General features: G+C 38.2%; 3 protein-coding genes and 1 pseudogene across 7 annotated transcripts; 1 reads left to right on the top strand and 3 right to left on the bottom strand.

The window, feature by feature from the left end:
* Positions 1-19,371: 19,371 nt before the first annotated feature.
* On the bottom strand, positions 19,372-134,685 carry Myrfl (myelin regulatory factor like). The gene is made up of 25 exons (XM_026386648.2): positions 134,640-134,685; positions 100,318-100,408; positions 88,600-88,667; positions 88,240-88,504; positions 87,452-87,543; positions 81,869-82,019; positions 77,940-78,135; positions 74,979-75,055; positions 73,719-73,829; positions 72,071-72,161; positions 65,454-65,654; positions 57,952-58,060; positions 57,073-57,182; positions 41,481-41,644; positions 40,757-40,820; positions 36,224-36,309; positions 33,927-34,001; positions 33,795-33,847; positions 33,495-33,665; positions 26,476-26,538; positions 25,759-25,846; positions 23,007-23,081; positions 19,961-20,081; positions 19,582-19,656; positions 19,372-19,458 (listed from the first exon to the last, which is right to left on the bottom strand). The coding sequence occupies exons 1-25, from the start codon at positions 134,683-134,685 to the stop codon at positions 19,372-19,374; spliced, it is 2,730 nt and encodes a 909-aa protein (XP_026242433.2).
* An 11,644-nt stretch (positions 134,686-146,329) lies between these two features.
* On the bottom strand, positions 146,330-201,346 carry Rab3ip (RAB3A interacting protein). 2 transcript variants are annotated; one of them, XM_026386683.2, is made up of 11 exons: positions 201,151-201,346; positions 186,318-186,590; positions 185,355-185,613; positions 172,070-172,165; positions 159,135-159,212; positions 158,303-158,506; positions 155,156-155,284; positions 153,717-153,829; positions 150,006-150,105; positions 149,851-149,920; positions 146,332-146,770 (listed from the first exon to the last, which is right to left on the bottom strand). In XM_026386683.2, the coding sequence occupies exons 2-11, from the start codon at positions 186,563-186,565 to the stop codon at positions 146,688-146,690; spliced, it is 1,380 nt and encodes a 459-aa protein (XP_026242468.1). In that variant the 5' UTR covers positions 186,566-186,590; positions 201,151-201,346; the 3' UTR covers positions 146,332-146,687. The 2 variants fall into 2 exon arrangements, with proteins under 2 accessions (XP_026242469.1, XP_026242468.1); XM_026386684.2 differs by lacking the exons at positions 185,355-185,613; positions 186,318-186,590; positions 201,151-201,346 and adding an exon at positions 174,736-174,818 and having other exon boundaries at positions 146,330-146,770.
* Positions 201,347-203,490: 2,144 nt separating this feature from the next.
* Positions 203,491-203,682, bottom strand: LOC113181187 (NADH dehydrogenase [ubiquinone] 1 alpha subcomplex subunit 12 pseudogene; annotated as a pseudogene).
* Positions 203,683-236,771: 33,089 nt separating this feature from the next.
* Best3 (bestrophin 3) lies at positions 236,772-276,563 on the top strand. Of its 4 annotated transcripts, XM_026386653.2 has the most exons (11): positions 236,772-237,012; positions 238,701-238,869; positions 242,203-242,297; positions 242,754-242,987; positions 254,293-254,447; positions 255,740-255,817; positions 255,924-256,076; positions 259,565-259,645; positions 260,894-261,045; positions 271,606-272,395; positions 275,246-276,563. In XM_026386653.2, the coding sequence occupies exons 2-11, from the start codon at positions 238,718-238,720 to the stop codon at positions 275,258-275,260; spliced, it is 1,905 nt and encodes a 634-aa protein (XP_026242438.1). In that variant the 5' UTR covers positions 236,772-237,012; positions 238,701-238,717; the 3' UTR covers positions 275,261-276,563. The 4 variants fall into 4 exon arrangements, with proteins under 4 accessions (XP_026242438.1, XP_026242437.1, XP_026242439.1 ...); XM_026386652.2 differs by having other exon boundaries at positions 271,606-276,563; XM_026386654.2 differs by lacking the exon at positions 255,924-256,076 and having other exon boundaries at positions 271,606-276,563.
* Positions 276,564-288,358: the final 11,795 nt, after the last annotated feature.

Below are 288,358 nucleotides of genomic sequence, written 5' to 3' on the forward strand. Positions count from 1 at the left end.
CTATTAGACCAAGGACAGTCTTCTATCCTGAGGTCAGCCTCTCTCACCCCAGGCCATCATCAAATGGCCTATAGCAAGTGCTTTGAGAAACGTGTTCACCTGTCCAAATCCAAAGAAGGGTCCGGGAGACGCAAGGTACAGCTAAAGTGAGGCTTTGATGGCTATCTTGTAAGATTGAGTGTCTGGATGATCAGGCATACCTCAGAGCAGTCACAATCAGTATTTTATCCCCTGGTGCGCAAGATCCCTTTCCCAGTTCCTCATTGACTGAGTACTATGGGGTGCACAATCTTCCTGGATATTGCCAAGGTTTTACTGTGTCCTGTTGAGTTATTTCAAGAAATATTCCTTTTGTTGCCTCTACCTCCTTTTGTTCTCTTGTGGCCTTCTTGGAGAGAATACATTTTAGCATATACACAGTTCTGACTTCTTTACCTAAGTTTCAGGCTGAGCTCTTCCCCCACCTCCTGTTGGTAAAGGGGCTGTTCAGGGGTATGGACTTTGAATCTGCCACATTGACAGGCAATTATGTTATAGTGTGAGTTAACTGATGGTAACCACTCTGTTCTATTACCTCTCTAGCTGTTTTTCTCACATCCCCCGTAATTTCACGTTCAAAGCTAAATACTGTATTCTGAAAATGGACCACAGACTTTCTATCTCTCACAGTACCGAGTTCTGCTTGATGCTCCTTGGCTCTGTCCTTCCAAGGGCAGCTATTGCCTTATGGATACCCCTAGACCTCAGAGAGAGTCAAGGGTGACTGTTGGCAGGCAGGGACTGGGACAAACCTTGGTGGCTGGGAGTCCTAAGGCACACTTACACAGCCACTGCTGTGAGGGTAAGAGACATTGGTGGGAAGAGAAGTGGGTAAGACACAGGCCTAGTCTTTTATTTGTACTTTTGCTCTGGACTTTACAGATGACAGGACCAGAACCATCTCATTATGTACCCTGATTAATTATTGCACCATAACACACTAGCTCTCTGGTGGTTCTGGTATCAGTCTCATGCAAACCCACTTTTCAAATAAGGGATGCAGGGGCTGGGGTGTAGCACAATTGTAGAGTTTCTTGCCTGGCATGCAGAGGCTCTGGGTTTGGTCCCCAGCCCCCCTCACCCCCAACATATAAACTCAAATAAGTGATGCACAACTGAAAGCCAATTAATTTGCAATGAGAACCAAAACTTCCAGGCCAATCAGGAGGCTAATGTCAGTGTTCAACTGTGAATAATTGCTCCAGTAAGAAATTCTATATGGAAAGATTCTAATCAGTTTTCTTGGAAAATCACAGCCAGGGCAAGGTTCATATGACAGGTTGATATACTGAAATATCCATCTCCCACCAAATAGACCCAATATATACAATGTCAGCCTAATGGCACCTTTTCCTAGGAACAATGCTAAACACTCAAAAACAATTTTTTGATCTTTATATCCTCTGTAGATCATTCCCATTTGGCTTATGAATCATAAATTCTATCTTCAAATAAATTCTAATGATTAGTCAAACTTTCTCTTTCCTTTTAGATTTGAATGCCTTTCTAGGTTATTTTTCCTGCTTAGAATTTATGCCTTTTAAGATGAAGCTTTTGAAAAGAAAATCCCAGTTCAAGTTTTATTAGACTAAACACCAGAAACAAGATTGGAAGAAAGTGTAGAAGTCTCTATTTGCCATGAGAAGCCTCACAACTTTGTAGTCTCTGTCCCTAGCAGGCGCATGGAACAAGAAAACTGAAATGGAACTTTTCAATTTCTATCATAATCACTTCCCAGTATTTTCTTATTCATGTCTTTGGCTTAAGATCTAAAGTAAATATTATAAATGATATTTTTTTCTACATCCAGGTTTGAAACCAGAAATGCCAACAGGATTAGGCTTCCCACCATCCCTACCCTGCCAATGCTTCCCTCTTTGATTCCCTTTTCTGTTTCTCTAGCCACAATGAAACAGATAAAGCAGCAGCAGTCGCAGCAATCAGAGTGGTTCTCATGCTCATGGACAGGACTTAAAAACAGAGTCTGGCAAATACCATTTATCATATATCTCCATCTCAAAGTTTCAAATGTATTCTGATGTGTGTACTCAAGGTCTTTAAAAACCGGAAAGAAGTAAATAAAAACCCAGAGAAGACCAGCATTTAGTGTGGACTTGCACATGCTCTGATTCTCTTTGTGCTTAGTTCTTGTGAGTGTGTGTGTATATGTGTGTTTCCATTTGTATTCAGTTCTTCAGAGTGTGTGTGTGAGTGTGTGTGTGAGTGTGTGTGAGTGTGTGTCTCTGCCAATGCTGATTCCCTTTGTGCTCAGTTCTTCTCGGATCTGTGGTGGGGGCTTGCTGAGAGCCATTGCCAAGTAGGAATGACGCATTGTAATCCTTGCCAGCGTACCCCATGTTAAATGGACTTGCCTTGGAAATTTGCTGCAACCTTGCTTGTGTGTTTAAGAAAGGTGACCCTGCTCAATGACCAGGGTGGATCCAGGATTAGGGTGTATCCTGCAGGAAGTATCCCCGTCCTTGGGTTTAGGGCGTGACAATAGGAGTTTTAGGGAAGATTATTCCTGCTGGGAGTAGGGCGTGCCTGCTGCCTGAGTTCCCGCTGAGTCCTCGTGGAGAAAAAGTATTTAGGACATGTATTGTGGGGGAGATATGAGAATTTCCCCTGAGCGTGTGTGGAGGCTGGTGTGAGATCGGGAATAAAGAATTGCTGTTTGAACCTACAAAGCTGTGTGGTGGCTCGTGATTCTGTGCCAAGCCGAGACATTGGCATTTGGCAGGGGCTGGAGTGCAATTCCACACAGGTGCTTGACTTTTTTCAACCAGTGGCAAGACAGGGAGACCAAAGGGGCCTGATGACTAAATGTGGGGTAGGAGATTGCAAATTTTGCATGTTTCTGAATGAAATCAAGTTTTAGGTTGTACAAATGGACATCACTTATTGTGAAAAGAATGGAAGATCCCACTGTGATTCTAGAGCTACTCCCTGACTTGGTGTCCACATCTACCCTGCTACGCATGCAGCATCCAAAGATCTCAGAAGGCTCTTTCTAGAAAACCCCATGCTCGAGCTTTCCCCTTGCCTTTATTTATGTTGCTCTCTGTTCTTGCCATCTATAAATCCTACGTATGATTCTTGGACTGTGGTGGGGTCTCACGTTTTGCAGCTCAATGAGGTTGGGCAGAAGCCAGAAGGAATCAATCTAGATGAATGTGCTGCCAGAAAAGGTGCAGAGGGTGGGGATGCCCGTTGACCACAGTGCCTGTCAAATTCCAGTCACTGACTTAACAAAGTAAGTAAGTGTGCCTGGTGAAAAATGTCCCCACAGCTGCAGGAAACCGAGTCCAGAAAGCAATAGCAACAAACATTTACAGAAATTATAATCATACTCATGCTCCACTGTGAGTGATATTTGTATCACCAGAACAATGAATTGTTACAGTATTTTGATGTAAATATATTAAAAGATGGGGTGGGAGGTAGGAGCTAAAGTCCTCCTCTAATGTCTAAAATTGATGAACAAAGACAGCAAACGCATATTATTTAGAAATATGGACCCCGTACAAGAACAATGAGTTAAAACAGTAGAAAATAGTTGCCTCTGAAGAGTGAAAAAGTTTGTACAAGAGAACTATAGTTTCAGCAATAAGCTTACTAGTTGTGTTCAACATCTAAAGCCTCGTATATGTATCACTCTGATAGGACAACATTCTTCTAACATGAACTTTGTCCAACTCCAAAGGCATTCAAGTCTGTGCATGGGGAAGCCAGTAACACTAACTTTCTTTCCTTGCCTCAAGACAAAGATTCACAGCATTATCCATCCTACACACTGTGATTTGAAGTCTTTTATCCTCCGTAACCCAAAAAACAGTATTGAGGTCAATGAACTCCCTTGATCTGAACAACCATGAAGGTCCATTTTCAACATTTCTGGGTTTTTTGTGCACACAGGCTTTACCCATAGGAGGCCTCATTGATAATATTGTCGAAGGAAGGATTTATGTAATAACAGAAATAATTTGCTGTAAGAGATAATTTATAATAAGAGGCTTAGTTGTTTTGTTGTTGTTGTTGTTGTTGTTGTTGTTGCTACCAATGACCATAAATTTTTGTTCTAAATGGAGAAGAAAATACAAAGCTGTGAAATGTTCAGTAACTCTTGCCTTTTAAATATGGGTTATGGTCCCTTTGGAGTTTTACAATTCCTCTCTCAAATCCATTTGCACTTCTTTGCTGTTTATTTGCACATACCTGGCTTCACACAAGTAATAAAAGATCTCTTTACTCTCTGTGTTTATCCCTTAGTTACATATCAGATAACTTACCTGAAATTTGAAGACCAGGGAGAGTCTGCTCCAAACAAAAGTACCAAAGCTCAGAGCCAGAGAATTCTCTGAAGACAAAGGATTTTAGATGCAGTTGAAACACAGAACTCCTAATACAGTCAGAGGGTCAGCTGCTAACCAGTGCCCCCCAACCCCCTGCCCAGGACAACCAAATTCCTTATGGTTCTCAGGCACAGAGATGCCAATAGCATATCAGCCAGGTGAACTATGCTGGTTCTAAAACCAACAATCTCTGGATAGGGTTGGACACTTGTACCTGGGGAGAGCAGCCCAAGCACTGGGACTTTAAGAGCCCTCCTGACCTATTTAGCCAGGCACCCCTTTAACCAGTTCTTCAGCACCTATGGCTCAGCTTAAGGTTCCTTGTCTTTCATTCCACACTCCAAGACTCCTCCTGGGACAAATTAGGAAAGAAGATAAAGTGTGGTGGCTACTTAAGTCACTGGAGTCAAGTGCAATGTTTCCTGTTATCAGAGAACCATTCATTGCACACCAAGGGTAGTAGTAAGTGTGGCGACATGTCCTCTGTTGTGTTTTGGATCTGGAATATCCAAAAAAATCTTGTGCTGAAAATACAGTCCCCAGAGCAGCAGGTTTTAGAGGTGGGGCTTCAGGCAATGATTAGGGCTTTGATATCATCTGTGGATTAATCCATTTGCTAGATTAATCCACTGATAGCTAAATGGACTAAGTGGGTAGAAACTGTAAGGCAGGTGAGGCATGGCTGGAGGAAACAGGTCACTAGAAGCATGACCTTGAACTATATCGGTTTCTACATCTGTCCCTTCCTCTGTTTCTGGGCTGCCACAGAGGAGCAGCTTTCCTCACCCTGCCCTTCTGCCATGATGTCCGGCCTCACCTTGGGCCTGCAAAGAATGTTGCAGCTTTTTGATCTTAAAAATAAGGAGACTGGACTATGATGGGTAATGATGATTGCTAATATTTATTGAGCACTTAATAGGTGCTGGTCCTTTTGTTGTCAAATCTTTCAGTTGTCACAAAAATCATATCATCTCCTCTTAACATCAAAGCACGAGAAGTTAAGTGACTGGCCCAAAGTAACACATTTGGTAAGAGATAGAACCAGGATTAAAAGTTCCTAAGTCCATGTGTTTATCCACTATATTTTTGTAAACTTTAGCTTATGCTGTTTTTATTCCTATCATTTTGTTGCTGTTATTATCAGTGAGAAGATATTTAATTTCTTATTCCAATTCCATAGATACTGCTTATATTACTTGCCGTAATCCTTTGGTCCTCTATATATTCATCAATGCTGGTGAATAAGCTCTCTGAAAATAAAAGCTCTGCTAGGTAGCATTTCCCTGCAATGTCACAGACAATGCTGAGAAGGCTGCTGAACTGTGGGAGGGAAAGCACGGGACTCTCGGATGGCTGAGCGTCAGTCTTACCAGCTGTGCAGCTCTAAGGAAGTGGTCTCACTAAACCTGCCTCCACTTCTGGAAATGGGGAGGAGCCAAGCACCTCACTGCCATGTGATAATGATTGAACAGGGGACAGAGGGAAATGCTTAGTAAACTCTAACTCTTGATCCTTGAGTGGGTCTGCAGGCCAGCAGCATCAACACCACCCAGGAGTTTGTTAGAAAGACCAGTCCTTGGGCCTCACTCCAGACACGCTGAAATAGAACCTGCATTCCACCGTGATCCCTGGGTGAGTTGTATGCACGTTCAAGTTTGAGGAGCCCAGCTCTAAAACACTAAACAAATACAGCCTGTTGTGATTTGGAGCTCTTTTTCCTTTTCATAGACTACCAAGGAAATAAAAGATGGCCAAATTTAAAGGACAGGGCCTTCTCGGAGGTTTCCATAGACCTCCTTCCTTGGGTCCTGTGTGGGCTCACAGGTGTGGAGGACGACTCCAACCACATGCATAGGTCATTTCTAGGGAGTCATTCCCTTTGCTCAAGGAAGAACCACTTGAGAAAGTTATCACCTTATAAAGTCCTTCACCATTTTTGAGGTGGGCGAAACAATAAAATGTAAACCCATATATACGAAACCATCTCAGCCCTTTGGAAAGAATGTTAAATTTGCAACTGTTATAAGTAGCAGCTCAAGTGGAGTTGAAGTGGACTTCAATCTTTCCTGCTCAATGTGCCTGAGAGCAACAACCAAAGGAAGCAACTCAGAATGAGAGGGCTTCTTATCATAAATTTGTCTTTGATTAAAACCCTATTTATGTACAAGAGACACATATGGTGTTTCAAGAATACCTGTTTAACTAAGTTGAGCACAGTATCAACTTCCTAACTATCAGGTCTTTAATATAATTTTGAACCTGTTAGCCTACCAGGGGTTGGATAGAGAGAATGTAAGAACTCCTTGACTTTGGGCTAGCTTGACTCTATTTTATGAGCATACGAGTGTGCACACACTCCCACACACGCATCGTTGTTACCATTGTTCCTTCTTTTCAGAATAGTTATCATTATATGAAATTTCCATTCTCCTGATCAAAAATTAACCATGGGAACACATATACTTCAATAACTCATCAAAGTGTCATAACAGAAAAGGGATGATTCTATTTGCAAATCACCATCTACAAAAACCTCTTTGCATTGCACAAGTATTTTAAATAGATGCCCTAAATTTGGTTTAAGAAACAGTCTGTTCCAGAATGTTCATGACTAAGACATGAATAAAATAAAATTAAAACCCATCAATGGAGTATTAGTGCACAGACTTCAATAATTGTGCATTGTTCTAAAACTTTAAAGGTCAGGGATCTGTGTGTGCTGAAGTGGGTCAAAGAAGAGAAAAATCTTCCACTTGAAGGATGTCTCGACTGGAGAATATTCCAGTTGGGTTAGCGTGTCCCTCAGAAATAGTGCTATTTTCGGTTTTATAATTATTTGAACACAAAAGAAAAAAATGAGTGTATCCAAGGGACAGTGGCACCCCTTCCTTGAGAATTTAGCTGCTGAGCACCAACCATTTGGGTGTCAGATGTAGAGTTTCCCAGGAGGAACTTGGTCCTTGGTCCTCACCAAGTCCTCCCAAGCCCAGAAACATGAGGGCTGAGGAAAAACTGTGTGTCCTAAGATACATTTGCATTTCCCAGAAGTTCCATAGGAGTTGGTTTTATTCTACCTCAGAGAAAGGATTATGTAAAACACTGTTTGATACCAGTGGACAATCTGGCAGTAAGTGCCCATGTGTTTACACGTATTTATTTATATTTTGCTCTGAAATCTATATTCACTCAGAATTCAAGCCTGGCTGGCCAGAGGGTGAATCCCTATATTCTTTTACATGAAAAACCCATGGACTCAACCTAGAGGAAGCAAGGAGAAGCCCAGAAGCTTGGCTCTAGGTTAAGACGAAAATTCTGGACGGGAGACATTTCTAATACCAGGGTCCAACTTTCAGATCATGCCCCGATTCAAGTGACTCGCATTTAATGGGGCTGAATCCCAGGAAAATGATGTTCCCAAGAAAGATCTGTCTCAGCACTGACACCATCAGATCCAGCCCTGATTTGGTGATGGGGACAGAGTCCTCCACATGGGCTTGACAGAGGCAACCAAGCTGCAGCCACTGAGGGTCAGTAACAGCAGCACCCTGAGCAGCTATGTGTGGCATCTTTGGTAGGTGTCAGTGGGTGGGCCACTAAATTTGGCTTCCAGAACACCCAGGCAGGACCATTCATACCAAGAACCACTCTTCTGCTGGCAATCTTTACTGCTCAAACCTATCAATTGGAAAGCAAATTGCCAGCCATCTTAGCCAAACCTCTGCAGCTGCCCATGAGCCACACACAGGTCCCAAGCACAGGTCCCCCATTCTCCCGCTATGCTTTCCTTTGAACTTTTCCTGAAAAAATTTTTGCTCTCACTTCTTTATTACTAGATAGCAGAGCAGTGTTCAAGATCCATAGTTCAGAGTTTCTTTCTTGATCCCCACACTGTTTTCTTTAAAACAACATGTTAGTGCTGTTAAAACAAACCTTGGAAATCAAGACTATATATCATGGTGATACTCCAGAAAGTGAGGCCATACAATTCCACAGTAGAAAGAACCGTGCTGAGGAAACTATTTTGAGATCTGCTGTGAAAAGTGGTGGGTTTAAGATCCTACATGTGTTACCTCCTGGTTTGCACAGCCTCAGACAAGCAAGCCACTTACCCTAAATCTTACACGAAATGGAAATAGTAATAATTTCTGCTTCACATAAATAAGGGGATCAAATGAGATAAAAAGGTTGTACTGAAGATGCTTTTAATTTTCTTTCCTCCTTAGAGAATCTATCTACCGCCACCCCCATCTTGTAAGGGGCAACAATACAGACCATATGACCCTTTTACCTGGCCATAGCTGATTAAACCTCAGGTAGACAGTAGAGCCATGCTTGACCCTCAGATTCTTTTTCATGGCTTTTGAAATTTGAGAGACTGAGTCTTTTAGATTTGGAGAACCAAGTAAAAAGTTAATAGAAACTTGGGGTCTGTGTTAGCTTTTGGTTGCTGTGACCAAAATGCCTGACATAAACAACTTAAAGGATGAAAGGTTTATCTGGACTCGTGGTTTCAGAAATTTTAGTCCATGGTCATCTGGCTGCATTGCCTTGGTCCTAATGTAAGGTAGAAAATCATGGCAAAAGAGCACAGCAATGCAGAGTTGCTCAATTCATAACAGTCAGAAAGGGCATGGGAACAGCATAGTCCCCAAGGGCATTCTCCAGTGACCTACTTTCTTCAATCAAGCCCCACCTGCCTACAGTTTCCACCACCTCCTAATAGTCCATGCAATTATCAATAGATTAATCACTGGTGAGGTCAGAGACCTCACTATTCAATCACTTCCCAAAAACTCCACCTTTAAACACTGCTCCATTAGGGAACAAGCCTTCAATGCATGAACGTTTGGGGGACACTTTATATACCAACCATAACAGAGTACAAGAGAACATTTGGGAGTAGCCATGATGGGTTCAAGCAAATGAGTGAGCAGATCTGAGTGAGCTAGTCTGAAGAAGGAAGAATGAAGCAGCTTTGCAGAGAGAATTAGGCAAGATGCCATGTGGTCCCCAGATGAGAAAAAGATGGTGGGATTAGCCTGGGGTGATTGACTAGTTCCCATGAAGCTTGGCTATACTTCTGCTTTGGGTGCAGAATTCTTCTGCATCATTATACAATAATTATGATGTCCTTTACTTATTTTATGTAACTTTTTATTTCTTGAAAAAAGAGAATGGAAGACAGAAATAATTGTAAAACTGTAAAATGGAAAGTACCATACAAATACAAGATTAGTTTTGTCTTTGTTTTTTTTCACTTTGAATTTAGCCACCCATTAGGAAAAAGGAGAAATGGATAAACAGCATGGCCTTCCAGGCAAGAGCAGTTCCATGAGATTCCTTCCAAACCCTGCAGAGTGACAACAAAAACTCTCACAAATAAGGTATCAGGAATCCGTCAGTTGGGCATTCTGCGTAGAAAATGTTCAGACTTTAAAAGGGCTGGTATTTATCAGAATCATTTTGGCGACGTGGAGAATCCAAATTCAATCTAGCTAAAAAGCAAAATGAAGATGCATGCATCCACCTAAGTCCATGGGGGCATATCTGACTTAGAAATCTTTCTTATATCTTAGCTCTTTCCTTTATGTTGGCTTCATTCTCTGGCAGGCGGTCCACCATGATGGCAAGATTGCCTCCTGCAGCTCCAGGCTTACTCTTACCGGCTTAATCATTCCCACATAGAGGATCTCTTTGCTTAGTCTCGGGGAGGGGGGGAGTGGGGGGAGTTCTGATGGGCCTAACTGGCGTCATGTGTTTACCTTAAACCAGTCATTGTTGCCAAGGGAATGCAATCTTTTCTTTGCCAAGACCTGGGTGTTGGGTGGAGTATGGGGATGGCATCAGCCTCACCTGATTCATAGAAGTGAAGAGCCCAAGCATGGCAGTTCACTAGAAGAAAAATCGGGGTGCTGCTACCACAGAGGGGGGAAGGCATGCCAGGAGGGCTTTTAAGAGGTTCTCCAACCCTTCCCATCATGATCACTTGAGACTTACAAATGAGAAGTGACCTTTCTTTGGAAATTAAACCTTTTTTAAAAAAGTCCCTACCATAGAGGGAGAGGGTACTACCTGCTGATGAGTCAGTCACTGTCCTGAGGCCCAGCTTCCCCACCCACAGCCTCATTGCCAGCTCACTGAGTCACCCAAGGCCCCACCCAGCATGTTTTGTTTTTCCCACAGTTTCCTTGACTCTCCTGGGACAGATGGATGGCTCTGGGAGCTGAGAAAAAGAAGTGGTGTCTTTCAGAAACAAGAGCGCCTCTCCCATAAGCAAAGCCAGCAGAGGCCCTGGATAAGGTGGGCAGGGTGGGAATTACTCATTTGGCAGTTTCTGGAGCACTTAAAATCAGATTTTTTTTTTTTTTAAATTATAAAAAGTGGCTTCATATGTAACTTCTACCTTTTGGACCCAGATAGCTCAGGTGTCTCTTTGGGCTTGCAGCCTTCTCTTTCCTCCCTTCCATCCTCTTACCAGGCTTACTCTTACCTTCCTCTTCCCCTTCACCTTCCTCTTTCTCCTTCACATTCTGCTCCTTCACAGCACAATGTCAATGTCATGGTTACCTGGCAATATCAGGTGATGGCTCACTGTGTGGCTGTCTGGCTAGTCCACAATGGTGCAAAAAGGTCAGGGCCGACCCCATGCTTCTCTTGTTCCCTAGCACCTCACACAAAGTCTGGCACATAGAAAGCCCCCAGGGATATGCATGAATGAGTGAGTGAAAATGAGCCAAGTGCTGCAGAGCTCAGTACATTGAAGGGTCCTCTGCACTGGGGTGTTCTGGTGTGTGTTTGTGGTTGTTTTGCTCTGTTTTGTGTCTTACCTCTAGGAGGTGTGACTAACAGCCTTTTCTTTTTCACATAGTCTTGAGTAGCTTCTCTACTGTAAATAATTCCAGATACTGCTCCTGACAGCCTAGAGTGTCCACACTTAACAGGAAGTGTTTCTCAGCAACTGCATAGGATGAAGGGCCTGGGATCTTAAAATTCACATCAGTGGAAAGACTACAGCAGCCTAATTACTGACATAATGCACTCAATGTTTGGATACAAAAGGAAACATCCACTAAATGCTTTCTGATTAATCTGCAATTAATTTAGATGCTTATGCAGTTGTGTTGTACAGAATTAAGTGCAGGAGTATAAATATAAATGATGAATAATAAGCTATCGCTGACTATCAGGGTTCTGGAATCCTCTAACCGGCAATAAGCCATTTGATTTTCTGTAGTTTCTATTGGAAGTCGCTCAGAGGTTTTTGAAGTGTGCTTGAAGAAAAGAATAATAACCTCTTATTCCAAATAATAATAACATAATCATAATCCTATTAGCCCAAGTAGTAACAATAAAAAATAATCACAGTGAAAGAGTAAGAGGAACTCAAATTTGTTTTACTGTATCTTCTTGCCTTCCTCCCTGGTAAGAGGATAATGGTTCTCTTTTTATGTACTTCTCACTTACTGCATGTTAACTGATCATCTACTATGTGCTAGGCAACATGTTTTCTAGGTGGAGAAGATGGTAATTAGACATACAGGAAACTTACCCTAAGCATAATGGACTGAAACTCAAAAGGAGAGAATTGTCAATGTCTTATTTATTCATTCAAAATAATATCTCCCAGGGGCTGGAGATGTAGCTGTTAATAGAGTGCTTGCCTCACAAGCACAAGGCCCTGGGTTCAATCCTCAGCAACACACGCACACACACAAATAATAATAATAATAACAACAACAACAACATCCCAGAGACCAAATTTAGTGATTCCTATTCACAGTATCTTCCTGTATTCTTACAGTATCAAACCACTTTACAAAGAGTCTTCACGGGCTGGGGATGTGGCTCAAGTGGTAGCACGCTCGCCTGGCATGCGTGCAGCCCGGGTTCAATCCTCAGCACCACATACAAAGATGCTGTGTCCGCCAAATACTGAAAAATAAATATTAAATTTCTCTCTCTCTCTCTCTCTCTCCCTCTCTCTCCCTCTCTCTCACTCTTTAAAAAAAAAAAAAAAAAAAAAAAACAAAGAGTCTTCACATAATCATCTCATTTAATGTTCACAAAAATCCTTGGTGGTAGGTAAGACTATCATGAATCCAATTTTGCAATTGGGAAAGTGAAATCTAGAGAAATTAAGAGAATTATCCAGGGTGACACCAATGACAAGTAATTGCACCAGGACTAGCACCAAGTCTCCTGACCCTGTGTTTAGTTCTCTTCCCAGTTAATTTTCATTGTAAACTGTAGGTCAGACTGGTGTAACTTACAAATGGCTCGAGAAATTGACTCTGGTGAAGACAAGTCATCGAGAGTCTTTCTATATATAAGGAGAGTAACTAAGAACAGAGTAGGGATGAAGAGCATGAGAAGAAGATTAACATTAAACAGGGATGAGAGGTGGGAGGGAAAGGGAGAGAGAAGGGAAATTGCATGGAAATGGAAGGAGACCCTCAGAGTTATACAAAATTACATACAAGAGGAAGTGAGGGGAACGCGAAAAATAATACAAGGGGGAGGAATGAATTACAGTAGTGGGGGTAGAGAGAGAAGAGGGGAGGGGAGGGGAGGGGAGGGGGATAGTAGAGGATAGGAAAGGCTGCAGAATACAACAGACATGAGTATGTCAATATGTAAATCAATGGAAGTGTAACTGATGTGATTCTGCAATCTGTATACGGGGTAAAAATGGGAGTTCATAACCCACTTGAACCAAAGTGTGAAATATGATATATCAAGAACTATGTAATGTTTTGAACAACCAACAATAAAAAAATAAATAAATAAATAAATAAAATTTAAAAAAAAAAAGAGAGAGTCTTTCTAAAATAGGATCTAACTTCATATTTGTGGGGGACCATAAAGAAATTGAAGAATTGAGACTGTGATCTTTGGCACCCATCCCTTCATCGGGCTGCATGTCATAAAAACTGACAAAGACTGTCTCCTTCGTAGAATCCAGCCAAGTAAAGATGGACTTGTGTACTCAACACTGCTGGTAAATTGAAAGTCTCCAAAGCTGTGTTTCCTCTAGCTTTAAACAACCACTCATCAAAAATGCACTAGGTTCTAAATCCTCAGATGCTTCTTAAGAGCTCAATTGGCTCTTTAGAATCAGATACAAAAATCAATGCTACATGCCCTTGAAGAAATGAAAGCCAAAACACTTTTAGCTTTGCCAAGGGAAGAATTCACTGCCGTGCTCCTCAGAGTGAGGCTGATATGCAGCACTTTAAAGTGAGCTGTTAAGCTCTGGCACAAATACATGTAACTTCGTGGCTGGTGGCAGGAGATTCCACCATGACTGTCCTTCTGCCCTCCCCTTATTCTATATTATGATTAAATGGCCTCTAATCAGCTTACTCCTAAAGAGTTACCAGGGTCATTGATATGTTAGTGCCTTTTGGTAGGGGAGGGAAGGGGATGTCCATATCTCAGTCGGTGGTCTCCAACTCCAAAGAGTCACAAGAAAGGAAAAAATTCTCAAGGAGGAGTGAAGTAGTGTAGTGGAAAGGGACCTCTTGTTCCTGCTGGACCTATTGGTGCCTTTGCTTTCTAATCTGTAAAATGGGGAAATAGGAATAATTGCCTTCACTTTTAACATCACAGGGTTGTCAGTATCCAATGAGAGAAAAGGTCTTTGAAAGTGCTTTGATAAACTGTCAACAGAATTGGGAGTTTTGTTGCTTTTCTTTTGAAGATTTGTAATTCTATGACTCAAACAATGTGTTATTGGAAATTTATCACTAAAGATGAAATTCAAAAAGAGAATGGGGAAAAAAAGAGCATGGAAGAAATAAATTAGAATGAAAAATTTTAAAAAGGTATGTTACGAATATTATGAAATTTTTGTTTAAAAATACTGGTGGGATGTAATCCTAGTGACTCAGGAGGCTGAGGCAGGAAGATCCTGAGTTCAAAGCTCTTGTTATGGTTTGGATGTGAGATGTCTCCCAAAAGCTCATGTGAGACAATGCAAGAAGTTTCAGAGGAGAAATAATTGGATTGTGAAAGTCTTAACCTAATCAGTGAATTAATGAGGCTTGGTGTTCAGCCTCACCTCGAGCCCCAATGAATGGCAATTTCTGTTTTAGTCAGCTTTTTTGCTGCTGTGACTAAAGGATCTAACTAGCATAACCTTATTTGAGGGCTCACAGTTTCAGAGATCTTAGTCCAAAAAGCTAGCTCCTTTCCTCAGGGCTCCAGGTGAGACTGATCATGGCGGGAGAGGGTGGTGGAGGAAAGCAGCTCACATGGTGATCAAGAAGCAGAGAAAGAGACTCCACTCTCCAGATACAAATATATATACCAAAGCCATGCCCCCAATTAACCACTTCCTCCAGCCACACCCCACCTGCCTCTAGTTACCACTTAATCCCATCAGGAATTAATTCACCCATTAGGGCTCACAATCCAATCATTTCTCCTCTGAAACTTCTTGCATTGTTTCACAGGTGAGTTTTTGGCGACACCTCACATTCAAACCATAACAGCCAACCTCAGCAACTTTGCAAGGCACTTACCAACTCAGCAAGGCCCCGTCTCTAAATAAAATACTTTTAAAAATGGCCAATCCCTGGTACAAAACAAAAAACAAAAAATCACTGGTGGGTTGAACACCTGCACGCAAGTTTTTGTAAGTGAAGTTTTATGTTTCGGTTGTTTAAAAAAACCCCGCCAGAGATTTCAAAGTCGTATTTGAGTATCTTATTAGAACTCATAGAAATTATTAGAATTCTATTTGTTTATGATATGTGATTATTTTACAATATTCTATATTATGGGGCTATTAAGTGTTATATAGAATATGATCTTAAATAATTGGCAAAGCAGGGAATTAAGGTACTTTGAATGACCTGAAGTTAAAAAACAGTGTCTATTTTTCATGGCCGAACTTACCCTATGTTATCACAAATGGCACCTGGTGGCATGTGATATTTCAGCTCAGCTCTTCCTTAAGATGTTTTAAAACATTCTCTGAATGTTTTAAAAATAAACTTTTTATTTCAGAACAGTTTTAGATTTACGGAAAATTGCAAAGAGTACACAGAGTTCCCATAAACTCCATGCCTCTTCCCCTATTATAAACACCTTACCTTAATTAGTATGGTAACTGTTCACAATTAATAAGTTAATGTTGACACGATAACTGAAGCCTATCCTTCAGTTTATTCTCTGTTCAGATTCCCTTAGTTTTCACCACCTATTCTTTTCCATTCTAGGGTCCTACGCAGGATGCCACATTATAGTTAGTCTGTATCTCTTGACATTCTTCTCGGCTGTGTCAGTTTCTGAGCACTGCCTTGTTTTTGAAGACCTTGACAATTTAGAGAAGTGCTGATCAGATATTTTGTAGAATTTCTCTCAGTTAAAATTTGACTAATATTTTTCTCGTGATTACACTGGGGTTATGAGTTTTAGAGGGAAGACAGGCATTTAAATTACTTCAGTCTGAGGTCATGCCACTGAAATCATAATTCTCTGGTATAAAAATAAAAAAAGCCTTTGGGCTTGAAGCAGCTTTGTCCACAGTGGACATCTCACAGCTGGGAAAGTGGGTTTTTTTAATCAATTTTTTAATTTATATGTGTCAGCAGAATGCATGACAATTCATATTACACATATAGAGCACAAATTTTTCATATCTCTGGTTGTACACAAAGCATATTCACACCAATTCGTGTCTTCATACATGTACTTTGGATAATGATGTCCATCACATTCCACCAGGCTTTCTAACCCCCTGCTCCCTTCCTTTCCCTCCCACCCTTCTGCCCTATCTAGAGTTTGTCTATTCCTCCCATGCTCCCTCTCCCTATACCACTATGAATCAGCCTCCTTATATCAAAGAAAACATTCGGCTTTTGGTTTTTTGGAGATTGGCTAATTTCACTTAGCATTATCTTCTCTTACTCCATATATTTACCTGCAAATGCCATGATTTTATTCACTTTTACTGCTGAGTAATATTCCATTGTGTATATATGCCACATTTTTTTATCCATTCATCTGATGGGCATCTAGGTTGGTTCCACAGTTTAGCTATTGTGAACTGAGTTGCTATAAACATTGTTGTGACTGTATCATGGTAGTATGCTATTTTTAAGTCTTTGGGTATAGACCGAGGAGTGGGATAGCTGGGTCAAATGGTGGCTCCATTCCCAATTTTCCAAGGAATCTCCACACTGCTTTCCATATTGGCTGCACCAATTCTCAGTCCCACCAGCAGTGTATGAGTTTGTTGTTTGTATTATAATAATTGCCATTCGACTGGAATAAGATGAAATCTTAGAGTAGTTTTCTTAATACAAAGAGAATCTTCTAGCAAGGTCTCTTCTCCCAGCAAGCTTAACTAATCCTAGCATGCCACAGGGTGCCACAGGTGGCTCACTATCTTCTGGAAGACTTTCAACATCTAGTCTTCTAATGGAATTTATTGGGAATACTGTATGGAAACCCCCTTAGGGCAATATGACTGAACTACAGTAGATATCTGAAACCCCCATATTGTCCTGAGCATAAGCATATGAATAAGAACTGGGAGAAAAGGAGTCAGATTAATGGACTCTCTCTCTCACACACACACACTAATCACCTGCTCTTTTATGTGCATACTCTCAGGGACTTGGGAAGCTGAGGCCAGAGGTAAACAAGTTCAAGGCCAGTCTGGGCAACTTAGTGAGATCCTATGCCAAAATAAAAAAATAAAAAGTAGTGGGGATGTAACTGAGTGGTAAAGCATACCTAGGTTCAATCCCCAGCACCAGGGGAAAAAAAAGACATGAAATGACAACTCCAGAACTAACCCCAAGTCATGCTGGGCCAGGCCAATATTAGAGCTCAGGAGAAGCAAATGTGAATTTGAGTCTAAGAAACTGGAGGAATCTGACGTACTCCTCCCAAGAATTAACTATCCTATTCCATTTTCTACAAAGGCTATGCTGTTAAATGTGAAAGGAGAAATGATTTTCAATATATAATAAAATTATAAATGTTATGTAATACAAAGGCATATGTTCTATGTGCTATTTGGTTTTTATTTTTTTACAAAAATAACTTGATTTATGTGTATTTAGTTACTCAATCCCTTTATAATCCCATTGTAATCTTCCTGATTCTGTTCTATGTGGATATAATAATTGCTCATATTTAGTAAGAAGCTTTCTATGTTTTACACACTTTATCTCAGTTAATCCTGTCTGTTATAAATACTCACTGTCCTCGTCTATAAATGAGGAAATGGAAGTTTAAGGAATTCAAATAACTTGCCAGAGGAGACACAGATAAAGTCAGGATTTGAACTCAAAGATGGGACCACCTGGCTCCAGAGGTTAAACTCTTTGTGTTAAGAAATTTATTTCAAAATATCTTCTGTGATGGGGCTGGAGTTGTAGCTCAGTGAGTGATAAAAGTCTTGCCTAGCACGTGTGAGACACTGGGTTCGATCCTTAGTACCACATAAAAATAAATAAATAAATAAATAAATAAATAAAGGCATTGTTCCATCTACAACTAAAAATATTTTTAAAAATTTCTTGTAGTTGTAGGTAGATAGCATGCCTTTATTTTATTTGTTTATTTCTATATGGTGCTGAGGATCAAACCCAGTGTCTCACATGTGCAAGGCAGGTGCTCTGCCACTGAGCTACAGCCCCAGCCCTATAAATAATTAAAAAAAAAAAAATCTTCTGTGAAAGCAAGAACCATGTCTTTTTTTTTTTTTTTTTTTTTTTTTTTTTTGGTACCAGGGATTAAACCCAGTAGTACTTAACCGCTAAGCCACACCTCCATCCTTTTTTTTATTTTTTAATTTAAAGACAGAATCTCGCTAAGTTGCTTAGGGCCTTGCTAAGTTGCTGAGGCTGGCTTTGAATTTGTGATCCTCCTGCCTCAGCCTCTGGAACCCTGAGGATTATAGGCATGCATCACCAAACCTGGCAAGAACCATGTCTTTTCTTAATGTTGAGGTCTCACAATTAATTTCTACCCACATGGTACTTACCTAGTAATATCTAAAAATAAGAAAGAGGAAGGTGTATTATTACAGCTGATTACCATTGTGAAGGTAAAAAATAAAATAGCCTCATTCAAATTGACCAACAGTAAGATAAGGGAAGAACAGCCATTCAACTGCCCTATTCCCTGAAGTACAGGGAGAGGAGCTTGATTTTCCAAGTTCTAAACCAGAGCACAGGAACAGGAGGCAAAGGGAGGGGGGGGGTACTGCAGGTTTGAACCTTTATTGTGATGTCCAAGGAATGCAGGAGCAAGGCAGTGTATGCTCGATTAGCTAGTTTGAACAGTTTCAGCAGGACCTGTGGTATTTGGGCTTCCATCTTCATAAGAGGACATATCCCACCCACACAGCAAGTTTAGGTCCATGGAGCATGGTGAAGAAGAGTTGCAACTCTTTCCCTTAAATCCATTTCATTGGCAAGCTACATTTGTACTCTAGTATTGCATGCACACACACACACACACATACACACACACACATACACACATTTGCCTCAATGTGAGTTTAACATCAGACGCCACTCACTCCCTCCCTTACCACATCACATATTCTCCAGAATCTCTGTTTAGCAGGTCCAAGTTGAAATGGTTTTTTATTTTTTTCCATAAGCCTCGAAACACAATAAGACAAAAGTAGTACTAGACCTGCTTATTTTGACTTTACAGCATCCTTAATACCAGAAGCAGTATTTTCAAATACAACAGTACGGTTTTCTCGGGGATACGTTTTCTTCAGCGTCATGGCACAATCAAACACCACATTCTCTCAGGTTCCAGAAAACACTTTATTCTCCTCATTAATGTCTCCAAACTTTTGGAAGCCAAAGCCTAAAAGAGTCCTTCAGCAATAAATGTGAAACGTTTCACAGAAAAAGATGAAAAAAAAAGTTGCAAGGGGATTTCTGTGTCTGTTGACTGAATTTCTGAGCATTTTTCTTTGGTGAAATCCCCAAACTTGAATAAATTAGGCGCAGAGTCGATAGAAATAAAAGAAGTAGTCTGTGAAGAATATCCCAGCAAAAAAAGGATCTGTTGAACAGTCAGCCAGATCCTATCAGAAAAGGAGAAAAGAAAGATGAATGTAAAAATTAACTGTGAAGTATTGTACTTATTTATTTAGGGATCAATTTCTTATTAAAAAGAGAAGAAGAAGAAGAAGAAAAAGCAAGCTTACTGGTGCAGCCACACGGAAATGGTATGCGCTGTCGGAGAATGGGGCGACAGGGAGGCTCCAAATGTGCTGGTATCCCTAAATAATGAATGAGAGAGATCCATTTCAGAACCACACTCCACACTGCACTAGAAGGAGCACAGCCCAAGGAGGCATTTCCTTAGGACTGCAGGAGAGGTGTCTGCAATAACAGCTTTAGATAGGTGTCACTAAAACAGTCTGTAGCTTCTAAAGGACACAAAAAGGCTGAGCCAAGCCCTGTGACCAGGTTTAGCCAGCTGAGGGAGGTCCAGTGTGTCCCTCCCTCAGCAGGAAACAGAGGCCACAGTTCTAACTATCCTTCACTGGAACAAACTAATGTCAAGGAGTCAGAAAACATTACCTGTGTCATCTCCTGGAAGACTTCTCCTTGGTTTTGGAATCCTTTGGTTTCCCTTTTACTATTGAAGCATATATTTCCAAGGGTGAATTTGCACTGGAAGACTATCAATGGCTCTGTTGTGCTTCAAGACACAAAGAAAAGAGAGGACAATTGAAGAAGCAGTTTCCAGCTCCTATTAGATACAAAGAGGGCCCATTGACTATGTAACTCAGAAATCCCTCTGAAGTTCACGATAACCATTTTATTATACAAGGCTCAGGGATACTGATAGACTAGCTTACATCTCATTATTACAGAAAGCAAGCCACCTTCAGATAACTACTGAAACACCACATGATGGTTTGTAAAATCTAATGTCATGACTTAGATCACCTCACTTCAGAACTTAATATTTCCAGAGATTTTTAAATAATCTTTGGACATATCCCCTCTCTTCACACTTGCAGCTAAATTTGCTCTTACCCGAAGTGTCTAAGATTTTAGATTCTGCCAACTCCTGCTCTAGGTAGATATTATTTGAAATAACAAGGTAACAAACATAAGTAAGGATTTGGGGGTGAATTCCATGAGAAATTACCAGGATTTAAAGTTATCAGAGTAGAAGCCCTGCAAGAAAGGATGGTTCCTCTCTAGAGACTGACTCATGAATCATCACTAAAAGGATGAGATCCATCCTTCTTTGGAAACAATACTTTTGCTCAAATGGGAACAATTTATAATCTCAGTTGAGTTTACAGTAATCCCCTCCCTTGTTCATGGGAGGACAAGTTCTAAGACCCTCAGTAGATGCCTGAAATTACAGACAGTAGTACCAAACCCTATGTATGACTGTTTTTTTCTTACACATACAAAACATATGATCAAACTTAATTTATAAATCAGGCATAGTAAGAGATTAACAACAGTAAGCATCAATAAAATAGAACAATCATAATAATATATTGCTTAAAATTTATGAATTATTTATTTATAGAATTTTCCATTGAATAGTTTTTCACTGTGGTTGTTATGGTTTGGATGTGAGTTATCCCCCAAAAGCTCATGTGTGGGACAATGCAAGAAGGCTTAGAGGTAAAATGATATGACAGACTTAACCCAATCGGTAAATTAATCCCCTAACAGGGATTAACTGAGTGGTAATTGAAAGCAGGTGGGGTGTGGCTAGAGGAGGTGAATCTCTGGGGGCGTGCCTTTAAGGTAAATATTTTGTATCTGGCCAGTGAACTCTCTCTCTCTGCTTCATGGTGGCCATGTCTGAATCCTCTTTCCTCTTCCACACTCTTCCACAATGATGTTCTGCCTCTGAATGGACTATGGACTGAGACCTCTGAAACCATGAGCCTCAAATAAACTTTTCCTCCTAAAATTGTTCTTGTCAGGTCTTTTAGTCACAGCAGTGAAAAGCTGACTAAAACAGTGGTGGACCAAGGGTAACTGAAATTGTAGAATGAGAAACGGTGGATAAGGCAGGACTGTTATATGTGTTATTTTAAAAATCAACCAGATTTTTTAAATGGTTCATAAGCCAAAAGGCCTGATTTAATGGCTCAAGGTGATCTTTTTGCCATTTCAGAAGTTATAACATATAATCTTATTTCCTTCCTTGAAAGCTAGAAATGAGTAAGGAAATGCTATTCCAAGTTATTCAAGGAATGCTAGAGAATAGTACATTTAGCTCTCTCTCTCTCTCTCTCTCTCTCTCTCTCTCTCTCTCTCTCTCTCTCTCTCTCGCTCTCTCTCTCTCTCTCTGTGCCTTGAAAGATGGTGGATTCTGTCATGAAACATTGGCTGCTTGAAACAAATCTTTCCAAGGTAAGCAGCTGAACTGAGCCTCTTCACGTGGGCAAAGCAGATGAAAGATGGTGTTCAGTGAGACACACAGTGGGGCCCAAGTGAGACAGCGGGGCCGTGGAGGATGATGGAGGGGGAAATAACTGAGGTAGGAGCAGGGGCAGAGTAGGGAGGACAGAGGGACGATAAAGAGCGGGGCTGTGGGGACATGGAGGAGGAAAAAAGGAGAGACTAAAATCAAGAGACCTGATTTCTTCATGGCACAATTTTTGAGTGAAGTGAGCTGAAAATCAAAGTACCATAATTACTTAAAATATTAGATAAGAATAGGTTACATTAGAGTTCTGTGATTTTGAAGGGAAGGTAGATAATTAAAAGTTACCATTAATTGAGTGCTATGAGTGGTACTATGAGTCAGGAAAGGGCAATGCCCTTCCACATCTCCTCTCCCAGGGGAGGCAAGAGAGGGAGGGCTGTGTTGGAAGCCCAGGCCAGCCACGTACTTAGCTGTGTTTTAGAGCACTTTTTTTTTTTTTAATCTCCGTACATCAAGAGTTCCCATCTATAAAACATAAACTGAAAAAATGCCATCCTGGGAGAACTGTTGTGAGGATTCTACGACCCAGGATTAATGCGTACAGTACCTGGCACACAGCCTGTGCTCCGCAAATGGCAGCTGCTCACTACACCAGCATTAACCCTAATTCCCCCAGCAGCTCTATGTGCCATGGTATAATGCAGGACTCGTTTTATGGAGGAAGAAATGGTAGCTTAGAGAAAATAAGTGACTTTTCTAAGATCATAGGATTAGTGACAGCGACATAATCTGAACCCTGGTCTGCCCAATTCCAAACTCTGGCTCCTCTTTTATTCTCTCCTGTCCTGGAGCAAAGGGGTGGCACCTGCATTAATTAGCACTGCTACCAGGATCTCATCAAAATATGCAGCCCCCCATTCAGGGGTCAAGTTATTACCATTGTTCCCACCCCAATCTGAAGAGAAATCAGAAGTTTGCAGCTCATGAACTTGGAACTAAAGCTACTCCCGCCGCACAGGGATGAGTATAGCCCTTACATTCCTGGAGGGACGTGGATGTTCCCAGTTCTCATTCTGAAAACCCTCCCTCCACTTGCCACCTCTCCACCCATCATTAGTAAATGCTGACTGATGGCTTTCTATCTCCAAACTTATTGATTAAATTGTGAACTAAATTCAGACTTACTGTTCAAATTTGTATTTTATGCCATGTACTTACTTGATTTCCAGAGAGAATTTAACATTGGTAGGTGTGTACTTATTAACAGGAATATTGTAATTATAATTTCCAGGTCTAAATATGAAAAAATTAAAACCACAAATCAAAATATGCAAGAAAGATGTCAAAAGGCTTTCTGCCACTCAATATTTATATGTAAACTGTGAAATACTATATAATAAATAATAAATATAGGCAATCGAGTTTAACCTGGTATAAATGTTTTGATTTTCAGAGACTTGCTTGTCAAATTTCAGAATGATCTCGTTCATATCTTGATATTAAACATACTACAAAGATTATACTTTTTTAGAACATACAAGAAAAAAAATCAAATCCCAGACCAAATATTCAAAATTAAACACAGAAGAAATAAATTCAGTTCCCATTACAGAGACACAGATTTCAGAAGACAAATGAGGCAAAGGCTTCAGACTCAGGGAAGGAGGAATGGGAATAATAAATACCAATTTTTAACCTTAAATCGTTTCCTTTAAAACAATGAATATGTTTTTCAGGCTTATTTCTTTTTTTAACCTGATAGAACTTAGAGTTTAAGTCAATGGTCCTGAGTTATAAAAACGACCTATATGGAAATGTAGGAAAAGAAAATACATACTTTTAGAACCTGAGTCTATTATAATTATCATAGCCCTGATTACAATAATGCCGCAGTCTGGCTGGGCACAAATCACGAGCCACTCAAGCAGGAACAAACTTTATTTCTGAACTCCACCAGCACACTCCACACACGCTCCCCAGGAACTCTCCTCTAGGAACACACCACAAATCAACCAGAACTCCCTCCCTAGGGCTGTGCGCGCACTCACCCTCAGAACCCCGCGAGAACTCAACGGGAACTCCAAAGTAGCGGGCGCCCGTCGCAAGCAAGAGCCATCCTATTACTGGACAGTAAAGGTCTAATATACAATTGAATCAATCCAGCATCATCTTAATGGCTTGCCTCTCAACCATTACTTCTGGCAAAATGCCAGGGGCCATTCCAACCGGCTATGGCTCTCAACACAATTTAGTAACGAGAAAATTTTAAGATAGAATTATTTATCCATAAATTTCTTCTCACTTCCCAAATTTAAGAGATAATTGGGGGAGTGGAGAGTTCCACTAATTCACATTATAATGAAAAATCCCAGGAAAAAAAAATGGCATATTTGTATCTAAAACAAAGTGTTCCTTATGACTTGTCATCCTGTGAATTATATGGAGAAATAACTTAAGATGAATTATAACCAACTTAATTATATGAATTATATGAAGAAACAACTTAAAATCAGGTAAGTGGGAAAAAAAGTCAGTCAGTCATTTTAGATTAAACTAAGTTGTTAAAAATGTGAAAGCAAAAATATACGGAATTGAAAGAACTGGTATTTCAAAATTATATCCATTTCAATGAATATAAATATCAAATTAAAACAACACATTGTGCACTTTGAATACAGACAATTTTTACTTTACCTCAAAAAAAAAAAAAGAAAGATAAGAGTGCTACTTTTATACCAAGTTAAGAACAGTGTTCTTTCAGTGAATGAGTGTATTAAAAATAGAGAGAGGAAGAAGTGTCTTGGGATGAAGAGTGTTTTGTTCCACTGTGGAGCTTAGATGAATGGAATTCATTTCCTATTATGTGCCTCCCAATATCTGCATGCTTCACAGCAACCAGCTCAGTTGATAATAGACTCATCTTATAGATGAGAAATGAATATGCAAAGAGAATAGACATTTTACCCAAGTCCTAGGATTTGAGACTGTATCGTCTAATTCTTCTTCAATATGTCCTGCTACATTAATTAAGATCTCTGATACTTATTACATGAGTGATCTTAGACAAACTTTTTCAAGTTCTCTGAAAACTACATAATAGGTATAAATAAGACCAAACTCTTAGGGCTTTTGTGAGAATTCAATGTGATACAAATAGATGCATCATAAACAAATCAGAAAGCAACAAACAGGTTATTCGTATAACTCAGGACCATCAACTTAGAGCCAAATTCTATCAGGTTGAAAAATAAATAAGGCTGAAAATCCACAGGATTTGTGATACCAGTTCAAAATATAGGCCTTGCCTTTAAACCCAATAGATGACCAGTAAAACATTTACCACATTAAGAAAACCTCACCTCACTCCCCATTCTTAATGCTTGCTGGAGGGGCTTGCATTCTATCCTAGATGTATCATCACCCCATACAGGTGATATGGCATATGGCACTGCAGATGGATGTTGCTGATAATTTTTGCAAAATCTAGATTTTTTTCCTCCTTACTGAAAAGCTAAGTCGTATGTTTTTCAGCAATTAAAATAATGAGAGCCCTAGTTACTAAAATATAAAAATGTCAGCTCACTTATAATCTGGAGCCATGAGTAGCCATGTCTATCTTTGTGGTTTATAATGAGCATCTCTGTCCCTGTGGCATGTGCCCTTGCTGGCAGCCAAAGGGGCCCCAACATGCCCTCAGAGAGTCAGCCACAGAGATGCTTCCTAGACATGTTGCTTTGGACTTGTCCATTAAAGCAGGATGAATCATTGGGGCTGTGATTTATTGACATTTGCTAATACCAACCATTTTATGATTCCCTTCTCCACCATGTAACCAATGTGTTTTCACTTAAGGAGTAATGTAACCACACATTGGTTTCAACATGTAGCTTTAGATTTCATTCCAGTCTCAAAACTGAAGCCCTGAATAAATTCTGGAAACAACGAGAGCATCATGGGGAGGCTCACCTACCCGCACAGAAGGCTTCTACTGCAATACCGATGATCTATTATTTGCTGGATTTCCATAATCTGAATAGAAGTAATGGTCGTATCAATCCCTGAATTGAGAAGAAAAAGAAAACAAAGTAAACTCTTATACAGGGAAAGAGGACTGTGTTCCAGCATAGTCCCCAAATTGCAGAATATAAAATAAGAGTTTCCCAGATAAATGGATTCTATTTACATTCAAATGGAAAAAGGAGGAGGAGAAGGGTCCAAGATTTGTTTGTTTGTTTTTTGGGATAGTAAATTTTAAGAAAGCCTATAACAATACAGGCTCTAGTAAACAGCCTCCATAAGATCCAGAAGAATTTCTGGACCTTGGAAATCCTACTAAGTCCAAATTTTGAAAATGAAGATGAAACATGAAACACAATTCGATTCTGAAAACAGAAAAAAAAATATAGTCCGAATAAAAGAGGAAAACGAGAACTTCAAATAAATTATTTAAACCCACAAAGATCAACCACAATTTGTCTGCTGGTGGGTGATCATTTTTAATGCCTCATTATTGGTCAAGCTAGCATCGATTACAGAAACCTAGCTCCATGGGTATGTGCAGCGGATGGGTGTGTGGCAGGTGGGCTACAGCCTTTGTTCCTGTTTCCCATTCCAGTAATGCTTTTACAGCTCATGATTCTACCTGGCTCCACAAACCAAAAAGAGTGTCATTTAAATGTCAACTTACAGTCACTCTGCCAGTCAGAGCGGATGAGCTCATCTCTTACCGGGAACAAATTGCTTTTTTCTTCTAAAGAGGAAAAACATCTGTCAGTCTAGAGGGTTTGTTCAGGATGAGAATAAACCCTGTAAGCCTTAGTTTGTCTTTATACGTTGAATGTTTTCCCACCCTCTCTCTGTTTTTGAGTTGAAATGCCCATTCCTCCAACCATATGTTGAAGTTCTAACCCCATTTCCCAAAATGTGACATTATTTGAAGATGGTGATTAAGTTTAAATGAGGCTGTTAGGGTGGCCTAATCCAATCTGACTAGTGTCCTTAAGAGCAGATTAGGACAAACAGGGAGACACCAGGGCACTCATGCCCAGAGGACATAATAAGAAGGCAACCATTTGCAGGCCAGGAGCAACGTCTCAGAAGAAACCAGACCTTCAGACAAGATCTTGGACTTCAAGCCTCTAAAACTATGAGAAAATAAATCAAGGGTAATTTATGCGACAATAGCAAACTAAGACACCATCCCAAGTTGACCCTGTAGCTCACAGCTCCCTCCTTTTTAATGCCATACCACATTTTACTGCATAATTGTCTCAGATTTTATACCAAACATTTTGGCAAAAAAAGGTACAACTACTATGTGAAGCTTTTTTAAAAAAATGTGCCAGTATTACTTAAAAATCATTTATTACTAAACTGGCTTTGGTGCAAGATTAGGATGCACAGAATACTCATGAATATATGTTAAAACTGAATAGTCCAAATCAACGCACATCATTTCTTTATAATTTTCTGGTCTGAAAAAAGGAAAAAAAAAAGTTAACACATTAGTTGTTATTGATGTGCTGTATTGTTGTCGAAATATTACATTTGAGAAAATTTACAACAGTGCTGTGAAGTGTGGACTTAACAAAACTTAATCTTCCGTGTCAGAAGATTCTGCACCATTATCTTTGGTTTGGTTTTCTGACATCATCACTTGAGTAAATTGGGTCTACCATTGGTACCAGCGCACAAGTCAGCTTCCGGAAATACACTGACAATTTTTAGACTGAAAAAGTAGGTGCAACATTTATGCAGTGGAGACAATTATGGGGTGAAATATGGTAGCATTTATTACTGAACCACCCATGTGGCCATCAATCAGTGATGTATCGGTCACTATACTCAAGTGCATTAGACTTAAGAGTATCTCTGTATTTTCACTTAACTTTTTCTTTTCTTTTTCTTTCTTTTTTTTTTTTTTTTGTCCTTTTTTGACCACTTCAGAATGGGGAAACTCTATTAATACTCTGATCCTCTGAAGCTCCTGGTACAAGGTCTTGCTCATATTGTGTATATTATGTAAACCAATTTTCTCTGATTAATAATAAGCTAATGTTAGTTTTATTTCTTATTTAGTTTCTGGATCAGTAGTGTTGATAATCAAAATCATTAAATACAGATTATCTGGGGGGGGGGGTTATGTACCTTAGTGTTACCATCTCAGGATTCTACTTTCCTGCTCAATTTTCAGGGAAAGGGCTCATTATAAACTCTGGCAATAGAACTACAGATCCACCTTGCTTCCACTGAGCTGTGTTTTCAGGTTCTTGGAGATAGAGACCCCCTATAAATAAAATTTAGAGGCGCTGGGGTTGTGGCTCAGCAGAAGAGTACTCGCCTAGCACATGCGAGGCCCTGGGTTTGATCCTCAGCACCACGTAAAAATAAATTAAAAAAAATAAAGGCATTGTGTATAACTGAAAAATATATATATTTTTTAAAAATTTAGAATCTGATACGATAAAGTATTTTTTTAAACAGGAATAAAACAGTGGGGCTCAGAAGAAATAATATTACAGATTACAATTATGAAAATTGTTTTTCAAAAGTAGAAAATAAATTTTAAATCCTCTAAAAACACCTCCAAATTGTTACTTCTCTGGAGCAAGACTCTTCAACTCTGAAAGGCTGGTTATTGGAAAGCTATACATCTTCCTGGAGTCATAGGAATAGCTCTCAATTTACAAATGTCTTCCAGCAATATTCACTTTGAGCTTACCATACATTCCCAGTGATTTTCATTATAAAATTGGAGATATAATTCACAATTGGCAGCTGAGACCTCCCCATAAACTAAATTAGAAACTTATGCAGAAGAGAGATTTAAGATGGTGTTCAACCAAAGTATATTCTGCCATGGTAGAAGGTAGATATTGTACTCCTTATAAAACTCTGTTGATGGCTGAGTTCCAATATAGCATCTTGGATATCCTTCTTTGGTCCTGATAAGCCAGATTCATATTAAGAAGAAGTCAGGGGCTGGAGAGTTAGCTCAGTGGGTACTGTGTTTGCCTCACATGCAACAGGACCACGGGTTTGATTCCCAGCACCACACACACACAAAAAAAAAAAAAAGTCCATGAACCCACCAATCAGTAGCTGAGTCCTTTAACACAGAAGGCCATTTTCTTTTGGTCATTTGCTCTTCTCAGAGTTCTGGTCTCAAAAATAAAATGTGCATGAATTCCAGATGTCTTTTGCTTTGTGATTTTTTTTTTAAATCTCATCAACTCTTGCAATCTAGAGAATCCCATAGACTTTTTTCCCCCCACAGGATCTTTGCTTTTTAATATCCAACTCTTCTGTCTATGTAAGTCTTTATTGATTCCATGGATTAAAATAAAATCCATTGCATTCAGTTGGTTCCTCAGAGTAGAAGCTCAATATTATAAAATACTTTCCAAATCCTGACTAGTCTTACCCAAACCTTTAACCAAGTGTGTGTGGTAGAGGTAAGGCCAGGGCAAGAGGGTAAAGATAAAGTTTTCTGAAAGACTTCACACAGACTTCCACAATCAACTTAGAACCAAAAGAAAAATAATGCCTTAAGCTCATCATGTCATAAAAATGCTGATTTCTTCTCACTTATTTTATTTGTAATCTTGCTCCTCAGGGAGAAGTTTGATAAACGTGCTTTGGGGCTCAGTAAACTGTTAGATATTACTCTGCATCCCACTGAGAGCTTTTCTAAAGTTCTTTTTTATTCCTTGAATTTCTTTTTTATTTTTGTTTCTTAATTTTTAATTGGTCTTTAATGTCTCAGAAACATCTGGTTTGGAAATAAGAGTTGCCAGACTTTCTCTTCTTTTGTGTTGAGGAGCCCCACAGTTATACAGCCCCACAGTTATACAGTTATACAGTGCCATACAGAGGGGAAGTAAGTACCAGCAGCAGAGCAAATATCCTTTGCTCAGACCCTCAAAATACCCTGCTTCTGGGACATTTCAATGGGCCTGGGCAAACTTGGAGGGGAAGAGAACACAGCAGGAGCTTTCTAGAACCATAGAGTAGGTACTTTCTGCATCTTCTAGAGTTAATCTCAGTTATGTGTACAACTTGTATCCAAATAAATGGAGGTAGGTTGGTGAATGGGAAGCAAACCAAGACATGGAGATAAGGGAACCAGATTCCAGTTCTGACCTTGCTCGTTACTGGGGAATCTTTTGTCTGTTTGTTTATTTCTGGTTGGATTTCAAACATTTTTTAATTGACACATAATAATTGTCCATATTTATGGAGTACAGTGTGATGTCTCGATACATGTATACCATTTGTCATGATCTGATCAAGGTATGATATATCCACCACCTCAAACATGTTTCATTTCTTTGTATCGGGAACAATCAAAATCTTTCTACTCTCTTTGAAATATACAACTAAACATGGTCAACTGGGGAATCTGAAGCCAGATCCTTTGTCTCCATTTTATCAGCTGTAAAATGGGTAAGTTAACATAAATCAAAAGTTCTTCTGATCTGAGGCCTTTGAAATCCTAAGGGATTCTATAAAAGGTCTATGATATTGTCTGTGGACATCTCTCCCATAAATTTGTCAAGTAGTTGGATTAATAAACATAATTCAATTCAATACTTAACTGGATATATAGTTACATGTCAGGAGCAGTGAATGAATTATGGGTCTTTGAACTGTCCAAAGACCAAGGTGGACACCTCCCTTAGGGAATTGTTTGGTGCAAAAGCACTCATCCAAAACCACCCAGTTGGGTGGTGATGCCCTATTCAAAGAGAAATTCCTTGCTAGCCAAGGAATTTTATTAGTTCCTAACCTTGGGCTAAAACATCTGTGGCCTGGAGGTAGAGAATTATGGGCACAAGCTGATAAGTTCTAATTGGGTTGCTTTTACCCTCAGCTTCGATTCTGTTTATCTTGAAGAAGCTTTCTCATAATAAATCTTTCTGATGTTTAAACCTATATAATAAAGGTTCCAAGCTTGCTCATGGTCAGTCTCTCTCCACCAAGCCCTGGCCTTTTCTCTACTTGTGTCTGTTGGTCTTTTTCCTAATCCCCTCATCAACTGGTTCATGTAGTCCTGAATAAACTGTTGTGCCGGATGTGACAGTTGAATTTTTCCTATATGTTTTTCTCAATCAAATCATTGTAAAAGCATGTTAATAATGGATCCACAAGGTCATAAAGATAGAATATCACTGGTCTATCTGCTCTCTGACATCTGTGACTCTAAGTCCTTAAAAGTTTCCAGGTTCCCTGAAGATGAAAGTGAATCAAACATTTCAATTCTCTTTTTCTCCAGTTGAACAAAGGAAGAGAGAACAATTTTCCCAGTGTGTCAGGGAGCCTGGTAAGTTGGACTTAAATTTCATTTTTACCTAGAGAAGCTGCTGGCTCTGTCTAGATGAATATAGCCAGGCACCTTGGAGCAGATCTTCTTTCTTTAGGAATTTCTTTTTTTTTTTAATAATATATTTTATTTTATTATGTTTTTAATATTTATTTTTTAGGTATAGATGGACACAACACAATGCCTTTACTTTTATGTGGTGCTGAGGATCAAACCCAGGTCCTGCCTGTGCTGGCAAGTGCTCTACCGCTGAGCCACAATCCCAGCCCTTTTTAGGAATTTCAGTAGATATGGAAACAAGTTCAGCAGGCACTCATTGTCCCAGGAAGGAAAGCAGCAAATCTTTATCTGGTCAATAAACTCAGTTCTCAATATTCTCTTCATGCCATTGCTACTTGGAGTGAACTTACTCAGGGTCAAAAACCCCTTGAAAATGAAGACTGAATCAGTTCACATCCTCTCCTTGTTCAGAATCCACTGCTATCCATACATCTTTCATAGGACTGCTCTCAAAAAGAGGATATCAAGTGTCCCTGGTAAGGACACCCAGGGTGAGAAAAAGGCTTGCCAGCCACAAGTTTCCACATACTTTCACAAGGGATGGAGGCTTTAGGAATGTTTGTGATAGTACTAGTTTTTTTTTTTTTAATATATAAAAATATAGAGATGATGACGACTAAAACTAATTTCTTTCTTCAAAATGAAGCCTTATCTTCATTCTGTAATGATGTATCTTTTCAAATCAGTGTTTTCATGAGAAAAGCAGCAATAGCATTGTAGGTGGTTAGGGTGATGGGGAGGGCTCTCTGCCTCGGCTTCCTCACTAGGAAAAAAAAATGGGAACAATTACAGGGCCTATCTTGCAGGCTTGAGGGGATTGATTGATTTTTCTGATGCAAGTTGTCATGACAGTAGAGTAAAACCTTTTTTTTTTTTTTAAGAGAGAGTGAGAGGGGGAGAGAGAGAGAGAGAGAATTTTTAATATTTATTTTTTAGTTCTCGGCGGACACAACATCTTTGTTGGTATGTGGTGCTGAGGATCGAACCCGGGCTGCACGCATGCCAGGCGAGCGCGCTACCGCTTGAGCCACATCCCCAGCCCGAGTAAAACCTTCTTATGCCACAGTCATAGTGATTTGTAAGAGTTATTTATTGTAAGAGTTATATGAAATAATATCAAAAAGAAAGGAAATTACATTAGCACCTCAAAACTTTACCCACTGACCATATTCAGTGTGTCAGGTATTAGAACTGCCTAAAAATATTTTTGGTTCATCTTCTCAGGCATGAGTTAGATTTTCATTTCCCCATCCATTTTAAAATTAGATATGACTAATATGACTTGCTTTGGCCAATAAAGTGTGAGTAGAAGTGATGTGTGTTGTGACTGGATGGAAGCTATGAATGCCGGTGTACAACATGACCTGTTTTCTTACTACTACAGAGACTGTGGGAATGTGTACTGAGATGGAATCTCCATCAGTTAGATCCTGAATGAATGATGACCCAGAGCCCTCTTCTGATCCACATTTGAAATACAGAGTGAGTCAGAAAGAAATTCTTTCCACATGGAGACACTACTATTTGAGTGTTGTTGTTTTGACAGCATCCTAATAAGTAAGCCATATTCATATGTACTGTTAGAAGCATTATTATTGATATTATTTTAGATATTTATTAATATGCATATGGGAGACTTCAAAAATAATAATTTAGTATAAATTTAGAAAAATTGCATTTGATCTTACAGAGATAATAACACAGATAATCCTTGATCAAGTTTCTATAATTTTTTTTAACTTGAAATACAACTGTTTGTGTGTAAAAGGAAAAGGAAGAAGGTTCTCTGAATGTAGAATGCCAACCTTGTTTTTCACTATCTTAGAGCCTGCCCTAAAAACTCTAGAGTGACCAAAGTCTCTCAATATTTTGCCATAGTCTGCTTGGACAGAGAGCCCAAATACCACACCAATTTTTAAGTCTTAAATGAACCAAAATTTCAACCCATGTGCATATAATTATTTCACTCGGAGTGAACTTACAGGGTCAAAAACCCCTTGAAAATGAAGACTGAACCAGTCCATGGCTACTATACCATCTAAGATGGCTACTATATCATCTTAGCCAGCAACAGGCAAATGAGACCCTTTTCACTTGGTGAAAATGATAAGGACTTGAATCTACCAAAATGTCATCCCTGAACAAGGAACTCAATATTATTGATGATTGCCAGTTTGGGTACTTGCATTTTTAAAGATTTTTGTCACTCCAAACAGGAGAGTGAAACTATATCCGGAACCATTAACAGACATCTAAGTAGATATTGACCAGGGAAGAAACCTGGAGTTCAAAGCCCTCGTTGTTTCTCTTTTAACATCATTTACCTGCCCCTCGCCTCTGATGAATTTTCTTCTCCTCCTGGGATTGTCTCAGCACAGGACTCTTCATTCCCCAGATGGGGCAGCAGTAAGTTTCCTGGCATGGCAGGATCTCACAGAAAGTAATTTCAGGTACTTGTAAGGAGGTCTGTGTGGTTGCCAGTGATGTAGGAAGCACTGCTGGGCATGTAGCAGAGGGGAGGGAAGCATCCACGTTAACCGTTAACCAGAAAGGCGGGTTTCATGTATTGACATTGCACATGCAAGACAGGCTGGGTTTGACAGTGAGGAATGCAAAGACCTTACCTGAGGGGGAGACTGTGGGTGGCAGAATTGCCTCCTGAGAGTTTGTGATATTGCTGGAGGAGAATGCAAGGATTAATGAGACAGACCTTCAAGAATCCTTCTCCCAAAGGAATATAAGATCTGAACTCTCACCTTGGAGGGAGATCTGGGACACGCTGGTCTTGATCTTTCAAGCTAAGTATGTAAAGGGAGACGATCATCAAAGCACTGTTAAGAGAGGGGGAAAAAAAAAAGCATTATCTGAAAGATTTGTTTCCATATATATCTCACAATTCCAGCTGGCCAAAGATGTACTCTCACAGGCCACACAGATGGGCACGAGGGGGAGGGGCAGCCATAGCTGACAAAAACACCATGGAAACCAGCACAGTTAGGCTTTTCTGCCCTGGTGAGAAAAAGCCCCGGGCTTCCTGCAGCTCAGAGGCTCCTGGGGTATCCACACTGATGGATTTTTCCATAGAGCAGCTCTGACAAGCTGTCTCAGATGCGGCTGTCACTAGTGGAAGATTACAAGAGGAAGCATGTGAAGAGCAGGAGGCAGCCCTTGGCTCCTTGCAGGGTATAGCCGAGGCAAAGTTCACTTCCTGCTGGTGAAGGCCATCTACTGAGCAGTACAGGGAGATGGAAGGAGGCACAGGTGTAACCAGCTGTGGAGGCCAAACCCTTTGACCACCTTTGACTTCTTCCTGCTGCCTGTCTTTTCACATCCAAATTGGGCAGAGAAAGGAAAAGAAATGTCTTAGAGCACCCATTTCCACACTGACTTCGAAATAACAAAGGTGCTTTCCCCTCCCACTAGTAGAACTTGCATATCCAAATGGAAGGTTTCCCTGAAGGGTCTATCTAGGCTCTGGGATACTATACCAACAATGCTCACGCATCCAAAGACTTTGGGTTCTCTTTGAGGGCTATTTCCAGCATTCTCAAGAGCCACACAAGAAAGTCTACTGATGTCTTTTCAGTCTCATTGTGTACTTTTCTTGAAGCAGGGTCTACTGAATTGACTTCGTGCCAAGTTGACTTCACACCTGGTTCTCCAAACTTGGCCAGCAGTTTTCCCGGGTCATAGAATGAAATTGACACCTGCTCCTTTCTTTGGGGTAAATCCTGGTTCAGACTCTTCTCAGGTACACCACAGGCCAGAAACAAGAAGCCAAATACCTCCCACTCATGGTCTTAGTGGTCAACAATATTGGAATTCATAAGATCCAATAAATATATTTTAAAAGCAGTCTCTTAACCTCTAATGAGGTTTCCTATCACCTTTCCACTGGGCTGACCATGGTAAGTGTGTCTGTTCCTGAGTTGGAAATCCCAAGAGAAGACAAGCACTTGGGAGAGTGAGAAACCTGTAAAGGCACTTAATGGGGATTCTGTATCAAATTCTTGGGCATCTTTCGTAGTGGGCAGTACCAAGTCATGCTAAGCTGGGGGTGAAGCTAATGCTTAGCAAGCTTGAGGCTCAGGGTTCAATCCCCAGTACCCCTGCGCCCCCCCACCCCCCCCCAAAAAAAAAGAGAGAGAAAGAGAGAGAGAAAGTGAGTGAAATGCTGTGGGGAGCAAAGGGCACAAAGAGATCTGCTGGGAAGCTTCTTTAGATCAAGAAACCGGAAAAACTTTGGGGCCTTTGCTTGCTTTCTCTCTGAATGGTTATCTTCCCTAAGACAAGGCCCAGAAGCCAGTCCTTTCCCACACTCACAAAGCATTTTTTTTTTCTTTCACCATGTGAATAGTCAGACTAAAAACAAAAAAAAGGAGTATTCAAAGACCCAGAGAACACAGGCAAGATGACCAGTCATCAAAGGCCAGGGGGCCACTGGAGACAGGCTTGAGCAAGCACCCTGCATCCCAACAAGGGATCCCTCCCACCTCCCAGCAGAGGGACAGTGGTCAAAAGCCATCCAGCTTGCTTAGCAAACACTGTCATCCCTACTGCTTTCACTTGATTCAACTGCTCAGGAGATTTGGCCATACTTTCATCACACTGGTTGCCTTTTTATACATCTTGGTAACCCTTTGGTATAAAGTGTTCACTGAAAAATCCAGAAGAATCTTAATGAACATGGGTGACCAGAGAGAGCAGATTACAGCTGATTTCCTACACTCTTCTTCCCCATATGAGAAAGTTATTTGCAAAGCTAAGAAAAACACAAGAGAACGTGCAGATAAAACACAAAACAGTTGATAGAAAAAAAATACCTGTCAACCTTCAGCTCATATTTAATTGCAGAAAGCCAGTGCCTTCTTTTTCAAAATATGAATTTAAAAGGGGCTCCCTCACTCTAAGCTATTGAAGGTCAGTGCCTAGTTTTAAGCCCTCTTTCCTTGTCTTCCAAGTAAATTAGGTCAGTACCCAGCTCACAGGTGAGAAAAGAAAGATGAGAAGGAAGAGAAGACTTGACATAACATAACATTGAAGTTTTTCTTACCAAAATGCCATCACAGCAATGAGAATTATAACCAAGGTCTGGAAAACCCAGCTGGGGCAAAACTGTTTTTTTCCTGAAATATAAACCTACAAAAAAGTTCATTAATGAACAGTGATACACCAGCACAAGAACTGTAAGGAGGAAGCTGGAAGAGCTGCTCCCAGCAGGGGTCTTTGACACCACCCCAACCCCACCCCCACTCGCCTCTCCGAAAACAACATTCCTTCAAAGCCCAGCCCCAGGCCCTCCCTTCCCTTCCAAGCGGCAGAACTCTCCCTTCCCCAAACCCTGCAGACAATAGTCTATGCCATTCATTAGGCACTTATTCTTGCAGTGTTTCCAGAGAAGACCATCTATATGACAAGAACCCAAATGTCCATCTTTTACTAGAATACTTTTAAAAATCAAAAGTGTCTTCAGGATGTAAAGAAATAAATCCCCACCAAAGAATTTCAGGCACCATGACAGAACATGAAAAAGATTCTATGGCATAAAACCCAACTAAGCTCTCCAATGAACTCTCTCATTGGTATCTAATTCTTCTGCCTATTTATAAGGGGACAACTCTGGACCCGTGTCTTATTTATTCTTACATCTACCTATTCAACACGTGTTTTTTGAGCTCTGCTATGTACAACACTATAGGAGATATTAAAATCAGTAAATTACAGGGCTGGGATGGTGGCTCAGCGGTACAGCGCTCACCTAGCACATGTGAGGCCCTGGGTTCGATCCTCAGCACCACATAAAAATAAATAAATAAAATAAAGATATTGTGTCCAACTACAACTAAAAAATAAATATTAATAAAATAAAATAAAATCAGTAAATTACAGAATGAGACAAACCTTAAAGACTGATACATGTTGGCATAAAAACTTGTGTACAAGGAATGGGTCGAGAATTACAGGATTGACAGCTGAGGAACTGGTAGGAAATCTGGCTGAGAAGTTCTCTGCCCATTTAATAAGGTGCTCATTAAATATGAGTTTCCTACCCTGTATCCCCAGAAGAAAGCTAATGTAATACTCGCTTTGCACTGGGGATTATGAATAGGAAGCTCACATTTCAGTTGCAAGCATATTGGAGAGTGGAGACATTTAAGAAATAGCTTCGATTTGGTCTAAGGTTAAATTTCTTGAGCTTGTTATCTGATTAAAGAAAATATTCTTCAATGTAAAAAAGCGGAGGTTAACTATACACTTTTCAACAAGTACACAAACCCTTTGGGTTATTATAACTGAGTCATCCATATGGCCACTGGAAGTTAGTCTGAATATCAAAAAGTCAATGGTATATACCATTCCTGTGTCTTAGTGGAACTGTTCTGGGTATGTCCTAACAGTATGCTGTATTATTGTTAAATTAAGTAGTATTATCCTACTCTTCACGGGGGCTTGGTTATTTTAAATCTCCATGATTTTCTCAAAATTCTTTAGCATAGGGAAAGCATAGGGAAATAACCCAAGACCTGAAGTCCAACTTGGAGTCAATCCTGAACAAATCATCTAAATGTCATTGATCCTCATCTTCCTTATCAATAATAAGACAGGAATAATAAAATAATATATGCCGATATTTTGGAGTCATTGGGTGGGTCCAATTAACAATGTAATGTTCTCTAATTCAGATGTGTGTAAGAATTACTATTGAAAACCTAAAGGCCCTGGAAAATTCTGTTTAAACAGGCCTCATCCAAAAGGGGGAGGGGCTGGGATTCTATGAGAAGTAAGATAATTGAAATATTTGTCTGTGGCTATTTCTTCCCTCTTCCCTTCTCCTCCACATACTTTGAATTCTAACTTGAATTCTTAAGTCCTTCCTACCTCACCCCACCCTAGCTCTTGGAGGTGCACCTGCCTAGCTCTTGGAGGTGCAGAAAAGAGGAACAGAAGAGCAACTAGATGGGTTCTAGATCAGGTGACCTCAAGCTTTCTCCAGAATGGGTCTTGGCCAGCACGGGGAGCAATGTGGAAGTCGAGGCCCCTCCCAGCTAAGCTTCTTACCCTCTGGTAAGGCCCATCAACTGCTCACAGAAAGTACTTGCTTATTAATGTCCCCAGCAACCCAAGAGTACCGCTCCCCACCACACATGTATTTCAGTGACCCAATAACTCAAGGAGGCCCCAAGGAAAAAAAGTCACCTAGTGAGTTGGTGATGGCTTAGAAGGGAGAGTCAACTTCACAGACACAGCTGAGATGTCCTATCAAGACATCCCAGGAGGAGCAAAACATTCCCCATTATTTGTACTGTATTAAATTCCCTGGATGAGTCTGCTACACACCAACATAAGAGAATCTAGAGCGGCAGGTCTGAACACATCAACTGCAGTGAGCACGTGTCCAGCACTTTCTACGATCCACGCGCTCTTCTGAGTGCTTTGCAGACACCAATGCCCATATCCTCACAAGCACCCTTGATAACGCTGTGAGGCAGCTATTTTTATCATCCTAATTTTAGAGACAGGGAAAAGGAGGCACAGGAAGGCTAAATGCCTCACCCCAAGACCACACACTAATAAGTCATAGAGCCAGGATTTGAATTTTTAAAATCCAGCTTTATAATCTGTGCTCTTAAACACAATGCTATGCTGTCTCCATTGTTCTGTCCCTAAAAACAAAAGGAAACATTTTGCCACTGTTGTTATTATTCAAAAAGTCTTCGTGGCTTATTGAATGAACTAACCCTTCCAGTGATCCAGGAATTCTGAGCCTAAGATATATTTTTCAGACTTATCTTCACAATCCTCCTTAACTAACTCCCACCTAGTCCTTCAGTGAACCCAGTTCCAGCTCCCAGGGGTTTGCTTCTGCCATTCCATCTGAAACCTCTCCCACAGATCCATTGCTGTTGCCCAGCATACTGTCTATGAAGCCAGGCTCTCATAATACACTCAGGGCAGTGTCCTGAGCCTCTGCAACCTTTATCACATCCAGCTAAAACCGTTCTTTTTATTTTCTCCCCATCTCCCTGAGTGCCTTGTAGTTCCTTAGAAGAAGAGATCACATCTGACTTATCTACTGCCAACAGGCCTCTTAGAAAAACTGCAAGAGTCAAAGAGTTTGTCCACACCCCAACTCCCACCCCATCCACACATTCAAAACACTCAATCATTTTATGCTTTTAATTTAAATTGTGAACCTTCAGGGGATATCCTCAGACTGAACTTTCCATTCATGTATTCATCTGGCAAGTATTTCTTGAGCACCTAATATGTACTTGTCCCTAAGGACACAGGGTGAGGAAGGTGAACCCAGGACCTACTCTCATGGACATATATAACATTCTGAGATAACTACAAAATAAAGAGAATCTTTGGGTATAAGACAGGAGCTATAGAGATTGCAAGTGACCAAACTGCACATATCAGGACTGTCCTGGACGTAGATATTATTTCCTTCATTCTTTTTGCAAATAAGTTAGTATAAAGGGGCACTTTTCCCACATGTTTTTAGTGCTTTGTGTTTGTAGAGCAATATGTACCTAGCACATATTTAGCACATTTAATCCTATCAATGATCTTTGTAAGGTGGAGGCTAGAATTATGTTTCTCAATTTGATTAAGTAACTTGCTCAGAACGTGTGTATGTGTGTATAAATGTGTATATAAATACATTTACCCATGTATTTATACTTATTGGTATACCAAGAAGCTTGTCAGCAGTATAGTAATTTAATAGTTTTTAGAAGAATTGTAAAATACTTCTGAGTCCTTTTATAATACTTCAACACAGTATAGCAAGGGGAGTAGAGAGTGAGCTGAAGCAGTGGCCTGAACATGGGGTCAGCCTTTAACAGGGCACCGTTACAGTCATGCATATCTTGCTGGCAAGCACTACCTTTGGACCAGTGGTGGATAAGGGAGGAAGCTGAATTTCACAGCTTTCTGTGAATTGCACGGAGTAGAGGAGTAATTTAGGAGGGGACTAAGCTACTGGCTCACAGGTCTTTGAGGGAGAGGGCATCCTTCAAGTCAATACACAATTAACCTTCACTTTTTATTGGAAATATTATCTTACTTGCTGTGAGTTGTCTTAATTAATGAAACCACATTTTAACCTTTGCAAGCAAGTGAATGCTATTCCCTCATTAACATATTTAGTACTAAATTTAGAAGGGAAAAGAGGGATTTGAGGATTAACTGAAGTCCCTTTGAGATCTTCATAAAGAACTAGGTGAGGTCAAGGCAACCACATAGATTTTATAGCCTATGGCCATTTTCAAGTAGGGGCTACTGAGTTTTACCTGACCAGGACAGTATAAACAAAACTAGCCAAATAATATTTCTGAAATAGACATGTTCTACATTCTTTTTTCTCAACTTCTACTCTTTTAAAAAACAGTTAATATCCATTAAAACATTAGTATGAATGACCATTAGTACAAAGACCTAAAGTATATGAGATACAAATTAGAGAATTCCACCAGCAAATAAATAAATGGGAGAAAAAAATTCTTGATCAATTTCTCTAAAGACTTTTATTTCATATAGAAAATATCACCTCTGTTATTATAAATTTAAGAGTATTTACCTTGTTGGATTTTTTGGGAATGGCCCTTCTTGGAGAAGATGTACTAACAGCTCTACTAAATTTGCTTTGAAAAGAGAAAGAAAGAATTGATTACTATTCAAATGCCTCTCCAGGAATTATATGACAAAGGCCCAGGCTGTCACTAACACATCAGCAGGTCTTTCTTTTGTAATGCAGTGATAACTTGAAAAGAGAAAAGTCAAAGCAGTTGGGCTGGTGGGAGTGGGGGGTTGCACTTGTAAAAAAAAAAAAAAAAAAGCAACCTTTGTGAGCATAAATGAATGCATTAAGAAATACATTTCTCTTTTCCTCAGAAATAGATCTCAGAAAATGTGCATTTACTTCCTTAAGTAATGAAAACAAAGAATAAGAAGTTTTTCCCCTGTGGATGAACCTTGGTGTTCTAAATTTGGAAATAACCACCTCTCTTCATAAAGGAGAAGCCATTTTTTAGCCTCTGCTAAAATTGAGCACTTCCTATAACGAGCGCTACTAAACAGATGGCTCATGTTTTGTTTGATTTTTAAAGCAGCAACAGAAAAAAATAAGAAAAGTATCACATAAGGCCATTGTGTTTGAAAACACTCTAAGGGAAGAATAGGGACTTCGTGATCGGAAAGCAATGATTGCTGCTTGATTGAAAGACCGATCTTTATATTGATGTAGTGATTTAAAGAGCCCACTCTCTCCTTCCCCCAAATTTTAGTGGACACACTGGACACACCTGATGGAACTCGCTTCACTGGCTGATGTCTTCAAACTACTGAGTCGCTTTAACCTGGCCAACTTCCTGTTCCATATTTCTAATTCTTCTATTCTTTCTTCAAGGTTGTTGGTTAGCTTGCAGAGCTGCTTCACAGCTCCTACATTTTCCATGAAGATCTGGTCCTAAAAAAGGGAAATGATACAAAGTACATAAAGGTACAGTTTCAGGCCACCAGGTCACTGTCCATACCCATCCTAAGACAGTCAGAACACCCTGTTGGAAATGGTTATTTACCCACAACTTCAAGTTCATTCTAGATAAATCTGGAGAGGTTTGAAACTGAAAGCAGTCTGCTGAACTGCTGGCTGTGTAGTAAAATTGCTTCTGTTCAATTTGCAATAAAATGGAAATATGTCCTTGTAACCTAAGAGAGAATGGAGCTGAAGGACGTTGTCAAGTTCAAGATCCGAAGATTTATTTTCAATAGCTATTATGCTATATTTAAAAGTCATAAAAAGAGTCAGAACAGCCTTCCGAATGTTGATTTGTGTGTTCGCCACTAAATCCCCATAAGAAGTGACTCCAACTCTCTCCCTAGTAAAATGTTTATCCAATTGCTGGGGCAAAGCAGGGAGGAAGGAAGACCTGTGCTTTTCTCCAAGTCCTGTCTGAAGGGAAAGCTAGAAAGGAGAGCCTGTGGTAAGGAGAAATGAAAGACAGAGACCAGGCAGAGATACATAGCAGAGTTTATTTGTCAGAGCTGACAAATATAGGCCATCTCTCTATAGTGGAGAGAGGGGCAAACAGGCCTGGGTTCCAGGACTTATGGGGTAGGCTCAGGAATCAGAGCCAGGCGGGTCCTAACACAGGCCTTGAAGGGTTGGGTTGGTATGAGGAAGTAGGGAGCCTTTCTCAGAAATGCTCCTGGGTGGGAAAGTGAAACTTTTTCCTTAAAATGGCAATTGTCACTTAAGATGGGCATCCAGATGCTAAGCAAGGAACTTATACCAACTTTTGTAGAGGTGAGGCCCCAGGTAAAATGTAATAAGCTCTTTGGACTTCAGCTTCTTTCTCTGCAAGTGAGAGGCTAAGTCTTGAGTTAAATGTCTACTTTAACCTCTCAATCACTATCATGAACAATTTACATTTTAACCGAACTCTCAAACAAGATTAAACACACACACACACACACACACACACACACACACACAATTATTCTAGTTCCAAGAAATACACTCACTCATCAGAAAGAGAAAGGAGAGACTGCCAAACCAGAGAACCCAGGCCATCCTCCCCAGCACCCAGATATTTCAGTTGTCATAAGTATCTGTCTCTCAGCCACACACACAAAAAAACTGGGACATTCTTGTCAGCTGGCATCCTGACCCCCAGGTCTCTCCTCTCCTAAAGCACTCTTTGCATCTCTAAGAGGCTAGTCCACTGCCTAAAGAAATGAGCCCCAGGCCAATGGCTCTAGAGTGGTTGCGGTTGGGAGGTCAAACTCAGGGCTGCATGTTTTTGAGATTCTCATTGCGCAAAATCAAGCTTAAGGGGAAACACTCTGGGAAGCTATCATTCAGAGTAGAATCAAAAGCTCAATCTTACAGATCTAAGGCTTAGTTCATGTGGCTTGAAGACAGGTAGGTCTTGTGAAAGCGTTGGAAACTCTTAAAGTCCCAGAGTCACAGAGCTCTAATAAAGCCCCATGTCTCCATGCCTGAGGGTCTGAAACCTTCCCTAATTCTAGTAGTTACCTTTGCTAGAGATGTCTTTCTCAAGGCCAGTCTACATCCCACTGTTCCCAGAACTTTCCCAGAGGCCACTGGCCAGAATACACCATTCTCTTCTACAGTGTCCTCAGAACATGTTAGATTTTGTCACTTGGCCATTTGTGGTGTCCAGGTGTTATGCGCCAGTCTCCCCAGTCAGTAGGAGTCTGTGGAGGGCAGCCACTGTGTTGATTATGCGCATGTCTCACCAGTACTTAGCACATGCCTGTGCCCTTGGAACACAGGAAAGTAAATTGAAGGGTACTGAGAGCTTGGAAAAAAAAAAAAAAATAGAAAGTTTTCCTGTTTGGGAAACAAAATGGCTGAAAGCTTGATCTCTGAGGACTATGTTTAGTTTAAGAAAACTCAAAATGAATAAATAAATAAAGACACCCCTCTGTTAAATTTTCAAAAGTTATCCAAAAACCTGAAGTTTTATCAGATACCCTTTAACTATCCCCTCAAGTCTTGCAAATTAATAAGATCATTATGGAGTGGAATTCAACAGTATCTAACAAAATTACACGTTTTTATTTTTAAGCCAGTAATCCCACTCCTAGAAATCTACTCTAGACCTCATCCCCTGGTGAAAAGTAAGAAGAAGGAGGAGGAGGAGGAAGAGGACAGACTAAAATCAACCCCATGTACACCAATAAGGGGTTTTTATAATAAACTGTGGTACATTTACATAATAGCATATAATGGAACTGTTTGAAAAATAAATGAAGAATATTTCTATATACTGTTATGGGGCAAAGTCTAGGATATACTATGGGTAGAAAACAACAGGTATAGAAGAGTGTGTATAGTATGCTACCTTTTGTTTAAAACAAGGGGAGCATACAAAAATATGCACAAATTTTCTTGCGTTGGAAAAAATGAAGGGTAAACCAAAAACTAATTTAAAATTCTTACACATAATGGGAAGGAAAAAATGAGGTGGGTAAAATGAATAGAATCCAGGCTCTCTGAATATACCTTGTTCTATAAATTTGCCTTTAGAATAATGTGAGTTTTGAAATAATTATGAAACATAATTAAACTACAAAACATCCTCTAAAAATAAAAAGCAAAAGCAAACAAAGGAAGCAATTTTGTATTGAGTTTCTGGATGAACCTCACAGAGAGGACTTATTTTAAGTGTCTTGAAAGCACAGTAATTTGTCCATTCTTCGTGCGATATATCCCAAAAGAGGGGGGAAAAAAAGGAAGAAAGAAAAAAACCAGAGATCTTAAACTTTTCAATAATCATAGAGCCAGAAAAAATAGCAATGGATAATACACAAGCATACACCATACCATTTATAACTGGATGAAACAAATACATAGCTAAGTTAATCATGTTAGAAACTGCGAGTTTTAACATTTTAAGAGAGAGATATAAATATAAAGCCAAACATTCAAGTAAAATTCTTTGCTATATTAAATTTAAGTTAGAAATATTACTATGAATTCCTGACACAGTCTATTTTTAAAAAGAAAACAAAATTCCCTAGCTATGTTCACACACACACACACAAAAAGAATAGAAAAAAAAAATTTCCAACTACTAACAATGAGCACTCTCATGTGGTCTGTAAATATCATTCTTGCTGAAAGGAACCAGGACTCTGGAAAGCTGGTGACTCCAGATTTGGGGTAGGAGCCGTGTGCAGTTAACCTGGAATGACTTACAACTGAGAAGGTCAGGGAACTATGAGAATCGTGAGGTTGTGTCAAAATGACTCCAGAGGCAACCGGAGAAAGTCCCCTGGGCTAAAGATGGGACATCAAAGGACCAATCACTGCAATAGATCAAAGAACCAAATGTGTTTTAAAAAGCACCCAAAATCCTACTCAATTTTTTGAAACGTGTTATTTCTACCCTTTGGAGGATAGTAGAGGTCCAGCTCATTTTTATGAAAGCTTATGAATAAAAGAAAGAGTGAAGCTTATCTTTCCTTTCCTGCATATCAGCTACCTATTTAATAAGGGAAAGTTCTTCACCTTAGAATTCCAGAGAATGAATGAAAAATGATTGTTATGGTTTAGATATGAGAAGTCCTCCAAAAGCTCATGTGTGAGAGGATAAAAAAAAAAAAAAAAAAAAGTTTAGAGGTGAAATGATTGGGTTATGAGAGCCTTAACTCAATCAGTGAATTAATCCCCTGATGGGGATAGGTCACTGGGGGTATGTTATTTGTATCTGGCAAGTGCGGAGTCTCTCTCTGCTTTCTGATCATCATGTGAGCTGCTTCCCTCTGCCACACTCTTCTGCCATGATTCTGCCTGACCTGGAGTCCTGAGTAATGGAGTTGCTATCTATGGACTGAGACCGTGAGCCCCAAATAAACTTTTCTTCCTCTAAAATTGCTCTTGTTAGGTCTTTTAGTCACAGCAGCAAAAAAAAATTTGACTAAAACAATGATAGAGTATCAATATTTTCTGACTCTTTTAATAAGACAATGGATCTAGATAATGATTCTCAATGGATGAAAACCGTAAGTATATGCTTGTTTCTTTGTTTCATACATACATATATAAAAACAATTGGGGAAATTTCAACACTGACTGGATTTGATATTAAAGAATTCCTATAAATTTTTAAGTATGATAAGTGATTCTGTTTTTAAGAGGTAGTTCTTCCCTTTTAGAAAAAAATACTAAGGCATCTATAAGAATATGATATGATATTTGTGTTAGTCAGCTTTTCATTGCTGTAACAAATATACCTGAGAAAAATAAACTAATAAGGAAGAAAGGTTTATTTTGGTTCACAGTTTCAGAGGTTTCAAATCATGGTCACTTGGCCCCATTGTTTTTGGACCTGTAGCAAAGCAGAACAGTACTATGGTGGGAAAGTACCTGGTAGAGCAAAGCAGTTCAACTCACAGTAGTTGGGAAGGAAAAAAAAAGAGAGACAGGAAAGTGTTGGAGTCCCAATATCCCCTTCAAGGTCACACCCTCCAAGACCTAATGTCCTTCTGCTAGACCCTGCTCTCTAAAGTTTCTCTAATTTTATATGTATATTTAAAATTTTTCACGAAAAAGATTATTAACAGAAATAAATGCCAAAACAAACAAACAAAAATCTCCTGACAAAAGTTCTTCTAACTGTTTGAATCCTGGTGCAGATTTTCCTTGACTTCTAAATTTGTTTTAATAAAAATAAGGCATAAATCACGAAGATAAGAACAACAGTCTGTGATTCTAAATCATAACGGACATTAAACGATTATTTACTGTGTTTATACTGTAGACAGACTCATTCTATAATTATAACTGTATTATTTACAGTGGATCACATGGTCAGTTGATGTCAACCCAGCAGTCCCAAACAGAAGCCCAGTCATCCTCTCTGAACCCTTCCTGTGACCTGCTCCTTGACAGGCAATCTATCAGCGCTCTCCGCTCCATGTCCTAACGCTCCCACATCTGCCTGCTCCTTCCCATCCTTTCTGGAACTAATTCTACTTTTTTCTATTTCTTAGCAACTGGCTTCTTCCTTTTTTCAAGTTTAATATTTGCTTGAGACGTTAATTTGTGATTTAGCCCCAACCAAAGTGGAACATAAAGAAGGATGATAAAGTCCCCACCAAACCACAGTGAGTTATTCCTGCAGTGTCTTCTTCAATGGGATTTTTAATACTGCCTCGTGAGATAGGAGCAGTGGCTGCAACTGTCCAGTTACTTGTCAATAATGATAAAAAGCCAGCTCTAATTTCTTCAGCTCAAATCTGCCAGCATCATATGTCTTCCAGGTAGGTCCGAGAGACAAGGAGATAATTCATGTGTTTTCCTATTCAAGGGGAAATAAAGGTGGAGAGGGAATTTACTACTTTTCTGATTATAATTATGACCTGTCCTGACTTTATGGATCCAACGGAATATTACCAAAAAATAAATTCCAAGAACACGTTATAGGGATTGACTCTTGCTAGATTACTTAAATGTTCTTATTTCCGATCTCTGTCACTACAGTGAGGCCAGCATATTAAAAAAATATATAATCTATATTTTTCTGAAAATGTCCTTTTCTACATAGGTGATACATTCTCTGTGAGAAGATTTTGATCAGGAATGTGTATCACAAAGGCCTGAGAAATTAATTTTTTTTAATACAGTAGGGTTGTGGTGGGTGTACGCTGAGGCATTTTGAAAAGTTTCCCCACTTGATGAGTATCTTTGGTTATAAACATTCTTTATAATTGAACCTAATTTAATTATTCAGCTCTGTCCAGATAGTAACAATTTTAAATGGGGCCCACTGCCTCTGCTGAAACACAGCTTTACAGTTAGGATGGAAAAAAATGATCAAACCAGTTTTCGCCACCAAAAATTACTAATGAGACCGTGGAGGAAAAAGTGGCAAATGTTCCGGATCACACAAGAATCTTTTACTCCCTGTTTGAAATACTTGCTTTTTGGTCAGCATACATATGGACAGCATGAGCACGTTTTTCTAAATGAACACTTGGGGCAGTTTGGCAAGTCTATGTGCACAGGAAAACAACACAGGCTTTTGTAACATCAGAGCTATTATTTAGAGTAGGATCTTTTTATTATTATTATTATGATAGCATTGTAGTTACGCATAATAGTTGGGTTCCTTTTTGACAAAATCACAGATGCATGAAATTTGATTTCAGACCCCCTTCCCTCTTCTCCCTGCCCCGTATTCTCCTTCCTCTATAGAGCAGGATCTTAACTGAAACTTGTCTTTCCCCACAGTCTGCTTCAGACCTATGCTCTAGCCACATTGAACCATCTCCAATCGCTGAGCATAGTATGCTTCCTCGAATGTCTGGAAGTAGCACTGGCTGCTCCCTCAACATGAAGCCCTTCCCCTTCCTCCCTTCCTTACACTAGCGTCATAATTGCCTAATAGTAAACACCTGTCCTGACCAAGGACCGGGCCCATATCTCACCTGTGGGTGATTCTCTAGCAGACCAATAACTCAGTACATATTTGATGATCACATGAATGAATATTGTCACAGCTGTGGTTCATGCCATGAGGCTTCGAGAGGTCATGATAATGCTCTCTAGTAAAATGAAGAGAGTAACTAACTTCTCCTTCATCCTTTTATATAAGGTTTCCTCTCAGGAAATTTCCATGTCAGGAAATGTCCATGGAAATGTGGGCGAATTAACAAACACTAGCACTAGTACCAGAGACTGAACTCAGGGACACTCAACCCTGAGCCACATCCTCAGCCCTATTTTGTATTTTATTTAGAGACAGGGTCTCACTGAGTTGCTTAGCTCCTCACGTCTTGCTGAGGCTGGCTTTGAACTCGTGATCCTCCTGTCTCAGCCTGCCAAGCTGTTGGGATTACAGTCGTGTGCTACTGAGCCCAGCTAACACAGGTCTTTATGTCTTCCCCCAAAAGGAGCCACAGACTTGAAAAATCTCTCCTTCTGGTAAATGATGCACCTGATGTTGCATGGACTGATGTTTTATAAAAATCATGAGAATAACCCAGCCTTAATTGAGCATGACAAAAATGCTTGCTGAAGGGAGAGAAACTGTCATTAGCCAAGGGGTGTGTCTGGTCATTGTTTGAGCTTTGAATAAACTCAGCTTTGGATCCCTGTCTAAGAGTTTATTCTGTGGAGATCTTACCAGGCCCAAACATGGCTTTAAAATAATAAAATCCCCAAACCAGAAAAGCAGAACTTTGAGATGGTATGAAGCTCTGGCTTCCAGGTGAATTTTTAACAGGTCCCTGAAGGAGAGGCTTCCTTCCCAAACATATTTCTCTTGCAAAGAGAATGACTCTTGGGCTCATTTCCTGGGAGGTCATATATCGACCTCTGCCTCACATGGGATGAGCATGAGCTTCACAAAATTATTCCAAATTATATGTACTGTTGCTGCCCTTCTTTTAGTTTAGAATTCTTGTTTAATATTTGTTACTTCTGTTTAAATGCAATTGAATCCTTCGACTGAAACAAATTTCCAGCTGAACAAGCACACATTCAGTTGATTGTGAATCTCTGATTTCTTGGCTTCCCAACTGAGTTCCTTTGGAGGGCAGTGGTGGTGTCTTGTGATTCCCCAGGGCCAGCTTTGTAACCTGACACATGTAGTTCAATATTCAACTAAGGAATAGAATTAATATTTCTTTATGATGCACCTCTCAAATACCTAAGGATTCTCCTAAACAATAATAGTAGGCAAAACAGATAAAGTAGATGCAGTCTCTGCATTCATAGAGCATATTTTCTAATGGGGAAGACTGGCTAATAATAATCATAAACAACAAGTGAATAATAGAGCTTGAAGTTGTAATTAACACTAGGAAGTAAGCCAAGGCCTTGAAATAGAAAATAATTATTATTCTCTCAAGCTCTTGCTATAGGTTTAGTGTATTTGTTTTATTTTCGAGAGTGCTGGGAAAGAATAAAATAACAGAGCCAAGTGAAAAGTTTTATTCTCATCCCCTCTCCCCCCCAAAAAATAAAACACAAACCCATGGAACACTAGGCCAAACAATTCACAGAAGAAGGAACCTAAGTAACTAACACAAGAAAGAGATACACAACTGTATTAGTCATCAGAAAGAGACAGATGGAAAACAATATGATGTTACTTTAAGTGGATCAGAATTGCACAACGGAATGTCCGATAATGCCAGGTATTGTTGAGGATCTGGAAAATGGCTTTCCATGATGAAGTAAGACTGACAATCCCAGTATTTCATTAAGTTAAGGCTGTGTGTATCCTATACCCACTCCTGGTGTAGGTCCCAGAGAGAGGCAGGATGAGACAGGATCTCATCTACCTCTTCCCCATTTCCTGTTGATCCTCAGCTCACGTGGCTTTCAATACTGTGCTTGTCCCAGGTCTTCCTCCTCTTTTGCCTGATCCTTTCAGCCTTCACAGGTTTCCTCTTCCTCCTCTGTTAGCTCTAACTGAATGTGTCCTCAGAATGTGTCCTCAGGATTTTTGCTTTGGTTCCTTTGCCTCTCATTCTACATGAGCCTGAAAGGCCATAGGGCCTGTTACTCAGGTAACAGGGACCAGCAACAGGAAGGTGCCGGAAGCCCCTACTGGTAGAGACTAACCCAGAATCATGTCCCCAGAATTTCTGACATTTCAAGGAAGCCAAAAATCTGAAATGTATGAAGATCTCCTCATTTTTTAATGTAGGCAACAAATTTGAAAGTTTTTAAATAGCATGAGGGAAAACACTATCTGCAAGCCAGACTTGGCCACAGGTTTTCCATCTGTAACCTCCATCTCTGATCTTCCCCTTCCTAATATTTTCATCCATGGCTGCAGCCTCCTTTCAATCCCCAACTGCTCCCTCAAGTTCCACACTCCAGGTCACTTCCTGGACACTTTCATCTGAGTGTTCAGTTGACATTTCAAAGTCAAAATTGAACTCATCTTTCCCCCACTGAAAATCACTTTTCCTTCAGACCTCCTTATGTAATCGAATTACTTCTCTCCCTTTCATTGAGATTCAAAACTTTAGGCATTAACATGAACAAATTCTTGTCAATCAGATCTTCATTTCTGTGATGAAATATCTTAGACCATTTATCCAGGCATGGTGGCGCCGTGCCTTTTAATCCCAGCAGTTTGGGGGGCTGAGGCAGGAGGGTCACAAGTTCCAAGCCAGCCTCAGCAACTTAGTGAGGCCTTAAGCAACTCAGTGAGACCCTGTCTCTAAATCAAATATTTAAAAAGGCTGAGGATGTGGTTCAGTAGTTAAGTGCCCCTGGGTTCAATCCCTACTACCCTCTCCCCCAAAGAAAGAATGAATGAAAAAAGAAAAGTAAGAGGGGAAATATCTGTTTGGGTTCATGGTTTCAAAGGTCTCAGTCCATGGTCAACTGTCTCCATCCCTTTGGGTCTGAGGCAAGGCAAAACATCATGGCAGAAGTGCATGGTGAAGGAAAGATGCTCACTTCATGGCAGTCAGGAAAGAGAGAGAGAGAGAGAGAGAGAGAGAGAGAGAGAGAGAGAGAGAGAATAAGGAGCCAAGGACAAGGTTTACCCTTCCAGGGAAGGCCCTCAGTGACCTCCTTCCTCTAGATAGGCCCCACCTCCTACAGCTGATGGCAGCTCCCAGTAGTCCATTCAATTTTGAACCCATCAGTGACTTAATCCACTGATGGGGTCGGCATCCTCATGATCCAATCACTTTCCAAGGCCCCCACCTCAGAATATTGCTGTCTTGGGGATTAAGCCTTCAACATATGAGGCTTTGGAGGGATTTGTTATTCCCAACTATAACAAAGGGCATCTACAACAAATCAGATCCTGTCCTAATCAGCACTGGGTTGAGGAGGCCTAGTCTCTAACCATAGAATCCCACAATCTAGTGCAAGAGAATGACAACACAATGAGATAAACCCTCTAGAAGATGTGTCCTCAGAGGCCTAAGGCAGCGTAGAGACAGGATCAACCAAGACATTACAGAACTCATTAGTTCATTCTACCGATATTTGTTGAATTCCCACAGTTCTGGAAACGCTGGGATAAAAAACACAATAAAGTACTGAAGAAACAATTTTGAAAAATAGACGAAATTTCTTTTCTCACACAGCTATTTGGGGAGATTAGCAAAGAACAAGTAGGTGAATAAGCAGATCATTTCAGTATGGAACAAATACTCTCCAAGCTTCTATGAACAAGTTTGCAGCTTGCTCACAGCACCAAGGCCCAGCAGAGAGGACGGATGTGGTCTGTAGCCAGAGGGGCACCGTTTTCTAATTTAGGGTACCCTGTACCTTATAGAAAAAAATTAAACGGAGAGATGCAGAGATGATTTCAGATGGGTGGTCAGAGAAGGCCTGTGCATGGAGATCCTAATGATGAGCTTGTCCAAAGGAAGAGTTATTAGGACAGAAAACACTCAATAGCAGATCTGAGACACAGAGAAAAAGGCTGGTGCGGTCACCAACAACATACCCTGTGGGTGCAGGTAAGGGAAGCAACGGAAGCTTCTGGAAGGGAGAGAAGCCCTACAGGGGGATGGAAACACTAGACTTTGGAAAGGATTGGAGGAATGTTTGGTGAGAGGTGGCAAAGGCTTCCGAGTTAGGGACCCAACATGTGCACACACACACCTTGTTCTGAAAGTGCCCTTCCAACTTGACAAAAGGTGAGAAGCCTGTTGCTCAATGTAGCTTCGCATGAAGGTATGCAGGGTGAAGAGTTTGGTGTTAGTGTTAGAAACTGAGTCAGAAATAAAAGGCTCAAATCAGATTGTAGAGGGTTCTCATGGTCTCTGGCAAATAAAGAGCCAAAACTGGTAAAGGAAGATTACATGATCAGACATTTGTTTTGTATTGGTTGGTTTGATGTTTTGTTTTGTTTGTCCTGTTTTGTTTTTGCGGTACTGGGGATTGATCCAGGGTCTTATGCATGCTAGGCAAGTGCTGTACCACTGAGCCACATCCGCAACCTGATTGGTTTGGTTTTTAAGGAAGATAAGTCTATTGGCAACTGCCAGGGTCAGTTAGGAAGTCATTATGATAGTTTGGGAGAAAAATGGATAGAATAAAGATGGGAGCTGAGATACAAGAGATATTACCAAAGAAAGACAATATGACTTGGTGTCTATTTGGATGTGGTGGATGAGAAAACAGGAAGCTCAAGAGGTCACCTGTTCTCCCTTGGTCACACATTCAGTCCCCAGTGTCTTCCTGCTTGTCTAAGCTCTTTCCATTCCTTTCCCTCCATGAATCCCTATGTCCAGATGTTCTCTTCCTTTCTCTGAATTGAAAGAATGCTTCATGCATCTCACAGTATTCACATTGTCACTTAGAGTTTTTTTAATATGTGTACCTATCTCATCACCCCCTGTTTAACTAGAAGCTACATGAAGACAGGAACCAATTATTACTTAATCATCACATGATCCAAATAGACAATTTCCTGGTAGGTTGTGATTGAAGGAAAAAACAGAATAAATAAGTAAAAAGTAGCCACACACTAAGTCATAATAGGATGGCTTATAACATGCAATCTTATATGAAAAAGAAACATAAATCATTTGAGGACTAATTGTTCAAGCTACACCTCATCTTTATATAAGCTTAGTTGTAAATTATTTTAAGGCAGTTCTTACCTGTATGGAGTACATTGCTCTTATACTGATCACACTTAACAATAAAGCTTAGGAAATATAACCACTTGCTCCCAAAGAATCACAGAAAAGTTTTCTAGTAAAATGATAAATGAACAAGCAAACAGGAAAATTCCCCATTGCTAATCTCCTGGGTCTCCTTGCTCTCAGGATCAATCCCTGAACTCTCTTACTCCATCTCCTATCACTGAGCCGTCACTGGGGCACATAGCAGCCAACTGAAATGTATGATAAGCAGCAAAGTACCCCAGTAAGAAAAGTTTATCTTACAAGGTCATGTCTCCTATGAAGGGGAAGAAGTAAGCTAGCTGCTCATACCAACTATGACAAACATCACTAATTTTCAACTTTGGTTAGTTATATGGCTAGTCTATAAAGAGCCTGAAGTAGCAAAGTACTCATGAAACTGATATAGCAATCATGAAGAACAACATTTCAACATTTTCATAAGCATTTCTAGTTTTCTCTTTAGCTTCAATGAAAATTTCTTTATAAAAAAGAATCAGGTGGTGAAAAAGAAATGGAGAGAAGGATGGAGAGACTATCTGAATCTGAACTGTGCCAGTTAACTTCATCATAATGAAGCCCAAAAGTCCTTAAAACAAGCAGCCGTGGAGGTGTCAATCAAAGTCACCACATGGCCCACATGAATGGGTAGGAGGCCAGGAAATCAAGAGGGTCTCCATGCATCTTGCTTATTTTACAATTAACAAAGATCATGGTAGAAGAGGAGCCAAATTCCCTGTATTCCTAATGAGAAAGAATAAAGGAGATGCTCTAGAAGCACTTACAATGTTGTAGAGGATTCCAGGGTTGAGGACTAACTAGCAAATGAAGTCTATCCTCAGAAGAGAGTCCTAGAGCAATCCTGGGCTTCTCCTATCTCATCAAGGTGGGAAAATGTGCACCTGCTTTTGGTATTGCAGGTTCTGTCAATGAAGATGGCCTTAGTGACAACCCCACAGATAATATCACTACAAAATTCTTCTATGGAAAGAATTGCAAATTTTCCATTTTTGTAAAATTCTATTTATATACTGAATCCTGGCTTGGCATGGTTTTCTCCTCAGATGACCTATGAACCTGGTTGCCTGGAACAGGAATGCTGTCCTTTACTTTCCCAGAGCTCTGGGTTTCCCTTCCTAGGAACGAACTTGGGTTGTAACCTCTCCTGGGAGAAGCAGGGTGGCCCAGAGAACTTCTGTTGCTAATAGTTTCCAAATGTTCCCATTCAACTCTACTGGAGAATGGGAAGATTATGGAGGACAGAGAGGAGAACTAATTATTTTGCTGAATAATGACAGTCGTAAGGCCCTGGGAAGATGATATTACCTATACTTTCCTGCTCAGGAACACTTCTTTCCTGAGCATTCTAGAGAAGGATCACATTCAGAAGAAACATAGCTGCTATAAGATAGGTAACCCCACAAGACTCCACCTTGGCAGGCTGATGATAAACTGCACCTGTGACTGACACCTGTGCACTCACCCCAGAGGATGTATAAAAATGCAAGTATACAAATACTTCTAAGTATTTTCTATGTTTTTTTTTAAAGTAAATTATTGGAAAACTTTAGTATTATATTGTTTAAAAACAAGTTTCTCAGCCACACTGCAATAAACAAAGTCAACCAATAAAAATTAGTTTCTTTTCTACAATTAACGTTATGAAAAGGAAATTATAAAAAACAATTCCATTTATAATAGCATAAAAAATATCAATTAACTTAACCAAGTGGTGGAAGATTTATACTGAAAACAGCCAAATATTGCTGAAAGAAATTAGGGAAGATATAAATAAATGGAAGTATATACCATGTTTATGGATTGAAAGACTTAACATTGTTACAATGTCAATAATACCCAAAGTGATCTGCAGGTTAAGGCAATCCCTATGAGAATCCCAATGATGCTCTTTGCAGAAAGAGAAAAAACCCAATCTAAAATTCAAAAGGAATCTCAAGACATCCTGAAGAGAAACCTTGAAAAGAAGAACCAAGCTGGAGGATTGCCACTTCTCAATTTCAAAACTTATTAACAAAGGAGCAGTAATCAAAATAGTGTGAAACCAGCAGAGAGACAGACATGGTGAACCAATGGAATAGAATAGACAAGCTGGAAATAAACATACATATGGTTGAATAATTTTGACAAGGGTGCCAACATCATTTACTGAGGGAAAGGTGACTTTATCAAACAAATACTTCTAAGTATTTTTTCAACAAAAAGTACCAGAAAAACTGAATGCCTGTATGTATTAGGATAAAGGTGAACTCTCGTCTAATGCCGTGTACAAAAATTAACTTCAAAAGGATCAAAGACCCAAATGTAAAACCTAAAATTCTTAGAAGAAAATATAGGGCAAAACTTTCCTGGCATTAGATATGGCAATTATTATTATTAAGGTATGTGGCAACTATGAGTTGAGCACCCACAACATGAAAAGACACAGTGTGCCTTTTAACCAGCAAGGCTTGCAGGACAGGCCTCATCTGGAGGCTGGTGAGATGGGCAGGATCTCCCTGAATAAAAAATCTGCATTTTAGTAAAATCCTATTAATGCTTATGCACTTTGAAGTTTGGGAAGTAATGTCCCCATGAAATAACCAATTATAAATTCATCTCCACTCAAACATCTCTCCTCTACTACAAAATCCCTATGACAATCAGTCTTTCCTCTGGGCATCAAGTATAATAAGGCAGTGTAAAGCAAACCGGCAGCAGAATGAATTTGCCAACCTTGCAAAAAAATGCAGATTTCACAGGATCAACAGCATAGTATCAGGGAACCTCACAAATCACACACACTGTGGCCACAAGCAAGGGACTGGCAGACTGAGACCTGTCACCCAGTGAAGGGGAGCTAAGCCAGAGGCATGAAGACATTCCTTCAAAAGAGAATGATTTGAAGGAATTAAGACAGGCCCTTGTTGGGGGAGGAGGGAATAAGTCCCATGAATATCTTTGTAAAAATGACCTACTTTATGACTGTACTCTGAAAGTCCAGCCTAATTTCATCAAAAAACTACTTAAAAATAATTCAACACTCTATTCAATCTTTCGTCATTCTGAGAAGGAGCATATTGTGTGCTTATGGTTTAAGTTGTATTCCATTAAGAGAGATTTTCATAAGTCTTAGTTCTGCTTTGTTTCTTTGAGACAGGGTCTTGCTATGTTGCCCAGGCACACCTTGAACTCCTGGGCTTCTGAGTACTTGGAACTACAGGTGTGAGCCACCGTGACTGGCTAGTCCTGTTTTCAAAATGAAGTCTAATCAAAAACTTTATGTTGGTGTTTATCTTGATGTCTGGCCCTTGTTTTAAGAGGATTCGTGCTGAGTGGACTTGGCAGTGCTGGTTTCCCCTCGACAACACTTGCTCAAGAGGAATCCTTACTATGGCGTATTCATTTTTCTTTTCCTTTACGGGACTTCTACTTTTTATTATTACATGTTAATAAAGTATAGCTATCCATATGTATTACCTCCAAAACGAGGTTATGATTTTTTTTAAGATAAGATGGAAAGACCAGTTCAAGCTGACCCACCAGGCCACCCCTCGCCTCCGACATTTGACATCTCCTGCGGCAGAAACCTCCTTATGTCCCTTCTTGTTGGTGCCTATGGCCATTGTGGGATAACTGATACCAACTCACTCCACAGCTCAGTGGACTCTTTTCGATGTCCTATTTCCTGGTTAAAAGGGGTTTTTATCTGCGGGGTGAGAGAGAGTCAATGTAGACTGAGTGGCTGATTACCTTATCCACCATGAGGAAATTCTCCAGTTTCTCTCCATTTTCACAGGTGACATCACCAACCTCTCTTACGGCTCTGGGCAGGATCTCTTGCACCTCCTGGGCAATCATTCCTGTGTACAAAACACTCCAAAAGTTTTAATCCACAGCAGACCTTCCAGGAGAAAAAGCTCCAGGTCTGTATCAGAATAGAATACTGACGGCCATGGGGCATCTTTGGAAATAGATTCTTATCCCTTCTCAGTTTTCACTTTGATCTACAATACATTTGAGGCAAAGAAAGTCTGAGCCAAGAACCACCATAGGATTTAAAGTAGGAATGTCATTTTCTCTACTTTTTTTTTTTAAACTCTGCCAAATATAGGACTAAATATTGACTAAACACCTTAAAATCTCTGTACATACAAGGCAGTGTGGGGCATCGGCTTGATTTCCTTTTTCTTATAGGTCTTTGCTCCTAAATGTTCCTTTCCTCTTTAAGATTCCTGGGTGGAGAACACACATCACTTCTCACTCTTTCTCTTACCTAGACCCACTCCACCTCCTCTATCCATCCCAAGACTGCCCCATGCTATGCCTCCCACAGGGTGAGCTGCTATCTGCCCCTAAACCCTCATCTCATGAGCAAGAGGACTCCAGGGAAAAGAAACAACATATTCAAAATACTCCACCAGAACCTTGGGTTGCAAAAGTGAGGGTGTTTTGTAAAGATGACACAGAAATCCTTTAACCTTTCCTGTGCTAGTGACTATGGGTTTCACAGAAGGTGAGTTACATCATCAGGGTGTTGTCAAATGCAATAGCACACAACCTCAAATAAAGAGAGAATTAAAAATTTAATAGCTGACAATCCACAATTAAAATGGGAATTTGTGTGTGTACCTGTTTGATGGGCGGTGTTTATTCCCATCGCAGATGCAAATTCAGGTTTGTAATCGTATTCAACAATCCTCATTTGTGCTATTCTTCTCAGCTGTTCATTTGTGTCAACCTAATTTAATTAAAGAAGAGCAGATTTCACCCGTTTAGATATTTGCTATTCAAATCAATGCCCAGAGTGACCCAGAGAAATTATGGAATATTGACAATGGCACTGTTCTTCTCTTCCAAATGAGTTTAAGCGGAATTTCTGGATTTCTCAGAGAATCCAAATTTTTACAGTTTTTATCAGTGACTTCCATCTAACGACTAATAAATGAATCCAGAGTTTTTGAGCCTAAATTACAGGGCAAATGCTCCATCATTACTGCTCTTGCCTTACTTCTCTCCTCTGAGTAGGGAATCCTCTCTGAGAAGAGCTTCCTTACTTAGAGAAAAACAAATGGTTATTCACAATCACAAGGAATCATTTTCAAATGAGTGCACAGGTTCATAGCAAAACTTGTATTTACAAATTGAAAATGCAGTTCTTAGTTCCAGTACTAACCTTTAGGTATAGACAGCATTCTCATCTCAGGTTCATTCCTTCCACCCCACCCCCTCTATATCTTTTCTTAACTCTTAAAATTTTTAAGGTATGTGGCAACTATGAGTTGAGCACCCACAACATGCAAGGAGTTGTGCCAGAAATTGGTCACACAGTGATGCACAGAAAACCATGGTCTCAAGTGTGTCTTCATTCATTAGAAGTGTGTCTCCGACAGGGAAACAAAGGACAGAGTGGACGTAACTAGTTGTCTGGTGACAACTGTGACTGGTGCCATGAAAACCAGCAGGACAATGAACACATCAGAGCGTAAGACCCTTCCTAGTCCTGAAGGCCAAGAAATATTCTGAGGAAGGGGTATGGGGGGAGATACTGGGGGAGTAAGATGTTGGGCTTTTAAGGCAGGGACAATGGCACAAACGAAGGTCCTCAAGGGAAATCAGAACATATTTGAGAAACCATAATAAGTCAAGGTCTTGTTTGGACTTCACCATCTCTAGGAAGCCTCCCCTCCTATATCATTGAATTGCTTTTGAACATTTTGCTGGAGAAAAATTCTCCAAGTGGTTTGAAAACCTGGTTTAACCAACCAGTAGTCCTTGTGGACCCAGAGCTCCCCATCCCTCTGAGATCTGGGGAATGATGGCATCATTCTCTGAGACACGAGTTCTTATGTCTAAAGGTATTCTCAACTGTCACTGTGAAGTACTCAAAAAAATATCACTTGACCTCAGAAAAAATGATAACAAATCAATAAAATAGAATAAACTTTCCCCAAAGTTAAATGTGTTTGAATAAAAGGATTCTCCTTTGAGGTTTTTTTTAAATTATTTTTTAATGAATTGATGAAAATAGCAGGAACATTATCTGCCCTTATCTGGCAAATAAAAAATTGGCAGCCCTTTGTCCCCCAAATTTCCTTTTGAAACCAGAGTTGTTCTGGCAATTAAAATATACTGCCTGGGGCATCCATCCATGTGATAGAAGAATCAAAAATGCTTTTTGTAGTTGCTGGGTTTTTTATAATTTTTTTTTTAGTTGTAGTTGGACACAATACTTTTATTTTATTATTTATTTTTATGTGGTGCTGAGGATCAAACCCCGCACCTTGCACATGCTAGATGAGTGCTCTACCACTGAGCCACAACCTCAACTCCCCTATAGTTGCTGTTTTAAGAACCCTGCCATGACTGTCAACTTCTCCCTTGACCACTCCATGAGGTGGCAGGACAGCTCCTCTTACCATCACTTAAGACTCCTAGACCTTCACAAGTTTAGCTGGTTGTGAAGACAGTGGCTAGAGACTACTTGGCTAAATGGACTAGTTTTACCTCAGATACTTATCCAGGAGTATAATTTTGAGCAAACCACTGTTTTCATAATGACTGTTATCAAGAGGTAAATTCAATTCATCTATTATTTGTTTGATTCAACCAACATTAACCAGTCACCTTGGACATATTAGGACTTATTAAGTGTTGGGACTTTAAAAAAAAATGATTGTCTTTTAAAAGTCTGTGGCTTCGACAGGAAGATAAGCATATCACAGGATGATATTACAATAGGAGAAATGCAGGCAATGATGGAATTATGTTCCGTAAATCAGAGATGCTCCAAGGTTCCCAGAATATTTTTAGGAAATCAGAACGAGAGGCTTCCTAGAGATGGTCAAGTCCAAACAAGACCTTGACTTAATATGGCTCCTCAAATATGTTCTGATTTCCCTTGAGGACCTTCGTTTGTGCCATTGTCCCTGCCTTAAAAGCCCAACATCTTACACCCCCAGTATCTCCCCCCATACCCCTTCCTCAGAAGATTTCTTGGCCTTCAAGACTAGGAAGGGTCCCTATGCTCTGATGTGTTCATTGTCCTGCTGGTTTTCATGGCACCAGTCACAGTTGTCACCAGACAACTAGTTACGTCCACTCTGTCCTCTGTTTCCCTGTCGGAGACACACTTCTAATGAATGAAGACACACTTGAGACCATGGTTTTCTGTGCATCACTGTGTGACCAATTTCTGGCACAATTCCTTGCATGTTGTGGGTGCTCAACTCATAGTTGCCAGATACCTTAATGATTTTAAGAGTTGGGAAAAGATGTAGAGGGGGGTGGGGTGGAAGGAATGAACCCGAGATGGGAATGCTAGGCAGAGAGAACACCAGGAACCAAGGCCCAAGGTAGCAAATCCCCTGAAAGATGTCTGCACAAGGCCGAGTGTGTCATTCAGAATGTGATCATAAAGGTGGAGGCCAGAGCAGGGAGGGCCTTCCAGGTCAGGTAAAATAGGGTAATCACAATTTTACATGATGGTCTGCACATGTGTCCCTGTGAGCTCCTTTACTCATTGAACAAATATTTATTAAGTAGCTACTATGTGCTGATACTATCCTCAGTACTGGAGAGTCAATGAGTACTTCTTATTTGGAGCTTAGATTTTAATAAATGTTCTCTTCCTTGGGGTTAGGGCTGTGTCTTACTCATTTCAGGGCCTGTACAGTACCTAACGAAGAGTCTGAAAAAAATCTTCAATGGAGGAAAAGAAAAAAAAAAAAAAAAAAAGAAGAAGAGAGGTAGTGACATGGGAGACCAATTACTGACAGAATTGAAGAAAGGAGCCAGGTGCGGTGGCACAGGCCTGTAATCCCAGCGGCTTGGGAGGCTGAGACAGGAAGATGGAGAATTCAAGGCCAGCCTCAGCAAAAGCAAGGTGCTAAGCAACTCAGAGAGACCCTCTCTCTAAATCAAATACAAAATAGGGCTGGGGATGTGGCTCAGGGGTTAACTGACCCTGAATTCAATCCCTGGTATCAAAAAAAAAAAAGAGAGAGAGAGAGAGAGAGAGAGAGAGAGAGAGAGGGAGAATTTAAGAAAGGGGGTCAATCAGGAGCCATCTAGGACTGGCCTGGCACTACCTACCCAAGAGCCCCTGGCAGTCCTGTGCTCTCTTCTCATTATCTCCTGGATCCTGCACAGCCTGCATGAACCCCCACAGAGAATAACATGCAGGCAGGGTGGGCTCCTTTCTTGCAGATGGAAAGCCAAAGAGGCTGTGCCCTTGCTCAGCCTGTCCACACCACAGAGAAGGAAAATGGCTCTTGATTTTTAACATGGGTCCTTGACCATATTTCCCCCAAAGACATTGCTAAGAATCATAGTCATGGCAATTGGGTTCTCTAGTACTTTACCATGCTGTCTTAAATGAATTTTTAGCCAAAGAAAATGTTGAGGGTTAACTCGGAGAACTGAACACCTTATAACATTGTTCTTCAAAGAATATCTCTTCGGATTGCTAATGCTGGTTTATGAACTTCCCAAAGCCAAATATTGACAGCTCGGATTGCCTGTTCCCCTTGTGTCCAGTTGACCTAGGAAAAACCCTTGGGGCAAGAACTGTACCTTCTCGGCACAGGAGCCCTACACAGGTGAGCATGTAATGCACCAGTGTGTGTTGAGCAAGGAGCTTGGAATTGGGTATTTGATGTGATCTTGCCCACAGCAGCTTTGGAAAGTTCTGACCACAAAAGAATTGGCTGCCATCATCGGGCTGTGTCATATCCAAAGTCTCTTTGTCATAAACTCAAGGACTGCACTACAGAGACCTTTCAGGCCACAGGACTCCCATGTGTTCAGGGAAGGTGGTCTCGGGCTCCATGAGCTGGCCAGGGTCTCAGCCTGGCCCAGCCTGGAGCAGGAGCAGTGTGGGGACACCAGCTCACCAAGGTGAGGAGCTTCTGCACTTGGCTTGTGGCCCAGGGGGAGATTTTGCATGCTTGACTCTCTTAAGCTTTTCACATGTCCAATTTTGTCCTCAACTAGTACACTGGCTGGTATGCACGGGAGAAAAACAAAACAACCTCTGAGCCTTTCGTCTTAACGGATTTCTTTTTTTAGATTTTATTTTTAAATATCATGCCACAATTTCTTCCACCACAGAATTTGACTGATGCAATTCAGCTCTCAACTTCCTCATGGTTTTTTGTTTTGTTTTGCATTGACATGAATATTCTTCACATCCCTTTGATTTCTGGCTTGAGTTTTCAACCTGATTCCACTCCGTTTCCGCTGTCAGAGGTTCATTTCCTTCTCCAATCTGCAGTCACGTCAGGAGACACAAGGGCACTGAGCAAGTTAAGCTGCTGAACACTCAGGCCACCCTCATCTTCCCAGAGCTTCAGCCATCAGAGTCTCAGTCACATCTGTGTCGTCTTCCCCATGTCTTGGATGTGTGCCTGAGTGAACACCAGAGATCTTCCCTTCTGCATCCCACACGCATGTCTGCTCATTCTCCACAAAGCAACTTTTGTTGCCCTGAGTGAGCACATAGTCAGGGCAAGGTAGCAACCTAGACTCTGTTCCCAATTACAGTATTGATCTACATGCTTGGCCACCATGTTGTACAGCAGCTCATCCACAAGCCAGCTCTAGTGGGCCGGCACCCTTAGAGGAGGAGAAAATGCCTTCAGTCCTCTGCACATAATCACATCAACCAAGGTCAATACTCTGGTTTGAATTCATGTTGAAAGCGAATCGCCATTGTGGTGGAATTAAGAAGCAAGGCACTCTGGGGATGTAATTAGGTCATGAGGTCCTGGCCTTGTGAATGGATTAGTAGCTTTAAACAGAGCTGATGGGAAGTAGCTCAGGCCCATTTTGCTCTTCCATCCATTCTACCACATGAGGACACAGCATTGAAGGCACCTCCCTGGCAGCAGAATCAGACTATCACCAGACACCCATACTGCCAGTAGCTGGATCCTAGTCCCTAGAGTTGTGACAAATTTCTATTCTACTAACCCATGGTATTTTGCTATAGCACAAATGGTCTAAGACAATCCTTCTCTCAGAGAATTTAGAAGAATCCACCTCTTATTAAAAGTTGGAAAAACATAGAACAAATTAAAAATTTTAAAAATATAACTAATTAGAACAAATTAATTTTTTTAATTGGGAAAAACTAAGGGAGAGGTGAAGATGAGGCTCACATCACCATGAGCACCATCGTCAACATTACCATCATCTCTCTCATCTCTGTAAAACATGGCAAGTGGGACAGATGAGATTTCTGGGAATATATATTTCATAAATGTACATAGAATTCATTTATTAAAATGAAATAATTTAATAAATGAATTACATAGCATGGAGCATTTTGCACAAGTAAAATTAATAATATTGTTTGCTTAGCATTATATGGCTAAAAAAATGCTGCACATATATGATCTTAGAAAATTCCCTTAACATGGGTAAAATGAATATGAACATTCTCTCTCTCTTCACAGATAACAGAGACATAGAATATCTCTGGGCTAAAGCCCTGGACTGGTGGGGTCAGGATAAGTCTCCAATCGTCCAACCATGGACTAGAAATCTCTTTGTTCTATCAGAGTACTGTGAGCAGGAAGGGGATGGAGGAAATTCACATTTAGAATCTGGACTGGGGTGACATTTCATTTTTTTAATGAAGGCTTCTTTGAAGAGATTTAAGAAGTTCCACGGAAGCTTGTTTTGTTGTTGTTTGTTTTTTCTCCTTCAAACCAAGAAGCAAAACTTGAGGACTTTGGTAAAGGATTCTGTAAGCCTAGAGGACAGTCCCTGCTTATTATATTCCACTTAAATTTCAATGAGACTTCGTAGGGAGTTGTACAGTCAGATGCAAGGGTATATTTGACTTGCTGTTATCTGAAATGCAGTTCATGTCTCTCTAAAATTCAAAGGCTCAATCTCTAGAACTGATATCTGGAAACATGTGAGAACTTTCTAGTCCTGAGTTCCCAACCGGCCAGCAGGTCACAGCTCTTTTCACATGAACTACAGCTTCGCAAGCAGTGTGAAAGTCTACAATTACCACCATTCTTTGGAATCCTCTCAGCAAAGAAGGACATTCCTTGGCTGGTTTAGAAAAACCAGTGCAGATTTGCACTGGGAAAGGAATGCAGTCTGGAACAAGGGCCAACGATTTACAGATTAGTTCTCCTATTAGCTAAAAAAAGAATGAGGAAAGGAGGTTTAAAAACACAGTTCTACCACAGCCTCAGAAATACCTCTGATATTGGGATAGAAGCAGTGAGTGGAAACTGGTGGAAGGACTGGAATCAAGAGAGGCCTGGCCAAGGGATTGGAATCCTCATCCTAATCCATTTGGTTCACACAGTACTTGTAAATTTCCAAGATAGTTAAGTACTTATTATCTTAACTGGTTAAAAATTTCAAAAAAGACTCAGGAGGGTCAGGTAGGAAGGCACATTTTCATCTGACAGAAGACCCTGAGTTCAGTGAGGTTAAGTGTTTCATGCAGGATCACACAGCTGGGGAGACCCCCCAAGTGGAGCTGTGGCTTCCTGAGATATAGGTCTGATTCTGATTTCTACTGGGCTTACTGCCTCTCCACAGAGGGGAAAGGTACCAGATCAATCTGATGGCCCAGGGGATCTCACCTGGATCCCCTGGGTCATGGGATTCACCCAATAGCTTCTCAACTGCTCCTCAAAGATGATGCAGGGATGGGGGTCGGGGGCACGGAGAATGGCCAGCAAGGCCAGCACCCTGGGAGGAGCAGGCTAGAGAGGTCCAGGAGAAACATGATCCGGAACTGGACTGAGGCCATGCTCAGGCAGGGAGGTAGGAAGGAGAAAGCAAGTTTAAGCAGTTGACAAGCATAGAAGGAAGGGCAATGGCCCGTGGAAAACGTCTCTGAACCTTGCCATGTGTGAAGCCAATGACATGTTGTTACTGCCCACTGCTCCTGTCAGGTAACTCCAGTCTCTTGGGTAGGAACTGCTTCACAGTTTCAGCAGAGATACCCAACAGCACCAACAGTCATCAATTTTAAGCAGCATGCTAGTCTCACAGGCAACATGTAAAGATGCCCCAAGCACGCAGGTCAGAGGCCAGGAGAGCATGGAGCACACCTGACTAAGGTGTCAGAGGAGGAGCCCTCGGCCTGCCCTGGAGCTCACCTCCTGGATATTCTGCTTCACCCGGCTGTCAGAGGGATGCATGATTGTCCCCATCACTTTCATGTTGCCACAGACAACCAGGGCTTCATCTGGTGCATCTGTGTTTATCCCTACTCGACCATGACAGACAACCGATTCTGGAACTTGTCCTCGCTGCCATAATGCATCACTGTCATTTTCAAACTGCCCAGGGTTAGAGGCCTGGAAAAATATATAAACATAGTACAACCACAGTTATGGTATCAAGAATACACGATGGTTAGTCTTCGGAGCAAAGGAAAACAGAATGTTATAGGCTTTCACATAAGATTCCTATGTTGGGTAGAACATTCTGACATAACTGAATAACTTTGGGGCCCCAGGAGAGCCAGGGAGGCATCTCTAGTCATTTTGACCCCCAATAGCCGAGGCTGTATGTGCTATGGCTTGGAATATCCCGTCTCTATTGTATTTCTCTGGAATTTAGATTATACCAGGTGGATGGTGAAGAAGTAGAAGAAAACTGAAAATGACTCCTTTTCCACAAATAATAATAACAAATAATAATGCAAAAATCAGAACATTAAATCAGGATGCTTTACAAGTTTATGAAAGTTCAGATAAATAAAAGTAACTTTCATTTAGCCAGCCCTTTATAGTTTCACCAAAGCACTGATTTCATATGTAAGCAACAAGCAAATGATGATACAAATATATTTAATACACCTCAACTATTCCCTAAACATCAATAGTAATGAAGAATAATAATAGCTACACTTTTGTGTGCTGATCTGCACTGCAATTCCGTGATATAGGAACTATTATCCTCATTTTATTGATGCTGACATTCTGAAAGGGTAAAAAAAATTGCCCCAAAACACACAGCTAACAAATCCTGGAGCTATACTCCTCTGATGAATACATAACGGCGCTAACTTGTCTATTTCATGGTGTGGCCTCGAAGTAGCCCGAGAAATCTTCTAAACAACCAAGTGAAATGATTATGGTAGCCAAAGTTCTGGAGACTTTATCCTTAAAATTCTTTGCCAAAGAATTCTCCATCACACTGTTTTCCTTCCTCCCTGTTTCCCTGCAGCTACTGAGTTTATTTTCAAATAGTTTTATGTAAGGGTCTCTAAATCCCTCAAACTTCTTAAAATTAAAAGATCAATTTGCTTTTAAAATAATGACATATTCTGTGATTTTTGAGCGTTTGCGGCAGGTTATCACACATCCAAACAAACATTTGGGATCCTGATGATTTAAAAAGTCGGTACAAGTAGAGTGACTTCATTCTTTGCCTTTCTGGTGGTCATGAGACCCTGCAAGCTGGGCATCTGAGTACGCATGGGTGGTCTCTGAAGTTAATAATGATGGAGACCTAGAAATCAGGGTGGGAAGGAGATTAACTGTTCACTACATACTCTCTTGGTACTTACTGCTTTACCATAGCCATGTGTTACTCATTAAAATAACTGGAAGAAGTTGCAAAGTTTAGTTCTTAATTTGGTTTCAGTGGAAGAACTTTTCAGGTGTCTTCAACTTCTTATTTCATTCACACCTCTCTGAGCCCTGAGCTGCTTAGAAGACTCATCTACTGACACTTGATAGACAAGAACAGTGAAAGAATATAAAGTAACAACTATGAACATTATTTCTCTGTAAATTCACTTGAACAAAGGGCTTTTCTGCAAGGTCCCTGGAGCCCCCTTGGATGTGAATGGCAAATTGGCTTTGACTCAAATCCTTTTAGAGTGGGCAGCCAACTAAATCCAAAGGTATGCCACATAAAGTGCTGATGTATTTTGCTCTGTGCTGAAATATAATGAGCCAATTCAAGGAAACAAAATAGGACAGTGATGGATCTTTTTGTTGATGTTAATGAGCTTTGGAATAATTATTATCATGTTGGTAACTTGATACTGGAACAGCAGATATAAGTAGATTTAATTTTTTGAAACAATTGCAACATTCTCTCTCCTTTGACTTTCATCACATGAAAACTCAAATCCCTAAAATATGTTAAAATCATTTTTAAAAACAGGACCAGATTTACAATGTTCTAAATGTATAGACCTAGGGAAGGGTCCTCATCAGGAGAGGAAAACTTCTCTGGAATCCACAATCTTCAAGTGTCAATGCCAACTGTAATGTAGCTTCTCTTTCCAGAATTACACTTGTATTCACATGTGTATTCACATGTGCCCTAATAGTAAATAATGAATATCAAACACCAAAATGAATTCACAAATGTTTCTAAAATATTTTTTTTATTTGTCTCACAGCCTCATTTATTTTGGGAAGACTGGAACATTCTTGTCCATGTTGTGACATCAACTGTTTATGTGACCTTGGGGCAGTCATTAATCTTTCTGTACCAGTGTACAGGAAAATAAAGATAATCATATACCCATCTCGAGGGTTGTTGTGGAATTGATTGAAATCATGCGTGCATGAATAGTTGGCAAAAAAATGAGGACAAAGAGTCACAAATGCATCCTCGTCACGCTCCACTAGACAAAGCAATCTCTGTTTAACCTGCAATCACATAATCTGCCCTTGTCAGCAGCAAACCTACAGAGCTGCCCCATTCCCTGGGCAATGTAAAGAAGGCAATGTAAAGAGTGCCCCCTGCAGGTGCTTGGAATAGGAGCCAGCAGCATAGTAACTGAAGTCCTAAAGGATTGGAAATCCTGGAAAGGATTGGAACTTCTTTGCTTGACCATTGGGTGGGATTCTAAAGCAGCAGCCTAGAAGTTAATAGGAAGGCTTGACCTAAGGAAGGCAGCTCTTAGGAAATTGGTTTTGGCACTTTTTAAAGGGGTTCCAAAAATGGGTCTAGAAATGTTCTCCACCAGTGCCATTCAAAGTGTGGTGCACAGGTCAGCAAATCAGCATTTCCCAGGAGTTTGTGGGAAATGGGCACTCTCAGGCATCCTTGACCTGTTAAAACAAAAACACTGGGAGTGGACCCAGGAGATGGTGTTTGTAGGGGATGCTTACTCCTGATGTGGTTTGAGGACTACTACTCTGTATTTCTGGTTATCCCTTCCATGGCTGACATCTGTGCATGTCCAACCACAGGGCAAAACACACATTACTCCACAAACTGATGCCTATGGTTAAATAAAAATTCATCTGATCTCTAAAAGAGGGATGGGAAGGTAGATGTGTGTGTGCGTGCGTGCTAGGAGAGGGAAGGTAGGTCTGTGGTCAGAAATAGTTAAGAGCCAGTGAAAATGAACTGGGAGACCCAGATGGCTCTGCTTTATCCCCATCCTTGCAACCACACCATGCCTCTCATCTTCCCTACCCCTGGGTCTTTTTTGTTTGCCCCTTCAGTTTGGTTTGCAGAGAAGTAAAGGAGGAGTGCTTTGGGGTTGTGGCCATTACTATTATTCTGGGACAGGAACTGGAATAATCTGTTAGTTATCAAAATGAGGAAATCTTAGCATGTCTTTGAAAAGCAGACAAACATAATCTGCCCTCCTGCTGCAACACAGCACTCCAAACCAGGTGTAATTAAGTGTTTCAGAAGGAAAGTGGAGCTGAAGTAAAACCTAGTCATTAACAAAGGAAACTGAAGGAACTCCATTGGAGAAAGGTCCCAAAAACAAAGACCTGGGAAATAAATCTGTTCTCTGGAATAAACCTTAATTTCCACTAAATTGGTCAATTTACACCACAGGAACATAATGTATTTCTAAAGCTGTTTTGATTGACAATGCAGATGAACAATTACTGGGTACTGCCTGCCATTCTCTCTCCAAGGAGAATTCTGACAAACATGGTGTGTCCTTCCTGGACACCTCCTGGAGCCTAAATCTCATCAAGGTGTAGCCCTCATACGGTCACCCTCTACCAAAGAGTAAAACGTTTATCTCTACCATTTGGAGAAGTGGTCCTTAGTCCACAAAATGAATTTCAATTTGCTAAATGCAGTTTGAGGTTCATTTAATGTAGCCAGGTCCTGTAATTTTTTTTAATTATTGAATTTGTCTTTATTCTGAAGGTCAAACTAACAGAACAGAGCCATGGCTCTTAGGACCACATTTGACTCTTGTATGGAATATAGACTGATCTTCCCTCTGCCCAAATCATATGCATAGGGAAATGTTTGCTGTGGACACCTCTAAAAATCACTGAATCAAACAGTAATGTCATTCCTTCAATTCAACTTTTCTCTTGGTTGGTTGGTTTAAATATTAATTAAATACACTGAAATTTCTACATTCATTTTCACTTGTGTGTTTTGGAGTTAGAATGAAATAATATCCATGAGATATTTTCAGTTGACTGTATGAGGGTTTCTGTGAATATCAATATTAGGGTAACCTTGTGTTGCCCAACACAACTACAGAATATTCTCTTTAACCAAAAATCATAGCTAGGGAAACACCTTACACTCATCTGTTGTTTTGTTTTGTTTTGTTGTTGTTGTTTGGTTGTTTTTTTTTTTTTTGGTTTTTGGGTGTTTTTTTTTTTAGAGATACACACGAGAGTTTATTTGTCAGAGCTGACAAATAAAGGCCATTTCTCTATAGGAGAGAGTGGCCCAATTATCTTTTTTAAAATAAAACTTTAGTAAATAACAATATACCCAATCTATGCTGAGTGCAATTGAATGATTTTCATTTTCATACTGAAGGTGACTTACAGAAACTTTCACTCAAAGTCATCACATATGCTAGTTGTCACTGTGCTTTGGTATGAGGAGGTGCCAGTTAGCCAAGAGGTTCTGGTTAACAGAAAGCCAGGAAGCAGAAAACCTCCTCCCTCTCCCTCTCCTTGCTCCTGTGCAATGAGGACTTGTGCAGCTGCAGTTCAGCTTTGCAGGAGCTGCCAGCAGCAAATGGAGAGACCTTGTTGCCAGGTAAATTATTCAAAATACGAAGGTAACTAGTGGCCTGTCTGACTCAAGCACAAGTCACACCGCTCAGAACAGCACCATCACAATACCTGGTCTAAGCCAACTTGGAAAATAGTGACACATCCTAGGGCATGTTGGTACACGCCTGTGATCCAGTGACTTGGGAGGTAGAAACAGGAAAATTTTAAGTTCAGACCAGCCTCAGCAACTTAGCAAGATCATAAAACTGTGTCACAAAATAAATGATGATGATGATGATGATGGTAATAATAATAATAATAATAATAGGCTGAGGATGTAGCTCAGGGTAAAGTACCCCTAGATTCTATCCCCAGTACCAAAAAAAAAAAAAAAAAGGAGGGGGGGAGTAAGAAAGAAAACAATGACAGTCTTTATTTTTTCCAAAGCAACATCAGAAACAAGAAGCAATCTCAATTTCCAGACTTTAAATCAGATTTGCTGCAACAGCCAGGGAATCCCAGATTACATCAGATGCCTAAGACACCCTGACCTCTGTGAGGGATGGACAGGCACCTCTATACTGGGCTTGAGGCAGGAGAGGTCCCTGTCTGCCTTTGCTCAGAGGCACCTCACTTGCCTCAGATGATGTCAAGTCCCCCCAAAAAAACAGCCTGGGGCACGTACGGTGGCCTTCACAGGGCCATCCGAACCCATGAGGTGTTGACTCCATATCATTACTTCACCTCCACTAAAACTCTGAGAGGTCATTGAAGGATTTCCACTAATAGGTGGCTTATTATTTTTAATTGACTGAAAGAATTACAGAGGGCCCTTTGTTTCAGAACAGCAGGCAAGGAGAGACGCCACTCCCAAGTGGGCAGATCTGTCCCCCAGGGCCTTAGATGAACAGCGTCCCTGAGCATGCCAGCAGCAAATGACTTTCCCTGCTGGAGTTGCACGTCCTCCTTGTATCACTTCAAAAGAGTGATGACAACAGGGCCCCTCCCAGGGCTGCCGGGCCTGTGGTTACCTGTTACCTCATGCCCTGGCATTCTCGGCAGTGGCCAGCCTTACCTCACTGCTGCCAGCAGCTTGATGTTTTGGTTTGGCTGCCAAGACTCTTGTCCACAGCTGTGATCCTTCTGCAAAATGCATTGAGCCATTCCTATGAGCTAGACAGTGGCCCAGATTCCCTGGGGTCACCAGTTATTTTGGGGCAACTGACAACCCCCCCTGGCACTTTGCTCACCCTCTGGGCTTTGAAGTCAGAGAAAGCTGGGTTATAATCCAGGCTCCATCATTACAGGCTGTGGGATCACGGGCAAGTTATTTACCCTCTTGAGCCTCGATTCCACTGGGCTTCAAGAATATAATATGCAGATTGTCTAACAATGTCTAATGATGTCATGTATAGATTGTTTAGCTCAGTGCCTAAAACACAGAGCAAAAATCAGTATTTTTCAATCTCAGGATCATATGCATTTGGGGAAGAATGATTCTTTGCCTAGGGGTTGTCCTGTACATTGTAAGGTGTTGAGCAGCATCTTTAGTCTTTACTCACTAGATGCCAGTTGTGACAACTAAAAATGTTTCCAAACATTGCCAAATGATCCTTAAGGGTCAAAATTGGCCTTGGTTAAGAGCCACTGTGTAAAAACAAAAGTAGTAGTTTCTAATGTTACCATTATCATCATCATTATCATCAATTAAGACATAGAGTACTTCAAGCATGTCATTGGAAATTCAAATCCTTTCTACAAAGGAGAAAAGAAGCCAGGATGCAGAATAATTAGAGAATTAAGCTTACCCTTACAATGATCCTTTCAGAGATGTGGGCAGACAACAGATAGAACTGATCTTGGTTAGCAGCATACAGTCCAACCACCAACATGAAGTATCTAGTTTAGAAACAACAGACCAACATCAACACATCAGGAACAGAGACACAATTCATGCAACAGTTAAGGAGTAGTGAACTTACCTAGCTGAGTTTACTGATTTAGAGACTGTCTTTTCCCTTCTGCTTTAACCTTCGTCCCCAGGTGAAATGAGAGAGCAATTATTTGATTTACATGCTATTGTCCCCCACTTGCCCCATGTCCAGTTGGAGGTGGTTGTGAGCTGTTTTGCAGGCCCTCTGTGGGAAGAGATACTGGCGGGAACATGGGCTCAGCCGGCCTGTGCTGATTTGGCCTCCCTCACCATTCCTGGTCCCTCAGCACAGGATCCCTCACAGACACAACAGGAAGCCACCAGAGGTCCCTGTGTCCAGAGACACACAAGTCACCTGTCCTGGGCTTGGTCTCAGCAGGACTAGCCCACCATACCCACCCTGACCTCTGGGCTGTGCCTCCGGCACCTTCTCAGGTTTTAACTTTAATCAAAGACCTGAACCTTCCTTCTATTTGCTCTCAAGGCAGTTTTCATCTTCTGTACTCCAACTGCTTCTTCAAAACTGATGAGATGATTTTAAGATTAAACTGTTGCTTGACCATCAAAACAAAAACTATCCCTACTAGAAAAGCTTTGGCTTTAAAAACTGCATGAAAAAAAAAAGCTAACAAATTCTTTCATAACACTACATAGGTTCTTTGATTCATCTAGAACAAGAGTCTGCTCATGTATCTAAAATAAATCAGTAAGAATAATAAATATCACAAGAATTGTTATTAACTGCCATTGGGAACTCAAAACGTTTCATGCTGGGCTACGCAGTTTACCTGTTATTTCACTTGGGTCCCTAAAACAACCTTATTCAAGTAGGAATTGTTAGTGTCACCATTCATAAGACAGGAAAATGTGTTTCTGAGAGTCTAAGTTACATGCCCAAGGTAAATGGCAGCATCAAATGTTTAAACTCAATTCTGCCCAATACCAAAACCTTGGTTCTAAAACCAGTGGCTCTCAAAACTTATGCATTGTATCAGAGTCACCTGGAGTGTTTGTCAAAAAAACAATTTGCTAAGCCCACTTCCTGAGTTTTTGATTTAGCAGGTTTTTGGTGAGATCTGAGAACTTGAATTTCTAACATCCAGGTATTACTCTCTCTGCTACTCTTGGGACCACACTTTGAGAACCCCAAGTCTAAATCATGCAGGCAATTTTAATCAAAAAAGTTACAGCCGTGCTTCATGACCAGTGCACACGTTTGAGAAATGCTATCAGTCTTCCATTCAAGATGGCAATGAGACATGAACAGATGGTTACTCTAGAAACTCATGGTGGGATCAAGGCTGGTCAGGAGGGTGGGCATGATGAGGAGTGAGGATGGGAGGAGAAAGACACCGATGGTAAATGGGATATACTATTAAACTGAAAGAGTCAGAGAAAGGAGGAAAGCAGTTTAAGGAGACCCAGCTTGCCAGCTGGCAGAGCCAGGAGAATCAGAGAGCCTTTAGGCTATTTCCTGGTCAAACAGTGTGACTGGCCACTGGTATGTGCAGGGGCACCAATACCTCTGGTCAGGATTTGGCTTCCCCTTCTTTCTCATGTTGTTTGCCGTGGTTTCACTGAAGTGTAAACGTCCCAGCGTTACTTTAGTGACCTGGTCAGCAGGTAGGTCAATTCTAAAATGAACAGCAGAAACACCAAGAGATCATGCGAGAACACAGAGTCCTTGATCATATCCAATCCACTCCTTAAACTCTCAAGTGGGTCCAGTGTGCTTAGAGCCCAGTGCTCATCACATCGTGAAGGACAGTTTATCCCAACCACCAATTACTAGTCAACACTCCACAGCAAGGTCAGGAGTGGCTGCCAGGGAAGGCCAGGGAATGACTCAGGCCACCAAGAAATGCTCACTCAGCACAAGCTCCGCCCAGAGTTTGTGACGCATGAGGGCTGTGCTCTCCATACACTGCACTTGGGTTCTGTCATTTTCACAGCGGGGAGGAAATGCCTTTCATCTGTGCTGTTGCTATAGCACTCACCTCCTGGCAAGCAACTTCTTTAGGCTCTTCCTGAAGGCCTCGGTCTCCCGTTAAGTACTTGTCCTTCCCTAGTCTAGTGACAGGAGGCAGCCTCCTCCATAGGAAGGCTATGCCCAGCCTGCTCAGGCAACGGAGAACCAGATGTACCAGCCATCTGAGTCTGTTTGTCCAAGTGCCTGATTTGTTGGCTGTAGGACCATCTTCTTCCTAGCCCAAAGGGGTTGACTGAGGGTTGAAATCCTGAGCTATCTTGACTGCATTCCCAGCCAAATGAACCAAAGAGCAAATCCCACTCCAATTCATTCTAGAGACAGAACTCTAACTTTGGACTGCCATGTTGCTATGCATTCTACCAGTGGTGCATGCTTTCTATCTTGGAATCCATTCAGCCATCTATCAATGTAGTCTTAAAAAAATAAGAAAAATGAATTGTATACACAGCTTGGATCTGGAACCTTGAAATTAATCCCATCAGCACCATGCTAATTTAAATAAAAAATTGAAAGGAAGATATAGCTATAATCTACTTTATGGAACCAAATTTATTAGTAAGGTTTTTAGTAATAAAGAATTATTTTTTAAATGGATCTTTCAATAAAGAATTTCTGCTACTATTTCGATGTATTTTATCAATCTTATTTTTGTTGGTAAATATGCACTTACAATATTGACATACTATTACTAATTTAGATTCTAATGGTGAATTTCATCTTAAATAAGCAAAACAAATTAGATGATAGATCTTCCCAAAACATTCACCTAGGAATTCAGAAAAGAAATTCTTACTTAACAGGATTGAAAACTTTTTTGCTCCTATCTGCTTGGGACTGTTCAATAGCAATTATTTGATTGGTGGCTTCAACCTATATGGAACAACAAAAAGTAAATTACTTAAAGAGTTAACAAATTAATTTATTTACTAATAAAAATGTTCATTAATAGATAATATTTCAGTACTTAAAAAGGTCTTCAAGGCACCATGCTAGACTTTGGGCAGGAATTGTAAATCACTGGAAAAACATATAAAATCGTGGTTCCTGCCTAAAAGCAGTGCACCACTGATGACACAACAAGCAAAGACCTACAAGGTTAAACAACGACAACACAAGACAACAGAGTATTTCAGGTAAGCAGTGAACACAGAGTGGCCTATAGATGGTTGAAACATGGGGAGGCAAATACAGGAGCTAGGCAGCACAAAGGCATGCATTCCTTCATTTTTTCATCCATTCTATAAACTCTTATTGAGCATCTACTATGTTCCAGGGACTGCTCTAAACATTAGAAATAAGAAGTGAACAAAATTAACAAAAATAACTGCTCTTGGGGAAGCTTATATTCTAATATGAAGAAACAATATAAAATATAAATAAGTAGAATATAGAAAGTGACACTTGTTCACCACCTACTACATACTTTTTTTCCTACTGCTTACTTATTTCCATGAATAGTGGCAAGAACCTAATGAAACCAGGCATGTAATATGTAGCTTGTGGGTATTTGCATTTTAACAATCTTTCTGGAAAGCAATTGAGCAGCCTACATCAAGAGTTTTCATAAGGTTCACATCTTTGATGTGTAAATTCCCTCTTAGGAATCTGGCCTCATGCAAAGCTGGGTGCATATAGATGTTCAGTGCAGTTTTATTAATAACACTAAAAATATTGGGAGTGAAACTTCCAATAGTACAGGAATTTACATTATGCATCTCTATGATATAAAACTGAATCATCTTTGTAAACAATATTTTATGGGGTTCTTAATAATATCATGTATTTCAAAACATAATATTAGCAATATGAGATTCATTTAATTTTTTAAAGTTATGTGCTACTTTTAGTTGTCAATGAGCCTTTATTATTTATTCATTTATTTATATGTGTGGTGCTAAGGATTGAACCCAGTGCGTCACATATGCCAGGCAACACTCTACCATGAGCCACAACCCCAGCCAAGATTAATTTTAATAACAAGAAAAATTAAGCTACCAAATGATGCATCCTGAATATGAGTGAGTTTTATTTCTTCTTCTTACATTTCTATTATGTTTCAATTTTTTAATATGAAGAAATAATATAAAATATTAATTTATTAATATCTTACTCCACAGTAAGAAAAGTATATTTTATTATTTATTTCCTTGTTGTTTGTATTTATTTATTTTGTTGTTGTTTGTTTTAAGAGCTGTGTTGGGAGCACAAGAGTTGATGTGTGTGTTAATCATTTTTTTTATCACTGTGACAAATACCCGAGGAAAACAACTTAGAGGAAGAAAGATTTATTTTGGCTCACCGTTTCAGAGGTTTCAGTCCATGTTCAGCTGCTGTCAAAGCAGAAACCTCATGGTAGCCAGGAAGCAGAGAAAGAGGAAGGGGAGGCAGGGTGGGAGAAGGGACCAGGGACAAGGAGATGTCCCTAATGGCCCCAGTGACCTACTTCCTCCCACCATGCCCCACCTGCCTACAGTTTCCACCACCTCCTAGTAGTCCATTTAATTACTAATCCATGCAATGGAGTATCTCATTGGGGACGTTAGAATTTTTGCAGGTCACACTCCATTCATGGACACTGTTGCACTGAGGACCAAGCCTTCAACACATGAGCTTTTGGGAGACATTCCAGATCCCAACCATACCACTGTATTCAGTAACCAAGCCTCATTTTAGGATATCCCATACCCAAGCCCAAGCTGACCATCAGAATAAAATATGTAGATAATGAATACTCGTGCCTGCTAAGGAGCTGGCTAAGAAGTGATAATTTAATAAATACCTTTTGACTGCTCAGAAGTCATACTACCTGAATTCTAAACTCAGCTCTGTCACTTACTAACTTGGATGGATTATATAACATCACCAGGCCTCAGTTTCCCCTCTATTAAACCATGGAAAAGGGACACTGTCTAAATTAGTGGTTGTTTGGTTTTTTGCAGGGATTGGGGATACTAGGGATTGAATTCAGGGGCACTCAACCACTGATCCACATCCCCAGCCCTTTTTCATATTTTATTTAGAGACAGTGTCTCACTGAGTTGCTTAGTACATCACCGAGGCTGAGGCTGGCTTTGAACTTGTGATCCTCCCGTCTTATTCTCCTGTGCCACTAGGATTATAGGCATGTACCACCGTGCCTGGCTGGTTCTTTGTCTTTTTTAAAGTCAAACTTCTCTTAGAGAATCTGGTAAAAACTACGAGTCTACTCCATATGAAAAATGCACCAGCATCAATAAGAATAAAATAATGAAGAATAAATTAAATAAAAATAAAAGTAAAAGCAGGACAAGATTTATACACTGAAAACTACAAAAACTATAGTCTGAAGTGGTGCTGTGCCAGTTTCTGAGCTCAGTCTTCAGAAATTGTCAGCGTCCACTTCCTGTGTCTGGGAACACTCATTCTTTAAACCCATTCACCATGCAATGAGGGAGTGCAAACTATCTCTTAGAGAGATGGAGAAAAGCTAAGACCCCACAGCTACGGTCCTATTTGAGCTCCAGACTGTGGCCAGCCCAAATGTGACAGGCATGTGAGTGAGCCATCTTGGAAATGGCCCAGCTGAGCTGCCCAGCAGACAACTCCTGAACAGGGTTGTCTTAAAGCCAACCCTGGACCAAGTTGCCCATTTGTAGCCCAAATAAATAATTATTATTTTAAGTCAGTTTTCAGATGGTAAATTACACAACCATAGATAAATGGAACACTTAATAAATGTTGACTGAATTATATTAAGCTAAATTTAAAAATTTACCTTAATTCCAAAAGCTTTCAAGTAAAACATTTCTATTGGCTTTAGGCCCATTTGGGTTTTAACAAATTTTGGACTTCCCCAAACTTGGATGTGAATGGTTATCTGAAAATGGTTCTTCTTTTGGCAAACAAAAGCTTCATCTGCTGGCGAGAAATTAAATCCTTTGTCTGTGACAACTTGATAGCCCACATCAGGTCTATGAAAAGAGGAATCAAAAAAACCAATTTTATAAATATTTTCTATACATTTTCTTTCACTGATGATATCAATTGTAAAAACATTTCAAGAAAATATAGTGTTGGAGGCGCCTTTTGCTATATTTAATCAATAGATGTCTTGAATTTTTACTGAGGAAATGAAAATAATCTTTCAAAACACAGTGGGCTCTCTCCCAGCTTTTTATCTTCTTCTCACAAGGAAGCAGTTCAATTATTGCCAAATAGAAGCACTGTTTCCTTAGACTCCCTATCTCTTTTGTGCTTTCTAAACCCTTAATTTGACTCCACAACACAATGCAAAGATGTAAGCGAAAAGTCACCGTGTTACTAGGAATATCTGGCAGAGAATTAATTTCTTTCCTCCTTAAAAAAAAAAAAAAACGGTCTCTTCAGCTCTGCCATCGTTATTCAAATGAGTGAATATTAAGTCCATTGGTACAGGTATGAAAAAGCAAACTGGTCAGAATTGCCAGGAATAGTTTTAAATCAAAGTCATCAGATCCGGTTACTTTGCTAACTGGAAACCTGTTTTTTAATAGAGTATGGTCATTTCCTTGTTATTCTCCAATCTGGTAATAGTGCTAGAAACCTACCATAGTGACTTTCCTTGTTGAAGAAGGAATGGGATGATGGCCGGATAGCTAATCAGACTTTTGCTTTGTTTGTTTTATCATTGCTACTTTTTAATTTTTTTTTCAATTTTTAGTTGTAGATGGACACAAATACATTTATTCATTTATTTTTATGTGGGACTAAGGATCGAACCCAGTGCCTCATACATGCTAAGCAAGTGCTCTACCACCAAGCCACAACCCCAGCTCCTCATGCTCTTTTTTTAATAGCAATCCTTTGAGTGTAAGATGTTTCATGAAATATTCTAAAAATGTTAATTCAAAGGAAACAAATTAAGTGCGTTCGTGATAAAGTAGAGAGGAGAATATAAAAGTTGGTGAGTTTTTCCCATACAGGTTGTAGATATGGAATGATTTTTAATTCAGGGTTCCTAAATATGGATTTCTTTTCTCAGGAAAGAAACTTGAGTACTACGGAACCATGAGTACTACACTACTTTGTGGATCTTTGCCTCCTGGGATCTCAATTTGGATGGCTGCCATTATAATAACAACATAGAGTTTCTAAATTTTGCTCTACTTCCAGAAACAGAAACCATTATTGGGTTTTGCAGGAAAAGAATGTTCATGTTCTTTGTAAGTTAAGCACCTCCTCAATGGATCAAGTCACTGAGTCATTGACTACCTTCAGTAGCTAATAAGTTAAAGGCTTCACAATCATGGTGCCCACCAATAACAGAAGGTAAATTCATTGAATGAAGAATTTGATAAACCTGTATGTGTTAGGCCATCTGCGAAATTTATATTGAGCCAATTTCTAGAACTAATCTGCTAATTTACACTCTAAGGCCTTGATGGATGGAATTGTATAAACTCACTATTAAGGGTAATAAAAAACTGTCTTTGTCTGAAGAAAAAAGGAATTTTTGTGTGTGTGTGTGATGTTCCATGCTTAACTGTCAAAAATTCCGAAAGAAGAAGGTAAGGTTTATACCCCAGACATGATCATTAGTCTGTAATTTAAGAAAACCTGAATCAACCAACCAGAATTATACTGAAGATGATTTTGGGCCTTAAAGGCCAATCTCTGATTATAAAAATCTACCTGAGAATGCAATTATTATTATTTGAGGAGGGGGAATATACCAGAGATTGAATCAGGGGCACTCACCATTGAGCCACATCCCCAGCCCTATTTGCATTTTATTTAAAGACAGGGTCTCACTGAGTTGCTTAGCACCTCACTGTTGCTGAGGCTAGCTTTGAACTTGTGATCCTCCTGTCTCACCCTCCCAAGCCACTGGAATTATGAGGCAATTATGTTTTTGACATCAAAAGTTAAACATCAAGTCAATTAAACTGACTTTAAAAAAACTGTTTTATAGCACAACTTTGAAACATCATTCAGAATAAAAGTTAAATAAATTTTAAACCCTAACTCCATTGCTTTTACATAATTTAGGGAGATATTTTGTAATATAGTCTGCATAATTATCAAAGAAAAAGTAAGTGATTTTTCTCTCTCAATGGCATGACTAGTAAAATCAAGAGAGCCTGAATTATAAACTGGATGAATTTATTTACCTTCCTTTTTGCTTAGGAAAAGTGAATTATGGCAAAGTATTCAAAATAAATTTGCCTCTCTACCTTTGAATTGATATCATCCTGTTTTCCCTTTTTTCCAGTTTGTTGGAGCAGAGATAAGCTGTTCAAACAAATTTTTAAATGAATCTCTTCAAGTAAAAAGAGAGAGATAATACCTCAAAGATTGATCAACTCAGATGCATGCAGATGGAAAAGTATTAAGGGTTTTAAAAATCATGTGCCTGTGTAGGACACTGTCATACATTGGTACTAATGCTTCAGAGAGAATGTGGATTGTGCCCCAAGAAAATCAAATAAAGATTGAGACTCAAAACCAAAACCCACAGATTCTTACTTTCATTTTCTGATCTCACACAATAGCAAAGATATGAAGTCATGACATTTCAATTATACAACAACTGGTGTCCTTTGCCTCCTATTAAACACACCAACTCCCAGGGCACCTAGCCACTGAACTGCATCCCTAACCCTTTTTATTGTTTTATTTTGAGACAGGGTCTCACTAAGTTGCTTAGGGCCTTGCTAAGTTGCTGAGGCTGGCCTCAAATGCACAGTCCTCTTGCCTTGGCCTCCCTAGTTGTTGGGATAATAGGGGTATTTAATCAACAGATGTCTTGGGATTACAGGGGTGTGCCTGTAATCACACCCTGGCTTAGGCTTAGTTTTAAGATAAATATTTCTTCCTTCTAGTCCAACATAAACATCCTAATGATAAACTTTGCTATATTTGAATTTGGAAAATACCAAGGAGGTCTTCAAGTTTACCACTCAATGTATCTCATTTCATATTATATTTATTACTTCAAAATCCTATTTCTTTAACCATTGACTTTTTTTTTAGTGTTTCAAAAAGGTATTTATAACAAAGGAAAATAACAGCAGCCTTGGGTTGATAAATTATACCCTAAGGAATAAAGAGAAGCACATTAAAGAGCAATAATGCATGAGTGCACATTTATTTTTTTAACTGTAATGTTATAAAATAAGGTGAAACTTTTCTAATTTTAGGATAATTTGTATGATTTGATTTCAGTCTCTTAATATAAAGAAACCACCAACTATGGTTGCAGGCTAAACATTCAAAATATGCAATGTGTTGACAATACTGATTTTAGAGTTGGTCACTGGATAACAACTTAATGTGACCCCCAAAATGTCTTTTGTGGTATTATAAATTAACTGCCGGACTAAATGTTAGTGTATTGGGAAAACTCAATCTTCCAGCTTTTAGTTTAAACTGGGCATGAGATCCCAGAAAGATTCCCTCTCCCCCCAGCATTTAGTAGGTAAATTATAATGAGTTAGAGTTACAAGTCTGGGTCCTCAAGGCCAGAAGCCCATGTTCCAACTATCCTTCAGCCAGGATGCAAAACAGGTGTATGACAGACACTTTCTCATTGACCCATCCCATTTGATGGGGTGACACCCAAGCCCAAATACTTGGGTTCAGTACTGAGATCCAGCACTGCCCTTCCCCCTCAGCCTCTAGCCCTCCACTACCACCCCCCTCCCAGGCATTGGGGAGGCCACTTACAGTTTTTCATAATGACTGTTTAATAAACTATGCCAAGGAACACTTTGGTATGGTTGCCACTTCAGGGAAGGAGAGCACTGGTCTACAGGCATCCCATTCTGTCCCTCGCTGTCAAGGTCCTGTACTTCATTGTTGTGATTCCTACCTGTCACTGCAAAGAAACAGGTGAGTTAGATTCTTCCTACTAGATTCTTCTTCCTAGATTCACAGACAGCTGCATGGCCATGTGTGAGGCAGAGTGACCTCGGGACAGGTGTCAAATGCTGGGAGGCAGGAGGCATGTTGCTGCCTGTGTCTTCATCAGTAAGACAAGCAACTTGAGATCAGTGACCGCTATGGGGAGGTGGTGGACACTTATAGGAAACTTCATCCTTAATATCAATCTACTACTTCTACCATGTGATTCAGAGAAGTCGACGCTCAGCCCTAGGAGGGTCTGAATGGATCAAAGTACAGTATTTGGTACTTGCATCAGAGGTGGCCACGTGGGCTAATCCAACCCAAGCAGAGTGGATCTCAGCACTTTGGGAAATGTGGGTTCAAAGTGTGAACCCATGAGATAACATGTCCAGGAGCTGCTGAGACCATTTTGGAACATGAGGGAAAAGTCCATCTGGGAATGAAGTTATGCCAGCAGAAGCAGTTAACAAAGAGGGGCACCAGATCAGATGATTTGATTTGAGTTCTGTGATCCAATTGTACCCTCCTAAGTTACAGGAGCCAATAGAGCCACTGGTTTTAAAGGGTTTGTTTTGTTTTGTTGCTCTTTCTTTCTTTTGCTTTGTTGCGTATAAGGCAATTTGATGTTTTTGTTTTTGTTAATTGCAACCAATATACCCTAATTTGTTGCAGGTCTTGATGGCGCCAAGATTCTGTGGCTTTAATTACCCTTTTGAATTTAGATGAGTTATTTATTCACTTACTATCTTACTTCTCTCCGTGGTAGAATATAAATTAAAAATGTGTGCTGCCCATCTTCCAAGATAGAGAATCAAATGATAAAGTGAAAACACCTTGAGAAGTTCAAACCAAGATAAAGTAACAGAATTCTTGTTAGCATGTAATATCAACTCTATGAAATTGCCACTTTTGTTCATCAAAAATGGTCGAATAACAGCCTTTTCACATGATGACCACTATTTTTGAATAATCCCTGCAAGCTCTCTGTCTTAATTTGAATATGCCTCCCAAACTGTGCAATTCAACCTCAGATTGTGTTTATGTAAAATGCTATTGGTACATTTGCTGCTTCCCTTTTCTTCTAACACCCCTACCATCATTCATGCCTGACGTCAGGAGTGAAAGGGAAACAGTGGGCGTTGGTAAGACCAGGTGCAGGCTGGCAGCAATAACCCAGAAATAGGACATTAACTTCTATTGAATGTGCCACTTAGCCCAGAGCTTGGGAAATGCAGTAGCAAAGGGATGGGTTTTCTTTTGCTCATCTAACTTTTCCTTTCTTTAGGCTTCTATTGAGGTCTTCTTGAAATAAGTAAATCAATAGACCTGCTTCCAGTTGCTTTTGATCTCAAATGTCACAGAAAATGAGATTTTCTTGGAGTATCGTCATCAAATGTCACCTAAGCGAAACATGTATTTTTTTGGTTTTTATAAGGCCAAATCTCCCATGTTAGAGAGATTTTGGAAAATCCTGAAAAATTTCTTCCCATCTAAGGATATGGGAGGTGGGCAAAGCTGGGACCTTCTCCTTCCCTCACTCCTCCAAAAGCTACCTGGCCTAAAATCTTTTTGAAAAAGTAAATAAATAAATAAAGCCCTTCCACATTTCTGCTTCCATCAAATTCAGAGAAAGGGGGAAACCAGTGCTTCCTTCCTTCTTCATTTCTCCTACAATGGAGAGAAGGTCAAGGAAGAGTCAAAGGGTTTGAATCACAACTACCTAATGGCTGAACATTCCTAAGAAAATGATTTAAGCTGAGTTTCCATGTCCTCATGTGAAAAGTGGGAATAGCCATATATACCTCCCAGGGGTGGTGTAAGGATCCCATGAAGGAATAATGTCTGTGAAGTGCTGAGTCCAGCAACTGCCACCGCAGCATTTAAACAACACTGCCTTTGGATATTAGTGACCCTGTCATTATCACAGTGAGGGGACTCAGATATGCTTGGGAAATGCTGCTTGGCCTCCACATAACTCTAGGTAACTATTGGCGGTACTTGGCCACAAACCAGCTAACACAGCCAGCTTCCTACTCAAGCCTGGCAGCAAGGTCAATGTGCCCAGGTACATGGTCAAAGGCCAGCTCCACTCCTCCAGACACTGATAGGGAGGGTGGTCAGGGGACTGGGACTATTGGCATCATCCTCAGAAATCATAGCATTTCCTGCCCTGCCTAACACAACAGCAAAGGTTTCAAAACAGTAAAAGTGACACAGTCATAGCTTTCCTGTGAGCTGTTTATCAACTGATAAGGCCCCAGGGACCACAGACCCACGCTGAAATTCCAGACAGAAGCTGAGCCTGGGACTTATTATTACTACTAACAATAATAGCTGCTGCTCTGGGTGATTTCTGTATACATGCACAGACACTTCACCTAGTATTTCACCAGCTCCTAAAGTCATCTCCAAGGTGAGGATCCTTTTCTTTTTCAATAAACTTTTTTATCTGAGTATTTTATATATAAAGAAAAGTACACAGATCATGAGTACACAATTTTATTTTCTTATGAAATGAATTCTGTGTAATGACCATTAAATCAAGCAACAGGTTGCTTCCAGCCCTCTAGGAGACCCCCCCACACACAAAGGCCTTCTTCCAGTAAATAATTTCTCCTGTCAAAAACTGTCCTTAAATCTAACCAAACAGAGGAGTTTATAGAAATGGAATAATATGATATGATATGTTCTATTCCTGGTCTACTCTCAGGTCAGTAGATATGCTTGAAGAGAGGCCACCAAACATTTCTAGAGTGGTTGTGAAGCAAGGTTTCTTAACCTCATTAACTAGCATAGAAACTGAGATTCTAAGTCCTGACAGCATTTGCCCGGTGTCATAGCTGCTGAGTGGAAGAGCTAGGGTTCGAACACTCCTCTTCCCTTCATGCAAATCTGCGGATCTCTTGAGAAAATCTAACACAGAGAGAAACAGAAGTGTGAAGGCAGCAAATGCCTGAGTCCCACCCCGTGGGGGAAATGGAAAGCTTGCCTCTGACGCCTTTCAAAATATTGTGTGTACTTTGCTCTAAACAAATCTCAGAGATAAGTGGAAATTATTATCATTTGATAATCAAGAAACATTATCTGAGAGTTCCCAGATGCCAGACAGATGAGACTGGCACTTTCCTGATTCTAGAGGGTGAACACAGCCAATGTACCTCTCATCATGGGCCAACAGCTCTGGCTCTGGAGCTGGAAACCCCTTTCACATATGAGGCTCAAAATATATGAAGGCTGAAGCCTCTCAGAGAGACCTTGAACCTCTTTTATTTGGTTGAGTGAGGCCACGCACCAGCTAACAGGAGCCTGCCTACCAGTGGTTTTCTCTCTAAGTAAGATTTTACATCTGTTCCTACCAACCCAGGAATTCTACATTCAGACCTCAATAAATGGGACCTTGGAACCCTTGGCCAACATGTACCTCTTAGGAAAAGATCCAGAAGAGCCTAAATGATTGATTTAGAAATCTCCCATTAAAAATTGGCAAACCTACTGCTGCCTATAAGACTGGCAGAAGTTCCCCCTTCCTCTCTTACTGTGTTCTTTCCCCAGGACCTTGTAAAAACCCCTCTCCTCTGCAACATCAGTGGGAGCTCTCCACTAAAACTTGTGCTAAAAATATAAACTGTAATGAAAACATGGCATTTGGATTAACTAAGTCTTTGCCTTTGTCTCCCTGCCTCCCTCTGGCCCTGGGGACCTGCTCATTTTCATTCTTGAACAGTTGTCTGGAACCAATTATCTTTAGTCAGCTTTTTTACTGACCTTTAAATGGGACTTCAGGGTTTCCTATGTGTTGAGACATTTCAGTTACTCTCCCAGGACTTGAAGATGGTAAAAAAAAATCAATGCCCTGTCTGGGACAGGCAGCAGAAAAACCACCACAGGATGGAGCTTAACTCTGGGAGTGGCCAGAGCAACAATCCAGTCTGTTGAGGAAACTCTTGGAAGGTTTGAGTGACTTTGAGCTGGTGCATCTGGAGGAAAGTGAACAGATGGTTCCCCTGTCTGGCTAGGAATTTGTTTAGGCTTTATGTTTGAGAATCATAAAGAAGCTGCAGGCTAGATGTAGGGATCCCTGAAGAAACTAAGGTATCTTTGCTTAGGAAGGTGGACAAAGAGCTCTAGGTCATCAAAAGGTGGGGCTTTACTTAGCATTTTGTGTTTCTAGAATGGAAGGGTTAGATGTCAGTTATGGTGGATCCATGTAAAAGGTGGATCCATGTAAGAGGTTCCCCTTTTACAAGGCTGGGTACCCAGCGCAGTCATGACATAGCACTCCCAGGGAATGGTGATATGTGGGAATTGGCTGAGGGGATGACATCATTGTCCACTGAAGGACCCCCACAGCCCACACTGAAGCTGAAGCCAGACATCCCTGAAAGGACCAGCTCCAACCAGGGGTGGCTAAAGACAAAGGAAGCAACTTCAGGTGGTGAGAAAGCCACCTTTCAGAGTGGTGTAATCCTCTAGAGCTCAGGGACAGGAGTAGGAGTAGGAGCCCCAAGAGGAAAACTTGTTGTCCTGGCCAAGATGACTCATGGGGAGAGAAGAGATTCCCAACCCCTGAATTTGGGGCACCGTTCACACTGCCTGCATATGAGCATTTACAGTAGCTAATAAATTTGGCCTGGAGTATTATCCTTTTCCCTAGCAAATGCTATGGCAAATGCTAAAGAAAATTCTGAAAATTCAAATCCTTAGACTCCCAAAGACCAAATTGTTCCCAACTTGATCAGGTCTCTAAGCTCAAAGCACAATGCATCACATTTTAGATAAAATAAAATTAAAAAAAAAAAAAAACAGGCTGACCACTTGGGCATCAGATGGAAGATTTCTAATATGATTTTACATAACTTCAAAGATCAATCAGAAACCTGCCAGTGTGATTTGAGTGTAAAGAAAGTTCAACGCTCTACTTTCCTTCCATTGGAGAAATACTCTAAAGTCTTGCTTTTTGGAAGGTCTTCTGTGAACCCAGAGTATTGGCCTCATCTGGGTAGTCAGGTCTCAGACTCCAGCTCAGATTGATTGAGTCCGAATCTTCATTTTACCAAGACCCCTGAGTTAATCTATGCACATTAAATTTGAGGAGAACTGCACTCAAGAAAGCAGTGGGCACACCAGCAGGCCTGCAGCCTGTCTTCTTAGACACAGTGCTCCTGAAATTGAAAGACTGGCATTTCACTTGCACCAGAAGGACAGAAAGTCAACCTTTCCTGGGAGCACCTATGTGACCCCACCTGCATGAAGAACATCAAGAAGGAAGAAATTAACTCCCAGAGCCTATCATCGCCCTCCATGAGAGAGAACATAATTTTGTAGGATTGCTTTTGTAAAAAGCTTTGATCCAATGGCCAAGACACTGAGGGCTTTGACTTTGTCACAGCCAGATTTGCTCACATGGTCTGGAATGGTGGGCCCACACTCTGCAGTCCTCTGAGTCATCCAATATCTGTGTGTACTTTCTTTTCTTGGCTGGAGGCAACGAGGCTCTAAAATCAAGGAACCAAAAGGGAGGTTAGGCTTCTTTGCTCAACATGTGACATTAAATCCAATTTAATTTCCCAGGTCTCTACTCTGGACTTTCCTAAATCTAATGCCTGTTAAGATTACTTGAACCCTACTAGTCTGAAACTTAGTTTTGTTTTATCCAATGAACCTGATATTCACCTCCCTGAAAAAATAACCTTACAACTTTCAAAAGGCAGAGGACTCAGAGACTTCAACTACAGGTGCAGGTTTTACACCTGAGCATGTTTTCAGTGTAGAGTTTTACCACCATTTTTGATAACTCTTCCTCTCTTTGCCACCTTCTAGACCCAGAAGACGGAATAAAAAGGAGAAAAGCAAAAGAAAAGAATATTCCTTAATTGTTTGATTGACAGTTTTCTGAGAGCTCATTTACAAATCCCCTTGAGTCGTCTGGCTGAGCCTGCGTAAGCACACGGCTCCCTCCGTTACCTGGAATCTCCCTACAGATTTCTGACATTTCAGCTTTTGGTTGAATGAGGACCTTGGGTTTAGTGGGTTTTTAATTAAAAGATGGTCTAAGCCAGGAACCCGGGCCCCGCCGTGGCCTATCTGCGTCTCAACACTGCCATCTGCTGGAAAGGCTCGGGCTGCCCGTTCTCTAGGTCACAGGGCAGCGGGCTGCGAGGTCTCTTGTAACTAAATATCTTGAGCTTTACCCGGAGACGTGGCACAACAGCTGCTGATGGTAAGAACAACTTGTCCCCAGATGGGAAGACCCGGATTGGTCCTGAGCAGTGGCAGGATGACCCGTGTTTGGGTAGCAGTTGTGAAAGCTGCCCGGGGTTCGGCCGGAGTCGCTCCTTGCAGACGTGCCCTGAGCCGGGTGCGCAGGCAGCATCCCAGGGGCAGCTGCAGCTGCTGAGTGGAGGAAGGTAGCCCGATTCTGCACAACTGCAGGCCGCAGGGTCCAGGAGCACGCGCCTGGGGGAAGACACAATCAAGGGCCTAGTTTTCTTGCTACTCTGAGTCCGAGAATAGGGACAGCACAAGATGTGCGGCAGGTGGGTCGCACTCACCTTTGACCTGCGGAGGAGAGCAGGGGTCTGATGCAGAATAGGGTGGGGTATCTGGGAGCTGGCGTTGCCTGAGGATTAGAGACATGGGTTGCTTTTGTTTTGTTTTGCTTTACACTATTCAAGAACAGAGGCAGCCCTCAGTGAACAGAATCCACGTGATGGTTCCAGGTGAATCCGGGGGTTGAGGAGCAAAGCCCATCAGAACATGCCCAGTGTCCTGTGTCGTGGCTAGGTGACCCGGGCTTTGAGTTCCAGTTTTTGTACTCCCTAACTGTGTATCCATGAACAAGTCCTTAAGTTCTCCAAAACTCCATTTCCCCACCTACAAGACGGCACCAATTATTACACCTGCTTCACAGTGTGGCTGTGAGAATTGAGATGATGTCCCTAAAGCCCACGACATAATACCGGGAACAGAACCGGTGTTCAAGAAAATTTAATGAGTGTCATTTTGTTCTGGACATGCTTACACCATAAAGAGGGCTGCTCACACTGTTTGGGCTAATGCCATTTTTTTTTTTTTTTTTTTTTGCAGTGGCTTTCCATCTATATCTGAGGAATCCCAAAGTTTTTGGAAGGAGCTCATAGGTTTTACAAAAGAACATTTTGTAAATATTTCTGGTGGGAAAATAATTACTGTTTTATATATCAAGGTGAAGTACAATTTCATTTTTCACCACTAAAACCATGAAAACCTCTGTTATGAAAGACCTACAAGTTCCTTACAGTCAAAACCTCTTATTCTACCTCTCACACAAGCATCACCACCTCTGCTAGATTCTCTCGCTTGAAGAGTAAGCTATATTGTTTCTCCCAGTTGATTAAGATTCCAGTAAAATACAAAGAGAAAAGTTTGTTTTTACCATTTACTAAAAAAGTTGATTCCTCCAACTGATTCCTTATTATTTATTTACTCCCCACTAATAAGGGATGAAAAAATATACATTTACTTTCAGAGCTCTAAAACACCATCCAAATAAATGCAAATACAGAAGCATAAACACAAAAGGATATAGAGAACTTGAATAGAGACCACAGCAGACCATATTTCAAAAATAGGGTAGTGGACAAATAGGATGGGTAGGGAATGAATTAGCAGAATGGAAAAAAAGCAAACAATGCCTGGAGATGGGAAATGACATGGGAGTCCACGATAAGTAACCCAATCAAACAGGACTCCAAAAAGCCCAGGACACTGGAGGTACCTGGAGCCTCTTAAGTAAGGGATAAGAGTGAGGCTGAAAACATAAAACTTAGTTGAAGTTTTGATTAAGAAACAATTGGGCCTTTGGATCAGCTTCCCCACCCATCACCCCAACATAAGTTGGAAAGGTTTATTCTTTGGAGAAATGGAACCAGGGACACAGTAGTACAAGGTGACCAGGCACAGTTAAGACCAGCTGCTGGCTGAATATGAAGGGATGCATTAAAAATCTAAATGTAGTCAAGCACAGTGGTACAGGCCTATAATCCCAGTGGGTTGGGAGGCTGAGGAAGGAGGATCACAAGTTCAAAGCCAGTCTCAGCAACTTAGTGAGGCCCTAAGCAACTTAGCAAAACTCTTTCTCAAAAGATAAAAAGGGCTGGGGGTGTTGCTCAGTGGTTAAGTGCCCCTGGGTTCACTCTCTGATACCACCACCAAAAAAAAAAATCTAAATGTAGAACTGTGAGACCCTTCCTCAATTCTGCTTTGCATACATCCAAGCAGATTTCCCAAAAAAGAAATTGGAATACTATTCTCAAGAAAAATTATTCAGGGAGGGAAGAAAATATTTTGAAGTTACCAAGGAATTTGCTAGCCCTTATCTGATCACTCTACATTGAAATCCATCCTTTCATAATAATGGCGAGCACACAGAACTTCTTAAACAAGAACAAACATATAAAACCAGATATTTTCAGAAAGCCTTTAACCCTAAAGACAGAGAACCAACAACTAGATAAATACAAATGCAAAAAGAATCAGCAGGGATTGTGGCTCAGCAGTAGAGCACCCTGGGTTCCATTCTCAGCACCACATAAAAAATAAATAAATAAAAAGGTATTGTGTCCAACTACAACTGAAAAATAAATTAAAAAAAAAAAAAAAAGAGGGCTGGGGATGTGGCTCAAGCGGTAGCGCGCTCGCCTGGCATGCGTGCGGCCCGGGTTCGATCCTCAGCACCACATACCAACAAAGATGTTGTGTCCGCCAAGAACTAAAAAATAAATATTAAAAAAAAAAAAAAAAAATTAAAAAAAAAAAAAAAAAAAAAGAATCAGCAACTGCTCTGATATGGCTCCTACCAGACCTGATTTTCCCGGGGGGGGGGGGACTATTAAAAAAAATACTGCTGGTTGTGGTGGTACACGCCCATAATTCCACCAGCTTGAGAGGCTGAGGCAGGAGGATGGAGAGTTTAAAGCCAGCCTCAGAACCCAGTGACACCCTGTCTCTAAACAAAATACAAAAAAGGGCTGGGGCTGGGGCTCAGTGATTGAGCACCCTGGATTCACTCCCCAGTACCAAATATATATATATATATATATATCCAAAGACAATGGAAAGTGGAAAAAAAGAGCAACAAGACTCTGGAGGAGCATTGAAATTTTGAAGAAGGCAATGGCAGAGAGTGAGTTACCTGGTTACAGCTTTTTGCCTGAAGGCTGATCAATGTTAGAACATAGAATAGATAAAACATCAATAAAACCCCACAATTATTCTGGCCTGAAGAACAAGAAGACAGAGTTTGGGATAGACAAGGCTGGTGAAAAAAAAAAATTGCAAGGGAAATATTGGAAAACAGAGGTTCAGAGAGAGGGAACCCTGATTCTGTGCATAACCGCCCAAGTCTCTTGCTGAGCCGAACCATGGATATGTGTGTGGGGCAGGAACAGAAATGTAGGCTCCTTCCCAAGAGACAGTTTATGGTTTGAGTCTAAGCAAAGCAGTTGCCTACTAAAACAAGAAATTCACTCTTCAGAGAAATATGAAAGAATTCCTATGTTGTGAACAACCAATTAAAAAAAAAAGAAAAAAAATAAAATTTTAAAAAAAATGAAAGAATCCCTGTGTTCCAGGACAGCAATGTATACTGATGGTGTTAAAATCGAGATTTAAAAATTTTATCTTTTCCTTATAATTTACTCTCCAAACTTAACCACAGCTTCTTTTTTATTTCATGGTAATTCAATCGTTTCCATACTCAATGCAATTTAATATATTTAAAGAAATTTTGCAGTTCTTTTCAGAGAATTTGAAGGAAGGATTAATGATAGTTTCCTTCAAAACTAAGCAAACCGTTAAAATCAAGGGTGTTGATGAACCTCAAGAAAAACACTGTTATTTGAGATTGTTCTGCCCTGCTGAGTCCTCTGGACTTGGATTCACAACTATTGTGATGAGTCTTGCACATGTAATCTCGCCTCCTCTTTACAACCCCCATGTAAAAGGGTACTGTTATTATTCCTAATCCACAGGTGATGAAACCCAGGTTAAGATTATTCATCCTGCACTACTCTCCACACTGGAGATGGAGGTTCACCACCAGAGTTTACCCCTAAATATCAGGATGTAAATGCAGACCATCCTAATCCAATTAATTATTACAGGTTATTTTGTTTTGCACAAATATATCCTTAGAGTGGAGGAGTACAGGTAATGCATTGGCCCAATCTTCCTCTTTCTGCATTAGTTTGAACCCAGGAGTCAAGTCAGCCAATGACCTCAGCTATTAATAAGTTCTTCTCAAGAACAACTTGTACCTCACGCCCTCTTGCGACATCACACTAAAGAGTTTATGGGCCCTCTCCGCAGGTGGCAGAATTGAGACATGCAGCTGGCAATCAGCTCCTAATTCTTTATGCCATTCAACCCCAATAAGCCAGGTCCTAAGTAAAATCCTAATATCAGATGCTGAAGCTCATCCATTAGAATGAAATAAAATGAAACCTAGAGCAGATTCCTTCATGACTTCCTGTGTCTCTACATAACCCCTTCTTAGGAAGTCACCTATTCAAACACCCTCCCCCCAGGTAACTGAGTGCACTCATTTGGTTCCCTCTTACCCTGTAGGTAGGGCCTCAAGGCCAACCTAAAGCTCATGAGGATATCGACCCCCATCCAGCATACTTAAGCAAACTAAACTACTAATTGTACATGTGCTATATATGCTTTCTACCTGTCATTGACAGTGATCCTGTAAGATTATACCCGCTAAAGACATCGTAGCAACCTATGATACTCAAATTTTCCTGTGCGTGATTGATGTGAGTATACCCCACGTTGTTACATGTTCTTGGAATGTATCCTCAACGTTAAGTGATATGTGACTGTATCGGCTTGGAACTTGAGAGGTGGGCGGAGGAGGCGTGTTCATGTGACCTAATGCAGAGCTTCTCAGACCATAATATGGATATGAAACCCACAGGAATCCTGTCAAAATGTTGATTCTGATCCAGCGTTTCTGTGTGAGGCCTGAAATGCCACACTTTTAGCACCCAGGAGATACCAATGCCACGGCTCTCTGGCTCCTACTTTGAGTACAGGAAAGCAGCAGGTGAACTCTGGGCAATTTTTTTTCCCCCAAGGAAATGAAGCCTGTCTTGCATAGCTGCTAGCCTTTTTTTTCCAGAACTTTCCTTTCTCTACACACTCTCTCACACACAATCTTGTGTATTTTCCACTGCACCCTCTGGAGTTTCATGCTGCCCCTTACATGTCTTGCTCCCTCTTTCCAAACAGCATTCCACATCTGGACACTTCCCAGGATATCCCATCACTCCAGCTCAGCTATGAAGAGTTATGGAAAATAATAATCCTACAAAACAACCCCCAAAGAGAAGCTGAGAGATAATGCAGCTCAGGAGGAGGGAGTGGAAACTAGCTAAGCATTGACCTTCCAGTAAATCCTTTCCTGATAACAACGGGTGAATACTGAATATTAGGCTCTGCATTTTGACCTTCCCCCATTGCAAATTAGTCCTATTTACACACAATAAATACTGAACAATGGGCCCTGAAGGATGGAGGCAAATACTGAAACTCTGGAACCAGACAATAAATTCCAGAAGAAGAAATACCCACCCTCACCATCTGGACTTCTATCTCTCCAGGTAACAATGAATTTCAACCTTTTACAGCTGCCCTCCTGAGTTAAAAGTTTTAACCTTCATAACTAGCCCCTGACTGTCCAAAGGGCACACCCACAAGTTCCAATGATGAAACTCCCTAATTGTTCCCTATAAAACCAAAATCCCCTCTGTAATCCATGGCCATTTTCGCATCCAGAAAATGAGTCCCCACGCCGCCCAAGTCCGTGAAGAACAATAAATGGCTTCCCTGAATCTGTAGAGGTCTGCACCCCTCATTTTGCGCTTACAACCGGTGTACCTAGTAGAATAACCTAGAAAATCCGAGAGGGCCTCAGCCTGCTCCTCTAGACAATTAGGTACCTGGACTCTATCACATGTGGAGATAAAGCATTAAGGGCAATTTGCAGGAACCTGCACATGCTGATAGGACTGGTCCCAACTCTCCCTGACAATTTGATTTTCACAGAAGGACGAGAAAGTCCTAAGTAGCAAATCCCAACCTCATATGTGAATACTTGCCTACTAAAAGGGGTCTGTAGCTAAATAAATTTGAGGAATGTGGAATATCATTTCCCTTCTCCAGTTTCTCATTAGCGCATCAAAAGCTCTGAGAAGTGCTTCTGAAAAAACAAAAAGAGGCTCATTTAATTTGGTTTAAGCCAGTGAGTCACAAGTTTATTTACTGATTATGGAATTTTCTTTCTTTCCCCACAGCAGCTCCTGGAACAAATTTCCTATAGAGCATTTAGGGGGAAATTTGCTTTACAGAACCAATACTTCTAGTTTTTAATACATTTATATAGATCTGAAAAAATCTGTCTACGACATTCAAACCAGCTCTTGGTAATTTTGTAGCCTAGTAGTATCTTAGATCATTTACATAAGGAGTTGTCACTGACATTGTTTAAAGGCACAATACAGGGCAATTTAGAACAAAGTAAGTAATTAAGGATTTGTAGTAAACCCAGGTTGGAATTGCAGCTGGGCCCCCTCAGGCAGAAACCAAGAAAACCCTGGCCATGGGGGCAACTGGGAGAAATCCTGCCAAACTGCCTAAAGAGCCTGGTGTGAGAAATACTCAGAACACAGAGTGTTTGTGCAGGTTGTGATGATCACTCAACCAGCCAGCATCCCTGAGGCCAGGGACTAGACCTGTTTCTGCTTGTTCCCACAGAGACCTACTGCAGCCCCACCTCCCTGCCTGCACCTGAGCACTTACCAAGTAGTGACCGGTTATCTGATCTGAGGACTTTAATGACCATGAACTCCAACAATCTGAGGCTCAGATCCATTCTGAATCACACCCTTTTTGGGGGGTGGGGATCGGTTCCAGAGATTGAACTCAGGGGCAATAGACCACAGAGCCACATCTCCAGCCCTATTTTGTATTTTATTTAGAGACAGGGTCTCTTTGAGTTGCTTAGCACCTCGCTTTTGCTGAGGCTGCCTTTGAACTCTTGATCCTCCTGGCTCAGCCTCCCAAGCCCAATCAAACCCTTTGATAGATAATTTTAGACACTTTAAAAATATTTCCCCAAGAATGACATTGACCAAATTATATTGTTATACCATGTACATGAATGAATATGTAACAATGAATCCTGTTATGTATCATTTAAATGCACTAATAAAAATGTGGAAAAAAATAAAATAAAATATATTTCCCTGAGGTTCAGATTTCTTCAAAACATTCCCTAAAATATTTATTAATCTACAAGCTATATGTAGGAGAAAGGGTATGTTTTCTGGAGCCAGGCAGATTTTTATCCCAGTTTTGCTACTTATTGATCTAGGGAGTCTCACTTAACCTCTCAGACTCCTCCTCTGTAAAATATACACAATAAATTTAATATTATAAACATACTATCTATTTGACTGCTTTGTTAAGAGAAGGAAATATGTAACATCAAATATGGGTTAAATAAATAACTGTATAAAGTGCAAAGAACAAGGCCCAACACTTAGTAAATGCCCAACAATATTAACTTCCTTCTCTACATCATCTACAACCTGCCCCCTCAAACCACTCCCAAAGATAAGGAGGAAATATTTTGGGGCAAACTAAGTGTGGAACTCAGTTGCAACTGGGAAGCCTGTAAGTGGATATCTGCAGTCCTGCAGGAAGGACTGTTATCACTATGGACACTAAGAATACAACACTGATCACCTGAATTCACACCAGCTGCTTGGACAGAGTGAGCCATGTGAGGGTAAGTGCAGGGGCAATTGGTGTTCCTGGAGCCAAAGAGCTGGCTCAGAGTATATGGGCTCAGATGCTTGGCAACACACTAGCTCTGTAGGGATGTGTGTATGTTTAACTCACCTGCTTACAAAATGTTGAGGCTCTCTTCTTCCCAGAGTCTGTTGGCAAGGATGTTTCCATTGGCAAAGAGTAGTAAGAGCCAGGTACTAGAAATATCCACAAATAGGTTTCCCCTTGACTATTGAGATTCTGGCCTGATTTTGCTCTCTGTCTTGGCAGGGACATTTATAGTCATGTCAAAGTGGGCTCAGTGACAGAACAGAGATGACAATGTCAGAGGAGGGCCAGTGAACTTTTAAAGACAGATCAGTTGAAATTATCCAATATGAACAAAAGAGAGGAGAAAATTGAAAATATGAAGTGAACCTCAGAAAACTGTGTACAATATCAAAAGGTCTAACATTTGGATTGTTGGAATCCTAGAAGGAGAAAAGAAAGACATTGGTACAGAAAAACAAATATGAGGAAATAACAGCTGAAAACTTTCCAGATGTAATGAAAAGTACAAGTTTATAGTTTCAAAAGTTGAGCAAGTCTCAAACAGTACACTTTCAAAGAAAACCATGCTTGTACTCAGACACATTACAATCCAAGCAAAGAAAATTCTACCAGCAGAGGGCGGGGGGACATTATGTACAGGGAACAATAATTCAAATAATTGTCTGTTTCTCATCAGAAATCATGGAGACCTGAAGATAGTGGGTCAACCTTTTAGGAGTGCTGAAAAGAAAAAAAAACTCCTCTTGATCAAGATTTCTACATCTGGAAAAAAAAATACTTTAAGGGACTGGGGTTGTGGCTCAGTGGTAGAGTGCTTGCCTAGCACATGTGAGGCACTGGGTTCAATCCTCAGCACCACATAAAACTAAATAAATAAAATAAAGGTATTGTGCCCACATACAACTAAAAGTTTTTTTTTTTTTAATCTACTTTAAGAATGACAGTAAAATAAATACATTTTCAGTGGAGGAAGACTAAAAGGACCCATTGCCAACAGATCTGCTATAAATAAAAGAAAGGCTAAGGGGCTCTTACAGTGAAAGACAACACCAGAAACAATAATAGAGCTTCCCAAATGAAGAGGACCAACAAAAATGATAAATGCTTAGGTCACTATAATGAACAATTTTTCTTCTTCTTAAATTCTTCAACATGTATGAAAGTAAAAGCAAAAATTATAACATTGTCTAAAACTTTTAAATGTATGTAGCTACAGTTCACTCATATCAAAACACAGATATGCAGCTAAACCAAACAGAAAGAAAAATGTATAGTGTCAACGGCTTAAATTAGCAAACAAAGAATGGTCTCCTATTAAGAACTAAGTTTCCACCTCAAGAAACTAAAAAAAAAAAAAAAAAAAAAAAAGCAAACTAAACTCGAAGCAAACAGAAGAATGAGAATAAGAATGGAAGTTAGTGAAACTGAAAACAAGCCCAACAGACCAAAATCAATGAAACCAAAAGCTGGTTATTTGAAAAGAGCAATAAAATTGATCTATGAATAGCCAAATAGATGAAAAAAATCTCAACACTGCTAATCATCAAGGAAATGCAGATGAAATCACAATGATATACCATCCCACCCTAGTTAAAATAACTATTATAAAACAAACAAACAAACAACAACAACAAAAATGGTAGCAAATAGGTAGAGAAAGGAGAATTCAAACACTATGGTTCCAAAGTAACTACAGCCATTATGGAAAACAGTATGGAAATTCCTCAAAAACTAGAAATAGGACTATCATATGATCCAGCAGTCCCACCACTGAGTACATAACCAAAGGAGATGAAATCAGTAGTTTGAAAAGATCTGTACTCTTATATTTATGGCAGCACTCTCCACAATAGCCAAGATGATGGAACCAAATAGTCAACCTCAGTGTCCAGTGGATGAATGGACAAGGAAAATGTAGTGAGATACATATAACATCCTGTGTATATATAAAATACATTACATATACATAAAACATTGCATGTATACACATTATATGTGTGTATTTATTTATTTAAACAAAAACTAATTCAAAATGAATCACAGACAAAAACGTAAAATGTAAACCTCTAAAACTCATAGAAAAAGAAATTGGGGGACTTGGATCAGGCAAACTCTATATTTCTTAGATATAAAGCACAAATCATATAAGAAAAATTCTATAAACTGGACATTAAAATTAAAATTAAATTAACTTTTGCTCTGAAAAAAGGTTACTGTTAAGAGAATGAGAACATAAGCTACAGACCAGCAAAAAGTACTCACTATTAAAATATCTAATAAAATTCTTATATACAGAATAAACTTTAAATTTTCTCAACAATAAGATAAGAAAGTAACCTCACTTTTTTTTTTTTAATGGGCAAGAGATTCGAACAGAAACTTAACCAAAGAAAATGTTTGAATGGCAAATAAGCACATGAAATGAAATTAAAACACAACGAGATGCCACTACAAACCTGTGTGGATGGCTATGTTAAAATTTTTTCAATTGACAATATGAAGAACGAATAATGGAAAGAAGCAGCTAGATACCTCAACATGACTAATGGTAATAAAGCAGTATGGTCACTCTGAAAAAGGTGGCAAGTTTTACAGTTTAACATATGAATGATCATATACTGGATCATCCATTATGACTTAGCAGTCCTTATTCTAAGTACTTACTCTAGAGAAATTTAAACTTTTGTTTGTTTGTTTTGGGGATCAAACCCAGGGCCTTCTGCATGTGAGGCAAGCACTCAACCAACTGAGCTATATCCCAGCCCTGAGAAATTTCAACTTTTGATGACACAAAAATCTGTACATGAATGTTTATAGAAACATTATTCATCATTGCCATAAAGTGGAAATAATCAAAATGTCCTTCAGTGGGTAAATGGATAAGCAAATTCTCTCCCAGCAATAAACAGGAATGAACTGTTGATAAAAAGACAATCTGTTCGATGAGAAACAGAAGATCCAAAAGGTTATATACTATGTGTTTCATTTATGTGACATCCTGGAGAAAAGCAGAACTATAGGGACAGAGAACAATTCAGAGGTTACCAGGGGTTAGGGTAGGAGGTTTGACAACAAAGGGGAAAAGGAAAAGACATTTTGCAGGTGAAGGGACTGTTCTGTGTCCTGATTGGGAGAGTAGTGACATGACTTTATGAATTTGTGAAAACTTACAGAATTATATACAAAAAAATTGAGTTTAACTGTGTCTAAATTAAGAATAAAAAAGAAAGATGTATGGGCTGAGGCTGTAGCTCAGTGGCAGAGCACTTGCCTACCATGCGTGAGGCACTGGGTTCAATCCTTAGCACCACATAAAAATGAAACAAATAAAATAAAAGCAAGCTGTCCATCTACAACTATAAAAAAGAAAAGAAAAGAAAGATGGACTATCCATATTTACATCAGAAAATAAGGGCAGTAGCCAGGTGCAGTGACAATCCAGGTAACTTGGAAGGTTGAGGCAGGAGGATTGCAAGTTTGAGGCCAGCCTGGGCAACTTAGCAAGACCCTGTGAAAAAATTTAAAAAGGAAGGAAAAAAAAAAAAAAAGAAGGGAAGGGAATGAAAGCAGAAACCAGTGAAACAGAAAACAGAAAAACAATCAAGAATATAAATTTAATCTGGTTCTGTGAAAAAGCTAGGAAAATTGATAAACCACCTGTTAGATTGATAGAGAAAAACAAAGATACAAACTACTGATATTAAGAACAAGAGAATCATCACCACATTAAAATATAATAAGGGCTGGGCACTATGGTGCATGCCTATAATCCTGCAACTTGGGAGGCTGAGACAGGAGGATCGTGAGTTCAAAGCCAGCCTTAGCAACAGTGAGGCACTAAGCAACTCAGTGAGACTCTGTCTCTGAATAAAATACAAAATAGGGCTGGGGATGTGACTCAGTGGTTGAGTGCCCCTAAGTTCAATCCCGGTACTAATAGATAGATAGATAGATAGATAGATAGATAGATAGATAAATAGATAGATAAAATACAATAAGGAAATATGAAGAACTTTGTACCAATGGACATATGCACCAGACAAATTCATTGACAGACACAAACTGCCTAAGCTGACAACTACCAATTAATAACCTGAAGAGTTCCATATCCCAAAAATATCAAATCAGTTGCAAGGGCAGGGGTTGAAGGGAACAGGGGGAACTTCCCACAAAGAAAACTCTAGGCCTCGCTGGTGAAATCTGCCAAAGAAGATTGACATTATAATAGAAAGTTGGTATTGTATAATAATTAGAAGAAGTAATACCGATCCTACCAAGCTCTTTTGGGAAAAAAAAATGGAAAAGGAGGATCATTCCCAGTTTATTTAATTATTTCATAAATTCTTAAACATTACAGGGAGAGCAGTTTTCTCATTACTTACAAGACCCCCAAATCAAAGTCATTGCCCAAGAACTCTTCCAGGAGACTTGTGTCCAGGGCTGGGTTCTCCAGAGTGCCATTGGGCCCTTGAGCTGCAAAGGCAAATTGAAAATCTTAAGAGCCATGAAGATTTCAGAATGACTGCTAAACACTTAGACAAGCTCATACCCCATGGTTTCAAAGCAACAACATAGCACAATGCATTTATTGAGAGTGTGGTTTGTCTTTCTTCCATTTAAGTATTTCCTTCAGAAATCTCTTTAGATGCCACCCTCCTTCAGCAAGTCTTCAGGCTGGGTAGGTGCCCCTTTTATGTGTTTCCAAAACACTGAATGCTTTCTTTACCTTAAATGCTATTAAAATCGCATGCTTGCTATAGTGATAAAACCACTTCGGTGTTCATATTAGCACAATTTACAACAGCCAAATTATGGACTCAGCCCAGATACCCATCAATAGATGAATGGACTAAGAAATTGTGTTAGCCAGGCATAGTGATGGATGCCTGTAATCCCAGTGACTCAGGAGGATCATGAGATCAAAACCAGCCTTAGCAATGGTGAGGCAATAAGTAAACTCAGCAAGACCCTGTCTCTAAAAAAATTCCGAAACAGGGCTGGGGATGCGGCTCTGTGGTCCAGTGCCCCTGAGTTCAATCCTCAAAAAAAAAAAAAAAGAGAAAGAAGAAAGAAATTGTGGTTTATATACATAATGGGGTTTTACTCTGCCATAAAGAAGAATGAAATTAAGGCACTTGTGGGTAAATGGATGGAAACACAGAATATCGTTGCTAAGTGAAATAAGTCAGACTCAGAAAGTCAAGGGTCAAATGTTTCCTCAGATTTGGAAGTTAACAAAATAAGGGGAAGAAGGTGGTGATGGAGGAAGGGATCAGAAATCATAAAGATATAGGGAAGATCAGTGGGGTAGAAGAAGGCAATAGAGAGGGAGGAGGGACGGGAAAGGGAAGGAAATCCAGAATTCAACAAAATCACAATATGTGCATATGTAAATACACCACAGGGGATTTCACCTTTATGTATATGTAGAACGCACCAATCAAAAATAAATAAATAAATGGGCGAGAGGAAGATTAGTAGAGTCTAGAAAGGAGAAGAGGAGGGAAAGAGGAATATGGGGACTGAAATAGAGTTAATAAAATCCCACGCATGGAGATTTTGTCCAAATGAACCCAACTACTATGTATAAATATAATACTCTAATAAAAAAAAATTGTGCACTTGTGATTTTCTCTCTTACTCTCCCTGTCCCCCAATTCTATAAAAGCAAGGATTATGTTTTCCTTATTGTATCCACAAGGATCCATGGCATAGAAGAGACAAGCAGTAATCATTTATTGAATAGGTTTGGTGGATGGATGGATGGATGAATGGACAGACGAACAGTTATATGGCTGGTTTGTTGGTTGATGAATAATTTTGTCATGCTCAACAAAAAGTTCAACATCTCACTTTATTTCTGTAGACCTCTTAAAATATAATACAACTGTTCTCTCCTTTTTCTTAATTTGGAAAATGAAAATAAATTTGTTGGTTTCTGCCTGATTATAATATATATTGTTAGAATTTTCAAAGAATCTAAAATGTAATGTGGCAATATATATTATAAAGAAGACAAAACCATCTTTATATGCTGATACCATAACTTTATACCTAGCAAACTAGATAAATAACTGATAATTAGAAATGATCAAAAAATTAAATAGATTGGTTGGTCAAAATTGAATGTTTAAACTGATGCTATTAAAAAATAATAACCAGCCAACTATTTATATGGACATCATGGGTGGGGGTAGGGGTTCCATTCAAAATTACAAAAGTATGAAAAATTTAAACGTATACTTAGGGACAATTTTTTTTAACTAAAAAATTTTTTTTAAAAAACCTCCATGAAGGGATTTAAGAAGAGATTTTTAAAAATGGAAAGATCTACATTGCTGATTGAAAAGTTCAATATTGCAAAGCCTTTCTAATTGATTTGTGTGCTGCTCAAATCAAATCATCCCCACATTTAAACGTTTTGAAACAATTCTCTGAAATATTTAACATTTGGAAGAATACATATGCAAGAATGACCAGGAGGAGTAATGAGTACTGAGATACACAAATGAATGCATCAAAGGAATGCAAATCCAAGGCAGAGAAATATTACATATATGTACGACATATGGAATTTGCGTACGTATTATATATATACTTTGACCACCAGCAAGAAAAGGGTGATTATTTGGTAGACATTGTGGGGAAAATTGGCTAGACATTTAGGTAAGAAAACCTGGCTCATTTTCTTGCTTCAACATCAAATTTCAGATAGATCAAAGATCAATGTGAAAATGAAATCATAGAAAAAAATTCTTATGATCTTGAGATAAAGGTTTTTTCAATCATGGCATGAAAACCAGAAATGATAAAGAAGATTGAGAAATTTCACTTTACACTTTTTTTTTTAAGGAAAAAGGAACATTTAACATTCTATTTTGAATTAATTTTAAACCTATGGAGAAACTATAAGAAAACAAAGGAATTCATATATGCCTTTCACCAAGATTCACCACTTGCACTATATTACACTTGCACTATTCTCCCTTCTCGCCTCATACACATGCACATATATAAACACATACCACACACTCTCCTATCGTACTTCTCTGAATCATTGAAAATATGTTGCCTTTATCCCTGATGTTTCAAGTGTGTTTTCAAGTACAAAAACATTACTTTCACAATCATAATTCAATTATAAAAATCAGTACAGTCAACGTTATACAATTTTTTTAATTTGTTCTTTTCAGTTATACATGACAGTAGAATGTATTTTGACATATCATACATACATAGAGTATAACTTTCCATTTTTATGGCTGAACATCATGTGGAGTTTCACTGGTCTGATTCATTTTACTGTCTTTCCCATTTCCATCCTCCCTCCCTTCCCCCCATTTCACCCCATGGATGAACCTCCCCTCCTTCTCCCCACCACCTATTGTGAGTCAGCATCCACATATCAGAGAGAACATTTGACCTTTGGGTTTTGGGGACTGATTTATTTCACTTAACATGATATTCTCGAGTTCCATATATTTGCCAGCAAATGCCATAATTTCATTCTTCTTTATGGCTGAGTAAAATTCCATTGTGTGATACAGTTTTATTTTATAACTTACATTCCATATTCAAATTTTGCCTATTGTCTCAATAATGCTGCCTATAGTGTTAATAATGTTAAGAAAGAATCTAATCCAGAATAACACAATTCATTCAGTTGCCATGAGTTTTTAGATTTTTTTTAAAAAAAGATGTTTTATAAAATTCTATTCAACTTTAATTTGCCTCATATTTTCTCATGGTTACATTCAAATTACATGTGTTTGGCAAGACTATTACATAAGTGATATTATGTCCTTTTTAGTGACTTACACCAGGAAGATAATAATGCCTCATTATTTATGTTAATATTCATCCCTTGTTTATAGTACGTCTGCCAGCTTTCACTACTATACTACTTTTCCTTTTGTAATGTATGGAAAATTGAAAGTGGGAAAATATTTTGTTTCTTATAAAAATTATTACTCAAAAGATTTAGCACTCGTTGATTATCATAAGTATAATAGAAGAAAAAAATGAAAGACAAACTGTAAAATATTTTCAATACATACCAAAAATTTGAGAAATTTCACTTTATACTTTTTTGAGGAAAAAGGAAACATTTAACATTTTATTTTGAATTAATTTTAAACCTATGGAGAAGCTATAAGAAAACAAAGGAATTCATATATACCTTTCACCAAGATTCACCACTTGCACTATATTACACTTGCACTATTCTCCCTCCTCGACTCATACACATGCACATATATATTCTTCATATATAAAATGTTCTTTCAACAATACCATCAACACCTCTCCTAGGAAAATAGTAGAGAATGATAAAGGGCAGTTTACAAAGTACGAAATCTTAAATCTTACTAAGGAACAGAATTTAAAAGATCAGAAAAATATTTTTTGCCTACCAAATTCACATATATTCAGAGAACTACTAAAACCCACTGGTAATAACAATGGAAATAATAAGTCCCTCTGTGCACTGCTGGCTGAAAGGAGCATAAATTAAATAATCTCTGAGAGTAGTTTAGTACGTTTCTAAATATCTTAATGTGCATATTTACATTGACCTACAGTTCTACTTTAAATTTACTCTAATGGAAAAGTCACATAAATGTTTTTTAAAAATGTGCAGAAGAATATCATGGTATGCTTTTTTATAATAACAGAAGATTGGGAATAATTGACTGTGAATACAGAATTGACATTCTTTCCATGAAATGCTATGCAGACATTTAATAAATTCTGCAATGGTTCAAGAGAAAGAAATCAGGTACCCAGGATTTTTTTTTTCCAAAGATAAAGGCAAAAGAGAGACAATTTCAAAACAAAAAAGTTCAGGGGATAAAATTTTCATGAGACTTTCTTGAAAATCATTCCTTGACAATGAAATTCCACCAATCAAGAATAATTCAAAATAAAGAACTTGGGAAAACAGAACCTGAAGAGGAAATAAATTCATGAACCATGAATTCATATAAATTGGGATTTTGACTGAACATCTAGGAAAGAGTAGCTACAGATGGAAAGTTAAAAGTAAGAAACTCTTAGGAAGAATAATATAAGCAATAAAAATTAGGAGTTAGAAAGTAGAATATGTAATACTAATCATCTCCTCACTCACATCTCAAGAGTGCATCTTCACCACCTTTTTTAGTCACTTTTTTTTTTAACTATAATGAACTACATGAAGCAAGCTAAGTTATAAAGAACAGAGGCTTATTTAATTTGCAGTTGGGGAGGTTCAAGAGTATGGTGCTGACATTGGCTAAGTTCCACTAATGACCTTCTGGCCGACAGAGTTCCAAGGTAGTATACGGCAAGAGACAGGGAATATACATGTCTAGATATGTCCGGACTCTGTCCCTCTTCTTATAAAGCCACACAGATTTAATAACGGGGGCTCCAACCTAATGACCTTATCTAAACCATCACTTTTCAAAGGTCTCACCTCAATACCACAGTTGGATTAAGTTTCCAACTTCTTAATCCCATTAACACATGGATTTGGAGATTGAACTGCATGAGCTCAGGGGAATAAATCACATTCAAACATGGTATTACCTACATGTTCAAATGTAGGCAGTACATTCAGATTTTAAAAAACTACTCCAAATTTTTAATAACTTTCTCAGTTCTTAACCTTGGAAGAATCCTTTGGAACTGATATCTCTAAGGGTAAATAAGCAACTATATTAAATTCTGTAATCCCTAGAGTTTCTTTTGATTCTGTTAAATTCAAGTAAAATTAATATGATGAATTACTATAGTACACTAATGTACTATAAGGTTTTTATTGATTTTTAAAAAAAATAAATTACAGTGGAATGCATTACAATTCTTATTACACATACACAGCACTATTTTTCATAACTCTGTATATAAAGTATGTTCACACCAATTTGTGTCTTCATACATGTACTCTGGATAATGATGTCCATCACATTCCACCATTCTTGCTAACCCACTGCTCCCTCCTTTCCCTTCCAACCCTCTGCCCTATCTAGAGTTTGCCTATCCATCCACCTATTTATTCTTCTATCTGTAAATATTCATAGGTGATAAATAATATTCCACCACTACCAACACTGGTTAGGTTATAGAATTCAAAGTAATTTCACATTTTTCAAAAATAATCATTTTACATGTTGGAAAAATATTTTGTACACCTTTGTACAAAATGATATTCTAAGATAATTTAAAAATAAAATTGCCAAAATAAATTCAAAGATTAAAAAAAAAAAGTCTAAAGTGACTAGTATCCTTGAAATAAACGTAGAAAATGTTCCCCCACGGCCCTCACCCTACACTTGCATAAAAGAGCAAGGTCCAATGGCATATGTCATCTTTTAGAACTTCAGCAATGTTATAATTCCTCCCCTAATTTCCCAATTCAGAACACAGAGAAAGAAGAAAAGTCTCCAGATACCTTTAATGAAGTCAGCAGAAAACCAATGCCCAAATCTGACATAGATGAAATATATAAAGGATACTACAGACTAATATTATCTGTGAATATTACACTCAAGTCCTAAATGGAAAGTTGCCAAGTGGAATTTGAGATTAAGAGAATTTATCATCAAGGAACACAAGGATGATTCAATACTCCCATTCACATTCTAAAAGTAAAAAGTATTTGACCTTCTTGATCAATGCCAATAGGCACGGAATATTCCACATGGATTCCAATGACTAGATCCTTAAGATTATATACATCCATATACACATAATATTTGTCATATATATGTGTGTGTGCTAGAAAACTCACATCAAATAACAACCAAAGTCATGTTTAATAATTTAAAAGCTAGAATTGTTTCCTGTAGTATTGAGGAAAAAAAAGCCTTTTTGTTACCATGTTATTATTTAATACATTAGCTTCCCATGTAATCAGGAAATCAAAATGAGAGGGATAAATGTCAGAAAGGTGAAAGCAATTTGCAGAGGACAATAACTTTAAATTTATAAAGCCAAAGACTACCAACCAAAATGTATTACACATAATGGACTTCAATAAGGAGGCCAAGACAAATGTACCACTTAAAAGAATCAATAGATTTCTATGATCAAACAACGGCTACCAGGGAAAGTTAATGCAGAAAAATCCCGTTTAGAATAGGAATACAATTCCTAGAAATAAGCTTGATAAAATCAAAAGAAAGCTCTAAAATTCTCATATAATTAAAGGAAGTCTTGAGTAAATAAAAATCATATTTTGGTAGAACAAAAAGAGGTAATAGTATAAATATGCAAACGTTCCTAAATTAATTTATAAATTTAATACAACCACAATTTAAAATTTCTTAAAATAACAAAATGAATCTACAGTTTATATAAAAATTCCTAGGGAAAAAAATTAGATGAGTAAATAAGCAGCATTTATTTATTTGTTGGTACTAGGAATTGAACCCAGGGGAGTTTCATCACTGAGCTACATCCCCGTCCTTTTTTTTTTTTTTTTTTTTTTAATTTTGATAGAGGAGTCTCCTTAGCCCACCTTGGCCTTGATCCTCCTGCTTCGGCCTCCAGAGTTGCTGTGATTACAGGGGTGTGCCACCACTACTGGCATAAGGGATTTTGGGAGGGGAGGTGGGTACCAGGGATTGAACTCAGGGGCACTCGAACACTGAGCCACATCCCCAGCCCTATTTTGCATTTTTATTTAGAAAAAGGGTCTCACTGAGCTGCCTAACACCTCGCTTTTGCTGAGGCTGACTTTGAACCCACAATCCTCCAGTCTGAGACTCCTGAGTCGTTGGGATTACAGGCGTGCACCACCACACCCAGCAGGATAATTAATAAGAAAGATATTCAAAAGTAATATAAATTTCTTATTGTAGCAATAAACAGACCAGTCTTTTGAACAAAATAAAGTCCATAAATAAAGTCAAATAGATTTATAGGTAGTTAGGTTATGATAAATGCATCCATTTCGTGTTCATGAAATATGAATAGGTTACATACTATAATCTCACCCTGAATCAAAATAAATTCCTACATATATGGAAGATTTAGATAAAACATAATATTATTCGAAGAAAAAAGGGACATATGTTTGTACATTTTGGAAGGACAGTTGTTAAACCATGATGAGGACAATGAAAAACACCCACACAAAATTACTACATAGTTAGCCACATAAAAACCGAGTTTTTCAGATCACATAAAAATCAAGGTTGAAAGCAAATGTTATCTCTAAAGTTTTCAATTAAATAATTCCCAAATCAAAACCTCTTAATGATTGCCAGTATCTTGCTCAACAGAGACAGTTCAGAGGGCAAAAACCATAGCTGTCTCATTCATCACTATAACTCATCACCTGGCCCTGTTCCCTGGCTCACAGTGGACTGTCAAAGTGTATTGGCTGAATGAGTGAATGAATTACTTGAAAGGACTGGACCAATGGTCCTTGACTTACAAGGTTACAGCCGGGCACAGGGGCACACACCCTCAATCCCAGGGACTCTGGGGGCCAAGGCAGTAAAATGGCAAGGTAGATACCAGCCTCAGCCACTTGGTGAGACTCTTTCTCAAAAATTAAAAATAAAAAGGATTGTGGATGTGGCTCAGTGGTAGAGCACCCCTGGGTTCAATCCCCAGTATATATATATATAAAAAAAAAAAAACAGCAGTGATCTAAATGGGGCATATGCTCCCTGTTCTGTGTGTCCTTCTTTACCCCATCTTTTCTGCCATTTCTAGTGGGTGGGCAAATACATTTGCACCCTAACAACAAAGGATTTTGAAATCTGAGTCTCCTTCAGAGTCCTCTGACTAAGCTTTGTCTTATCACTGCCATTTGAGTGGCATGAGAACCTCCCCTGCAGCCATACAATTCCCAAATAATTGTATCAGAGCACCTCATGCCACTGTAGAAAGAGAAAAACTGAGACTGTTTATTTGTGCAAAATGCAGACAGGAGCCAGTTCCACTGAAGTCAACTGCTCTCTAAGATGCCATGATACACAAATGCACTCAAACCCATTATTTAGAAGGATGTCAAGGACACTGTGTGGTGGGCATGTTGTCTTTGACAACTCCCAATCTCTGTTCTGTGTAGCATGCTTGCATAAAATGCTTTGCTTTTCTCTTGGATTGTAATATTTCTACAGGATATGAAATCACTAGGGTTTTTTGTTTTTGTTTTTGCTAACAAAGGGAAGCTCAAAGACTCTTCTTTCTTTTATTAAAATCTGAAATAAATGATAGATAATTTAATAAGTTCTTCATGAACTTATGAAGTGTTTTCCAGGTACCTTGATATTCAATACATCACTTACTTTCACGCCAATATCTCTCATGCTTTATTCTGGCCACAATAAAAAGAATTTGGAGGATTTTCTTCTTTATATATGTTCTAGAATTGTGGGAAAGTGGAGAAAAGACACCACCAACTGTATTTAGGGACATGTGCTAAGAAGGAAATGGATGGAACATATCCCAAGTGCCTCTCAAATCTGCAAGAGAAAGAGATTCCTAAAAACTGTGATGGTTGGAAATGACCTTGCCCTGGAGTTTAGTCTTGGAGTTATATTTTGAAGAAAGGATCAGGTGGAGATGGCAGGACAAGATGTATTATCCTTTCCTTGACTCAGCCAATACTTACTAAGCACTTGCCAGCACTGTGCCAAGTTCCAGGGACACAGCAGTGAAAAAAATAAAAGAACCTTATAAGGGACTTGCATTCTGGGGAGGGAAAAGAAGCAACAGTGGGGGTAAGGTAGGATATACATGACATGAAAAATTAAATAAGTAAACTGATATATCCAGATACTGATGAAAATAAAGCAGGTGGTATGTATGATAGACTCTTTTTGATTTGGTGGCCTTTGTCAGGCAGGAGGTGCCCTCTGTCGAAGGCAGAGGATGCCAGGCAGAGGGAATGAGAAGGGCATCAGCTGGGTCTGGACTGTGCTCAGTATACTGAGAAAGAAATCATTCCAGTGTCTAGATCACAAAAGCAAGGGAGTAGGAGAGGAAGTGAGAGCAAAGAAAAACCTTTGCGAAGGAACAAGGTAGGCTTTACATGTTTTTAAAGGTTATTGTGGTTACTACGTGAGAAAGGGTTATAGGGAGACGAGAACAGAAGGGAGATAAATTTGAACATTACTGCAGTTGTCCAGGGACACTTAGAGTTTGGTTTTCTTATTCTGGGCTAAGCAAAAGGATAAGCACTTTCCCTATTTAATCTTCATAATAGTCTCAGGATGTGGATGTTAGTATTAATCCCAATTTAGGGATAAAGCCAAGTGATTAACAGACTAACTAGCTTGCCCAGAATTGCATAGTTTATAAGTGACACACAGGAAAGCCAACCCAGTTCTGCCTTGAATCCTGAGCATGTTCTCACCACCACCCCTAATTCCTCCCTGCTTCTACACTGTACCCCTCCACCTCTGCCAGCAATGCAAGCAACCAAAGAGGACTGGCTTGCTCCCACTGCTTCTCTGGGCTTTGGGCAAGCCAATCACTAAGAAAAACAGATGGAGGGAGGAATCTGGTTAGTTTCCCACTGAAGCCCCTGCTGGTGTCCCATCTGCTTTATATAGCACCCCCACCCCAATACACATATACATGCATGTGCGTGCGCACTCGCGCATGCACACACACATACACACACACACACACACACACACACACACACACTCCCTACATAGAAATAGGTGGCTCATAGATTCTAAGACCTGACCAATGGGTCACTTGCACATACTCCCCAGGTGGAAATAGATGGGCCCCAGATCCCAAGGCCTTCCTGGCATGAGCTGACCAAGCACCTTCATGAGCAAGTAGGATGATCCCTGCAGTAACTGGCTTTGTCTAGGACTCCAAAATCATATCTGCACTTTCCAAACCCAGAGGAAATTACTCAACAAAATAAATCTACAGTGTCAGATAAAATTATTTTTTCAGGAGGTTTTACACACAGAGAGCAACTCTCAACTGGCTCTTAAAATAAATCCTGTTCTTTTAAAAATAATCACTTTTGCTCTAAATATCTGAAACACTTGTTTATAACACCCAAGCCTGTGATGAGTGCATCCCTGGACATCCTGTTTCCTGTCAGGGAGGTTCAGCTGCATACCTTGATTCCACCTTTTTCTACATATGCCTTTGAGGCTGGGAAGGGCTGCCACAGTCCTGCTCACAAGAGAAGCTTCCCAGGGCCCCTGGGAGTGTGGAGCAGCTGAATTTGGTTGCTTTTGAAAAGTAAGGCCTTTCTTCACTCTAGTTCTATGCCTCCTCTTCCAGGCACAGAAACAGTTGCAGGATGCTGACCTGTCCTGCCACCTTGTAAAGTACTGGGTTGTGAGGTTATGAGGGAGTACACAGGCAAAGCCAAGTTGCACCCACAGGACCTACTAATAATCATATATATGCCTCTGGGGCCTCTCCAAGGTGTGAGCAGGGGAGGCACTGCAAAGACCTTTCCTTCTCCCTGCCGCCTCCACCCACCTGCCCATCCACCACCCACCAGACCTGTGTAAAGACCTTTCTGGTTTCCTTTGGATAGGTCCCCTTCCCAAATCACTTTCCACAAGCCTAAAACAAATCCCTATTCCTTTCTTCATTATTTATTTCACCCTCTGTGCCACACAACAATGCCAGAATATTCAGATAACAGGCAAGATGACAACGTGTGTTTGTTACAACTATAGTTGCTGAAGAATTCTCAAAAGCAATCAGGAGGATCTCCCAAATAATTACTCTTCAGACTTAAACATAGTTGTCCTCTGACGTGCCGTGTTCACGAGACACTAGAGCAGAAATGGTAATCGACGAGAAGGAAGAAGAATAGGGAGAAGAGGAAAGAAAATACTTCCCTTCTCACATTTGCCAAGGAGAATTTTGCCTTGAAAATCCATTGGAAGTTGAACTGGATCTAAAACCTAACATTTTCAGAAGCACAACCAGCTTAGAGTTAGATGAGTAAGGATAATATTTCCCAGGAACATTTCCAATCATTAACTGACTAAATGTTTCATTCACTTATTTGCAAGTCTACTTAGTGTCGTCTCTGTGTCCAGGAATAAAATCAGAAACAGTGAAAGGCTGAGAAAATGAGCTAGAGTCATGCAAGATGTTAAGTGTCCCAATGAACATATGCTTGAATACTACAGAGGCCTTTCAACCAGGCTGGCCGGGTCGGAGCCAAGGACTTTCTGCAGGTGACACTTGAGAGGACTTTCAAGCAAGGTGAAAGGGAATGATTAACATTCTAGGAACAGAAAAGAAAGGGTGCAAATAAATTCAAATAATTGACATAGTACTCCTGTGAAAGTGTGCCAATAGTCTGGCCAAATCCAGCAGGCGGGTGAAGAACACAGCAGAGACAGCGATGCCCTTCCTGGACCTGCTACCAGCTGTACGACTTTCATTTTAACCATGTAGCAATTGTGTGTTGTGTGTCTGCCTCTCTCACTCAACAATAAGCCCCTCTAGGGTTGAAATTCTCTTTGAGTATACAGATTTTAAGCATCTAGAATATGGTAGTTATTTCATTTACTGCATGAGTATGTAGAACTTTGAATGAATGAATGTGGTTATGAATGGTGAACAGTTTATCTAGAGACTGGAAGACACCAGATTTTAAGCAGAAGAGTGATATGATCAGGTTTAAAATTCTGAAAGGTCATTCAGCCAACAGTTGGGCCACTGGACTGCAGCCATGCAAGGCTAGGGCAGAGATAGGTGAGAACACTGTCAGTGTTAGCCTTCCCTGATGATATCACTCTCCACACAGTGGACACCTGTTATGGGCCCACACAGTGCCAGGAACTAGAGATACAAAGACAAAGGAGCATCAGTATTTAAGGGTCCTGGCTCTACAGGCAGGCCTGGACTCAAATCCTAGCTGAAACACTTCTCAGCTGAGCAACCGTGGGCAAGTTATCTAACCTCTCAGTGCCTCTGTTTCTTTATCTGTAAAATAAGGCTAGTAAGAGCATCTACTCAGAGTTTTTTTCTGAGAACCAAATGAGATAATGCACACAAAGGGCTTAGCAAAGATAACAACATAATAAATTGTACTCTGTCACTATCGTTGGTTTCTGATTTGAGACATTCACAGGCCAATAAGCAAAATAACATAAAAATCTTCCAAAGCAACTTGATGTGACTGTGGAAATGTACACAAGGCAGTACAGGACACCTAAATGACTCAACAGGAGCCAGCTTGCACCTGTGAGCATCACATTCCCAGCTTCCTATTTTGTGACATCATGTTAGTAGCTGGAAACTAGCCACAGAGAGAGTATTTACACCTTGTAAATTGGCCATCGATAAATAAGCCTTCAGGTTTTTCCCCCCCAACAGATATTTGGCTATTAAACAATGACCAGCACCACATCATACGTGAGTAGTACCTGGGAGGATAAAACACTGGATTTTGTGACTGGTTAGAAGGAGTCTAGGCAATTTCACAGGACTTATCTTGATAGTTATGCTGGTTCCTTGAGATGAGAAATGAGATTTGGGTGAGGACTCTGGGGAAGGAGGTGAGGAGTTCATCTGCTCAAGGCCATGTCATGTCAATCCTGCTTTTTGCACTCCTGGAGACAGAAGTAAACAGCAGGGCAGTGCCCCCAAGAAAACTCCACCTAGTGTCCTGGAATCCTGGGAATTTCCTGCTCTCCTAATAGGGAGTCTTACATTGATCTAGGAAGAATCTAATCAGTTCATGCAGCAGAGGTAACATGACCCACTGTTGCAAAGAGTGACCGAATTCAAAAGTTCTTTCTGGACTTTAACATGATATGAATCACCTGGAACTTATTGGCTGATAATTGAGAGATAAAATGAAAATTAACCTTTAATCCAACTTGAGTAAAAAAAAAAAAAAATAGTTCAAGCACATTGTGAAACAGGATCTGCCCTCACGTGGATTTTCTATGACCGTCGAAGATGCAGAATTCTAAAAAAGACTATTATAAACTTGGCTGCTGGACTCTGAGAAAAGTAGAAGACATCAGGGAGACTGTGCTGTATCAAGAACTAGTCTGGCAGATGGACTTCCTTCCCCTTCCTGTTCAGCTGCCTGACTAGCTGATAGGAGACTCTCAATGGAAACGTGTGCCTTGATTTCAACTAGACACCTAACAAAATCTGTCACTCATTCATTCAACCTTCAATAAATATTTAATGGTGTGCTGTGCACCAGGCACTGGAAATATAATAGTGAGCAACACTCAGCCTCACCTTCAAGGTAGGGGAGGGGAGCACAGACAAACAGACAGTGACAGCAGAGTGTGAAAGTCAGACCTTAGGAGATGTTTAGGAAGAGCAGCAGGTTAGGGTAGGTCGAAGATGGATGGCCATGGTTGTCTAGTAATGGTAACTCAGACCAAAAAAGGGAGAGGGAATTACATTAGTATTTCACAGAATTAAGTGAATTTGTATTTGGGAGAACAACTGTTCCCCAGAATGCTAACCTGGTGAAAAATCTTAATATTTAGTGTAAAAACACTGTTTTCATCCGTCAGAATAATGCTATTTGTAATTTGGATAAATACAAAGAATGAAAACTGTCCAGGTATGCAGCCAGCCAGAAGGAGGCAGGCAAGGCACAGTATATGTTGCATCTAATCTTGAATGACTGGATTGTGACAAGATGAAATTCAGTAGGTTGATCATGCAGCTTTACATTGTTGTTGTTGTTTTTTGCTAATTATGTAAATATAATAAAGAGAAACCTGGTCTATGGATGAATAGATAATAAAGATATAAGTCTTTAAGTTGTGTTGTGATGAGGAAGTGTTGGAAAGACAAAGAAATTGATATAAGGTTATAATACTAAAATCAGAGAGTACAGAAATCAGAAGGTAAGCTCCCTGTTCCTCTGTGTGCAGATCAAGACATGAGACTTAAGAGGAATGCTGATGAGACTGGAGTGCCCAGAGGAAGGCCAGCAGGGTGCAAAAGAATCATAAAGCAACTCATTGAGAGCTGCCAATGGAGAGGAAGAAGAATACTTGGTAAGTTTAGGGAACACATTATGTACCAATACTGTGCTAAGAATTTTACATTCATCTTCTCAATCCTCATACCAAGCTTGTTCTATCAGATAGGCACTATGATTATTATCTCCACTTTTCAGAGAAGCAAAAAGTCTTATTGAGTTTAAGTATTACCCAGATTGCAATAACCCAGCTGTCATTGCAGGGGCTCGGGTGTTTCTACTATAAAATAACATATGTGTTCCTTACTTTCTGCAGAATCATAAAAAGTAATAGAAGAAGGCAGGGTTGGAGAAATCCACAAAAAGTTAATAAAAACTATTTTATTATTATTCCTAATAAAAAAGTAAACAAATGTTAAATCATTATTAATGTTAAACTTCAGCAAACGTAGGCATTTTCCCTTTATAAAATAGATGATGGTTGCAAAAAAAAAAAGTTGCAATCCCTGAATCAGAAATCAAAAAGAGGAGAAAATGGAGGTTATAAAAACAGGTTTAAACCAATTACAGTTCATCTGATAGAGCTGGATGAGAGCTGTCCTTCCTGGATTCAAGGACTCTCCTCTAACTGAACAGATCAGGCTTCTGTTGGCAGGAGAGAAGGTAGGTGTGTCAGCTGATGGTGTCTGCCATATTTATAACTTTAAAATGCTGAGTCTAAGTTCTCTTGGCATTAATGTTATTAAAATTCCACAGGAATGTGTTCCTTATTGCTTTTTCACAAACTCAAGAGTCACTCAGAGTAAATAATAAAAGAATGCTGATTGGCTGAATATCTTTGGAGAGCTGCCCCTGTGGTATTTGCACAGCTTCTTAGTGAACAATCTAAAAATTTATGTGGGATTCAAAGAAGAGAGGATGGCCTCTCGGGGGGCTGGGATTATGGCTCAGTGGTAGAGCGCTTGCCTAGCATGCATGAGGCACTGGGTTCCATCCCTGGCACTGCATACAAAAATAAATAAATAAAATAAAGGTATGGTGTCCGTCCATAATTAAAAATAAATAAATCAATAAAAGAAGATGGCCTCTTGGCTGTATCATGTAACCTCTATTTTGATGGAAATGCTTTCATTGTCTTCACTAATAGATTATCAAGCTCATTTTTCTTTCCCCTTTACATTAGTGTTTGAAATATAAATTAAGCAAGATTCCCCTGGCCTTTCTGGGAGTCTGGGAATCCATTTTTGTTAGTTTTGAATACTTAAAACTATTCTTCCTCCCAGCCCGACAACATGAGGATTGGACTCTCATGCCTCATTCATTTTTCTCTTCAGTAGCACACATTACTGTTAATGGATACAGGAGTAAATAAAATACTAGAAGAAAAATCAAACACAACTGACTGCCTATTAACCAGTGTCAATCAACCATAGAAGATAATTTGGGAAACAGAAACTGACAAAAAAAAAAAAAACATTTAAGTAACAGGGGAACACATCAAGTAATCTCACTGATTTTATATCTAAGGTTTTTAAGAATTTTTATTCTGGTTTGTTTTGTTAGAAAGTCTAATTTTGCCAAAAGCCAAAATGGAGGGAGAATAGGAAGACAAAAGAAAGGAGTAGAAAGTAGAGGAGGAGGAGGAAGAAGAGAAGGAGGAGGAGGAGGAGGAGGAGGAAGAGGAGGAAGAGATGGAGGAGGAGGAGGAAGAGAATTTTACTGTTTATTTTCTCAATCCTCACTCCAAGCTTATTCGAGGAGGAGGAGGAGGAGGAGGAGGAGGAGGAGGAGGAGGAGGAAACCTTCCTGAAGGAAGGACAGGTAAAAAGGCCACAAGCTTTTCACAAGTTTGACTCACTTGGAATACAATATTGAAAATTCAATCTTGCCCCTTGTGTGGTGCAAGTTCAGGAAAATGGAACAAGAAATCTGCCTACCTGTGGCTTTCAGGAGTGCCTCAGCACTGCCTTCCGGTCCTACCAAGCCAAGCAGAGAGGGAGGGAACAGCCCAACAGAACACTGGCTGAGGGGTGAGTCTTCAGCCAGGGTCAGGACTCTGGTTCTCTTAGATACAAGAGATAAGGGAAGAAAATCCAGGTGATCTGGAATCCTGGGAAGGACCTAGGCTTGGGGTTTCACCTGTTGTTTCAACAAATATGTTGGAGCAGCTGCTGTGTGCCAGTCTCCAGGTACTAAAGCTACAAAGTGAATGAGACCCAGTTCTTTCCTTCTGTCCATATCAGACAGACACAGAAAAAGACTCGAGGGGTGACATCAAAGCCAGGACCTGGAGAGAACAGCTGTGAACAAGAGAGGGAAGAGGGCCTCAGAAGGAGGGACCCTGGTTGACCTAGAGGTCAGAAGAACATGAGATGTGGGAAACCGCAAGTCAGGCAGACCTGGGTTAAATTCCAGCCTTACTTAACTTCACGGGGCCTGTTTCCCCATCAGGAGGAACGAGGTGGGTTTCACACCTTAGAGGGCTACTTGCAGATTCAACAAAATAACACATATAATCCCACTAAGGTGCTTGCATATGGTAAGTGTGCTCCTCTTGTTCCTTCTCTTCCCCCTACCTGCCTTCCCCATAAGACAAGACTCCACAGTGAACCAGTTGCTGAACTCCAGGCAGATCAGTTTCATCAAAGCAGGGAGGGGGTTCAGTGAGGCCTAAAAGATAGAAACTGCTGCCTCTGTTGGGAGGGGGGTGAATTGGGGCATCCCATGACCAGTCTGTGAGAGATTATGAGGTGCCTAGGGGTAAAGTGTGGAGGGGATAGAAAGCCGGAGGGTTTTCCAGAGACTGGACATCTTTACTTAATGTTCTTCTGACATCTAGCCCCAGAATATGGAAGCTCGTAAGCCAGTATGTATCTATCTTCTTTTTTCTTTGAGGAAGGCAGGGTGAGGGGCAGATAGGGTTGGATTTGGAGCAAGAGAACCAGGATTTCAACTCAACCCTGGTATTTATCAAGGTGATTTTAGACAGCGTGGAGAAGGCAGTGTCTAAAGTCAAAGTGATTTTAGACACATCTGCCAATTTTTTAGGGCAATGAGTTGATAGAAATAAAAGTATATGAAATATGAAGCTCTGTAAACAACATAACACAAACAAAAGTGGGAAGGAAATTGAAGATGGGTTAGGAATGAAACAGAGGATAAGTAATGTAAAATTTTTGATTTTTTTTGGTTTTTCCATATTTCCATAAAAAGCATCCAACAGAGAACAAATTTGGAGCATTGTTTCACATAACTGCCCTCTTCAACCTCATTTCAGGCTATTTAAGATTCTCACACAGAAACCTGCTTCTCCCAGGGAAGGGAAGAAATTTTTTTTCCCTTTGGTCTTTGTTTTATCCTCATGGAGATAATAAGAGGAGGTGGTAGCTCAAATGCTTCTTGGTACTCAAAGGTTGAGACACATGGATAATCGATTTCAAAATCTCCCACTTCTCATCAATTGGAATCAGACTGCTCATGCTAACAAGTTAAATCTTACTCTTAGGTTCATGCATGAAAATCATTCCAAAGGACATTTACTCTCAGCAGAAGAGGCTTGACTGTTACCTCCTGGAATTATAATAGCTTATAAGTCTCCTCTCTGCCTCTTCCTATAGGTAGAACATTAAGTATGACTTATATCCATAGATTTGTTTCAATGCAACAAGTGTCCCTAACTCAACAAGGGAAGAAAGAAGAAGACCATTGTTTCTACTCTTTGCATCCTTAGAAGCCCACTACATATATAGGAGACATAAGGGGACAAGGGCAGTAAAACACCCAATAAAACATTTGAATCTGCTTTTGCACTGTTTTAATTCAGATGAATAGAGAAATGGCTATGCAAATTTAAAAACTATTTTGCATACATGCTTTTATGAACTTTTAAAAATATAAGTTATACTAGAGTTCTTTATAGGATATCCAGTAAAAAAGATTCTTTTGATTATTTTGGACTCCCAAACCTTTACCTGCTGATTATCTGTGGACAAAAACAACAGAAGTGATTGCAAGGTTTGATCCCTTTTAAGGAAGTAGATAATTTAGTTCAGTTATGAGCCTTAAAAGCCCGCTTCCCAGACCTTGCCAAAGCACTGGTGAATGACCTATTTGAAGTTGGTGATTACCAAGGTAAGCAGATAACATTCTTTCATTTGAATTTAACTCCACCTCAGCCTTTCCTGCAAGATCATTAACAACAGACAAAAAAGAACCAATGCTTTGGAAGCCAGAGCATCATAGAGCATAAGTAAAAGGAAAAGAGTTCTCTCCTCAAATGAATTTGCAGTCTGACTTCAGAACTTCTTGTAGATTTGCTGCATAATTAGCACAAAATGCTTTAGGCTATGCCAAACAGAACAATAATAACAATCTATTCCTTTCAGCTCTGATTTTTATCCCCATACAAGGAATGCCAACTAAGCCTTAGAAATATGCTATTAAGTTTCACTGTTCTGTCTTTTCTGAAAAATGTTGATTTTGAGAACAACATGGAAAAGCTGAACCTTTTGCACTAAAAGGAAATACTCAGTACTTTGTCCTTTGTTGCTTGGCAACTAAGGGCTATAAATGGATTTTATGATTATAAGGGCTCTGGAATTAATGTGAACATGTAAAAGTTGTAATAACTCCCCGGTGACAGGAGTATTTCTTTAAGAAAGAAATGTATGGACAGCTTGTACACATTCATGTTTTAAAATAAATAAGGGAAGCAATTTAGTTCTTCACACTTGGAAGTGTTACAATAAAAATCAGTAACTCTCATTTATTTCATCATTTCAACATTTTGTCATCAATCCTCTTAACCCTAAGAGATAGATGTTATTATCCCCGTTTTACAAATGGGGAAAAAAATGGGAAACTTTAAACAGTTAAGTAATAGCCCAAGGGTCATACTTATGAGAAGCAAAAGAACCAAGATTCAGCCAAGTCAGTGTGAATGAAGGTTTATTCGATTAACCAGCACACCATAGGGATTCTTAGGAAGTACATCTCCCAGCTCTCAACATTTAAAGCTATTGATAGCTTTAACTCTATGAGAGTGACATCAATTCCAAATACCAGGTCAGATGATATTCTCCTTAGATCATATTTCTTCTATTGCTATATGCAACATTTGTTTCTTATTTTGCTAACACCAGGGCATCAAATATATCAGAGTGTCTTCTTGCTGGGCTTTTTGTCCCGAGTCTGGTTACTCAAAATTACAAGATTAAGAGAAAATATTTCCACTACACTTCTGAGCAAACCTGCTGCCTAAATTCCCTTGTTATACACCAAGCAGTACTACAGATCAGGGTTGGTGTTCTTTTATCTCTGTGTTCTTATTAGTGGCCTTATCATTTGAGTTTCTATCCATCTTCTCTGTAAACATAAACCATTGCCTTTTTACCACTAACACCTGATCTTTGGGTGCTAGAGCTGGGATTTGCAAAAAAATGCCAGATGGCAGCAATGTACCAACTGTTCACAGTCCAGAATGCATGCAAATTGTCAGAGAGAGAGAGAGACAGAGAGAAAGATACAACTGGTTATTTTAATAGAAACTGTTAAGTTCTGCAGTTACCCCTATAGATATTCCATTGCAACCTGTTTAGAAAACAGCATGTGAAACAGCCAGAAACACAGGCCTTCAAAGTCAGACAGATTTCTGTGAAAATCCAAGCTCAGATATATAATAAGTGTTACTTTGGACAAGGTGGGAAATTCCTCTGAACCTGTTTCCTCATCTGTAAGATAGTGACCATATCATATATCTGTTGATTGTGTTGTGCAATTTAGGAATTAATACAGCCAAGGTCTTAGCATAATGTCTAACATAAAGTCAAGCATCTGTTATGTGGTAGTGGTTTTCTTACTTATCACAGGCTGCTTAGTGGAGCTCCTTCATAAGAAGAAATATTTTTTCCGAATTATAGAATAGTACTACTACTACTTCATTCACTAGTCAATAACTATATGTCAGGTACCATGCAAAAGACTTTATATATTTCATCTCACTTATTTCTCACGTCTCTCTTATGATGTAATTATTACTCCCATTTGATAGATGAAGGAATAGACAGGCTCAGTCATTTGCCAAGACATCATCTTTCTTTCCTTTATTTTTTTGGTACTGAGTATTAAACCCAGGGCCTTGCCCATGCTAAGCAAGCACTCTACCACTGAGCTACACTCCAGACCCAAGGAAGTGTCTTACTATGCAATAGAATCAGGATTTGAACCCAGGGCAATCTAGGTCTGAGCCTAAGCTCTAACTGCTCTTTCATTCATCACCACATATGCAAGGGAAATCAGGAGCTCAAGTTTAATGTGTGTGATTTATAGTATTCAGTTTGCAGAGCTGAGGTGGGTGGCCTATTAAATGCAGCTTCAGATGGGAAAGATGCTATAATCAGACATTCCCAATATCATTCCTACAACCCAGGTTTATTACCATAACAACGTTTCCTAGCACTAGAACCTCTACTTTTACTCAGGAATGCAGCTTCTTCTCCACTATTTGATTATTACTATTATCCTGTGACTTCCAAGTATTGATACTGATTCTCAGCTCAGCTCATGACCTAATTGAGTTCCAACCTGAACTTTTCCCTGTGGACTCTGGTTTCCATCCTTCTCCATCCCCAATTTGCATATCTACCATGTTTTCTGTTGGGTACCACACTACCTCCATTACTACTTGCCAATAAAGAATTCCTTTTAAAGAGTAATAGTGTTACCTAGCAGAGGAAAATCACCACGATGGCTAACAGAACCAGGAGGAACCTAAACAATGTGAATTGATGAGGAGCTGCAACTTCCTCCTCAGATTGGTTGATTCTAATATTAAAATATTTATGAAGAAAAGAAGCACAAATCAAGATACTATATATATTATGATCAAGGTTCCTGCTTTTCCATAAGAAACAGTGGTCAAGATTTTAACAAAGATCTTCTGAGTAACTCATTAACCTTACTACCTGTAAGACACCATCCCTGCAAAGACAAGTGAGAGAAAACCAAGTCTTAACCTTCAAGTACTCACTGTCTTTAGAGAGAGAGACATGAAACACATGAATTAACATCTCACAGGTATCAATGTGAAGGGTGCTAATCCAAAACTACAGATGAGGCACTGAATAAGCACGTGAATTTTTGCTTCTAACTTTGCCAGGGAAGCTTGCTAGATGAAGAAGAAGGAAAGTGCATTGAGTGGGTGGAGTTAAAGCCTCATGTTATGAGAAAGCAAAGTGTATTCAAGATTCTATGAAAAGCTCAATGTAGCTAGTACATAGATGACAATAATGACTATATTGCTACTGATGATGATGACAACAAACATGGCACTAATCCAGGTATTAGTTTGAGCCTTATCATTTAACCTTCACATTAACACTGTAAATGCTAGTATTGTCTCAATTTTATAGATACAGATCTATAGGCCCAAGAGAATAAAGAACTCTTTCAAAATCACACAGCTAGAAAGAGGTGGTACCAAGATTATAACTTGGCGGGCCTGGGGATGTGCTCAGTGGCAGAATATTTTCATGCAAAAGACCCTAGGCTCATTCCTTAGCCCTGAAGGAAAAAAGAAAAAGGTTAGAACTCTGGCCCTAGGCATGCTCTTACCACTACATCAAATTGCCTCTCACAGATGTGAATATGGAGGCGTCCCCAGAGAAAGGACTACTTGGAATGCTACATTAGGACCATTATTCCAAGCTCAAGCAATGAGATTAAGGACCTTACAAAAGAGGCTTCATGCAGCATTTGGCCAGCTTGCTCTTTTACCCTTCTGTTCTGTCATGTGAGAATGCAGCAAGAAGGCCCTCACTAGGTGCAGGAAACTTATCTTGGACTGCCCAGTCTCCAGAACCATCAGAAATAAAATTCTGATCTTTATAAATTATCTATTGATAATAGCATTTTTTTTTATAACAGTACCAAATAGACTAACAAGACAGGAGATTTGTTGGGAAGTGGCAACATGTAGTAGACAGTGAAGATGGGAATAGGGAAGGGGAAGGTTAATGAGTTCCAGTTTGACTATACTAATTTGGGGAAGCTGAGGACATGTGTGTACATTAGGCAACTGTGAACATAGGTCTAGAACTTGGTGACGGGGTTTGGACTATAGATCTATGGGAACCCCTGGGTAAGCTTGTGGTGCTCTATCAAAGCATTTCAGAAACAGGATTATGGGGCAGACACAGAGGAGGAGGACTAAAAGATAGTGAGGGGAAATAGAGAGGCTGGATGAGAACCAGGATCAAAGATATAATGGAAGGAAATAGGAGAGAATTTCCATAAGTAAACAGTAGGTGAAAGTGGCAAAACCCAGAGAGAACTCCAGGAAGATGAGGGAGGAAGTTTTTTTTTTTTTTTAATGTGATGTGGCAATTTAAAAAAATTCAAAAGAATATATGGACTGATACCAAAACCAGATAAGGACACACCAAGAAAAAAAATACTATAGACCAATATCACTGATGAACTTAAATGTAAAAATTCTTTATAAAATATTAGCAAGTCCTATTCAACAACATATTAAGAAGACTGTACATCATTACCAGGTTGGTTTGATTCCAGGGATGCAAGGATGGTTTGACATACACAAATCAACAAAAGTAATTCACCACATAAATATAATCAAGGACAAAAATCATATAATCGTCTCAATAGATACAGAGAAGACCTTCAACAAAATTAAGCACTCATTCATGATAAAAAAAAAAAACTGAAGAAACTATGGATAGAAGGTACCTACCTCAACATCATAAAGGCTATACATGCAAACCCAAAGTCAACATCATAGTGAATAGAGAAAAACTGAAAGCATTTCTTTTAAAATTTGGAACAAGATAAGGATCTCATCATTCCTATTCAATATAGTACTAGAAATTGTAGCCAAAGCAATTAGGCAAGAGAAGGAAATAAAAGGGATGAAAATAGAAAAGGAAGGAGTCAAATTATTACTGTTTGCAGATGATATAATCCTATATTTGGAAGATCCAAAAAGCTCCACTGGATAACTGCTAGAGCTAATAAACAAATTCAGCAAAGTAGCTGATTACAAAATCAACATACAGAAATCAAGTTTTCCTATACACCAATAATGAATACGTTGAGAAAGAAATCAGGAAAACAATATCATTCACAATAGCCTCAAAAGAAAAAAAACCTAGGAAATAGAAATAATATCTATGGAAAAAATCTAACCAAGGAAGTAAAAGACCTCTATAATGAAAACTATAGAACACACAAAAAGATGGAAAGATCTTTTATGTTTATGAATAGGCAGAATTAATATTGATTACATGGTCATACTACCCAAAGCAGCATATAGCTTCAACATAATCCCCATCAAAATACCAATGACATTCTTTCCAGAACTAAAAAAAAAAAAAAGTCAGAATAACCAAAGCAATTCTAAGCCAAAAAAAGCAATGTTGGAGGCATTTCAATACCTGACTTCAAATTATACTACAGAGCTAGAATAACAAAAAGTGCTTGGTGTAAAAACAGACACATAGAACAATGGTACAGAATAGAATACACAAAGACAAATGCACATCTACAGTCATCTTATCCTTGACAAAGATGCCAAAAACATACATTTGAGAAAAGACATGATTCTGGGAAAACTGGTTATCCTTGTATAGAAGAATGAGACCAGATCCCTCTCTCTCACCCTGAACAACAGTCAACTCAAAATGGATCAAAGGCTTAAGAATTAGGAAATTTGCAGAGGGTTAATATACAGAATGTCAAAAGAACTTAAAAACTTAACAACAAACAACCCAATTAATAAATGTGCAAATGAACTAAGGAGACACTTTTCTAAAGAAGAACTACAAATGGCCAAAAACTAAATGAAAAAGATGTCCAATGACTTTAGCAATTAGGGAAATGCAAGTCAAAGCCCCATTGAGATTCTTTGACAGTCATCAAAAATACAAACAATAATGAACACTGGAGAGGATGTGAGAGAAAAGTAACACTTTTACACTGTTGGTGGAATGTACAACCACTATGGAAATCAGTATTGAGGTTCCTCAAAAGACTAGGCATGGAACCACCATGCTATACCACTCCTTGGTATTTCCTCCTAAAAATTAAAGTCAACATCCTATAATGATAAATGCATACCCATGTTTATAGCAGCACAATTCACAATAGTTAAACTACGGAACCAGCCTAGGTGTCCATCAACGTATGAATGAATTTAAAAACGTGATATGTATACATTGTAGTATATATACATATGGAGTTTTATTTAGTCATAAGAAGGGCAAAATTGTTGTTTGCAGGAAAATGGGTGGAACATAAGAGTATCATGTTAAGCAAAATAAGCCAAACTCAGAAAGTCAAGGGTCATACATGAAAGCTAGAGAGGATAAAGAAAAAAGAAGGTGGGTTGGAGGGTATCTCATGTAAATCAATGGAAGGTCAAGAGAGTAGAAATAAAGGACTAGGGAGAGGGAGGGACAGAAAAGAGAAAAATACTGGGGAATGCTATTGGCCAAATTATATTATTATGTCATGTGCATATACGAATATGTACCAACAAATCCCATTGTTATATATAATTATAAGGCCACCAATTAAAAATAGAGGAAAAAATGAACATATGGGGACAGAAGCCAGATTAAAGTGGGTTGAAAAGTGAACGTGTGTGAAGAATGAAGAGAATATTTATGAGAGTTTGGTGATGACTGCAAGAGACAGAAGAATGTCTGGAGGAGAGTGGAGGAAGAAATATGGAGTCTCCATGCTGACCCATCGATACCTTGATTTCACTATTATCCCTCAAGGATTCTATTACCCTCTCCTTTCCCTTCTATTGACTTTTACATCAATTTTGAGAGTCTCCTTTAATGTTAACGATCCCCTGGAAGCATCTCCTCAAGTGCCTCTGGCCTTGGATTTTCAGCAATAATCTTTGAAAATAGAAAAAAAAAAAAAAAAACCCAGGTCAAAGAAACCAGTCATCTTTTCCTGGTCAGGTCCATCTCTCAGGGATAGGTCACTTCGTTTTCTTTTTCAACCAGTAAAACTGGGAGCAGACTGCAGAGAATTCATTCCTTCTCTTCCCCCACCCCCCGTTTCTGGTTATGATATGGTTTGGGTATAAGTGTTTACTCATATGGTAACAACTCAGAATATAAAGAGGAAACAGTAATTTTTTTTTCATACTAGGGAATAAACCCAGGATGCTTTACCACTGAGCTATCTCTCCAGCCCTTTTAATTTTCATTTTTTATTTTGAGACAGGGTCTTATTAAATTGCCCAGGCTGGCCTCAAGTTTGTGATTCTCCTGTATCAGCCTCTCAAGTCACTGGGATTACAGGCATAGGTCTCTGCGACCAGCTAGCAATTTCTTTATCACTGCCTTTAATCATGCTGTTACATCACCCTTTCCCATCCCTCAACAACACTTTGACTATTGTCTCTAGTTTCTAGACTCTGATTGTTGAAACGTGCCCCAGCCCAGAATCTTCCACCTGATTCTGAGAACACCCTCCCGCTCAAGGGCTTCAGGCTTTGACTCCTCCTCCTTCGACACAGGTGAGAGCAGCAGCCATAGCTGGGACAACTGCCATGATTCCTAACCTCTTCTGGGTCATGGATCTTACTGAGCATCTGATGGAGACTATGGAGCCTTCCTTATAGGTATGACTGATTATTCATAAATCCATATTTCCACTCTATTTCACAGGGTTCTGTCCTCTTTCCCCTGAGAATCTTATTATCTTAGGTTAAGGACTCTAAGCATAGAGTAATTTTTTTCTAAGTAAAAAACTGCAAATTAATACCAGGTAGTAGCAAAAAGTACAGTCTGCAGGTTGATATATATATATATATATATATATATATATATTTTTTTTTTTTTTTAGAAATTTCCAGCAAGTAATTTGGCAATAATTAACCAATCAAAGACCTAATTGCTTTTAATATCCTGTGTGTCATCAATTTTATTTTAGGGAGGTTCATACAAGGTAATTAAAGATTTGGGGGGAAATTCCATTACAAGGAACGAGTGAAAAGTTTAGTTCTGGCCTCAGTGTGTGACAATGAGAAATGGATAAATTATGGAGCACCTCCCTTAGAGGTTTCTTTTCTCTCACATGTTCCTGGATCCTGAAAAAGGGTGATGTGTTCTATTGAGTCTCTTTCCAGACTAATTTTCCTACTCTCTTCTTCATAAGCTTTAGTTCATTTGAACCATATGCCAAACAGCAAGGTCACCTCCTACTAATGGGGAGTATCAGTGTTTTGGTCATTCTCCCTTTTCCACTGGATAGATACTTAAGCACCTTCCTCCCTTCCCCTTTCCAACACTACTCTTGCCATCACTGCTGGTTGCTTCAGCATCAAATTCTTCACCTCTATCTTTTCTCCACCTCACCTGAGACACCGCCTCGCATGACCCCTTTCCAAGTCCTTCACATCACCAATAACCCTCTGACATCAGTATTGTATCCTCTGCCCAGCTCACCCCTCTGTTCCTGACACTTATGCCCATGCTCTAACAGGTCTTCACACACACAGATCCCCTTCCGTTGACCTTATTCCCACATTTTTGCATCTCACCCCACTTCTCACTATTTCTTCCCTTCTTGCCCAACTCAGATACCAATGTCCATCCTTCCAATCCCTCCCATGCAAATTCTTGTCATTCCTCCTGTCTCTCCTTCTGTGGCATCACCTGGGAAAAGCCCAACTTTGGTTAAGCACAGCCCTTCACCTACACTCAACCTGCACCTAGGTAGCTGAACGTGGCTGGGAAAATCAAACAAATGTTATGACTGATCTCCATTGAAGTCATTGACTTTGAATCTGGACTTTGCACTGACTAGCAGCCCTACTATTGCCCTGGCAAACTGGCTTTTCTACTGTGTTTAGTGAGCTGAAAGAGTGCTACCCCTCCAAAAGTTATGTCCTCTCAGAACCAGTAAATGTGACCTCATTGGAAAAGGATTTTTGGCAGATGTAATTAAGAATCTTGAGATCATCCTGGACTAGGATGTGCCCTAACTCCAATGACAAGTGTCCCTTAAAGAAAAGAGAAGGGAAAGAGATTCACAGAGAAAGTGAGGTGAAGGTGGAGGCAGAGATCAGTGAAGGAACACAAAGGATTGCCAGCCAGCACCAGAAGCCAGGAGACGGGCATGGAACAGATTCCCCCCAGAGCCTTCCAAGTTAACACTGCCCTGCCAACATCTCTAGTTCAGACTTCTGGCCTCCAGAATGTGACAAAATAAAGTTCTGTTGTGCTAAGACACCAAGTTTATGGTAATCTGTTATGGCAGCCCTAGGAAGTTAGTATGCTCTCTAAGACGATAATTTTGTAACTTATTCTCCTTCTTCTTCAAGTTCTCAGCTAGTCCTTCTTTAAGTCTTCAAATAGTCGCCTGCCACCCTCCCACCACCAGTTCCCTCATAGGACATCTCCACTTCATAGGTAAAGCAGAATTAATCAATCTCAGGTTCTTACCTTGACATTTACCAAACTAACTTCTCTCCCAGCTATTGCTATTCTCCTCTTCCTACTAGAGTAGGTGTTCCTGCTTCTCAAGGGCACACTCTCCCCAGGCATTCTGGGTGCGGTCCTTGCCTACTGTTATGGTTTTGGATGTGAAGTGTCCCCCAAAAGTTCACATGTGTGACAATGCAAGAGGGTTCAGAGAGGAAATGATTGGGTGGTGAGTCTTAACCTAATCAGTGAATTGATCCCTGATGGGATTAACTGGGTGGTGACTGGAAGCAGGTCATGTATGGCTGGAGGAGATGGATCATTGGGGACATGGCTTTGAGGTATATATTTTGTGTCTGGTGAGTGGAGTTTTTCTCTACTTTCTGATCATCATGTGAACCACTTCCCTCTGCCACAGTCTTCCACCATGATGTTCTGCCTCACTTCAAGCCCTGAGGAATTGAGCCTGCTGTCAGCGGACTGAGACCTCTGAAACTGTGAGCCCTCAAATAAACTTTCCCCCTCTACTATATTGCTGGTTGTGCTGGTTTTAGTCACAATAGCAAAGAAGCTAATTAAAACACCTACCTTCCCAGGGTTTCCCTCCCACCATTACCCACTTCCCTCTCGGTCTCATGTATTTATCCTCTATACGGAATCATTTCCACCAGCAAAGCATGCTTCATGTCTCCTGTCTTAAAATCCAAACCAGACCAATGATCAGACAAAACCCCTCTGACCTCTGCACCTTCCAGCTCCTGCCCCATTTTTTCTGTTAATACTAGAGCAGAGTTTCTCCAAAGTATTATTAATTCTAGCCCCTCGCCTTCCAGACTCTCTTCAAACCCAGTGACTGGGCTTTCTTCCCACCTAGGAAGGTCACCCACAAACTTATTTTTCCCCAGTTCTTGGGTCAGTTACATAGTACTGCAGACACATTTCCACCATTGGTGCCTATACTTTCTGAAACACTATCCTAGCTAACACTGCACTCTCCTGCATTTCCTGTTACCTTACTTAACATGCCTTTGCTAGTTGCTCTCACTGGATCCTCAACATCATTGTAGCATCCCTCTCCCTGCCTGTACTAACTGCTCAGTGATCACGTCCAATCTCAGAGGCTTTAAGCACCCCTTGCATGCTGAGGACTCCCAGACTGACACAAGGGGCACCACCCCTTCCTTGGGTTTCAGATTCAATGATCAAACTACCTCCTCCCTATTTCTACTTCACTATCTAAAAGGGTATCAGGTAAAATGTTCCAAATGATTACACACACACACACACACACACCCCTACTTGTGCTTCCTTTCATCTTCCACACCTGAATCTTCCTATCATTATGAACCATCCAACATGGAGGCGTCGTCCTTAACAGTTTCCTCTGTCTTCCTCACTCTCGCGTCCCATTCATCTGCCAGTCCTGCCCATTCTACTGCTTAAAAGTCTCAGCTAGTTTTCCATGACACTGACAATAAAAGCCCAAACTAATGTCAAACTCTAATGCTGTCGCCCTCCCCACTGTCACTTGCTACACTCCAACCACCTGCGCCTCACTGTTCCTTCCGTACTCCACTCCAAACCATTCCACACTCAGTGACTCTGCGTGAGTGTTCTCCCAAACTTTTGCCTGACGTGCTCCTGATCATTGTTCAGTTCCCAGCTCTTCAACTGTCACCTCCTCAGAAGTCTTTCCTGATCACTAGAGCTCTAGGAACCCACACTTTCCATGCATCAGTCTCCCTCCCCTAAGTTGCTGAGACTGGTCTTGAACTTGCGATCCTCCTGCCTCAGTTTCTCATCATCTATTTTTATTATAATTAAGGAATTTTTGAAATCATCTTTATTATGTGTCTCCCTAGGTTATCTTATCTCCTTCTTATTCTTTCAGCTAGAAAAGGTGCCCCTTTAGGGCCAGGGGTCTGTTTGTGGCCACTGATACTCTGTACATTAGGACAGCATCCGGCTCATGAGAGACACTCCAGTATTTTTTGACTGGCTGAGTGAATAAACAAAGGAAGGAATCAGTGATGATCCTGCAGCCACTTACTATCTGGATGACCCTTCAGCAAGCTGCTTAACCTCCATCAGCCTCGTGTTTCTCATGGGAGGATAAAAACCGCACAGAGCTGCTTTGATGGTAAGTGGAGAAAAGTGATAATTAACAATGAGAATAATAATAGCTAACAGTTACTGACCTCTCTGTGCCATGCATAAGGCCCCTCAACCACATTTTGAGATAATACAATTATCTCCATTTTATAAATAAAGGGGCTAAGTCCTGCAGAGGTTTACTGGTCTCTAATCCAGAGGTAGTAAATAAATGGCAGAGCCAGGATTCCCACCCAGAATGGCTCATTTAGAATCCATGTTCCTAACTATGATTCTATACCCAGTATATACTAAGTATTCAATAAATAAATACAACATATCTTGTAAAGAGCCAGATGGTAAATGTTTTAGGTTTTTCAGGCCATATGGCCTCTGTTGCAACCACTCAACTCTTGACACTGCACTATCAAAGTAGCCATAGACAATATGTGAATGATTAGATGTGTCCTGATAAACTTTATTTGTAAAAACAGACCGCAGGCCAAATTTGGGCTATGGATCATAGCTTGTGGATCTCTGTTGTAGATCAGCAAGAATAACTAATGATAAGAGACATTCACTCTATGTTCCATGAAAAAGACCATTGCTAAAGAGTACAAATAATATAATCCCCATTTTTGTTTTAAAAAACACATAAGGTCAACACCAAATCAAACAGAGATTAATAGTAATGACTATCATTTTCTTTTATATGTTTTCCAAAATTGCCATTATGTTGAATGTTTAGCTTCCAAGACACTGTTGAGTTGGCCAGAAGTTCCATCCTAACTCCAAAGTTGAAAATGATGACCACATTAATAACATCAAAGAAGGTGGGGGGAACCTGCTCTCAGAAGGGTTTGCCACGTGACTTTGTCTCAGGGTTCCCTAAAGATGGCAATAAGGCTGGCAGATTTCTAGTGCAGCAGCATGTGTGAAGGTGACCAGGGTCAGCTCTGATCTCATCATGGCACATATTAAATTGTCATTAAACCACCTTCATTTTGGGGATAACAGCATGCAAGAATAAAAGGGGTTTCTTCTTTGTGGCACCAAGCCAGTAGCCTCTTTATTCTGGATGCTCTGTTCCAAGGCAACACAGTTTCTAACCAACTACCAACATCAGGTAGAAATGTTGAAATAACCCTAAGTCTCTTGCAAGATCTGTCTGGTTCTTCTTGATGTTGGTACATTCTTATTCCCAGTCTCCTTCTGAAAGTCCATGCTGTCTCCACACAGGAGAAGCTGCCTCACAGACGAACAAACTCCCACTCCTGTGGGGGAAGTTTAGATGTGCTACATGCAACAAGATGTCTAACTCCATCTTTAGAGATGAACCAAACCTACTCTTGGAGAAAATAACCTTTCTCACTCATCAGAACCGCTAACATTTTCTGTGAAAGCATTCTGAACCCAAGACTCTATGAAAATAGAAGGTGGCATTAGATCATTTATCAATCACTTTTTTTTTCTTTTTTCCTACATTAGAATTTGTTGAGTGACCCAAACCTAGTTAGAATTCAACACCTCTTGAAAGGTGTAGTTCTTTGCACTGCTTTTTTTCTTTCATTGATCCTACATGTACTACTGAATGCCTGCTATCTACTCGTGCCATGCAGACATTTTTCCCAAGCTACATCTCTCTTCTACAACAGTTCCGCCTCGCCTCCCTTGAAGTTTTTCTCGATTCGTCCCATGTTGACAGGGCACTTCATCACTGCTTTTCTGCTCCAGGGTCTTCAGCATTTCCCTGAACACTGGACTCTGCCGTGGTGTTCCTGACAGCTCGTGGGTAGCAGATGTTTCCACCTTCCCTGCATCCCCACCACCTTCTTTTGATAACAGCTACCTGGAGAATGTAAATCTTAGCAGACAGACAGGGAAAGAAAGTGTTCAAAGCTTGTTTGATAGCAGCTTCCTGGTTAGGTCTTCTTTGTTGCTCTGAGGACCTGGGTGCAGGTTCCTGCCCTTCCTCAGCCTCTGGTCCTAAGAACTACCCAGACAGACTCCAGCAGGGAGCTGGAGTTTCAGTCGGCCATTGTATAACAAAAAACTAAAGTCAGCATGAGCTAATTCAAGATGAGATTTTCAATCCAGATGTTCTTGAATACAAGAATGTTCTTAAGGAAAAATGCATTATTTAGAGCTTAGTTTCTTAGAACAAAGAGTCCAAGGAAATGGAGAAAAATGCTTTCAGGTGTATAACAATTTGCCAAAAGTTTTCTTGGCTTTCAGACCTTGTTTTATAAAAAATTTTCATGATATTGTATTTGATTAGAAACAGCAGCATATCAACGGGAGCGTGACAGGCACCAACTGTCCCTTCTCGTCGCAACACCATATCTAATTTTGCTGCCCTCCTTCTAAGGAAGATTTGAAAATGGTCCAGGGAAAGGAAATCATTAAAATCCAAGGGAGAGGTTTCAAAGCACTACGGGCTACCACTTAAAGGAGGTGATCGTCAGACTTGGCATAGAGTAGGTGCTTAATGCTTGCTGAATAGTGGAGAAATTTTTTTAAGATGACAATTAGCTCTGTGATTTTCAGGGGAAGGGAGTCACTTAAGCTAATGCCTGTATTTTTTATTCATAAAGTCAGCCACCTATCCCAGCTATACACTCAAAGAAAAACGCTGAGCATTTTCTTTTCTTTTGTAGATAATGGACTCCTCCCCCATCAAAAAGACTTAAAAAAAAAAAAAAGCCATAATTTGATTTGGAGCTAAAAGAGAAACTGTAATAAAAAAATAAAAATAAAAAACAATATACTTTGTAATAATCAGGTATTGCCACAAGCTGCAGAGGAAATTCATAGAAACTATAGCGATCTCTGAAAATATTACAAACAAGGACAGCATAGGAATCCTGTAGGATCTAGTAACTCTTCCAGAAAAAAATAAACAGAAGATAGATTAAATTGTCCTTGTTCTGGAAGGAAGTGAAGTAGACTTTTTGCATTTATAAACTACATTAATAATTTCTCTTTTTTTTAAAGAAAAAAAAGTGCAGATGCAACTGTAGCTTGGAGCTTATAACCTGCTGCTCAAATGATAGTTAAATCTGATGTAAAATCAGGCAATAACAACGGAGCAACAACTCAAACGTGACCCAGTGGGCCATGCTAACTTGGCCACTGTCGAGCAGAACTGTGGGATGCAGGGAATATGATAATTCTCTTATTCTTATGTTCCTTTTTGCCACTTCTGGCAAAATCCAAACCATGAAAACTATCACATTATGTTGATTCCTTCTAATGATGACTAGAATGACTATTTTTTTATATGACCTGTCACTCCTTATTGTTCTGTATTGTTTAGTATTTGATCAATTCCATTCAACCTCTGAACATCTGTTATTTGCCAGGCACTTTACTAAGCACAAGAATTGCCAGGTGCACGTCCCCGGTGTACTGCTGACTGTCCTCTAGCACGTCTGCCGTGGAGTGCCCTCAGTTCTCCTCCTTCTCGCTCCTGGGAAATACCTACAGCCACATGTCCTTTCATGGGGAGTCTGAGCACGGCTAACCTGTATCACACCGAAGCCACCAGATGTGGAGTCTCCCTCTGGCACATAGAAGAACAGCACGGAGGACGAGGATTCACAGACATTGCCAGCATACCCAGCAAAATATCAACCCAGCAAATATCGATATCAACCCAGCAAAAGAGGAGCAGGTGTCCTGCCATTTAGGATCTCACTAGGAAGAAAACCTGTGTAATAGTCCACAACATGTCTTTCCCCTGTGAAAAAAAATGATATTCGATTGAAAAAACAAATCCTATCCAGTTACCTACTTTTAAAGTGTTGTGAGAAAAACAGAAAGATGGGAATGAGGAAGGAGGTGTTTCTTTGCTGTTTTAGTCTATTTTGTATTTTATACTAACTAAAAATATTTTAAGTTAAATCTTACATTTTTCTTGGGCTCTATTCTGTCACGTTAGAGATAAGACAAATCTGACGTTTTTTAAAACACAGAGGACACAAGTAATGAATAATAAATACGCTGACTCTTTGATTCTTAACAACCAAACTGTAAGATGGAAATTCTCTGTTTTTTAAAATCACCATCCAGTCTACCGACTTTTCCCATAAGGAAGCAAACAAGCTCCATTTCCAACTCCAGGAGAGTTATCTAAATATGATAGGATTTCTTTCAAGACAAATTTTAAGTAAATGAGGGAAAGGTGCCATTGCAATTGCGAAAGTGACATTTCTCAGAAATGGTAACTTCCCGTTGGAAACCAGGCTCTTCTTACCTTCAAGAAACTGCTGCAGGGCCTCATTTTCACCTACTACATCCATGGCGCTGTGGTCCTAGTCAATATTTCCTCTTAAAGCAAGGGTTGTCAGAGCTCAGGAAGAAAGGGCTGTCCTCTGGACCCAGTCTATGAATGCTCTCGAAAAATCCTTGTTTTCTTTTTTATTGGAGCAAAGCATCTCTTCCGCCATCAACTCGTGCTCAGAAAAATGGCTATGTTCTCAAACATGATTATAAAACTAGAAGAATATACAACCATGTAGAAAAAAAAATCCCAAAGAGGGAAGTGGCAGCAAGCCCATCTATCTTCATACAGAAAGCAGTTTCTACTTTGCCTTTTGTCTTGCTTTAAGGACCTTTGTCCTCAGTGACACATACAATTACATAAGTGGGCAATAAATGCATGATCTTATCTCTTATTTGTCCTTTTACACTGATATATTTATATCTCCACCTTTATTGACCGGATCCATTTAGCGAGCACCAAGAAAAGACAGTAATTTCAAGGGGGCAAATCAATGATATGTAGGTATCTACTTTTAGATACCTAAAATAGTAGATGGCTTAGAAAGGCTTGGGATAATGAAAAGTTAGGATTTGTCCAATATTTCCAAACCTACAGTGAAAACTTATATTCCTCAATACACACTTTAATCTACTTCTTCCAGTTGATTTTCTTAAAAAAAAGCATAAAGCAAATATGAAAAGTCTATTCTAAAAGTAACAAAATCTGCATTATCAATTTAATAATTCTTACAACTGAATATATGGTTTGCTAAGTTGATTCCACTACAAAATATAAAACTAGACCAAAATAAATGTTTTCTTCACTGCTTAGCTATTATTTATTTAGTAACAGCTTAAGAATAATACAATTAGGAAATTAAACTTCCTTCTACCCTCTTACTTGCCATTTTGTTTGGTTTGATTTGGTTTGGTACTGGAGATTAAACTCAGGGGCATTCAACCACTGAGCCACACCCCCAGCCCTGTTTTATATTTTATTTAAAGACAGGGTCTCACTGAGTTACTTGGCACCTTACTTTTGATGAGGCTGGCTTTGAACTTGTGATCCTCCTGTCTCAGTCTCCTGAGCCTCTGGGATTACAGGTGTGTGCCAACATACCTGGCATCCATGCACCCCCCCCCCAAGCTTTTTATTTTGAAAAAAAAATTGTGAATCTAGAGAAAATTCAAAAATAGTACCACAAAATATCCATATACTCTTTATCTATATTTACTAATTATTATTATCTTGACACTTTTGATTTTTTCCTCTTAATATATAAACTTCTGGGGGGTGGAAGAGACTGGGTCATTTGAAAATTAGTTGCCAATGTCTTGACATGACATCCTAAATAACACGGTGTACAATTCTTAACAATTAAGGTCATTCTCCCACATAACAAAATCATTACTATACCAAAGAAATTTAATATTAATTTATGGTGCGGCCAATTTGGAAAGCAGTATGGAAATTCCTGGGAAAGCTGGGAATGAAACCACCATTTGACCCAGATTCCTCTTCTCGGACTATTCCCTGAAGACTTTATAGGGATACTGCTACATCGATGTTCATAGCAGCACAATTCACAATAGCTAGACTGTGGAACCATCCTAGATGCCCTTCAATAGATGAATGGATAAAAAAAAATGTGGTATTTATACACAATAGAGTATTACTCGGCACTAAAAAATGACAAAATCATGGCATTTGCAGGGAAATGAATGGTATTAGAGTAGATTATGCTAAGTGAAGCTAGCCAATCCCTAAAAACAAATGCCAAATATCTTCTTTGATATAAGGAGAGCAACTAAGAACAGAGCAGGGAGGAAGAGCATGAGGAAAAGATTAACATTAAACAGGGAAGAGAGGTGGGAGGGAAAGGGAGAGAGAAGGGAAATTGCATGGAAATGGAAAGAGACCCTCATTATTATACAAAATTACATATAAGAGGAAGTGAGGGGAAAGGGAAAAAACAAGGGAGAGAAATGAATTACAGTAGATGGGATAGAGAGAGGGGAGCGGAGGGGGGATAGTAGAGGATAGGAAAGGCAGCAGAATACAACAGTCACTAGTATGGCACTATGTAAAAACATGGATGTGTAACCGATGTGATTCTGCAATCTGTATACGGGGTAAAAATGGGAGTTCATAACCCACTTGAATCAAATGTATGAAATATGATATGTCAAGAGCTTTGTAATGTTTTGAACAACCAATAATAAAAAAGAAATTTAATATTAATTTAATACCATCACCTCATCTATAATTGCCACCATTCCCAAAAATATCTTTTATGGCTTTTTGTTTTCTGATCAAGGATTCAATAAATGTTCATGGACTGCCTTTTTCATTTGCTTGGTTGGTTAGTTTTTCATGGTTCTATAGTCTAGACCCCTTGTCCTGGAGAACGTCCCTCTTTCTGAATTTGTCTATTGTTTCATTATTAGAATTAGTTTAGGTGATGTAGTATATACTTCCAAACATGTACTTTAAAATTTCACACTTATATGTTGTTTCTTGAAGGTGAACAAACATTTTATTTGGGGGTATAAAAGAGGTTTAGAAGCCTCTTTTTAAGGTCACATTGGTTCCCAGGTTTATAAGGGTTTAAAATCAAGTTGTTTAAAGGAATGAATTTTCAATTTGTTTTGGTTCAACTTGCAGGGAACTATCCACTGGTTACAGAAAATAAAGGATCCTTGTAAATAATGGTCCTTACCCTCCACAAGCTCAGATCTAAGGCATGAGAAAATCACATGGAACTAAAGCTCAAGGCAGACTGATAGGATCTTGGGAAAATATCCCAAGAGAACACAGGAAGGAAAGAACACTTTAATCTGGGAGGATCTGGCAAGGTGCCACACAGAACTGGGATCTGAAGAGACTTCATGAATATGCTTTTAAAAACATGAGCAATGGCCTGGAGGGGAGAGAGCACAAGTGCAGGAGCTGTGTGCCCAGATAGTGAAAGAGAAGAATGGAAACGGCTGGAGAAAAAGAGTGGTAGATTTTTAAAGTAATATGATTCCATGCATGTTCATTCTATTTTTTTAAAACATCTTATTTTACCTTCATTTACTTCTCTTTATTTTTATGTGGGGCTGAGGATCGAACCCACTGCCTCATGCATGCTAGGTGAGCTATCTACCACTGAGCCACAACCCCAGCCCCTCATTCTATTTATTAATGCTTTCTGTCTGGGTGTGGGGCATATAATTACAGCAAACTTGGAGAGATAGCTGTGTTAGAATGTGTTGGCTGGTGTGGGTTAGACCAGTTGAGGGCTGGTAAAGAATCCAGGTTGGCAGTAGTAAAGTTTGAAGTAACATAATGTAAACCAAGAATTGGCTTCTGACTGGGGAGACAAAAAGTGAAATTTTGAAGGATTTATACTTTCAGGTAAAATATGAATTAACATGCCTATAATGTGGAGCTTCTAGCTAAATCTAAGACTTCAAGGGAATCCCCAAGCGACACTTTATGGAATCCACTAGAAGTAAGTCATCCCACTGTAATCCGTGGCCAAATGCTAATTCTGGATCCTATCCAACAGTCCACCCAGAGACTTCAAGTTCTCAGAAGCAGAGTAAGGAATGACAAGAAACACCAGAGAGAAAGAAATTAGATTCCATTTAATGAGCTGAAAAGCTAAGGTTAGAAATGTGGTCTCGGGACTGAGGTTGTGGCTCAGTGGGAGATTGCTCACCTGACATGCATGAGGCCCTGGGTTCGATCCTCAGCACCACATAAAAATAAATAAATAAAATAATGGTATTGTGTCCAACTATAACTAAAAATAAAAAATAAAATTAAAAAGCTTGATTTAAAAGAGAGAGAGAGAGAAATGGAGTCTCAAACACTTCTGGGGCCAGGTAGTGAGTAAAATGGTTCAAAATAAGCAAAAGTAACCATGCAACCATATTGATCACAGACCTTCAACCCTGAGCCTTGGTGTCAGGAAGACAATCAGGGCACAGAGGACATGTCCTGCTAATAGGTAGAGCCTCCCAAATGCAGGGGGTGGGATCACAATTTCATCTAAGTGTTATCCAAAGGGCTAATTTTAAGAGAAACTTGAAATGCAGATTTTAAGTCTCATTTATAAAAGTTGGAAACTGATTTGTTTTAAAGCAAAAGGAACATAAAAATAAACCAAAACATCATCAAGGGTGAATAGCACACATGTGAAAACACTACTGAGCCTGCAAGCTGTCTGGATGTGACCCCTGGTTAGGAGGCTGATGTACAAGCCCCAGCAGGTTGGACGTTCAGTAGGGTCTAAGGAAAGTCAAGGGAATTTAGAAGGAAGTTGGTAGGGGAATGGAAATATACCTGCTTAGAGTCCAGAGCAACCAGCTGAGGGTTCAATCCATCTGGTGACAAATGGAATTTTAAGTTGAAACTTCTTCCACTCAGTAACAAATATTACCTTCATTATGGTCTTTACATTGCTAACGTTTTCTTATTCTCTTTATGTTCCCATTTGTACAAATTCAGTAGGGATTTGTTTTCTTGAATAGCAATCTAATTAGCTGTGGTTTGGGTTTGTTTTGGTATTGACTGTTTCCTAAAGAACTTCAAAAGATAAAGAAAGTAAAGCTGAGGTGCCATCGTTAAGTCTACAGATGTGGTAAATGTGGGAATGGGGTGATGGGAACTTGTCTCCTTCCTGAGACTGTCCCTGAGGCCTTCAGCTCTATAATACAGCACTCAGACCTTGTCCCTTTCTATTTTTTCTTTTCTTTTAATTGGTACATTATGGTGATAGACCCAACCTGATTTTCTCTCAAAATTGGGAGCCATCTCGCCACAAAGCCATGAAAAGCTAATTTTGGCTTTACTATAAATTACTGCAAATTCTGAACCTGCTTGGAATGCCTGCCCGTGCCTTGAACTCACCCATGCCTGGCTCTCTGACCAGATAGCAGCCCTCTCTGAAACTTTAGTGACACCTCATAAATATTGGCCTTCCCTGGCCAGACAACGACCCTCTCTGAGGCTCTAATGATCCTCATAAATTCTGATGTTGGGGCCAGCAAAAAATGCAAACTACCATTCGTGTGATGCTCGTATTCGTGTGATGCTCGTCAGAGTTCTGTTATCTGTAATCCCCCTTTGTGTAACTTTCTGGGCTATAAATCTGGGCTGCAAGAAAGCTGCTGCTGCTGTCTTGTTCCCGAGGTTTTGAGTGGGAGAGGCAGCCCAGACAGTCGAAATAATAAGCTTGCTTTAATTTGATTTTAATTGGAGTCAGTGGTCTTTTCTTGCTTCCTGGTCTAACAATGGTTACAGATAAAAGTGAATTCACTGATATATTAGTCTGGTTAATTTCATTCTGCTATTCCTCCTCTTTCCCATTCCCTTTTCTCCCTCATTACCGTTTCTCTGACTTCACTACCTCCTTTCTATAGAGATCATTAGATCTCTCCCGCCTTTTTAAAAATGTTGTTATATATGACAGCAGAATGAATTACAATTCATATTACACAAATGGAGCACAATTTTTCACAACTCTGGTTGTACACAAAGTAGAGTCACACCATTCGCATCTTCAAACATGTACTCAGGGTAATGATGTCCATCTCATTCCACCGTCTTTTCTCCCCCTTATTTTTAAATCCTTACTTTTAACTTCCTCACAGAAGAGAAAACATTTGACCTGATTTTCTGAGTCAGAAAGCCACAGTCCTTGAGGTAAACTGTATGTGAACTTCCTTAAAAGACTATCTTTAGGAAGTGTTTCTAGTCTTCTTAAATTTTGGCAAGTTCGATCCTCTTCAACAGTTTTTAAAAAAGATTTATGAATTGTTTTTAAAGCTGATTTTTTATTGTTAGTTATCTATTAATAACTACCACTGTAAAAACTTGATGATTTTCTGTTGAGTTTGAATATATTTTTTAAGTGTGATGGGAAGACACTGAAGGTTTTTAAGTAGAGAAATGACATTATCTGATTTTTGTTTTGAAATAATCACTTCAGTTGCTGTAGCAGATTGTAGGAGGGCAGAAATGGATGCAAGGACCCCAGATGAAAGATTACTGTAGAAGTCTGGGTGAAAGGCTGGGCTGAGTGGGTGAATGGACTTTAGATAAATTCTGGAGAGCACTGATGGGATTTGCTGAGGGATGGAATTGGGGTTAATGATGATAGACATGGAGAAACAAGAACAAGCCTCAGAATTTTGTTTAAGTGACTGGGTGAGTTTGGCCATGTTCAGGTTTATGATTCCTATTAGAAATTCAAGTGGGAAGGCTGAGTTGGCAAGTAGATAGACACAAAATTGTGGAGCTGAGTAAGGGATGATGTCATTAAAGATGTAGAGTTACCCTCATTGCTATACAAAATTACATATAAGAGGTTGAGAGGGGAATGGGAAAATAAACAAGGAGAGAAATGAATTACAGTAGATGGGGTAGAGAGAGAAGATGGGAGGGGAGGGGAGGGGGGATAGTAGGGGATAGGAAAGGTAGCAGAATACAACAATTACTAATTGGGCATTATGTAAAATTGTGGATGTGTAACCGACGTGATTCTGCAATCTGCATTTGGGGTAAAATTGGGAGTTCATAACCCACTTCAATCCAATGTATGAAATATGATATGTCAAGAGCTTTGTAATGTTGTGAACAACCAATAAAAATTAAAAAAAAAAGATGTAGAGTTATGAGCAATTGTTATGTAGATAGTCTTTAAAGCAATAGCCCTATGTGAAATTATCTGAAGGACATTTAGATAAACAGGCAAAACTCTGGAGATACCAGTATTTGAAGGCCAAGCTAAGAAAGAGCCAGCCAAGTGCAGAACTGTCATCTGAGCTGTCACAGAAGACTCCAAATTCCCAACCTTGGCTTACAAAGATCTACTTGGTCTGACCCCTGCCCACTTTTCCAACTTTTTCTGACCACTCTTCTAACACCGACTGCACTCCAGGACTCTTCCACATTTTTTTTCTTTATTTTTACATGGTGCTGAGGATCAAACCCAGTGCCTCACACGTGCAAGGCGGGCGCTCTACCACTGAGCTATAGCCACAGCCCCTCTTCCACATTTTTAAAATATGTCAGGCATGTTGCCTCCAGAGGAACTTTACAGCAGTTTCAGAATGTTCTCCCTGCTCTCTTCCCCCACATGACTGGGCCCAGCTTTTTGAAGCCTGGCTTAAAATGTCACCTCCTAATATTCCTTTTATTGACTACCAAATCTGAAGTCATCTCCCATTTCCCTCTCTAGCCTCTGACCCTATTTTAAGTACCTATACCACATTTATCCCATCTTTTAAAATTCGTTGTCCATTTCTCACTAGGCAGAGCTCCATGAGCCCTGGAATCTCACCTATCTTGTTCAATGCTGTATCCCCACCTAGAGTAGCACCTCCAAGTCTCTCAACTGTGTAGTGAATGAATTAATTTAGTGAGGAGGAATTTTCACTTTTTAGAAAGCCTGTACAAAAGTCATACCCACTACTATTTGTCTACCTATAAAAAGACAAGAAACCCAGTTGTCTGTTGAGATGGTAATCATGCTGCATTCCATGAAGAAAATGAAGAACCTTTTGCTAGCACAAAAACAGATTCATAGTGCTTTAGATTCTTGTGTGTCTTTTAGGAAAAAAAAAAAAAAAGCACAGCTAGAGGAAAACACTACAAAAAAAAATGCTTTTGAAAACAAGTCTCTGGATAAAAGCAGATCTGTTTTAAGATGCTGGATGCACAAAACAAGAACACACGGGGTCCATTCGGTGGCTATGGTGGTCAGTGGATCTGTGATTCCAAGTTCATTTAAGAACCAAGACTCAATCTGCCATTCGACCAGCACATGAGCTTCATAAAAGAGGTTCGAAGCATAAAAATTAACTAGTGAGTTTTAAAATTAAAGAGACATAATTCTCATTACCTTTAATGCCCAGCTCCGGAGACCGCTTCTCCTAGCTCCCGCCTCCAGCCACCTAATGCGGTGGCGAGGTTAACACACGAGGGGGGGGGAGGAGAGAGAGAGAGAGAGAGAGAGAGAGAGAACACACCAGGGAGTGAGCTTTTATTAGGGAACAAAAATTCAAGGGAAAATCCCATCCAATGAAGGTCGAGGGGGGCAGCATTCCAAGGTCAGGGTCAGTGACTGGTCTTCGGGTCAGTGGCAAGGCACACCTCCACACGGACAAGCCCTCACACCTGGGACAGGGTGGCGAAGGCTCTGACACAGTAGCGTCTAAGCGCCTCTCACCCAGCCAGAGAGGTAACTCAAATCACGTGTGAGAATGGCTTCCCACAATTCAATGTTTAGAAACTTTTTTTTTTTCAATGTACATACTCAGTCAAAGGCTGTGATTGTCTTAGTACTGGGAGAGATGATGAAGAGCGCTTGATTCAGTCTTTACAGAGGCCAGAGAGAAGTGGTGACCTTCATGACCTCCTTGTTTTAGGAGAGCCAAGTTTGGGCCAGACTGTAAGTCTGCTGAGTGATTCTCCCCACAATCTAGAGCCCTTTATATCAGGTCAGGCCCCCTCCCAGCTCTAACCAAGTTAGAGACTTGTCAAAAGTCTTCCTCTTTTTTAGGATTAGAATTCTTGGCAGTTAAATCTTGTGTAGAAATAATCTGCCAAGCATAAATTGACTAACACAGTAATTCTTTTGTAGTAATGCTCCTAACAGCTCCTCATTTGTCTCTGAGGACTTTCACCACTGACATGGTAACTTAGGGCTCAAGTTACTATGTACTTCTGTATCCCCTACAGCTCCTCTGGTCCTTTAGCTAATGACTCCCAAACTTATCTCCTGACCTGGCTTATCATTGAATTTAGACTCATATATCCAACACCTACTTAACATCCCACTCTGATGCTTAATGGGCCTGTCACTTGTGTCAAACACTGAACTCTTGTCTTTTCCACACATATCAAATTTGCCCCAACCATAGATTTCTCCATCTGAATAAACTGCAGCAAAAGCTCCAGCCAAAAACCTAGGATCTAAATGTGATTTCTTTCTTCTCTCTGAAATTCAATTCATAGACAGTTCCCGCTATCCCTTGTTTTGGAATGTAGGTGCATACACAATGAGCTAATCATAGTCATTGGTTGGTAACAGTACCAAGTGTCTTATTCATGCATGCATTTACTTTTAATGACAAATGAACATTCTTGAACCCACAACCCAACCCAGGGACTAGAACATTCATGGTGACTTACTCAGATATTTGTTCTTTCTCCTACCTTTGTCTCTTCCCACACACCCAAAGATACCCTGAACTTTGTTACTACCTTGGTTTTATCATATATTTATATTATGTCTAAACAGCTGTGTAGTTGTAGTAGGTTTGACCTTCATGAGGGAATCATCATGGTGATTTCTGGGAGTGGCCTTTTTTGTTCCATCTGTTAGGTTACTGTACTGCTAGTACCTGGAATTCATTCATTTGTTGCCATGCAACAGTTCTTTAGTGAACACATTGTATTATTCTATAGACAAATATCTGGATTTTTTTCCAGAACATTCTTACATATGTATTCTGGGGCTTTTTGTACAGTTATTTCTTTTGAAAATATACCTAGAAGAGGATTTGCTGGCCCATGAGTATACAAATGTTCAGCCTCTCAAATGCATGGTTTTTCACAATGGATATATCAATTCACACTCCCAAAAGCAATAAATGAGTCTATTGATTGAAATTTTCAAAATTAGATTTTGTTGGGTTTCTTAATTTTTGCCAATTGAATAAACTTAAAGGTGTCACTGCAATCTCCATGTTTCCTTAACAGAGATGAAAAATTTTTAATGTCTATTGGCCCTTATGTATTTCTAATTTTGTGGAAGACCTGCTTATCTTTTGCCCATGCTCCTGTTGTCTGCTCTATTCTTGTTCATTTGTAGAACTGTGTATATACTTGATTCCAATCTACTACTGGTTGTGTTACAAATACCTTCTCATAGTTGAATGTTTTCTACATCAAAAGTTCTAATGTTTAAGGGTACTCAAAACAGAGTTGATGGGCTAGGGATGTGGGTCCGTGGTAGAATGCTTGTCTTGTATTTGTAAGGACCTGAGTTCAATCCTCAGTACCACAAAAAAAAAAAAAAAAAAAAAAAAAAAAAAGATGAATAAAACAGGGTTTTCTTGTGAGGAAGAGATCCAATTTTCCTATCTTCATTTCTTTTTTGTTGTCTCAATTTTACAAAGTCTTTTCTACTGTTGATTCTACCATGCTTCCAGTCAGTATAAAATTTTTATTTGTGAGAGTCTACCTTGGAGCTTTCTATTTGTTTTGGCCATTTTGTCTGTTTCTGTACCAATAACACACTCCAATACTTCAGCTTCATTAAAAGTCCTTCTAATAGAGTAAAATTCTTGCTCCTTTTTCATTAATACCTTGCTCACTCTTCATCCTTAATTTTGTCAAAAAAAATTTTTTTTTTAAATCAGTTTGTCTAACCTAGGAGAAATGTTGGGATTTAGTTGGAAGACATATCAAATCTCTATATAGACCAATTTGGTGGGAACTGACAATTTATTTGTATTAAAATGATATAATGATATATCATCCTAATCCTATATATATCTTCTCATAACCATAACATCATTTTAATCCTCCTACTATCTTTTAGTAAAGTTTTATAACTTTCTATAACCAAGTCTGGCATATATTTGGTTAGATTTATTACCAGGCACTTTAGAATTCTTCTTGCAATTGTTTGGCATCTTGTAAAAAACAGTTTTCTAATTTTCTTTTCTTTTTAAATTTTCTGTGGCTGGTGTATAAAAGTGTAAATCACAATTATATATTGACCTTATGTTTAGCTATCTTACTAAACTCTCCAATTAATGCCTAATAATCTGATGGAACACTTTTTTTTTACTTTCCTATACAGACAATCACACCATCTGCAGAAAATGATACTTTTACTCTATTCTTTCTAATTATCACACTTTTATTTTTCTCATCTTACTGCAGTGGCTAACACTTCTACTACAATATGAAATAAAAAGTGAGGATAATTATTACCCTTCTCTGGTGCATTTTAAAGAGAATGCTTCTAGCACTTTCCTCCCCAGGATATTTATTATAAGATTTCTGTAGATACCCCTAACAAGTCGAAAAGTATTCTCTCACTTATATTTAACTTGGTTGTTGTTAGTGGTCATTGATTTATTAAATGTTTTTCTTCAACTACTGATCAAATTTTATTCTGCAAACATGGTGAATGAGATTTTATCAGTTTTCTAATATATCAGCATTGCATTTCTGGAATAAATGCCACTTGGTCAGTGTGGTATATTCTATAGGCATTTGCATATTTATATCCATGTCTAAAATGGACCCATGATTTTTCTTTCTTGCATCATCCCTATGTTTTACTATCAAGGTCATATTGTTTTTGATGTAGGAGAATCTTATTCTCTGGAAGAGAATTTACATTAGAATAATCCATTCCTTAAAGATTAGTAAAATCATCTGGGCCTAGAATTTTCTTGTGGGTAAAGTTTTAAGTATTTCCTTTAATAGTAATAGCAATGCTCAAGTTTCTGATTTCTTCTTTTTTTTAAATTTATTTTTTGTAGTTGTACATGGACAGAATGTCTTTATTTTATTTGTTTATTTTTATGCAGTGCTAAGGATCAAACCCTCATGCAGGCTAGGTAAATGCTCTGCCAATGAGCTACAGCCCCAGCCCTCTGATTTCTTCTTAATCAAAAATTTTCTCCTAGGATTTTTTTTCCACTTTGCTTTAATTTTCAAGTTTATTGCCATGTTGTTCACATATGAACACAAACATTTAATCTAATATTTATTTATTGTTTTTTTTTGCAGCTATAAATTACAATCACTAGTACACCTGCAATTCTTTATAGTGTGTTCAACTAAAGAATAAGCAGAAACAGCATAGGTCAGTTAAAAAGAAATCACAGTACTTGTTGGTGTAATCTGCAATAAGGGGAAAAAGTCTTGGGCCCACTCCTTAGAAATAAATATCAAGTAACCATAAAAATATTCAGCCATTTTTCAGATATTCCAGGAGGTTCATGCATGGTCCCACGCAGAGCATTAGAGTTCCTCTTTGAAATATCCCAGCTTTGCCAATGACATCTCTTTTCTCAACTGCATAATTTCCCAAAACATCTGATCAACTATACAAACAGAGAAGACAGTTGTGTAAATCATAACATAACATCTAAAACTTTAAGATTAGGTAACAATGCAAATTGGGCATTTCCTAATGACACACCTAATGCCCAAATAGTCTTTCAATATTTCACACAAACTTCTCCACGTACTTATGGGCATTCCAGTTTTATCAATAAAAGTAATATTCATGTTTTGTCACAACTATTTGTTAAATACTTCAAAGACTATCACTTTAGCCCCCAAAAGGTATATACTTCAGTGTTTTGAGTAACTGTCAGTTTTGTTCCCTTAGAAGTGAATATAATTCAATGTTCAATTTTTCAAATTATTATTAAACTTATAGATCTTCTTGCTTTAGTACGCTATATTTTAGCCATTTTATTCTTCGTTAACACTAACAGAGAGTGAACTAGAAAAAAGGAAAATAATACAAATCAGAAAACTCAGTAACATTCTTTGTAATAATAGGGAAAAGTCTGTGTTGGGCTCAAATTAAAAATAAATGTAAAGGATTATCTGTAAATTTCAACTCTATATTCTTTTATAATTTTCCACTATAAGTAGAAAAATCTATTTAGTATTTCAAATAATACAAGGTCTATGTCAGATGGGATTGATTTATCAGTGGTTCTCAACCAGGGGAGCTTTGTCCCCCAAGGCACATTTGGCAAAGTCAGTATACATTTTTCATTGTCACATCCAAGGAATCTAGTGAGTAAAGCCAGGGATACTATTCAATATTCTACAATGCACTAATACATACCCTTCTTGACAAAGGATTATTCAGTTCAAAATGTCAACACAGGCTGAGTATCTCTTATCTGAAATGTTTGTGACCAGAAGTGTTTCAGATTTGGGATATTTTTGGATTTGAGAATATTTACATATAAATAAGGTTTCTTGGGGAAGATATCCAACTCTAAAATGAATTCACTCATGTCTTATATACCCCTTATCCACATAGCCTGGGTATTTTTAGTTTGCCTGTGTTGTGACTACAACTTAATGCATGAAGTCAGGTGTAGGATTTTCTTCCTGTGGCATCATATCTGCCCCAATGCTTCATTTCATGGAGCATTTTAAATTTTTAGATCTGGGGCTGGAGATGTGGCTCAGCGGTAGCGCGCTCGCCTGGCATGCGTGCGGCCCGGGTTCGATCCCCACCACCACATACCAACAAAGATGTTGTGTCCGCCGAGAACTGAAAAATAAATATTAAAAAAAAAAATTCTCTCTCTCCCCCCCCCCTCTCTCTCTCTCCCCTCTCTCACTCTCTCTTAAAAAAATAAATAAATAAATAAATAAATAAATAAATTTTTAGGTCTGGTATGTCAAGGTATAGTATCAAGGTCAGGAAACCCCGACTTAGATGCCATTAATCCTTGTTTCATACAAGGCACAGAAAACAGATTTTAAAATTAAAATACTTGTTTACTATAAACCCACAGTCTATGACAAGTACCAAATATGTGAAGTCCAAGAGGACAGAAAGCAGAGAAGGCATCACCTTTACCGCCATAACTCATGTCATTTTCTTCTTATTTTCATAAAGTAAATTATCTTTCAGACTTTCCTACAAATCTTAACAAATCTTACTTTAACAAGGAAAAAAATATGCTGACAATTTAACAACATAAATCATCTGTTCTCCATTTTAAATCATATTATCCAGCAGTTATTTAAAAAGATTTCAGTGTTATTAAAGTCATAAAAAGTATTATACAGCTCAAAGACTAATGTTACACAGACTTTTGAAATTCAGCTTAATTAAGGGCAGGTTTCATTCCTATTCTTCTAGGCATTAAAGTTCAATTATATGGGATTCTAAATAAATACAATTTTTCCAACAAACCAGAGTTTGAGAAAGACTAAAGTTTTGTTGATATGAATTTTTTTTCTTTTTCTCTTGGTGGGGGGGTAACCAGGGATTGAACGCAGGGGCACTCAACCACTGAGCCACGTTCCTAGCCCTATTTTGTATTTTATTTAGAGACGGTTCTCACTGAGTTGTTTAGCACTTTGCTTTTTGCTGAGGCTGGCTTCAAACTAGTGATTCTTCTGCCTCCTGAGTCACTGAGATTTCAGGTGTGCACCACCACACCCAGCGTGACTACTTTTTTTATAGAATTGAGATTCACTAGTTTATGTGACTGAAAGACATTTTCAGTACCTAAAAATATATAAACGGGAAAATCTCCCACAACTTCAAATGCAAAACTGGCATAGACTTGTCCCTAAACTACATGTGCTCCAGAAAAACTGCTTCAAAGCTGTCAGGCCATATGAGTTTTTATGCTTGATATTTAAGACATTGGACTATAAAACCATGAGCAGTCACAGAAGACTGTATTAAAAATATTAACACACTTGTATGAGGTGGCTCATCTGGAACATCATGTGCACTTTCTGCTGGTTTAGAATGTAGCAATTTATTCCACTCAGAATCATCTCATGATTGCTTTATTAATTCACACGTGAAAGTAGAAAATACAGAAAAAATTTACTGTGAGCTCCTTTGTGGCTTCCAACAATTGTTTTAAACAAATCTGACCACTTTTAGAGCTTTCTCATTTTCATCTCTTAAGAATTAAATTTAACAATCTTTGTACTCTCCTCAACATTTACCACTTGATTGATCGCATATACCTTACAAATTAAAACTGGACTGGCTTAAAATTTGAGAGTGTAATATGAGGCAAATAAAGAGATTGAATATTTTATTTTTAAAAAGAGACATTTTGGGGGCTTGGGTTGTGGCTCAGTGGTAGAACACACGCTCTGCACGTATGAGGCACTGGGTTCTATCCTCGGCACCACACAAAATAAATAAACATCTACAACTAAATATATATATATATATATATATATTTTAAAGAGAGATTTGTTCCCAAATTATCTACACATATATATATATATATATATTTTAAAGAGAGATTTGTTCCCAAATTATCTACACATTTCATTAGAAATACAAAAGGGATTCAATATAAATGTAAAAACAATAAAGTTTTTTTGAACATTACTTGTCATACATTTTGCTAAACCTTCATATACATACTTACAGCAAATTAAGAACACTCACCATCCTGCTGTTTCACGAGTCCCTGCTGAATATATCGAATGTATGTAAAAAAATTACATACAGAAGTGATCTAGGCAGAAAGGGAAAAAATGTCATGAGTCAAATGCCGTGCATCAAAATGAATTTTATTAATAAACTGTGGTTAAGTCACTTACCCTATATCTGCAAAAAGGAGAAATGTAATAATAGTTGCTTGAGTCCCCTAGTTTAATTCTGTGTTTACAAGACTTACTCTGGCCAGTGAGAGCACATTTTCTGTAAAATAATAAATATCATTTTTTAAAATTAAAAGCATTTTGCTCCTGCCCTTTATATAAGTTATATATTCACTCAGTAAACAACAAATACTTGAGAACTTACTATGTAACAAACCCTTTTCTGAATGCTGGGCTATAGTGATGAAAAGAACAAAATCTGTGTCCTTAAGGAGTTTATATTCTAATATATGCTTAATACCATAACACTAACTGCTTCTAGAACCAGAAACCAAATATTTCTGTGTGATGTGTCCTATCCTAGAACAAATTTAAAATAAGTAATCAGCCCTAGGACAGTGCTCAGCTTAGTACAAGGACTTCAACTTCTCAGCTGAGAACTTAATGATGACTGTTCAAGTCTCAAAACCTGTTCTTGCTGGGCAGGGTGTTGCATACCTGTAAACCTGGCAGCTTGGGAGGCTGAAGCAGGAGGATCACAAATTCAAAGAAGCCAGCCTCAACAATGTAGCAAAACCCTGTCTTAAAACAAACAAACAAAAAACCTCCAAATCCTGTTCTCAATAGCTTGCAGGGTAACAGCTTCTGGATGAAGTACTTTTTTTTTTTTCCTTGTTTGATTGGTTGGCTTATATGCACTTAATGCAGGAGAAGTAGAAAGGACTAAGCCACATTACAAACATACTGAATCTTCACACACATATAAACAGCACACTGCATTTTGTACCATCTTTCCTATTTGGCACGAGGACTTCCCTGTCGGGGATGAGGCTGTAAGCCTCTTGAGGACAGAGACAGAGTCTCATTCATCTTTAAATGTCTGGCACACAGCTGACATTCAGTGACTGACACATCAGTAATGAGCCACCTGTCACTACTGCTCCATGAGATGAAGCTCACTTGATTAACAGACTAGACTTGCCACCCTAGGAAGCTAAGAATTTGGCTGAATACAACTATCACTCTTATCAATATAAAATTAACACTGCATGGGGCTGGGGTTGTAGCTCAGTGGTAGAGCACTTGCCTCGAATGCGTAAGGCCCTGTGTTCGATCCTCAGCACCACATTAAATAAATAAATAAACGAATGAAAATAAAGGTATTTTTAAAAAAATTTAACACTGTCCTAAGTAAAATAAAGTGGTCAATGGCATTTTATATGACATTGTAAGTTATATAATAAAAAAGAAAAATGTATTATATAAACACTAAATATCAGCTCTATAAGAATCATAATACAAATGTATCTCCATAGTGTAAACACCCTGAGGAATTTTTGTTATTTGGAACAGGATAATTTTGGAGGTGACCATGAAAACCACAAAACACTTCTGATCTTTTTAAAGACTTTGTCTCCATTATTCCTTTATTAGCAAACTGTTTTAATGACTTATAACTATTTCAAAGTATTAATTACTAGCTTGGGGAGAATAAAAGGTCAATAAATTTAAGATTCCAATGTTAGAAGTTCTTGGAACTTCCAAAATTATAATTTACCCAAGAAGAAAAAGTAGCATCAAGCTGATAAAAATTATTTTTATATACACTATTCTTCTGGGAATAGATATAAAAACAGATCAAATCTCCCTCCCTTCAAGAGTCCCTGATCACATTTGGAATAATCTTGCCTTCCTCAAAATTCCTATAGCACTATGACATTTATTTAGTCACTATCTTCATAACCAGACCACAAGAATCTTGGTAAAGTCCACACTTTACATTTCATTTTAAAAAGACAATATGTCAGGTGTGGTGGCACACACCTGTAATCCCAGAGGCTCAGGAGGCTGAGGCAGGAGGATCACAAGTTCAAAAGCCAGCTTCAGCAACTTACTTGGCAAGGCCCTAGCAACTTACTGAGAACCTGTCTCAAAAAAATAAAAACAGGCTGGGGATGTGGCTCAGTGATTAAGTGTCCCTGGGTTCAATCCCTCATACCAACAAATAAATAAATAAAAAGGGCTGGGCTGTAGTACAATGGTAAATTGCTTGCCTACAAGTGTGAGACACTGGGTTCGATCCTCAGCACCACATAAAAATAAATAAAGGTATTGTGTCCATCTACAACTAAAAAAATATTTTAAAAAATAATAAAAAGACATCTTCCTTCAGTTTTTCCACATGATATATACTACAAACTCCTTGGCTTCTGAGCTCATGCCAACAAGCACAGTATCCTTAAACTGGCAAACTGTTCTCTAAGTATGTATCTGTTTTACTAAAATACTATAAATTCATTTTCACTGATACCCCTATTTGTCATCATTCGATGGTATTTGCAAATGTATTATATGTGTGATATATCATAGACACAAAATTTAAATTATACAATAAAAACTATTATATGCTATATTTAAAATAAAATATGACATAGAGCTTCAAAGTATAAAAAATGCTATCACAAAATTTGATTCTTCAATTGAGGGGTTGAAGGACTAAGTTAAAAATACTTGGGTGTTTGTAGAATTTAAATCCTTTCCTATGATTCAGGGGCCACTGTGCTAGAGGTGTGTCACAAGGGGAGTGTGACACAGGACAGACTCTGGGTAGATGTGTGGCTCACAGACAGACTCCACAAACAGTCACATGAATACAATCATTCTCTAAGCTTACTGAGAATGTATGCGCTTCGTGAGAAATGGAAGAACAGAACTTTTACAACAGATTTTAACAGACTTATTAGTTAATTTCAACTAGTCTTTTCATCTTCTGACTTCATAATAATCCTGAGGAAAGTCAATTATTGCTTTCTACAAGCTCTGTTGGGTTTTCCAGTCTCCCATATTGATCTGCTTCTTATATACTAACTAAGTACCTTCCTCAAAAGTTTTCCAAGTCATTTTTAAAACATAAAACAGGGTACAATTCAGTGTTGGTTTTAGGCCAAACATTTACCTTTACCTAAAACCAGCACTATCTAAAAACTGGTTTTAATCTTTCCTACTCATGGGATTGGATGAAAACAGCTTGCCTTGCTATGAAATATGGCAGTCTTACCTCTGATCCCAAACAGCAGGCTGGGGATAGAAGTAGAGTGCATGTCCACCCGGTGCAAGAAGACCCAGGGTTCAATCCCCAACACCACAAAAAAACATACTTACACACACACACATGTAAATCCCAAATACCTCTCACACATGAAAGACAAAACTGATTATTTACAAAAGTGAGAACACTTTATATTAGCAATATGCAAGGTGAGGATTGATCCAATTTCTTTGGCACCCTGTTTTTATTGATAAGACTTGGTCTAATTCAGTATCTCCTCAAATTATTTTTATGGTAACCCTCAGAAATATTTCACACAGACACCCAGTGTACACAGCTATACACAAGTATAACAAATAAAAATCTGCCTACAATCCACTAAGTGGGTCACAACATGAGGTTAAAAAAACAAAAACCATGTTTCTAATCATTAGTCTACCTGGATCCCTATCATATATGTATATTTTTGTAATTTAAAAGACTTTCTCTTGATGCTAAATTTGAAATGCTATCTCCCACACTGTCTGGGAATCTGTATTTGGGCTATATAGACTCTGAATAGAAACCCAAGGAGATGTAACCACAATTAAAACTAAAAAACTAAACAAATGCACACACACAAAAATTCATTATTTTTACAAGCTACAAATGTGAAAACCTACTTTGGTCCTCCACATTCCACAGCAGAAGCTTTCACAAATCGAATAGGTTGTAATCCCACTGGTTCAATGCTTAGAGTATTGTTTTCCACAGCCTCCAGAACAGCTGAAGCCAACTTAAAAAAAATAAAAGTATTAGATGCCATGCTGGCAGAAAAGCACTAAATTATATTCTATGGTTAACTAATTTTATGAATTAATCTTTCCCCAAGTTTCACTAACTTGGCCTTACCTAACAAAAAGGAAAAAAAAAATCACATATTCTTGATTTAACTTCTTTTATAATTCAGATACTGTTATGAAAGGCAATTTAGTTGTACTGAAGTAACTTTTTTCATTATCTAAGGTATTAATTCCAGTCTCTGTTCACTTCTTACCTACAATTAACCTCCACTGTAAATGCCATCTCAGAATGAATATCCTAATGCTTTCTTCTGCTAATTTACATACATGTCATTTATAACACAGCAACATATACTAACTTTAGACAATATATTTTCTCAATTTGTATTTATATTTATAAAAGACTGCAAAAAATAATTGCATTATCAAATATTAAGTCTCCAGATGGAGAAGGTAACAACTGATTAGTAGGTAACAAAGGTAAATTTCTGGGGGCTGAGGATGGAGCTCAGTGGCAGAGCATTTTGACAACCTAAATAAAGCCTGGTTCAATCCCTACCATCACACACACACACATACACACACACACAAAGCAAGCTTCTTCAGCTTAGCGAGATAACTAATACTGAATGGCCTACTGAAACCAGCTACAGAGCTATAATAAACACATATTCATATCAAAAGTGTTACAATGTTCATATTAAGTTCTCCTTAAAAGTAATATTATAACTAAATCCTTAAAAGACTTAATACAAAACTCTTAGGATTAAATTTCTTAAACATTAATTTACAGAATATCTGAAGACAAACCTTTTATATGGAAGAACAAAGTAAAATTATGACTTTACATTTGTATAGTGACTTGTATTTTTAAAAAGTTTTTGTATATAATCTACTTCACTTCTTTCTCTTAACCCTGTGGCAAAGGCAAAGAAAGCGTTATTTTTCCTGTTTTAAAAGATGCAGAAACTAAACATGGATTTTTATCACATACAAAACTTTTAACAGATTGTATAGAGAACTTCCCTTACACTAAACCTGGAACTGCCGATCAAGAAATAAGCCCTCCTCCCTAAATGTATTTACACTTCACTTCAATGCAACACACACTTCAGTGTGAATGATCCTCTGCTCAAAGAAGAAAAGATGTTCAGTAACTGAATGCCAACAACTATGACTCTAATATGGAATGGAAAAAATGGCAAAACATAACATTTTATAATAACTTACTAATGTAAGAAATATGAAAATATGTAACATGACAGTAAAAAGAACAGAAACGACTTTAATGCATTCCTACAAAAAAGAAAAAAAATTACCTCACTTTTTGAGAATGTTAAACATGGAAAGATATCTTCCTGATAGATTTTGTCTAAGAAAGGACATGTTCTGTCCATTGTGGGCTCATCCTTCCAAGATCTGAATTCGTTATACAGAGATAAATCAGCCTAACAAACCAAAAGAAAGCACAAAACAACTTTTTAAAAAGAACAAACACAAAACCATTTTATAAAACAAAAATCTAATTCAAACATTACTGAAAAGTAAATGCTCATTTAAAATAATGAACTGAACTATCCCTGATTCGTTTTAAAACATGTTAGCAATTTTTCTTTAAGAAAAAAAATGACTCTGAAATGACTGACTGACCCTTTTTAATGTATCCACTATGGTATCCAATGATTCTACCTCTTTCCTCAACTCTGGTCCCCCAAAATTAACATTGGAGCTGTTTTTAAGACAAAGGTGCACACTGTTTTAATATAAAAACGGGTAAGTCTTTTCTGAAAACAATGAAAAAGTGGAGCCAAGTTAACGAAGTAAACTGCTCAAACTGAGACTAAACTTTGAAACTTAATATGGGGTCAAAAATGACACTAATTGTTCTGCTATTACCTGAAAATATTTCTAGAAGAATTGCCAAAATGTTCATTGTATTAGCAAAAAGACAAAAAGAAGCACACATCTAGTCTGCTAAATTGACTATCTTAAAATATGTTTAGATATTTCTGGTACATCAACATCTAGTAATCACCATATGAATTACTGAGAATAATCCACTTCTGGTACTCATTTCCCAACCACTCCTTTAGCTATTCCTCTTCTTTCCCTTCTCCCTATAACAAAATTTCCCCAAGTATTCTTTCCTGCAGATCCTAACATTCCCTCTGCTTACCTATTCAATACCATCTGCTGGAAGACAAAGCTACACCTATACCAGCCACCCAAAGAGAAGAGTCTCCCTTGTTCTTTTACAATCCTAAGTCACTCTTCTCCAGATGCACTTAATACCCTATGTATGACACAAGGACTACAGCTGTGGTTGGCTTCTAAATAGTTTAATCAGAGGTGCAGTTTCTTTACGTGAAAGTAACAAAAGGCTGAGCGTATCCAAGCTTTCCTACAGACTTTCTTTTAAGATGTATAATGACAATCTCAATGTGAATTTTTTCATCCCAATTCATAAATTCCTTGAATCAAATTAAAGGCAAAAGGATAAAGAATATTAGCAGATAAATACTTAATGTTTTCATATTCATTTTCTTTGTAAGTTTATTAAAAAAATGAACATAAACCCCAAGGCAGATATGGTATTCTAAGGAAAGAGTCTAATGTAAAGGCAGTAATTTAAACCATTTCTTAAAAGCTGACTCTTGCAACAACTATGGTAAGCATTTTATAAACATTTAATCCACAGAACTGTGTGAGACAGCTATTACAATCACCATTTTATAGATAAGGGAGTTATGACTTAAGTAAAGTAACTTTCCCAAGGCCATACAGTAAGAAAATAGTAACGTCTGCACTCAAATCTGAGCAGTATGATCTTAAAGACTGCCTTGAGTGTGTGTCTGCATGCATAAATGAGTTTTAAATGCTTTCAGAAGATAGGTTGCTAATAACATGACTGCATATCCCATCAGGTTTTCTACAGAATCACAGGCATATTTTGTTTGAGATAGTCACATCTGGTTCTAAGAGTTACATTAGGCCAATTGTCTTATTAAAACTTTTTGACATTTTTCATAAAACATCAGAACATAAGATAATACCTAAAAAGCAAAAAGCTATTATTTTGAAGTTATATGCTGCCTATTCTTATTTTAAGGAATTTCAAAAACCAAAAAACAAACCTTTAAAATATTCCATGAGAAAACATCTAAATTTTGTCAGTATAAACACAGGGGAAAAGAACAAAATTACACATGAGTAAGAAACTATAGCAAAAATGCAAGTGGGAACAAGCCATTAAAAATGCTATTTAAGTTCAAAGAAATCAAAATTAAAGTTATGACTAAAAATGTCTGTTAAATATTTCAAAGAAAGCAATGTATATTTTATATTTTGTAACATCCAGATTTGACCAAGTATTTCTAATTAGCATTTTCATTAATAACAAAACTAAATGCAATTTGATTAAGATAATTTAATAAATTCCTGGCTTCCATGAAAAAATTTAACTGAAAAATTATAAATAGCTTCTTCAAGATTATGATGGATTTGAATTCAACAATGTAAAATATAGCTCTTGAGGAAAAAAAAATAGGGATTGGGCTGGGGTTGTAGCTCAGTAGTAGAGTACTTGTCTAGAGTGTGCGGGGCACTGCATTCGATCCTCAGCATTACATAAAAATAAATTTTAAAAAAGGTATTGTGTCCAACTACAACTAAAAAAAAAAAAAAAAAAAGAAAAGAAAACACAAGGAAGTGGTGCTCCATGAATTATTGATGAATCCTCTGGGAAATGCTTTGCCATCGTTTGCAATGATAAAATTAAAAATATTTTATAATAACATAATTTTTACTCTTAAGTATTCAAAATATTAGCATACTAACTCAGTTATCTTTATAACATGTCTTCTAAAATGATAAACTGCCATTATTTCTATTTTTTGTTGCTTAAGTATCTGAATTAACTCTAGGAATCTCTTAATAATAAAAAATTCTACTTTTCCCAGAATTAAATAAAAGCAATACACTAATTTTTAAGAAAATCACCTTAAAGCTAGGCATGAAGGTCAGTGGTAGAGCACTTGCCTAGCATGCACTAGACCCTGGGTCCAATCCCCAACATTGAAAAAAAAAAAAAAAACACCTTGTTTTATTTTCACATATTTCTTGTTTTTGTAATTTACGAGAGCATTCTAGCAATACATTTTAGTAACCTAGGAACTAGGTTACTAAAGCCACCCACTCTCCTTTATACAACACAAGACAGTTTCTTCCCTAAATGAAAAATTGAGATTAAGAAACTTACCAAGTTTCCAGCAGGTACTCCAAGGTCAGTCAAGTAGAAAATGGAAGTGAAGAATCCCTGAAAGCAGCCAGCTCTAGATAAAGCCTCCCCCATCTTAATATTGCATATTTTGTACTAAAAGTTTTGCTGGCAAAAATCATAACTGACCTCAGTGATGAGAATTAACAAGTACCAATAGAGTCAGAGGGGACAGTCCTTGACCAGTTACCTCTTTGCAGTCTTTTACAATTGGCTGTATCACACTGAGGTCCTGATGACTGCCACTCATAGCACTGCTTGTACTTTTATTTCTTGTATGCCCCTTTTTAAAAGGTGTCTTTCCACCTGGCAGAGGCTCTTGTGTGGGTGACGTTGGAGAACTGGACAACACGAGTGTCTTCAACGCAGCTACTTCTGCTTGAAGTACATCAATCTTGAAGAGAAACCAACAGTCATACACACTAAATACGTTTTATGACATATGTAGCCAAATGCTAGCAATTTGCTCAAGACACTTTCAATAATGGAAAATAAGTCTAATTTGTCTTTCCTGTGGAGTAATAAAATGAAAGTATATCCAAGTTTTTTGATGTTTCTACAAGGTCTGAATACAAATACTAGTCATCAAAATTATCAAAAACAAAATATTTAATGTATATAAACTTTTGAAATCTTCAAAATTTAATAACTCATGATTAGTTGTAGTTCACTACTAAAATAGATTTTAATAATTTTAATAGTAAAAATTAGATCTTACTAAAATAGTAACACCTAACATTTATGTGGCTTTTCAGTAAGCTAAGAAAATAAATGTTCACTTTAAGATGTGATTTACAAGGCTTTAAATCATTTGGTTCTAATATAAATGGACACCAATGTTCACTATTAATTATATCTAGGTAGCAACTATTTTCTTCTTTACATTTTTCTGTAGCTTTCAAATCTAGAATAAGTACTACTTTTACAACCAGAACAAAAATCTCATCAATATTAATGTATCCTTAAAATGATTATTGGTAATTTCTTTAAATTTCATTCTATTAAAAGCCATAAAAACTTACTTTCCCTTGTGCTTCTTTCAGCTGTTTTTCTGCTGTTGCCTGCTTGACATTTGCTTCTCTCACCATCTTGTGAGCTTCCTGAAAAAGTTAATATCTCAAATTTTGGAAACAAAGGATTTAACATTTGTTTTCAAAAACCAATTGACAAGCGCTGGGGTTGTTGCCCAGTAGCAGAGCACTTGTCTCACACATGTGATGCACTGGGTTCGATCCTCAGTACCACATAACAATAAATAAACAAAATAAAGATACTGTGTCCATCTATTAAAAAAAAATCTAAAAAAGCCAACTGCCAAGCATCTATAATTGAAGCAAATGCATACTGCCAAAATTTACCCTGAAACTAAGAATTCAATATCAACTACCAAAACAGCAGTTGACATGAGACAAATTATTAGGAACTAAGAACAGGTACACTCCATTTAGTACCTATTACCACTGAGGCAGCCAAGTTGAGTTCAATCATTCTGATAATGCTTTTATAAGGATTGTGACTCTGATGAAAAAAAAGATAATGGCTCACAGGTCAAAGCCAACTTCCTTGCAGTTAGGTGTTTATATAATTTGATCATGATATGTATATATGCGTGTATGTATAGATGTGTATACACATATACATGTATATATATTCATATTATTAATCATAGCAAAGATAAGGGACAAAAATATTAATGCATCAATAATATTGTAGTTTATAGGGATGACAATTGAGAAGCCTCAGAACTTCCAATAAAAACATTCACAAAATAGTAGTAAGAGAATATTTTGTACAGAGCAACCTAAAAAGGGAAAATCAGAAAATATGAAACTCTAGGTATTTAATTCCTTTCCACACATACAATATTTACTTATTGAGCATTTATTCATGACATCTCTTTGTGAGGTACCATTCTAGTGCTGATAATACATTGGGAAGAGAGACAAGGTCCCTATTCTTAGAGAGCTTACATTCTAATAATCAAACATCAGGGCAAGAATTCCGGATTTTATTTTAAGTGTAAAAGGAAGGCTTTTTTTATTTTAAGAAGAGATATGACATGGTCTCAATTAAAAATTATGCTGCCATGGGGCTGGGGCTGGGGCTCAGTGTAGCACACTTGCCTGGCATGTGTGAGGCACTGGGTGCAATTCTCAGCACTGCATATAAACAAATAAAATAAAGGTCTATCAACAACAACAAAAAAAATATTTTAAAAATTATGCTGTTATATGGAATGATTCCTAGGATTCAGGAAGATTAGAAAAATATGGGATTATATAGTTCCCTGTAATAAGAATTTATATTTCAGAGTTTCTACTTATACTTTCTCTAAGGGAAAGACAGAAGGTAGGGAGGTTTAAAGACATTTAGTACATAAAGTAGTTTGAAAATGCACCTACTAGGTCTGCCAAATGCTGGGTCAAAGAGTGGAAGTTCCGTACCACTGACAATGGTGATCCCATTCATCCACTTGCTCTTACAGAACTGTAAAGAGTAGTGGTTTGTGTGTGCCTATAAACTCATAAATCTCATTATTTTAAATATAAGAATCTTCACTATCAATGATTTATATGAAATGAAATTAACCAGAAAAATATTCCATGCACCATTATGCTGATTTCTTGGCAAGGTCCTTAATAACTAAATGAGTTGAACATTTTCTTTTTAAAAATAATTGTTTCAGATTTGCCAAAATTTTCCAGGATAAGTAGCTGTGAACTGAAGATATCTGGCAGATATTTTCAAACTAATGAACAAATCTAATCTGACCTTTCAAAATAAGTGACATTAGCTATAAAAGTAACTCATATTATGGGGGAAATGTATTTAAATATTTTGAAATAGACTCTACTTTCAATAATAGTGAACTATACAATTTGGACCATATAGAGAACAATTAGCAAAGCTAACAAGGTTTTGTTGGTTATTTTTGTTTTTAATGTGTCTGAAAACATTGAGAGCTAAGAAAACTGAACAATTAGAGGTCAAGACCAGAAAAAGTAAACACAAAAAAACGAGGTGAAATTTGAGGCGACCTTTCCACTAGAGACAAGTGATAATGAAAAATACCTCTGCACATAATTGGGGTCCCAAAAGGAAAGAAGAACTAGGCTGAGGCAGCAGCAGTATCTAAAGAGATAATGCATAAAATTTTGCAAATCAACAAAAGTCATCAAAAGGCAGATTTTTCAAAGGTTTGGAACTTTTCATCACTTTGTCCTTCTGAAGCTCAAAGTGATATAAAAAATCATCTATACCAGGAATCAGCAAACTTTTTCTGTAAAGGGCCAAATAGTATTTTTGGATTTGAGAGCCATATACAGTTTCTGTTGCAAATGTTCAATTTATCTTTTGCAGTGTGAAAGCAGCCATGGGTAATATATAAACAAATAAATGTGCCTATCTCAATAAAAATGTATGAGCAATGAAAGTTACATTTCATATAATTTCATTTTAAACATGCTACCACTTGCAAAAGTTGCCTTTTAAGGGATATGGTTGCAATGGCAGCTACCTTACCTAATTTCAAAGATACAATATAGTCTGTCACCAGGCTGCACATTAGATCTTCAGAATTTATTCATCCTACATAACTGAAATTTTGTATCATTTTAACCAACATCTCTCATTTCTCCAATCCTCAACCTCAAACAAGTACCAATCTACTCTGCTTATGAGTTCAACTATTTTAAATTTTATGTAAGTGGAGACTGTGCAACATTTTCCTGTATCTGGCATTTCTCAACTTGTGTCCTCTAGGTTCATCAATGTTGTCTAAAATGGCAGAATTTCCTTTTTAAGGTCGAATAATACTCCAAGATATACAGAAACATCAGATTTTATTTTCATATCTTTACTATTGAGACATTGCTGCAATGAACATGGAAGTACAGGCATCAAGATACTAATTTTATTTCTTTTTAATATACACTTAGAAGTGGGATTGCTGGTAATTTTTAATTTTTCTGAGGAGGAACCCCCATACTGTTTTATATAATGGCTATCCCAATTTACATACCCACTGTTATGATTTGGATATGAAATGTGTAAAACAGTGCAGTAGTGTTCAGAGGTTAAATGATTACATTATGAGAACTGTAACCTCATCCATGGATTAATCCATCTGATGAGTTAATAGTTTAAATGGATTAATGGGTGGTAACTTTAGGCAGACAGGTTATAGCTAAAGGAAGAAAGTCACTGGCAGCATGCCCTTGGAGATTATATTATCCTCTCCTCCTTGTACTTATTTTCTTTCTCTGCTTCCTGGCTGTCATGAACTGAGTAGCTTTCCTCTGCCAGGCCCTTCTGCCATTATGTTCTGCTTTACACTGGGCCCAGAGCTATGGAGTTGGCCAGCCATGGAATTAACCTTTGAACCCATGACCCAAAATAAACTTTTCCTCATCTTTTTGGGGTTTTGGTCACAATGACCCAAAACTGACTAAAACAAGAAATTGATTCTAGGAGTGGGGCCATTTCTGAGACTAACCTGACCATGTGGTTCATAAGTATTTGGAACTGGTTTGCAGAGGGGATTTTGGAAAAGTTTGGAGATGCAGGATGCAGAAGCCTTAGAATGTTGTAAGCAGAGCTTGATGGGTGAGACTGATGGGATCTCAGAAGACCAGAATGTCAATAGGACTGCTGACAATAAAGACTTGGCTCAAGTTTCAGAGGGGAAGGAGGACTCTATTAAAATTGAGTCCTCAATTTTAGAGAACTAGAGGTCATTGACTGGAGGTCATTCATGTAACTTCTGGCAAAATAGCTGTCTACATTTTGCCCATATCCTGAGACTTAGCATGAGGTTAAATACAAAGGCTGAATGGACCACTCAGGCACTGGCATGGACAATGCTGATGCCCTTTAGCCAAGTTTACAGTGATAATCAGCAGCAGAAAGCAAAGCAGAAAGATCTGAAAAACTTGCAGTTTGGCCAGAAAATTGTGAGTAAAAGTGGGATCAAGGAAGTGTGGTTGTTGAAGAATTTACAACTACTGAAGAAATGCTAAACACTTCATACAGCCAGACAATAGAAAAGACAGCTTGAAGGCATACTGGGAATTGGCAAGGCCACACCGATCACAGGCTCAAGGGTGTAAAAATAAAAACTCCTTTGAGACCAGACAATGAGAGCACCCTGCTTGCACAAGGGGTGGCCTAAAAAGTTGTTTCACCATGCTCAGCCACTCACAGGCCACTATAGCCAGGGTGCCAGAAGGCTTGGCTACTGTTCAACATGGCAGCAAAACTTGGTGTCATCCATGTGGTGCTAGGTCTGCATGAATGCAGAATGATGGAGTCATGGGGTCATGGAGGCTTCCACCAAAATGTCAAAGGAAGGCCTGGGAAGCCAGGCAAAGTATAGCAGGGTTGGAATCTCTGCAAGCAATCCCTGAAAAGGCAATGCATGAAGATGTAAGAAGAAAGCCAAAGCTGCAGAAATCAAGCAAAAACAAACCAAGAGAAATGCCATGTGGGCTATAACCAGCAATATTACGGGGGCAGAACCACACAAGCCCTTTGGAGAAAACATCATGATGCCATGTCCCCCTGATGCTGGACCTAAGCTACAGGACTTGTTAGCCCAGGTGGACTTAGTTCTTGCTTTGGTCTCATCTTCTTTCCATGACCCTACTTCTCCCTTTTGGAATGGAAGTACTTCATGTCATCATATGTAACCTGCTTTTGATCTTTATAGAGGCTCACAGATAAGAGTTTGCCTTGAGTCTCAGATGAGATTTTGGACTTGGTCTTTTGAGTAATGCTGCACAGAAGTCAACAAAATAAAAAGGCAACATAGGAGACAATAGAGAGTTTTGGAAATGAATTAAATGTATTTTGCATTGTGAGACAGGCATGAGCTTTCGGAGGCCAGGGGCAGAATTTAATGGTATAAATATGAGCTGTCTTCCCAAAAGTTCATGTGTAAGAAAATGTATTAATGTTCAGAGGCAAAATTGTTTTAAGAGTATAAGAGTTGTAACCAGATTGGTGGATTAATCCATTTGATAGATTGATAATTTGAATGGATTAATGGGTGGTTATTGAAGGCAGATAGGGTGTGGCTGGAGGAAGTAGACCAATAGGGGTATGCCGGTGGAATTATATTATCCCTGACTCATTTCTCACTAGCTCCCCCTTTCCTGGCTGTAACAAACTAAGTAGCTTTCCTTTGCCACACTCTTCCACCATGATGTCTTGCCTCATATTGGGGTTTACTATTTTGTCCCTGGTGAGCTGAACTCTCTCTGCTTCATGGTTGTGATGTCCTGAGTTGCTTCTTTCTGTCACATCCTTCTGCCATGATGTTCTACTTCACCTTAGGTCCAGAGCTATGGAGTTGGCTGACCATGGACTAAACCTATGAATCCATGAGTCAAAATAAACTTTCCCTTCTCTGAGTTGTTCTTGTCTGGCCTTTTGGTCACAGAACACAAAACTAAAACACTGACCAACAGTGTACAAGGGTTCTTTTTCTGTATATACTTGACAACATCTTTTATATTTTGGATATCTCATTGGGTTTTGATTTATATTTACCTGATGATAAAAGATGCTGAGCAGGGCTGGGGATGTGGCTCAAGCGGTAGCGCACTTGCCTGGCATGCGCACGGCGCTGGGTTCAATCCTCAGCATCACATAAAAATAAAATAAAGATGTTGTGTCCACAAAAAAACTGAAAAATAAATATTAAAAAATTCTCTCTCTTAAAAAAAAAGATGCTGAGCACCTTTTAATATATTTGTTGGCCATCTGTATTGATTTTAAGGAAAAGCATCTATGCAGGTCCTTAACCTATTTTTCAATTGTGGGGTTTTTTTGGGGGGAAGGAGGAGGTCTTTTCCTTTTGGTTATTGAGTGCCTTGTGTATTAACCCCTTATCAGATACATAGTTTGTAAATATTTTCTACCACTTAGTAGGCTGCCTTTTCATTTTGTTCAGTTTGCTGTGCAGAAGTTTGATGCAATTCTACTTGTCTAATTTGCTTTTGTTGCCTGTGCTCTAGATATAGTAGTGTTATGGTTTAAGTTTTCCTTATCCAATTTGAGTTTATTTTGTGTTATTGTTATTGTTTATGCCATGAGATAAAGATCCAATTTCATTTATCTGAATGTGGATATCCAGTTTCCCCAGCACCATTTATTGAAGACACTATCCTTTCTTAACTGTGTATTTATAAGCACCCTTCACATAAATGCATAGGCTTATTTGGGGGCTACTTAGTTCCAATTGTCTTTTTATCAGTGCCACACTGGTTTGACTATGGTAGCTCTCTCATATATTTTGAAATAAGGAAGTGTGACATATCCAGCTTTTCTTTCTTGTTGAAAACTGCTTTTGTGGGCTAGGGTTGTGGCTCAGTGGTAGAGCACTTGCCTAGCATGTGTGAGGCACTGGGTTCAATTCTCAGCACCACATATAAATAAATGAATAATAAAATAAAGACCCATCAACTATATATATATATATATATATATATATATATATATATATATATATATATATATATATAATGTGTGTGTATGTGTGTATACACATACACACACATTTAAAAAAAGAAAACTGCTTTTGCTCTTTGGCAGGTCTGTAAGAATTTTAGGATTTTTTTTCTATTTCTGAAAAAAAAATCATTGGGATTTTGAGAGGGATTACACTGAATCTGTAGTCACTTTTGATTTTATGGACATTTTAATTTTTTCAAGCCATGAACATAGGATATCTTTTTATGTATCTGTCTTCTTTAACTCCCCTCATCCATATATTATAATATTCAGCATACAAATCTTTAATCTCTTTGGTTAAGTTTATTCCTAAGTATTTAATTCTTTTTAGTATTTTTACAAACAGGATTTTCTTAATTTCCTTTTCAGATAGTTCATTGTGTATAGAAACACCACTGATTTTTGTATCCTGCATGTTTACTAAACTCATTTGTTAGTTCTAACTTTTGTTAATGAATCCTTAAGACTTTCTATATATGTTAATATCACCTTCAAACATACGATTTTTCTTTTTCTTGTCTAATTACTCTGGCCAGGACTTCTGTACTGTCTTAAGTAAAAGTGGCAACGAGCAGGCAACCTTTGCCTTGTACCAGATTTTAGAGGAAAAGCTTTCAACTTTTTTCCCATTGACAGTGATGTGAGCTATAAGTTTTTCATATATGGTTCTTAATGTGTGGAATTACACTGCTTCAATACCTATTTTGTTGAGAGTTTTCATGATCAATGGATGTTAAATTTTGTAAAGAGGTCTTTCTACATCTATTGAGATGATCACATGATCTCCATCTGTTAACACAACTGTATTATAATGATTGATTTACCCATGTTCAACCATCTTTGCATCACAGGGATAAATCCCATTTGGTCATGGTATATTTATTCTTGTCATATGCTGTTGAATTCAGTTTTCAATCATTTTATTGAAAATTTTTGTACCTATGTGTATCAGGAATATTGACCCATAGCTGTTTTCTCATGTCTTTGGTGACCTGGTTTTCAATGGAATGCTGGCCTCATAAAATGAGTTTGGAAGTGTTCTATTTCAAGAAGTTAAGAAGGATTGGTATTTTCTTTGGATGTTCAGTAATATTCACCTATAAAGTCATCTGGTCCTGAGTGGTTCTTTGTTGGTAAGTTTTTGATTACTGACTCAACCTTATTTGTCTGTTCAAGCTTTCTTATGTCTTCTTGATCCGTTTTGATACATTGTATGTTTCTAGGAATTTATCCATTTCCTCTAGATTATTTGGTTTATTGGTATACAGTTGTTTATAAAAGCCCCTTTTTATTTCTGAGGCATCTGTTGCAATGTTTCCTCTTTCATTTCCAGTTTTAGAAGAGTCTTCTTTTATTCTTAGTCTAAGCTAAAGGTTTGCTTTTATTTTTTCAAAAAAAAAAAAAAACTCTTTGTTGATATTATTATTTTCCTAGTCTCTTTTTCTATTCTAATCTTTATTATTTCCTTCCTTTTGCTATCTTTGGGCTTAGTTATGCTTTTCTTTTTCTAATTCCTTGAGGTATGAGATTGAATTCTCCTTTTTTTAATGTAGGCATTTATTGCTATAAAATTCTCTAGTACTGTTTCTGTTGCTTCTCATTAGTTTTGGTATGTTGCATTCTCCTTTTTGTTTGTCTCAAAAGATATTGTTCAAATTCCATTTTGATCCCATGGTTGTTCAAAACTTTGTTTAGTTTCCATGTATTTGTGAATTGTTCCGTTTCTTGCTGCTATCAATTTCTAGCTTAATTTCACTATAGGTGGAAAAGATTTTTGGAATGATTTTTATCTTTTTAATTTACAAATGATTTTGTGATCTAACATGAACAATCCTGGAGAATCTTTCATGTATATCTGAGAAAAATTTGTATTATTTTGTCATGTGGGAAGTTCTATATATGTCTGTTAGGTCCATTTTGGTCAAGTGTTATTCAGTTCTACTGTTTTCCTCATTGATTTTGTTAAATTGGTGTGTTCATTATAGAAAGTGGGGTATTAAAGTCCCCTAGTATTATTTTGCAGATATTTCTCCTTTCAGATCTTTTAATGTTTACTATCTAGGTGCTTTGATGTGAGTACATATAACTGTCTTCCGGCCAAACTGAACCTTTTGTTATCATATAATGACCTTGTTTCTTGTGATTATTTTGATAGAACATCTACTTTGTCCAATTACAGTTACTTCTGTTTTTTTGTCAGTTTTATTTCTCCATCCTTTCACTTTTAGATTATATGTGTCCTTAAATCTAAGGTGAGTCTCTTACAGACAGTATATAATTGGCATTTTGTTTTTTTACCCATTCAGCCACTCTTAGCCTTCTGATCAGAAAGTTTAGTTCATTTACACTTAAAGCAATTATTGTAAGGTAAGGGTTTACTCTTGCCATTTTATTAAATTTATTTTTATTTATTTATTTGTTTGTTTATTGTCTGTGTTGTAGTTTCCTTGCTCCTCTCTTTTTTGTTGTTATTTAGTGTGATCTGATGATATTTTGTGGCCATATATTTTGATTCTTTTCTTTTTGTCTTTTGTGTATTTAATTTTGTTTAGTTTTTTGTTTTGTTTTGTTTTTGGTTACCACAGAGTTTACACTGAACATTTTCCAGGTACAGCACTATCTTAAACTGATAACTTAATTTCAATCACAAACACTCTAATTTGTACACCCTATATATAAACACTTTAGATAATATCAGATTTTATTCCTTCCTATATTGTGTTTCCACTAACAAATTTCTATTCTTACTATACTTGTCTCCTAATTTACATATTGATATTAAAATTTTCATGTCACAAAATGTTACATTTTCCTCCAACCATTTACAAATATAAAACCCAATATTAGCACAGGCTAGACAAAAGGAAACATAGGGTGCTTTTATCCTGAGACTCTGATCTGCAGACTTCTGATCTAAACAATTATGTGTATATATTTAAAAACTGTGAAAACAGATTTTTTATTCTACCTGGTCAGTAGTGATTCAAATAAAGGAGGTGGCAGGGTTTTTATTGTTGTTGTTGTTATTGTTTTGTTCATTTGTTTGTTTTTAATAATGTTTAAACACAACAATCTGATTAGTTTGCAAAAAAATCTGTTACAGCCAGGAGCAGTGGCACACACCTGTAATGCCAGCCAGCGACTCGGGAGGCTGAGGCCTTAAGAACTTAGAGATGCTCTAAGCAACTTAATGAGATCCTGTCTCAAAAAAGGCTTGGGAGGCTGGGGTTGTGGCTCAGTGGTAAAGTACCTCTGGGTTCATTTAATCTCCAGTAGGAAAAAAAAAGAAAGAAAAGAAATCATATTATACGTATAAATAAACACACTACAAGGATTTTTACCTTTACTAAGTGTGTGTGAAAGGCACCCATCAAGGATGGACGAGGAATGAGCAAGGGGAGGACAATGGAATAGAATGGGAATGGGGAACATGTGCGGAGGCAGCAACAAACAGGGACTGAAATGGAGTGGGTCAGATGCCATGCATGTAAGAATTTGTTGAGATGAACCCAGCTACTATATAAAACTATTATGTGCTAATAAAAATAATAATAATACTTTGTTAGTACTGGGGAAGACAGAAATTTGCTGGAGGATTTAAAAAAAAATTCCCATACCTGGTAATAGAACTGAAAAAAAACATACACATGATTTACAGGGGCCACTACACTGATGACAGATGGATTGATAAATCTGTGAGTTACCAGCAACATTACATTTAATTTTAAAAATGAAACTCAGACTAGACTTTCATCTGGGTCATAAATTTTTAAAATCAATTTTCAAAAACAAAGTAACATTCAATCACATTCCTCACTACATATAAAAATACAAATACATATAATGCTGTGGTGAGAATAAAATATTTTGGTACTATTATAAAAATTTAAGTAGTTTTATTATTGTTTTTGTCTTAAATGTATGTAATATATTAGTATATATGTTAGCATATGTATACAACTTATAAAAAGTCTACGTGCTTTTATAACAGAGCCCAGCACATAGGGACCCCGCAATAAATATAAGATACATGCTCAAATTTCTCTATCACTGACTGGGTATAGAATCAAAAAGTTCAACATATATTGATCTAGGTAAATAACAGTGGTTTGGAATATGCTTTGCTTTATAGTCTAGAGGTAGCACCACAAGACTTTACTAATTACCTGAATGTGGAATGAAGGAAAGAGAGGCCTCACAATGACTACAATGTTATGGCCTGAGACAAACAGAAGTGCCAGTTATTATTTTAATAGTATTTAAAGCAAGAGTCAGGGTAATAAATCTGAATACTAGCCTTGCTCAACAGACTTTCTATATCTTATTTTTCTTTACTGTTGAGAGAAAACAAAGCATGACAACAACAACAACAAAACTGGCTTATAAAACAAAACAAAAAAATCTTATGACTACCTATATTTTTTTCATATTGAGTGCAAAGTATTCTTTCAACTGACAGTTTTATTATCTTATCTCAAAATTGAAGACAGTACAAATATATGCGATTTTAGAGTTTTGTACATATTTGGTATTTTAAGACTCAATTTTGCTACATATAAACTATAATTAATATTCAAAATTATTTATCAAACATAATAATGAACTCCTAATTTGAAATTACATGTCAGGTTTACCAAAAGTGTACAAATGGAGTTTATTCTGAATAATTTTAATATTTAAAAAAATTATACACATATAAAAATGCAAGAAAAAAATATTTTCATAAGATAATGATAAACTAAGATTAGCAAGGCACAATTAAGGCCACAGAAAAACTGTCAGCACTTTTTTCATAATTCATAAATAATTTGAATACAAATTTCATTACTAAAATCATCTTTTATCAACATACTTTCTTTCCTGGTCTCAGTATAAAATATAACATCAAATACTCCTGTTCTAGATTTTTAACTTTCCATTGACCACCATTCTTAAATTTAGTTTCCTCTCATTTCTGATGACTAGGTAACTGAAGAAATAAATACATTCATTTTAAAATGTCCATTCAAGAAAATAACAAATTATGAAACATGCACATCACAGATTATCATTTCAACTAGTGAATGAAATTGTTATTTGAAAAATATAAAATATATTAATATTATATGTAAGAAAATATGCATACCTCTAAAACTGAAATAAATGTCACATGAATAAAAATAACAAAAAGCAATTTTAGAGTTTTGTACATATTTGGAATGGAATGGAATGGAGTTTTTCCCCCAATTTTTTTTATTATAATAAATAATTTAAGAAGAAATCTTTGGAGCTGGGGATATAGCTGGTAGAGTGCTTGCCTCACATGCACAGGGCCCTGGGTTCAATCCCCAGCACCACAATAAATAAATAAATAAATAATGTTTAGGGGTAAAAAAACATTGTTAAGTGATGATGATGGCATTATTCATTCTGGTAACACATCAACATTTTTGTTAAGAAACTTCTAAAGGCTGATGGTCTTACCAAAAGAGACACTTCATGGCAATGATTCTTTACTATGTAAGTACTATCCTTTTCCCTAGAGATACTAAAAGTTGTCAAAATGACCAAGGATTATTACTAGCATTTTGGTGGCAATTCCTTATAATGGTTAATTTTATTGTCATCTTGACTGGGTCACAGTGTGTCCAAATATTTGGTCAAACAGTATTCTGGGTTTTGGGTTGTTTTAGATGAAATTAATATTTAAATTATCAGACTGAGTAAAGCAAATGCTCTCTATAATATGGGTAGGCTTCATCCAATCAGCTGAAGTCCAAAATAAAACAAAAAGTTCCTGAGCATGAAAACTCCTTCTTCCTTCAGGCTCTAACTAGAATATTGGCTCTTTCAGATTCTCAAGCCTTCAAACTCGACTGGAACTACACCATCTGCTTACCTGAGTTTCTAGAGTATCAGTTCACCTTGCCGCTCCTGGGATTTGCCACCTTTCATAATTTCATGAGCAAATTCTTTATAATATTGAGTATCTTTGTCTTTCTCTCCCTCTCACACACTCTATTACTTCTGCTTCTAGGGGCCAATGATACTCTTACTGAGAATCAATGCTTTAGCTGGGTAGAAATTTTGGTCCTGGTGGCAGGCTAGACATAGCAAATATACTCTCTAACATTCCTCACATTACCCCACATCAGAGGTCATTTTTGTTGCGGAATCAGAAAAAGTTACTCTAAAGTAGCCTATAAATATTTAAAATTTCAGTTTATCTCCTTTCTTTAAACACATATAATTTTAAATTACCTGATACTGGTAGCTTATAGTGTTTTATTTTGTTTTTCTTTAAGTTACAGATTGTACATTTATTAAAGATTTTTTTTTTTTGCTTAGAGGACTTATGAATATATATGAAGTTAAGCATATCCTTTGAAAGATTTCTTCAAAAAACAATTCTATCAATACATGCAAATCAAGATGCTGCTGTTGGCCAAGATGTAAACAGACCAACCTCAAATAGACTAGCTGTGAGTTCTTCCAATTCCTGTCCAAGTTGATCTCGCACTTTTGAAAGCCTTTCACATTCTTCATCTTTCAACTTCAGTTCCTATGAAAAATTAATAATTTTATTTGGGGACTCCACAGTATATAGTTTGATTCAAAAGGCTATAAATTTTTGCTAATAAAACTACAAATTATTAATACTAGCTTCTCCTACATGTTCACATTGAAAATGTTTATCTAGTACTTGCTACATGAAAGGCTAAAATTTTACATAGTCTAAAATCACAAATAATCCAACTAACATATACTAAAATTTCACATTTCTTTCATAAAATACCCAAAGATTAAATATGAATATATATTATAAGTAATAAAATGATTTCACTCTTTTTTTCCCCTTCGTTTTTCTCTTGAACATATTTATTTCTATCCAGCAAGGAATGTTTTTAATTATGCTTATTAATTTCAATTAAAGTTCAGTCGTTTTTTCACATTTATTTTAAAAGTTGTTTACATATAGATACCTATGTGCCATACTATAATAAATCTAAAATTTCTATTAGATTATCGATTTAACACAGTAACCAGAGGTAAACAATGCATATTAGCATTTAAAATCAAAAACAATGTTAATGACAAAAGTTACAACCTATATTTACATATAACTTCTCTACAGGTCACAAACAGATGTCTAAAAATTATTAAGATGCTAAAAATATGCAATTTCAAATGTCTAACTAGCTCTAAATTAACCTTTCAAACACTGAAAAAAAAAAAAGCAAGCTCCTTAAACAGCAGTCTCACACACACACGTACACACACACACAAGTCACAATTACAGAAACAAAATACAAGATAGTTGTGTTGTAATTGTAGTAGGAGCACAGTTTTTAAATCTCCTAAAGATAACTCCTAAAAACCAAATATATCAATTAGAAAATCAGAAGAACCTAATGACTATATCATCATCAAAACTAGGTAAAAGAGAATCCCCACTAATTTCAGAATATGAGAGAATGATTCATATTGCCCCCAATGCAGGATCAGAAGGGAATCACAGGAAATGAAAGGATCTCAGAACCCCAAAATCACTAAATAACTCAAAAAGTGCTGCTGAGAGAACAAATCTGAGGACAAATGGAAAAAAACAGAAAGGTTTTCACAGGCCCCATCTGTAGATGAATTAAGACAAACAAAACAAAACAAACATGTATATTCCACTCTGTAGGCAGCAAATGGTGCTGAGAAGCTCTAAACTCTTAAGGATCTCTGAAGTCTGCAAAGAGCTCCTGGCCAAGGACAGAGTCTCATACTAAGGGAAAAATGCTTGGAATTTGAAATCAAACTGCCAGACAAAAACAATGGCGATAAGCAGAGAGAAGGGACGACACAAGAGGAGAAAGGGGGTGGCAAGGTTACAAAAGAAACAGATCACAGAGTGTGAGGGAAAGAGAAAACTATCTTGTGATGAAATGTTACACCTGTATAGCTCTTAGAAACACTGAGCTAGAGGAGAAAACCTGCTTGAACAAGGTATACCTCTGAGAGACGGAAGTGTACTCAAATATACCAATATCAACAGAGGGAAAAGCTATCCAGGCTTATCCTACTCCTTCACAGGAACTTCCTCTTAAGGGCCAAGGAAAATCCAATTCCCACTAATATGCGAAAAAAACACAAATACATAAACTTACAGTTAGATGATAAGATGTTATGGTGCACAAAAACATGTGACTATAAATATAAAAATAAATTCTACATTTCAAAAAGCTTTAAGAAAGGATTTTGAATGTTTTTGCAGCAAAAAAATGATAACTTTTTGTGGAGATATGTTTAACCTGACTTAAACACACTACCACCTATATGTGTGTTGAAACATGGTTTCCCATTAATACTTACAATTTATGTTTATCAGTTGAAATTTTTAAAAAGCTAAATGCAAAGCCAAGCCAAATACAAGGAGGTAAAAAAAATCACATCAAAGTTTTACAGCAACATCTCTAGAAAACAAAGTAACATTTTTTAGATATTGAAGAAAAAAATGTAAACTGAGTATTTTATATTCAGCCAAAGTGTTTTCCATGTATAAGGCCAGAAAGTATCATAAATCTGAAAGACCTTAGAAAATCTCTCTCTCATCAGCCTGCCTGAATGATGGAGTAGAGAATATGAATAAGGAAAAAAAAATCTACAGAAGCTTTAATTAAGGACTGGAGATGAGAAGGAATCACATTGAACCATAGTACTATGACTAAAAGATGGAGATATCAAGAGAATGAGATGTCAATCCACAGATTGGGAGAAAATATCTGTAAAACACATATCTGCTTCCAAAATATGCAAAGAACACTTAAAACAACATTCAGACAAGAACAATCCAATTTTAAAAATGGACAAAAACACCAAAACAGACATTTCACAAAGAGGATACATAAATGACAACTAAGCATATAAGATGCTCAACATCGTTTCTCATTAGGGAAATGCAAATTAAAGCAACAAAGTGATGCTACCACATACCTATTAGAACGGCCAAACTCTGAACACTAATGACATCAAATTGTGAGTATGTGGAGCAACAGGAACTCTCATTCATCACTGGTAGGAATGTAAACAACACAGCCACTTTGGAAGATAGTTTGGCAGTTTCTTACAAAACCAAACAACTCTTACCATACGATCCAGCACTCGTACTTCTTGGTATGTACCCACAAGTTGGAAACATGTCCACACAAAAACCTGTACACTGACATTCATAGCTGTGTTATTCATAATCGCCAAAACTTGGAAGTAGCCAGGATGTCTTTCAGTAGGTGAATGATTAAATTACATCCAGATAATGGAACATCATTCAGTGCTAAAAGGAAATGAGCTATTAATCCATGAAAAGACATGGTGGAACCTATAATGCATATTACTAAGTGAAAAATCTGAAAAACTCAAAAACTACATACATATTTCCAACTGCCTTACATAGCAGAAAAAAGTAAAACTATGAAAATTTAAAAAAATATCTGTGGTTACCAGGGTTTTTTTTTTTTTTGGGGGGGGGGGATGAACAGGCAGAGCACAGAGGATTTTTAAAGCAATAAAACTATTCTCTATGATATTATAATGGTGGATACATACACATCTTACATTTGTCAAAACTCACAGAATATAAAACACCAGGAGTGAACCCAAACGTAAACAAAGAACTTTGAGGGATACTGCGTCAACAGAGTTTTATCAGTTATAACAAATGTACCACTCTGGTGGGTGATGCTTATAGTGAAGGGCTCTGAATGGGCACTCTGTACTTTCCTCTTTTCTATGAACCTAAAATTGCTCTAAAAAAAAAAAGTGTCTATATTTTAAATGGGATAAAGCTAACAAAACAGTATATAAATGACATAAGTTTTGAGAATACAGAAATGAAAAAATAGGTGAAAGATGAAACTAAGTCTCTTAACTTTTTAAGAAATTAGCTGAAAGTAAACAGATACAACTTGAGGCTCACAAAACAATGTGTATAAACTTGAACATAGTTCAGATTACAGAGGTTAACATTATGATGGTACCTGTAACTAAAATTAAATTATAGAGAAAAAGGAAAGAAATAGTTATTAAATTATTTTAGTATTGTTTGTGGTGGGGACCAAAGACAGTCTCTACAGAAGGGACAATTTATCTTAAATCTTTGATTTCCTAATGACATACCTAATGCCCAGTCTTTCAATATTTCACACAAACCTCTCCACGTACTTATGGGCATTCCAGTTTTAAACAATAAAAGCAATATTCATGTTTTGTCTCAACTATTTGTTAGATACATCAAAGACTATCACTTTAGTAACAACTGGAATGAAAATAAAAGCCTTCCAAATGACCAAAAAGAAAAACTGAAGGAAAATACAAAGCAAACCGGGTACATAGTGAAAAGGTTCATACACACAATAAACATCGGAAAGTTATGTGACAAAAAAAAGCCCAAACAGCATCTTTATTAATAAATTTAAGTGGATATAACTCATCTATTAAAAGAAAATGACATTCAGACATGGTAAAGAAGCAAAATCCATCCCTATGCTCTGTACAACAGACATACCTAAAGTGAAGTGATTCAGACAGTTTAAAAATAAAAGGATGGGCAGAACTATACCAAAAACAATATAAGAAAAATAAAATGGACAGGACAGGACTGAAATCACTGAAGATGACAAAGGAAACTTAAAATGCTAAAGACTACAAGGCACAATGAAAACTTTTAAATAGTCATGAAAAAACACAAAAGTAGACCTAAACAAACAGAAAGAAAAACCCATGTTCTTGGACAGAAAGACATCATTAAAATGCCAGTTCTCTTGGGGCTGAGGCTGTAGCTCAGTGGCACAGTTCTTGCCTTGCACGTGTGAGGCACTGGGTTCGATCCTTAGCACCACATAAAAGCAAACAAATAAAATAAAGGCATGCTGTCCATCTAACTACAATTGTTTTTTAAATGCCAGCTCTCCCTACATTAATTTACACATTAATAAATGCATAAATTTAATGCCAGGTCCTTTCAAATCCTAAATTTTTACAACTTTATGTGAAAACTAACTTCACTCAACATTTTCTACTACGTAAGCAGTATGGTAATTCCTCAGGATACAAAAACAAATAAAATACTATACCCTTGAGAAGCTTCCAAAACAACAGATCAATTCATATGTCATTCATGAAAGCAAAATTCTCAAGTAGTTCCCTACTATCTACCAAAGTAGAGTAAACCTCACCTTAATACGCTCTGCAACATATGCCGTTTTCCTTTTCAGAGTTACCTCCCATGATCCATGCTCTAAGGTGAGTTAAACTGGTCTGATTTGCTCTCCATTCATTGCCATGCTGATCCCATCCTCCTGAATTCTTTCCCCATGAATAACTGATAACTTTCTTTCTTGTTACCAAGAATTAAACCCAAGGGCACTTCACCACTGAGCCACATGCCCAGTCCTCTTTATTTTGAGACAGGGTATCACTAAGTTTCTGAGGCTGGTCTTGAACTTTCAATCCTCCTGCCTCAGCCTCCCAAATTGCTGGGATTACAGGCATGTACCAGCACACCCAGCTGATAACTTTCTCTTTATGCCTCCGGGTTCAATTCAATCTACTAGTATGAAGTAAAATGTGTACTTCATGTGAATATTTTTTAGATCTTCACTTGTACTTTTCATTATGAAAACCTTGTACTGTAATATAGTTATTCAAAATTCATACTTTCAATAAATACTGTTTCTATTAACAACACATCAGGCATTCATTTAGGTAAACAGATACGAAAGAAAAAAGACCAAATTCATGACATCATTGCCTAACGAGGGTTGCAAAGGCAATTTTATAAATAGTCATGTGTAGATACTAGACAAGTCTTCCAAATGCAAAGGAAGAAATTAAGAAGTGTGCTTTATATAGCCAAATATGAAAAGGATAGATGCCACACACAAAAAAAAGTTAGGTTTATGATCTGTCTTGAAAAGCCTTGAATGGCAGTCTTTTTTTACACAATTGGGACTTACCTTAAAAGCAAGAGGAAATTATCTAAAAGATCTAAAAGATCATGAAAGATTTTAATAGAGCAACCATCAAATTTGTAATATAGAATGATGACTTTTAGAGTTTGGCTAAGTTAAAAAAAAACTGGACTGAAAGAAGACAGTAATTCCTGTAATATTTTAGGCAAGAGATATAGATTTAAAATGGTATTAGAAAAAATTCAAGAAGTATTAAGAATACAGAATATCAGACTCTATAATGAAGTATATTTCAACAAATTTAAGATTTCATGATTCTTTTTTTTTTGTGTGTGTATGGCGGGGTGGTACAGGGATTGAACTCGGGAGCACTCAACCACTGAGCCACATCCCCAGCCCTTTTTGTATTTTATTTAGAGACAGATTCTCACTGAGTTGCTTAGCACTTCACTGTTGCTGAGGCTGGCTTTGAACTCACGATCTCCTGCCTCAGCCTCCCGAGCTTCTGGGATTACAGGCGTGTGCCACCATACCCAGTGACTTCATGATTCTTAACATTTTATACATCAGTAAAGAAAATACACTGCTAGTAAAACTATCACACCATGCTTTTTTTCCTCTTAGAATGTCCATTTTATGTGATAAGGAATACTCTTCTAAACTGATAAACAGAATTTTATCATGTTACATTGCTTTTTTGTCTCTTTTTGTTTCAATGTCATATTATAGTGAAATACTTCTGAAGATGTTTTAATACAGTATTTAAGATAAAAAATATATAGCACCCAATTCACATAATTCAATTAAATTAATAACAAAAGGGCTGGTTGAGTGCTTGTTTAGCAATCATAAAGTCTTGGGTTCAATCCCCAGTATATCAGAGGGAAAAAGTCTTAAACTGATAACATGAACAACAGTGAACAAGTTTGCACCCAAGTAGGCAATGACAACTGCCACAATCTTTGCCTAGTTGACAGCAACTAGAAGACTCACACTGATTTCAGAAAAGTTAATGGGAAAAAATGTACAGCTCAGAATCCATAAAACACTACCATGTAAACAAGTCTTTTCTCCCTAATAAACTCCCTAATAAACCCAGGTTCATATCTAACATTTTACATACTACACAGTCTAATACAATCCTGTAAATACTCTGGTTACTCAAGACACACTCACTGATGAATGAACATGGCAAATGTTTACAAACTTTCTTGGCAACAGTTAGTAGGCCCATGCTAATTGGTACTAGGTATGTCTTTTTGAGTTAACTTCTTATGGCTGCAAGTTATCCTACTGCATTTTATTTCCACACCATTTAATTCTCTTTTAAGGAAGAGTAAAAGTTGAAGGTAATCCCAGCAGGTTTCACCCTTTAGTGAATGTAAAAAAATCAACAGAGAAGTTTGATGAAAATGCATACTGCCAAGCCTCAACAAAATAATTCTGTTTCAGCAAGTCTGGAATGGAGCACAAAACTCTATATTTTCATAAGGACATACCAAAGCTCAAATTACACATGAGAATTCCACCAAAAGCCACTCTTAAGCACTAACATGTGGAAGTCCAAACAACTGAAGGACAACACCATTACCTCTGGCATTCCTGCACCTAAAAGCCAGTGGTCACATGGGGGGCTCCCCTACTCACACTGTATGGGTTTACTGCTGGGAAGTGGTAGTTCAGCTCTAAGAGATTATAAAAACAATTTCACAAAGAACTGCCTATCAACTACAAACACCTGTTTCAGAGTACTAAATGAATAAAAATGAACCTCTATTAGGTCAAGTCACTAAAATTTTTGAGGTTCTTATAAACATCTAGAATCACCTCAACTAATAATATATTATGCATGTGTGCCTATTCATACACCATTATACCTGTATACATGTGAATTATTGATTTAACTAACAAAACATATTGAGAATTCACTATATGCTCAGCACATAATCATAAGCACAAACATAATAACTAAAGCATGTATGTGCAAGTGTAAATTTTTATGTGGGGGTGTACTTGTATGGGACGGGACAGAAAATCAAATAATACAAATAGGAAATACTACTTTCATTTCAAATCAAGATAGAGTAACAAAGGTCAAACTTACCACCACCTGACACAACTAAGAAACTGGGTAATATATACGAAACAACAATCTTCAAGATATTGAACATTTAGCAACAAAAGACAGTGATCCTCCAGAAATGGGAAACAAATCAAGCGAGCCTTAGATTGTTATTTGAAGAGATTAAACACTAGAGAAGTTTAAAACTGTCTTTCACATGCTCAAGAGTGAATAGAGGTAGGACTAATTATGCAAAACTAAAATATATTTATGTATATGTACATAAATATATATATATATATATATATATATATTTGGATCATATACATATAGAGAGATCCTATACATAGATAATCATAATGTATATGATCCAAAGCAAACTCTTGGTGATGAAAACTACAATGTTTAAGTTTTAAAATACATTGTATGATATTAACAGATTAGAAAATGCAGAAGGAAAGCACAGTGACACTGAAGACCCAGCACAGGAAACTATCCACAATGAAACACCAAGAGGGAAAAAGATTTTTAAATGAATAAATAGAACCCCAGTAAGCTAGCTGGGCGCAGCAGTGCATACCTGTAATCCTAGCACCTCAGGAGCTGAGGCAGGAGGATCATGAGTTCAAAGCAACTTAGTGAGGTACTAAGCAACTTAGTGAGACCCTGTTTCTAAATAAAATATTAAAAAGGGCTGGGGATGTGGCTCAGTGGTCAAGCATCCCTGAGTTCAATCCCTGGTACCCAAAACAAAAACAAAAACCCATTAAGCTAATGTATGTGTAACAGGAATCGGAAAGGAGGAGAGAGATTTTGAGAAATGTAAAACTTTTGAATAAATACTGGCCAAAATGTCCCAAATTTTACAAAACTTAAAACTCTCAGATTCAAGAAACTCAACAAATTCCATTCACACACATATATGTACACACACAAAACCCTGAAAAAAAACTACTCCAAAGCAAATCATTATCAAATTACTTGCAGAGGAATCTCATAAATGCCTAGAGGAAAACCCATCACATACAGAGGAATAAAAGTAAGGATAACAGCAGACTACTTGTAAGAAATAATGAATTATTTAAGATACTAGAGCAACATTTTTACAGTTCTAAAAGAAAAACGTATCAATGTAAAATTCATTATCCAGAGAAAATAGCTTTCAAAAACAAAAATAAAAAGAGACATTTTCATATATATAAAAGTTAAAAGACAAAAGCAAACATGGAAAACAAAAATGTTAAAGAATGTCCTTTAAACAGAAGGAAAATGATACCAGTTAAAAATCTAGATACATATGCAGAAAAGAATAGCACTAGAAATGACAGCTACATGGGTACCTATGTATCATTATTTAAATCCCTTTAAACGACAATCAACTGTTTAATGCAAACAAATAACATGTTGTGCAGAAAAGATAGCCTCTTTAAGAAATGGTACTGGGATAACAGAATATCCATGTGTAGAAGAATGAAACTAGATCCCTATTGCCAGGAACCATCCTTGAACTGTGCAAGAACCTAAAAGACAAGGAAGCCATTAAGCAGGAAAGCCTGGTATGGAGAACCCCCAGCAGCAATCCTGCTGGCTTGAGAATACTTGGTTCACGTGGCTTCCTACCTAGCTGCCTCTAAGTTCAGCAGTGCAATGGAGATGGGTTGACCCCCGAAGCCACACAGCCACTCAGCCTCTCGGAGATGAGTATGGCTTGCCAAGATGCCAATCAACCTGTTTGCTGCAAGACCCCTGCAACACAGAGAAGGTTTCCACAGTTTCCACTGAAACCTTAACCTTGCCTTTGATGTGCTTCCCCTTAAATAAAGAATTGGATGGGCTGGAGTTGTGGCTCAGAGGAAGAACACTCACATAGCATGCATGAGGCCCTGGGTTCAATGGTGGAATGAGATGAACATCATTACCCTAAGTACATGTATCAAAACACGAATGGTGTGACTTTACTTTGGGTTCAACTAGAGACATGAAAAATTGTGCTCTATTTGTGAAATATAAACTGAAATGCATTCTGCTTTCATATATAACAAATTAGAATAAATAGAATACAACAAAAATTTTTTTTTAAATGGAGCCATTTTTTAGTTGTTCAGTTCTAGCTCTTATTAGGACTGGAAGATCTAACAGGCACTCTGCTTCCTTTTTATTTAATTTCTGGCTCTGCCTCTATTTCTTAGTAATTATTTCAGACTTTCTACTTCTCTCAGGTGGTTCATATCTCCTGAGCAGGAATCTACCCTGGCAGGGTGCTGGTCCCCCTGCAATACCTTATCTCTCACCCTGTACAAAAGTCAACTTAAATTAAAGACCTAGGTATAAGAACAGGAACTTTCCAACTGCTGCAAGAAAACATAAGGGAAGTAGTTCAACACATAGGCACAAGCAACAACTTCTAGAATAAAACTTCTGTAGCTCAGGGAATATCAAGAATCAATACATAGAATATCATCAAATTCAAAAGCTTCTGCCGAGCAAAAGAAAACAATTATCCATGGGAAGACACAGCCTATAGAATGGAGGAAAATCTTTGTCAGTTACTCTTCTGACAGAGTATTAATATCCAGAATATATAAAGAACTCAAAAACTCCAACACTATAAAAAAATAATTATCCAATTTAACAAATAGGCAAATAAACTGAACAGATACTTCTCAAAAGTACAAATGGCCAAAAACTAAATGAAAAAATGTTCAACATCTTTATCCATCAAGAAAATGCAAATCAAAACTACACTGATATTCTATTTAACTCCAATCAGAATGACAATCATCAAGAATATAGATAACAAAAAATGCCGGTAAGGATTCAGGAAAAAAGATAAACTGTTGGTAGGAATGCAAATTAGGACAGCCACTATGGAAATCAGTATGGAGGTTCCTAAAAAACTGAAAGTAGAACTATCATATGACCCAGCTATACCATTTCTTGGTATTTACCCAAAAGAATTAAAGTCAGCATGTTTTAGTAATACATGTGTGCCTATGTTATCAAAGCACAATTCACAACTGCCCAGTTACGTAATCAGTCTAGGTGTCTAGACTAGGATAAAGAAAAGGTGAAATATACAACAGAGTTTTATTCAGCCATAAAGAACAACAAAATTAGATCTTTTGCAGAAAATGGATGGATTTGGAGAGCATCAAGTTAAGTGAAACAAACCAGACTCAGAAAGACAAGTATTAAATATTTTCTCTCATATGTGGAAGTGGGGGTGAGGGGTGGGGGTTGGAGGACATTATGAAAGCAGAAAAGTAGAGAAAGGGAGTTAGGGAGGGAGAAGGTAAGGATAAGGGGAGGTATCAGGGAGCAAAATTGATCAAATTATGTTATGTACATATACAAAAATGCCACCATGCAACAACTATACAATTATTATGTACCAGCAACAACAATAACAACAAAAATAGGATGGGAAAAACAGAAATATACTTTTTTAAGATTCTTACACTGTATGTGAAGTAGGATACTATCACTGAAGATAGTGCAAGTTAAATATGTACACTATAAACCCTTAAAGCAATTACTGAATTAACACAACAAAGATACATAGCCAATATGCTAAAGAAAAGATGAATTCATAAAAAATATAGAGTACAAAAGAAATCATAAAAGGAAAAAAGGGGAAAAGAAGAATCATATGCAACTAATAGAAAACAAATAGTATGATAGAAGTTTTTAAAAACCACATCAACATTTCATGAAATGTAAATACTCAAATCATGTCAATTAAAAGGCTGGTTATGCACAGCTATAATCTCAGTGACTTAGGAGACTGAGACAGGAGGATTCTAAGCTTAAAGGCCAACTTTGGCAACTTAGTGAGACCGTGTCTCAAATTAAAAAAAAAAAAAAAATTTAAAGGACTTGGGGTATAGCTCAGTTCCATCCCCAGTACTACCAAAAAGAAGAAAAAAAAAAGAGATTATTAGAAAGGATAAAAAAATCAAGATGTAACTATATCCTGCCTATAAGAAATTCACTTTAAATAGAAACAAATAAAAGTAGAAGAAAGAAAAAAGTGTCAACTATCTGGCCTCTCTTAAAAAAAAATTGGAATAACGGGAATGGCTGTTGACATAAGTTTTGAATCACAAGCTGCCATAATTCAGAAAACATATTCATATTCAAGAGTCCTTTCTAGCCTTTTAACATTAAAACTATGTTGTACTCATCACAATAAAATTCACTATATATGTGCATATACATCATTATTATTTCAATTATCTCAACAACCTCTAAACACAACTAAAGATTTCCTAAATGAGCTAAGAGATTTATTGTGATCAATAAGTAAACATAACATGCTTTGAAAGGTAGATATATATGTTTAACAGTTTACTTCTGTATCTGTGATTTCACTAAAACACTGTATATTAATTAAAGTCTGAGCCAAATGGTAGCAGCAAAACACAATCACATCTCACCACATCCCTTCTCTTTGGGAAAAGACTAAAAGGACTATTGATTTTTCTTCCTGATAATATTCTTTGTTAAAATATAGTTTGACATAGCTTCATGGTTGTTTAACAATCAGCTATTCATTGAGGAACTAATAAAGAGGCATATACACTAAGCATTATATTGTTTTATGCTAGGAAGTGGGGATTTAAAAAAAAGTTATGTTCTTGTTCTTGAGAGACTAGTTGGGAAAAGGTGAAATACATGTTTGTGAAATGTCACAGTGTGCTGAAAGTTATATGTCTATAGAATATTTGCCCTACCTTTTTAATTTATATGTGTAAATCGGTATTTCGCCACTGTTATCAAATCTTAAATATGTAAGGTCATTCATATTATTCCCTTATTGCATTTTGACGTGTGGGTTTGTAGTGATATCCCTGTTTCACTCTTGCTACTGATAATCTGTGTCTTTTTTCTTTGTCAGGCTTACCAGAGGTATGTCAAATTCTATTGTTCTTTAAAAGAACAAGAATTTTGTTTCATTCATTTTTCTCTATTTTTTCTCATAAATTTCATTTAGTTCTGCTCTTATCTTTATTACTTCCTTCCTTCAACTTGCTCTGATTTTATTTTACTCTCATTTTTTAGGTTCTTTTTTTTTTATTTTTTTTATTGTTGGTCGTTCAAAACTCATTTTTTAGGTTCTTAAAGTGGGAACTTAGATGTTCATTTGAGATATTTTGCTTCTTAATGTTATATATTTCCCTCTGTAATTTAAAGACTGTCTCATAAGAAAGTAATATATGGCCACAAATTTGGAATAGCAAAAAATTTAAAGAACAACAAATGGGAAACAGAATAATCTACCAAGAAAAGAAAATTCTCCAAGGTAAAATACAGAAAATATTCAAAAACAGCAGAATAACAAAGGTGATATTACTAAAATAATTCTCAAAACAATATGAATTAGACCAGATGACTTCAAATAAATGAGTATCAAGCCAATTAGACATAAGAAGGAAAAAATAGGCATGTGGAATATAATCCACTAAATTTGCCTTACAGATAATGTAATACAGAGATTAGTCAATACAGGAGACCAGAAGAGTTTTAGAATCACATTTTTCCAATAAGTCCTCTTAGATGGGCTTCTTTACTACCCAGCCAATTTCATATTCCTTGATGCTGCACCACAGAAGCTGAGGCTGGGCACATGTGAAGGGTAAGTGTAGAACTGTAAAAATATCTATTAATTAGTTGCCCTACCCCATGGAGAAGCAGTAATTTCTAACATGATATGTGTAAGAATATTTTGTTTTCCTTACCCTCTGAGCTTTTGCAAGTTCTTCTTTTAATCTTTCATAGCCCTTTTCTCTAACTTCAAGAACAGATGGGCTTCGTAAACGGGACAGACTATCTGTACTCAACCCAAAAATATCATCGCTGCCAGCACAAGCCTCTGTGATAGTAGCTCCCTGTAAAAACTCTCTCTCTGCATTACAGTTGTCCTTCCTTGTAGTTAATTTAGTGAACTCAGCTGCAGCTCCAGAGGTAACAGAAGACGCTGGGTCTGTAACATGAATGCTATAAAGAAAAGAAACAGTTTTCAGAAAATATCAGCATAAGCACCAAAGAAATGGCATAAGCCATATCTCTAAAACTGCATTATCCAATTTGGTAGCTTCTGTATTTAATTAATAGCAAGTCTTCAATCATACTAGTCACATTTAAAGGGCTCAACAGCCACATAAAGCTAATAGCTTTCCTGCAGATTAACACAGAAATAGAACATGTTTAACATTACCAAAAGTTCTATTGGATAATGTTAAGAACAGGGGTCGGCTCTATAGCCTGCAAACTAAATCAAGCCTGCCACCTGTTTTCATAAGGCACATGAGCCAAAAATGGTTTTTGCATTTTCAAATGGTTGAAAAGAACTCAAAAGAATACAATTTCATAGCATGTGAAAATTATATGAAACTCAAAATTCTGTGTCCATATAGTTTTATTGGAACACAGCCCACTCGTTCATTTACATACTGTCTATGGTGGCTTTTACACTCTAAAGGCAGAAATGAATAGGTAGAACAGTAACTATATGTCTTACAAAGGCTAAAATATTTACTATCTGTCACTTTACATTGTTTTTCAACCCCTGTTCTGAAGCATTATACATCGCTCTACACAGTAAAGCTGATGTTATTCAAATTTTCAAAAAAATAGTTACACTTAAAAGTAACTAAGCAAATTGCCCATCTTTTAAAAACTATAATCCTAAATAATCCTACCTGATACCAGATACTTCTACACAATTTAAACGTCTAGGGGATGAATATACAGGTTGTGTAGGAAGATCAGAAACATCCAACGCATTAGCCTGGATAGAAGAGCATAAAGCTGAAGGATGTGGCCGGTAGATGACACTTGGTGAGGTAGTCTGCTCCTGAGTTCCTGATTCATACACACTAAGGAGGTCTGGTGAAGTAGGTGAAGCAAGGTTTACTTCATGGAAGCCTTCCAAGGGGTCATTAGCCATAGCAAAAGCCTCATCATAAGATAACCTATTAAAACAAAAAGCAGATTGTTATTTTTGATGCTGATATTTAAAACTAAATTAAGACGCATAAACTATGTGTTTATAGTCCATAATAAAGTAAAAACTTAAGAGAGACTAAAGAAGAAAGACCTACAATCACTTAATACTTAATGACCTTAGAGTATACATACTACCAAAGGTAAACCACCTGATTTGGAAGAAACTTGAAAATGGTAACTAATATTGCTAAAGTAAATACACTTGATAAGAAAGTATGAAGAATAAATAAAAATCTGCTTGATATTTTTTCTAACCAAGGTCACAGAAAGTTAAAAAGGCAGTAAAGATACACACAATATCTATCTATCTCTATCTCTATCTCTCTCTCTCTCTCTCTCTCAATTTACCTACATATTACAGAGCTCCTATATGCCCATTCACTCACATTATTAAACTGTTGACATTTCTGGACCATTTGAGAATGTTTCAGATGGATACCCAAAAACCCTTAAATATCTCAGTATATATATAAAACTGTATCCCAAGTACAAGGCCAATCTCCTACATAATCACATAATCATCATCAAAATCTGAATATTAATTCTGATCAAATTAACATCTAATGGGCAGACCTCAATCAAATTTTACTGATTGACTCAACAATGTCCTAAATAGAACCAGGATCCAATCCTGGATAATGTGTTCCATTTCCCTAAACCTGAAATTTCTTCTCTGATGGAATGAGAATGAGGACAATAAAATTTCCTCCAATGTTCTGCTTGTTGTGAGGATTAAAGGAAACAATCCATTAAAGTGCTTAGTAGAGTACTACATGCCTGGCACACAGCACGGCCTAAATAAATATTGTTATAATAGCCACTAACAATAACAAGTATATGTCAGTTTCTCTGTTACCAAAAATATTTTATAAAACTACCCAATTACATTATAAAGTTTACATGAAAACTAAGACATATCCACTCAACTTTTTCATTTCAAGATTCTAAAAATCCTTTAGTTTCCACTGTCTACAGAATAAAGTCTAAACTTACTAGCCTGAAAAGTAAATTCCTCTACAATCTAAACCCAACTTCTACTACAGTTGTACTTTGATAATCATGAATTATACTTCCCAGAACTTTAAAGTTCCCAAACACAAGCATCAGTAGAGTATATAATTTCTTCCATGTTAAAATACAAAAACATGTTAAACTAAATGAAAAATTTAACTCTCATATCTCTAATAAAATGTTTAAAATCTCAAGTAGAGAATAAAAAGGTTTCAGTGAAGTTGAGAAAGAGGTGACTCAATATTTATATATTTTCTCAAAAGTACAGATTACTACATGACAGATCTCTAGACATACATGAATGACCAAAATTGTTGGTTTGGCATCTACAAATGCCATTTTCAAATGCAATAAACTATTAATTACAAATGGTAATTTCAGGGCTGGGGATGTGGCTCAAGCGGTAGCGCGCGCGCTCGCCTGGCATGCGTGCGGCCCGGGTTCGATCCTCAGCACCACATACCAACAAAATGTTGTGTCCGCTGAAAACTAAAAAATAAATACATTTAAAAAAAAAAAGATTAAAAAAAAAAAAAAAAAACAAATGGTAATTTCAGTCCTCAAAATGTTAACCAACCCTTGTTTCCTCATGCAAAATATTCACTATGTCAAATCATAACTCGGATTAGCAAGGAATTTTGTTTAATACTCCATTATAATTTATTTTCATCCAAAATAAATAAATTTAACCTTTATTCATAATTACACATACCCCAAGGAAATATCTATATTTCTTTTCACTTGAATATTAAATCATTAATCAGTTCATTTTAAGGTAGAACCCCTTTGCAATGTTTTCATTCAATTGACATTTTTATCAGTAACTATTTGTGACACTTCCTTTCCTTTATCCCCCATACTTTGGTGGGGAGTGGCAGGGGGACTAGAGATTGAACCCAGGATCTTTACCACTGAGCTACATCCTCAGTCCTTTTTCTTGAGACAGGTTCTTGCTAAATTGCTGAGAGTCTTGGTAAATTGCCAAGGCTGGCCTTAAATTTTCAATCCTCCTGTCTCAGCCTCCCAAGTCTCTGGAGAGGCTGCATGTGCCACTGTGCCCAGTTATCCCATATACTTCTAATTCACCTATCTATACCTTGAAGATTTAACTGAGTCATAGGGTATAAACGCATTTCCATTTCTGGAAATGAAAAATGATATAAATCCTGAGAAAATGTGATAATAACTAGCAAAATGGCATATTCAGTTAGTGCATGGCCCATCATGCCACTCTTAGAGCTTTATCCTCCAAAAAAAAAAAAAAATGCATACTCATAAGGCTAACAGCATTATTTGCAAGAGCAAAAGACTATTTTATTGAACCAGGGTTCATTCTCATAATGAAGCACTATATAGCTACAGAAAAATAAATAATATCTACACATTGCTATGAAGAGACCCTGAAGATATTCTGATAATTTTTTTAAAGGGTAAGTACCTAGGTATTATAATCTACTTTTTATCTAGGAAAGGAGAATAAAAGTACAATTTATTTATATATTTATAAATGTACACAAAATGTAAATGATATATATTTGTATGTATATATGTTTACATTGTAGAAATGGAAGGGCAAACCAAACACTAATAAAAAATAGTTATCTACAGGAGGAAGAAAACAGGTAGGAGTGAACAGGCATGAAATCTAGATCTTTCTGACTGTACCTTGCTTGACAGATTTGAACTGAACTTAAAATCATAAAAATAATAAAACAAGATTAAATTTTAAGAGTCCCTAAAAATAGAAGAAACCTAACTATATACTGAGGTGATACCTTAACCATATACAAAAGAATTATTTCATATTATTTTAAAACATAGTAATATAAGTGTAAAACTCTAATGGAATGTTTATGGACAAAAGAAAGCGGAAAAAACTCAAACTATTTTCAGTGATGAGTGGTAACATTGGTACTGTTATTCTGAAACTATTACACATATAAGATGAAGCAAATGTTTTGTTAATGTCACTTGGAGCTAAGATTTTTTAGCATCTGAGAAAAAAGGACACAAGTATAAAATCAAAGAAGTTAAAGTCTCATAGCTCTAAATTTGAATCAAAAATAGCAGAAAAACTTTCTACTAAAAAAATAGTCCCATCTTTATATCTGATGAAAAAGTATAGCAACACTGACAAACTCAGTAGCACTGGGTACCCACATGCTCAGAGAAATACCATTTTCTATTAAACAAAAATAAAAACATAAACAAGAGCTCCTTGGAAAAACAGCTGATTACAAGCCTGGGGCAATAACCTACAAAAGGACCCTAGAACATCTTCTTACACTAGAAAGCAAAAAAGTTACCAAAAACTACTGGAATAATATCATAAGGACTCCCACTAACCAAAGATGGGACATCTGAACATCAAAAAGGAGAACATCTTCAAAGAACTGAAATTCAAAATATTTTTAAGTCCATGAGTTCATAATGATACTAAAAATAAAACAAACAAACAAACAAAAAAATCCTCACTGGTCTCCTTTGATCATTGCTATGAAACCAATTCACTATTTTCAAAATTGGTAAATAAAAGGAAAGAATGATGTATTTATCCCTATCTTCCTATATATCAAGGAGCTAAACAGTTTGTGAGAAAAAAAAATTAAAAAAAAAGAAAAAAATCTATTTCCAAACATACCTTCACAATTCTAATGAAATAATTAGTAATAGCTATTAAAACCATAACAGAAAAGGCTGTTTGAAGAATTTTATAGTTAATGAATCAGAATGACAGTACCTAAACTAACTGAGCACATCTTATCACAAAAAGAGAGAGAATCAGATGCTGTGTATTATGTGGTAAATAAGAAATTAATACTACTACCATTCACAAAACATTACCCCAAGGAAAAAAAGACCCCCAAAACAATCATGCCTCTACATCTTCATCAGTTTGTAATGAATGCAGAAGAAAAAGGAACATATTAAATAATATTGTAGGACCCAAAGCAGAAAAATCCAGACTTTGGTAAATTCTCAGAGACAAACTATCTGTTTTTTGTTTTTTTGTTGTTTTGTTTTGTTTTGTTTTGTTTTGTGTGTGTGTGTGTGTCTTAATATTTTTTAGTTGTTGATGTACATTTTTAAAAATTTATTTCTATATGGTGCTGAGGATCCAACCCAGTGTCTCACACATGCTAGGCAAGTACTCTGCCACAAGCCACAACCCTAGCCCCAAACTACCTGATTTTGTCAGGGGGAAAAAAAAAATATTAAAAGAGGGTGTGGAGTAGGTAAGGAGAGAAAATTGGTTAATTTTAAAAAGAGATACAAGAGACATAACTATAATGTATAGACTCTGGATTCTTATTTGAGTAAATTAGCAGAACAAACAAATGATATTATTAGGAATTATGGTTTTGTTTTTAAAAATCCTCGTTTTTTTAAAAGATATACACTAAAGTATTTATATATGAAGTAAGATTACTTGGTTTATTTGTTTAAAATAATCGAGGGGGAGCAGGGACTGGAGGTGCACCTCAGTGGTAGGTGCATGCTTTCATGCAGAGGCTCTGGGTTCTATTTCCAGCACAGCAAAAGGAGACTGAGAGCAGAGAACTACAAAAGGGCCCAGGAGGAGATGGAGGAATTGGGGAGCTGAGCCATCCAACTACCAGTCCCAGTCACACAGAAAGACAAAGTGGCTTCTCTCATGATAATAACAGCTGATTTTACTGAGAATTTATTAAATATTAGGTATCGTTTCAGTGCACTTCTGGGATGTTTCAGTGGATTCTGTCTGGATCTCCAAAGTCCAAATCCTTAACCACTAGAACTATTTCCCATTCCACTACTAAACTATTCTAGTAGAAATGTTTCTTTTTATGTGGAATTATAATCCATCATCCCTGCAACACCAATCCTATTTTTCCTATACATAAATACAATATTTCAGCCATTCCTTTTAACAAGTATTTACTGAAGACCTACTACATACCAGGCTCTGGAGGGGAAAAATTTTTCTTTAATCAATCCTCCTCAAATAGCTTCAATACAGCAAGAAAGACTGACAAGTAGAAGCAATAATAATGTGATAAGTGCCTCAGAAGATGCAAAAGATATGAAGAAATCACACAGGAGAGACAAATAAATCATAGACAAAGAACTCCCAGAAAAAAAGAAAATCAAAGAAAAGTCCTCAACAACAAGTAGGAAATATTGAAAAAGACAAAGCCCTTGGAAGCATTTTCCAAGTAGGCCTAAATATAAAAACAACACATTTATGGAAATAATGAGTATTCCATAAGATGAAGCACAGACTATGAATACAAGAGATAAGACTCCAAGAGAGGTAGGTTTGAATCCTGCTTCTGTCAAATTACTGGGGCAACCTGTGCCTAAGTTATCAGGAAATCTGCATCTTGGTTTTCTACCTCAAAGGATAAATGAAGAGAGAATGCTTTTAGCATTAGGACAGCACCTCTTAGATGAGCTTCTACCTACAATGCCTCTATTCTAGGGGATACATTTCAACATTGTTTATATTCCAGTCACTTGTGGAAAGATTCTTTTCAGATTAAAGTTAGCCTCTCATTCAAGTCTGTGAAATTCCTAGAAAATGTAATTTAGCTGGCAATGAGCTGCCAATCTCACTGATCTGAAAGTCTTTAGTTCTCTGAAATCTATGGACATGTTAAGATTGATTTTACTTTGTCTTTACGAGTAAAATAAGCTACTATTTTTAAGTAATAGTACTCTTTGCAGTAAGCAAATTCAAAAATAATTAATTTCAATTAGAGATCATCCCAATTCATAAATTAAACTTGGCAAGGATAAGTCTATTGGACAACCAATAGGTGAAAAAGATGACCACATTAAATTCTTACAGATTAATCACCAACACAACTTGTCTTGCCTTATTACTGTAACAAAGCTGATTTCCACTCATAAGGAAAAAACTGATCAAAACAATGCCTCTGATTTCTAATATGTATTTCATGTTATTTTTTTCTCCCAGAAATCAGTATTCTCATGGCAAAAATAACAATCTTTGCTGAAGGTTCACTATGTGTCAAGAAGTAATGATATGAATTTTACATATATTTTAACTCGTTAAGTAAATTCGTAGAAAAGTCTTAATATATCTATCTCAGCATATTATCTAACACTAATCTAGTTAAAACTTTTAAATTATCTACTCCTAATATTATTATATAAGTAGTCTAAATGGATAAATTATATTTATTTTCCCACAAAAAGCACATTCCTCTTATTTAATTTACCTTTGATAAGTGGAAAACACAGAATTTATGTCTAGGGAAAAAAATTAAGGCTGTGATTTTTATTTTTTCCCAAGCCAATTTAATATATCTGAAAATTAAACAATCTGAATTCTGTACTTACTAAAATTATTCAAAGCACTACACTATCAAAAGTAAATCATTCCCAATACAAGAGGTTATATGGAATCACAAATGAATTAGAAACACCAGTAACTAAAGAAGAAAGCTAAGGTTCTGGTTTTGACCTAATTTAATAAATTATTAATAAATTAATAATTAATAAAAGTTCCTAAATTATTCCTAGGAACTTGGGCAGGTCATTTACCTTCTCTAAACCCAAATATATATATATATATATATTTATATATGGTGATGGAATTGGACCCAATGATTCTGTTGAGATGAAGTGGTGAGTGTACCTCTCTATTAAAAGGAAGGCCAGGGTTTGACTTCCCAATGGTATTTGCTACCTCACCAAAAAAGCTTATACTCTGGAATCCGGTTCAAATCCTAGCTTGAGCAGTTACAAATAATATAACCCCAGGATCTAATTTTCAACTTCTCATCTGAAAGCTGGATAGAATAACTATACCTACTCATAAAGTTGAGATGAGAATTAAGTTTGACAATACACATAAAGGGCTTAGCATTATATCTGACACCTATCAATTAAAATTAGTTTTTATAATAAAAAAATAGAATTTTTATAAAGATCTGTAAAGCATTATTTAATGGCTATTTGCCAAATATTTTTATCACAATGTATCAGCACAAACATCATCAATAAGGAGAAAAAAAGGAATGGTTGTTTGGTTGTTTAAATACAATATCAAAAATTAAAAGTTTATTATTCTGAAATGTTCCTCCTTAACAAAGCAAACATCTATATATTATACTACATATGTAGAATGCTTTACTTTTACTATCACAAAAATAAAAAATATTCAAAGGTAGATTAAAAGAAAAGTTTAAAGATTACATAAGTATTATTTTCATCTTTCAATTTATTCACAGACTGTTGGGGGATGTAGGAGGTAGGGGACTAGGAGGAAAGTCCAGATACATTTTAATTACCAAATAACATCCTAAATTTAGTATGAATTATGGAAGAAACACCTCCTGGCATTAAAAATTAGATTGCTACTTCAAAAGTGTCTAATGAATTAAAGCATTAAAAATTTCATTAATTAGTTCACTTGTTTAAAAACACTATATTTATCAAATACATTTATTTTATGGCATATATGTTATCAAATATTCTTGTTAGAATGGAAGGATGATCGACAGCTTCAACTTCTGAGAGCAAATCCAACACTAAGTTTAAAATTCAGTCCTACATTGGCAGGTAAATGGATGGAGTTGGAGAATAGTATTCTAAGCAAAGTAAGACAATCCCAAAAAACTAAAGGTCAAATGTTTTCTCTGATTAATGAATGCTGATTGGGGGTTGGGGGTATGGGAAGAAAGAAGGAACTTTGGACTGACAAAGGGGTGGAGATGGCGTGGGGGGTAGGAAAGATGGTGGAACGAGATGGACATCACTACCCTAAGTATATGCATGATTGCACAAATGGTGCGTCTTTACATTGTGTACAACCAGAGAATTGAAATGTTGTACATTTGTGTTTGATAAAATGCATTCTGCTGTCATGTACAACTAAGTAGAATAAAAATAAATAAAATTCTAATAATGGACTAAAGAGATGGCATATAACCTAATGTGAACCACTGAATGACTACACACACACACACACACACACACACACACACACACACACACCCCTAGTTAATTCTCACAGCATTCCTTTGAAATGGTTCTTATCCCTGTTTTATGGAGGCTCATAGAGATTAATTTAGTCAAGATCAAACAGCCAATAAATAAAAGGTAGGATTCAAGCCTGGTATGACTGACTCCAACATCTGACTGCACTACATCTAAGATAAACTAGGACAAACTTGCGGGGTGGGAGCAGTGACAGATAAAGGTTAGATGAAGACAAAGAATCTTTAAGTAGGTCTCATTCGTATCAACCATAAAAAGTAAAAATCCAAAGGGAAGAATACTATTTAATCTCTGAACATTTTTCTTTAAGAAAAAAAAAAACCTGAAATCTCTAATGTACCGTTCTTGAACTAGATATCTGCTATTTCACTGTGTCCTTTCTTCTCTTTTCCCCTAAGTCATTTTTTTGCTATCATCATGTCCTCTCTATTTTGACTCTATGTTGAGATTTGAAATATTTATTCAGGTCCTTATAAGACTTAGAAAAACACATAAATCAAAATACATAGAAGCTCAATTTTACCAAATAATCTTATCTCTACGTATTTAAAAAAAAGTGTGAATGGAATATTATTCAGCCATAAAAGAGAATAAAATCCTGTTACTTATTGTAACACGGCTGGAACTGGAGGTCATCATAAGTCACATGGCAAGAACTGAAGGTCATCATAAGAAAGTCAGGTACAGAAAGATGTGATATGTTCACACTTAGATGTGGAAGATTAAAAAGTTGATCTCAGAAAAGTAGAAGTAGACAAATGATTACCAGAGTCCAGAAAGGGTCGGGGTAAGGTTGACAAGGATGAGAAAGGACAATTTATGGGTATAGGGACACAACTTTAAAAAAGGAAATAAAGTCAGGTACAGTGGTGCAACCTGCCTGTAATACCAGCAATTCAGTAAGCTGAGGCAGGAAGATCTCAAGATCCAGATCAGCCTCAGTAACTTACTGAGATCCTGTCTCTAAATAAAAAATAAAAAGGGCTGGGAATGTGGCTCAGTGGTTAAGTGCCCAAAGGTTCAATCCCTGGTACCAAAAAAAAAAAAAAAGAATAACTTTTAATGTTCTATAGCACAGTAAGGTAACTACAATCAACAAGCAATCAACAACAATTAAGTATGTTTCTAAATAACTCGTAGAATCTGGACATTCCCAACACAAATGATAAATGTTTGAGGAAATGGATGTGCCATTTCTGATCATTACACACTGTATTTATGTATTGAAATACCACACTGTACCCAATAAATATGTATTATGTATCAATATTTTTAATGAAAAAGGCATTTTTCTATTTTAATGAAAAAGGCATCTTTCTATTTTTATTAAAACAGACCACTTGAATGTATTCGTGACATGTTTAGTGATATTAGTTATTGCAGAGGCTTATATTCAGGATTTTCAGAAAATGCTCTGAATTTTCTGGCTACTAATAGCATATTGTTTATACTATTTAATTACAAATCTTTGGAAAATAAATATAAAAAATTATTCCCTTAAAAAAAAACTTTTTCAGTACTGAGATTGAACCCAGGGTTTCACGCATGGCAGGCAGGCACTCTACATCAAGCTACAACACAAGTCCTCTAAATTTCTTCTTAATAATGGAAGCCTTATTCTGTACATAAAAGATTTGTCAATACACATTCAATATGCACTGAAATATGCACTGATTTGATAAATATACAAGAGTCTTTTAGAGAGGGAAGCAGTGAAGAGTGGAGACAGCTATTCCAGGCTACCTTTGTTGAAAAAGGTAAGAGATAAAATGATAAGAACCTAAGATAGCATCAAGACTGGAGAAACTGCATTTTTAAAGTTTGAAGAAACTAAGCATTATCTCAGACTGGCTTCATTAAACTTTCCCTCTAATTCAGATTCAATCATAAACTAGATGTATGAACTTGGGCAAGTCACTTAATGTCTCTGACCCTTAGTTTTAACACCTACAGTGGTGGTGATAATGTCTCTCCTGTATATATTTAAGAAAATCAAAAGGCTTAGTTATAAATATAAAAATGTCTTACAGTCTGTAAAATAGAATATAAATGAAATATTTATAAAAATCTAAGAATTAAGTGATGGGAAAATAGCAAAAATATACTGATAGTATATTATCTTATAAATCATTAAGTGTATTATCTTATAAATCATTAAGTATATTATCTTACAGATTATTATTTGTGATAAAACAGAAGGGGGAAAACTAGTCTTTCTGAGGTAAACATAGGAAATATGATACTCCTCCCAACAGTGAATCAATACACATTTACTCATTGTTTTTCAAACCTATACTGGTTGTCCTTTTACACTTTACCCCCATATGTCAACAAGGTACCCCCAAAATGATACTCAATACTATTACTTTTATCTGGACAGATCAAAAAATAATTCATTTACTTAACTGGTTCTAAGCTATCATTTGCATGCTCCTTCATGTATCTAGGGCACTTTGATCTTCCTGAATAGAATGTTTACTAGATTGTCAGTTTCTGTGTATATATGTTCACATCATCAACTTCCACTATGATTATATTTACAATCCTGTGTTAACTACAAGTTAACAAATCTCTCATAAACATGAATTATTTCAACAATTCTTTTTTTTTCCTCTTGTAAGTAATCTTGGTTTATGTCTATAGCTATTTAGTTTTGTATTGCCAATATTCTAAAATAAAGACTACTTTTTCACTTTTTTAACTAAGACTATATACAATTTAAGCTTATGAAACTATCTTGCTCGGTTTTATAATTAAAAGAAAAGTCAGAAGGAAAAATAGAGATAATAAGATAATGCAACCTGTTTTAAGTATTTCCCTCTTCCTTTCTTTAGTCCCCTCAATTCTCACTCTGAATGATCTAGATATATTTCAGTGATCATCAGAAACACAGCACAGATCCTTGGGTATCAAGCCCAATGCTAAAGTTACAAAATAGATGGAGATAACTTAAACCCTGCCCTCCAAGCATTGGCAGACTATAGAGATCACCTGTCAAAACACAATTCTAGTGTGCTAGAAGCAGTTACAAATACAGCACAAATACCAAAACTAATAAATACCAAAATATAAGCATGTACTCAAAATTATGGAAGCATAAAGGGAAAAATTAAAATGTACTACCTGTAATAGCTAAAGATGGTACCAAAAAAAAGGGGGGTGGGAGAAACTAGCTAGAAAGAATTTTTCAAAAACTCAAAGACATTTCATTTTTAGGATATCAAGTGTACAGTAAATGACTTATTTCCTTTGTTGAACTGCATTTTAACCAGAATTATACTGGACAAAAGTTTAGTTTGAAAAGTAATACACCTTCAGAACATCCTTAAAACTTTCCCTCATTACCTCAACACACAAATGTCTCTACCTACTATTTATCCTGCCTTCTTTCCCAACTAGTCTTGCTTTCTTATTTGGCACTCATTAAGACAAACCTATAGCTCTCTATAACTATCTATCCATGTGTATATATGACATAAATATATATGCATCCACATTTTGAGGAGCCTATAAAAGATATGGGAATGATTATATGCCACCTACTTTCCAGACTCTCTATGAATATTTTCCTTCCAACCCCCACTGACTTGCGGAGTAGATGCTCAATGAATATTTGATTAAAAAAACCTCTGGTGACATGAGAATTACATATTACACTAATAAGCATCTCATAAAAGCTATATTAAAAACAGTTCTTCAGCATTACAACACATGATATGGGAGAATGATTAAAAGCAAACAATTTTTCAGTCTTACAACTAAAAGAAGTGATGGAGTATAGTGAATAACAGTAATGGTACTGGAGACAACCAGCTGAATTCTAATCTAGGTCTATGATATAATTAGCCACGTAATCTTAGGCACAGTTTATATACCTTCTCAGTGTTTCAATTTCTCAATCATAAAAGTGACATAAAATATTACCTATCTCCTAACTCACTGTGAGAGTAAACAGGTTAGTTTAGTGAGTATACCAGGACTTACTTAGCACATGAGAAACACTAGACTTGAGTCAACAGTGTAGCAGCAGTGGTGTCACTATCATCAGAATCCTTGGGTATTTTAAAAACAGAAATAAAAATAACAACACCTTTCATTCATTGCCTCCTTATAGATACAAAGCTCTTTTTCCACAGGTGCAGACCAGTAACATAAGGAACTAAAAGTTCCACTTTGAGCACAAAATTTTTCATCTTGGTTTTGCCATCAGCCAGTGATATGATCGATGACAACTAAATAACTATAGGCAAGTTATTTCAACACTCTGCACTTTAATTTCCTAATTCGCAAAATTTAATAAACCACCCATATCCCAGGAATGTCCTGAGAACTAAATATCAAACACATGCTCAGCATTCTGCCAAGCTAATGTCTGTTCCTTCTTTCCCACATTTCACAAGGGATATCCCAATAAATCCTCACACCACCATTATGAAGTTCATATTAGACAGTTAACATTAAAAACTGCCAAACACTGGCAATTTCATGTTTCAACCTGGCACTATTACAAATGGAGAAAATAACCTCAGAGAGATTGAATGATTTACTAAACATTATATGCTTAGTGATGGTCAAATAATTTTTCATTAGGCCAACCTCACTAATTTTTTCAGAGAGAGACACTGACAAAGGAAGAAAATGTATACTAACCACTATAATACATGTAAAGCTAACATAACCCACAAATTTTTGTTCTACCATATTAAAAATGAGGAATGAACTATTTCTAAAATCTTTTCAATTACAAAATTATTTGTAGAGCATCTATGTGTGTGTTGGAGGTAACAGATTTAGAGAAAATCGGCAGTAAGGTTTATTAAAGGAAGTATGTGTGTAACTACACTAATTCAAAGGGTGCAATTGGATCTAATTAGAAACCTCACTAATTAGAAACTCCATGAAGCAAATGAACATCAAATAATCATCTTGATGGAAGGTTAGATGTATTCAGTACATCACAGAGCAGGTGGTTAATGAAACACCCAAGAAAGAGTTACATCAAACACTTTGGTTCACAAGAGTATGTATTCACTAATACATAACATTATTGTACTAGAAAAATGTAAAAACTTCCTCTAATAGTAAGAAATACACTACTGTAGTAAAATTATGTAACTGTTTACTTTATTTCTATAAATTCTACAAAGGTTTTAGAATTAGATCAAATAAACCAGATTCGGAATGCAATTTCTGTCCAAACATGAAAAGTCCTATAAAAATGCTCAGTATTAGTAAATAAATAACAAATGTTAATAGAACAAGGCCCCATAAAACTGGTGAAATATTTAACAGTATCAAATATTTACTCTGATTAGCTACAAACCTATTCTGCATCTTTTCTCCTTGATTTGTCATTCACCATTTTAAAAAGAAACTGCATCAATAAAACAAGGATAACTAGCAGAAACTAAGTCTTTCAACAGATTTACAATGGTACAGTTTTGTTTAAATCCTCTTATTGGTCTCTCCTCCAATTATGCAATCATTTCACAGCAAAAGATTACATGGCTCTTTCCACACACTGGAAGGAAGGAGGTTGGGGAAAACAGTGGCGTGTTTAACAGGTAGTCCGGAAACAGGCAACATTTCCGTGATACTAAATTGTCTTTCGGGAATCGATATTAACTCAGCGCCTCTTGGTTTTCAAGACCTTATCCTTTTGCCATTACAGATACTGTTTTAATCCCCGTAACAACTGGAAACTCTTCACTTGCTGCAAAGTCCATCTAGCAACATCACCTCTCCTCCCACTAAACAGGCTTTTCCGCGGGCAGTGGGGGCGAGCTGTCAAAACTAGGAGGGCAGTGTCCTCACAACTACATCTGGGCAGCTCGTCTCAATTCCCCAGAAAAGTGAGGCTGAGCTGAGCTGCCTGCTAAGGCGGGACTCCAGGCGCTCGCGCTTTCCCACCGGGTTTCGTCGAAACCTCCCGAGGGTGACCTCTACGCCTCGACACCGTGCCTCGCAAGTCTTTTACTAAGACGGGGGCATGGTAGAACCCTCGCTGCACAACCACTGTTTCATTCCACACCAGCTGCCGCGCGGCGTCCCGTGATGCGACCCGCTTCCGACTAGTTCGGGAACTGTCTTTTCACCGGCTCCGCGACAGCAAGAAGGGCTGCTCCCGCCCGCCGACAGGTAACTAGGTTCCGGGCTCTCAGCCTCTGGTGCTCGGGACCGCGCAGTTAATGAGTAATGCGCCCGAGTCTAGGAGCAGGGGAGAGCCGCACCCCGACGTCCAGCCGCGGCTCAGGGGGAGGCCGGCCGACCAAGCCCCCAACCCCGCTGCTGGGGTGGGGGGGTCCTACGGCCCTCGTGCCCAGGCGAGGAGGCGCTCGCCCGGCCAGGGCAGCAGGGCCGTGTACCCGCGCGCCGCGCCCTCCGCCGCGCCGGCACCTGCACCTGCAGCGGTCGCCCCTCCCGGCCGGCTCGCGGGAGGAGGTGCGCGGGCGCCGAGGGGGGCGGTGCTCCACGCCCCGGGCCTCTCCCTCCCGCGGCCGCACTCACCTGACGAACCCACGGCGGCCGCTGCCCGCGCTCAGGGGCGTTCGCAGAGCTGCAGGGAGTGCGCCGAGAGGCAACAAGAAGCCGAGAGGGAAGACGGGCCAACGCCGCTACACCCCGCGGCGGCGGGCGCTCTGCGTTGGGTGCCGCCGAGGGAGCGCGGGACTGCGCCTGCGCCGGGAGCGGGACCGGGAGCCGGGAGCGGCCGGTCCCCCGGGAAGGAAGGCGGGGCTGGGGCGGGGAGGGGCGGAGCGTGGGGCCTCGGGGGCGACGCGCTTCCGCGCCCCCTGGCGCCAGGCGGGCTCGTCGCAGGTTCCCCGGCACTGGCCCAGGTGCCTCCGCGGGCGGTTTCCCTGGGAACGACCGCCGGATACCCTGCGGGACGTTTCCCGAAGGAAGAAGCGACCTCTGGGTAACTTCCAGCGTGTTGGGCTCGCTAGGAGTCGGAAGAAGCTCCTTCACTGTGAGTTGAGTACTGCTGCAGTCAACCTGAGGCTTGGCTCCCATACACACCTTATAATGGGCGTGGGGGGAGGGAATCCTGAGAGAACCCAGAACCCACATCCCCTCGTTCCAGCCTCTTCCAGAGTATTCGAGAATGTCGTTTCTGTGCCAGCCTTCTCGCTCTTGTGTGAACTGTTTTATTAAACTTCCACCCTACTTTAAGAACTCCAAGTGGGAAAAGTGAAAATACAGACAAGAACCAAGCTTATAAAAGTGTGACAAAAGAGAGTCACCATCTGGTCTCTATGTGTAAAGAAATACATACAGTCCATTGATCCATATTGAACTCAGGACCATCATTCTGTGTATTGGTCACATTTTGGAGTAAGAAAAGGAGGTTATGTATATGGCTGTTAGAATCAGAATTTCTCGCTTTGAATCTACTACCATCGCTATCCCCCTGTGATGTTGGGCAAATTAATCTCTTAATAGCCCCAATTTTCTCACTAATAAATGAGTATAATAAGAATACCTACATCACTGGATTGCTGAGTTTAAATGATATGAAATATATACATGTGAAACATTCAGTGTACTACACAAATGCTGCATATTAGCTATTATTATTAATGACGTTACTATTATCCAATAAAGACCTAGGAAGTCATTTTATACTCCAGTCAAATATATTTTTACCCCATCTGCAGTATATTACTGAAACACTGAATTTGGGGGCCCTCATCTGAAACTGGGAATGGCTGTCTCATGCTGAAAGTGAGGCTGGGGAGGCTAATAATCCCCCACCCTGAAAGGCATCAAAGATGATGGGAGTGCAAATTGTCCTTGGTGCCAACACAGGCTAACTAAAACCTACATCTATACATTTCCTGCCTTTTATCACTTCCCTGCCTCTTCTCCTTTAAAGTCTCTGCTAATTTTCAGGGATTTCCAAGACAGAACTTTTGAAACAATTAGGTTTTGTCTATCTTCCTTCAAAGCTGGCTTTGAATAAAATGTATTTTCTTACCAAATTAACTCCAAAAATTTCTGGAGTAGCAAGCAACATGTTCTAGCTTATTTCTTTCCAAGGCAGTATTAGAGTTGCCTAGTAATATTACCAAGTCCTATGCATTCTAATGTCCAAATAATTCTTAAATCTCTCTTGTTTCATTCACTGCCTGCTAGATATGACCTTCCTCATTCATGGACTGTTAACTCTTCTCCCATATATTATATGGTTGGCCGTTCATTCAGCACATATTTATTGCACTCCATTTTTGTGCCTTCTGCTAGGTGTGGGGGCAAAAAATCATTACAAATAGCACCCCCTCCCATCCAAGGACTCAGGAGACAAGTATGTTAATAACACATGGAATGAATAAACTCAACATACAACAAACTTCTTGGGTTCCCCAGTCTTGCAATATCCTCATTATGTCACTGTCTTTGCACTTTTTCTTTTCATAAAATTATGTTCTGGTCACTGGCCTTCTCTTTACCTAGATAATTCCTGCTTATCCTTCCAGGCATCAATTCCATTGTGAACCTTTTACTGTTGCTTGCCACTCAGCCCTGTCCCACCAATCCCAATATGGGCTCAGTGCCCCTACCTGTGAGTCTATAACACCTGATCTCTTTTTTTTAACTTGATTAAAAAATTTATTCAAGTTAATGGTAAGCAGCAAAAGTACAAGTCCATGAAAAGTCCCATATGTTACATGTTGAAACCGCTTTTCACTGTCTTTACCTGTAAGGTGTTCAAGGTGGGACTCATTTCTGAATCTTCTTTCTGGTGGTGGAATAAGGTACATACTGTTCTGGAGTGCCACTCATGTTGAACTTCTGGTTTCCAAATGAATTTATGAGCAGTAGGTGGTTTTGTTGTTGGAGGGTCATCAGTCACACAGTGAAGCCAATGATGCCAAAAAATTGTTTGTTGTCCTTGTAGTATTTGTTTCCATACTTGTCTTCCCCCACTAATGTACCAACTCTCACATCATTTGCTCTGAAGAAAATTCATAAATGGCCACAGAGACCATCATGGCCACCAACCTGCTGCAGCCCACACTTCAGGACCTGCAGCAACTCCATCTCACCCTGCACTTTCCATATAGAATTTTAATAGTAGTTTATTTCTCGGTTTTCCTAACAAGACTGTGAGCTTCTTGAAGACAGGCCCAAGGCCTGACATGGAGTAGTGATGGCCAATAAGTGCAGAGTGAATGAATGACATATATACAGAGTTTACTATCTTGGTTCTACATAAGACCTAAGACATCATGCATGTTATGGTTTAGATATTAGATGTCCCCCAAAAGCTCATGTGAGAGACAATGCAAGAAAGTTTAGATGTGCAATGATTGGGTTATAAAAGCTTAACCTAATCAGTACATTAATCTTCTGATCCAGCTAGGGATTAACTGGGTGGTAACTGAAGGCAGGTAAGGTAGGTAGGATGTGGCTGGAGGATGTGGGTCTTTGGGGGCGTGCCTTTGAGGGATATATTTTGTCCTTGGTAAGGTGATGCCTTTCTTTCCCTTCTCCTTTCTCCCCTCTCCCTCTCCCTCTCCCTCCTGGTGCCATGTCTTGAGCTGTTTTTCTACCACACACTTCCACCATAATGTTCTGCCTCACCTGGGCCTCCAGTTGGCTTCTGTGGACTAAGACCTCTGAATCCATGAGCCCCAAAATAAACTTTTCCTCCTCAAATTGTTCTTGCCAGGTCTGTTGGTCACAGCAATCTAAAACAATGCATCTACAAGAAACAGTAAGCAATAGCCATATGCCTGAGCCATACATTGGTCTATTTGCAAATCACCTACCATCTATAAGCCTTTTGAAATGTCCTTAGAGGTGTTACCCTTTAGATACTTAAATTGCTAGTGCAGTTTGAGAATGAGAAGAGTAATATGGGTAGTTGCTGTTAATAACAATGCCTCAGCATTGCAACACAGAGACCAAGATACATTACATAATGTTAGACACTCAGAATCTTAACCTGTAAAGAATATTAAGTATTGTGAGTATCCTAAGTTAGGTGGCTTACCCATATTAAGGGACAAATGTAACTTTAAAAAAAATAGATTTTGTAATATGCTTATTTGACTTCTTTCCCTTTCATTAAAAAATATACAATTGTAGTAAAATATAATATATAAAATAATATTGATTAATTTTTTATCTTAAGATTTTCCCATTCATACATAGGCCAGAAAATAATGAAGTACAGAGAAATTTTAAATTAAACAAATTATTCTAACATTTTTACCCTAGTTGTAACTTTTGTTTGTTTCAAAATTAAAAATTTTTGTATATTTTCATGGTACTTTGCAGTTTCAAATTGACTTTGCATAAAGTCCTTTACCAAAATAACAATTGGACACAGGTGAAAAGTAGTCATTTACAGGTGAGGAACTTAAAGTTAAGGTCCTGGTCTTTAGAATACAGGTATGTATCTTACAAACTCAGTTCAAACTCTTTAAAAAGCAGATTGAACTTCCATGACCAGCAGTATGGCACAATACTCTGGCAGATTCTCCCACCAACAGCAATTCAAAGTATTGAATAAAATGTATAAAACACCTTATCAAACATATCAGTGAGTTGGTAAGAACATAAATGATCCTAAAGGCAAAAACTATGTAAAAGTAGGAATCCAGACAATAAATAATAACAATGTAAAAATGAAAAAAAAAAACTGGTTATGGAGGAAAGTGTGTGAACAACAATCATTTCCTTGTCTAGCCCAATAGTTACATGTAGTCTAGGGCTTGTATTCCCATTTAAAAAAAAAATTGCTTTTGCAACTCCTGTACAAAAGCAGAACTAAGGGCTGGGAATACAGCCCAGTGGTAAAGCACATATGTAGCATGGTCAAGGCCCTAGCTCTAATCACTAGTACAAAAAGAAAAAGAAAAAAGCATTGTCTCTGCAGTGTCCTTCATTAGATCAATTAGAGACAGCTGGACATTTTAGGCCCCTTTTCTGATGTTAAAATAAATGGAGTAGGGAAAATTTGGAGGCTGACAGAAAGGGTTGAGAGATTAGACTATAAAGAGTTTCTCTTTTAAAAAATCACTTTAACAAACTCCAAACATGTAAGAAAATGTTTTGGGAATTGACTTCAGATCTGGTTTATCACACACAAATTGCCATCCATTAAGCAAATGTTTATTTATTGTTTCTCTTTGCCAGATATATAAATAATCTGCAGTAGGAGGAAGAGAAGAGATGAAACACAATGAGAGCACATCCCAGCTTCTCTAAAGTGTTTCAGTCCCAGGCCTCAACCTATTCTTAATCTTCCTTCATTCCTTCCCACATGTTCAGTGAGAAATCATTATGTCTTTAAAAACAACCACCACCACCACCCCCTTTTTTGCTTAATATAGATTTGACTGGATCCCTTACTGATGGATGCTTACTATAGGTTGAGAACCAGCAGTGAAAGAAGGGGGAAATTTTTCAATACTAATTCAAAACAAAAAGAGTGGACTGATCTTGCTTCTTTCATTGGGTGTGTTTGTGATTTAAGCTTTGTAAGAAAGCTTTTCCTGATGTAAGAATAGAAATTATCATGGTTGTCAACATTCTTCATGCCTTGCTCTTAACCATCAGCCATCTGGACATAGACAAAGCAGTGTATGCAGTTTGGGTTTATTTTAATGCAGTCAGAAGGTAGATTATGGAAACTTGTTAATGAGATGTTTTAAGGTCAAAGACTTTGGGGAAATAAAGGGCTCTCCGAGGCCCAAGGTACTAATAAGTAGGGGCCCAAGAGATTGGGCTTTCTTCTTATTCTGACAAAACATTTGAAAATACTGAACTACCTACTGAAACTACAGGGAAAAGGGAGGGCTTTTGTTTCAACAGACAAACTTAAATCTCAGTTTTAAGCCAGGCATGTAAATTAAAATTACATAGACTTTTGAGGAGTTGCTGTGCTATTTTGGTAGAAATGAAGTCCAAATTTCAGAAGACATGATGAACATGAATCATATGTTAAGTTCCTACAGCTGCTTTTGGTGAGTAAACCTCAAAATGTGTTTTAAATTACCAAGTATCTCCCCTGTCTGTGCAACTTGGTTGCAAAAGGAATTTAATTTCACATACCTGAAAGGGAAATAGACTATCAAAAAGACAAACTTAATTAGAATTTGAGAAATGGCATATGAATCCAAAACTGTCCTAAATTTCAGACTGCATGGCTTTCTGTCATGAAACTGTTACAATCCAGGCTGATAGTAACCATATCATCAGTAACAAAAATTTGGAGTAGAAATTCAAGTATATAGTGCCTGACATCCCAAAAATTATTTAATCAAATACCTAACTATATCAAAATTAATCAACAAGTTTCTGTTTTAAGTAATTATTTTTCCAGATCAAAAATATTCTGCCATCATCCCTGTGTGAAATAATTCTTGCCAGACAAGCAGACACTTTTGGCTGCAAGAAATAAGCATCTGCCCCAATTCAGTTCAAGCAATTCCAGCACAGGGGCCCAGATGATTCAGATAATTCTAGAATCTGACCTTGAGGAAAGAACTAGATCCTATATAAGAAATATCTGAATAGTGGTCCTCAGAAATATATGGTATTTTATAAGGAGTAAATGAACAATATAAACTTAATTGTTTATAATGTTCTGTTTCTTGGGGTTCTAAAATTTCCAGCATGTTATAATTATGAGGCTTCAAATAAGACCCAGCCAAAAGATATGAGTCATCCCTAGTTTGGGTAGGCTATATTATTGCATTTATATAAACAGAGTTGACTAAACAATTTTGAAGGACTCCTTATATTATTCTAAAAATCCATAAGTTTGAATGTCATTAGGAGGGAATTCATGCCACGTTATAGATTTCTAACTACCCCTAGAATATAGATATCACTATTCTAAAGAAGGACTTCTGATTTGAACATAACTGGGTATATTAATATTTTCTCTTTCTATCCTTACGATTCAAGAACTAAGAGGATTCTGGGTACAGTGGTACAAGTGTGTAATCCTAGCAGCTCAGAAGGGTGAAGTAGGAGGATCATGAGTTCAAAGCCAGCCTCAGCAACTTAGTGAGGCCCTAAGAAACTCAGTGAGACCCTGCCTCTAAGTAAAATAAAACATTTTTTAAAAAAGGGCTGGGGTTGTGGCTCAGCAGTAGAGTGCTCGCCTAGCACATGCAAGGTGCTGGGTTCGATCCTCAGCACCACATAAAAATAAATAAATAAAATAAAGGTATTGTGTCTAACTATAACATATTTTTTTTCTTTTTTTTAAAGGTTGGGGGTGTGGTTCAGTTTTTAAGCACTCCTAGATTCAATCCCAGGTACCAAAAAAAAAAAAAAAACCCTGAGTCCCAAAGTCCACAAACCCATTTTTTGTTGTTGTTTTTTTGCAAACTAGCACACAAGTATACTGCCTAGATTCCCAAACATATGTAAAAGTTGACAAAAACAAAAGGAGCAGGAATAGTGTGGAAAGAAGTGGGAAGAAAAACAGATCTCAGCAGAACTAGATGGTAAACTTAAACTTAAAGAAATATTGCTCATTGGGGCTGGGCTTGTGGCTATTTGGCAGTGTACTTTTCCAGCATGTGTGAGGCACTGTGTTTGATCCTCAGCACCATATGTAAATAAGTAAAAAAGGTACATCAACAACTAAAAAATTTTTTTAAAAAAAAAGAAATATTGCTCATGAAGGTAATGAACAGATTTTGAGTTACTGAAACATTATCCTTTTTTTTAAAATTAGAGATTGAACCCAGGTGCACTTCATCACCTAAGCCATGTTCTCAGCCCTTTTTGTTCCTTATTTTTAGACAGCCTCTAAGTTGTTTAGGGTGTCACCAGGTTGCTGAGTCTGGCCTTGAACTTGCAATTTTCCTGCCTCAGCCTCTGAGTCGCTGGGATTACAGGTATGTTCCACCATACCAGCACATTATTCTTTATTTATTTATTTATTTATTTTAAAAAAAGGAGATAGGAAACTGGTAAGTCATGTTGACAAGAAAATTTACCTGTACCAGGTTGATTCAGAAAAACAGTACAAGTGAGGTTGTACAAAGAATCACATAGTAAGCCATGTTTACATGAAGCAATCTGTTTTTGTGGCAGTAGAGGAATGAGTCAATACTTAACTAAAAATTGTTCTTTGTTATCCATACTCTCATCCGTAGTGGAAACTCTTGTTATTTGCTTGCCCAAGAAGATGGTGAGAAAGGAACAAGAAGGGAAGTAGTATATACCCAGTATATAAACTATAACAAAATTTTTAGAAAAAGAAACAAAACAACAGAAAGAATACCAGTAAAAATTTTTTTAAATATATTTCCCTGAATTAGGAAAAAAATGAGGTGATCACCTCTCTGAAAAAATAAAACCATAAATCAGAAATGTAGGAATGAAAAGAAGATATAGTAAGATAACAGGAGGTGATTAAATGTTAAGATGAAAGAATTCAGAAAAGCAGTTGTAGAAAAAAAAATCACTGAAAAAAAACTAGAAGGGAATTGCAAAAGAAAAGAATACATAATATAGAAAAAAGATGAGGAAAACAAGCAAAATAAAATGAAAAATGGAGTCAGGGGGCTGGGGATGTGGCTCAAGCGGTAGCGCGCTCGCCTGGCATGCGTGCGGCCCGGGTTCGATCCTCAGCACTACATACCAACGAAGATGTTGTGTCCGCCAAGAACTAAAAAATAAATAAATGTTAAAAAAGACTTAAATTAAAAAAAAAAATGGAGTCAGGAAGGATTAGAAACAAAATTATATATATAGAAAATAGGCCAAAGAGTTTTTTAAATTTATAAGCAGTATCCCCAAGGAAAAGATCCAAAATAATGGAACAAATAAGTATTTAAAGATATAATTGAATGAAACTTTCCTCAAAAAAAAGTACATATCTTTATTGAAAGAAGATATCACATGTGAGGAACATTTTCTTTAGTATAGTTACTGACTACAAACAGAAAATAATAATCCTTCAGAAAGATTGAAAATAATCAAATCAGTTATAAAGTAGAAATATCAAGCTGGTCTCAGATTTCTGCACAGCAATATTCATTCCTAAAAGAGACTGGAGCATATAATGGCTTAAATATTGAAATTGGAGTTTGAGGTGAAACTTGATTCTCTGCTTCTGCTGGGTCTGTGTAAGCTGCAGGCCTCTGGTGCCAAGAAAGCCTGTTTTAATGTTAGCAGCTAATCAAGGCAGGGGAAGTCTGTCAGCCTCAGCTCTGAGGGGTACAGCCCACAAAGCCAAACTATTCACTACTATCAAGTGGTGTGTTGCAGCTCTTAATGGTAGGCTGTGCCTTCTATTGTCACAACAGACCCCAGCAACTTACCGCCAGTTTATTTTTGAGTTATTGTCTCACAAATTTGAAGAATAAAATCCATGGACAGTAACGGAAGGCAAGAATAAAAGGAGTAGGATTTAATCAAGTGAGAAGAGAGAGAACCCTGCAGGAGAACCCAATAGGAGTTGCCATTGAGTGCACTAGTCTACGGATTTATATAGCTCTTGGTCCAACACTATTGGTCCAAAATTATGCTTATCAGGTCCTGGAAAATTACCAGTGCTATTGATTAGCCCCTGAATCTGAACTTTTCTGTAACCTCCATTTGGATCTGCCTCACTCTTCCATTTTCCTACCACTGGGGCCTTTCTTATTCAAAATGAAGTATCCTCCAAGAGCTCATGTGTGAAACAATGCAAGAATTTTTCAGTGATAAATTATTATATTATGAGGGCTTTAGCCTAATCTAATTGGTGGATTAATCCACTGATATGGAATAACTGGGCAGTAACTGTAGGCAGGTAGGGTGTGGCTGAAGGAGGTAGGTCACTAGTAGGATATGCCTTTAGGGTTTGTATTTTCTCTTGATAAGCACAGCTCTCTTTTCTGCTTCCTGGTTGCCATGTTCTGAACTCCTTTCCTCTGCCATGCCCTTCCACCATGATGTTCTGCCTCACCTTGGGCCCAGAGCTATGGAGTCAACTGACCATGGACTGATCCTTGGAAACCATGAGAAAATAAACTTTTCTTCCTTTCAGTTGTTCTTGTTAAGTCTTTTGAATGAAAAAGCTAATTAAAACAGAGCAACATACACAAGAGGTAGTCAAGTAGAAGAAGTAAGACACAAAGCTTTTATATCTAGATAAACTGTCTTCCAGTATAAAGACTATAGACAGAGTTTTAAATATGCAAAAAACCCAGGTGGCATTGTTCACATTAACCCTTAGGAAAACTTTAGATGAACTTTGGGCAGCAAAAAGTAAGTGGAGAAACTATGGCAAAAGGATTCCTAGTGAACATTCTGTCATTAACTAATGAAATCCTTCCTTTGTACCCCCTCCCCTGTAATCCATATATCATCAGCCAAATACCCTATATCCTCTTCTCTGAACATTTCATTCAAGTCTTCACTCCAGTGGAGTGGCTCTGCCCTGAGGATACTGTCTCACCTCTAGACAGTATAAATGATGACAGTTTTTTCTCCCACAGTTCCTGTATACTTGGGACCATATACTCAGTGCTTACTTACCTTTAGATTTTCTCCTCTTCCTAAACTTCTCCAGCTTTGAATCTGATGTTATCAGTTTAAGTCATTAAAAAATGTTCTATCTATTGATGCCTGGGTCAGGCCTTCTCATTTCTAAGCGATAATTAGTTCTAGTCTGATAATCTCTCTCTGTAACTTAATTTTTATTGATTTCAATAAATATTGTAGGTGTCCTTCCAACACTATAGTCTGTTTTTTTTAACTTTGCTCAAATGACCATGTTCTCAAGGATTCCTCACTCATCCCTATGTTCATACTCCATATTTTGTTATTATTCATAACTTTACAAGTTTAGTTTCATGTTCTATTCATGAAAATTCATTTCCTGTCTTCCCAACTTATTTCATTTGATCTCCCAATGACCCTAGAGCCAGCCCTAACCAAGGGTTGGGGGTTGATATGTACAAAGTTATTCATTACAGCATTGTTCTTGATAGAAGAATATTGGAAACAACCAAATATAAACTTTAAAGTCATGGTTTAAAAAAAAAAAAAGTAGTTAAGGAAAGGAACAGTTACTTGAACCAGAGAATAAAAAACTGTATGGAGAGGGCTGCCTGAAAGGAATTGTCACCTTCAGACAGGATGCAGCCAGCCTGTGGTGATTCAGCAAATGGAGGAACCACAAAAATAAACATCCAGCCTCTCCTCTATCACTCTCTCCTGTTTTTTGCTAGTGATTTAGAAATTGAATAATAATTATCAAATTGTCATTTTTAGGCCAGTTTGTTAAGATGTAGGTATCAAACAGCTCCTATGATTTAACAGGGTATAATCTCACAATACGAGTACCATCTGAGAATTCCTGCCTATGGAACCAGTTCCTAATCTATGACTCTCTGGGTCTTTCAGGGATCTCAAAAGTAGAGATGGGGCTCAATGATACTTTTCAACATTTTAGAAAACATATCTGTTATTTTAGATATAGTATCCCTCAAAAGCCCATGTGTGAGACAATGTAAGGCTTGGAGGAGAAATGATTGGTTTATAGCCTTAACCTAATCAATTAATCTGTGATGGAATTAACCAAGTGGTAACTGGAGGCAGGTGGGGTGTGACTGGCGAAGTGGTTCACTGGGGGCATGGCTTGGGATATATATTTTGTATGTGGCTAGTGGAGTCTCTGTTTCTGATCATGAGAGCTGCTTCCCTATGTTGCACTCTTCCACCATGATGTCTTGCCTTACCTTCAGCCCTGAGGAATGGAGCATGTTATCTGTGGACGGAGATCTCTGAAATCATGAGCCCCTACAAAAACTTTTCATTGTTATGGTTGAGTCTAGTCTTTTAGCATCAAAAAAAAAAAAAAAAAGCTGACTAAAACAATATCCCATAGAAATTGTACATCTATCCTTTATCAGACTATACAAGCAAACTGAACTCATACTGATCAGAATTGGAATAGGTGGTTTATACAACTGATTAATAAATAAAGGAACAGCATTTTGAAGATACAAACAGCCCAAAGTGCATATTCTAAAAAAAATGAAAGTTCTGGGTCTTTCTCCATTTTAGACAGTTACTTAATTCAGGAAGTACAGTTTATAATTTGTGCAATTGTTTTACCACTAAAATTCACAAAACATAGCCCAGTACTAGACTATCATACCGTAAGATAATTGCTGAAATTTGCAGTTTGCTCACCTAAATTAAGTTTCAGTTATTAGGTTAGATTTTTTTTTTAAGAATCTAAAAGTACTCCTTGATTTACTCAACATTAGTAGTCACGAGTCTTTAAGAGCTAGGTTACATTTCTAATTTTGTTTTTTTCTATTTATTTGATCAATTTTTAAATGGTTTCATGGAGAATTTACTTTGTTTTGTAGAAGGTCTATGTTATTAAGCTTCTCTGAGACAGAAACCAAAAGGACTCTAAAACAATTTTTTTATTTGTAATAAAATTACTGGATGAGGTTAGTAGGTTTTCAGAATAAAGTAAAAGGGTTTCTTAAAGTCAGAAAAACTGTCAGATTTCAAAAATGTCATAGTCCACCATTTTAGAGTAAATGGAGAAAAGGTATCAAAGTGATCTTCCAAAGCTTAGCATAGCTTTGGAGACAGAGTTACCTAGAAAAGAGGAAAAGCAGATAAAATTCCTGTTTTTCCCTAGGGGCATTAAGTACAAAACTATCAAATCATCCAGGCATTAACAAGATAAAAAAACAAGGTTAAAGTATTTTCCTCCAAAAATGTGCCTGAAACTGAAGGTGTTTTTTGATGTAGAAGACATGCAAAATTCCCTTTGATAGATTTTTCTTACCAATGAACATTTGTCAGGGAAAGCATGGTGTCACGTGTCTCCCCAGGTTCTTACCCTTAGTCATTGCCTGACTAATAGGACTAGATAATAGGACTCGAAAAACCCATACTGAGAAAAGTAAGAATTCATGGAACTTCATTTCTTTCTTTATTCAAGATGAAATTATTCACTGGTAAAATAACTTAAATGGAAAGGCTTTGGGCATATGCAAAAATGAAAAATTATCTCCTTTCAGAGTTGGGAGCCTCTTAGGAGAGTAGCAAACCTCATCAAGGTCACAAACATCCATTTGAAAAGTCATCAGATCCCAGTCAGGAACAAACTAAACTCAAACTGCCAGACCCCAGGCAAAATGCAATGGGACATGATTAATTCAATCACAGGATCAGATCAGTAAATCTCCAGCAGGTGTGGTGACTGATTTTTAAATAATATCTTTCTTTTAGAATTACTCTTATTAATTTAAATTTGTCCTTCCAAAAGTTTTATACTATACTGTCAATTTGGGGAACAACCTGAAAGTGCATCAATATGGAAATGACAAATTTTGACATATTTAGTCTTTGGATTCTTGGGCATTTGTCAGAATGAGTTTGATCTCAAAATATTGACACATGGGGCTGGGGTTATGGCTCAGCGGTAGAACACTCGCCTCACATGTGTGAGGCCCTGGGTTTGATCCTCAGCACCACATAAAAATAAAGATATTGTGTCCATCTACAACTAAAAAAATTTTTAAAAAAAACAGCTATGATTTTTTTTTAACAAAAGTAAATAGAATAATGTGTACAACGTTTCATTTTTGTCAGGTGCAGTGGCACATGCCTATAATCTCAGCTACTCAGGAGGCTGAGAGGCAGGAGGATCCCAATTTCAAGACCAGCTTGGGCAATTTAGTGAGACCCTGTTTCAAAAGGAAAAAAATTTAAAAGGACTGGAGATATAACTCAATGGTAGGGCACACCTGGGTTCAGTCCCAGTATTGCAAAAACAAAGTGTGTGTGTGTATGTGCGCGCATGCCATTTTTACAAAGCAGAAATTTTGCAAAACAAATGTTTTGGATGCAATCTGTGTGCACTTTCTCAAGTTTCCTCTATTGTCTCTTTTGTTCTGATGGTAACCCCAACACTCCTATTGTACCCCTACCACAACTGGTGCCTTTGCTGAGCTCCCTGAGCTGGCTGGAATTGAATTGGATCCCTGGGCCTGCATGCTGAGCTCTAGCAGCATCAAGGTGTTACTCTCATTTCTAATCTTTCCCCACCCACCATCCTGGGGATTGAACCCAGGCCCTTGCACATGTTAGGAGGAAGCGCTCCACTACTGAGCTACCAACCCCACTCTCATTTCTAGATTTGGACGCAATGCTACAACCTGGAGCAGAGAATTTGGCTTCCTAAGTGGCTGCAAAAGGCTGTAGATATGAGAAGTTACCTCCCTATGGGGTGAAACTTGGCCAATGGGAAATGAGAGGCAGAAGGGATCTGAAAAAAATCTTCTCCCCTCTCACTTTGGGGTTGACTGCTATGTAGTGGGGTTTCTTTTTGCAGCTTTTCCACAGAAATCCTGTATACTAGTGGACACATGTGCTAAGCATCCGCTACGACTTTGCAAGACCTGTTTTTAAAAAAAGTAGTTACATATCAAGTGCATAGCTTTGCGTACTTCTTGCCTCATTTCTGTTTTCCAACTTCCCCTCACCAGTCTTTATTTATTTCCTGCCGCAGTCCGGCTGCAGCAAAATAACAGGGGAGGGGAGGGGGGTGATGAGCAACTTGTGTACATTGATATAGCAGGAGTGGGAGCCGTTTATTGTAGGACAGGAAGGGTATATATACATTACACACAGCTTATCTTAATTAACATAAACTAGATAGAGCAGTCTGTCGCGACCCCTCGCCAGCAAGGAAAACACGACACAGGATTCTTCTTTCAGCAGTTTATTCAGGACCCTTGAAGCATGATGAGAAAACAGGAAAAGAGAGCGAGCAGTCGGTCTGCCCTGGCTTAAGTACCCAGCCCCGCCAATGAACTAGCACCACGTGGAAAAGTCTAATAGGTACAGCGCAGCGGAAGCAGGCCAGAGCCCAGCCCCACAGCCTTACAAGGAGCTGTTTACCTCTAACAACTCTAACTGCTAAAGAAGCAGAAGCAGGAAACCAGCGCCATTTTCAGGGTGCGGTCGCCAGCTCCCAACAGCAGTCAACCAATAAGGAATCTCCACACTTAATGGCTTGCTGGCATTACTTCACAAACCACTCCCTCTGGCAAAATGCCAGGCGCCATCTTGACTTGTTTACAGACCCTAACAATTTCCCAAATAAAGCAGCATATGTTAATCCTTCTCTCTAGTTCTCCTATCTAGAGGACCCAGGCTGAGACCACAAGCAAATTAAATACTGAGGTTATATATAAAATGTTGATGAATGTACATATGCACAGACATGTAAGACTTTGTTTGTAAATGCTTAGAAATGGGAGACTACCCAATGCACCTTAATATGGTTTACCTCTGCTGCTTTTATTTTTAAACAAATATGCTTTAGTTTTGTATATTTAACTAAACGATAACTTAATATTGTAAAAGTCATACCAAGTTTTCCTACTTTACACCTTTGCAGGCTCTGGTTTATCACTAAATCATTGCATTTCTAGGGCAAAATCAGTCTTATTCCGAGTATTTGCACATGTATACACACATACTTACACACACACACACTTTTTACTGGCAGATGTCATAATATCACCAAATAATCACCGCAATATCTCCAAATTAGTCTGTTAGGCAACCACAGGGACTCTTACCTCCAAAATTTTGGGCTTATAAGATAATAAATATGCTTACACTGTAAATTAGGCACTTCATTAATTGCCTCCAAAAGCAGCCTGGTGAAACTGGAGTTTTGAGATAAAACTCGATTCACTGCTCCTAGTGGCAGGTAGAGTCTGCACAAGCTATAGGCCTCTGCCGCTGAGAAGTGTTGCAGCTCTTAATGGTGGGCCATGCCCTCCAGTGTTGCAATAGACCCCAGCAGCTCACTGTCACTTTCTTCTTCTTTCAGGGTTCTTATCTCATTAATTCAAAGAATGAAATCCACAGACAAGGATAATGAATGTTATGAGTAGGATTTATTAAAGAGGAGAAACAGGACCAGAACTCTTGCAATGCAAAAGATGATACAATAGCAGGTTTTCTCCATCCAGTGTGGAGTCTATGGGTTTATATAGTGCTTGAGTCACTATGATTGGTCCAAATTTATGCTAATTAGGATCCGGAAGAAGTACCAATGCTGTTGGTCCAAGCTTATGCTAAATTAGGGTTTAGAAAAGCAATAATGTTTTTGATTATCCCTGAATCCCATTCAGGTTTGCCTTACTTCCATTTTCTCCTTGTATGTCAGGAAATGAGGTTGTTTGTTGGAGCTTCCACTCTGCTGCTCTACTGCTGCTTCTTGACAGGGACCAGTAGGCTTGGCAGCCAAGGTGCCATGCCTCTGGCAACACAGTATACTAGTATATACAAGCATGCATGCATACAGATTTCTGATGTCATGTAGGTCACCAGAGACTAAGAAATAATATTTATTTCATAAATATTAGCACATAGTAGGAGCTCAGCAAACATTTCTTGAACTGATTAGGTTCATTCATCTCAATTTGAAACTCATATGTTACATATCTGGTAAGAGGTTAAGTAATAGGGGTGAAAAACACAAAACACAGTCTGAATTATCTCTCACCCAAAAGCTTAAGGCTGTCAGTAAATCATTATCACATTGCAGTGTCCAAGGAATAGAAACAAATTGGAGTGAGAATTGAAAGATTCTCCTATTACCATATTATTTCTAGATATAACCAATTAAACATGACTTAAAAAATAATTCTGTTCTTGGTAGGGAAATCCTACTGCTTGAAAAGAAGAGTACCAACAAGATAATTAAAGCTTGTCACGAGAATGTAACAAGTCCACCAACAAAGAATTGTCAGGTGGTGGTGGTAGAAGTTGCATTTGCTACAAGTGAAAGCCACTATTTTGTGACCTAGAACAAAGCCTTGTATTCTAAACTTGTCTAACTCTCCCCTTAAGTAGTTCAGAATCAGAATAACAAAACTTAGCCAACTTTTATTGCAAGTGTGAAGGAGGAAAAGAGTTGACATAGGCAAATGATATGTGTTTGTGCAATATTTATTATCCTGGTATTATGTACCAAAAATGTTCTAAGTGCTGGAAATTCAGTAGTGAAGTAAAGAGACAAAAATCTTCTCCCACATGGAGTTTATTTTCTAGAATTGGGGAGGAGTGGGTTGGGAGAAATAGTAACCAAAAATATCAGAAAATCATTTTATCCCTTAATTTTCCAGCAGGGCCATCTCTGAAAAAACTTGTCAAAGCAATAGAGTTCTGTCATTTTCTTCCCCCATCATTCTTTCTAGCTCCCTCTGGTTCCTTTTGCATTGTATTTAGCACCTTCCCTTTACATCCCTCCCCAAATGACTTTCTCTGTACCATGTGTGTGGTCAACTGAATCTCCATTTTTTCTCAAAAGCTCTCCAGATGAGTCTGATGATCAACAAACTGCTTTAGTCCAGTCCTCCTCATAACCATCAGTTGGTGTCATTTTCCCAAGACTTGCTCACTGTGTTCAATTTTAATTTATTTTCAGAACATTTAATTCTAATAACAGTTGTGATGGAAATCCTGGGCTCCAGAGAAGGCTGGTAGAAAAGATCTCCTGGGATTTTCTCCTCCCCACCCTCTGAAGATGTGATCATTTGTAATGTACTTATTAAAAAAAAAAAAGTATATACACATATCTTTTGAAGGTTGAAAGGAAAATAGTACCTTATATTCTTTATCATATCACTTCTTGTAAGTGTTTAATAGATTCCTGTTTATTTTTCTATGTTCTGTTTTGTAGCCTTAAAAAGTGTTTCAAACATATCTGAATGTACAAAATAAGAATAAATGCCCTACATGGGGTGATGCTGCATTATATATAAAACTACATGCATATATTTTTAAAAAAGGAAAAGAAAAGATCTCCTGGGCAGATGTGCCTTGGGTATCTTAAATTAACTGGATAGCTTTCTTTTTCCCCTTCAGGTAGAATCATTATCAAGTAATAGATATGTGACTGATTAGATCAAGTAAAACAGCCCACAGACCTGTATTTATAGGCAGCCAGGGTACTTTCTGTCCCTTTCAGTGCAGCTGCTAGCTCCTTCTGTCTGCCTGTTGGCTGCCCCCACCCTGCCCCACTCCTAGTCACACCTCCGCTCAAGAGTGAGCTTCCAGATCCTACCACTGGCTCCTGATATTGGTAGGGTGACCATATAATTTATTGACTGAACCAGATCAAATCTGAAAGAAAAAAGGGTGGCACTTTGAATAACTATACCAGGATAATAGGTGTAAACCAAAACAGTCCCAAATAAACCAGAACACTTTTTATGACCCTAAAATAAAAGATGAAAATTGAAAAAGCTGAATTGTACTTTGTTATCTTTATTGGTGCACTCCAGATCAAGTTGCCAGCATGTACAAATGTATCCTACTTCACACAAAAGAAATCCCAAAAAGTTGCTTGTTATGTAAATAGAGTTAGCTAAGGAAACTGCATAAGGAAAGCTAAGGACATGTAAAAGGAGAGAGAGAAAGAAAGAAAAGAAAGAAATCTTGTCACAAAACACCTTCCCCTCTCTTATGTGAGATTGTAAAACATAAATTTTCTGTAATGCTTTCTTTTAAATGGCAATATAACATTGGCCACTGTTACATACAGTAGAACATTTAATTATTGTAGAAACCCCATGAAGGGTTAAAATATGGAGCACACCCAGATGGTATCTGCCCCATTAAGGTATCGTACTAGAATAGATAGAAATGCCCACACTAGCAGCATTGGATATTAGTCTTTATTCATATCAAGGTTGTTTTGTTTTTTATCATTTGTAAAACAACATATGCTCATTGTGAAGAAAAAGCCTGAAAAATATAGAAAAGTAAAAAACAAGGGAAAAAACCATAATCACCTCACCAATAACCATCATTAGGATTCTGGTTTATTTGTTTTTCCAAATAGTTGTATTGGTATAACTATGTTTTTTTGTTAATGAGTTTAGTTTAAAATTTGGTATAACTATTTTATACTTGATTATAATCATACTACTTATAAATTTAAATTATATTACATGTATTTCCCCATACCATTATAAATTATTTATAAGCATCGTTTTAAATAACTGCATGTAATATACTGTGTGGGAAACATCTTGTCTACTTAATACCTATTCCCTAGTTTATAGGGCAGTTAGGTTGTTTTCACATTCTTATTATTACAAACAGTGTCACAACGAACACTTTGTACTAAAAGTATTTTCTGTAGCTCATATTGTTTCTTTTTTTTTTAAAGAGAGAGAGAGAATTTTTTAATATTTATTTTTTAGTTTTCGGTGGACACAATGTCTTTATTTTTATGTGGTGCTGAGGAGCGAACCCAGTGCCCTGCACATGCCAGGCGAGCCCGCTACCACTTGAGCCACATCCCCAGTCCGGCTCATATTGTTTCTTGAAGCTAGGTTGCAAAAACTGAAATTTCTCTTAAAATATATGAACATATTTAACGTACCTGTTACATATTAAAAATTGCCTTCCAACAAGTTTTTTAATACAGTTTACATATCTATCAACAAGGAAAATGACCCTTGTTAGAACTGAATTTTGCATAGAAACATGATATTTGTTTTTTTTTGTTTTGCATTTCTTGATTTATCTAGAGAAGCTTAGCTGTTCCCATATAATGGCTAGCTAACAATATTTTCTACTGCACAAATCTTCATATCAATTGTACATAGAATTTGTTACTAAATGTACAAATTACAAATATCTATAACATACCTGAAACAATTCCTTATATTCCAACTTGACAAAAAAAATACACCCATTAAGAATTATTACATGGAATGAAAACAATATACATTTTTAAAAAATATGTATCTTTTAGTTGTAGTTGGACCCAGTACCTTTATTTATTTAATTTATTTATTTTTTGTGTGTGGTGCTGAGGATTGAACCCAGGGCCTTGCAGGTGCTAGGCGAACAAGCGCTCTACTGCTGAGCCATAATCCCAGCCCCTAATATACATTTTTTCACAGAGAGAACTTCAAACATAAGTATATAAGCAACAAAGTAATGACATTTGTGAGATCTGATATTAATTTCCACACTCAGAGCAAAGGTAAAACCCTAAGTGTTGAGGCAACTAGGGCAGAGTTCTCAGTTCTGGTCAGCATGTGTCATATTCTGTATTCATAGTGTGAGTTTCCTGAATCCCCTCCTTTGTGTTTGAATGTTATCTCATGCCTCCTATTATAAAACCTGAAGCAGATGTTACTACTATCTTTACAGATGAGAAAACAGGTTCACAGAGACATTTGACTTGCTCAAGAGAAGTAAGAAGTTGAACCCTTCCTTATTTGAAAACCTCATGTTCCTTCCACTACTGTTTTTTCCTGAAGTCATACAGATAAGGCATTCAGGCAAAGGAGGAAACAAGGGAGCTGAAAAATTAAGTTTTAGATATGCCTTAGCAGACTGTACTGAGCTCCAGTAACATAAAAGCATTTAAATTAATATAAATTAATGTAAATGTCTTTAAAATTTTGGAACTTACCCTAAAGTAGAGAATCTTAATATAGAATCCATGGATCCCTAGAGGCTGAGGGTATAAATTCAATGATAGAGTATTGCCTAGCATGCACAAAGCCTTGGGTTTGAGCCTTAGCACCACAAATAAAATAAGATAAAGTTGCATGGATCTTTAGTAGGTTCAAGGATGAACTCGGGGCAAGGCGGGGGGCATATCTATGAACCACAAACATGGGGTATATGAATATGTGCATTTTGAAAGGGAGGTGATTTATACCTCTCATTAGATTTAGGGATTTATAATCTAACAGTAATGAAATATATAACTCCAAAAAGGTGATGATTGCAGAAGCATGAAAAGAAATATGCATACGGATGTTAATCAAAGCATTGTTCAAGAGAGTGAAAAATGGGAAATAACACAAAAGGATTTCAATAAGGGAGTATTGATGATTGTCATTCTGACTGGAGTGAGATGGAATCTCAGTGTAGTTTTAATTTGCATTTCTCTAATTACTAAAGATGGCAAACATTTTTTCATATATTTGTTGATCCATTGTATTTCCTCTGTGAAGTATCTGTTCAGTTCCTTTGCCCATTTATTGATTGGGTTATTTGTTTTTTTAGTGTTAAGTTTTTTTGAGTTCTTTATATTATCCTGGAGATTAATGCTCTGAGTTGCATGTGATAAAGATTTTTTTTTCCCATTCTGTAGGCTTTGTCTTCACATTATTGATTGTTTCCTTTGCTGTGAAGAACCTTTTTTAGTTTGATTCCATCTCATTTATTGGGTCTTGATTTTACTTCTTGCACTTTAGGAGTCTTACTGAGGAAATCAGTCTCTAAGCTAACATGGTGGAGATAGGTGCAAGGTCTCTGTTCTAGTGCCTAATTCTTTGATCCACTTTAAGTTAATTTTTTGCACGGTGAGAGATAGAGGTTTAATTTCATTTTGCTACATATGGATTTCCAGTTTTCTCAGCAGCATTTGTTGAAGAGGCTCTTTTTCCAATGTTATGTTTTGGGCACCTTTGTCTAGTATAACTTATGTATGTGGGTTTGTCTCTGTGTCTTCTATTCTGTACCATTGGTCTACATGTCGATTTTGGTGCCAATACTGAAAGGGTAAAGTTTCTAAGCTGGAAAGCTTGAATGTAAAAGATTAGGTATTATTAAGTTCCTCTGTTACACCCAGATTCCTGAGATAGTTAAAACAATGCCCTACTGGCCGTTTAGCCTAGGGCTCTGTGCAGTTCCTCACAGGGCCCGAACCAATCAGTTTGAATGTGTAACCCGCTTACGAATGACCAATCACCGCCGCCCGGCCGGTTCCCGCCAATGATTGTGCCAATCACGTTTCAGAGTTGTTGTTCAATTTCCCCGCGCCTCATGATGATTTGTTCTGATGTATGCAAAGCCTCCCGCCCTCTCCAAAAAGTGTACTTAAGCTCTGCTTGACCTTTGCTCTGGGCTCTGAGCTGCACTCCCTTCTTGAGTGGGCACAGAGTCCCAGCGCGCTGGAATGGATCCCCAATAAATCCCCTTTTGCCAATTGCATGGAGTAAGTCTCTTGTGTGTGGTCTCTCCCTCCGACGTTCAGCCGGACCCCCCTTACAATACCATGTCTTTTTTTTTTTTTTTTTTTCACTATTGCTCTGTAGTATAGTTTAAGGCCTGGTATTGTAAAGCCTCCTGCTTCACTCTTCTTGCTAAGGATTGCTTTGGCTATTCTAGGTCTTTTATTTTTCCAAATGAGTTTCATAATTGTTTTTTCTATTTCTATGAAGAATGTCATTAGGAGTATTGAGCACGTATATAAAACACATGTGATACATAACATGTATAACATATTTTTGGGTAAAAAGCAGGCTGTCATACTGTATGTGTAGTATGATCTTATTTATGGAAATAATATGCATGTATTTCTAGGCATAGAAAAACAGACCAAATGTTAACAAATATTGTCAAGGACTGGAGATGTAGCTCAGTGGCAGAATGCTTACCTAGCATGTGCAAAGAAAAAGACCTGGGTTTAATCCCCAGTACCACACACAAAAAAACTTATTGTCATGTGAGGAATTTGGGGTGTTTGTCTTTCCTTTTTAGAATTTTTATTTTGTTTGAATTTTTACAGTGGGCATGTTGTCATTTTTTAAAATAATATTTTCTTTTTAATTTTTTTATTGGGAAAAATATATACATTGTGGTTGGGTTCGTATTGACAAATTTGTACATGGATGGAATTCTGTTCTTGTTCAAGTTCCCCCTCTTTTCCCTCCCTTCTCCTTCCCCTTCCTTGTTCTCCTTCTTCCACTATTCTAGGCTTCCTTTTTGTTCATTTATTTATTCATTTCTGATTGGTTCTTTCTACTTACATATAAAGGCAAAATTTCCTGTGATATATTTATATATGTACATAGCATGATTTTTAAAAATTTATTCTGCATTTCCTTTCCTATCCTATCCCTCCTCTCTTCCTCTTGATCTCCTTCTATTCTACTAATCTTCCTTATCTCTTTATGATATCCAGTCCTTCCTCCTCATTTGCTTTATTTTGCTCTAGTTTTCATATATGAGAGAAAATATTTGACACTTGATTTTCTATGACTAGCTTATTTCACTTAGCATGGTGTTCTCCATTTTCATCCATTTACCCACAAATGCCATAATTTCATTTTTCTTGATGGCTGAGTAACACTGCATTGTATATATAAACCACAGTTTCTTAATCCATCCATCTATCTATTTATCCATTCATAATTTGTCTGTTGTGAATTGTGCTACTATAAACATTGAGATGGCTGTATAAATGAAGCCAGAATTAGACAGGCAGATAGGTAAGGGTCAGATCCAGAGAATGGAGGAATTGAAATGTTAATTCCTTCAGAGCCCTTCCTCCACCCTATCAAGATAACCTGCCCCTACTCCAACCGGTTGCTAAGGTAATCTGTCCCAGGAATTGTCCTTCCCTACAGGGAGTTGTAAAAGTTGTTAATTAATGCACCTGGGTTCTCCTTCCTGCAGGGATCACTCCACCTTGGCCCCTCTGGCCCATCAGCTTCTCACCTTTTGCCCATCCCACCAGCAGGAAGGAGAGAGAGAAGGTAAACAGAGCAGGAGAACAAAGGATGCCTAGGACATATAAAAAGGCAGAACGTGCTCACTTTATGGGACACCAGGGTACCAGCTATGGCCCCCTTCTCCCTCCCAGAAGTCTGTTACCCCTTTTTAAATAAACCCTGCTTTATATGCTTGCCTCAGCATGCTTCTCTAATGTTACTCTTCAACATGTGGGGAAGCAGGACTTGTTACTGGTAACTGACGGTATCATGGCTATAGTATGCTGATTTTAGGTCAGCATACTATAAATACTAAGGCGTTAGAAAACTGGGTCAGAATGGTGGTTCCATTCTTAGTTTTTTGAGGAATCTCCTTACTGCTTTCCCAAGTAGTTGTACAAGTCTTTAGTCCCACCAGCAATGTAGAAGTGTCTCTTTTCCCCACATCCTTGCCAGCATTTATTGTTTGTGTTGAAAGACACCCCGTTAATGAAAGACCCCCGTTTCTCTGTCCAAGGAGAATCACATGAAACACTGGCTGCAAAAGCACGAGGTGGTTTATTGGGACACAGGCACCTGCGGGTGTCCAGCAGAACCTCAGCCGGAGCTTTGGTGAACTGGCACACCGGGCTTGGGGATACAGAGATTTTTATAGGGTTTGGGACAGGTTTCGCGCGCACGGGAAGCAACAGGTTTCTTATTGGTTTGTTTAAATCTAGCATATAGGCCACCTAGGGGGTACAGGTCTGCATTCCAAAAACCACAGGTCTGCATTCTATTCTTTCTGTTCCTGCTTATCTGTTCCGGTTTATTCATTCATGCCTCAGGATGCGGGTGCTCTGTTCTTCAACCGGTTGTCCGGAAAGCATGCCTGGCGCCTGAACCTGTTTATGGCCTGCCTGATATCTTGGTTTCATATCTTGGCCTTAGGTAACTGGGTTAACTGGGCTAGGGTCTTTCAGTGTTCTTGGTAATTATCATTCTAATTGGAATGAGATGAATCTTAGTATAGTTTTGATTTGCATTTCCCTGATTACTAGAAATGATGAACATTTTTTTCATATTTTTATTGGCCATTTGTGTTTCTTCTTTTGAGAAACATCTGTTTAATTATTTTGTCCATTTATTGATTGGGTTATTTAGTTTTTTGGTGTTAAGGTTTTTCAGGGGTTTTTTGTTGTTGTTGTTGTTGTTTATTCTGGATAGTAATCCTCTGTTAGAGAAGCAGCTGGCAAAGATTTTCTTCCGTTTTGTAGACTCTTTCTTCATACCCTTAATTGTTTCCTTTGCTGTGCAGAATCTTTTTAATTTGATGGTATCACACTTATTAATTTTTGGTTTTATTTCTTGAGCTTTAGGGGTCTTATTGAGGAAGTTGGTGCCAGCACTAATATGATAGAGTATTGACTTTATGTTTTCATGTAGTAGTTTCAAAGTTTCTTGCCTAATTCCTTTGTCTTTGATCCATGTTGAGTTGAGTTTCACACAGGGTGAGAGATGGAGATCTAGTTTCAATGTGATAGTGTTTTCAATAATCTAAATAATAGTATTTAGAGAACTGTATGGAAGGCAGAACCATAATTGGCAATGAATAGTAATTTGAAAGTTATTAACCTTGAGGTTGGCATCATGAAGGCGCTGCAGCTCTCCAACTAGACAACAGAGTGGGAGGAATCTTAAATAAGGCTGACCCAGAGTAGCAATTCCTGTGTCCTAGTTTAAACATGCTCAAAGGAAAGTGATAACTGGTCTTGGAAGCTTCTGGCTCCATCTAGCTCATTGTGAATTAGTTTGTCTGTGAAGATGCAGAGGTCTGTACAAGAATAAAACCACATGTCTAAGAGTAGAGATAATTGCATATTATCACTCGTGGTTGTGCCAGTCAGCCTGGTATGCAGCACAACCAGTTCCTGGAAAAGCTTAAGGCTCATCATCTGAATCAGATTAAAATCTTCTTTCTCCTTAAGTGAACAAAACCCCACTTTTCACCTTATGTTTAAAATGTGAAATGTTCATTCAAGGAATTCACGCCCTTCTGAGAAAGATTATGTACACATACATTTGCCAGGAGAAGTGCTACTCTTTCTATATCTCTTAATGGAAGCTCTCTGGTGTGCTATCAAAGGAATCTGCCTCAAAAACTGCATTTTGGGGCTGGGGTTGTAGCTCAGTAGTAGAGTACTTGCCTTGAACACGTGAGGCCCTGGGTTCGATCCTAAGCACCACATAAAATAAGTCAATAAAAATAAAGACATTGTGTCCATCTACAACTTAAAAAAAAAAAAAAAACTTCTGCATTTTCAAAAGGCCCCTTTGTTTGGTGCCCCAAAAGTTTGATGCCCTGAGTTAGGTAAGTTGAATGCAAGGCATACCTTTCTTTTGTCAAGTAGGAGAAGGACAATTATGAATGGTAAAGCAGATTAATTCTAGGAGAGAGCATGTAAAAGGAATTTATGGGTCTGGAAACTTATTCTCTTAAAATTATCCATACTCATATACCTTCTATGCTTACCCAGAGATATGTGTACACAAATTTGAAGAACATTGCTTTAGACACCCCCATTCCTCACAGATATGGAAACTGAAGCCTAGGGTAGTGACCCGGGCAAGACTAGAGCCTAGATCTTCCAACTTGCAAACCAATGAGTTTTCAACTCTTCTATTGTGACCTTGTGTTAAATAATTTTACTTCTTAGAGCCTTATTTTTCTCATTTACAAAATAAGAGGGGTGGAATAGGTGATCTCCATGCTGAATACTTTTCTTTCACTCATCCAGATCTACTAAAATTCCCCACCCTACACTAGACCCATATAAGTGAATATGTTTAAACTACAATAACAGGCCCCCTTGATCTCTGGCTTCTGATTAGGTATAGTCAATCATGGAGTCCCCAGCAAGAGCTTAGAAGGCAGAAGGGGAATAAAATTGAACTATGTATTAACTAGCTCCCTTGCTTGGATACTATGGATTAGTAATGTCCTGTCCTGAAGTCACAGAGCCTGTCTGGCATTCTTTTCACTCAACTGCCCTTTCTGGGTTTCGGTAACTTCTCACTCCCCTCTCCCATTCAGACATGGGGTGGTAACATTTTTTCAGATAATTCCACCCCAGTGAATCCATACTGGATCCTCCCATGCACTTCCAGTCCTGCCATTTCCCTGTTTATCTTTTCTCTACGAAGGGGGGAGGACCACAGGCAGTTCCACATTCTCAAAGTCCTTCCTTAAGCCCTTAAAATTATTTTGAAAGAAACAGTAATGTCACTGTAAATATATTTTCAGAATCTTGGCCCAGTCAAATATCAATGCAAATAAAATAAACAAAACATTTTTAAGTGGAACCCCTTGTTATATTTTTACTTTTATTTTGAAAATTTTTAGACAAAAATGTTGGAAAAATAGAGTTTCCATATACCCTCGCCTAGCTTCTTCTAATGTTAATATCTCACCTAACCTTAGTACCACCATCAAAGCCAGGAAGTTAGCATTGACACACTACCACTTTTTTGTTTGTTTGGCAGTGCTGAGGCTCAAACCTAGGGCCTCACCCATGCTAGCACAGAGCTATAACCCCAACACTGATACAGCATTACTAATTATCCAAATTTTACCAGTTGTCCTATGAATGTCCTAACTGATCCAACATACAGTTGTCATGTCCCTTTAGTCTCTTCCAATCTGTGACAGTCCTCTCCCTTTGCCTTTCATTGCCTTGACCCTTTTAAAAAGTATTGATTCGTCATTTTGTAGCCTCTCAGTTCATGTTTGTCTGGTGTTTGCTCGTGACTTGATTGAGACTATGAATTTTGGGCAACAATATCACAGTAGTGGTGTGCCTGCTTAGTGTGTCAGGTTAAAGGTCCATAACATCAATATGACTTACAACTGGAAAAGTTAGCTTGGGTTGCTTGATTATGTGGGACTGGCCAAGTTTCATCTCTGTAATGTTTCTACTTTTCTCTTTGTAACTACATGTATCTTGTGGGGAGATAACTTTGAGACTATGTGACTGTCCCATTTCTCAGCAGAACTTTCTCTCACTACTTTTTAATATTTATTATGATTCCAAATGGTGATTTTTTAAAATATCCATAAGTCTTTCTGTATTTATTAACTAAAAGCTGGTCCTTCTCTCCATTTATTTGTTCACATCAGCATAGACTCAAAAATATTTACTTTATTATCTGGCTATAAGCCATTACTACCATTACTTATTATTGAGTTCAACTTGCCCCAAATTTCCTTGGGAGCTCCTTCTGTTTGACTTCTGTGTCAGTCGGACATACCCCATCATTTTTTAGTATTTTCTTACAACTATGGTTTGAATGTGTCCCCCCAAATTCACAAGTTGGAAACTTAATCCCCTCTGTAAGAGCATCAGGAGGTGGGGCCTAGTAAGAGTAGGTGGGTGGCAGAGCTTTGTGAATGGAGTTGTCCTAGTGGGAGTAGATTAGTTATCATGAATGCTAGTTGCTGCAAAAGCAAGCCTGGCTCCTCATGCTGCCTCTCTCAGGCCGCTCACTTGGTGTTGACACAGTACGAAGACCCTTGTCCAATGCCAGTGCCATCCTCTTGAATTTCCCACCCTCCAGGATTATGAGCCAAGTAAATCTGTCTTTATAAATTACTCAATCTGTGATCTCTATAACAACAACAGAAAAGTAACTAAGACACCTACTTTCTGGCACGACAAAATGTTCAGGCTCATCTTATTTTTTCTAGAATCATCAATTCTCTGAAGAACCCTTATTTGCTCAATACTATTATGCATATAAAGTAGTTTCAGAATTGCTAACCCATACCTCTGGGGAAAGCAAATTCACTAACTAGAGTATACTATTTGGGTCCAGTTCTTTATGTCTTTAGCTTTGTGTTTATATAGTCAAAATACTGCTTTCCAAAGTTAGTTGGTTCTTCTCCAACTCCTTAAGTATGGTTATGATATTCATTTGTAATAGAGTTAAATCAATTTGTTACTGTTTGTGTTCTAATTAGGCTTCTTCTGCATCCTGATTGTTTTTAACTATTTTAGGGGACTGAGTATGTAAAGTATTTTTGTCATTCTAAGAGTCAGAGCTGTACAAAAAGTATATTAAGTCAATGTCACACCCTACCCCATTCCCACTTCCTCATTCTTTCCACCTGTTTCCCAAATAACCAAATTTCTTTTGCACAAGTAATCAGATATAAGTATATTTTGTGTCCCTTTTCTTTCCTGAAAAGTAGCACACTATAGGCCCTCACTCTTTTTTAAATTGACGTTCAATTTACATTAACTTAATCATTTAAAAGTGTAGAGTCCAGCACTTTCAATGTCTCCAAAATAGCATTTATCGTATTCACAATGTGGCACAATATCAGTCTAGTTCCACAACATGTTCATCATCCCAAGAGGAACTTTAAAGCCCATCAAGCAGTTACTCCTCATTTCCCCCTACCCAGAGCCTCCAGTAGTGACAAATCTGTTTCCTGTCTCTATGGATGTACCTATTCTAGATATTTAATATCAATGGAATCGTGATATATGTGACTTTTATATCTGGTTTCTTTCACTTATCATAATGTTTTTAAGGTTCATCTACACTATAGCATGTATAAATACCTCATTTCTTTTCTGTAGTTGAATAACTTTTATCATATGGACATATCACAATTTGTTTCCATCCATCAGTTAATGGACATCTGGATTGTTTCCAGCTTTTGGCTATTGTGAGTAGTACTGCTATGAACACTCATGTACAAGTGTTGGTTTGAATATTTTTCAGTATGTTTGGATATATACTTAGAAGTAGATTTGATGGATTATATGGCAATTTTATACTTCATTTTCTGAATAAACACTAAACCATTTTCCACAGTGGCTGCACCATTTTAAATTCTTACTAGCAGTGTGAAAGGGTTTCAGTTCTTCATATCCTTACCAACAATTGTAATTTTCTGTTTTGCTTGTTTTTATAGCTATTCTGAGTGTGATGTCACATATTATTGTCACTCTGATTTGTATTAACTTAGTAAATAATGTTGTTGAGCATATTTTCATGTGTTTACTTACTATGAGTAGTTTTATGCACTTTTTTCACCATTAATATATCCTAGAAGTCACTCCCTATCAATTCATAAGGGTTTTTCTTGTTTCTTTTTGTAGCTGCATAGTACTCCATTTTGTAGATGTACCATAGTTGATTTAGCCACTCTCCTAAGTATAGACATTTGTGTTGTTTCCAACATTTTGAAATGACAAGCATTGTTGCAATTAATGTATCGGCACATATGTGGGTTGGTTTTCTTTGTTGTTATTGGAGGTGTATATGAGTTGTATTCCTAGAAATGAAACTACTGGGTTAAAAGATTAGTTTATATGTAATTTTGCTGCATATTAATGAAGTTAGCAAGAAAGAATTCTGATTCTCTTAAATAATGTAATGATAAATAAAAATATGGAAAAAATTCTTAAAAGGGTTTTCAAAGAGAAGCCTAAGAGAAAGAAACAACCACCTGGATTTTTACCATGAGGAAAAGAAACTTGTGTAAAACTTATTCTTTTTTTTTTTACCTTTTTAAGACAAGGGAATGTTTTAAATGACAAAGTAGCCTTGTCATCACTCAACAGCATCTTATGTTTCTAAAAGCAGGATTTTATGTTTTTATAGGACGGTGTAAGGTGTACTTCAAGCTGAATCCTCTGAGTGTGCTTCATGCAACTCATTTCTGTTGTTGTTGTTGTTTTAAGTTAATTTAATCATCTATGAGGAAAACAGGATGAAGGAGAACACAAGTCATCCCCAACTATCAGAGTACATAGAGGGTAGTAAAAAGTAACAAAAGGAAGTATACATAATTCTTCATTTACTTCCATTTTTCTCTCACAGATATATTAAAATATATCAGAATGTGTTCTGAGATACCATCAAGCAGTAAATATGAACATCTGCACATCTATACTATTATTTTGCTGCTAGAAGTTGGTCATTAAAATTCCACTAAAGGACCTTTATAATTTAATCTTTACCAACTCTCTTATCACCTCTGCTAGAAAGCATTCAAGGTCAAGAACTCTGAGGTACCTTATGAACCATAAGAAAGTCACCACTACTTGTAAACCATCATCATTTACTGTGTCATTCTTCCGTTAACATTATTTAATGTTATCTTAAAAGGGGTGTTGGGTGCATTTGTGAAGCATCATGGGAGTGCTCATCTGTAATATAGTGATGCAATGGAGTAGTGAAGAGGAAGTGGAAGGAATCAATTTATTTCTGTTTCTATCCATTTTCAGATATTATATTGCTGTTTCCAATGCAGTAATCTCCTAGTCTTAATCTCCTAAGGACAGTAAAAGAAGAAGATGGAGAAAAGGAAAGGAAAAAAAAAGAAAAGAAAGAAGGTGAGAGGCAGCAATTGGCAGGAGAGGGCACTCATACCCCTACCCTGAATTCCCTATTTGAATTAGTAAAGGATGCAGAAACTCAGAAGAAATGTATCACAGAATGCAGGTAAAGCATTCCATGGTATGGAAAGAATGTGGAGTCAGTACTCAAGGGTCTGTCTGTCTTTTAGTTTTTCCAGAGTGCTAAAAAACCCATACCTCATAAGGAAAACATTGCCTTTTAAAAACTATTATATGAAAACAATTTATATGAAAAAGATAGTTTTAATGTCTGAATAAAAATATATGTTCACTTACTTATTCCCCAGATATTTCTGAGTGTCTTTAGATGCTAAGCACTTTGCTGGACACTAGATATAAACCATAATAACCATGGCATGTGTCCTCATGAAATTGACGTTTATGAGAAACAGTGGGAGCCTCTCTGGACTCTTTTAAAATTTATTCACTCAATGAGGCACTATTTGAAGAACTTTATTTTCATCAGCAAACAAAACCAACAGCTCTCTACCCTCATGGAACTTCTATCCTAGTAGAATAGAATAGGCAGACAGTAAACACGATAAATGTGCTAATCACGGGGTATATTCAAATCCCATAAGTGGTGTAGAGAAAATGCAAAAGCCAAGCAGGGTAAGGGGATCTGGAGTGCTGTTGGGAGGGTGGCGGGCAGGGGCAGTATGTAGTTTTAAGTAGGGTGATCAGCTATTGAGAAGACAGTTGAGCAAGCTTGGAAGAAGTGAAGGAGACCATCAGATATCTAGAGGAAGAACATTTCAAGCAGGAAGACCCACCATCACCAAGCCTTTAAGCTGCGACTATGCCTGATGTGTTTATGAAAAAAAAGAAAAGGACACAAGTGTAGAAGAGATTAATCTGCAGGTAAGAAAAATAGAAAATGAGACCAGGGAGGAAATGGGAGCAAGTCACATGAGACTTGCAGGCCATTGAGGAACTTGGGTTAGTACTCTGAGAAAAACAGGAAGCCATTGAGGGGTTTCTATCAGAGGAATGACATGGCTTTCCTGGCTTACCTTTTGATAAGATCCCTCTGCTTTCGTGTTAGAACAAATTGAAAAGGACAGGTGGAGAAGAAGGAAGACCTGTCAGGAAGCTACTAGAGTAACACAGGAGAACAATAATGGTGGCTCTGAAGAGGGAAGGGTAAGGGAGCTAGGGAGAAGGGTTGGTGAGGAGACAGTGTGTTTTGAAAGTGGAGCCAACAGAGTTGCTGAAAGATTGGGTTGTGGTATGAAAGGAAGAGAGGAGGTGAGGATGACCATGAGGTTTTCAGCCTTTTGGAAGGAAAAAGTTTTCATCACCTAAGATGGGAATAGTTGCAGGCATGTTTGAGGAAAAGGATCAGTTCAATTTGGGGCCTGCTGAGTTTGAGGTGTTCATGGAGTTAAGAGTAAGATCCAGGCTGGAGGTATAAATTTGGAAGTTATGTCAAATCAAAATTTTTATTGCTGGTGCAGCCAATATGGAAATTAGTATGGAGATTCCTTGGAAAACTGGGAATAGAACCACCATTGACCCAGCTATCCCTCTCCTCATCTATACCCAAAGGACTTAAAAACAGCATACTACAGGGAGATAGCCAAATCAATCTTTATAGCAGCACAATTCACAATAGCTAAACTATGGAACCAATCTAGATGCCCTTCAGTAGATAAATGGATTTTAAAAAGTGGCATATATACACAATGGAATATAACTCAGCAATAAAAGAGAAAAAAATCATGGCATTTGCAGGTAAATGGATGGAGTTGGAGAAGATAATGCTAAGTGAAGTTAGCCAATCCCAAAAAAGCCAAATGCCAAATGTTTTCTCTGATATAAGGAGACTGATTCATAGTGGGATAGGGAGAGGGAGCCTTGGAAGAATAGACAAACTGTAGATAGGCCAAAGAAGTGGAAAGGGAAGGGAGGGGGCAAGGGGTTAGCTATGATGTGGAATGTGATGGACATCATTATCCAAAGTTCATGTATGAAAACATAAATTGGTGTGAATATACTTTTATACAACCAGAGATATGAAAAATTGGGCTCTATATGTGTGATATGAATTGTAATGCATTCCACTGTCATTTATTTTTAAAAAATCAATAAAATAAAAAATTCATATTATTAAATATGCAGATATATTATTTTAATAATATAAAATTATGTGAAGCAAAAACTGAAGTTTCTCTTTCATTCCCTTACTCCAAACCCACTGCTCTGTCCATCAGTATCACTGTTAAGGAGCTATTATGTGTTATGAACCTAAAAAGTTGTCTGAAGAATGTTCAATCTATCATATTAGAGAACTAGAGTCAATAAGTGTTTTATTCATTTTCACATGCATTTCACTGCATAAGAAAACATGTAAAGGCATCCATGTTTATGCAGAAAATTTTTATGTACCTATGTCTTCCCTTTACCCACACAATGATATAATTTCTATCACCATCTACCGTTGGTGGCAAAGTAGAATGTCACAGCTATTTTACACAATGTATTTAGTTTACAAGCTTCTTCTGTGAAATTGAATTTATATGTAATCTGTTCTATGTTGTAATATTTTTTCTTTAGCAATTTGGGATGTATTTGAGCCAAGCAGTACCATCCATTTAAGAAATGTCATTGATTATAGAGTACAGGATACACTTTCAGCTAGTAATAACTCTCTAGGCTCTAAGCTTTTATCACTAAAATAGAACAAAGTTTCCATAGCTTCCATTAGAAAAACATAACCTTCAGAATTTGAACTAATGCATTGCTGTTTTGTTGAGTTGGCAGTTACTCTATGCAAGAAAAGCAATGATGACTCCTCAAATATCCAGTCTTTTATGGGTTTAGAGCTGAAGCTATAAAACTCAATAATTCTTCTAGTCCTAGGGGTTTGCTATTTCTCCCCTGAAATCAAAGAGAGAATATTAATTGCAGAAGTGTTCTACCCTGTTTGGTTTGATATGGGGCAGAATTCTATATCCAACAACATGTATCAGAAACCTCCATATATCTGGGGTGCCACATGACTTATCCCAACTAGCTGCTTGTGATGTGGTTGTTAAAAAAATATGCATCATGGCAGTCAGTAAACAGAAAAACCCAAGAAATCACATAACCTGATGCTTGCTGTCAAGAGAAAATCTTGGTATCATTATTCCACAGAGCTTTGAGATTGCCTAAGGGTTTATCATGTAATTTGCTGTTAACTATAGAGATAAAATATTTTCCACAAAAGTCTAGAAGGATGAACCTTAGGCAAAATGATAACACCCCTCTATAGTGGCATGAGAGAGTATCATTCTGTTTTTTATATGTTGCTTTACTTTTTACTTTTTATAATGAGGTTACATTTAGAATCTTGAAGAAAAGGTCATTTTAAAGTTTTCTTCAAAAGTTACATAAGATAAACTGCAATTTGATGTGTTGTTAGATATTTTGAAAAGATCTATAGTGGCTTGCCTCCTCTAAGGAGTTAATTTCTAAATGGCATAATTCCATATCTGTTAGAAATAGCCACAAGAGTCAAAGCTCAACAATGGGAGTTTGTCCATTCAGTTTAATTATTATTGACTAATTTGCATTCAGAATGTTCTTTTCAACCATTAATTAGTCATTCCAGAAAAACAACCTGATAGTAGAAATGAACTTAATTATGTTCATTTAAAAATGAGATTGACAACAGTGGCTTATGGCGCCTCACAGAGGAGGCGGTCCGGGGCTACCACACATCCAATAGGGGATGCAGGAGAAGGAAATATCTTACAGAATACTTCCAACATTGGAACTGGAATTTTACAAAATACTTCCAGCTATTTTGTAATCACTGAAGCTTACATTTGCTCAAAGTCCCCAATATTGATCAGTCTTAAAAGCCTTTGTAAATGTAACATCAGATCCATCCAGATCCATACTTTTCATGGCAACCCAAATAGAGGATGTGCAGCACTGTGTATATACTTTCAAAAATTCCCCCAAATGTACTAACAGAAGGAATATAGTGAGGATGTGATGATAAATAGCAAATACATATTGAATATCCATTATTTATAGGCCTCATACTGAAACCATAAACAGAGATGGGGCAAGAAATCAGACCCCTACTACTCTGTCATTGATCTAATGTACTTACAGTTTGACAAAGAAACCAGCCAAATGCATATAAAACTTAGGAGTAGAAAAATAATCATATGTATTCTTGACTTTAAAACCAACATTTTACAATAAAATTTAAAAAAAAACAACCAACAATAAAAATTAAAAAAAAAAAACAACATTTTATTCCAAATCTTTCTCCATGACAATAGATGTTATTTTAAAGTCATTTTCTTTTCACTTATGTGCAATGATTGGTAAACACTACTTTAGAAAATTGAAAAGGTCTCAGGAATTGGCCCTAAAATTAATTAATCTATTATTTAAAGAATGCTGCTGAACTGTCTCTTTTAAGAAGGAAAATAGAGGCTGGGCCTGTAATCCCAATAGCTTGGGAGGCTGAGGCAGGAAGATTGAGAGTTCAAAGCCAGCCTCAGCAACTTAGCGAGGCAATAAGCAACTCAGTGAGACTCTGACTCTAAATAAAATACAAAAAGGGGCTAGGGATATGGCTCAGTGATTAAACATCCCTGAGTTCAATCTCTGGTACCAAAAAAAGAAAAGAAGGAAGATAGGCATGTATAATCAATCTAGCAGAAAACATTTTGAATAATTTAAAATTTTCCTGGCTAACCATGGAAAGATAATAAGCATAATGAATCAGTGTGTTACTCGTTTCCATTACACTAAGCCGTCACATGTCATAATTCTCTATGGTCTTTCAAGACACAGACACATTCTCATATTCTCTCTCTCTCTCTCTCTCTCTCTCTCTCTCTCTCTCTCTCTCTCTTTCTCTCTCTCTCTCTCATATACTTATTGCTTTTAATGGAGGAACATTCTCAATACCTCTCAAATTAGTGAAAATCCTGTTTATATTCTTGTCTTCCCCAGTTTATGGCTTCATAAGAATGTATTCTTCATTTCAAGTACAAAAAGACTGTTCTAATTCCCCTTTTGGTTGGTAGAATCTCTTCAGAACACTTTGGGGGAAATGGACCTTTCTTCCTTGATCCCAGGATGGAGTTGAAGTGAATCTAACAGACTTAAACAACCCAACATCCTTCACGTCACCCCAGACTTCTCATTCAAAGGAGTATTTTGGGCGGCAGGTGGAGTTATAATTATAGATAGAAAAAAAGCACCATCAGCAGCTGTCACTTCTGTTTGTTCCAGCTATCACTGTCATCAGTGGGCAAATTGGCATAAACAGGCCTCCACAAGTGGAAAAACATTTAACCCTTCTGCTTGTTACACTCTGGATCCTCTCAGTAGCCAGAAAACAGAAAGAAAATCTTACTGTCCATGAGCGAAGGGTAAAACCAAGAGTGCAGCACCGACCTGAAGCATCTCTTCAGGCGGAGCCTGAAATTTGAAGATTTTCTTTCCTGTTGGAGACTCCAAATAAATAGGTTAGTGCACAGATCAACCTATGCATTTTAACTCTGATCTCTACTCTATGTGATCTTAGAGCCTAAATAGAAAGCTGAACTACTAAATGAAACATTATTTAAAACTACCATAGCTATGAGAACAAATTATGAAATGAGCTTAATGTTTTTTATGCTCCTTTTTCAATGTTGGCTATGTTCACTTTATACAAATAGACAAGGCAAAGATGGAAAAATGAAACCAGTTTTGTGGCATGAGTCCCATCCTTTCGTAATGCCGCGTACTTAGCCAAAGACCCTGGTTCCTTTATTAAAATCAGTAATGTTGGAAATATTTGTAATTTTTTTAAAGTGCTGTGTCATTTATAGAGAAAATGGGTGAATTAGAGTTGTTTTCCCACTACTAGATAAAGACAAAATTTCCTTGTTTATGTTGAAATATACAATGCAGCTTGCTTTATATGATAAACTGTTACAGAATTTGTGTGTGTGTGTGTGTGTGTGTGTCTACTATACTTCTACCTGAATGCTCTATGATGTCAGTCTAAGAAGCTCTGTAATATCCTCCTCATAGATTTTCCTAAGAAAGCCAAGATTTCAGAGAAATTTCATTTTATCTGCAGGGGATCCATTTAGCCAGTAGTTCAGCAGGATTTTCAAAGATTAGCTTTTGACTATCTATCTCAAACCCTAAATGTTTACCAGCTCAGTGATAAGTGTTTGAATGCCAAAGAACTCGATGAAAACTAGGCTTTGAAGCCCTATTTTCATCCAATCCACATCCATGCAACAGATCCAGGTAGAAAGAATTCCATAATAGCCTCCTTCTTTTCAGCTCCAAACAGAAATTCAACCATCCTTAAGCATTTTGTGAGAATTTTCATGGGGAAAATGCATTCTCTTTTTTTAAAAATTTGTTTTTTAGTTGTAGGTGGACACAATAACCTTTACTTTATTTTTATGTGGTACTGAGGATCGAGCCCTGTGCCTCACTTGTGCTAGGTGAGCGCTCTACCACTGAGCCACAACCTCAACCGAAAAATACATTCTTCTTAATATTACGGTTGCCCAAAATTTGGACTACCTATGAAGTAAGCAGAGTGCTATGCACTGAAAACACCACCAGAGAGATACTGACTTGCAAATAAAGCCACCAAATTGACCCATCAATTAAGTTCCCATGAAGGCCTTGCTTCTTTTCAAAAATATATCCTGATTTCTAGGAGAGCCATAACGTCCCTGTACAAAGTTTAAGGTGAAATAAGTAGCTCTTTACATACTTTACCAGATAAAGCCCAAACAATAAGTTTGGCCACTAGTTTTGAAAATGTCAGTTAATTTAGCATATCAATACCCTAAATCCTCCTATGGATTAGGAAACTATGTTGGTAATTTTACAACATATCTCATATGCCATATTTATTGAGCAATAGCTATATAGTCTGAAAATAATATTTAGAAAGGCAATTTAAAAATTTTCTAACATTACTCTTCCCAGAGACTCCTTTCCTCCCCTTCTCCTCTAAAAGACCTATCTCTGAGCTGTTGTTTATCCCCAAGTTTCAAATTGTACAAACTAAGAAAGGTGGAGGGGGGGAAAAAAAGGATATGACTGGCTGGCTACTGGCTTGAGTTTCCTTTGATACACAGATTTATGCCTAATCTTAAACTTAACTTTTCACTTGTCTTTTGTCTTCTTGCTCTTCTAGAAAAAAAGCTATCCAAGATGACTGTCACTTACTCCAGTAAAGTAGCAAATGCGACCTTTTTTGGATTTCATAGGTTACTTCTCAAGTGGAGAGGCAGCATCTACAAACTCCTATACAGGGAATTTATTGTTTTTGCTGTTCTTTACACAGCAATAAGTTTGGTGTACAGGTACTTTGTCTTGCATGTCTCCTTATGGCCATCAAATATTATGTAAGAATACAGTCTCAAAAATCCAAACCCTTTAATTGCAGCTGACTTTTGCATTATGTAACCTCTTCCTTTGCATGAACATCTTTGTTGTCTGCTCCGCAGGAAAGGGTATTTTAATCCAATACCTAACCATTTTTTAGGATGTTAAACAAACTGTAGTTGTCAGGGTCAAGGGGCTCCCATTCCAGCCCGACATTAATTGGTCATGATGTGATGTGGTATTAGTTGCACTTTAAGAGTATTATTATAGACATAAACTGGAAGATTTATACTTAAATCCTTACTATGTGATGATTTTGAATAGGCAAAGTCCACAGAGGTATAATTATGTATGCTTCTCAATGATGTCATTCATAGTTTGACGGTGTGATTTGACAGCTTGCTGCAGTTCCATATGTAATTAACATGTCTGTGATTGTGCATATCAGGCAACTTTCCTTCCTTTTGCCTGGAAAGATGAGATCTTAACCAGGATCGTGCCCTTCAATCTTACCAGTGCCCCAACTAAAGAATTAAGGCCTAGACACTAATTTATCTTCTTTTAAAAAAAATGTAGTTGTAGATGGACATCAGGCCTTTATTTTATTTTTTTATGTGGTGATAAGGATTGAACTCAGTGCCTCACACTATGCTAGGCAAGCGCTCTGCCACTGAGCTACAGCCCCTCCCCTAATTTGTCTTCTTTATACCTTCTGATTTCAGGGCATGTTATGTTCACAAAAGGAGGTATTTATTCTTTGTAACATCACAACCTATGTCTGTCATATTGATAGAAAATTTGAACAATGTCATGTCTAAATACTTTTATGACTAAAAATTATAGCATTAATAAAATTTTATCAGAATGATAAGGGGAAGCTTTATGAGTCTTTTTAAATTAAAAATTGAATGTATACCTTTCTTCTCTGGAGGAAGCTAAAACTTGAAATGAGAAAGCTAAAGATTTTTGAGGCTGTATTTCCACCTTTTCCATATACATCAGTCTATTTTTCCTCTGCATACAGATAGACAAATTTGTGTATCATTGCTCTTATCTACATTCTTCCTTACAGCAATAAGACTCCATTTGGAGAAGAGGATATTAATTTATCTGGTTGACTATTATAAAAAGTAAAATGTGAAGAGCTATTTTGCTGTGTATCAAAACTACCATTCCAAGCAGGTGTACATATTTATGTACATGTTGGCAGAATATCTTTAGAGGGAAAGTCTTACTAAAAACCCCTAATAATTTTTTCAGATATGTTTTACATGATACTATTTTGACAATTTATTTATGTCATTTAAGCCTTCAGAATATGAAATGGTGGAAGACACAATGATGTTCCAAGATAATTATCTCATTAGTTTATTTTTACTAATGTGAGTTTATTGCTGCTGCTGCTGCTGCTTAGAATAGAAAAGTCCTTAGAACAGTTGCAATGTCACCAGAAATGTTCATTGGGCCTCAGCTTCTCCCCCATAGCATACCTATCCCCCTCAAAATTGTATGCATATATTTTTTCCAAAGGCCAAAGAGCATTTACATTCATTAACCATTAGTTCAATGATTACCCTTCATTTTTTAAAGTTCAACTGTAAAAGATTGTTAAAGAAGATTGTTTTATCTTAATCAAAAGTTTACCAAGAACTATAGGATGAGTTTGTCAAGAAAATCAAACATATCTGTAGAAAAATGTAAACATAGTTTCGTTTTCATGTCTACTAATGACTTTCAGTTTTTTTATGAATCCTGTTATAAGCAAATAGTTACACTTGACAAAAATTATAAGGAAGAACCAGGATTCATTGATTTGATTTTACCACTTCTTATTGTCTGAGAAAATTGGCAAAATAATCTCTATAGTATTTTCTAGCTATTTAAATTTTCTATATGACCATTATAATAAATATTTTTCTTTGGCCAGTTAGCTGTAATACCAATTATTTTAAGTATGAGGCCATATGTTAAAAACTTATTTATTTATATAATATTTTTAATTCTTATGACATCCCTGATATGTAGTATTATTATCCCCTTTTACAAATGAGAAAACTAAAAAAACTTAAAAACATGTTCAAAGTCCAAATCTATAAATGGCAGACCTGGGATTAAAACTGGGTTTTGTCTGACTCTAAGATCCATACTCTCCATATTTAAATACTCTTTGACCACTTCTACTTACATATTGGAAAATCATCTGATTGTGACTTGTCATCAGTCACAACCAGTAACTGATAGGCCTGTCCAACCAGTAAAAATGCCTCTCTTGTCAGCTTCACCTGACTTTAGTAATTCTGTCACCTCCTCTAAAGCCAGGACAGGAACTCCAAGCCCATCTCAAACATTTCTTCATCAGTAACAGCTTCTATCAGTGTTCCACCTGCAATCTGATTGGTTTCTCACTGTTACTTCAAAACCCCTCTGCTTTCTCTTCTACTCGCCCAAAGGGGACTTTGATGGTTGTTATAATAGATTTTTCCTGGGAGTCCTTTGTCCTTTGGAACAGCTGCATTCACTGATTTATGCAAATTCACCATGTGTGTGGCTTCTCTTTCTGTATTTTGATTATTATTATTAACCTGCCTTTGGACATTTCTTCTGACTCTGAATCCCCTCCCTGCAGCATAAATATTAATAATGGTTTCATTAGATGAAATTATGTTAACAATACCAGAAAATGAGTTTGGCCAGGTTGGGTCAGATATATAATAGCAAGGTTAAGACATTGACTAAATGTAATAATAAAAGTTTTCACCTCTGATTGTTAAATCTGTTTTGTTTATATTTCAAATAATTATGGGCTTTAAAATAAACAAATTTCAGATCCCTTGAATTACAATATATATAATGCAAAATGTGCTAAGTAGCATATTCAGGAGAAAGTAAGGTCAAGATATCAAATGTTATTACTTAATAATGATTTAACAGCTAATCCATTTAATCAATGTTCTCTTTTTTAAGTATTCCTGATGAATAATTGAAAGAAGGGCTATTTTATAATGTACCTTGCTCCAAGTCCAGTGAGCCAATTATATAAAACTTTAAAAATATAAAATTTTAAAAATAAAATGGTTAATAAATACCACAATTTAATGGACAATAATGTTTATGTACTAAAAACTTTAGTACTTGAAACATTAAGCAATTAAAAAGCTTTTGAGCATATCAGCTTAAGGAAAAGGAAAAAGTTACTGATCCTTAAAAAAAATGAGAATATTTGTGCTTAATTGTTTGCACTTAATGTCACTTGCAAAGCAGGTGCAGAAGTATAATATCATAAAGGGCTGTGCATTTTATTTTTGCTCCAGATTGTTACTTACAGGAGCCCAAAAACGTTACTTTGAAAAATTATCAATTTACTGTGACAGATATGCTGAACAAATTCCAGTAACCTTTGTGCTTGGTAAGTATAGGTCACACGCAGAATGCAGCCACACAACTGTCTCCATTAGGATGACACGGATGACTCTGCATGAGAGTGTTTCCAAGCTGAGAGGCATGCCTGAAAAGCCAATGCTTGCACTAGAACCAGAATCATCCATAAAGTTTGCCTTTCAGGGCTGCTTTCGCTAAATTAACACCAAGCAAGTTTGAGGTAATAATTTGCTATTGTAAGCCTTCTCTTCACTAACTCTCCATTTTTGTGATCAGTATTATAGATCTAATACCCACTTACTGGGTGCCTGACATTACCAGGCACAAGTGACATCTTTTTCTGGAGGTCAAAATCTTAAGGTTTAGATAACTACATATTTTTGTATTCCCAACCCCTAAAAAGGCTAAAATTCTGTAAAAGCATCAGTGTCACCAATATGTCTGCTGCTAAGAAATTGCTTTATTATTTCCTCTTGTTCTACAGGGTTTTATGTTACTTTAGTAGTGAACCGATGGTGGAACCAGTTTGTGAATCTGCCCTGGCCTGACAGGCTGATGTTCCTCATCTCCAGCAGTGTCCACGGAAGTGACCAGCATGGACGCCTTCTCAGAAGGACACTGATGCGTTATGTAAATCTCACATCCCTGCTCATCTTCCGTGCTGTGAGCACGGCTGTATACAAAAGGTTTCCAACAATGGACCACGTAGTTGAAGCAGGTATTGTGAATGGCTTAACCTTCCTCAGTACATCTCAACTGAGATAGGGTCCTCCAAAACTCTGGGAAAATCTCTTTTTCTTTCACTCAGGAAACATTCATTGTTTATCTATTTTATACCAGAAGCAATTTTTTTTAAATTTATTTATTTTTATTTCTTACATACATGACAATAGTGGAATTCATTGCAATCATAATTATCCATTCATAGCAATCTTAAGAAGCAAAGATGAATGAGACATAGGCCCTGCCCTCGAGAACTTTACTTGGGAGGGGGAGGGGAGGAGGCTGCTTTAAAATAAATTTAAAATAAATGTAACAATCATCAATTTATTAAAAAAAAAAAACCCTGTAATGCTACCATACAATTTTCCAGTACTTTATAGCTTATTTCCTTTTATAGCTATTCATTTGGACCTCTAGAAAACAGATTTGGAGAGATTATCAACTGTCCTGAATTGCACAGCTGAGTAGTGGAAGAGCCAGAATTAAAATTCAGGCCGGAAGTCTAGTTAATACTTTTCCCGAAACATAAGTAGATTCTGGCAAGAATCAGCAATGTGGGTTTTCATCTAAGCAGATCCTAAGAAATGGCAGTGAAAGGCTGTTTCAGTGTAGATCTGTTTTCTCCTATGCTTCAAAGTAGATACAGTTATTCTATCTGGGATCCTGGATACAGTATGCTGAGAACAAATTATGTTTGAGGGATGATTCTCTTTGGCGTGTAAATATTTAGCAAAGGCTCCGTTAAATCAGCCTTCAATAGGGTGAGGATTAAATTAGATAATTCTTGGCATATACAGACAATATAAGAACCATGAGATGATTGATACATTGAGTGTGGTCTCAAATTAGATTGCAATCTCCAGTTTTCTTTTCTGAAATGTCCTTGAAAATAGATTTTTTGGATGAAGAATAATATTTGCATTGGCTTGTATTGTTTTGTCTTCTTTTTAAAAAAACAATTAAAATGGGCAAAATACTTTATTTTTTAATATGTATTTTTTTGTTGTAGGTGGACACAATACCTTTATTTTATTTTTTGTGTGGTGCCGAGTGCCCTCAACCTGTGCCAGGCAAGCACTCTACCATTGAGCCACAGCCCCAGCTCATTTTGTCTTTTTTGATGGGCAACATAAGTAGTGACCAAGATCATAGTATCAGTGTTGGAATCTTGCTAGCTATATGACCTTATGTGAGTTATATAACTTACCTGTGCCTCAGTTTTCTCACCTATAAAATGGGCTTATAGTAACTTATAATAGCACCTACCTTAAGTACCATATAGGCTAATTGTGAAAATTAAATAACTTAATGTTTGCAGAGTGTTCAGAACAAAGTCTGTCATTTTATAAGTGCTGCATTTCTTGTTACTTTACTGAAATCATCTAAAACAATAGCACCTTTGTCATTTGTGGATATGACATCCTGAGTCTTCTTGATCCACTTTGACCAGAAGGTTGTGAAAGTCAAGATGGAAGTAAAGAAGGAGGGGTGTAAATGATGTTTTTAGGAATATAGAGTGAGATGCAAGAAAGTCACAAGGTGCAAGGAGTTAATGAAGGATTTAAGTGTAGGGATGAATGGCCTGGCAAATGCATAGGTATATCATAATGTATGACTAGAAGGAACTTTTAAAAAGTTAGTTCCCCCTGTCCTCCACATTTAAAGTAGAATACTGCTTCAGAATGATCAAGTTAAAAATGCTATTTGACAACTTAATTTTTTATCTTAATACCTAAAGAATCAAATATGTTAAGAATTACATATGGGGTTGGGGTGGTAGATCAGTGGTTGAGTGCTTGCCTCACATGCATGAGGCACTGAGTTTGATCCTCAGCACCACATAAAAAAATAAAATAAAATATATGTGTCCATCTATAACTAAAAAAAAAATTTTTTTTTAATTACATATGGTCTTGGTCAGGTGATGCACACCTGTAACCCCGGCAATTTGGGAGACTGAGATAAGAGGATCACAAGTTTGAGGCCAGCCTTGGCAACTTAGTGAAACTGTGTTCAAATTAAAAAAAAAAAAAATTTAAAGAACTGTAGTACCTCAGTGGTAGAGCACTTACCTAGCCTGTGCAAGGTCTCGGGTTCAACTCCCCCAATACTGGATTTAAAAAAAATCACCTTTAAAGAAAGACCTAAAGACAAATAAGAAAAGTCTAACCCATCCAAATTGATAAGTGTACTTGGATGAATAAAGGTGATATTTCTCTAGTTTGGACGCATCTTTGGAACGAAGAGAGTATATTCTGACAGGAATCAGATACTGGGCCCATTTCTCAAAGCAAATCTTAACCTTTTAGTGTCACCTTCATATACAAAGCACCTCATGAAACCAAGACGGCTGGCAATGGAAAAGCTCTGGGGTCTAGTCAGACATGAACTCAGAAGGCTGAGCTGTGCCCTGGTCTGAGGGGCAAGTAGATAAAGGGCAGCAATTAGATAATGACATAATTTCACTTCCTTTTGGTGTATTTTTTTATAATAACAGGGTCTACTCCTTTTCAAATGTGGATAGATGTCTGCACAGACTTGTATCCAGGCTTTTTCTCTTTTGAGGGTGCCTGGAATATTGGAATACTTCTTTCTTCCCAACTACAGAAACCCAGACTATTCCAAGGAATCTGGAAGTGAGTCATTCACTCCTTGATATACATTTTTTCCTTGATGTATATTTAAATTCATGTGTCTCAAGATTTAATCCTCTGACCCACAGACCCCTGCATCTTGACTAACCAGAGTTATTTATTTAAAATACATTCTTCTGGACCCCACTTCAGATCTGCTGGGTCAGAACTATTGGATGTAGAACCTAAATACCTACATTTAAATGTACTTCCACTTAGGTTAGAGAAGTACTGAATCTTTTCTGGGATGCTTATTTTTTAAATATTTTTATTATAAATAAAAATTATAAATTTTAATTATTTATAATTTTATTTTATTTGTTTATATTTTATGTGGTGCTGAGGATCAAACCCAGTGCCTCACACATGTTAGGCAAGCACTCTACTACTGAGCCACAACTCCAGCCCCTGGGATGCTTATGTTTAAAACTCTTTCTCACTCCTTGTGCAAGACTTCAGCTTTTTATAGAAAAAAAAAACTCATTTCTAATGGCAAAGTAGCGACAATTAAGAAAGATTTAAGATTTTAACCTGGCTAGTGTCTCCAGAGTTATAAAAAGGGGATTTGGGGGCAGCAACCTGGTCAGAGGATTTGATTTAGAGATGGACTGACTGAAGGAAGAAGAGAATTGAGGGAGATGATATGATGCCAAAGCTTTTCCAAGTGCCCTTTGAGACCATCACTAATGACCTCTATAAAAAGCTTCTACTGCTATAACTCCTAAGTGTTTTCTCAAAAACCTGAAAAAGGGTACAGGGCATAGCTTGTGCCCACAGGAATACAAGGCTTTTGTGTTAGGGAGCAGGGCAAATGTTCCAAGCCACTACTCTCTAAGCCAGGAGAGACACTTCAGAAGCCAGGTCCCTCCAAGCTGCTCCAGGGCCTGCACCCTCTGCCCATGACAACGCTGACTCACTAAACTTGCTGCTCCTTCCCCTGCAGAGAGGCTGACTCAGAGGCTGCACATGGAGTCTATTCCAAGTTCTCCCAACTGGGCACATGCCTCTGCCACTCCCTGACTGCCCTTTGCCTGTGCCAAGGTTTCTGGGAAGAATAGGAAGTTCAGGGATGGCGGAAAATGTTTGGCAGATGGCCTGACTCCAGAGCCAGGGCACCTGCTCCTGCCTGAGGGCAGAGAGGATTGGCAAATACACTACCAGGGGCCCAGTAGGGTGTGGCAAAAGAGGAGTCAATGCTGGGAGCACAAAAATCCTCATCAGTTGACTCCCCTATATAAACTCACATATCAGGAAAAATATGTGTTCTCAAACTTTGGTGTGCATTACATATTTTTAAAATCAATATTGTTAAAATCAATATTTTTAAACATGTACATCCTAAGGTGCCACCCCCAAAGATTCTCAAGTGGAATCCAGGAATTGGTATTTCTGACAAACTCCTTGGGGCTGAGATAGGTGGTCCCTTGATCACACTCTGAGAAACAATGGACCCTAAAGCAATCCAAGTTTCCCTTCAACCTCTTCTCCATCTTACTTCAGGAAAGGTTCTTGCCTACATAGACTCAATGCTAGCCAGGAGGAAGTAAATAAGAGGGCCAGGAGAATGAGTATTAGCAGCTTCTTTTGGATCATCTGGCAGTTCCTTGATTGGAGCTAGAGAACCCAGCCACTTACCTGTTAGTCCCCAAACTTTCCTTGCTTTTAAGTTGGACAGTCAAATTATATTTATTCTGGCAAGTAAAAAGGCCACAACACATGCTGCCAGGAAAATACGATTTACCTATAGGTGAAATTTTACAGGTTAAATTTCTCAAATGAAAAAATGAAACTTTAAAATTTTTGCTTATATAAAAGAAATGTAACAACTGAATTCAAAATAATGTCTATTATGCTGAAAAGTCCCTGAACTAATATGTTACCAATTATTTATCAGAGGGACTACAAGATAGTTTCTATTATTTTATCTATTGTTTACAAACCTGTTCTGGAAAATTCTAACTATTCCGATCACCTGCCTTGGAAAATGTCACTCATTCCAAGTCAAGTGCACAATTCCAGACTTCTGCTAATTCAAGTGATGACCTTAGTTGAGTGCATGAATCAAACCAAAACATTTTATCTAGTATTTCACAGGCATAAGGAAAATAAAATAATTCTCTTCAGAATTACTCACCAGAAGCACAAAGATGGATAATAGGAAATGTATACATTCCCCTAAAAGAAACATTAGCAAAACTGATGTTAAATCTATCATGCATTTGCTCATTCAACAAAACTTTACTGAATGTATACTGTATGTCAGGCACCATACTGAGCACTGGGAATACAGGCATAAACAAGAACAGGTGTGGTCCCTGTCTACAAGTTCAATAAAAACACCATAAATCTTGTCTAATAATATTAATCATTTTACAAATATATTTACAGGTGCACTGTATTTCTCCTCTTTTATATATTTATGTATGGCAATTAAACCCAGAGGCACTTTACCACTGATTTATATCCCATCCCTTTTTATTTTATAATTTTTTTTAGACAAGATTTCCTAAGTTTCTGGGACTGGTCTCAAATTTACCATCCTCCTGCTTCAGCCTCCTGAGTTGCTGGGATTATAGGCCTGTGCCACACACCTGACTCTACTCTTTACATCTCTACATTGCTTTATTGCCTCTAAAATGGATGATTTCCACCTACGCTTGGTAGCTTATAAGAGTGTTTAGAAGACAGTAAACTTTGAGAAAAAAGAAAAGATATCTTTCCTTTTCTTAAAGTCCTAAAATCTTAACATGAAGTTCTTTGAGCTATTTTATAACTCGAGGGAACATGATGAGACTCCACTGGAATTTTTAATGACTCTTGTGATTAACAGACATACAACTAAGCAAGCCGCCCAATTGTCAAGTGGTTGTTGAATTAAAGTCCTGACTTTAGATGCATTGGCTGTAAGCCTAGCCCCATTTGATTTTTTGGCATAGATGCATCATTTAATCTGTGATTTTCTCTAAGTAAAATCAATTGAATTTTGCAGAACATTTCTGCTCTGTGGTTTGTCATTGTCTCCATTCTGCCGCCCCCCTTCCACTCCATAGCCCCAGGACTTCTGGGTCTCTAAAATGTTCAACTGCTCTGTGCCATGAAAGAGATGATCAAGGGGACAGTGGAATTCACAGCTGTGCCAGTTTTTCCTGTTGGCTGAACTTTTAGAGGCTGAGTCAGTTACCTCTATAGTCTCACATGATGAGCCCGGAACAGACAGAATGTCATCCTGTGAGTGAAACTTGACTCACCTCTGTGCACTTGCTCCCCACAGGAGAGAAAGCTCAAGGCAGAACCATCCCTCCTGGAATGCATGCCATGAATAGACAGTCTCACTTAGTCAGTGTATAGAGTTCCCCCCCCCCCAGTTCTGTTTTAGGAGTGACAGTCTATTCACCTAGTGTTTCTGAAAGTATGATCATTACATTATTAAGGGTGCTTATTTAAATTGCATGTTCCTAGGCAGCCTAAGGAATCTGGATCTCTGGGGTTTAGGAATCTAGGAATGCACATTTTAAACAAGTTCCAGCAGCACTGCAGGATGTTGAAATGCTCAGCACTAGAACAATTGTTCCCATACTCTGCTGCACATTGGAATCGCAGATATCTGGCTCCCAACCTAGCACATTGGGATTCAATACCATTCTGATGTGTAGCAAAGTTTAGGAACTACAGCACTAGGGCATACCAATTAATTCTTCCAGTTTCATCTGCAATGCCTCAGGGCAAATGAAATTCTGGGCCAACTGCACAGGTGAGGAGTTAAAAACACTGATTTTGTGCATGCTATTTCTTGTGTGTATCGTGTAGAAGGCAGTAAACTACCAAATAGGATACTAATTTAAGTACAGGGATGACTAGAGATATTTTGCACATATCAGAAAAAATAAAGGAGTCTCTTGGTGTCCATTCAGCACTGCTACCCCAGAAACTGATTTTCTTCCTCTATATTCTCTGTGCTATGTTTCTCTGTGCTGTGAGCTATAATTCATTGTTGGGTTAATTGTTAGTGAATGTCATGGTTAACATACATATACAAACAAGCAAGGCCCCCAGTTGTTAAGTGGTTGTTGAGTTAAAGTCCTGACTTCAATCAGATTCATTGTCTGGAAGCCTAGCCCCACTTGAGTTTCTGGCATAACTGTGTCATTTAATCTGAGATCTTCTATTCTCTCCCTAAGTAAAATCAATTGGCTTTTGCATAATGTTTCTGCCCTGTGGTCACCTTAATGGTTTGTAACCAACATTTTTATTGGGATTGAATGGGAACACTAAAATGAATGGAATGGAATGGAATGGATTGGAATGGAAGAACACATAATTGTTTCATAACCACATATATCTTATTGAGGGTTATGGTGGAAAACTTTTGATACACTGCCCTGCAGGATGCTGTGATTCCATCCATCTCAATCTTATTTTGCCTCTCTTTGATTTTCCCAGTCAACAGGCATTTCAAAAGTTCTCCCATTATATTTAAAGGAGATCTATCATTGAAGTGGTGGCTTTGTTGCATACATTTGGAAAACAGAGATGAAAACGAGCCAGGCACGTTGCAATCTTCCTGAACAAGTCATCCCTCTGAGAACGGCTCAGATGCTGAATGCACAGCTTTCTTTTTCAGAAAGAACCCATTCTGCCTTCAAGTCTTGAGGTGCAGAGCTTTTAGTTCTTCTGCTAACAGAGCCTCTGCTGTAAAAGCAAAATACATCTGTCTCAGCTTCAACCAAGGAAAAATAGGCCAAGTGTACAGCAGACAAAATCTATGATGACTGGAATGTTGTTTGCCAATGTATTTAATTAGTCTTCTACCTTGAGGGCAATAAAATTTGCCTTAAAGTAGCAAGCAGATCCTGCTCCATAAAACCACAAGTTGCAAGTCAATGCAAACATATACCTACATTGACAGATATAAATATTTTACTCTGCTTAGAAATATTAGAGGTTTTAGGGGGATAGGCAACATGAAAATCACTGAGCAGAGCTGAGCTAGCCAGAAAGAAAAGAGCTACCAAGAGAAATCTAGGCATGTGCAGTAGCAGGATAAAATAGTGATGCCAGCCAGGGCTATGGATAGGGCCTGAGGAAGCATGGCATGGAGACAGACATGTGAAGGAGACAGGGTGGTGGGAGACCAGCCAACTGATCATGCTGCCAAACTGTAGCACATCGATAACTGCAATTAACCAGCCTTGGATAATAGCCCTGTTCTGGGGGGAAAAAAGCATTGGTCTCTGGTTTAATTGACTTCAAGTGCTGATGAAAATATTATTTCATTTCATAACAAATGTTCTTTGAATGGATTTGACAATCTAGAGACTTTTTTCAATTGACCAACAATTTGATTTCCAAAGATGGAATTACTTTAGATAAGATGTTTGACCCTTCAGGGAATGACCAAATTCTTCCTGCATACTCTTGAGCGATACATTAACATCTGATTCACGATCTATTTTTCTCAGTAATCAAGAATTTAGGCCAAAAACAAAACCATTAGCTTTCTTCTCTCTACATGACCCCTTCCAATCAACCGATGTCCTACATTGAGAGAAGGGCCTAACTCTTGCCTTATTGTTTGCACTAAATAAACCCTCACTCTGCATATTTGCCTAATGCTTAGAAGCCAAGAAAGGGCTTGCTTGCACAATTTGATCCATACTCCTGAATAAAAAATAACTAGAGACAAAGTAATTCTTTGGTCAAATTACAGAGATTGCAACCAACATACAAGCAGGGTCATTTTTGAAAATTAAACTATAAATCCTAAGAATATATCTGTTAGAAAATTGATATAGAATATCTGAGAATAGGCTTCCAGTTAAAGGAAGAACCGCTGCAGCAAGTCTTTCAACATAAAGCCAGGCCAGGTGTGGTATGCATGCCTATTAACCCCAGCTACTCAGGAGGCTGAGGCAGGGGGATCACAAGTTCAAGACCTGCCTGAACAACTTAGCAAGATCCTGCCTCTCAAAATGAAATTTTTTAAAAAAATTGGGGTGTAGCTTATTGGTAGAGTGACTTCCTAGTATTTATGAGGCCCTGGGTTCAAAACCCAGCACCACAAAAAAAAAAAAAAAAAAAAAAAAGAAAAGAAAGAAAGCATTAAGCCAAGACAGTCAAATTTAGCTGTTAACCTCTTGTAATAACATTTAATCATGCTCTGCAAGTCTTAAAAAAAAAGTAGATTATCTGGATCATGTAACAACTTTGAGCTGCACTAAGAAAGAAAAGAATTTCCAAGCTTATTTTCATTTTTACCTCCAGAGAGAGTACTAATTTCTAGGCATTGGCAGAATGTTCCTAAGGTAATCTGAATAACTTGAGTGTAATCTTAAACTTGTCTTCTGTTGGTAAATATTGTTTTTGTAATTATAACTCTGTTTATTCCAAATACTGAATAAACAGAAACTTCATTTGTTAGGACAGTGATTTTCAAACATTGCTGAATATCAGAATTTCCTGCAGAGCTTGGTAAACATATAACTGCCAAGATCCAATTCCATTAATTACCCAGAAAGACTCCAAAGAATGCTGATACCTGACCTCAGTCTAGACCATTTAAATCAGAATCGCTGAGAATAAAATTAGAATCTCTGAGAAAAGACATTGATATTTTCTAAAAGTATCCACATGATTCTAATGTGCCAACCTAGGTTGAGAACTCCTGCTATACTGAGTGTGCTTTAGTAGGTTAAGTGGCGCCCAGCCCACTCCATGCTTAATAGGTACTTTTTGTGATTCAGAGAATCAAGTCATTTGTCTGTGGACCTTACTCCTAAAAGCATTTGCCTAGGTCAGGTCAAGGATCAATGCAACTGCACAATTCTGTGCATTGGTGACTCAAAATAGGCATATCTCATTTCTCCTTTGACATATTTTCTATTGTAATAATACCTCTTAAAACTATGTGGTAGGGAGGGATGATTATATTAAAAAAATAATCAGACTTGTAACAGTTAAAGATATGAAATGTGTTGCATTAGATGAAAAGTTGATTTTCATCTGAAGGTATTCTCAGAATTTCATAACAAAATTACATTTCTGAGACAAAAATCAAGTCAAGGTATAGGCACAAGGAGAGTCATATGGTATTATTTTTAGTAGTAAAAAACTAAAAACTATTTAAATATCTATTCAAAAAGGAAATAGAGGGCTGGGGCTGGGGTTCAGCAGTAGCCCACTTGCCTGGCATGTGTGAGGCACTGGATTTGATTCTCAGCACCACATATAAATAAGTAAAATAAAGGTCTATCAAATATATATGGGAAAAGGTTATATTGCATACAATTAGCTATAATTTAATGTTACTATTAATTGAGAGAGCAGCCATTAAAAAGAATGATGCTACTTTCTTTGTATTAATTTTTTAATCTCAAATAAAACTATAAAAATATACAGCCATTTGTATTTTAAAAAAACAGGCCTATATGAAAATCCATGAGATCTCCCTGGAAAGATTTACAATAAACCATTTCCTCCAGGGAAAAAAGTGTGTGGATGGGAAATTGAGACCTCACTTTCTCCATTAATATTTCTTTGGTCCTTTAGGTTATCTGCAGCATTTGAATTACTCAATCAAAATTTTTAAAACATAAAAGATCAGGAATAAACTATAAACTTTTAAAGTACATTTCTGTGTAAACAAACCCCAATATAGAGTAGACTTTAAATAAATGTTTATGAAACCTGCTACCTTATTCCTCTTCTATTATCAAATCTCTTCTTTCCTTGTACAGGAGGGAGGAGAAGGAAAAGGCTAGCTGAAGTGTGACATAATATATTATACCTTAGCACCCACTGAGTGTTATGTATGTGCTAAGCATTATGCTAACAAACATCCCGACATATGTTCATCATCTCAATTCTACAATATCCCTGTAAAGTAGATATTATCATTCCTCTTTCACAGATGAGAAAACTGAGGCTCAGAGAGGTTACTGCAAGCTCAAGCAAACTGTATTTTATACACATATGCACAATTATAGAAGCATGTTTAAAGTATATGAAAAATACTATGGGGACCCTTTCTAAAGATATTGAAACATTTATGTATGATTACATAAAGTACAATATTACTATAATACAAGCCAAGAGGGAATATTATGTGGGCACTTTACAGTGAAAAAAATCTCAAGGGAAAGAATTTGGGAAAGTTTCATAGAAGAAAACATGACTATGTAGGACTTTGAAAGGAGAGGTGAAAAGGAACAGTCACATCAATCATGTGTTTAACACTGTACTAAGTGTTTTGTATAAACTACCACAATGTAGTCTTTCAGTCCTAGCAATTCTAAGTATTATTGTGCCAAATTTTAGATGAATAAACCAAAGCCTAAAGAAGAAACTTCTCCAAATGTTCCAGTCCACATTTATTGTCTCCTTGTCACCTTCTCTATCAGAGATTGACAGCGTGTGTTTGGGCACTTAAGTATGCATTGTCTGATATATGACTTGGGTGTTGTGTGCACACACGTGCGCATGTTCCAGTGCATGCATGCTCTCGTGCACACATTCCTTATCTCTAATACAAACATAAGCTATGTTAGACAGGAACCTGTACTCTACATTCCTTTAGTGTGCCCCTTTGATATGTTTATATCATAGACTGAAAATATGTTGATGCATAAGTGCTAAGTTTGTATAATCTCACTATTGTTATTTTGCATAAAGGTTTTATGACAGCAGATGAAAGGAAAATATTTGACCACCTCAAATCTCCTCATCTGAAATACTGGGTTCCATTCATCTGGTTTGGTAATCTTGCAACTAAAGCCCGAGATGAAGGTAGAATCAGAGACAGTGTTGATCTTCAATCATTGATGACTGTAAGTACATCATAAACCATAAGTTTAAAAAAATGCCATTTAGATCCCCTAAAGAACCTAGATATAACAAGTCAGACCAGAAAGAATCTGCTTTGTTTAATCCTGGTTCCATGAAATTAGAAACACTGGGGTAGTATCAGAAGCTACAGTGTACAGGACAGAGATAGTATACAGGTTGAATTCAGATTCTTTTAGTGGCTGTTTGGAAGCTGTGTTTCAACAGAATCCTTTGTAATAGGTTCTGTAAAAAGTGCTCCCCCACCCACCCCCAAGTGTTGGGAATCAAACCCAGGGTCTCATACATGTAGGCAAATGCTTTATCACTGAACCACACTCCCAGCCCAAAAGTGTTCCTTGATTCGTTAACCAAGGGCTGCCAAGAGACCTGAAGGATTTGGTGCCCACACAGCATATTTGCAACCCCTAGGATAAAATCTGGAGGAAAAGTAAACCTCCTAAGCCATTTCCCCAAAACTGGACTATCCCAAGCTTAAGTTAGCTTTTCAGGTGTTCCAATTATTCACCTGAAAAAGCAGTATTTTCACTACACAAAAGAGCCCTGAGTTCATCTGAGAACAAATTTACATAAGAACTGGATACATTTGTGCCACAACTGTCTCCTGCTTGGATTAGGCTGAAAGGAGTCCATAGCTTAAAAACAGCTCTCAAATTAAGGTGAACTCTTCATCCCAGTCTTAGATAATAATGTATGCTCAATAGAGGAAAGGAATCGATGAAACTCAGTCCTTTCTATGCCAATTCCTATGCCACACAAAGATGGATTTTTCTATCAGTATGAGCATTCAAAAGTCTCCATTTGTAGCAAGGGGAAGATTTAGGATATATTTGCATCTCTTTTCTAAGATCTATATTAAGCATGTTTTTAAATGAGAAGGGGAAAAAATACCCTCGAAATTTGCTAACTAGAAATTACAATTTAAATATCAACCATGGCTTTCTTATCACCACTTTCACCTAATATATGTGTTGGAAATTATGGATCCTATAGAATAAGGGATATTTCTATAAAGTCCTGTCTTATTTTAATATTTTAAAGAATATTTATGTCCAGATGTTCTCACCCTTTTTGCACATTGTTCAGTGATGCTCGTTGCTTGTCATTTTCAGAACTTTCTTTTTGTAGTAGTCTTGGTAGCCAATTTATGAGCCACAAAGGCAATCCCATCACTTTACAAACCCATTTGGAAAAGACGTGCCCATGTTATGAATCCCAGTTGATGTTTATTACCATACTCATCATCATATTAAATCATGCTTTGTTTCTGGCTTAGGAAATGAATCGATACCGCTCTTGGTGCAGCCTCTTATTCGGTTATGACTGGGTTGGGATTCCACTGGTTTACACACAGGTATCAAACACTTTGCATGTGATATTTTCTATTTGCCTACCTTGGCACTCTAGCTCCCTGTGGGCAGCTAGCACTGTCCTCTCACTCCAGTTTCTCTCTATTCCAGGTTGTCACTCTTGCTGTCTACACCTTCTTCTTTGCATGCCTGATTGGACGCCAGTTTTTGGATCCCACCAAAGGCTACGCGGGGCATGACTTAGATCTTTACATTCCAATCTTTACTCTCCTACAATTCTTCTTCTATGCAGGATGGCTCAAGGTAGCCATCAGTTTTGGTGCCCTAAGATCCACTCTTAATCTATCATGTTCCAAACTCCACACTGCTCCTATACTAAGTCTTTAGAAAATTATTAATCAGTGAATCAAAGGCAGATTTAACATGTAACAGCTCAGATATGTGATCACTTTTCCATCAAGGATTAAAATGACAGAGATGTAGTTCAACTCTGTTGCAGCAGTCTGAAGCAGTTTAAAGAGATTAGAAGAACACTTTTTTATAGTTATTGATTTTTTTAGTGTCTATTTGTTCCCATTAGGATTACAATAATGTAATTAAAGTAATAACTGTGCCTGCATTTTTATACCACAATAAGCAACTAGGAAGAGTAAGCAAGGGCAAAGAAGCAGCTTTGGATATCAATCAGATTTAAGCATTAATTGTGTAGTAGTATCTTAGTTCGGCTCAACATTGTAAATTATTGCTTGAAATCCTACTAGCTGTCCCACACCATTAAGTGCATCCAATTTTCAAGACCAGAACTAAGACTCAGAACTCATGGGAATCAAAATCAGAAACACCAGGATTATGGATGACATTGAGTTTGCAGGAGTTTAAAAACAGGTTAGAGCAGTAAAACAGCTTGTCTCATTATCAGTGAAGAATTTTATTGGTTTCACCACCTCCACCACTATCGCTGCTCCTCTCAACCCTCCCCAGGTACATGTGTGTAAGGACCAGATGCCTGATTCTTCCATCACTTTGGTGAATGTCCAAATGGGAAGTATGTGATAGGAAGAAAGTCAAAGATAATGGCATCATTAAGTCAACTGAAATCTAGCAACAGTTTAAAGGTGACTCATGAAATAGAATTTTCAAATGTCTGGCCTTCCAAACAGCCACATTGTCATGCCTTCAGATTGTAGCAGACTTTTTTCCCTGCAGAAGTCTTTTCTTTCATCAGTTTGACTTTTACCCAGAAAAAATAAATATGTTGGCATTTCAAATTGTACTCCAAGGACTAAAGGCTGTCCTTTACAAATGGCAAAAATATTTTTAACCAGATGACAGTGATTGTTAATTATTTTTACTTACTTACAAGTAAGAAAGAGAAGGAGAGTTAATGGCTCTCATTTCCCATTAAAGAAAAAAGTAGACTTTGTCTTTATCAACATAAAATTCACACAGGTGGCCCAAAGGTAAACCATTCTTGTGTTTTTTGTTTGTTGTTGTTCTTTCCCTGAGTTTTGCTGAGCTTCTTTGCTTTATGTCCATGTAAGGTGTTCAGCTGGCCCATAAAGCAGTAAATGGTTCCTTTCTTCTGATGCACTTTCTAAAATATTAACATCCTTTGCCTAAAAATATTTTTTAAAAATATGAAAAGGCATATTCATAGCTCCACTAAGAGACAAGCAAACTTAACAGAGTGAGTTTTCCCAATCCAGTGAGTTACATTTCAGTTTCTAAAGAGCTGTTCTAGCCTGACAATTCAGATATTTATAAATCTTTTCAAAATGTAGAAAACCATCTGGACCTTCTAGACATTATATTACTCAGTTACTTGCTGAAAATGGAGCCTCTAATAAAGCATATTTTTGTGAGATTGTAAATTCACAAACATAGGTATCATTTTAATAACTGTAGATTATAATAATATACACAGGACTAACACCATAAAACTGAAATTTTATATATAACAAAAATATTTTCAAGAATAAGCAGTGACTCATTTAATTTGAGAAAAACCCCAGGCAACCCTCACAACTCACAATGAAGGACTCTGACATAGCTGTCATTGAGAGACTTACTGACACAGGACACTGCCCTGCTCAGGACTGTCCCTTAGAACAAGGGAGATACACTTCTCTATGTAAGTGGATCTCAACCTGCCCATGCTTTAAAATCTCCTAGGAGCTTTACATAGTACCAATTCCTGGGCCCAGAATCACACTGGTTAAGTCAGAATATTGAGAGGAGGGACTCAGGCATTATTGTTTATTTTTTAAGAGCTCCCTAGGTGATTTTAGTGCATAGCTAAGGTTGAAAATAACTGCTGTAAATGGTTTGACTTAAATACTAAAAAGCTCCTATCAGTGGTCTCAGAATCTAAAAATCTAGATACTAATCAAATGATATATTTTATATGTTTATAAGTACATATAAGTATGTAATATTTTAAGTATATAATAAGGAAAAAAACAATGAGAGAAATGAATTACAGTAGATAGGGTAGAGAGAGAAGATGGGAGGGGAGGGGAGGGGGGATAGTAGGGGATAGGAAAGGTAGTAGAATACAACAATTACTAATATGGCATTATGTAAAAATGTGGATGTGTAACCGATGTGATTCTGCAATCTGTATTTGGGTTAAAAATGGGAGTTCATAACCCACTTGAATCTAATGTATGAAATATGATATGTCAAGAGCTTTGTAATGTTTTGAACAACCAATAAAAAAATAAGGAATAGGTAAATAATATTTTATATACTTCTAAGTATATGGTGATATTACAAGTATATAACTAATCAAACAATATATTTTATATACTTGTAAGTTTTTCCTATGTAGAGGATTCAATGTAAAAACACACACACATTCTCTCTCTCTCTCTCTCTCTCTCTCCCCCCCCACCTCTTTCTCTCTCTCTCATACACACACACACACACACACACACACACACAAATCAAAGTAAATTATTCAAAAAAGTAAATGACAAGCAAGTCATTTTAGACATTTAAAATCTCTCATCAAGAGGCTATAGAAGCTGGGCAAGGTGACACACACCTGTAGTCCCAGCACTCAGGAAGCTGAGGTGGGAGGATCCCATGAGCGCAGGAGTTTTCAGACTAGCCTAGGCAACATAGCAAACCCCATCTAAAAAAAAAAGCTATTCAGTTCAGGAATATGATAAGAATATTTAATATCTATCAAACATTTTTAAATGTGATAAGAAACCACCTAAACTTTTTCAACAGGAAATCTAGGTTACTAGATAGATAAGAGCCAATCTAGAGTAAAGCTAAGTAAGCCTCAAATTCCAACGTGATGACTGACTAGCCTGCTCTTTCACTTAGCGGTTATGTCTAATAATTGTGAAACCACCTTGCACTTTCTTTAACTATGACTTAAGTCTTCCTCTGCTGTTTAACTTTGTCTTATCATCCTAGCCCTTATAAATTCCTTGAAAGCACAAGCTATATGCCACTCACATGTTGATGACTCTTCAATATGCACTGGTTTGAGTGGCGCCTAAACAGCACAAAGCTTCTCTGTGATAGGGCCTTCTCTGTCACCAGTTGAATAGACAGATCCATGTGGAGATCATGCAAACAAAGGAGCATCATTTATGACTAGAGAATCAAGTCTTATATTCTAATAAGTATCTGTCTGGAGAACAACCCACTCCCCTCTAGGCTTCATATTATGAAAGTGACAAAATAAGGAGAGAATAAAATAGGAATCAACTTCAATCTCTGTTCTTAGTCTTCACAAGTATCATGATAGATTTATTCTGTGTTTCCAACTGCAGGTGGCTGAGCAGCTTATCAATCCTTTTGGAGAAGATGATGATGATTTTGAAACTAACTGGTGCATTGATAGAAATTTACAGGTTAGAAGAATTTTTCTTTCCTTTATAAAACTTAACAATAAATCACCTGTGATGTTTCTCATTTAAACAGATTCTGAATGCAGGCCCCTGGACTTCAGCGCATTAGCCACAAATTTAAAAATTTGGCTAGGCATATATTATCCTTTTGGAGCCTCACAGGTCCTGGATCTCAGTTCCAGTGAAATTTAGGTAGAATTTCAAATCAATTTTCTCTATAAGTTTCTCTATCAGCTTTAACCAGCCTCTTCCATCTAGAATAAAGCAGTATTTTAATTCATTTTTTATCTGTTTCACTTGGCACCCAAAGAGGTTAACAGTGACATAAAATAGCATCCAGATACAATCTGATGTGACTTGCCAAACTCACAGCTCACAGACCTCAGCAGTCAGTTGTCCAGCAGCTGGACACTGGGAGCCTGGACCACACAGGCCTGTGTCTCAAATCTGCCTGACATGCATAAAATGGACCCCCTTCTCAGTGAGTTTTCCATGAAGAACCAGCATGAGGGGAATGTTAGGCAAAACTCTCCTCAGACTATTCTCTTCTCTAAGTAAAGGCCTTCACTTTGTCCATTCGTTTCAAGTCCAACTTGGCTTTTAAACATGTTCAGACATTTCACAGAGATTACTTTGTCAGTCTGTTAGAGGAAGAAGTGCAATGCCTGAATCATTCTGTCAAAAATTGGTTCTGAGAGAGTAATTTATTTATGTATCACTCAGTCAAAGCCAAAGGGAAAGATGATTATAGCTTCAAACAGCATAGGCTTGCTGATGTGCTTTTCTAAAAAAACAAGAAACCAGGGATTGTAAGAAGTGATGTCAAGTAAAAAAGTGTTTATGGGGTTAGCAGAAATGAATACTGAGGCTGTCCACCTTGCTGCACTACCTGGAGTTAGGTGGTTGCTGGCAGGGCAGGCACTAAGATAATACCAGAACTGTGAACAAAGAAGGAAAAGGTGCTTGCCTCCCTCCAGGTGAGATGCAGCTCCATCCCCGGGCATAAGGACAGAGGGTGGGCAGCTTGACAGCCTCACTTATACCACTGACCAGTGTTCTCCAGTAGTGAACAACAGGTGCAACTCTCTGCAGTAGCCCAGATTGTAGCAAATATATGCTGTAGGCATCTGTGCATCCATTCATTTGGACTATGTCCTGTTGCTCTCAAACTCAGTCCCCCTACTGAAAATTCTTATCTTTTTTAATATAATTCACATCTGATCTGGCCTAACAATATGACGATGATTTTAGGTCTCTCTTTTAGCTGTGGATGAAATGCATAGGAGCTTACCCAAGATGAAGAAGGACATTTACTGGGACGATTCTGCTGCTCGACCACCATACACACTGGCAGCAGCTGACTACTGCATACCCTCATTTCTAGGGTCAACAATCCAAATGGGGTAAGTGTGTGTGTGTGTGTTGTTTTTTTTTAAATCTTCAGTATTTAAAAAATAATGTGGTCACTGATCTTTTGACATTGGGGGGGGGGCTTTTTTCTTTTCTAACCATGCTCAATAGACAAATCAGTCTCTATCCTTAGGTACCATGAGCCTTAAATAAACAGGTTGAGGCCTGAAGTGATTCATGCATAGCTCTAGAATAAGTTTATTAAGTTCGATTTTGGAGAAATGTGTGAATGGGGGAAGGGATTTTATATATATTTGCTAACAGCAGATACCAGTTTCTAAGTAGCTTAAAGTAAGCATAGAAAATTTAGAAAGTAATAACCCCCTGCCCCCCCCACTCAAAAAAAAACTGTAAAAAGGGAAAAATTTAATGGACTTTTCATGGCAAAACTTTGGCTGTTCCCTGAAGTCAATCTAAGCAGATTGTGGAGCAGATTCATGTCTAGTTGCCAAAGTAACCACCTTTCCTTGCTCAGGGTTCTGCTTCTTGTTTCCCTACTTACAGGATATCTAGCTTCTGTCCTACCCCTATAAAGTGTCATTCTTAGCCAAATGTCTAATCTTCAAAAATAATGATGCTTTTCCAAAGGGGTCTGCTTAAGAATCCAAAGCAAAGGGTGACAGTGGAATTTCAGGAGTGATAGCAAATGAGGAAAATGATTTAGGAACTAGGAGATTTGCCTTGGTGTCCTCCAAGTACACCTCAGAGAAGGTTGCCCATGCCAGGCTAGACTTGCTTCTGCTTCTAGATGGCCTTTTAAGACTGAAACTTTTCATCCAGGGTCCTTCCAGGCCAGGTTGCTTATCCTTAGCCCAGCTTATTGCTCAGTCTATGAGTAGCAATTTCCTGTTGCTGACACTTGGCAACTTGTGTAACTCCTTCTGCAGTGGCAGAGCTTCATGGACATCTGGCAATCTTCTCAATTTTGAAAATTAATAAGAGATGTTTTTTCTCTGAGTTTGTTTTTAAATAATTAAGCATGCTTTATCCTTCCCCCTACTCCCACAACTGCTGAATGCAAAAATATTTAAAGATCTAACTTGCAAAAGAAGGGAGACCAACACCATTGATAAAATCAGGGCATCATTGTGATGATTCTATTTAGACACCCTATGTTCCATTTCTAATGTCCATTAAGTTGATTTTATATAATGTTTAAAATGACTTTGAGGGATCTCAAGATTTTTATTTTGGTCTATGTATTTATACTAATCATATAATTTCCAATGCCTAACTAAATATCCATGTTCTTTAGAAAATATTAAAATAGGGGGCATTGGGGACATGCCTGTAATCCCAGCAACTCAGGAGGCTGAGACAGGAGAATCACAAGGTCAAGGCCAACCTCAGCGACCTGGTGAGGCCCTAAGCAATTAAGTGAGATCCTGTCTCAAAATTGAAAAAAAAAAAAAAAAAAGCCGGGATGTAGCTCAGTGACAAAGTGCCCTTGGATTCAATCCCAAGTAACCGCTTCCCAAAATAATAGCAAAGAAAATATTTAAATACATGTTTCTTCTGTTTGTAAACACAGAAACACAACATTACAGATTTATAATTTCTTAATTGTAAATTAAGAATTGTAAATTACAGAGATGATTAAACGATATTATAAACATAAAACAATCTAATATAACCATAGAGCATTATTATTATCAGCTATTCAGGTCTTTTATTTGTTGATTTCAAACTGAGGCATAGAAAGATTGAATAAACCTAAGCTTTTTCATATTAAAGTAACCTGGAAATCTGGGACAGAAAATAAAACAGTTGAGACAGAACCAGGAAATACATTAAGACTGCAGCAAAAATATATTAGCTATGAGATAGGTCTGTTTACCAGGATGACAGGGAAGAGCCCAGGTGAAGGTCAAGGTCTGTGAAGAGGTTTTGTATGAGATGCCTAGCAGGACTCTGCTAGAACCAACTGACCAAAGAAGCAGTTAGGCAAAAGCTCAGTTGGTCTTGATTTTTCTATGAATGAGGAACATAAAATGGGAGGCTCACTCCAGAGAAAGCCCTGCAGGAGCACAAATAGGAAAAGACAAGCATTCCCAGAAAGGCCTTTTGGATCCATGATTCGAGTACTCAAGAAAACTTTCTCATCACCTGTGACAGTAAAACCAATCTTAAACTAACTTAAAAGCAAAAAGGGGTTTTTTGGGGTCATACTCAGAGGCCAGGCTCGCTTTAGGCATTGCTAAAAAAAAAAAAAAAAAATACAGTAAAAAAAAAAAAAAAAGCTGGATCCAGAGGCTCCCTAATGTAACCCAGCTGACCACTCCTGTCTTTCAGCTGTGCATTTCTCTCCTCTGGCTCAGTTCTCAGGCAGGTTCTTCTCTTCAGGGGGCAAAAAAGCAAAATGGTAGCCAGCAGCTCCAAGCTTATGGTTCAGCAGACCCTGTGCAAAGGGCACAACTCCTTCCAACTCTTAAAGCTGCAGTACTGAATTTGCTGTGATTACTGAGTTTGGCTAACATATCTATTCCCAAACTAACCACTACTGATAGGGAGGCACAACTGATTAGCCAAGGCTGGTTATATGTTCATGCTTGATAAGCATATAAAACACCCCTGCTTCTTTTTTATTTTTGGATGAGTAAATTTTTATTTTATTATTCTGTTTAGAGTATATATTCCCAACATACTTAATTCAGAAATCAAAGTCCCTTTATCTTTTTATATCAACACTTCAGATTTGTAGTCACAACTCCCATGACCCAAAAATTCTAAAATCAAGGCAATTCCCTTCAAAAATCTAGCAAAAGTACTATCCAAGGGCAACCTGAGAAGTTATTCTGCCTCATATTTAGCACACTCAGAAGTGACTTTAACATTCAGCACACTATCCATTTCTACTTAAAAAGGAAATTCCTTTGTTCTCAATATTAAGAACATGTTCAAAGCATGGCACTATTTTCTATATATTTAATAGATATATGTAACTGAAATAAAGTTATGCCCCCCTTTTTCTAATCTTAATTACAAATTTAAAATATGTTTTTGCTCATACCTTCAATTGTTTTTCAGAGTTGTACTCTGTGGTAACTTTTATGCCAGATGCTACAGATAGGCTTAAAAAAATGAAAGAACAGAAAAAAGCACCTCTTGCTGGGCATGGTGGTACAGGCCTATAATCCCAGCGACTCCAGAGGCTGAGGCAGGAGGATTACAAGTCCCAGGCCAGCCTCAGCCATCATTGCTAAAAAAATACAGTTAAAAAAAAAAAAAAAAAAAAAAAGATCCTGACCTAATCCAGATCATCATAAGTCACTTCAAAATTCATACAGTTTTTTATTTACTAGCAATTACTCATTAACACAACACTGAGAAATAGAGTACATGAAAATTAAAGACCTGAATTCTCATAACTCCCTTTAATCCTGTCTTGAAATTCAAAACAGCCAACAGTAAAGGAGCAATAATCCCTAAAAAGCATTAGAAGAACACCAACAAACTCTCCATCCATAACAACAGAGGATTCCAAATCCTAGAAAAGACAGCGGGAGGTGCTTATGAAATGGATCACTCAAGTGTGTCCTGAGTGCTTGCTGTAACTAACTGCCTGTTAATCTAAAAGCATGCTCAAGCCTGTAAGCTGTCTGTTTACTACAATCCCATTTAAAGAACATTGCTTTATTGAACTTTTCAATCACTACTCAAATATATATCAAAACCTCCTCACATTTACAGTAATCTTATGGAAGGGCTCCTTGAGGTCAATTAAGGATCCACTTAGTTAGTAAAAAGAAGAAATATTCAAAATTTTAAGAGTTCCTTCTAGTTAGGAGTTGAAGAATTTATTTAAAGCTTACTTGTTATTGTAAAACTATAACAACTCTATTGGAAATAATGTAATTTACTCATCTGCTTATTCCAAAACTTCTAAGCATATGTAGCAGTAATATAATTACTTTCTTGTAATTATACATAGATGTACCTAGGGTACACAGAGTTTTTAGAATTGTACCGTAGGTGATATTGGTTTAAATATATATGTTGCAGCAAGCAAAGATCATATTAAAATTTGGTTTAATATACTTTTAGGTTGATTTTTTTCTTCAGTAATCCTTTCTTAACCAACTATATTAAAACATTTTAGCTTTATAAGAAAATACAGTCTGATATATATTAGTGAAAGATTGTGTTATAAACTACTAAAAATATCTCAATCTCTGAATCACCAGCTTCAACAAAAATGTATTCTTAGAAAATTGATTTGGTTTTTTTTCCCCTTAACACACCAAAAAGGAAGGAGACACCTTCCAAAGAGAGGAATGTGCACTAGGCTCACAGTTGTAGAACTCCTCTGAGTCTTTCCCAGGCTGATCTGGGGTCACCACTGGTGCTCAGTTTTTACTTTTTAAATGGAATCAGAGGTGAACATAGCTTTATTTCATTTTCTAATGAAACTACCATAGAATATAATAGTATTAGGGTGAGGGTAAGTAAACCTCCACTTTTCTTTGTTTGTCAGCCAGCAAGGGCCAGAACAGTATAACCAAGGTGGTAGCATGAAGCTAGATATGCCTTTTCAAAAGCACAATTGGGGGCTGGGGTTATAGCTTAGTGGTAAAGCTCTTGCCTTGCATGCGTGAGGCACTGGGTTGATCCTCAGCACCTCACCTTGACCATTTGATAAATACTAGACAACAGCTTTGATGGTGATTCTGCATTACAGAAGGTCAAAAATAACAGTGTTCACCTCTAATGTGTTTGAAGAGTACATTTTGCTTTGCCGATATTCAAATGCTCCTCTGCCTGTGTCTACCCAGATAGATTCTCGGCAAAAATTATCAGCTCTCTAATTTTAAGTACACTAGCAATTTTAAAATAATAAACCTGATATGAGAACTCATCATATTAAATATCTTTTTCCTAAATTCCTCATTTCACTTTTTTTAAAATGACCTCAATATTATTGTTTGAATTTAAATTGTCAAAACAAACCTTCAAAAGTAGAGTAGAAAAAGAAAGGCAAGCATCATAAGGTTTCATCAAACCTTCAATCTTTTTGAAGCTCTATATTTACCTAATCACACTAGAGAAAAGGAAGTTGCTTTGCAAAAGGCTCACTTTGAGGGCTGGGGTTGTGATTTAGCAGTAGAGAGCTTGCCTAGCATGTGCGAGGAACTGGGTTTGATTCCCGGAACTGCATAAAAATAAACAAGTAAAATAAAGGTATTATGACCATCTACAACTAAAAAAAAAAAAAAAAATCTCTAAACAAATGCATTAACTCTCTAAGTCATCAGTACTATTTTGGTCTTTCTGTATCTGACACACACCAAGAAGTGTGGAAGTGTGCTGAATATCCTCAGGAGCCAATCTCTGCGGTGGGAAATTTCCTGCACCCTGACCAGCCCAAACTTCTTAAAGAGCCCTTCACTAAACCACTGCTGCTTATGCCTTCAGCTGTTTGTCACTGGCAAGGGGGTCTGTGGGGATGATGGTTTTATTGGGAGCTCAGTGTGTGTTTTGAAATGCTGGGTTTGAGTTTTTCCTTAAACATCAGGGGGAAAAAAATACAATCTAGACATCTATCTGTCCTGTAGAAATAATGCACACTGTCCCTCCTAGACCCAACTCTAAGCAACAAGTCTGACTGGCTTAACATTACCTTTTCTTTCTCTCCTTCTCTGACTCTTCTCCTCCTTTTCAAAAATAGCCCAATATATTACACAGCCTTTCTTATTCTCATGTGTCCTGTATATCTGAAGTGGTGATTTACAGTGTACAATAAATGTACACAACAGAGTTGGCAATGTCTGGCAAGTGGTGAAGGTCCACTATTTAGTCAACCCTATCTTCCTTTCCTCAAATATCTCAGCTTCTGCCAGTCTTTATATTCCTCTCCATTTACCCAGGGCCCCCAACTTACTATGAAATTGCTGTTAAATCATCCCTTATAAGATTTTAAATGTACAGTGATTTTTTTTTTTTTTTTTGGCACCGAGGATTGAACACAGGGGTGCTCTATCACTGAGCTACATCTCCAGCCCTTTCTTATTTTTTACTTTGAGACAGAGCCTCATTAAGTTGCTCAGGCTGGTCTCAAACTTGTGATTCTCCGGCCTAAGCCTCCTGAGTCATGGGGTTACAGACACGCACCACCACACACCTGGCTAAAGGACACTCTAACGGGAGAAGATGGAGTGACCTTCAGGCAGACACTGTCATTAATCAATAATTATTTAAAAACCACTTCTGAAAGTTTGCCAGTCATTGACAAGAGTCCTCTTTATATCTTCTACTGTCCAAAACTTTTTGGCAGAGGTTACCCTCTTAAACTCCCAAACAATCTGAAAGGCAAATAAAGTAAGATAATCACCAGTTTACAAACTATAATACTAAGTCACAGAGAGGTTACATGAGTCTCCAAAGGTTACACAGTTAATAAGTGTTAGCCAGGGTAGCAGCGATCCTGGCTCCCTAAGCTCTCAAAATGAATCTTTCTGTCTCACCAGAGATAATTTTCCTATTCCATCTCTAAAACGCAATGGCTGTGAGGCATTTTCCATTTATGTCCTTCTATCTCTAATTACCTACCTATCTCAATCCAAATGAGTTCCAAAACATAAAACCTTGCCTTTTTAGCTGACCATCTATAGTATATAGTAATATAATAAGGGTGCTTACATTCCATCATATAATGTTTCTGCTATAGTTGTTTAAATGGAATTATTTTTGGATCTCAGAATTGAACTAACCTTTATATAAACTAAGGGTACATTTTTAAATCAAATAAGAATGAGCAGAAAGTATAAAAAACCTAAAAGACACACCCAAGCCCCTCAAATGGGAAATGAAGACTGCCCCTGACCCCCAGCCAAGTACTGAGGATTTAACCCAGGGGCACTTTGCCACTGAGCTACATCCCAAACCCTTTTTATTTTTGAGACAGGGTCTCACTGAGTTTTCTCATACTTGCTATCCTCCAACTTCAGGCTCCCAAATAGCTGGGATTACAGGCATGTGCCACCATGCCTAATAAAATAAAGATTATTTTAAAGTATTCTATTATGTGCTCTAAGCTTTAAACCATTTTGTTATCAACCACAGACATAGTGAAAATCATAACTTTTAGAAAAATTAGGAGGTGGGCATGATGTGTTAGAGATCTTACACGGAAGTATTAAAAAGAAAGGTCCTTTGGTCATCATGCTGGAGAGTTTGACTATTGCTCTCACATGGCATAAATACCTGAAGGACACCACTTGTCACTTCTTGAGATACATTGGACACCAAGTGTTCTTCCAAAGACCCAGACTAAAAGTATAGAAAGTTTTCAAGTCGTATTTCTTATCCTAAGCATTAATCAGACTACATGCTTTTCATGTAGCCTTTCCAGTTTGGACACTAATACCATGCAACTCTGTGCCCTCCATTCTCCAAGACAATCCGTGGCCACCCACTGCCTCTGGAAGAAAGTCCAAATCCATCGGCCTGGCATATGGCTCTTCATAACACACTCCAGGACAATCTTTCCAGCCTATGCTTGATACTGTCCTCTGTGTCTCAAAAACTTCTTTTTTTTCTTCTTCTTCTTTACTAACACCCTAATTCCTGCCTTATTTGCTCATCATCACTTCCACCTGGTCCCCTGTCCTTCCTTCTCCATTTATCCTATTCTGATTTAGTGGCAAAGTCCAGCTCAAAAACTTACTTTGCCCCAAATGTAATTCATATGCATGCCTTCTGCCTCCTTTTAAATTATAATTATTTAGTATCTAGCACACTAGGTATCTAGTGCAACAAATTGTTGATGGTAGATGATCAATAAATTAGGGGGGGTGTGAAATAAGCAGATAAATATCATGCATCCACAGCACACTCTCCTGAGGCAGGAAGGTGCAAGAGGGTTTCCCTAGAAGGTCTACCCCATGTCAATCAGTAGATCATTAGTGAGAACACTAGCCTCTTTGCCGTTTGTCCATTGCACTTCATTTTTCTTCAGTCTATGAATTAGGAAAGTATTTCTCTCACTGTAGTTGAATGTACATATCCACTATACCAATTTGAAAGTTTTTTCCTTTTGAGTCACAAAGTTTTGAAGTAGTAATAATATAAATTATTTTTCCTAGCAGATTGTGTCGAAGTAGTTAAGGAAGGACTGGGGTTGTGGCTCAGAGGTAGATCACTTGCATAGCATGCATGAAGCACTGGGTTCAATCCTCAGCACGACATAAAGTAAAATATTGTGTCCACCTATAATTTAAAAATAAATATGGAAGGGCTATGTTCAAAGCATAAAGTGGACCACTGCTCCAGTAAGAGTGGGCAACCTTGTCTTGTTCCTGATCTTATAGAAAAAAATATTCCCCTTTACCTTGGTATGATGTTAGCTGTGAATTGCCATATGTGTTGAGGCTGACCTCAAACTCCTGAGCTCAAGTGATCCTCCTGCCTCAGCCTCCTGAGTAACTGGATCTATGATGGGTGCACTTGATCTAAACCCAGTCTGGATCATGTGCCTACACCCTGGCAAGGGAGATAGCCCAAAGTACACATAGATTGGAGGAATTCAAAAGCAATAGAACTCCCATCACCTGCAGACATTGAAATATTCTAGTCTAGGCCCAGTATAAACATTGTTTTCACTGCTCTGCTTGCCACACATTTTAGATCTTCAACAGACTCTGGATTCTTGGCAAGTGTGACTAGAGAGACTGGTGCCAATATGTATCATAGGGCATAGAAAATGTTTAAGGATCACAGTCAAGAATAAAAGTAGTACTGCTCTGTTTCCCCACCAATTTAACATAGAACACTATCTGCTGTGCTTGAGAGACCACTTTGCTGGGGTTTTGGCTCAGATGGACTGGTGTAATTAGTATATTTATCTGTCTTATATTCCAATTAGTTAATCTCCAACTCATCACCATGTATAAACATTATGCCTGGGCTTGGGTTTTGGCTCAGCTGTACAGCGCTCGCCTAGCATGCGCGAGGCCCTGGGTTCAATCCTCAACACCACATTAAATAAATAAACCAAGGTATTATGTCTAACCAAAAAATAAATATTCGAAAAAAAATAAAAATAAATAAATATGATTGTCCTAAATTTAAAAACAAGAAGTAGTTAAGGAAAATAAATCCCAAATAAGTAGTCAGGATCCCAAATGGATGTGTGTCCATAAAGAGAGATTGCCAGCTTGACCTCAAATCCCAAAGCACATCCAATGTGGCAATGTTCATAACCAACTGTGCTGTCCCTCCTCTGATGTCCTCCAAAGCTAAATGGATCCCCTGTGAAGTGTGACTGGAGATGTGACCTAATGAAATACAACGAATAGGGTCACCGGGGCCACTGAAGTATGAGTCTGCATTTCCCAAATCGCTGTAACAGAATCTGCATCTGCACAGCAGAGGGTGGGTCAGGAGGCTATCTGGTAGCCAAGAGCGCTGCTGGGGCTTTAGAGTAACAGCACGAGGCTGTAATCGAACACCATCCCAGGACACTTACCCTGCTAATCATCTCAATCATCCATCTTTTATTCATAAACACAGGGAACACATTTTCTTTGGTTGCTCCTTTTGCCCTTTCAGGTTATACCTACATTATACCATGGCATATTTTTCTGTTACGTCACATAAAATGTAGCTGGCATAAAGCATCTTGTGTATACCAACACTGGACTGGGACAGCATGATTACTGTTGATCCCAGAGACAGCATGAGTATTTGTCTTTTAAGGGCAAGGATTTAAGTAGTTCCTTGAGCCCCACTAAGACTAAAAATGCACACAGAGATGTGAGACAACCATGTAATCCAAGACAGGAGTAGACCTTAGTACCAAACAGGCTTGTGTGTGCAAGTGCTTAGGTAAGATGGAAAAAGCATTACAATGTTTGTGTATGGGTCAGTATCTGCAGTTTCAGGCATCCACTGGTGGTCTTGGAATATGTCTCCACAGATAGGGGAGTGGGGCTACTATAAAGTGGAATTTTTCCAGAAACTATAAGATAGGTGATGATGTCATCACTTAGCCACTAAATAGAACATGTGTTCTACATCCTTGTGTTTTTAACATTCCTCAGTTATAATTTCAGATATAGTAAAGAGCAATAGACATAACCTAAATAAACAGGTCTCTTTGGGGTACTCAATAATATTTAAAAGTTTAAAGAGTCCTCAGAGCCTGGTGCAGTGGCCCAGGCCTGTAATCCCAGCAGCTTGGGAGGCTAAGGCAAGAGGATCTTGAGTTCAAAGGTAGCCTCAGCAAAAGTGAGGTGCTAGACAACTCAGTGAGACCCTGCCCTTAAATAAAATACAAAATAGGGCTGGGGATGTGGCTCAGTGGTTGAGTGTCCCTGAGTCCAATCCCCAGTACCCAACAACAAATAAATGATAGATAGATAGATAGATAGATAGATAGATAGATAGATAGATAGATAAAATAATGAAAGGGCCTCAGACTAAACAGTTGGAGAACCTTGGCTAGACTATCTCAAGTTAAAGTCTCCCTTCCCTATCTCCAAAATCTGTAATGCAAAATGTCAAACCCATCTCCTAACGTCAGAGTCTGCCCCCAATGCCTTCTGTCATTGTTTCAGGCACTCTGAGTCTGACTTCCCTGGCGAGGAGTGGCTGTGGGACTATGAGAAGCACGGCCAACGGCATTCGATGATCAGGAGAGTCAAGCGATTCCTGAGTACCCACGAGCACCCCACCAGCCCCAAGAGGAGGAACTTTGGGAGGCAGGCCAGCGACAGCTCCATGTTATTCCCGCTCAGCCCAGCTCGCGACCTGCTGGACGTGCCCTCAAGAAACCCCCACAGAGCTTCGCCCACTCGGAAACAGCCCCCCTCCCTCGAGAGCAGTCCCAAGATGCACTCCAGCATGGGAGAGCTGTCCACCATCAGGGAGACCAGCCGGACCAGCACTCTGCAGAGCCTGACCCCGCAGTCCAGTGTGCGGGCCTCCCCCACCAAAATGCCACAGGTCCCCGAGGTACTGGTCACCAATGCTGAAGCTCCAGAGCCCTCTTACGAAGGCCACCACCATGACTCCGCTACCTCCATCTTGAGCTTAGAGTTCACCGGGGTTCAACCCAGCAGGACTGGGCAGCAGGAGGACCCAGCAGGACTCCTGGCCCCCTCCGAAAAGGGGACACCTCCTCTGGGGCCTATTCCTCAGACTGGTCCAGAAAGCGACGAGAGACACCTTTTTCTGTTCGAGGAAAACCCAACTGAGGATAGGTTCCCCAAAAGGTGGAGTCTCCCAGAGTTCCACGAGTCTAACCACACCTCCCTGGCAAACCTAGGTCCAGATCCCCTGAGCCCGGTGCCCGCTCTGTTGATCGACACGGAAACGTCCTCGGAGACCAGTGGAACCAACTATGAGGTCGGCTCTGGAGTCTCTCCTGATATGCTGTACTTAATGGAAAACCTGAACACCCAGGAAACCGATATCCTAGAATTTAACAACGAGCAAACGGGGGGAATGCCACAAAGTTCTAGGACCTAGTTCTAGCCTAGATTCGTATTTTACCAAAAGCTCAGCATTAGTCCCAGAATACCCAAGGGGCTCGTATTTTTTTTTTTTTTAATCACACAATAAGCTACTTAGAACATTGAAGGGCATTAGGATCCTTTTTGAAAACCATGAAAATCAAACAAATTCACATCATCCCCAAATGGCTATCATGGAAGTTATGCACACCATACTGAATTATCCTAACCAATAAGGAGTCTTGTGTAAATATATATGACTTAGAAATTCACAGATTATTATCTTTGGAAAGGGCCTTATAGATCATAGTCCAATCCTCTAGATACAAAACCCAAGACAGATTCTCTCTTTCTTTTCTCTTTCTTTTTTTTTTCTTCCTTTTTTCCTTCTTTTCTTTAACTATAAAGACGGGAGATGGATCAGAATGCCAAAGGCTCTTTTGTATTTACAATATTTTGGGGCTTTCCATTGACCTCACTCCCACTTTTCTATAACTGTTATTATTAACGTTTTCCAATTCTTAAGCTCCATCCATGTTAGAAAGCTTCATTTCTCTTCAATCTTCCTTTTTTCTTTCCCTTTTATTCTGTTATTCTGTTATTCTGTTTTTTCCTTTCCCTTTTCCTTGTCTTGCTCCTTCTCCAATGACTCACCCGTTTTACAGGTGAGAGTATTTTATAGTATTTTCTCTTTCCAGCTCTGTGGGTTGCTTGCTTCTTGCCATGGTATTCAAAATATGAGGAACTGGCAAAACATCCTACCAATTAATCAGTGATGTTAACAGATCTCCCACTCTTCCAGTCTCATTGTAGAAGGGGTGTTGGAGTTGATGGTGACCATTCTCTCAAAGCCATTGCTGTTTCTTTCTTTTTCTACTCTTTGATCTTGGACACTGGAGAAACTAAAGCCAAGAGGATATGAAACTTGCATAATCAATTGCTGTGGAACCAAAATATAACATGGCTCAAATCTGTTTAACTTGAACTCTGAAACAAAAAATCCCAATTGTGTCACAATGTGGGACCAGTTACTGTGTCTAGCAGGTCATTTGAAATGAAAGAGGATATTGGAGCTGGCTGGATAATGGGGTCCAGGACTGCATGGTGGGGATTGGATATTGGCTGAGTCCCTCTTTTAGGGTGGCCATTTGTTGAACCTCCCATATCTGCAAGGACTTCCTGAGGCTCACCACTCTCATTATTTGTTGTCTGATAAAGCCTGGCTACCTATGGTTTAAGAAATAAAATCATCCTAAGCTAAAACTTGCTCACAGTGTTCCAGGCAGTGGCATGCAAAGTTCACAGATAATGTCTCCAATCCCCATAGGAATCCTGTGGGATCAATATACTATTATATTCGTTTTGAATATGAAGAAGAGGTGTTGAAGAAGTGAAGTAATGTGTCTAAAATCTCACAGCCAGGAGGATCTGGCTCAAAAGCACACACTCTTAACCATTGTGCTTCCTCACTACCCTGTGCTGTCTGTAAAGCCCTGAATCTGCCTGCAGTTTGCCTGGCATTCTACTCCAAGGGAGCTATTATGGTTTAGATATGAGGTATCCCCCAAGAGCTCATGTGTGAGACAATGTAAGAAAGTTCAGAGGTGAAATGATTGGGCTATGAGACTCTTAACCTTATCAACACATTAACCCTTAATTGGGCAGTAATTGTAAGTAGGTAGGATGTGGCTGGAGGAAGTAGTCACTAGAGGCATGGCTTTGGGGTTTATAATTTGTCTGGTGAGTGGAGAACTCTCTGCTTCCTGATTGCTTTCCTCTTGATTTGCTTTCCTCCACCACACCCTTCACCATGATGTTCTGCCTCATCCTGTACACAGAGAAATGGAGTCAGTCCTCTATGGACTGAGATCTCTGGAATCATGAGTGCTAAATAAACTTTTCCACCTCTAAAATTGTTCTTGTCAGGTCTTTTGTTCCCAGCAATGAAAAGCTGACTAAAACGGAACTTTGCCCAAATTCAGTTCATGCTGAATCTCTCCAGCCTTGGAGGACTCTGTGGGTCCTGCCTGCCTAAGTCTACCTGCATCTTTCATGCATTCAAAGAGGAGAGCAACACTCCAATTTTGAACCCTAGCCACAGGCCTCTTCATTTTTCATGACAGAAGAAAGTTGGCAGGATCCTTCTCTCCCTTGCCCCACTCCTCCTAATGTGCATTGTTATAATTAGCATGTTTTCATAAGACATCCAATTTCAGTGGGCCTTTTAAGCTACATGAGAGCAATGATTTTACTTTAACTAGCTTTTCTCAAAGAACTTAATGGAAATAATATTAGAAGAAATGCTACACATTGGTGATTCTCTATATCAGTTGATAGAGCATTGAGAGAGCACTGACATTCCCAAAACATTACTTACAAACTATGGGATCAAGCCCTAATGTGAGACTTTTAAAAGGCCAGAACCCTATGCTCCTTCCAGTCATTAGCCTCTTCATGCAATTTTCTTGAGTGTTTTAACTTATGTCCTTTCCTTCTCTGGCTCCATGTATTCAAATTCAAATAAATTTCCACTTAGCTGCTTTTGAAATATAATCAATTTCATTCCTAAATCCAAGGTGATAAATTATACACAAATCAAATAATATCTTTTGTGGAGGAATAGGAGAGGATTCATTTACCTCTACTTCCATCCTTGCCTTATGCATGTTCATCCAGAAAATTATTTAATTTTCTCAATATTTCTTCACAATTTGAGATGACCTCCCATTTTCTCCTTGCACAGAAAGCTGAATTATGACTTGTTCAATGAGCCCATCTGGAAGAAATCAACTATAAATTCAAGCCAGCAATTTCCCTGAGCAGATGAAGAGATTCTCTATTCATTCTAAAATAAGTTTCACCCAGTACAGACCAAGGTTGCAAAAACAAGGATTTCTTCTCATATGCCTGATTTCATTGCCTATCTAGCTCATTTTCTCCTGAGCACTGAAATGCACCTGGATGCATGGTCCCATGGCCTGGAGGCTCAGTCTTTTGGACTTGACCATTCCAAGAACAGGCTCAGCTTAACTGTAGTCTACAAGCCAGAAAATGCAGTGGGGCCCAGCCCTATTTGTTTCCTTCTCTCCCTGCTCTCCAGAGACAATGCTGCCCTGAACTGGGGTCCAAGTTCATGAAGGTAAAGGCCCACTAATGTTTTCTGTTTTCCAAGAATTTAGAGAAGACTAGTCCCTGGCAAAACAAAGACAGCCGTTCCCTTTCCTTCTTTTATTATCTGTCAGCTTCCCGACTCATCACCTCCATTACCCTGAACATCCATTTCCAGCCCTGTTCATGTAAGCTATAGAAAACATTTTAAACAGAATGGAGAATGGAGAATGTAAAATTTACCATAAATGTAAATAAAAGGCTCACTTAAACATATACCTCTTCTTTTTCAATGTTTACCCCTCTAATTTCTTTCTTCTCCAGAGAAATTGGTTCAGTCTTGAGACTTTATAGCCATAAAATTTTGCTCACTGAGAATCTGTGCTTCCTGGGCAGCCGTGTGGTATAACGGAGTAAGTACTACACAACCTGCATGGGAATTCTGACTTGAACAAGCACCCATCCTCCTGGATTTCATATTTTTGTCTGTAAAATGTGCTGTTGTCTGGATTGTGTCCCCAGGCCATTGTGAGGCATTGTGAGAGTGGGTGGGAGAAGACAGGGACCGCAGGCTGGGCTGTGTGGATGATAGGCAAAATCGGCATTGATCCCCTGGGATTCACCCTGAACTCCATTTGGCAATTTATTCTCTGAGATTCTAATCTCTTTCTTTACGAAGCTTTTCTTCTAACATTCACAGCATTAAGCTTCCAATTTATCAATCCTGTCATTCCCTTTGGGCTTCTTTTTTCTTCCAGATGCTTCCCAACTTCCATATCTTCCTTCTCTCTGGCATATTTTAGCATTCCTTCACTCACCATGGTATCCCAGGCCTCATCACAGGGAGATGAATTCCTCCCTAACCAATTATGCACATCCCTCAATGAAAACGTGGAAGTAGAAAAAATTAATTGCACTTGTTATTTCCACTATAAATCTAGAGGGTTTAGAACCCTTGGTTCAAGATTAGACAACCCTCTTAGGGATTCTAGTCTCCCTAAACCTGGTCTTCAGTCAGCTAATTAGGAATAATATCTACAACTGTTTAAAAAAAAAAAAAACTCCTAAGCAAATTATAACTTAATTCCACCTGCTCTCCCCCATCACAACCATCTACATGATCAACAACAAACATTTCCTGATGTTCTGTGCTACAGATAGAGGAAGCCAAGGACTTACTCATTTCATCTAAACTGTTCAGGTAGGTTCTCAATTCTGTCACACATTTTTTGTTTTTCTTAGTTCTATGAACTCTAATTTTTAGAAGTCTTTTCCACTGATATGGCCACTGAGTTGAAAGAACTAATTCAAGAACACCAGGATTGTTCTCTGATTACAAATCTTACAAAACCCAGGATTCCAACCCATTGACAAAGCTTGAGCATCTTGACCCCAAAGTTCACATCTCTCAACTCCCATCAGCACTCCACATGTGCAGTCAGCTAGTCACTGGCCATGGAAAGTTGAAAATGAAGAACTTTTCCCTGTAAAATACAGTCTTGAATACCACATTTGCCCAAATATTCAACTAGACAGGAAGTTTTGTTTGTTTTATTTCTGAATTAGTTCAGAGATTGTCCTAAATCTTCCTTTTGCCACACTTGGATTTAGCCAGATAGTTCCCTGGAACCATCTTCTCTGAGCTTCTAGTTTTAGATATTTGCCTAACAGAAGAAGGAAAGAGAATTCTGCATCCTGTATCCTGAAAGCAAGAACATTTCTAAACTAGATGTTATGCAAAAATGTTTGTGTGTCCCTGGTTCTTTGTGGGCCAGTGGCTCTCAACTAGATGTGGCTTTGCACTCAGGAGACCCTTGACAAAGTCTGGAGAGGTTTTGGTTGTCATACTGGGGGTGTTCCTGGTATCTGGTAGGTAGAGGCCAAGAGGGCTGCTCAATATCCTGCTGTGAGCAGGATAGACACCACAGCTGTGTGGCCCCAAACAGCAAGCTTAGGAAATCTGATTTAGGCTAAGGGAAAGTAGAAATGAGACAACTATCCAGGAGATTAATGATGGGAGATGAACTACGGAAAGAAATAGAACTTAAGAGAACAGATGAACCCAGCAGCTGCTAAATCCCTATTCCACACACAAGCTGTGCAGTAATCGCCATTTCTCTTTTGATGCTGGAGGATCTGATGTCTCAAATCCAGAGAAACTGGATTTGAAACCTGAAGTTCACTCTTAGAGAATTCCTTGGATGCTGTTACCAGTAAGAGTAAGTGCCATTGCTGGCATGATAGGAATTTTTGGAGATTGTAGTTTGTTTAAAGGGTGATAATAATATATTCTGCCAAACATTATTTAAGAACTTGTACCAATGAACTTCTAGGCTATAGATAGATATACAACTGATCCATCTTCAGCTTTTTAAAATGTCTTGTTTAGGACCAAACAAATAAACTGTATCTTCTTGACAGACAATTTGGCACTTTATTTTTTTTTATATATAGGAGGGATTTTTAGTAGAAAATAGTTACAGTGGATAGGATGAGTTTACTTCCTTCTCCTGGGCCAAACTCATAGATTCCCCGGCACATCCAAGAGAGTAACATCAAGGAATCCATGAAGTCCTGGATGATGTCACCAGTTAGATCTTTATTCCTAGTCTTTCAGTAAGCCAATACTTAGTGTCAGGCATTCAGCTAAAGGTGGTTGCCCAGGAAGTTCCACTGCGCCCAGTCTCCCTCACTGATTTGCAGGTCTAGTAATAAAATGCCTTCCAGAGTTCAATAATGTTTGCTGCTCTCTGTTTCCTTTCATCCCCAATCCTATTCCCCCTCCTTCCTATTTTAGTTTGTGAAATCCTCTGTATAAACTCTGACAAAGGGTATGTGTGTCATGGTTTTGTGTGTAAGTATTGGGTTTTTTTTTTAACTATTGCTTTTATTTTATTTATTTGTTTCGTTTTTGCAGTGCTGGAGGTTGAACCCAGATGTACTCTACCATTAATGTACATCCCCAACCCTTTTTATTTTTCATTTTGTAACAAGGCCTCCCTAAGTTGCTGAGCCCAGCCTTGAACTTGACATTCTCCTGCCTCAGCCTCCTGACTCGTTAGGATTACAGGTGTGTGCCACCACACCTAGTAAAGTGTTTTTAACTTACTAAATGTTTTCATATTACAGGTCAACTGTCTCTGTTTTTCATTCAGTACTAGGGTCTTAAGATCCCCCAATTGTGTACGTCTAATCCATTGCTTCTGACTGCTGCATACTCCAGGAAGTCTGATATCTTACCCACTTCCCCAATTGCCTCACGCCCTTCTACAGGAGTCTCTCTTTTTTTTTCATCAATAACATTGTTTATTAATTCTGTTTTTATTTATTCTAGTTAATTATATGTGACAGAATTCCTTTTGACACATCATTCATAAATGGAACATAATTTCTCATTATTCTGGTTGTACATGATGTAGAATTACACCAGTCATGTAATCATATATTCACATAGAGTAATAATGTCCAGATGAATAGAAAAAGAAAACGTGGTGTATATACATATGGAATATTACTCACCATTAAAAAAGAATGAAATTATGGGATTTGCTGGTAAATGGATGGAACTAGAGAATATCATGCTAAGCAAAATAAGCCAATCCCAAAGAACCAAAGGCCAAATGTTTTCTCTTCTTTGCAGATGATAATTCATAATAAAGGATGGGGAGGCCTAGGGAAGAATAGAGGTACTTTGGATTAGACAGGCAGGGGTAAAGGGAGGTGAGGGGATGTGGGGATAGGAAGGATAGTAGAATGAATCAGACATTATTACATGAGTCTCTTCCTAAATTCACAGAAGCATTTCTTCAGAGTGTGTAGACCTGAAAGTAGATTGGTTTCTCGCAGAAGCACGAAAGCATCCTGCATCTTTACTCCCCACCTCAAGCTGACATCACCTCCATTTCTGATTTTTCCAGTCTAACAAGTGTAAAGTGACACTCACCTGTTGACTAATAGGCATTTACTTATGTGGTCACAAATGCATGTGAGGATTTCTTCCTATGCTAGTTCATTCTTTTGAGACTTCTCTTCTGAAAATACCTTTTCAAATTCTTTGCTCTTAAAAGGAATTCTATATTTTTCTTGTTGATTTTTAAGAATTCCTTTGATTTTCTAGAATGATAGCACACCTTTGTTGGGTTGATACATTGCAATGGTCTTGTCCAATCCTTTGCAGGTCTGTTATAAGCATCCATGGTGTCATTTGTTGAATAGAATCCTTCATTTGATTGAATTTTGTCAAGTTATTGTTTCATGCTTTTGAAGTTTTGAATAAGAAATCCTTCCCATCCCTATTGTCATGGTATTTGCCTACAGTTTTGTTCAGTTACCTTTACCACATTAGGTAGGGAGCAGTTTTATTTTTTCCACAGAATTAACCAGTTTCTCTGCAGTCCCTCCTACTAAATGACTAGTTTATAAGTTCCATGCATTTCATGCCAATCAGAAACCCTGGTATGAAACAAATAGCCTCTGAGAGAGATGACAGACAGGATGGTATGAACGGAAAAAAGATGAGCCCTAAACTCTGCAAGCTCTGGCTCCTGCCTACCAAGTACAAACCTTCTGTCTGTTGACTGGCAACTTTTCCCCCTTCAGTGCCCAGGGTGTTTAAAGTCTTTTAACACTTATCTGCACAATAGCCCACTAAAAATAGGCCACCTCTTTTATCAGAGAGACGCTAAGCTACAACAGGAAAGCTTGATGCATAAGGAGCTGTTGCTGAACGAGAAACAGAGATAGTGTTACACAGAGAGTTCAGGATCCTTCCCCACTCAGAAGAAAGCAGGATCAGATCCAGAGACATGGAGTCCACAATCCAACTGCATTTAGACCCCAGATCAGCAAAAATTAAGGCACTACTCCAGGCCAGCACCACTGGGTCTGTTGGCTCCCATCTGCCCATAGAGCAGGGCTTTCCCACAGCCCCAGTACTTACTCTTGAAACAGGCTGTGCTCAGAGATGAGTGAATATTAGGTGTTTATTGCCTGTTCTTACAAATCAGCTGCCATGTGGAATGGTCACAGATGGTTTCAGAAGCAAACTAATCTCATCTTGCCCTCGTTCTCAGTATTCTTCATTGCCAAAGAACAAGAGTTTCTGGAAGGGGCTCTCTCCTGGCTACCACTGATATGTTCATTATTCCTTTTAGGGTCATCAGACCCTAAAAATTCCAAAGGGAAAGCACTCTTAAAGACTAGAAAACATTTTCAAACAACAACAAAAAAAATCAGTCATTTTGTTTCCCAATTGGGTTCATTCCTGTAATCCCAGCTGCTTGGGTGGCTGAGACAGGAGGTTCACAATTTCAAAAGCAGCCTCAGCAAAGGCGAGGAACTAGTCATCTCAGTGAGACCCTGTCTCTAAATAAAATACAAAATAGGGCTGGGGATGTGGCTCAGTAGTTGATTGCCCCTGAGTTCAATCCCTGGTACAAAAAAAAAAAAAAAATGGGTTTCAATTACTTTTGTAACTTAACCAAGTGGCAGATTTCTCCATGGTGTACTTATTCACCTCTTCAATGTAGTTTTGCTCCTACTGGTCTCAATTCAGAGACTATGTGCCTCCTGGTACTCTGCAAGGAAAGAAGTTTAGCTGGTGAGAGGCCAGGTGGGATAAGGCCATTATCGTGGGTAGAGTGGAATGCTCTCCTATCTCAGGAGGCAGCCATATCCCTTCCACTGGAATGTGAGCTCCATTCTCTAGCTCTTCCAACCAAAAAACATTATATGAATGAATGCTTGAAGGAAAGAAAGGATAAATAAATAAAACCTAGGCTGGGATTGTAGTCAGTGGTGGAGTGCTCGTGGCACATGTGGAGGGCACTGGATTTGATCCTCAGCACCAAATAAAATAAAGATATTGTGTCCATCTACAATTAAAATAACTAACTAAATAAATAAAACCCAGTTAGCCCCAGATCCAAAGTCAAGAAACCTGAAGATCTCAATCTAATGTGACCACAGACTTCACTGTGTGGTCTCAATCAAAACTGGACTCTGGACTCCATATTTCTAAAATGAATGGTTAACTTTTGCTTTGACAGCACACCTACTACTAAAATTAGAACTGTACAGATAAAGAAACTGGCATTTAGTAAAGTGAAATAGTGTACCTATTTCACAGAACTGATAATTAGCAGAGCTAAAATTCAAAAACTCAGGTCTTCACATAAACTATCAGGCATATATATCATTTCCTTGAAGGATAGCCCAACCCTAGAGTATAGATCTCTTTTTTCAAATATTTTTTTAGTTGTCAATACTTTATTTATTTATATGCTGTGCTGAGAATCCAACCCAATACCTCACACATGATAGGCAAGTACTCTACCACTGAGCCACAACACCAGCCCCAAGTATATCTCTTCTTATAGAAGTATTCCACACAGTTACACCTGTTCTCCTTGTGACCCCTTCCTTCAGTGGCAACAACCTAAACTTCTGTGTATAACATACAACTGTACCTTGTCACTAATCAAAGCTTCTTTGGCTGCTCGAAGCAAGCCTTTGGATCCAGTGCAAGACCGCTGTTCCTTCTTCTGTGTGCACACGTGAGGTTTTTAGGTCTGTGGACTACTCTCAGAACACAGAAACCACATTAAATGTGTGGTAACCTATGTGAATTCAACTGTGTGAGCTTGACAAAGGAAAGAGAAACCCTTGTTCACATGCCTAAAGAAGAGACCATCTCATGTCCACCTTTCTCCCTAGGGAACATGTGCCTCAGAGTGAGTAGGAGACCTCAGGTGTAAATCTGACTCAGTCAGCCCCAATTCTAGCGTGCTAAGAATGATTCTGATTTTAAAGGCACACTAGAATGTTCCAAACAACTCAACTACTAAACCCAAGCCAATCATTTCTTCTGCTGCTCAACTGAAAAACATCTACCATTCTTTATCATCCAAGCATGTGGACATCAGAAAAAGGCACTTTATTAGCCATCAGCAGGGTACCTTCCTAAGAAAGTTTTAATGGTCATTTGCAACCTATGAGGGTTCTCATATGAGCTAACTTTTAGGGATTGATGCCTGCATAAGGTCAACATCCATCAGCCAAGGGTTTATACTGGGGGATCCCAAAGGATGCGTTTCCATGAAGAGAAGTGTGACAGTGGAAGTACTTAATGCAATTGTACTCAATGTGGTTTTCTTTCTTTCTTTCTTTCAACAAAATAATGTTTACTAATAAGTTTTTTTACTTAGAAATCTGAGATAGATGTTCAACTTTGTGGAAAACTGGTATCTGGTGTAAATCTGATTTTCAGATAGCTCTTTTGAACCAGGATTCTCCAGTTTACCACCATCTCTCCCACTCCCCATTGCCTCATACTAGGCCTGCTCCATTCACTTGTTGCCTGGGTAGCCCTAGTAGGTTTGTTTTTGTTTTGTTTTGTTTTGTTTTTGGTACCATGGATTGAGCTCAGGGACACTTTACCACGGAGCTATATCCTCAGTCCTTTTTAATATTTTACTTAGAAACCAGGGTCTCACTGAGTTGATAAGGCTGACTTTGAACTCACAATCCTCCTGTCTCAGCTTCCTGAGCTGCTGGGATTACAGGCATGCACCACGGCACCTGGCCCTTCTAGGTATCTTGAGTTTTCAATTCTTTTACTGAAGCATCACTGGCTCCACAGTGAGATCCATAAATGTGGATAGAGGAAATATAAATGTAGAGAATTAAAGTCTCAGATCACCTTTTTACTTATTAAACTATTACTATAAACTCTCAGCAGCCCCTTCCTATCTCTCAGACATTAAATCTGTATGCTTTTTTCTTTCTGACCTGCCTCTGGTGGAATGTACAGTCTTAGTATTCTCTCTGGCTCCATGACAGTGAGAATCATCCAAGACCCAGGGACTCCCAGCACTCACCAGCCTTGCTTGACCAGCCCTTGGCACATCCCAGATGACCCAGGAATTGCATGTCATTGCTGTGTTATTTTCACCGGAGAAACCTGAGCCTCTTTGCTCAGGTTAGCATGCCCACAGCTGCTGTTCATGGTACCCAGCAGGCTGGTTGACACTTGCCATGGGGAGGGGCAGCCGGAAGCCATCCTGCTATTTCCATCCATCAGCCTCAGGACCCATCAGTCACTCTGAGGTCAGCCCTTAGGTAACTGGCACAGAGCGCTGAATGATAGGGGCAACTGCACAGTCGGGAGATGAAACGTCGTGGAATTTCTAAAACCAGCTTTAATCTCCTGAGGAAAAAGGGCAAGCCCATAGGTGAAGGAAATAGAAGCAACAAACCAGAGTTAGTGAACTCTGTTGGTGTGAAGAAGAGATGGCTGAAAAGAGGATCAAACCCACTCACTGCTGGGAAACAAAGCTTCTAAAAGTTGTGAGGGGTCAGAAGTTGATAAGACTGTCGAGAACCCCCGAGTATAAGAGGCAGGACTGTGCCTGTGTTCCTGAGCTTTCTCCCTGACAGGAAGTGGCTTTGCATTTAGCCAACACAAAGGCCAGAGTCACTTTCCTCAGAATATACTCCTAGGGATACTCAGGGACCTCTGGGATGCACCCTGAGGTGTTTGAGAGCAAGAGCAGAAAACCCAGCAATCTGGAAATGACCCTCTCCTTCAACTCTCTCAGCAACATCCAAATGGCCTAGCCTCAGCTTTCTGGGCAATTCTCTGCAGCTGCCCAGCCTCCACTACCCAAGGCTCAGGGTTGATGCCACCCCTGAACACAGCATCTGCATATCCCACTCGGTGTGACCCCAATTAAACACATAGTAAAATTCAAATATGAACATGGCTCCTAGGATTCAGAGCTCTCCAGAGTTGGGGACCCCTAGAACTTAAAATTGCTCATGCACATGATTCCATCCCTCAGGGCCTCCTACAAACCACAGAGCTCACAAGGGGTTGCATGGGCATCTCTGCCACCCTGCATATGACATGCTGTGGCTGGTACCCATAAGGTTGAAGGTGATCAACAACCATAACAGTTTCCTGCGATTTCGAATATTCCAGGAGCAGAGAAAGCAGAAAGCTCTTGATTTCATTTTACTTTCCATGCTTAAAACCAGACTTCAAAGGCAGCCTAGTCCATCTTTGTCAGGAGGAAAAGGCCTTGAACACACATGATAAGAATGTGAGCTTTGGGGAGCTGGGATCATTGCCCAGTGGTAGAGTGCTTGCCTAGCATGTGTGAGGCACTGGGTTTGATTCTCAGCACCACATATAAATAAATAAATAATAACATCCATTGACAACTAAAAAGAATGTGAGCTTTAGACTCAGATTGAATGGGTCCTGGAGCACCCTTTCCTTAGTACAAGTAATTTAACCTCTCTATGACTTGGTTTCCTTACAGATAAAATGGGAATGGAGTCATATCTGTTATTGTGGGTATTAAATGAGTTCATATAGAGAACCAGGTATGGTGGCACACACCTGTAATCCCAGCAACTCAGGAGGTTGAGGCAGGAGGATTTCTAGTTCAAGGCCAACCTGAGCATCTTGAGCAACTTAGCAAGCTCCTGTCTAAAAATAAATTTTTAAAAAGATTGGGAATGTAGCTCAGTGATAAAGCATCCCTGTGCTCAAAAAGAAAATAAATTAGTTAATACATACAAAACTCAAAGCACATTGCCTATCATATAGCAAACACTTAGTAATGTTTGCTATTAACTTTATATCATCATATTATAAAGTAGTATAGTGATTAAGAGCCAAGGCTTTGTGTTCTATTCACACTCAGGGTGAAACAGTGACAAGTAACCTGATGTCCCTTAGCCACAAATTTCATCAACTACAATTTGGCATTAAATTGGCCAGGACCTACCTCACTGGGTTTTTTAAGATATTAAATAAAAGTATGCATATAAAAGAAATAACAGAGTCTCATGCAAAGTTACAGCTTACTAATTGTTAACTATTGTATTGGTTAACAAAATGGGCCTGACTTTAGAGCAAAAATAAGATTTGAGAATTAATAGTTCTTCCCTAAAGGCATGAAAATTACTATTTTGCTGAATCGAATTATATGCATAATTTCGTAAATTTCTTACAGTGGACCAATTTAGCAAAACTGTGTAGCAAACTCCGCAAGGCAGAGATTTCTCAGGAGGCCAGCCCCAGCCTGCCTGCAGGGGGCAGCACTTTAGCATGCTAAGCTTTTGAAACCCCAGAGCAACCCTCCAGTTAAATCCATCTGAAAACAAGGGTAGAATCATGAAATCAAGTTCATCCCTGAGGGTGACCAAAGTTTCCAGATGCTTTTGACGTTGCCTCTGGGGGAAATTTGGGACATAGTGCTGGGAGTAGTCAGAGCCACCCCTAGGCTTTTGGGGAAGGGGCCTCTCTCTGTAAACAATTTGAGTCAGCCCAAATCAGCATGTCTGCTCAGAAAAACCACACAGTTTCACTCTCCAGGCAGGAACTTCTTGGACCAGAACCTGGCCATGGCATACAGAACAACGCCAGAAGTCTCAGGGCACCTTGACCTGACTGTGCTGCACCCTAGCCCCAGTCCCAGACACAGGGAGGGACTTGAACATGAGAAACTCAGAGGGAAAGAGCTCCAAAATCACAGAGGGGCCTGGGGTGGGAACCAATTATTTAGGGGCAGGGATCTTGCATCCTGGGTATAAGGTGATAGAGGGGAAAGTAGAGGCAGGAAGCACCTGGTGAAGCAGGGAAAAAAGGGAAAGGCAAAATGGGGAGGTGGGTCCCACATGACCTCCCCTACGCCCACTCAGCAACTCCAGTGCTCTCCTTAAATTCTGAACAGCAAGCCAAAACACCCCACTAATCCAAGGGCAGGTGTTACAGATCAGGATTAAGAACAATCCCAGCACACACACATTATTTCTTAAAACAATTGCTAATGTTTAAAAGCCCTTCCAAATGGATGGCTCACCAAAGTCAGAATCCAAGAAATGGGCAGCTGAGGGTCTCATGAGGAAGGGAAAATGACGTGACAAATTTGAGCGAGTCATCTGAGATCAGGGTGTTGACACAACAATTTCCTCCCGGGTGTATCTGGGGACATTGGTTCGGTCGACAAATGTTAAGTCAAAATTTTGAGACCAAGAAATCTCTGAAATAAAGAGTTGATTGAGCTGTTACAGATGCTGGCTGAAAGATGTTGGATGGGGAGCTGGGATTGTGGCTCAGTGGTAGAGCACTTGCCTAGCACGTTCGAGGCCCTGGGTTTGATCCTCAGCACCACATAAAAATTAAATAAAGATATTGTATCCAACTACAACTAAAAAATAATTTTTTAAAAATATTTATTTTTTAGTTGCAGTTGGACACAATACCTTTATTTGTTTGTATGTGGTGCTGAGGATCGAACCCAGGGCCTCGCGCCTGCTAGGCAAGCGCGCTACCACTGAGCCACAAGGCCAGCCCAACTAAAAAATAATTTTTTTTTTTTTTTTAAAAGAAAGATGATGGATGGACGCAGTCCTGGGACAAATTCTCTAAGCCACCAGCATGGCCAGATAGAAACTGGAAAAGTATCCACTGAACCTAAAGGGTCAGGATTTTAGTAATGGAATTTGGGGGAAAAGAAACAAATTGTTTACACTGAAGAAATGGTTTATATTAGCTATGCATAAGAGAGATGGGACAGTGGGAAGCGGGAACAGGCCTGGGATAGGAAACTTGTCCATAAAGAGAGGTTTTTGCTACTTCTTGGCTGCTGGTTCCAAAAACAGAATGCAGTGTGGTACTGAAGTGTGATCTTCAGCATGCAAGAAGGGCAATGTTCAGAGTTTTTTGTTTTGATGTTGGGGTTTTTGTTTTGTTTTGTTTGCATTTTCTTTGTTGAATGAAAATGAACTTCTCTTACCTCTTTCCTCTCCACAGTCTCTGACCTGTAACTTAACTCAGAACATCTCAGACTTTTCTGAGATGGACCAGGAAGGGAACAGAGAAAGTGAGGCTGCCAATAAAAGTATAACACAGCAGCAGCCTACGCAGAGACAGGGAGCTTAATACTTCTTGTCCATCTGGGGCCCATCAGCTCCAGCTGGTCCTCTCATTTCAAATCAATGGGAGATGATGGGATGGAGAGCTCTTCATTTGCAGGACATCAAGGAACAGACCTCGGAGTTGCTGAGGCTCCAGGCTGTTAGAGTGAATGCTTTTGTTACCAGCAGAGTTGGGATCAGGTTCATATTCCACAGAGTCAAAGAATGAACGCCATGAACTCCACCAAGGTAAGCAAGAGCAGGAATTTTATTTAAGGTGAGAAAAAGACAGAACTCCCAACACAATAGGCCTGGGAGGGGCAAGTGTGCCATCTAAATCGTGCAGTCTTTAAAAGGGACATAAGGGAAAGTTAAAAGTTCCTCTTGATTGGTTTCAATTGTCCCCTGGTGGGCAAGGGCCAGATTATGCCATTGCTCACTGTGAGATGGAGATTTGTGCACTTTGAGAAACAAAAGCTGTTTTAGGACATGCCAGGCATGTTAAAATAGCTGTCCCAGCCAGACACAGTGGTGCATGTGTGTAATACCAGTGGTACAGGAGGCTGAGACAGGAGGATCATGAGTTCAAAGCCAGCGTCAGCAACCTTGAGGTGCTAAGCAACTAATTGAGACCCTGTCTCTAAATAAAATACAAAATAGGGCTGGGGATGTGGCTCAATGGTTGAGTGCCCCCAAGTTCAAACTCCAGTACCCCCCTAAAAAAAGAATGGCTGTCCCCATGCCTGCCTCCTTATTGGCGTTTGCTGTCCCTTTCCTACCCTCCATTGCCTATTTTTCCTTTTCATTCCTCCCCCTCATA

This window comes from Urocitellus parryii, chromosome 5 (genome assembly GCF_045843805.1).
Source record: "Urocitellus parryii isolate mUroPar1 chromosome 5, mUroPar1.hap1, whole genome shotgun sequence".
In the NCBI taxonomy this organism is placed as follows: domain Eukaryota; kingdom Metazoa; phylum Chordata; class Mammalia; order Rodentia; family Sciuridae; genus Urocitellus; species Urocitellus parryii.

Bases quoted from the DNA above. Each gene is read 5' to 3' on its own strand.
- Myrfl (XM_026386648.2), bottom strand. From the start codon at position 134,685: ATGGATGTAGTAGGTGAAAATGAGGCCCTGCAGCAGTTTCTTGAAG. The intron at 88,668-100,317 runs GTAAGTAATGAG...TCTAATCCTCAG, and splicing joins GACTTTGATTTGGGGGTCTT to GCAACGCCAGCTCCCAGATA. The intron at 33,848-33,926 runs GTGAGAGTTCAG...ATTCTCCTCCAG, and splicing joins GTCCCAGATCTCCCTCCAAG to CAATATCACAAACTCTCAGG.
- Rab3ip (XM_026386683.2), bottom strand. From the start codon at position 186,565: ATGGCTAATGACCCCTTGGAAGGCTTCCATGAAGTAAACCTTGCTTCA. The intron at 172,166-185,354 runs GTAAGGAAAACA...AATTTTTCATAG, and splicing joins AACTTGCAAAAGCTCAGAGG to GAACTGAAGTTGAAAGATGA. The intron at 155,285-158,302 runs GTAACTGGTCAA...TTGGTTTGTTAG, and splicing joins TTGTAAAAGACTGCAAAGAG to GCTGATTTATCTCTGTATAA.
- Best3 (XM_026386652.2), top strand. From the start codon at position 238,718: ATGACTGTCACTTACTCCAGTAAAGTAGCAAATGCGACCTTTTTTGGA. The intron at 242,298-242,753 runs GTAAGTATAGGT...CTTGTTCTACAG, and splicing joins TCCAGTAACCTTTGTGCTTG to GGTTTTATGTTACTTTAGTA. The intron at 261,046-271,605 runs GTAAGTGTGTGT...TCATTGTTTCAG, and splicing joins GGGTCAACAATCCAAATGGG to GCACTCTGAGTCTGACTTCC.